We start from the raw sequence: 288358 nt of genomic DNA, 5'->3' as shown, positions 1-288358 counted from the left end.
TCCACAAAATCTGCCGCCTGTGCAGGTGCCCTAATAGTGTGAACAGGTGCCGCAGATTCTGTAATTATCACTAGATGGAGTCATCTACGTCTACAAATCAGTGCTAGAAGTCTATATCATATTCTGTGTTCATGTATAAGATGGGACGATGCAGCAGGAGATTGTCGGGAAGGAAGCTTTCCTGCATGAAGAAGAAGCACAAGGCTCCTCCACTGACGAGCAGGCGATTGTCAGGAAGGAACGCTTCTGTATGGGGACGAGCGATGGCATTAGTGATCACTGCTCCCCATACTGTGGAGGAGATCGCTGCATGTAAATGTGTCTCCACCACTGACGAGCAGGAGATTGTCAGGAAGGAACGCTTCTGTATGGGGACGAGCGATGGCATTAGTGATCACTGCTCCCCATACTGTGGAGGAGATCGCTGCATGTAAATGTGTCTCCACCACTGACGAGCAGGAGATTGTCAGGAAAGAACGCTTCTGTATGGGGACGACTGATGGCATTAGTGATCACTGCTCCCCATACCGTATAGGAGATCGCTGCATGTAAATGTGTCTCCTCCACTGACGAGCAGGCGATTGTCAGGAGGGATCGCTTCTGTATGGGGACGAGTGATGGCATTAGTGATCACTGCTCCCCATACTGTGGAGGAGATCACTGCATGTAAATGTGTCTACTCCACTGACGAGCAGGCGATTGTCAGGAAGGAACGCTTCTGTATGGGAACGACCAATAGCATTAGTGATCACTGCTCCCCATACCGCGGAGGAGATCGCTGCATGTAAATGTGTCTCCTCCACTGACGAGCAGGTGCCTCTCACGAACGCCGGATCTGATAGGAGGTTTACAGTTATATTATGTAGCAGTATCAGATGTTTCGAGGCTGGTGGGGCCTGTGTGGCCGTGTTACAATGTAGCAGCTCGCACATCATTTTAATATCTTGTTACAAAATTGGAGGAATTTATCAAGTGATTTGTAGCCGATAGAACAGTCACTGCCCCATTCAGTTCCCTCCATAAGCCGCTGTTCCCACAGGCCTGGTGTAGCAGCTCAGCAGCTCCTGATGACAGATCGCCCTTTTATCTCGGCTGCTTCTTTCAGTTTTCCACTTGTTTCCAAACTCCGTCTACAAAGAGATGTGGAAACGCACATTCCTGCGGCTCGGCAGAGCAGGTCCCTTCATTGCTGGTGCAATATGGGGGTAAAGACACAGATCCCTGATGTAATGACCTATTGTAGATGCCTCCTACAAAGAGACCTCTCTGCAGGGCAGCAGAAGCCCAGGTTACCTAAAAGAGCTGATCGAGCACGGCAAATAGTGCCGCCTAACTGTGCCCTGCAGGACGGGGCTCCATCTAGCTCCGCTGCATTCCGGTAAGGGTTAATCTATCTGCAATGAAACCTATTCCATATTTTGGCGCAGACACAAGTAATTCTGGGCCGCTGACCGTCTGCAAGTCATGCACCTTCTCCGCGTCAGGGACTGGATTTTCTTGAACCTGCCTTCTTACATCAGGGCGACAGCGTGTAAGAGCCGTGATCTCGTAATTGCCTCCCTGGCTCCAGCACAATCCACTAATTTCACTGAGCTCGGCGGATGGGGCTGCGGTTCCTCAATCTACACGTCCGTCAGCTTTATATGTCTATATGGACTCCTGCTTACTGACAGACTGCACCTCCATTGTTTTCTAGGTTCTGCATTGTGGAGCTCGGCGTGAATCCAGGTTCCACTTTTATAATAATATTAAAGGGATACTCTAGGATATTACAACCGTGGCTACACCTGGCCATAGATGTGTAACAACGGGAAGCTGTAATGAAGAAAAAGACCCTTTAAATGATAAGTGTTGTCTGACGGCGGAACCTCTGTGGTCGTGTACCTGTGGGGGGGGACACGTCACTGCTGAGGCCATTGAGTGGCTGCAGTGAATCGGCGAGCTCCTCTTTATTCTTTGTTAAACTTTCCTTGCTTTAACCAAAATTGGTTTTGTGGTCGGTTTCTCAAAACAGTTATCAGAGCTTTGTCTAATATTGAGCAAGAACCTGTGCCCGTCACATGACTGACAGCAAGCAGAAAGTATAATGGAGCAAGTGAAACTTTCATGATATAAAATGACCTTTGTTTGCTTAAACTATAAGGCTGGTTTCACACGGGCGTTGCGGGAAGAGATGCGGGTGTGTAATGACCGGCAACACGCACAGGGAGGAAAAAGGGAAAGTCCTGCCCAAGGGAGAGGGAAAGGTGGTGACCCCTAACTCTCCTTGCGGCTGGCACCTGACTGCCCTGACGTCCCTAGACGGGTTCCTCATCCGTGCGGCGATCATATGCCTAAACCCTGGCTTTCCCTGAAATGAACCCTAGATAATGAACGGGCCGGTGGGATCACTAGTCCGCACCACTGACACTAAGAGGGAAACACCAGGGAGAGGACAGACAAACACAAACACCCAGGTGGACGACAGCAACTGTCCACAAAGGTCCAACAGGGATCCGGAGGGTAGCGTTCTGGACCAACAATCAGAGAACGCAGCAAGAGGGGAATATAAGGAGGATTGGGAGTGCTGGACAAGGAACAGCTGAGAGAAGGAGCTACGGATCCCTGAGTGAGCCAAAAGGGTTTGTAAAGCAAACCCAGAAAGCTACAATAAGGAAACATCCCTATCTTACATAGAGCGTGCAGCCAACCGCTGCGACCTCCTGACCCCGGGTACAACAGAGTCAGGCGTGGCTCTTGACACCCTCGTGACAGTACCCCCCTCTCTACGAGGGGCCTCCGGACACTCAGGACCAGGTCTCTCAGGATGAGAGGCATGAAAAATCCGGACTAGCCTGTCGGCGTTTACCTCAGACGCAGGAACCCACATTCTTTCCTCGGGACCGTAACCTCTCCAGTGCACCAGATATTGGAGAGAGCGGCGGACCCGACGAGAATTAACAATTTTGGATATCTGAAACTCTAGATTACCATCCACGACAACAGGAGGGGGTGGCAGCGGTGACGGTTCTAGAGGTGGAACATATTTTTTGAGTAACGACTTATGAAAAACATTATGGATTTTAAAAGTCTGAGGTAGCTCCAGGCGAAAAGCCACAGGGTTAATGACGGCTACAATCTTGTAAGGACCAATAAACCTAGGACCCAGTTTCCAAGAGGGAACCTTCAATTTGATATTCCTAGTAGACAACCACACATAGTCATTCACTCCTAGGTCCGGACCTGGCGACCGTCTCTTATCAGCCATGCATTTGTATTTACCTCCCATATTTTTCAAGTTAGCTTGCACCTTCTGCCATACTGATGAAAGAGATGACGAAAACCGTTCCTCTTCGGGAACCCCAGAAGACCCCCCCTCTTTGAAAGTACAGAATTGGGGATGAAAACCATATGCACCAAGAAATGGTGACTTGCCAGTGTATTCCTGACGGCGATTATTTATGGCAAACTCAGCTAACGGTAAATATGACGACCACACCTCTTGGTTTTCAGACACAAAACATCTTAGATATGTCTCCAGGTTTTGGTTGGTACGCTCAGTCTGTCCATTCGACTGAGGATGGAAAGCTGAGGAAAAGGACAAGTGAACCCCCAAACGGGAACAAAAAGCTTTCCAAAATTTAGAAATAAACTGGGTACCCCGATCCGAAACAACATCGGAGGGGACCCCGTGAAGCTTCACGATCTCACTGACGAATACCTGAGCAAGAGTCTTAGCATTAGGTAGTGCGGGTAACGCAATAAAGTGTACCATTTTGCTAAACCTGTCCACTACTACCAAAATCACTGTTTTACCCGCAGACAAAGGTAAGTGCCGAATTATGATGTTCCTTTAATAATTCGAGACGCAGGTTCAACGGTACAAACAATTTCTCTGAGGGGCAAGAGGCCGGGGCGTCCCCCTGGGCCTCTAACACCTTTCCCTCTAGAACAGAGTGTACAGCAGAGACAACTACTCCTCTTTGTAGAATGGGCACCGGATCACTCACATTACCCCCTCCAGGGAAACAACGAGATAGTGCATCAGCCTTGGTGTTCTTTGCCCCAGGACGATAGGTGATTACAAAGTTAAACCTGGTAAAAAAATAGCGACCACCTAGCCTGTCTAGGGGTGAGACGCTTAGCTGATTCGAGGTACAGGAGATTTTTGTGGTCCGTAATCACAGTGACGGAGTGGGCTGCCCCCTCTAAGAAGTGACGCCACTCCTCAAACGCAAGTTTAATAGCTAACAGTTCCCTATTGCCAATATCAGTAGTTCTGTTCTGCTGCAGATAGTTTTTTGGAAAAGAAAGCGCAAGGACGCCATTTGCCAGGAGACGGACCCTGAGACAATACAGCCCCCACTCCCACCTCTGACGCATCTACTTCAACAATAAAAGGCTGGGAGACATCAGGTTGGACTAGTACAGGTGCTGAGGTAAACCTCTCTTTTAGAGAGGAAAAAGCAACTTTAGCGGCGTCAGACCATTTAGAAAAATCAGTCCCCTTCCTAGTCATGTCAGTAAGCGGTTTTACGATCACCGAATAATTTTTAATGAACTTTCTATAGAAATTCGCGAAGCCCAAGAACCGTTGTAGAGCTTTGAGGTTCTCAGGAAGATCCCAATCTAAAATTGCCTGGACCTTCCTAGGATCCATACGGAAACCTGACGCAGATAAATAATAACCTAGGAATTGTATCTCCTGAACGGCGAAGACACATTTTTCAATCTTAGCATATAATTCATTCGTCCGTAGGACCTGCAGTACTTGTCTGACATGTACTTCATGTGTTCTCAGATCAGACGAATAAATTAAGATATCATCTAGGTATATGACTACAAACCTGCCGATGAGATGACTAAAAATGTCATTAACGAAATGTTGGAAGACGGCAGGAGCATTGGTCAGGCCGAAAGGCATAACTAGATTTTCATAATGCCCCTCAGGGGTGTTAAAAGCTGTTTTCCACTCATCCCCCTCCTTAATACGAATCAGATTGTAGGCCCCCCTAAGATCGAGTTTGGAGAACCACCTAGCACCCGCAATCTGGTTAAACAGGTCAGGAATGAGAGGAAGAGGGTATGGGTCTCGGATGGTTATCCGATTTAATTCACGAAAATCTAGGCAAGGACGCAGGCCCCCATCTTTCTTTTTAACGAAGAAAAACCCTGCAGCCACGGGTGAAGAAGAGGGTCTGATGTGTCCCTTAGCCAAACTCTCGGAGATATAATCTTTCATGGCTTGTCTCTCTGGACCCGAAAGATTATATAACCTGGTCTTGGGTAATTTTGCGCCGGGAATAAGGTTAACCGGGCAATCATAAGGACGATGAGGTGGTAACTTCTGACAACCCTTTTCAGAAAAAACGTCCTCAAAGTCCGAAATAAATGTAGGTAGGGTAGCTATGGAGGCGACTAAGCAATTGCTATTTAAGCAATTTTCTCTGAAATGCTCACTCCACTCCGATATCTCCCTGGCCTGCCAATCCACCACAGGATTGTGCGCTACCAACCAGGGAAGGACCCAATACCACAGGAGAGGGAAGGCCCTCCAGAACGTAACATGAAAGACGCTCCTTATGGTGGTCCCCTACCCGAAGATGTAAGTTATGGACAATGTGGGTGAGGTTTCTCTGAGACAGAGGAGCAGAATCAATAGCGAAGATGGGAATAGGTCTCTGTAGCGTACAGAGAGACAAACCCATAGTGCGGGCAAAATGGGCATCTATCAAATTTACCCCTGCACCACTGTCTAGAAAGAAAGAAATAGTCTCCGTCTTAACACCAAAAACAATAACCGCTGGCAACACAAATACATATACCCCCCGGCTGACATCCTCCACACAGCCTGGGGTTAGTAGTTTTCCGACGGTCTTTTGTTTTTGAGGAAAGAAGGACAGACATTAATGAAATGACCCCTCTCCCCACAAAAAAAACAACCCCCACGCCTACGGCGAACCTCAGGAGGACGGACCTGACGAGTAGTTCCTCCTAGCTGCATAGGCTCATCTAAGTCCGTACAGACTAACTGCTGCTTGGGAGGAGTTACCAATTTCTCCGGTTCTTTCAACCTGTCCCTAAGGCGTCTCTCTATACGGATAGAAAGGGACATAACCGCGTCAAGGGAAAAGGGGGTCTCATATAATGCAAGCGCATCCTTAACCCTTTCGGATAACCCAGAGCAGAACTGACTCCTGAGAGCCGGGTCGTTCCATTGGGTATCCGTAGCCCACCTACGGAATTCAGAGCAATACTCCTCTACCGGCCGCTCTCTTTGTAGGAGTCTCCGTAATTTTGATTCAGCCAGTGCGACTCGGTCAGGGTCGTCATATATGAGACCCAAGGTCCCGAAAAACTCATCCACTGACGCCTGAGAATCAGTAGGTAAAGAGAACGCCCAGGACTGCGGGTCCCCCTGCAGCAGGGAAATAACAATCCCCACCCGCTGATCTTCATTACCAGAGGAGTAAGGGCGCAGCTTAAAGTATAATTTACAGGCCTCACGGAAAGTCAAAAACTTGTCCCTTCCCCCAGAAAATCTGTCAGGGAGAGGGACCTTGGGTTCCGCAACAACCTGGTTACCAGTAGCAACCGCTGGGCTTGCGGTCAGTTGTAATTGCTGCTGTTGCTGGAGGACCGACGCCTTCAATCCTGACACCTCCAAAGACAGGCCATGAAATTGTTTGGACAGAGCAGCAATTTGATCCATACTGGATTCTAAGTAGTTAAAAAAAACCTACACAAAAATAAGGGCCAGATATAATGTAATGACCGGCAACACGCACAGGGAGGAAAAAGGGAAAGCCCTGCCCAAGGGAGAGGGAAAGGTGGTGACCCCTGACTCACCTTGCGGCTGGCACCTGACTGCCCTGACGTCCCTAGACGGGTTCCTCACCCGTGCGGCGATCACGTGCCTAAACCCTGGCTTTCCCTGAAATGAACCCTAGATAATGAACGGGGCGGTGGGATCGCTAGTCCTCACCACTGCACTAAGAGGGAAACACCAGGGAGAGGACAGACAAACACAAACACCCAGGTGGACGACAACAACTGTCCACAAAGGTCCAACAGGGATCCGGAGGGAAACGTTCTGGATCAACTACCAGAGAACGCAGCAACACCGCTCCAGTGGGTCAGGATAGATGTCCAGGCAGGAAGCTCTATATCTGGCAACCAGAGAAGTGTGAGAGAGGAATATAAGGAGGTTTGGGAGTGCTGGACAAGGAACAGCTGAGGAGAAGGAGCTACGGATCCCTGAGTGAGCCAAAAGGGTTGCAAAGCAAACCCAGAAAGCTACCATAAGGAAATATCCCTATCTTACATAGAGCGCGCAGCCAACCGCTGCGACCTCCTGACCCCGGGTACAACGGAGTCAGGCGTGGCTCTTGACACCCTCGTGACAGGGTGCTTTGTGGGAACATGCGCGATTTTCCCCCGCGAGTGCAAAGCGTTTTAATGCGTTTTACATGCGCGTGAGAAAAATCACCATGTTTGGTACCCAGACCTGAACCCGGACTTCTTCACAGATGTTTGGGTTTAGGTTCAGTATTCTGTAAATTGTATTATTTTCCCTTATAACATGGTGATGGATCATGTGACGGACCATGTGATGAGCGCAGTGACGTCACCACAGGTCCTTTTCCTCCTGGTCATCAAAGAAGAAGACAGAAGAGAAGCCGGGCTGCGCGAACAAGTGGATTAAGGTGAGTTAAATTATTATTATTTTTTAACCCCTCCATCCCTATTGTACTATGCATTCTGTATTAAGACTGCTATTTTCCCCCTATAACTATGTAATAAGGGAAAATAATAATGATCGGGTCCCCATCCCGATCGTCTCCTAGCAACCGTGCGTGTAAATCGCCACGCTTCTGCACTTGTTTGATAGGTCATCAGTATTTGATAGGTGGGGTCTGACTCGCGGCACCCCCACCGATCAGCTATGTGACATCACACGGCCTTGGTGCAGCTCAAATTCAGACGCCCAGCAATCGCATACTGATGTTCAATCCTGAGGATAGGTCATCAGCATTAAACGCATGGAGACCCCCTTTAACCCTAACCCGCGTCTACGTAAGGCTCTCTGGGGGTGTCAGTAGTGCGTCTCGTTGGCCCTTCTAATACGAAACGCCAGGAGGAGTTGTACAGGGACAGAAGTTCCTCTCTCCGCCTGTGTAATTCTGGCTCATCCTCGTATCAATGACATCTCCAATAAAAGCCGTTTTATTTGATGGGATGCGGCATTGGACACGGGCGTTCCCTGTAATATAAAGACCGCGCTTTTGTCAGAATGTAGCCGTCTTTGCTCTCATCTTATAAAACGAGGTTTGTTAATTTGATATTTTGCATTAAAGTATTAAAGATGTTAGTGTGTCTCCAGAGTGAGTGCTGATGGGTTCACAGGGAGAGGCTGCTCCCAGTGATGGCTCTCCGTGTCCCTGTGATGTACCTGGCTGATGCGGGTCACCTGGCTCGGGGGCAGCCACATCCAGTGCCCCATCTCTGCACAACGCGAGGATTGGACTGGGGCTCTCAGTGCCATTACCTGACAGATGGAGGCGGCCAGGTGACGGAAGAAGCGCCTCATGGGAGCCGATATGGCGGGCGGTAGATGTGAGGCAGTATTGCTATGCAGGGCCTTTTACATGAAGTATCATAACAAGATGCATGCGATAAAAGTATTGTTCAGTTTTGGATGTACATCACACGTTTTTCTCCGGTAGCGCCCCCTGCTGTCGATCCTTCTCGTCCACCTCCTGCATTCAGTGGTGGACATGCTCAGTAGGTTCCCTGCTCCTGTGCTCCTCATAGTGAACCAGATACCTCAGATTCATTATCCTCCCTTCTAAATCCATGGCAGTATATAGCGCCATCACTCCAGTATATAGCGACATCACTCCAGTATATAGCGATATCACTCCAGACCGTGGAGAAGGAGATGACAATGCAAACCGTAGAGCTATTTCTTGGTGGTGCCATGTGTGAAGGGCAAGAAGGAGTTAACAAGAGCTGGCTGCAGTGCTTGATGAGCTGCTGCCCACCCCCAGTAAGGGAAGAGTCCTCCAGTATGGCTGACAGTAAATACTCTCCCCTCTGCTTCAGACCTTACCCCTCCTTTATGATCTTGCCTTCACCATTATATGTGGGTTACAGATTCTATGGACGCCATCCCCTTCCTTCCTGTGTGTGAGGTTTTCTGCTGTTGTCAGACAGTTGTCAGGATGATTACTTTGTTCTGTAAATCTGACAGGTTTTGATGAGGTTGAATTATTTAAGATGACATCATACCATGGAAACCTGCACACGGTGTGGAGGCTGCAGCGCTTTGAAGTGCCTGTCTGCAGCTGCGAGGTGTACAAAGGCCCATCTCAGCTTCGGGACAATTATCCTCCTGTAATAAGCACATTCCAGGGCAGGCGGATTCAAGGTTTGCTCTCCTCCCAGAGATAAAACACCCGGCCCCTGAAACATCAACTGACGGGAATGTTCCGTATGATGGGGAATATTATCGAGCAATTGTACAACTGTTACCAATAATTGGGGAATCTCCTTCATCTGTTGGACACGCGCAGGCACCACTCGCACCGTCGGGATTTACAGGGGTTCTGTGCAAATGGCATTTATCATGTAGAGAAAGTTAATACCAGACACTTCCTAATGTATTGTGATTCTCCATGTTGCCTCCTTTGCTGGCTGGATTCATTTTTCCATCACCTTATACACGGCTGGTTATGACCACCCTGCAATTCATCAGCAGTCGTGCTTGGACTGTATAGGATAGCATAACCAGCCGTGTATAATGTGCCAGCAAAGGAGGCAACATGGAGAATCACAATACATTAGGAAGTGCTGGGTATTAACTTTCTGTACATAATAAATGCCATTTGCTGAAGTGAGAGGACTCCTTTAAGGAAGTGGTTATTAAACACAATCCTCATTGTTTTTGTTTGTTTTTTTTTATTTGTAAATGTGGCATAAAATAAAATTTTACATGCAGTTTAATACAAATTATTTTCAAAAGCTTCAGAATGGTACAAAAAAATAAAAAATCATCGCTCAGCAATCCCCCCCCCCCCCCTCTTGACCCCCACCGCTGTGCTTCTGAAGGTTCTCAGTTCCCCCCATTGGTCTCCACTTCCTAGTGAATCTCAACCAACACGACCTGAGCATTTAGCCGATCACTGTCTGCAGTGGTGACCTGCCTCAGCAGCCGAACACTGGCTGCAGTGGTGACCTAACTCAGTAGCCGATCACTGGCTGCAGTGGTGACCTGCCTCAGTAGCCGAACACTGGCTGCAGTGGTGACCTAACTCAGCAGCCGAACACTGGCTGCAGTGGTGACTTGCCTCAGTAGCCGATCACTGGCTGCAGTGGTGACCTGCCTCAGTAGCCGATCACTGGCTGCAGTGGTGACTTGCCTCAGTAGCCGAACACTGGCTGCAAGTGGTGACCTGCCTCAGCAACCGAACACTGGCTGCAGTGGTGACCTGCCTCAGTAGCCGATCACTGGCTGCAGTGGTGACCTGCCTCAGCAGCCGAACACTGGCTGCAGTGGTGACCTGCCTCAATAGCCGATCACTGGCTGCAGTGGTGACCTGCCTCAGCAGCCGAACACTGGCTGCAGTGGTGACATGCCTCAGCAGCCGAACACTGGCTGCAGTGGTGACCTGCCTCAGTAGCCGATCACTGGCTGCAATGGTGACCTGCCTCAGTAGCCGATCACTGGCTGCAGTGGTGACCTGCCTCAGTAGCCGATTACTGGCTGCAGTGGTGACCTGCCTCAGTAGCCGATTACTGGCTGCAGTGGTGACCTGCCTCAGTAGCCGATCACTGGCTGCAGTGGTGACCTGCCTCAGTAGCTGATCACTGGCTGCAGTGGTGACCTGCGCCTCAGTAGCCGATCACTGGCTGCAAGTGGTGACCTGCCTCAGTAGCTGATCACTGGCTGCAGTGGTGACCTCCCTCAGTAGCTGATCACTGGCTGCAGTGGTGACCTCCCTCAGTAGCCGATCACTGGCTGCAGTGGTGACCTCCCTCAGTAGCCGATCACTGGCTGCAGTGGTGACCTGCCTCAGTAGCTGATCACTGGCTGCAGTGGTGACCTGCGCCTCAGTAGCTGATCACTGGCTGCAGTGGTGACCTGCGCCTCAGTAGCCGATCACTGGCTGCAGTGGTGACCTGCCTCAGTAGCTGATCACTGGCTGCAGTGGTGACCTGCGCCTCAGTAGCCGATCACTGGCTGCAAGTGGTGACCTGCCTCAGTAGCTGATCACTGGCTGCAGTGGTGACCTCCCTCAGTAGCTGATCACTGGCTGCAGTGGTGACCTGCGCCTCAGTAGCCGATCACTGGCTGCAGTGGTGACCTGCGCCTCAGTAGCTGATCACTGGCTGCAGTGGTGACCTGCGCCTCAGTAGCCGATCACTGGCTGCAAGTGGTGACCTGCCTCAGCAACCGAACACTGGCTGCAGTGGTGACCTGCCTCAGTAGCCGATCACTGGCTGCAGTGGTGACCTGCCTCAGCAGCCGAACACTGGCTGCAGTGGTGACCTGCCTCAATAGCCGATCACTGGCTGCAGTGGTGACCTGCCTCAGCAGCCGAACACTGGCTGCAGTGGTGACATGCCTCAGCAGCCGAACACTGGCTGCAGTGGTGACCTGCCTCAGTAGCCGATCACTGGCTGCAATGGTGACCTGCCTCAGTAGCCGATCACTGGCTGCAGTGGTGACCTGCCTCAGTAGCCGATTACTGGCTGCAGTGGTGACCTGCCTCAGTAGCCGATTACTGGCTGCAGTGGTGACCTGCCTCAGTAGCCGATCACTGGCTGCAGTGGTGACCTGCCTCAGTAGCTGATCACTGGCTGCAGTGGTGACCTGCGCCTCAGTAGCCGATCACTGGCTGCAAGTGGTGACCTGCCTCAGTAGCTGATCACTGGCTGCAGTGGTGACCTCCCTCAGTAGCTGATCACTGGCTGCAGTGGTGACCTCCCTCAGTAGCCGATCACTGGCTGCAGTGGTGACCTGCCTCAGTAGCTGATCACTGGCTGCAGTGGTGACCTCCCTCAGTAGCTGATCACTGGCTGCAGTGGTGACCTGCGCCTCAGTAGCCGATCACTGGCTGCAGTGGTGACCTCCCTCAGTAGCTGATCACTGGCTGCAGTGGTGACCTCCCTCAGTAGCCGATCACTGGCTGCAGTGGTGACCTCCCTCAGTAGCCGATCACTGGCTGCAGTGGTGACCTGCCTCAGCAGCCGAACACTGGCTGCAGTGGTGACCTGCCTTAGCCAAAGATTGCCTGGACAGGTATTATTATTATTATCTGTGTTTAGTGAGATGTTTCTTTATTTTTTTATTTGCCCTTTGTAGCATTTTCACACTTTTTGTATTGTCTTGAGAGTCCCTTAATACGGATGGGCTATCCTCAGGCTGGATTATCCGTATCAGATCAGTGAGGTGCCAGCCTCCCCAGTGATCCGCCGTTTCAGGTAGCGGCATCGGAAACCATACAGCAGATGAAGGCTCTGTCCGTTGTGGCCGTGCCGAGGCACTGCAGCTCCTTGCCCATTCAGGTGACTAGGAGCTGAGCCGCTGTATGGTTTCCAGCGCCGGCATACAACGTACGTAGCCTACTGTCTGATCCTCATCTGGTATTGACCCCCTATCCTCAGGAACCAAATGTAAGTACCGGAAAAGCCCTTTAAATTAAAGTAAAAATGCTCTCCAGTGCACGTCACTGGGTCCTGCCCAATTCTACATCACATAGAGATAGCGAGTCCGTGGAAAGCTGGGTGACCACCTCCCATGCATGTTGTAAAGGCTGCCATATTGGATTGCACCAGAAGCCTATGGGATTAGTAATTGATAGTGAATACGTAATTCCGTTGCGGTGCGTTACACGGTGGGGATGAGCGAGGCCGGAGCAATGTACAGATCCCGCCCGCTGGCAGAACGGCATCTAGACAAAAATGTGCCGCAAGAAGATTTCTAATGGAACGCGTATCAACAAGTGGCGAATACTGACGCACCATAGACCCTGCAGGAATGTGAACCATCTCAGTGGAGACTAGAATTCTATTCCCCCGATGGAGAGCCCGGCCTGACCGTCTCATTGCTTCCCTCATTGGGAACCGATTTCCAGAGATTTCTGCCACGTGTGAATTTACCTTTGTAAGCTTTCTGCGGCGGCCAGCCGCGGTGGGGTCAGCCAAGTAGCTGCCCTGACATATTATTCTGGTTACTCTGAAAATTCAATTACTATGAATGTTTTTTAACCCTTCTGATCCCATAGAAACCTCCAAAGCTCAAACTGAGTACCTGGACTCAAGCCACCACAGAGTCACGCTCCATCACATGCACCTTGTACGGGTACAATGCTAATGGCACCTTTCAGCCAGGCCAAATTCCCTGCCTAATATCTTGAACTTCTGCAAACAATGTGTGTTTGCTAAGATTTTAGCAAATCTCTTGAGATTGTATTGTCCAGTCCTGATTTATTAGTAAAACAAGACTGAACAAATACCAGGGGGACGTGTAGCCTCGATGTCTGGGACTGGCCAGAGACTGGCTCGTGCCGACTTCACTTGGTTTTGTCTTTTCATTCTGTTCCTGGTTGTAAAGTCCTGGCCACAGACAGATGTTGGCCCTGAAGCCACCGGTAGAATCCCGGCTGGCCTCAGCAGAGGAACCTAATGCCGCTTATCCCTAGGGAATGAATCCATTCAGCAGGTAAAAGTCTCCCCGGTCAAATCCTTGCTTCCCCTGCAGATGCTGGACGACACTCCGGAACCCCTAAGGCCCCTTTCACACCAGCGAGTTTTCCGCGCAGGTGCAATGCGTGACGTGAACACATAGCGCCCGCACCGAATCCGGACCCATTCATTTCAATGGGGCTGTGTACATGTACACATTTATTTATTTTTTTCACGCATCAGTTCTGCGTTGCGTGAAAAACGCAGCATGTTCTATATTCTGGATTCTTCACGCAGTCCGGGCCCCATAAAAGTGAACGGGGCGTCAGTGAAAAACGCACTGGATCGGCAAGCAAGTGCGGGTGCGATGTGTGTTTTACTGATGGTTGCTAACTCTCCATTCAGAATGCATTAGGATGAGGCCTCATGCACACGGTTGTTGTTTGGGTCCGCATCCAAGTCGCCGTTTTGGTGGCTCGGATGCCGTCCCATTCACTTCATCACTTCAATGGGGCCGCAAAAGATGCGGACAGCACTCTGTGTGCTGTCCGCATCCGTTGCTCCGTTCCACGGCCCCGTAAAAAAATATAACATGTCCTATTCTTGTCCGCACTTTGCGGACAAGAATAGGCATTTTATATTGACAGCCGCCCGTTCCGTTACGCAAATTGCGGAAGGCACACGGACCGGTTCTGTTTTTGCGGATTTGCGTATCGCAAAAAATGGAAAGGTCGTGTGCATGAGGCCTAAAGCTGATCAGTTTTTTTCCGGTATTGAGCTCCTGTGACGGAACTCAATACCGGAAAACAAAAACGCTAGTGTGAAAGTAGCCTAAGAGATGGTGTTTGTAAACCTTCCGTTTTTTATCAGGCGTGTGAAAAAAAATGTACGCAATCGCAGACAAAACTGACTGAACTTGCTTGCAAAATGGTGCGAGTGTCACTGAACGCATCCGGACCTAATCCGCCACGCTCGTGTGAAAGAGGCCTAAAGATACTGAATTGTTGCGTTTTTCTACCAAAATGGACAGAATCTCTGATAATAATATCAGATCCTAGATTAACAGCTTAAAAGGAATGATAGAAATAAGGAAAGCACGGTTCAGGCTCCCACGTGGCGGCGGCGGCCGGTATGAGCAACTGGAAATGGTCACATTAACTTGTCTAAATGAAAGGGGTGTCCGGGTCAGAGCCGCTCTCGCATGAATCTCCTGCAGAAGAAAGACTGTAACGTACCGCCCTGAGGTTACTTGGATCGGCCTCCCAGGAAGCGACGCTCCCATTGCCGTAGGTCCATGGCGTATGTACAGGCCCCAACTCCAGAACTATTTCCCTCTTTGGCCCAAAATCCTGAATCCTCATCATCTACACCAGCATCGGGGGGAGGAGGGCCACCTGCACAGGTACGGCTGGTTAATTGATTTCTCTGCATTTCTGTACCAAATCTGCACTAAAATCCGTGTGTTACTTGCAGATTTTGTTACGGGTTTTGATGCGGTTTTTCCCCAGTCTCGCCCTTGCATTGCAAAGGGTGAAATCTGCGCAAACAATTGACATGCTGTGGATTTCAAAATCTGTGAAGTCTGCGTGAGACTTGTCAGATCCTATTCACGTTGCTGGTACTGTCTTAGGCTACTTTCACACTTGCGTTTTGTGCGCATCCGTCATGGACGGATCCATTCAGATAATACAACCGTCTGCATCCATTCTGAACGGATCCGTTTGTATTAGGCTACTTTCACACTAGCGTTCGATCGGATCCGTCTGCATTATTTTGGCATATAAAAGCTAAGTGTGAAAATAGCCTCGGACGGATCCGTCCAGACTTTCAATGGATCCGTCCCCATTGACTTACATTGTAAGTCTGGACGGATCCGCACGCCTCTGCACGGCCAGGCGGACACCCGAACGCTGCAAGCAGCGTTCAGCTGTCCGCCTGTCCGTGCGGAGGCGAGCGGAGCGGAGGCTGAACGCCGCCAGACTGATGCAGTCTGAGCGGATCCGCATCCATTCAGACTGCATCAGGGCTGGACGGAAGCGTTCGGGTCCGCTCGTGAGCCCCTTCAAACGGAGGTCACGAGCGGACAGCCGAACGCTAGTGTGAAAGTAGCCTTATCTGTAACATAGCCAAGACGGATCCGACATGAACTCCACTGAAGGTCAACGGAGGACGGATCCGTTTTCTATTGTGCCAGATTGGGTCATAGAAAACGGATCCGTCTCCATTGACTTACATTGTGTCTCAGAACGGATCCGTTTGGCTCAGTTTCATCAGACGGACACCAAAACGCTGCAGGCGGCCTCCAGAGCGGAATGGAGACTGAACTGATGCATTCTGAGCGGATCCTTTACCATTCATAATGCATTAGGCTACTTTCACACTGGCGTTTCTGGGTCCGCCTGTGAGATCCGATCAGGGCTCTCACAAGCGGCCCAAAACGGATCAGTTCCGCCCCAATGCATTCTGAATGGATAAGAATCCATTCAGAATGCATCAATTTGGCTGCGTTTGGTCTCCGTTGCGTTTTTTAGACGGTCACTAAAACGCAGCTTGCAGCGTTTTGGTGACCGCCTGACGATGTACAATGTAAGTCAATGGGACGGAGCAGTTTTTCACTGACACAATATGGTGAATGAAGCCGTCCCCCATTGACTTTCAATACAAGTCAAGAAGGATCCGTTTTGACTTAGACTTTTTTTTTTTTAATGAATAATGCAAACGGATCCGTTATGAACGGATACAAGCGTTTGCATTATTGGTGTGGATCCGTCTGTGCAGATACAAGAAGGATCTGCACCAAACGTGAGTGTGAAAGTAGCCTTAGAATGCAAACTGATCCGTTATGGACCGCTGAGCCCTGAACGGATCTCACAAACAGAAAGCCAAAATGCCAGTGTGAAAGTAGCCTTACACTGGAGCGCCATGTGACCGATTCCTGCCATCACATGTACGGCGCTGTGAAGAGGCTGCGGCACCCACCTGAGGTCCGGTAAGCACTGCGGCTTCCTCAAACAGCTGATCAGCAGGAGGCCAGAAATCGGACCGCCGCCAATCTCATATTGATGACCTAACCTGAGGAGAGACCATCCGTATGTGAATGATAAATGACTATAAAGGTTCGCCCGTCCCTGATACGTGAATGGGACAGGATGGCGTTATTGGCAACGTAGAGACCTCCGATGCCAGGGGCACCGTCTGTATCTGACATCGGGCTTTCTGGATTTCTTTTCTTGTACAAAATGCTAAATCTGTGTAATGAAATGTAATACAAAAATCACTGCACAATGAAATATTCTGGAACTTCTAATATACTTTTCAATTCCATTTTCAAGATCTCTGCTTGCTGTCAGCGCTGGAACCTGCTGTGGTGCTTGCAGGAACATTCAAGGCTGAAAGTTTAATACAATTGTACCCAGTCTAGATAATAGCCTGCGAGCGACAAACCCGGACTCAGACTGACACATTGTAACAAAGTATCAGGACTGATGTACTTGACTCGCAGAGGTCTGTCTACATTGGATACAACTGTAACAAACCTTCAGTTGTGAGAGGTAATGAGTCTGCAATCATTTTAGCTTTTAGATGTAAACAAGAATATCCCCATTCATTGACAGCAAGCAGATACCTTGACAGTGGTGAGTAATTGAAATACAAAGTATATTTTCATTTAGCCACATGTAGCCGTTTGGTAATGCAGTGTTTTAGGATGGGCCCCGGAATGTTCTCATCGTGATAACGAACATATTCCGTCAAACACGGCTCCGACAAGGAGGGCCACCCAGCTTTCCCAGGCCCCTGATTCTGCAGGACTGTTACAGATGTGGCACATGTGGGCATGCTGGGTCATATCCCTGTGTAAAGGGTTCAGGGGGGCATTACCCAGCTCCCCGAGAACTACAACCTGGATGGGGGGGGGGGGAGACTCTAGGGCTCATTCACACAAGCAAGGTTAATAAGGGTTACATTTACTAATTTAATTTTTATGGATAAATCCCCAAAATACAAATAACTGCTCGTTCATATAAAAATCACCAATGCCCGGGTGGATAATGACCATAGCTGTTATGTCTCTGACATTGGGGGGTCAGCAGTAGAAGTCACACCCAGCACTACTGGGACCAAAGACCTTTTGCTTTGGGGACCAGAAGATGCCTGTGGAGCCACCCGAGTTGTATGCTACAATATAGTGCAGCACAGAGGGGGTTAAATGTGACAATGTGGGATCACTTCAGAAGAGAGGGGTCAGCACTGTGCTTTCCTGACCTTGCATTCAGGCAGCTAATCTATGGGATGAGCTTTGCACACTCAGCGCCCAGGAATTTTCATGTGTTGCATATGGCCAGATCTGCACTGTCCCAGTGACCCCTTTCATTACTAAGCCCTGCAGGAAAAATTCATCACGACCGCAGCAGGAACAAAGGGCTCACTGGCTGCCAGTGAGCAGGACCACCCAAACACTCCACCATTATCTCTCCATAGACCCCCTCACTGCACTCATACAGGCACAACACAAGGAGGCCTAAATGATTTAGTGCTAAAGTCTATGGCCATAACCTCACCGGGGTTAATACAATACCTGCAGCACAATCCATACATGAGGACCGTACATACACCAGATATGGCAGGCAATGACCGGTATCCCCATCATCCGGCCACTGACGACGAGTTCAGCAAATTGACACAGAACATTGCAAGGCTGTGGTGGGTGGAAAGCATCAGCTTTTGCCTGGGGTGTGCAGGTAAAGCAGCTTTATGTGCACACCTTTACTTCCATAAATAAAGTAGAGAAAAGTTTGTTACCGCAGCAGCCAGTCCTGTTCCATTCACTCCCCAACACAAGGCGGCCGTTGCCACACTGTAACTACAATCTAACACTCAGGGCAGGGGAATAAACATTGGCTCCAGCTCCTTGTCCTGCTGGAACAAACAGCATGTAACTTGGCGACTAGCAGGACACAACTAGAGGAACCCCGAGGATGCATTGTGTTCTTTAACCTTGGCTTCATGCTGAACAAACCTCAAAAATCAGGACAGACTCAGCATTCGGTGCAAAAAAAGAAAGAAAAAAAGATGCAAATGATGGGTACTCACCAATTTCAATATATGTGTCTAGAAGGGCCCCTGACCGATAATACCTGGGGCTCAGGTCCCTGCCAGCCCACCCCATGTTCCCCACCACTCCTCCATTAGAATTAATGGCAGATAACTAAAACTTTGCAAATATTTATTTAAAAAAATAATTTTACAGAGAATACTATGTTTTTTTTCTTCTTCAAGGCCTGTCGGGGCCAGTCCTGTATTTCATGAGGCTTGTGCAGCAAAGATAATGTCAGACCCTTTACAACGAACCTACTACAATCCCAGAGCAGAGAGGGCCAGGGCCTATAGGATGTGGGGGCCTCTGATGTGCAAATAGAAAAGTGATAAATATTGGAAGGTTCACTTAGTGATAACGATCTGTAGATACAGAGCAGGGACATCTGGTCTGCTATACCAAGGACTCGCAGACCGGTGTGGAGTCAGAGTCCTGACTGTGCATGGAGCTTAAGCCTGTGTCCGAATCCTCATCATTCCCTTCACAGTTGCTGCAGCCGCCCACATCCTTTTCAACCCAAACCCCTGAGCCCTCAGTACATGTCCTCTCTACAACCTGTGAGCAGCCAGGCCTGAGCTCCTCACAAGTGTCCTGCTCCTCGGACAGTTCTAAGGCACCAAGGTTGTCCAAGAGACTCTGCAATTCTTGCTCCTTTTCATTCCATACTTGTTGGGAGTAATCCATATCCGCCTTGATAGCCTCCAGGTCTGTGTTCAACCTCAGTCCTATATAGAGACTGGCACTGAGCTCAGTTTTAACCCTTTCTTGCTCAAGGAGCAATTCGTTTTCACATTCCCCCTCATCTACAATAGTTGAGGCAGGGTCTTGGTCCTTTGAGGACAGCTCCTCCTGACGCCTGTCCATCCACCTTTTATTAAGTTCCTCTTGGATCTGGCCAGTAATTTGCTCAATCAGAGCCTCCTGTTGGGTTATTTGGTCTTGCAGCAATAAGATCCCCTCACATTTCTGAGCATAGTCCTCAAAGTCTACTAAAAGTTCATCTTCAGAAGATTTGTCTTCTGCGTTAGTGTCACAACTCTTATCAGGAACCACTCCAACCAGATAGGTGTCTTGGACATAATTAACACCATGTCTTTTCATCCTGTCAAAGTGAATTTTTGCCTCATACCTCTCTATGTCCTTGTCCAGATCCTTAATCCTCTGCACCTGCTGTCTGATGGTGTGATCCTGGGACAGAACTAGATGGACCAGGGTTTCCATCTTCTCCACTGCAGTGGACTCTCTGGACAAATTCTCCTGCCTCTTCTTGTTCATCTTGGCCAGCTTTCTGAAAGCCTTCCTCACCACCCTGCGTTGTTTCTCTTTGGTGAGGACCATGGTGGCTTTGGTGGCCCCCTTGAAGGGGCATGGGCTTTCCCTGCTAAGAACCACTTTAGCTTCAGCACTTCTGGGTCCGATATTGGGCAGAGAAGCCTCATTCCTGACAAGCACAAACCTCACATTCTCCTGCTCCTCACCCCAAGCTGTCCAAAGTCTCAATATCTTGGTCTTGTTTGGAAGGATCCTCTCAAAGCCCCTCCACTTCTCCACGATGCAGTAAGCCTGGGGTGGTCCTAGCATCATGGAGCCCTCAGCAGGCTGCCTCTGATTATGGTCCTCCAGCAGGACCTTGACCACATCTGAGCAGGTTGTGCGCCTGGTGAGTCCAGAGACCAGCTTCTCCTCTTCACAGAGCCAGACGGTAAGCTTCCACTCCTCCTCAGTCTCCATCTCTGCCCCAGGTGGGATCACAGAAGCCCACTATAATCCATAGAGTGTAGCACAGTCCGGGGGAGACCTCTATGGACTCCCCGACCACAGCAGCGGATCGCGGGAGTCTGGGAAGCACCAATGTTCTCTGCGCCTTTCTGTGCACGGTGCCTCCAGGACCCGGCCAGACTCTTTGTGCGCCTTTCTGTGCACGGTGCCTCCAGGACCCGGTAAGACTTTCTGTGCACGGTGCCTCCAGCACCCGGTCAGACTCTCTGTGCGCCTTTCTGTGCACGGTACCTCCAGGACCCGGTCAGACTCTCTGTGCGCCTTTCTGTGCACGGTGCCTCCAGCACCCGGTCAGACTCTCTGTGCGCCTTTCTGTGCACGGTGCCTCCAGCACCCGGTCAGACTCTCTGTGCGCCTTTCTGTGCACGGTGCCTCCAAGACCCGGTCAGACTCTCTGTGCGCCTTTCTGTGCACGGTGCCTCCAGCACCCGGTCAGACTCTCTCTGCGCCAGCTCGGCTCAGGCTGCAGCTTTTCCTCCAGACACCAGCAGCTATCCCCGCCCCTGCTGTGGGATCAGCCAAGTCCACAGCACAGACAGCGAGTCCTGCCTCCCACTCAGCACTGGGGAAGTGTCAGAGAGCAGGAGCCCCAGGGGCCCATTGTGGTCCCATGGCTTCAGGGAGTTCAGCATTCCTCTCTGTGACCATAAGAAAATATTAATGAATTCAGTCCAATGTGCGAAGAGCTGCTCCTGACACTCATCATCTCTCCAGTCTGATTCCTATTAATTGATACATTATAGATGTTTATAGCTAGAGGAAAGCACTAGTCTGGGGCCGAAACGCGTAGATGTTTATGGCCAGAAGAAAGCACTAGTCCGGGGGCCGAAACGCGTAGATGTTTATGGCCAGAAGAAAGCACTAGTCCGGGGCCGAAACGCGAAGATGTTTTATGGCCAGAAGAAAGCACTAGTCCGGGGCCGAAACGCGTAGATGTTTATGGCCATAGGAAAGTACTAGTCCGGGGCTGAAACGCGTAGATGTTTTATGGCCAGAATAAAGCACTAGTCCGGGGCTGAAACGTGTAGATGTTTATGGCCATAGGAAAGTACTAGTCCGGGGCTGAAACGCGTAGATGTTTTATGGCCAGAATAAAGCACTAGTCCGGGGCCGAAACGCGTAGATGTTTATGGGCAGAAGAAAGCACTAGTCCGGGGCCGAAACGCGTAGATGTTTATGGGCAGAAGAAAGCACTAGTCCGGGGCCGAAACGCGTAGATGTTTATGGCCAGACGAAAGCACTAGTCCGGGGCCGAAACGCGTAGATATTTATGGCCAGACAAAAGCACTAGTCCGGGGCTGAAACGTGTAGATGTTTATGGCCATAGGAAAGTACTAGTCCGGGGCCGAAACGCGTAGCCAAAAGACTGTCCTGATGGTTTATCCTCACCCAGTCCCCCTTCCACCAGATGCCCCTGACACTCCGTTTTCTTGAGGTACTTCTTATATAATGTCTATGAATAATCGATACGGAAAGATGGAACAGTTAACGCCCAGACGCCATGGCCGCTGTGTTCTCTGCCGGAAATTATTCTGTTTCCCCAATAAATTATTAAAACCGTTTCCCCTTTATGATATTTAATCCATAGATGGGAAAACAGAGAATTGGGGACGGGGTCGATGATGTCCCCCTTTACCTTCTTGAAGCCATTCATAATTAAGCCACATATATACACAAAAAATGTAGACACTAAAGCCTCCCATAAGGAGCTGTAGTATCCCCCGAATAAAAATACCCCCCCACCCCGTATGCATTAGATGTCGGCCGATTTTGCTATTTTCAGCCCAATCGTCAATCTAATGTTCTCCACCTTTGCCTCACAGATAATGTTGGGGGTAGAGAAGTGTCAGGCGAATATTAGCGCTCCCTTCTTTTGTTTCCATGAGATTATTATTATTTATATTTTATTATTATTCACATATTATTTATATTTTATTATTATTAGTATTTATTATTTATATATTTGGCTCTGGCACATTCTAAAGAACTTTCCAGACGTCATCATCCCTATACTGCCATAAGAAGTGTCTGTCTGCGTCTCTTTCTTTCCTACTGCAGACGTATGCGCTGGGCCAGGAGAGAACGGATGCGGACCCGGATCTTTTCCAGAGCATAGAGCACTGGTAGGGTGGTAGACCAAGATGAGTGCGGAGATGTGGGGGGGCAGCACTGTGGAGAGCACTGGTAGATGGAGATGTAGGGGTGGAGAACTGTGGAGAGCATGGGTAGGATGCAAGACAGAGATGAGGAGGAGATGTAAGGTGTGCAGCACTGTGGAGAGCACAGGTAGGATGGTAGACAGAGATGAGGAGACTTAGGGGGTGCAGCACTGTGGAGAGCACGGGTAGGATGGTAGACAGAGATGAGGAGGAGACTTAGGGGGTGCAGCACTGTGGAGAGCACGGGTAGGATGGTAGACAGAGATGAGGAGGAGATGTAGGGGGTGCAGCACTGTGGAGAGCACGGGTAGGATGGTAGACAGAGATGAGGAAGAGATGTAGGGGGTGCAGCACTGTGGAGAGCACGGGTAGGATGGTAGACAGAGATGAGGAGGAGATGTAGCAGTGCAGCACTGTGGAGAGCACGGGTAGGATGGTAGACAGAGATGAGGAAGAGATGTAGGGGGTGCAGCACTGTGGAGAGCACGGGTAGGATGGTAGACAGAGATGAGGAGGAGATGTAGCAGTGCAGCACTGTGGAGAGAAACATAGAAACATAGAATGTGTCGGCAGATAAGAACCATTTGCCCATCTAGTCTGCCCAATATATCTGAATACTATGAATAGTCCCTGGCCCTATCTTATATGAAGGATGGCCTTATGCCTATCCCATGCATGCTTAAACTCCTTCACTGTATTTGCAGCTACCACTTCTGCAGGAAGGCTATTCCATGCATCCACTACCCTCTCAGTAAAGTAATACTTCCTTATATTACTTTTAAACCTTTGCCCCTCTAATTTAAAACTGTGTCCTCTTGTGGTAGTTTTTCTTCTTTTAAATATGCTCTCCTCCTTTACCGAGTTGATTCCCTTTATGTATTTAGCCGTCTCTCTCATCTCCCCTCGGTCTCTTCTTTCTTCCAAGCTATACATATTAAGGTCCTTTAACCTTTCCTGGTAAGTTTTATCCTGCAATCCATGTACTAGTTTAGTAGCTCTTCTCTGAACTCTCTCTAGAGTATCTATATCCTTCTGGAGATATGGCCTCCAGTACTGAGCACAATACTCCAGATGAGGTCTCACTAGTGATCTGTACAGCGGCATAAGCACCTCCCTCTTTCTACTGCTTATACCTCTCCCTATACACCCCAGCATTCTGCTGGCATTTCGTGCTGCTTTATTACATTGTCTTCCCACCTTTAAGTCTTCTGAAATAATTACTCCTAAATCCCTTTCCTCAGATACTGAGGTCAGGACTGTGTCGAATATTCTATATTCTGCTCTTGGGTTTTTACGCCCCAGGTGCATTATCTTGCACTTATCCACATTACATTTCAGTTGCCAGAGTTCTGACCATTCTTCTAGTTTTCCTAAGTCCTTTTCCATTTGGCGTTTCCCTCCAGGAACATCAACCCTGTTACACATCTTTGTGTCATCAGCACAAAGACCCACCTTACCATCGAGGCCTTTTGCAATGTCACTTATGAAGATATTAAACAAAATTGGTCCCAGTACAGATCCCTGTGGAATCCCACTGGTAACATGACCTTGTTTTGAATGTTCTCCATTGACTACAACCCTCTGTTGTCTGTCACTCAGCCACTGCCTAATCCACTCAACAATATGGGAGTCCATGCTCAATGACTGCAGTTTATTGATAAGTCTTCTATGTGGGACAGTGTCAAAAGCCTTACTAAAATCTAGATATGCGATGTCTACTGCACCTCCACCGTCTATTATTTTAGTCACCCAGTCAAAAAAATCTATAAGATTTGTTTGACATGATCTCCCTGAAGTAAACCCATGCTGTTTTTCATCTTGCAATCCATGGGATTTTAGATGTTCCACAATCCTATCCTTTAATAGGGTTTCCATTAATTTGCCTACTATTGATGTCAGACTCACTGGTCCATAGTTGCTCGATTCCTCCCTACTACCTTTCTTGTGAATGGGCACGACATTTGCCAATTTCCAATCTTCCGGGACGACTCCTGTTACTAATGATTGGTTAAATAAATCTGTTAACGGTTTTGCCAGCTCACCACTAAGCTCTTTTAATAATTTTGGGTGTATCTCATCAGGCCCCTGTGACTTATTTGTCTTCACTTTAGACAGCAAACTTAGAACATCTTCCTCTGTAAAGACACATGCATCAAACGATTTATTAGTCATCCTTTCTAGTGGAGGTCCTTCTCCTTCTTTTTCTTTTGTAAAAACTGAACAGAAGTATTCATTCAGGCAGTCGGCTAGCCCTTTATTCTCTTCTACATACCTTCCGTCCTTTATTTTTAATTTAGTTATTCCTTGTTTTAATTTCCTTTTTTCATTTATATATCTGAAGAATGCCTTATCCCCTTTTTTCATAGACTGAGCTAGTTTTTCTTCTGCCTGCGCTTTAGAAGTTCTTATAACTTGCTTGGCCTCTTTCTGCCTAATCTTGTAGATTTCCTTATCTTCATTGCTCTGGGTTTTTTTATAATTACAAAATGCTAGCTTTTTATTTTTAATGATTGTGGCCACTTCTGCCGAGTACCACAGTGGTCTCTTCCTTTTTTTGCTTTTACTGACAAGTCTAATGCAATTTTCTGTTGCCTTCAATAATGCACCTTTTAAGTAGTCCCATTTCTCCTGGACTCCATGTAATCCGTTCCAGTCTGATAAGGACTCATTTATGACTAATTTCATTTTTGAAAAGTCTGTTTTTCTAAAATCTAAAACTTTTGTTTTTGTGTGGTGGGACTCTTTCACAGTTCTTATATTAAACCACACTGACTGGTGATCACTAGATCCCAAGGTTTCGCCTACAATGACATCATATACCGAATCCCCATTTGTGAATATCAAATCCAAAATGGCCTCCCTCCGGGTTGGCTCCTCAACCATTTGTTGTAGGGATAACCCCAGTAGGGAATTTAGAATATCTGTACTCCTGGTAGAACTTGCTATTTTGGTTTTCCAGTTTATATCTGGAAGATTGAAATCTCCCATAATGATAACTTCTCCTTTCATTGTCATTTTAGCTATTTCTTCAACTAGTAGATCATCTAGTAGGGCGGTAGACAGGTAGGGCGGTAGACAGAGATGAGGAGGAGACGTAGGGGGTGCAGCACTGTGGAGAGCACGGGTAGGATTGTAGACAGAGATGAGGAGGAGATGTAGGGGGTGCAGCACTGTGGAGAGCACAGGTAGGATGGTAAACAGAGATGAGGAGGAGATGTAGCATTGCAGCACTGTGGAGAGCACAGGTAGGATGGTAGACAGGAGATGTAGGGGGTGCAGCACTGTGGAGAGCACAGGTAGGGCGGTAGACAGAGATGAGGAGGAGATGTAGCAGTGCAGCACTGTGGAGAGCACAGGTAGGATGGTAGACAGGAGATGTAGGGGGTGCAGCACTGTGAAGAGCACGGGTAGGATGGTAGACAGATGAGGAGGAGATGTACGGGGTGCAGCACTGTGGAGAGCACGGGTAGGATGGCAGACACAGATGAGGAGGAGATGTAGGGGGTGCAGCACTGTGGAGAGCATGGGTAGGATTGTAGAGAGAGATGGGGAGGAGATGTAGGGGATGCAGCACTGTGGAGAGAACGGGTAGGATGGTAGACAGAGATGAGGAGGAGATGTAGGGGGTGCAGTACTGTGGAGAGCACAGGTAGGGCGGTAGACAGAGATGAGGAGGAGATGTAAGTGGTGCAGCACTGTGAAGAGCACAGGTAGGATGGTAGACAGATGAGGAGATGTAGGGGGTGCAGCACTGTGAAGAGCACAGGTAGGATGGTAGACAGATGAGGAGGAGATGCAGGGGGTGCAGCACCGTGGAGAGCATGGGTAGGATGGTAGACAGATGAGGAGGAGATGTACGGGGTGCAGCACTGTGGAGAGCACAGGTAGGATGGTAGACAGATGAGGAGGAGATGTACGGGGTTCAGCACTGTGGAGAGCACAGGTAGGATTGTAGACAGGAGATGTAGGAGGTGCAGCACTGTAGAGAGTACAGGTAAGATGGTAGACAGAGATGAGGAGGAGATGTCGGGGGTGCAGCACTGTGGAGAGCACAGGTAGGATGGTAGACAGAGATGAGGAGGAGATGTCGGGGATGCAGCACTGTGGAGAGCACAGGTAGGATGGTAGACAGAGATGAGGAGGAGATGTAAGTGGTGCAGCACTGTGAAGAGCACAGGTAGGATGGTAGACAGATGAGGAGGAGATGTAGGGGGTGCAGCACTGTGAAGAGCATAGGTAGGATGGTAGACAGATGAGGAGGAGATGCAGGGGGTGCAGCACCGTGGAGAGCATGGGTAGGATGGTAGACAGATGAGGAGGAGATGTACGGGGTGCAGCACTGTGGAGAGCACAGGTAGGATGGTAGTCAGATGAGGAGGAGATGTACGGGGTGCAGCACTGTGGAGAGCACAGGTAGGATGGTAGACAGATGAGGAGGAGATGTACGGGGTTCAGCACTGTGGAGAGCACAGGTAAGATGGTAGACAGAGATGAGGAGGAGATGTCGGGGGTGCAGCACTGTGGAGAGCACAGGTAGGATGGTAGACAGAGATGAGGAGGAGATGTAGGGATGCAGCACTGTGGAGAGCACGTGTAGGATGGTAGACAGATGAGGAGGAGATGTACGGGGTGCAGCACTGTGGAGAGCACGGGTAGGATGGTAGACAGAGATGAGGAGGAGATGTAGGAGTGCAGCACTGTGAAGAGCATGGGTAGGATGGTAGACAGATGAGGAGGAGATGTCGGGGGTGCAGCACTGTGGAGAGTACAGGTAGGTTGGTAGATAGAGATGAGGAGGAGATGTAGGGGGTGCAGCACCGTGGAGAGCACAGGTAGGATGGTAGACAGAGATGGGGAGGAGATGTAGGGGGTGCAGCACTGTGGAGAGCACGGGTAGGATGGTAGACAGAGCTGAGGAGGAGATGTAAGGGTGCAGCACTGTGGAGAGCACGTGTAGGATGGTAGACAGAGATGAGGAGGAGATGTAGGGGGTGCAGCACTGTGGAGAGCACAGGTAGGATGGTAGACAGAGATGGGGAGGAGATGTCGGGGGTGCAGCACTGTGGAGAGTACAGGTAGGATGGTAGATAGAGATGAGGAGGAGATGTAGAGGGTGCAGCACTGCGGAGAGCACAGGTAGGATGGTAGACAGAGATGGGGAGGAGATGTCGGGGGTGCAGCACTGTGGAGAGTACAGGTAGGATGGTAGACAGAGAGGAGGAGGAGATGTAGGGGGTGCAGCACTGCGGAGAGCACGTGTAGGATGGTAGACAGAGATGGGGAGGAGATGTAGGGGGTGCAGCACTGTGGAGAGCACGGGTAGGATGGTAGACAGAGCTGAGGAGGAGATGTAGGAGGTGCAGCACTGTGGAGAGCACAGGTAGGATGGTAGATAGAGATGAGGAGGAGATGTAGGGGGTGCAGCACTGTGGAGAGCACGTGTAGGATGGTAGACAGAGATGAGGAGGAGATGTAGGAGGTGCAGCACTGTGGAGAGCACGGGTAGGATGGTAGATAGAGATGAGGAGGAGATGTAGGGGGTGCAGCACTGTGGAGAGCACAGGTAGGATGGTAGACAGAGATGGGGAGGAGATGTCGGGGGTGCAGCACTGTGGAGAGTACAGGTAGGATGGTAGACAGAGAGGAGGAGGAGATGTAGGGGGTGCAGCACTGTGGAGAGCACGGGTAGGATGGTAGACAGAGATGAGGAGGAGATGTAGGGGGTGCAGCACTGTGGAGAGCACGGGTAGGATGGTAGACAGAGCTGAGGAGGAGATGTAGGGGGTGCAGCACTGCGGAGAGCACGTGTAGGATGGTAGACAGAGATGGGGAGGAGATGTAGGGGGTGCAGCACTGTGGAGAGCACGGGTAGGATGGTAGATAGAGATGAGGAGGAGATGTAGGGGGTGCAGCACTGTGGAGAGCACGTGTAGGATGGTAGACAGAGATGAGGAGGAGATGTAGGGGTGCAGCACTATGGAGAGTACAGGTAGGATGGTAGACAGAGATGAGGAGGAGATGTAGGAGGTGCAGCACTGTGGAAAGTACAGTTAGGATGGTAGACAGAGATGAGGAGGAGATGTAGGGGGTGCAGCACTGTGGAGAGCACGGGTAGGATGGTAGATAGAGATGAGGAGGAGATGTAGGGGGTGCAGCACTGTGGAGAGCACGTGTAGGATGGTAGACAGAGATGAGGAGGAGATGTAGGGGTGCAGCACTATGGAGAGTACAGGTAGGATGGTAGACAGAGATGAGGAGGAGATGTAGGAGGTGCAGCACTGTGGAAAGTACAGTTAGGATGGTAGACAGAGATGAGGAGGAGATGTAGGGGGTGCAGCACTGTGGAGAGTACAGGTAGGATGGTAGACAGAGATGAGGAGGAGATGTAGGGGGTGCAGCACTGTGGAGAGTACAGGTAGGATGGTAGACAGAGATGAGGAGGAGATGTAGGGGGTGCAGCACTGTGGAGAGTACAGGTAGGATGGTAGACAGAGATGGGGAGGAGATGTCGGGGGTGCAGCACTGTGGAGAGCATGGGTAGGATGGTAGAAAGAGGTGAGGAGGAGATGTAGGGGGTGCAGCACTGTGGAGAGCACGGGTAGGATGGTAGAAAGAGGTGAGGAGGAGATGTACGGGGTGCAGCACTGTGGAGAGCACGGGTAGGATGGTAGACAGAGATGAGGAGGAGATGTAGGACTGCAGCACTGTGGAGAGCATGGGTAGGATGGTAGACAGAGATGAGGAGGAGATGTAGGAGTGCAGCACTGTGGAGGGCTTTGTGGGTCAGGCTTATGCTATCATACAATATTCGACCAGGTCAATGTTTGTATATGTTAATGGGGGTGATAACTGCTGGAGTGAATACCCTTTTGCTTGTGCATATCTAATCTATATGGTAGTGTTTTGTGTGCTGTGGATGCCGCAGATCCTGGCGCTCCTGCTCAGAGCCGGCACACCTTATCTGTATTTCCTCTATCAAGTGCTTATCTCAGATCTGCTCATTGTAAAAATGTCTACTGTCCTAGCATGTTTTTAGCAGACGGCAGGGGTCATTGGGCTGATAGCAGCAGCTCTCCATCTGTGGTTGGTGCAGCAGGCCATGCGGAAGTGAGAAGAGGTGTAAAGGAGTGAGCGCAAAGACCCCTCAATGATTACTGCAGAGGGAAAAATAACTGCCACCAAAGGATCTCCCATTGTCTGAAGGGCCTGTGCGTCCGATCACCAGCACCCACTGGTCTTAAAAATATGGTCTGCAGCAGTGGTCTAGTGCTGTGCCCCCTTCTCTGGTTTCCCCAGTGGTGTCCATTGATAAATGTTCCCCATAGTCTGTTTAGGCTACTATCACATTAGCGGTTTTCTTTTCCGGCATAGAGTTCCGTCACAGGGGCTCTATACCGGAAAAGAACTGATCAGGCATATCCCCATGCATTCTGAATGGAGAGTAATCCGTTCAGTTTGCATCAGGATGTCTTCAGTTCAGTCATTTTGACTGATCAGGCAAAAGAGAAAACCGTAGCATGCTACGGTTTTATCTCCGGCGAAAAAAACGGAAGACTTGCCTGAATGCCGGATCCGGCATTTTTTTTCATAGGAATGTATTAGTGTCGGATCCGGCATTCAAAATACCGGAATGCCGGATCCGTCCTTCCGGTCTGCGCATGCGCAGACCTTTAAAAATGAGGGGGGAAAAAACGGATCCGTTTTGCCTGATGACACCGGAAAAACGGATCCGGTATTGCAATGCAATTTTCAGACTGATCAGGCATTTTTTAGACTGATCAGGATCCTGATCAGTCTGAAAAATGCCTGATCAGTCAGAAAAAATTACATCTGTTTGCATACAGTTTGCCTGATCAGGCAGTCAGTTCAGGCAATGGAACTGCCTGCCGGAATCAAACAACGCAAGTGTGAAAGTACCCTTATTTATGCTTCAGTTATATGGTAGGTTCATCAGCATTGGTGTAGCTATAGGGGTCACAGCAGTCACGATTGTGACCAGGCCCCTAAGCCAGTGGGGCCCACAATGCCTCCCTTGCCATTGGTGTCCCGCCAATTACCATAGTTTTTGCTTTATAAGACGGAGTGCGTCTTATAAAGCGAATACTAGTGAGCGCTTCCAGATGGCGTGGGGAGCAGTCCCTGGTCCTGACTATGTACAGTGTCAAAACGTGGTGTGTTATAACCTGAGGACCAGAGTGCAGCACGGACCCGGAGAAGACCAGGGAGTGTGACTGCAGGAGAGTCCGCTGGGCCTGCAGAGTAGCGGCGGAGCAGGAGAGGTAAGTTAGTCTATTTATTTGGGGTCTGATCTGAGGGGTTAACATGGATGTCTAAAGTAGGTCTGATATGGTGGGTTTAACATGAAGATCTTAATGGGGTCATATCGGAGGTCTGATATGGGGGGGGGGGGTCTGATCTGAGGGTCTTATATGGCATCTGATTTGAGTTCTAATATTGGGGATTGATTTAAGGTTTGATATGGGGGTCTGATCTGAGATTTGATATGGGAATCAGATTTGATGTCTGATATGGGGTCTTATCTGAGGTGTGATGTGGGGGTCTGATCTGAAGAACTATTATGGGCGTCTGGTTCGAGGTCTAATCGGAAAGGTAAGTGGTTATTTAAGTATTTTGTGTTCTGGCACTCATTATAAGGGGGTATTTTTGTATTGGCACAAAGGAGAGTCATTACAGGGGGAACATGATCACTAGTATGGGAACAATGGGGGCATTATTACTATTGGGGGCCCTGTTGACACTATGGACTCCGGGAGATAATTATTTCTATTGGTGGGACTTTGGGGAGCACGATTACTGTGGGGGGCACCTGACACACTTAGCTTAGCACAATTACTTCTGGGGGACATTATGTTTACACTATTTGCCTGGCGCAGTTATTTTTGTTTAGGAGGACTGTTTCTGCAGTATAATATTGAGGGGGCACAGCAGCCACAGTATTGGGGGCGGCAGGATGGGGTGTTAAGAAGTTGGGAGGATGATGGAAAAGTAGGAAACTAAGATGTCTCTTTGTCAAACTCTGCAGAGAGAAGAGATGCTGAAAGAAATCATCATGGCGGTCTGGTCTGAAAGGAGAAGAAGAGGACAGAGAACGTCTACATCAGAGGAGACATCACTGGATGTACGAGGTATGTGCGCTGTATGACCCTGTATGTTCTGGAGCTCTGTATGTAATGTTTTCCAAGTATGTCTTTAACAGTGGCACTGCAGAGAAGGGGTTAGGTTGAGAATTTGTGCATTAGTACAATAAAATCAATGTTTGGGGGTGTACGTACTGTATGCACCTATCCTCTCATGTTACATCGTATCCACATAATGCACCAGGATCTGCTGTTGTCTCTCGTCTGTTCAGGGATTTCCATAAGACGTCTGCCCCGCAGTCCGGTGTAAGATCCTGTCTCCACTTCCAGTAACTTGTTATTAAGCTGTCAGGCGCTGGGCATTGCATCACCATCATCTGCATATGTGAAGGAGTGCAGGCAGCAGCAATCTGGGTCATACAGGTCCTACTAGAACTGTGGCACCTGGATACGTGATCCACCTATGTATGGAGATTGTCTCTCAGTACCAGTGATCTGGGAGTCGGCTGAAGGACTACAAGCCCCACGTCAATAACTGGTTGTTGACTGTTAATGGCCCCAGAGTTTTAGACAAACCGCGTGGCTTCTAGCAATCCACAGCCGGGTATCAATCCTTTCATGTGCAAACCACGTAGATACAAGGTTTTTGGTCACGCTGGCGGCTGTTCTGTGGGAAACGTACATAAACCAACTACATAATTGGTGGTACCAGGTCTCGAATATTAGGGAGCTCCATTGGGTCTCACTAAACCCCAGCAATGGAGTCAATCTGCCTATGTACAGCAGGTGTTTGTCAGGGGGCATCCTGACCTGCAATACATTCAGCTACTAGCAATGTGGCGGACTGCAGTTTAAAGCAATCAGTAGCGCTACAAAAAGCCTCGATGTAGCCCAGGCCGTACGCCTCCTTCACTTATTCCACCTGTCACAATAAAGCTCCAGCCAGAGGGGTAAAGCCACAGAAGCCAAAATACCCCAATAACCTGCAATTAGCGGCAGAAAAACTGACAATTAAAAGAAACTGCATTATTTTCATTCCTTGCATTTTTCTGATTCCGCTTTACTATTCAGCAGATGTTGTGATCTTTTCATAGGATTGGAGAACCTCTTTAACTGCTGGACTGGTTTGACTGGGAGATCACTGGGTCACCTGCTTGACTTAAAGGGCTTGTCCCATCATATGAAATGCCCACATACTGTGCCATCACCTACCTCTCTGTGCCATCACCTACCTCTTATGTGCGCCCCTCTCTCAAATCTGCCCCCCACGGGACAATTTCCTTCCCACTGAGGGCAGAACGAGTGATCCCGCATGGCACATCACGTGACTGCCCTCTTCCCTAGTGAGGACTACATCTCCCAGGAGAACCTGCTCCGTCCCTTGTATGCGATGGGCATTCAGAATGGAAAGTTGTATAATTTTCTGGTATACTCTTCATATCAACTCCTCATATTTTTCAAGATCTCTGCTTGCTCGCATTTAATAGGAGCCTTCATTGTTTGCCTCCAGGGGATAGACACAGGGTGCTCAGCCCATTACCAGACACAACTCCAGAGACCTCAGGGCCCGGCACCTGTGAGTATATCACACGGAAAGCACGGGTCTGGACCCCATCAGTGAAGCTGCGTCTGTCCACACGTTATAGTCAATCCACCGAATATGTAGTCCTGGATTCTGCTGGTTCGTGCAGGAGTAGCTGCCTAATGGCACCGGGTCTGCTGGATGCCTCTGGCAGCCATTTTATTTCCGGTAATTTACCCAGTGGCATACAGTCTATGTATTGCCGAGAGACCAGGTGACATTATGTCAATGTTAAGCTTATATAATGGCTTTCTCAGGTGCCATGTAGAGAGTGACGGTGCTCGGTGACAGTTTGGAGTACTCGCGCTGGTAATAGGAGCTCTGCTCCAGCAACGCCAAGACTCCTGCTGCCAGCAGACCAGGTTAACCAGTTGTGTAATTATACACAGGCCTCTGCCCAGTATCTGCAATGTCGAAAGTGCGGGTAGATCCGATGACACGTCTGTGCCCTGCACTTGCTTTAAAGAGGACCTTTCACCACTCCTGACATTCCTGTTTTAATAGCTCCATGCATTCCCCACGTACTAGCAATTCTTACGGCTCTACGTTGTGCCGTTCCTTTATTATTTGCACTAGAAGTTATGAATGAATTGCTAGCAGTCTGCAGTAAGGGTACAGAGGGGTGTCACCAGTTTGGGGGGGGGGGGTGTCCCTGCACAGTCTGACTCTATCCAGTCAGTGCTGCTATTGTCAGACTGTGCAGGGACACCCCCCAACTGGTGACACCCCTCTGTACCCTTACTGCAGACTGCTAGCAATTCATTCATAACTTCTAGTGCAAATAATAAAGGAACGGCACAACGTGGAGCCGTAAGAATAGAGGCTCCACAACTGTTAGTACGTGGGGAATGCATGGAGCTGCTAAATAGGAGGTCAGGAGCGGGGACAGGTCCTCTTTAACCATGAGGCTGAGCACTTGCGATTTCACTTGCAGACCAGTTGATGAATATTTGATGGCGGTGAATAATGTATGATCCTCCCTATCAAATATTGCGCCCCTGTAGCGATCAGCCGGCCTTGATGAGCTGTCTGCCATGTCTATGACTTGATGACTCCAGAGTCGTTAATCTTGTAGAAGTCTTGACTTTAGGTATGTTCGTTAGCATCTGCCTAATTGCTGGGATTATCCAGAGGATGTAAATGTTATGTGCGGGAGGGACGGGGTTACACATGATTTCTCAGAGCTCCGTAAATTCTCCTGCAGTTACACCGCGTCTTTATGGGGCTGTTACACAGAAACCGCCCAGAATTAGTATTCACCGGCAGAAGGCCATATTAAAGGATCTCCTCATACAGAAAGTCTAACCTACCTGCCCGGCATTGAGGATGTTGGGGGTTATTGCTGCTGTATTATGATGTTGGGTTCATCCTCAAGTACTTGGAGGTGGGATGCTAAATCTGCTCTGCGCTAGTCAGAAGCGTGCTGGCTAACAGCGGGAATAAACTGCAGCTTATTAGTTATACGCACTTTTATAGCGCTGACATATTCCACAGCGCTGTACAGACATTAGCAGCATGCTGTCCCCAGGAGCTCACAATCTAAGGTCCCTATCAGTCTGTCTTTGGAGTGTGGCAGGAAATCGGAGACCCCGGAGAAAACCCACGCAAACACGGGGAGAACATACAAACTCCATGCAATGTTGTCCTTGGTTGGATTTGAATCCAAGATGCCAGGGCTGCAAGGTACAGGTGCTGACCACTGAGCCAGTGCTGACCACTGAGCCAGTGCTAACCACTGAGCCACCGCTGACCACTGAGTCAGTGCTAACCACTGAGCCACCGCTGACCACTGTGCCAGTGCTGACCACTGAGCCAGCGCTAACCACTGAGCCAGCGCTGACCACTTAGCCACCGCTGACCACTTAGCCACCGCTGACCACTGAGCCAGTGCTAACCACTGAGCCACCACTGAGTCAGTGCTAACCACTGAGCCACCGCTGACCACTGAGCCACCGCTGACCACTGTGCCAGTGCTAACCACTAAGCCACCGTGCTGCAGACGCATCCCCCCTCCTCCTCATTATTGTCTTCTATATTCTGTACTATAGACATTATTTTGAGTGGGGGTTGAAGGTTTGAAGATTTTCAGGCTGGGAAAGGCTAGAGGCTGCTGAAAAAAGGGGAAACCTGGAGGCTTCCCCATCACAAATAATACACCGCGCGAACACTTAGAAGACGAGGCGTGTTTTTGAGGATTCATTTGATTATTGGGCAGCTCCAGGGCTGTCAGTCAGTCCAAAATGTTAATAAACCTCAAACCTGAATATTTGAGAAAGTAAAAATGAAGTTTTGTCTTTGATCGGAGAATCTGATGGAGACGATCGGCTTCCTGTGCAGCAGCGACCACCACCTCCAGACACTTCTCAGAGGTGGACGGTTTCCTTCACAGTAAACCTTCCATATAAGAAGGGCCCACAAGTTCTCACTAGGGTTTAGGTCATTAAGGCCTGTACTTGCTCGACATGCAATGGAGACCTCGATGCCGGCGGTGGAGCTCTGTCCTGCAGGAAAATCCTGGTTTTCTTGAAGAATGTAGACTCTTTTCTGTACCAGATCTTGAAGAAAGTGTCTTCTATAAGCTGGCAGTAGGTTTGGGAGTTAATTTTGAGTTGATTTTCAACATGACAAGGTCCAACTATCTCATCTTTAATAACTCACCGCACCTGCACCGTGCTGGCGTCTGAGTGGAGGTGGAGCTCTGTGCCCGTTACTGATCCAGCCACGGGGCCCTCCATCTGGTCCGTCAAGAGTCGTCTCGTCAGTCTTCAGATATTTCTTGGCCCAGTCTTGGCTACTTGTCCAGCGTGGGTCGGGTTTCAGGCTTCCTTGCCTTGGCCGTGTCTCTGAGCTCTGGACTCCTTGTACCTCTGGGCGCTCCAGGGAGGCTGCAGTTCTGGAGGAGAACGGCTTCCTCGTCACTTCACGTTTGATTCTTCTCAAATCTTTGGCAGTTACTTTCCGTCTTTATCTTCTCAACTTGTTTCTTCTTTGATGGTTCTGTGGTCACGGCTCCATATCTTAGCAATTTCAAGAGTGCTGCATGCCTCTGAAAGTCTTAGTCAGTTAAGGCTCTTTTCTGGCCCATTTTGCCTGATCTGCCTAATAATTCTGCACACTGTGATGAAGGGCCTTGATCTTCTCAGGCCGCACCTTCCCCCATCACACAAATACCCATTGGATCTGCTTCAGTCCAATAAGTATTCAGGTTTATACAGCAGTAAACATGATTGGTTAAAATACTCGCCTGCCTAATAATTCTGCACAGAGTGTATATTACAGGACTTCGTACATGTATGTGTGCTTCTGATTTATGGGGAAAATATTACAGCGATTAGATGCAGCACGTCTCATATTTCTGCAGCTGCTTCCTCTTATTATAATGAAAATTTGGCAAAATCTCAAACCTCAAAATGGTTTCCTGAAAAATCTGGGGATCCGTCTCCGCCTTCTCTGGTGCTGTGACCACTGAGCTGCCCGGGCATCTGTCGGGCAGCACAGGAGACTGGTCACTCTGAGGGTGAAAACTGTGTGCACCCTGTGCGGGGCCACGTTACAGGCCTGTGAGGGGCCACTTTACATACCTGTGCGGGGCCACGTTACAGACCTGTGCGGGGCCACGTTACAGACCTGTGCGGGGCCACGTTACAGACCTGTGCGGCGAACCTGCCGTGGAGGAAGCAGCCAACCGTTTAATGCAGAGGGGCACAACCTACGGTCCAGGGGCCACATACAGCCCTTGATACCATTCTGTGTGGCCCCCAACCATCTGGTAGCAGACATGTATGTCTATTAGATGGGAGACCTGGAACTGTAACCAGACATTAATGGTGTATACTGTATGTACAATACGCCAAAAATACAGTATTTTAGATGTCCGTCAGATATCTCGTGTGCGTCCGGCAGGTATCTCTTGTGCGGTCGGCAGGTATCTATCTTGTATGCGTCCGGCAGGTGTCTCGTGTGCGTCCGGCAGGTGTCTCGTGTGCGTCCGGCAGGTGTCTCGTGTGCGGTCGGCAGGTATCTATCTTGTGTGCGTCCGGCAGGTGTCTCGTGTGCGTCCGGCAGGTGTCTCGTGTGTGGTCGGCAGGTATCTATCTTGTGTGCGTCCGGCAGGTATCTCTTGTGCGGTCGGCAGGTATCTATCTTGTGTGCGTCCGGCAGGTGTCTCGTGTGCGTCCGGCAGGTGTCTCGTGTGCGTCCGGCAGGTGTCTCGTGTGCGTCCGGCAGGTTTCTCGTGTGCGGCCGGCAGGTGTCTAGTGTGTGGCCGGCAGGTGTCTAGTGTGCGGCCGGCAAGTATCTCGTGTGCGGCCGGCAAGTATCTCGTGTGCGTCCGGCAGGTATCTGGTGTGCGTCCGGCAGGTTTCTCGTGTGCGGCCGGCAGGTGTCTCGTGTGCGGCCGGCAGGTGTCTCGTGTGCGGCCGGCAGGCATCTCGTGTGCGTCCGGCAGGTGTCTAGTGTGCGGCCGGCAAGTATCTGGTGTGCGGCCGGCAGGTTTCTCGTGTGCGGCCGGCAGGTGTCTCGTGTGCGGCCGGCAGGTGTCTCGTGTGCGGCCAGCAGGTATCTCGTGTGCGGGCGGCAGGTGTCTCGTGTGCGGCCGGCAGGTATCTCGTGTGCGTCCGGCAGGTGTCTAGTGTGCGGCCGACAAGTATCTGGTGTGCGGCCGGCAGGTTTCTCGTGTGCGGCCGGCAGGTGTCTCGTGTGCGGCCAGCAGGTATCTCGTGTGCGGGCGGCAGGTGTCTCGTGTTGTCCGTTACCTCTTTTTAGCCCTCATTTTGCACCCTTGGCCCATGTAATTTGTCAGCGTTACCCGCGGGCCCCACACACCTGTTTGTTCCACAAGACATGAATGAGACACGGCCAGCCGGTAATAGGATCCATTCCAGGTCCTTTGTGGCGTTGGCCAATTCTCGAGCTATTTAGACAGCGAAGAAACTACTGGAAATGACAAGTCTCCTATTCATATATTGGGTCTTTATGGATGCGGTAATCACCTCCTGAAATCCACCCCTGATTGACGCAGCCTCGTCTCGATTGCTCAGACCGTCGGACATTTTAACACTGGTATCTAAATTGTGCTTCTTTTCTCGGTTTGATGGCGGAACAAAGGCGTCTTTTTCAGAGCGTCTTGTATAACATCCTCTCTCTAGTGGATACTGAGCAGAAAACAGAGCTTTGGCAATGGCTCCAAAGTGGGTAATTCAATCTCTTCCAAAAGTCAAAGGACCAGTTACCAGCCGAGGAAAAGTCCTATTAGAAATATGTTCCAGTGTAATTGCAGAATGATCGGTCTCAGTGCTGGGCATTAACTGCGGAGATCTGGTTCATCCGCGGGATGTTTGTCTTTTGTGTCAGGGCTTTGCTATGTGCACAATGCAGCCTGCTGTGGGGGGACCTGGGCTCGGTCTAATGAATGCTGCCTGCTGTGGGGGGACCTGGGCTCGGTCTAATGAATGCAGCCTGCTGTGGGGGGACCTGGGCTCAGTCTAATGAATGCTGCCTGCTGTGGGGGGACCTGGGCTCAGTCTAATGAATGCAGCCTGCTGTGGGGGGACCTGGGCTCAGTCTAATGAATGCTGCCTGCTGTGGGGGGACCTGGGCTCAGTCTAATGAATGCTGCCCGCTGTGGGGGGACCTGGGCTCGGTCTAGTGAATGCAGCCTGCTGTGGGGGGACCTGGGCTCAGTCTAATGAATGCTGCCCGCTGTGGGGGGACCTGGGCTCAGTCTAATGAGTGCTGCCCGCTGTGGGGGGACCTGGGCTCAGTCTAATGAATGCTGCCTGCTGTGGGGGACCTGGGCTCGGTCTAATGAATGCAGCCAGCTGTGGGGGGACCTGGGCTCGGTCTAATGAATGCAGCCTGCTGTGGGGGGACCTGGGCTCGGTCTAATGAATGCAGCCTGCTGTGGGGGGACCTGGGCTCGGTCTAATGAATGCTGCCTGCTGTGGGGGGACCTGGGCTCAGTCTAATGAGTGCTGCCCGCTGTGGGGGGACCTGGGCTCGGTCTAATGAATGCAGCCTGCTGTGGGGGGACCTGGGCTCGGTCTAATGAATGCAGCCTGCTGTGGGGGGACCTGGGCTCAGTCTAATGAATGCAGCCTGCTGTGGGGGGACCTGGGCTCAGTGTAATGAATGCAGCCTGCTGTGGGGGGACCTGGGCTCAGTGTAATGAATGCAGCCCGCTGTGGGGGGACCTGGGCTCAGTCTAATGAATGCTGCCTGCTGTGGGGGGACCTGGGCTCAGTCTAATGAATGCTGCCTGCTGTGGGGGGACCTGGGCTCGGTCTAATGAATGCAGCCTGCTGTGGGGGGACCTGGGCTCAGTCTAATGAATGCAGCCCGCTGTGGGGGGGGGGACCTGGGCTCAGGATAATGAATGCTGCCTGCTGTGGGGGGACCTGGGCTCGGTCTAATGAATGCTGCCTGCTGTGGGGGGACCTGGGCTCAGTCTAATGAATGCAGCCCGCTGTGGGGGGGACCTGGGCTCAGGATAATGAATGCTGCCTGCTGTGGGGGGACCTGGGCTCGGTCTAATGAATGCTGCCTGCTGTGGGGGGACCTGGGATTAGTCTAATGAATGCAGCCTGCTGTGGGGGGACCTGGGCTCGGTCTAATGAATGCAGCCTGCTGTGGGGGGACCTGGGCTCAGTCTAATGAATGCAGCCTGCTGTGGGGGGACCTGGGCTCAGTGTAATGAATGCAGCCTGCTGTGGGGGGACCTGGGCTCAGTGTAATGAATGCAGCCCGCTGTGGGGGGACCTGGGCTCAGTCTAATGAATGCTGCCTGCTGTGGGGGGACCTGGGCTCAGTCTAATGAATGCTGCCTGCTGTGGGGGGACCTGGGCTCGGTCTAATGAATGCAGCCTGCTGTGGGGGGACCTGGGCTCAGTCTAATGAATGCAGCCCGCTGTGGGGGGGGGGACCTGGGCTCAGGATAATGAATGCTGCCTGCTGTGGGGGGACCTGGGCTCGGTCTAATGAATGCTGCCTGCTGTGGGGGGACCTGGGCTCAGTCTAATGAATGCAGCCCGCTGTGGGGGGGACCTGGGCTCAGGATAATGAATGCTGCCTGCTGTGGGGGGACCTGGGCTCGGTCTAATGAATGCTGCCTGCTGTGGGGGGACCTGGGATTAGTCTAATGAATGCAGCCTGCTGTGGGGGGACCTGGGATTAGTCTAATGAATGCAGCCTGCTGTGGGGGGACCTGGGCTCGGTCTAATGAATGCTGCCTGCTGTGGAGGACCTGGGCTCGGTCTAATGAATGCTGCCTGCTGTGGGGGGACCTGGGATTAGTCTAATGAATGCAGCCTGCTGTGGGGGGACCTGGGCTCGGTCTAATGAATGCAGCCTGCTGTGGGGGGACCTGGGCTCAGTCTAATGAATGCAGCCCGCTGTGGGGGGGACCTGGGCTCAGGATAATGAATGCTGCCTGCTGTGGGGGGACCTGGGCTCGGTCTAATGAATGCTGCCTGCTGTGGGGGACCTGGGCTCGGTCTAATGAATGCTGCCTGCTGTGGGGGGACCTGGGATTAGTCTAATGAATGCAGCCTGCTGTGGGGGGACCTGGGCTCGGTCTAATGAATGCTGCCTGCTGTGGGGGACCTGGGCTCGGTCTAATGAATGCAGCCTGCTGTGGGGGGACCTGGGTTCGGTCTAATGAATGCTGCCTGCTGTGGGGGGACCTGGGCTCGGTCTAATGAGTGCAGCCTGCTGTGGGGGGACCTGGGCTCGGTCTAATGAATGCTGCCTGCTGTGGGGGACCTGGGCTCGGTCTAATGAATGCAGCCTGCTGTGGGGGGACCTGGGTTCGGTCTAATGAATGCTGCCTGCTGTGGGGGGACCTGGGCTCGGTCTAATGAATGCAGCCTGCTGTGGGGGGACCTGGGTTCGGTCTAATGAATGCTGCCTGCTGTGGGGGGACCTGGGCTCGGTCTAATGAATGCTGCCTGCTGTGGGGGACCTGGGCTCAGTCTAATGAATGCAGCCTGCTGTGGGGGGACCTGGGATTAGTCTAATGAATGCTGCCTGCTGTGGGGGGACCTGGGCTCGGTCTAATGAATGCTGCCTGCTGTGGGGGGACCTGGGCTCGGTCTAATGAATGCAGCCTGCTGTGGGGGGACCTGGGCTCAGTATAATGAATGCAGCCTGCTGTGGGGGGACCTGGGTTCGGTCTAATGAATGCAGCCTGCTGTGGGGGGACCTGGGCTCAGTATAATGAATGCAGCCTGCTGTGGGGGGACCTGGGCTAAGTCTAATGAATGCAGCCTGCTGTGGGGGGACCTGGGCTCGGTCTAATGAATGCAGCCTGCTGTGGGGGGACCTGGGCTCGGTCTAATGAATGCAGCCTGCTGTGGGGGGACCTGGGCTCGGTCTAATGAATGCAGCCTGCTGTGGGGGGACCTGGGCTCAGTCTAATGAATGCTGCCTGCTGTGGGGGAACCTGGGCTCAGTCTAATGAATGCAGCCTGCTGTGGGGGGACCTGGGCTCGGTCTAATGAGTGCAGCCTGCTGTGGGGGGACCTGGGCTCAGGATAATGAGTGCAGCCCGCTGTGGGGGGACCTGGGCTTGGTCTAATGAATGCAGCCTGCTGTGGGGGGGACCTGGGCTCAGTCTATTGAATGCAGCCTGCTGTGGGGGGACCTGGGCTCGGTCTAATGAATGCAGCCTGCTGTGGGGGGACCTGGGCTCAGTCTAATGAATGCTGCCTGCTGTGGGGGACCTGGGCTTGGTCTAATGAATGCTGCCTGCTGTGGTGGGACCTGGGCTTGGTCTAATGAATGCAGCCCGCTGTGGGGGGACCTGGGCTCGGTCTAGTGAATGCAGCCTGCTGTGGGGGGACCTGGGCTCGGTCTAATGAATGCTGCCTGCTGTGGGGGGACCTAGGTTCGGTCTAATGAATGCTGCCTGCTGTGGGGGGACCTGGGTTTGGTCTAATGAATGCTGCCTGTTGTGGGGGACCTGGGCTCAGTCTAATGAATGCTGCCTGCTGTGGGGGGGACCTGGGCTTGGTCTAATGAATGCAGCCCGCTGTGGGGGGACCTGGGCTCGGTCTAGTGAATGCAGCCTGCTGTGGGGGGACCTGGGCTCGGTCTAATGAATGCTGCCTGCTGTGGGGGGACCTGGGTTCGGTCTAATGAATGCTGCCTGCTGTGGGGGGACCTGGGTTCGGTCTAATGAATGCTGCCTGCTGTGGGGGACCTGGGCTCAGTCTAATGAATGCTGCCTGCTGTGGGGGGACCTGGGCTCAGTCTAATGAATGCTGCCTGCTGTGGGGGGACCTGGGTGCGGTCTAATGAATGCAGCCTGCTGTGGGGGGACCTAGGTTCGGTCTAATGAATGCTGCCCGCTGTGGAGGGACCTGGGCTTGGTCTAATGAATGCAGCCCGCTGTGGGGGGACCCGGGCTCGGTCTAATGAATGCAGCCTGCTGTGGGGGGACCTGGGCTCGGTCTAATGAATGCAGCCTGCTGTGGGGGGACCTGGGCTCAGTATAATATATGCAGCCTGCTGTGGGGGGACCTGGGCTCGGTCTAATGAGTGCAGCCTGCTGTGGGGGGACCTGGGCTCGGTCTAATGAATGCAGCCTGCTGTGGGGGGACCTGGGCTCAGTCTAATGAATGCAGCCAGCTGTGGGGGGACCTGGGCTCAGTCTAATGAATGCAGCCCGCTGTGGGGGGACCTGGGCTTGGTCTAATGAATGCTGCCTGCTGTAGTGGGACCTGGGTTCGGTCTAATGAATGCTGCCTGCTGTGGGGGGACCTGGGTTCGGTCTAATGAATGCAGCCCGCTGTGGGGGGACCTGAGCTCGGTCTAATGAATGCAGCCCGCTGTGGGGGGACCTGGGCTCGGTCTAATGAATGCTGCCTGCTGTGGTGGGACCTGGGTTCGGTCTAATGAATGCTGCCTGCTGTGGGGGGACCTGGGTTCGGTCTAATGAATGCAGCCTGCTGTGGGGGGACCTGGGCTCGGTCTAATGAGTGCAGCCTGCTGTGGGGACCTGGGCTCGGTCTAATGAATGCTGCCTGCTGTGGTGGGACCTGGGCTCGGTCTAATGAATGCAGTCCACTGTGGGGACCTGGGCTCAGTCTAATGAATGCAGTCCACTGTGGGGGGACCTGCGCTCAGTCTAATGAATGCAGTCCATTGTGGGGACCTGGGCTTTGTTTAATGAATGCAGCCCGCTGTGGGGACCTGGGCTCAGTCTAATGAATGCAGTCCATTGTGGGGACCTGGGCTCGGTCTAATGAATGCTGCCTGCGGTGGGGGGACCTGGGCTCGGTCTAATGAAAGCTGCCTGCGGTGGGGGGACCTGGGCTCGGTCTAATGAATGCAGCCCGCTGTGGGGACCTGGGCTCAGTCTAATGAATGCAGTCCACTGTGGGGGGACCTGCGCTCAGTCTAATGAATGCTGCCTGCTGTGGTGGGACCTGGGTTCGGTCTAATGAATGCTGCCTGCTGTGGGGGGACCTGGGCTAAGTCTAATGAATGCAGCCCGCTGTGGGGGGACCTGAGCTCGGTCTAATGAATGCAGCCCGCTGTGGGGGGACCTGGGCTCGGTCTAATGAATGCTGCCTGCTGTGGTGGGACCTGGGTTCGGTCTAATGAATGCTGCCTGCTGTGGGGGGACCTGGGTTCGGTCTAATGAATGCAGCCTGCTGTGGGGGGACCTGGGCTCGGTCTAATGAGTGCAGCCTGCTGTGGGGACCTGGGCTCGGTCTAATGAATGCTGCCTGCGGTGGGGGGACCTGGGCTTGGTCTAATGAAAGCAGTCCATTGTGGGGGGACCTGGGCTCGGTCTAATGAAAGCAGTCCATTGTGGGGACCTGGGCTTGGTCTAATGAATGCAGCCCGCTGTGGGGACCTGGGCTCAGTCTAATGAATGCAGCCCGCTGTGGGGGGACCTGGGCTCGGTCTAATGAATGCTGCCTGCTGTGGTGGGACCTGGGTTCGGTCTAATGAATGCTGCCTGCTGTGGGGGGACCTGGGTTCGGTCTAATGAATGCAGCCTGCTGTGGGGGGACCTGGGCTCGGTCTAATGAGTGCAGCCTGCTGTGGGGACCTGGGCTCGGTCTAATGAATGCTGCCTGCGGTGGGGGGACCTGGGCTCGGTCTAATGAAAGCAGTCCATTGTGGGGGGACCTGGGCTCGGTCTAATGAAAGCAGTCCATTGTGGGGACCTGGGCTTGGTCTAATGAATGCAGCCCGCTGTGGGGACCTGGGCTCAGTCTAATGAATGCAGTCCACTGTGGGGGGACCTACGCTCAGTCTAATGAATGCAGCCGCTGTGCGGACCTGGGCTCGGTCTAATGAATGCAGTCCACTGTGGGGACCTGGGCTCAGTCTAATGAATGCAGCCGCTGTGCGGACCTGGGCTCAGTCTAATGAATGCAGTTCATTGTGGGTACCTGGGCTCAGTCTAATGAATGCAGCCGCTGTGCGGACCTGGGCTCAGTCTAATGAATGCAGTCCATTGTGGGGACCTGGGCTTGGTCTAATGAATGCTGCCCGCTGTGGGGACCTGGTCTCAGTCTAATGAATGCAGCCGCTGTGCGGACCTGGGCTCAGTCTAATGAATGCAGTCCATTGTGGGGACCTGGGCTTGGTCTAATGAATGCAGCCCGCTGTGGGGACCTGGGCTCAGTCTAATGAATGCAGCCCACTGTGCAGACCTGGGCTCGGTCTAATGAATGCAGCCCGCTGTGGGGACCTGGGCTCAGTCTAATGAATGCAGTCCACTGTGGGGACCTGGGCTCGGTCTAATGAATGCAGTCCACTGTAGGGGGACCTGCGCTCAGTCTAATGAATGCAGCCCGCTGTGCGGACCTGGGCTCAGTCTAATGAATGCAGCCCGCTGTGCGGACCTGGGCTTGGTCTAATGAATGCAGCCCACTATGCGGACCTGGGCTCAGTCTAATGAATGCAGCCCACTATGCGGACCTGGGCTCAGTCTAATGAATGCAGCCCGCTGTGGGGACCTGGGCTCGGTCTAATGAATGCAGCCCACTATGCGGACCTGGGCTCAGTCTAATGAATGCAGTCCACTGTGCGGACCTGGGCTCAGTCTAATGAATGCAGCCGCTGTGCGGACCTGGGCTCAGTCTAATGAATGCAGTCCATTGTGGGGACCTGGGCTTGGTCTAATGAATGCAGCCCGCTGTGCGGACCTGGGCTTGGTCTAATGAATGCAGCCCACTATGCGGACCTGGGCTCAGTCTAATGAATGCAGCCCACTATGCAGACCTGGGCTCAGTCTAATAAATGCAGCCGCTGTGCGGACCTGGGCTCAGTCTAATGAATGCAGCCCGCTGTGCGGACCTGGGCTTGGTCTAATGCAGTGTTTCCCAACCAGTGTGCCTCCAGCTGTTGAAAAACTACAACTCCCAGCATTCCTGGACAGCCTTTGGCTGTGCGGGCATGCTGGGAGTTGTAGTTTTGCAACAGCTGGAGGCACACTGGTTGGGAAACACTGGTCTAATGAATGCAGCCCACTATGCGGACCTGGGCTCAGTCTAATGAATGCAGCCCACTATGCGGACCTGGGCTCAGTCTAATGAATGCAGCCCGCTGTGGGGACCTGGGCTCGGTCTAATGAATGCAGCCCACTATGCGGACCTGGGCTCAGTCTAATGAATGCAGTCCACTGTGCGGACCTGGGCTCAGTCTAATGAATGCAGCCGCTGTGCGGACCTGGGCTCAGTCTAATGAATGCAGTCCATTGTGGGGACCTGGGCTTGGTCTAATGAATGCAGCCCGCTGTGCGGACCTGGGCTTGGTCTAATGAATGCAGCCCACTATGCGGACCTGGGCTCAGTCTAATGAATGCAGCCCACTATGCAGACCTGGGCTCAGTCTAATAAATGCAGCCTGCTGTGTGGACCTGGGCCATCGCATTGCTGAGAAAAGTGATGTTTTACTATATGCAAATGAGCCTCTAGGAGCAACAGGGGCGTTACCATTACACCTAGAGGCTCTGCTCTCTCTGCACTCTGATTGACATGGCCGGGCAGTGAAAACATCATAACACCTGGTCCTGTCAATCAAAGTGCAGAGGGCGTCTGCATTGGGGGGGCTGTTTCATTTTTTCGCCTCAGGCAGCAGAAAGACTAGGCGCACCCCTGTCCCTGGCCACAAAGCAGGGAAGGGGGGCCCAAGCCGAACTCTTGCACCACAACCCATGAGCTTTTAGCTACACCCCTGGGTTTTAGAAAACCTGCTGGCTCCATGACTTTAAAATGTAATTTGGGATCCTCCCGCTGCACTTTCTGGCTCTTGCTATGGTAAGACATCTTGAAGGCATTATTCTGATGCCACTTCACTCCCATTGCAAGACAATAGAAGTCGCTTCGACTTTATACCTAGGAATACATGGCACGCAGGTTGCAGGGCAAAATGGAGTACTGCACGGTCTGCTCCCACAGTGAGAACACATGCATGCTTGGCCACGTCCAGCCATTGAAGGTGTTTGGGCCGCTGTAGGACAGGGTCACGTGACACTGGATCTGATGATTGTCGGCGTTACAGTGCGACACACGAAATGCTGCGACGTGACAGTCGCATAAATCCCAGACCAGTTGGATTTTGTGTCATGAGTCTTGTGCAAATTTTACTCCACTGACTTTATTGTAAGTCTCGTGTGACTGGCGACTTGTCTGCGACTAAACACAGTTCGAAATCATTCGACAACCAGTTGCAGTCGCACATATTTTCTGTCGACTTTGTGAATGAACATCGCTGTTTACACAGAGTGACCTTTCCAATCATTGGCCAATCCGAGCGTGCGTGTTTATAGGGATAGCAGCCATGCAATGTGTACGGCGGTATGGCTCCTCCATGCAGAACTCTTCTAGGGCGGACGGTCTCCACCATACAATGGAACATGGCCCCAATATTCTCCTGGACGAGAACCCTGTGACATATGGAGGTGCAGTAGGGTCCAGAGATTTCCGATATCCACACATCTGCTCATAGACTGCACAGACTCCCGAGGGATCCATCTACCTGGAGGAGGGAAGGCCTCGTCCCACAATGGATATCTTTCCATCGCTTTCAGACCCAGACAAGCTCTTTTCATGTGAATAATACACAAAGGCAGCTTTTCATATTCGGGAATTTGGCACCAATCCCGACATCAACCCCTCGCTGTGTCAGATTGTTGCCCTTATATGAGTAATAAAGTATCAGAGCTTTTTTTTCCCATTAAATGGAATAACATTCCCCGGGGCACAAAATGTAAATCTCTGCTCAATGCTTCAAGTGTTCATTGCTGAATGTATCCAGCATCAAATTCCGTGCAGCCGCATCCAGACTAGCCGAGGCATTTTACTGGAGTCTGCCGCCCTCCCTGGGCAAAACCGTACAGGTGCGGTCAAAAAGAGAACACGAAGCTGCTGTTCATATTGTATCTAAAGTCTGCAATGAGGTAGCTTTGCACATAGGGGGTCATTTATTAAGACTGGCGTTTTAGATGCCGCTCTTAATAACCCTCATAGTATCCGCTGCAGTTACGTACAGGCGCTGGCCTCTCCATAACTTCGGCACATCCAATGCCAGTCTAAATGAACCCCATCTTCTTTGCTGGGTAGATTTGAACCATTTTCTACGCCATTAAATGAAGAATGAGATGGTCCTGGCGGCCCGCCTACCCCACGCCCACTTTTTTAGATCTGCCGTGAGCGGGGAAAAGTTTTATATTGTGGCGCATCTAACCGCTGCACCGCAGTCTGTGCCAGAAATACTCCTAATGTAGGTGTATTTCTGGATAATAAATGACCCCCGCAGTATTTAGGGTGGTCTCATTCACATCCTCTCGTCACATGCTTGTAGCGTTTTTCTAGCATTTTTAATGCAAAAATTGCCATCTCCAGAGTTTTTCTTCACAGTGACATTTTTGGGTTCTAAGCCTTTTTGTTTTTGACTTGCAGCACGCTCTAATGTTCTTTGCCTCCTTTTCTGGTGTTTTTGTCCCATAGATATCCAACGGTTGTTTGTTTTGGCCCAGCTTGAAAAAACACAAGCAGAAATGTACGGTATTTAGCATTTTTACATTGTGTGTGGTGTTTTTTTATTGGCATTTTTCCCACTGAGCCACGGAGGAACGTAGTTGCCTGTAGAAAAACTCATGACTTGTGAAAGAAGGGCTTAAAAACTGCAGGGGCTCAAAAAACAAAAAGCCCGAAGGACTAATCTGTATATTGAGAAAGTGTCGTAATGGTTCAACTAAAGGCAGACGACAGGTTAATCTGGCGCAGCAGAGCGCTGTGTCGCTGCTGACGGCTGGACAGGGAGCTCGCTGCTGACAGCTTCCCTTTACATTTGGTGCCTCCTTAAACCTAACAATTTTGTCTAGAAAATGTCAGTCCTGGAGGGCGTTCACAACTTTTTATAACGTCTGCTAGATCTGCAGCCTCATCCAGACCCACTTTAACACCCAGTTATTAAAACTGGAGCAAGTTATGTAAAAAGGACCCAAAAAGCTGCAAAGCCCCTGTTTTGTGACTGTTCGAAGCCAGAATTCTGGAGTGCGGACATGATAGATTCCCCTATGTAGGTACACTGATCCGCTGAGGATTTAGGCAGACGCCCCTCCTGTATTGGGCAGCATGAAGAATGAGGGTGCACCTGTGTGGCCTTACCACACCCATCATCCTATGGCAGTAGGACTGTTTGTGCCATGGCGGGTTTAGTGGAAGAAGTCCTGTACCAATCTGTCAGCGCTGACGGTATTGGGATCTATGCACCGCGCGATGTGTCATGTGCTGACAGTGCAGTCCTCATCGTGAGCTGTATCCGCTGTGCCGCCTCTAGTGTGAATAACGGCGTAATGTCGGTGTAGCATTCACCTTCCAGTTGTCTTATAGGCGTATTCATTGTATTGTAAAAAGTTCTTGTATACTTTGTTGCAATTCCTCACCACTTTCAAGATCTTATGCTTACTGTCAGTGAATGGAAAACCTATGGTTCACCATCCTGACCAGGTCCTGTTCTTACATATGGCCACATTCAGTTGATAAGCCTTTAATATAAAGTCCCGGACAGCCCCTCTAAGCATGCTGTGCGCCCCTCCTTCTGGATACTCCCCCCAGTGCAGGGTATAGGGTGACCCACACTGCCGGCAGGTCCTGTTCTTACATATGGCCACATGCAGTTGATAAGCCTTTAATATACAATCCCGGACAGCCCCTCTAAGCATGCTGTGCGCCCCTCCTTCTGGATACTCCACCCAGTGTAGGGTACAGGATAACCCACACTGCCGGCAGGTCCTGTTCTTACATATGACCACATGCAGTTGATAGGCCTTTAATATAAAGTCCCGGACAGCCCCTCTAAGCACGCTGTGCGCCCCTCCTTCTGGATACTCCCCCCAGTGTAGGGTACAGGATAACCCACACTGCTGGCAGGTCCTGTTCTTACATATGGCCACATGCAGTTGATAGGCCTTTAATATACAATCCTGGACAGCCCCTCTAAGCACGCTGTGCGCCCCTCCTTCTGGATACTCTCCCCAGTGCAGGGTATAGGGTGACCCACACTGCTGGCAGGTCCTGTTCTTACATATGACCACATGCAGTTGATAGACCTTTAATATACAATCCTGGACAGCCCCTCTAAGCACGCTGTGCGCCCCTCCTTCTGGATACTCTCCCCAGTGCAGGGTACAGGATAACCCACACTGCCGGCAGGTCCTGTTCTTACATATGGCCACATGCAGTTGATAAGCCTTTAATATACAATCCCGGACAGCCCCTCTAAGCATGCTGTGCGCCCCTCCTTCTGGATACTCCACCCAGTGTAGGGTACAGGATAACCCACACTGCTGGCAGGTCCTGTTCTTACATATGACCACATGCAGTTGATAGGCCTTTAATATAAAGTCCCGGACAGCCCCTCTAAGCACGCTGTGCGCCCCTCCTTCTGGATACTCCACCCAGTGTAGGGTATAGGGTGACCCACACTGCTGGCAGGTCCTGTTCTTACATATGACCACATGCAGTTGATAGGCCTTTAATATAAAGTCCCGGACAGCCCCTCTAAGCACGCTGTGCGCCCCTCCTTCTGGATACTCCACCCAGTGTAGGGTATAGGGTGACCCACACTGCTGGCAGGTCCTGTTCTTACATATGACCACATGCAGTTGATAGGCCTTTAATATACAATCCTGGACAGCCCCTCTAAGCACGCTGTGCGCCCCTCCTTCTGGATACTCTCCCCAGTGCAGGGTATAGGGTGACCCACACTGCTGGCAGGTCCTGTTCTTACATATGACCACATGCAGTTGATAGACCTTTAATATACAATCCTGGACAGCCCCTCTAAGCATGCTGTGCGCCCCTCCTTCTGGATACTCCCCCCAGTGTAGGGTATAGGGTGACCCACACTGCTGGCAGGTCCTGCTAGGATCCAGGTGCAGAGTCAACGCCTAAATCCTGACGGAGGCCTCCGCTTGTGAACACTGCCACATACCAGTCCATATCAACACCACACCATCTAAGTACTTGGCACCTCTTATAGCGGCGGTGTCCTGGTTTGTGTGCACACAGGTTAATGATTTTAGAGCAGCCTGCAGGTTATTTAAGGTGAATTGGCTCCTCTTATCGGGGAATGGTGTTAATTGGGGAGGAATTTGTGTCCCAGAGACAATTCAATGTCCTTTGTTCAGTTCTCCTATGGATTTCCAGCATGCAAGTGAATCACACACTCGTATGTATTTTACAGTCTGCAAAACAGAGATTCGCCAAATATGGAGGACGTTTGTGCTGCATCCATTTTTTTTTTGCGGACCCGTTGACGGCAGTGGGTCTGTGGTCCACATTTGTGGCCAAGAATCAGACATGTTCTATCCTTTGCGGAGTGGACATACAGATGTGGAAAGTGCACGGATATCTTCCTTTCCACATTCCTATGTCCATTCAGCAAAAAAAAAAAAAAAAAAAAAAAAAGCCCCGACTTCCTGTTCTTGGCCGAAGAAAAAATGGCTGCAGTGTGGACGTCACATGGCGGTAAAATACATACGGTGGTGTGATCGCACCCTCAAAGGTTTTTCCATTGGGGGCACTGTTAAAGGGGCTATCTGAGACTAAGGCCTCATGCACACGACCGTTGTGTGCATCCGTGGCCGTTGTGCCGTTTTCCGTTTTTTTTCACGGACCCATTGACTTTCAATGGGTCCGTGGAAAAATCGGAAAATGCACCGTTTGGCAGCCGCATCCGTGAGCCGTGTTTCCTGGCCGTGAAAAAAATATGACCTGTCCTATTTTTTTCACGGCCAACGGTTCACGGGCCCATTCAAGTCAATGGGTCCGTGAAAGAACACGGATGCACACAAGATTGGCATCCGTGTCCGTGATCCGTGGCCGTAGGTTGCTTTCATACAGACGGATCCGAAGATCCGTCTGCATAAAAGCTTTTTCTGATCTAAGTTTTCACTTCGTGAAAACTCATTTCCGACAGTATATTCTAACACAGAAGCGTTCCCATGGTGATGGGGACGCTTCTAGTTAGAATACACTGCAAACTTTGTACAAGACTGCCCCCTGCTGCCTGGCAGCACCCGATCTCTTACAGGGGGATATGATAGTACAATTAACCCCATCATATCCCCCTGTAAGAGATCAGGGCTGCCAGGCAGCAGGGGGCAGACACCCCCCCCCCCCTCCCCAGTTTGAATATCATTGTGCGGCCCCCCCCCCCCCTGTTGTTAACTCGTTGGTGGCCAGTGTGCGCACCCCCCTCCCTCCCTCCCTCTATTGTTTTAATACATTGGGGCCAGTGTGCGCGCGCCCACCCAACCCCCCCTCCCTCCCTCTATTGTTTTAATACATTGGGGCCAGTGTGCGCACCCCCCCCAACCCCCCCCCCCCCCCTCCCTCCCTCTATTGTAATCATCATCGGTGGCAGCGGAGTAGAAGATTTTCATACTTACCTGGCTGCTGGCTGCTGCGATGTCTGCGTCCAGCCGGGAGCTCCTCCTACTGGTAAGTGACAGCAATGCGCCGCACAGACCTGTCACTTACCAGTAGGAGGAGCTCCCGGCCGGACACAGAGATCGCAGCAGCCAGCAGCCAGGTAAGTATGAAAATCTTCTACTCCGCTGCCACCGATGATGATTACAATAGAGGGAGGGGTTGGGGGGGTGCGCACACTGGCCCCAATGTATTAAAACAATAGAGGGAGGGAGGGGGGGTTGGGGGGGCCCGCGCACACTGGCCCCAATGTATTAAAACAATAGAGGGAGGGAGGGGGGGTTGGGGGGGCGCGCGCACACTGGCCCCAATGTATTAAAACAATAGAGGGAGGGAGGGAGGGGGGTGCGCACACTGGCCACCAACGAGTTAACAACAGGGGAGGGGGGGCCCACTGGCCACCAATGAGTTAAAAACAGGGGGGGGGGGGGGGGTCTGCCCCCTGCTGCCTGGCAGCACCTGCCAGGCAGCAGGGGACAGTCATGTACACAGTTTTTTTGTATATTCTAACCTGAAGCGTCTCCATCACCATGGGAACGCCTCTGTGTTAGAATATACTGTCGGAAATGAGTTTCACGATGTAGCTCATATCCGACAGTATATTCTAACATAGACGCGTTCCCATGGTGATGGGGACGCTACAAGTTAAAATATACCATCGGATTGGAGAAAACTCCAATCCGATGGTATAACAGAACTCCAGACTTTACATTGAAAGTCAATGGGGACGGATCCGTTTGAAATGGCACCATATTGTGTCAACATCAAACGGATCCGTCCCCATTGACTTGCATTGTAATTCAGGACGGATCCGTTTGGCTCCGCACGGCCAGGCGGACACCAAAATGACTTTTTTTTCATGTCCGTGGATCCTCCAAAAATCAAGGAAGACCCACGGACGGAAAAACGGTCACGGATCACGGACCAACGGAACCCCGTTTTGCGGACCGTGAAAAAAAACGTCCGTGTGCATGAGGCCTTAGGCCTCATGCACACGACCGTTGTGTGCATCCGTGGCCGTTGTGCCGTTTTCCGTTTTTTTTCACGGACCCATTGACTTTCAATGGGTCCGTGGAAAAATCGGAAAATGCACCGTTTGGCAGCCGCATCCGTGAGCCGTGTTTCCTGGCCGTGAAAAAAATATGACCTGTCCTATTTTTTTCACGGCCAACGGTTCACGGGCCCATTCAAGTCAATGGGTCCGTGAAAGAACACGGATGCACACAAGATTGGCATCCGTGTCCGTGATCCGTGGCCGTAGGTTTTAGTTTCATACAGACGGATCCGAAGATCCGTCTGCATAAAAGCTTTTTCTGATCTAAGTTTTCACTTCGTGAAAACTCATTTCCGACAGTATATTCTAACACAGAAGCGTTCCCATGGTGATGGGGACGCTTCTAGTTAGAATACACTGCAAACTTTGTACAAGACTGCCCCCTGCTGCCTGGCAGCACCCGATCTCTTACAGGGGGATATGATAGTACAATTAACCCCATCATATCCCCCTGTAAGAGATCAGGGCTGCCAGGCAGCAGGGGGCAGACCCCCCCCCCCCTCCCCAGTTTGAATATCATTGTGCGGCCCCCCCCCCTCCCCTGTTGTTAACTCGTTGGTGGCCAGTGTGCGCACCCCCCTCCCTCCCTCCCTCTATTGTTTTAATACATTGGGGCCAGTGTGCGCGCCCCCCCCCCCAACCCCCCCTCCCTCCCTCTATTGTTTTAATACATTGGGGCCAGTGTGCGCGCGCCCCCCCAACCCCCCCTCCCTCCCTCTATTGTTTTAATACATTGGGGCCAGTGTGCGCACCCCCCCAACCCCCACCCCCCCTCCCTCCCTCTATTGTAATCATCATCGGTGGCAGCGGAGTAGAAGATTTTCATACTTACCTGCTTCTTGCTGCTGCGATGTCTGCGTCCGGCCGGGAGCTCCTCCTACTGGTAAGTGACAGGTCTGTGCGGCGCATTGCTGTCACTTACCAGTAGGAGGAGCTCCCGGCCGGACGCAGACATCGCAGCAGCAAGAAGCAGGTAAGTATGAAAATCTTCTACTCCGCTGCCACCGATGATGATTACAATAGAGGGAGGGAGGGGGGGGGGGGGGGGGGGTTGGGGGGGTGCGCACACTGGCCCCAATGTATTAAAACAATAGAGAGAGGGAGGGAGGGGGGGTTGGGGGGGCGCGCGCACACTGGCCCCAATGTATTAAAACAATAGAGGGAGGGAGGGGGGGGGGGTTGGGGGGGCGCGCGCACACTGGCCCCAATGTATTAAAATAATAGAGGGGGGGTTGGGGGGCGCGCGCACACTGGCCCCAATGTATTAAAACAATAGAGGGAGGGAGGGGGGTGCGCACACTGGCCACCAACGAGTTAACAACAGGGGAGGGGGGGCCCACTGGCCACCAATGAGTTAAAAACAGGGGGGGGGGTCTGCCCCCTGCTGCCTGGCAGCACCTGCCAGGCAGCAGGGGGCAGTCATGTACACAGTTTTTTTGTATATTCTAACCTGAAGCGTCTCCATCACCATGGGAACGCCTCTGTGTTAGAATATACTGTCGGAAATGAGTTTCACGATGTAGCTCATATCCGACAGTATATTCTAACATAGAGGCGTTCCCATGGTGATGGGGACGCTACAAGTTAAAATATACCATCGGATTGGAGAAAACTCCAATCCGATGGTATAACAGAACTCCAGACTTTACATTGAAAGTCAATGGGGACGGATCCGTTTGAAATGGCACCATATTGTGTCAACATCAAACGGATCCGTCCCCATTGACTTGCATTGTAATTCAGGACGGATCCGTTTGGCTCCGCACGGCCAGGCGGACACCAAAATGACTTTTTTTTCATGTCCGTGGATCCTCCAAAAATCAAGGAAGACCCACGGACGGAAAAACGGTCACGGATCACGGACCCACGGACCCCGTTTTTGAGGGCCGTGAAAAAAAACTGTCGTGTGCATGAGGCCCTAATCGGACCTCCAGGCAGGTCAGTGACCGACTCCCTTTAAGCACCATTGTCTGTACCAGGGTGATGATTCATTGTAAGGCCTCATGCACACGGACGTTTTTTTTCACGGTCCGCAAAACGGGGTTCCGTTGGTCCGTGATCCGTGACCGTTTTTCCGTCCGTGGGTCTTCCTTGATTTTTGGAGGATCCACGGACATGAAAAAAAAGTCATTTTGGTGTCCGCCTGGCCGTGCGGAGCCAAACGGATCCGTCCTGAATTACAATGCAAGTCAATAGGGACGGATCCGTTTGATGTTGACACAATATGGTGCCATTTCAAACGGATCCGTCCCCATTGACTTTCAATGTAAAGTCTGGAGTTCTGTTATACCATCGGATTGGAGTTTTCTCCAATCCGATGGTATATTTTAACTTGTAGCGTCCCCATCACCATGGGAACGCCTCTATGTTAGAATATACTGTCGGATATGAGCTACATCGTGAAACTCATTTCCGACAGTATATTCTAACACAGAGGCGTTCCCATGGTGATGGAGACGCTTCAGGTTAGAATATACAAAAAAACTGTGTACATGACTGTCCCCTGCTGCCTGGCAGGTGCTGCCAGGCAGCAGGGGGCAGACCCCCCCCCCCCCCCCTGTTTTTAACTCATTGGTGGCCAGTGGGCCCCCCCTCCCCTGTTGTTAACTCGTTGGTGGCCAGTGTGCGCGCACACTGGCCCCAATGTATTAAAACAATAGAGGGAGGGAGGGAGGGGGGGTTGGGGGGGCGCGCGCACACTGGCCCCAATGTATTAAAACAATAGAGGGAGGGAGGGGGGGTTGGGGGGGCGCGCGCACACTGGCCCCAATGTATTAAAACAATAGAGGGAGGGAGGGAGGGGGGTGCGCACACTGGCCACCAACGAGTTAACAACAGGGGGGGGGGCCGCACAATGATATTCAAACTGGGGAGGGGGGGGGGGGGTCTGCCCCCTGCTGCCTGGCAGCCCTGATCTCTTACAGGGGGATATGATGGGGTTAATTGTACTATCATATCCCCCTGTAAGAGATCGGGTGCTGCCAGGCAGCAGGGGGCAGTCTTGTACACAGTTTGTAGTGTATTCTAACTAGAAGCGTCCCATCACCATGGGAACGCTTCTGTGTTAGAATATACTGTCGGAAATGAGTTTTCACGAAGTGAAAACTTAGATCAGAAAAAGCTTTTATGCAGACGGATCTTCAGATCCGTCTGTATGAAAGCAACCTACGGCCACGGATCACGGACACGGATGCCAATCTTGTGTGCATCCGTGTTCTTTCACGGACCCATTGACTTGAATGGGCCCGTGAACCGTTGGCCGTGAAAAAAATAGGACAGGTCATATTTTTTTCACGGCCAGGAAACACGGCTCACGGATGCGGCTGCCAAACGGTGCATTTTCCGATTTTTCCACGGACCCATTGAAAGTCAATGGGTCCGTGAAAAAAACCGGAAAACGGCACAACGGCCACGGATGCACACAACGGTCGTGTGCATGAGGCCTAAAGCAGCACGCAAGGAGTTAAACAGTAATGATAGCCTGGCTCCCATCCGTCACACATTAACATCTGCACAATAAAGAGCTGATCCGGACATGTTGCTCTCCATCCATCACCCGCTTCCTTCTCTCCGCAGGGGGGTGCTGAGGTGGTCTCTGAGTGGGTGGAGGCCCCCTGGACCCTGCTGTCAGACCAGGACACTCGCCTGAATGGCAGCCATTAATCTTTGTTCATACATGAATTCATGAATAGAATACCAGAACAGTCACTGCTACCGTGACACTGAGTGAAGAGTCGGGTGGAAGGGGAAAAAATAAGACCTGAAATATAGTCCAAGCTCTTCTATCGTTAGGTCTTTCCGGATCGCGGGCTCCTGAAGCCATTGACTTGTATACCGCCACCTAATATATGGGATACCCCAAAACCCCGTTGACCCAGATACACAGGAATTCTTTTTTTATTTTTTATTATTTAGCTTTTTTTTATATCAGCATTTTTTATTTTTCGAAACATCTTTGCGAATTTTTTTCTGCCATTTTTCCCCAATAGAGGAGATGTCAAAACTCCACAAAAAGCAGACCCAAAGAACCCCGCCTAATTAACAAAAAAAGTCAGTAGCAAAGAAAACAGCTTGTGTCCTGTGACTTTAAGCTAACATCTGGAGATGGCGTTTTTACCGCAGAAAAAAAAGGCGCAAAAAACACTGGTGCGAAAGACGCCACTAAAAACCTGTGAATCCATCAAGTCTTCAAGCAGTACAATGAGTACTCAGCGTAGAAGGGTCCAACCTACGTTCAGATATTAATTCAATATGCCAAATACTTCCCTGCGGTCCCATTCACACTGCAGACAGACGGTGCAGGAGATGGTCCGAGTTGGACTCTGCTGCCATCTGCTGGGAGTGTAAGGTCCTGTCACTGAACTCAAATACCGGGCTGGATAACACCAACTCCTAAGAGACTCTGAGGTTACTGCCGACGTAAAATATCTCCGGACTAGATTATAAGCAAGGGTTATAAGGATGTATTTCTAAGAAGTTAAAGACAACTGTTGTGACATGACGACACCCGAGGGCAGGGGTGTAACGAGGATCCAGGAGGCCCCATAGCAAAATTTGGAAAGCAAAGTTCAGAACATGAGAAACTTCTGATTATTTGGATTTCCAGTTTGCAGAGCGATAATGCACAAAGTGACGTCACAACAGTGGGTATAATGTGTACGGTGATGTCACTACAGGATGATAAAACACACTGCAATGTACAGAAATAAATTGGTGATGTCACCGCACAGAAATAATGCAAAAAGAGACGCGTTCTTCCATTGTCCTGTTTACATTACTGACGGCACAGTGTGGGGATGGCCCCTTAGTTATGGCTGACGGCTGCCCTGGAACTTAGGGCTCTTTCACACCTGCGTTCTTGTCTTCCGGCATAGAGTTCCGTCGTCGGGGCTCTATGCCGGAAGAATCCTGATCAGGATTATCCTAATGCATTCTGAATGGAGTGAAATCCGTTCAGGATGCATCAGGATGTCTTCAGTTCCGGACCGGAACGTTTTTTGTCCGGAGAAAATACTGTAGCATGCTGCGCTTTTTGCTACGGCCAAAAATCCTGAAGACTTGCCGCAAGGCCGGATCCGGAATGAATGCCCATTGAAAGGCATTGATCCGGATCCGGCCTTAAGCTAAACGTCGTTTCGGCACATTGCCGGATCCGACGTTTAGCTTTTTTAGAGTGGTTACCATGGCTGCCGGGACGCTAAAGTCCTGGCAGCCATGGTAAAGTGTAGCGGGGGAGCAGCATACTTACCGTCCGTGCGGCTCCCGGGCCGCTCCAGAGTGACGTCAGGGCGCCCCAAGCGCATGGATCACGTGATCGCATGGACATGTCATCCATGCGCATGGGGCGCTCTGACGTCATTCTGGAGCGCCCCGGGAGCCGCGCGGACTGTAAGTATACCGCTCCCCCGCTCCCCACTACTACTATGGCAACCAGGACTTTAATAGCGTCCTGGCTGCAATAGTAACTCTGAACGCATTTTGAAGACGGATCCGTCTTCAAATGCTTTCAGTACACTTGCGTTTTTCCGGATCCGGCGTGTAATTCCGGCAAGTGGAGTACACGCCGGATCCGGACAATGCAAGTGTGAAAGAGGCCTTACACCCATGACTGCAGGAATCATACATGCAGTTTCTGGTGCAGAAGTGGAACTAGAAGTCCTTCCTCTAGATTTCTAGACATTGCATCAAAACTGCAGAAAAAGACTACTCGTAGTGTGGGTTCAAACGTGGGTTTTTGTCAGGTACTTGCCTACTTTTTGAATTTTTTTCCGCTTTTCGGTGCATTTTTTTTTCCAACAAATCTGAATTCTGAAATGTAGTACACATTTAACAAACTTTATTTATTTAAATTTTTATCAGATTTTTCACAGCAAAAAATATTATGAAGGTAAACAATAAATGGAAAAGAAAACTGTTTATATAATGAACAAGGAAATGATCTATAAAACAAGGGTCTTGTGATGCTGTAAACCAGGCGTCCTCAAACTGCGGCCCTCCAGCTGTTGCAAAACTACAACTCCCAGCATGCCCGAACAGCCTAGAGATATCAGCCTACAGCAGGGCATTGTGGGAGTTGTAGTTTTACAACAGCTGGAGGGCCGCAGTTTGAGGATGCCTGGTGTAAACAGTAACTGATTCTTCCGGAAGTCATCGACTTGAGCGCGGTCAGAGTTATGAGGATGTAAAAGGCGTAGTTAAATGAAAATGGTAGACAGACATGCTCAAACTGCGGTCATCCAGCTGTTGCAAAGCTACAACTCCCAGCATGTCCGAGCAGCCTACAGCACAGCATTGTGGGAGTTGTAGTTTTACAACAGCTGGAGGGCCGCAGGTTGAGCATGCCTGGACTAAGGCTACTTTCACACTCACGTTTTGGGCAGATCCGTCATGGATCTGCAAAAACTGAGCCGTTACAATAAAGGTCCATTCACACGTCCGTAGCGTGTTTTGCAGATCCGTGGACAAGAATAGGACATGTTCTATTCCAGGCTGCAGCAACGGTTTATTTACACACAATTTTTATAGGTAAATTTGTATTTATTAAATTGCAACATTTTACAGCGATGGCTATAAACGCATTTCACACATGTGAAGGGAAAGAAGGTCAGATGACACAGTGTATCCTGGTGATGTCATCGATGCCTGTAAACAAGTGGAGATCAAGAAATTACAGAAATCACACACAAGCCAGAAAACCAAGAAAATAAAAAAAGGTAGAAGAAATACATTTATTACACAGATTTCAAAACACAGTTAAAGGCAATGTCATAGCGGTATTTTCAAAGTAAGGTATTTATTTATTTATTTTTTTCTTAAAGGGGGTTGTGTTATGACCGCTCCTGTGCATGTGCCGGTCATGGATGAATATCCCCTCTGAGTCGGAGTTGAGATCCTTCTCTCCTTCAGACTTGTCCCATCCATGGACAGCCATTGATCTGTATGACCGCGGGGACGTCACCCAGTGAGGACAGCTGATCTGTTGTTTCGTGTGCGTCCTAACAGCTCACTGCGTTTTACATCCGGAAGTAACGATGCGTAGGTATAACGGTGCAATATAACAAAAAATTAGGTTTAAAAAACAGTTTAAAAGTAAAAAAAAACTCAAAGGCTGATGGTTTATTATGTCGATACCTGGCACAGCAACATCAATGAAAAAAAGGTTCCTGGAATGTGGTAAAAACAGAATCATGCGCTGCCGCCTGATTAGCCGCAATAAATTAAAACAAAAAAAACTAAATAAATTATAGTTCACCACTGCGTTATGAAGATCTTCTATCGGCGTCGCAGACCTCCGTGTAAAGTGGGCTCGATTCACATCAAACAGTAGTTTACGCAAAAGAGGTGGTCGTGCAGCCGCTACAGCCTAGAAGTGGCAGCGCGACCACCTCTTGGGGGGTTTAAGGTGCTTTGCAGTTTTATGTACATAAAGCATAGTCACTCAGTTCTGCCAACGGCTTCGAATTCTTGACAAATGCTAGGAGGTGTTTCGGATGGTCACAGCATGGTCTGTATTCTGATGTCGGGCAGGGTAGCCATGAGGATCCCGGAAAGTCCTGGATAGAGCCGGAGTGGATTCATTCCATACAATGTGATCAATGGTGTTGAGCGAACTCGGGTTTTAAGTTCGGCGTCTAAAGTTCAGGTTCGGGTTATCGAAGTATCCCGTTATGGATTCTAAATTCCGTTATGGTCTGTGGTAGCGGAATCCCTAACGGGATACTCCAATAACCCGAACTTTAGACGCCGAACTTAAAAACACAAGTTCGCTCAACACTAGTGATCAACTATACAGGAGCTAGTTTTATCTTCAGACCCTGAAATACATAATACATAATAGTGTAACTAGAAATGACCGGGCCCCACAGCAAATGTTTGAAAGTTACATCCTGTATTATACTCCAGAGCTGCACTCACTATTCTGCTGGTGCAGTCACTGTGTACATACATTACTGATCCTGTACTGATCCTGAGTCACATCCTGTATTGTACTCCAGAGCTGCACTCACTATTCTGCTGGTGCAGTCACTGTGTACATACATTACTTATCCTGTACTGATCCTGAGTCACATCCTGTATTGTACTCTGGAGCTGCACTCACTATGCTGCTGGTACAGTCACTGTGTACATACATTACTTATCCTGTACTGATCCTGAGTTACATCCTGTATTATACTCCAGAGCTGCACTCACTATTCTGCTGGTGCAGTCACTGTGTACATACATTACTTATCCTGTACGGATCCTGAGTTACATCCTGTATTATACTCCAGAGCTGCACTCACTATTCTGCTGGTACAGTCACTGTGTACATACATTACTTATCCTGTACGGATCCTGAGTTACATCCTGTATTATACTCCAGAGCTGCACTCACTATTCTGCTGGTACAGTCACTGTGTACATACATTACTTATCCTGTACTGATCCTGAGTTACATCCTGTATTATACTCCAGAGCTGCACTCACTATTCTGCTGGTACAGTCACTGTGTACATACATTACTTATCCTGTACTGATCCCGAGTTACATCCTGTATTATACTCCAGAGCTGCACTCGCTATTCTGCTGGTGCAGTCACTGTGTACATACATTACTTACCCTGTACTGATCCTGAGTTACATCCTGTATTATACTCCAGAGCTGCACTCACTATTCTGCTGGTGCAGTCCCTGTGTACATACATTACTTATCCTGTACTGATCCTGAGTTACATCCTGTATTATACTCCAGAGCTGCACTCACTATTCTGCTGGTACAGTCACTGTGTACATACATTACTTATCCTGTACTGATCCCGAGTTACATCCTGTATTATACTCCAGAGCTGCACTCGCTATTCTGCTGGTGCAGTCACTGTGTACATACATTACTTACCCTGTACTGATCCTGAGTTACATCCTGTATTATACTCCAGAGCTGCACTCACTATTCTGCTGGTGCAGTCCCTGTGTACATACATTACTTATCCTGTACTGATCCTGAGTTACATCCTGTATTATACTCCAGAGCTGCACTCACTATTCTGCTGGTGCAGTCACTGTGTACATACATTACTTATCCTGTACTGATCCTGAGTTACATCCAGTATTATACTCCAGAGCTGCACTCACTATTCTGCTGGTGCAGTCACTGTGTACATACATTACTTATCCTGTACTGATCCTGAGTTACATCCTGTATTATACCCCAGAGCTGCACTCACTATTCTGCTGGTGCAGTCACTGTGTACATACATTACTTATCCTGTACTGATCCCGAGTTACATCCTGTATTATACTCCAGAGCTGCACTCGCTATTCTGCTGGTGCAGTCACTGTGTACATACATTACTTACCCTGTACTGATCCTGAGTTACATCCTGTATTATACTCCAGAGCTGCACTCACTATTCTGCTGGTGCAGTCACTGTGTACATACATTACTTACCCTGTACTGATCCTGAGTTACATCCTGTATTATACTCCAGAGCTGCACTCGCTATTCTGCTGGTGCAGTCACTGTGTACATACATTACTTACCCTGTACTGATCCTGAGTTACATCCTGTATTTCTGTTATTAAAATTTTAAAAACATAACAAATAAATGAATACAGAAATCACACCAAAACATAACAAAACCCAAACCAAAAATCCAGGCCATAACGCACCTCCGCAGGGTACAGACACCTGTCCAGCCGACACTCGCTCCCCCATAGAACACCCACTATATACAGGATTTACAATATTTACCATTTCTATTTTAATATCGATGAACTAACCTTCCTGATCCGGTTGCACCTACCTACACACAGCAAAATACTGAAAACGTATAAAAATCTCACACACCAACACCCCAATTAAACACACACATTTTTATTTTATTTTTGGCCCTGAGCTGGTCCCGGATCCCATGCCCCCAGTACATAACATGCCACGTGTAGTACCTGACCACTGAGCTGACTAGGAATAAAGTGCAGCGGTCTCTACCACCCAGGTGTCTGAATGCTCCATAGGAGAGAGTGACCAGCCTAGGCCAGCCGATGGAGGTCTCCACCCTGGTGTAAACATCTGTGTTAAAAGGGACAATGAAGCAGGAAATGGTCCATGCTCTCCAGCACACCACCGCACTCCTCCCCTATGTCCTCAGAGCTCCTAAACTTCAGATTGTCCCTCACACACAGTTTCCCATGGAAGCAGCACCACGTCAAGTCAAAAAACTTCAAAGGGATCCTATTGGAATTCAAAAGCCGTAACCTGACCCAAAAGATCCCAACTTGGGCAGTTCTTGAGGGCCAAAGGTTTCTGGAAATGGGTCAACAGAACCCTCTGGTCAAGGAGTTTCCTTGACTGAGTCCTGATTTCCCACATCCCCAGACCCCACTGACATAATACCTTCAGAACCAGGGCAGCATAAGCCAGGAGATGCCCATGTGGTGTGCGGAGATCCTTCACTTGCCCCCGTCTCCCATTCCTGGAAGAAAGGCCAAAACCATCAGTGACAGGAGACTTCCCATGGAGGAGCCCTTGAGAGATTGATAAAAGTGTTCACCAGGAACACCACAGAGTTGACCATACCCAACCCTCCTAGCCTCCTCGTACAACAAGTAACCTCCCTCCTGACAAGGTTCAGGCTATTTCCCCATAACATCTGGAAGAACAGACCGTTGACCCGAGTCCAGAAAGGTTCTGGCAAGACGCACACACTACCCAGATATAACAGAAAGGGATCAGGTAGGTTTTGATAATGTTCAACCTTTCCCTGAGGATCAAAGACCAACCCTTCCACTGGTCCACCCTCTGAGCGGCAATCTTAAGCCCGCGGTCCCAATTTTGATGGGGTAATCCCCCTGGCCAAATTCAATGCCGAGGACTTTTGTAGACTCCTGGGGCTCTAGAAGGGTGTCCGGGAGATCAAAACCAGGATCTCCACCTCCCAGCCAGAGACTCTCACACTTATCCCAGTTGATCTTGGACCCAGATGACTGAGTAGCGTTCTACCTCCGACATCACCCTCTCTGCCTCCCCTCTCGAAAACAAAAAGATAGTTACGTCATTAGCATACACCACCACCCTCAGTGTGGTCTCTGGAGCTGCCCGGTCCATCCCGACACCCGCCAACAGCCCACGAACAACCCTTCTAACGAAGGGATCAATCGCGGACACGTACAATAAAGGGCTCAAAGGATAACCCTGGTGAACGCCAGATCCCACCTTAAAATGGGAGCCAATCCAACCTTGCCTCGGTAAATACATAGCGTATGTGTACATAAGTACTTAATGTATAGCCATAGTGAGAGCGTCACTGCATCTGTGCCGTAAAGAACTGCTACAGTCACAGGAAAAACTTCTGTCTTGCCAGTTTCATATTCTTGTACATAAGAGGCAGTATTATAGTAGTTATATTCTTGTACATAGGAGCAGTATTATAGTAGTTCTATTCTTGTACATAGGAGGCAGTATTATAGTAGTTATATTCTTGTACATAGGAGGCAGTATTATAGTAGTTATATTCTTGTACATAGGAGCAGTATTATAGTAGTTCTATTCTTGTACATAGGAGCAGTATTATAGTTATATTTTGTACATAGGAGCAGTATTATAGTAGTTATATTCTTGTACATAGGAGGCAGTATTATAGTAGTTATATTCTTATACATAGGAGCAGTATTATAGTAGTTATATCCTGTACATAGGAGGCAGTATTATAGTAGTTATATTCTTGTACATAGGAGGCAGTATTATAGTGGTTATATTCTTGTACATAGGAGCAGTATTATAGTAGTTATATTCCTGTACATAGGAGGCAGTATTATAGTAGTTATATTCTTGTACATAGGAGGCAGTATTATAGCAGTTATATTCTTGTACATAGGAGCAGTATTATAGTAGTTATATTCCTGTACATAGGAGGCAGTATTATAGTAGTTATATTCTTGTACATAGGAGGCAGTATTATAGTGGTTATATTCTTGTACATAGGAGCAGTATTATAGTAGTTATATCCTTGTACATAGGAGCAGTATTATAGTAGTTATATTCTTATACATAGGAGCAGTATTATAGTAGTTATATTCTTGTACATAGGAGCAGTATTATAGTAGTTCTATTCTTGTACATAGGAGCAGTATTATAGTAGTTCTATTCTTGTACATAGGAGCAGTATTATAGTAGTTCTATTCTTGTACATAGGAGCAGTATTATAGTAGTTCTATTCTTGTACATAGCAGGCAGTATTATAGTAGATATATTCTTGTACATAGGAGCAGTATTATAGTAGTTCTATTCTTGTACATAGGAGCAGTATTATATGACCTGAGAATATCACTGGTTACTTATTTTTAATTATTCTTGATGAAAGGAAAACCCCAGTATTCATAGGATAAAAATCTATCGGGCTTTATTGCAAGACTCAATTAAGATCTAACACTGAAAAACCACTATGACCCAGAGTCCTTCATGCTGGAAAGGGGTTGCGTCACTTCAGCAAATGGCATTTATCACGTAGAGAAAGTTACTACCAGGCACTTACTAATGTATTGTCTCCATATTGCCTCCTTTGCTGGCTGGATTCATGTTTCTATCACATTATACACTGCTTGTTTCCATGGTTACGACCACCTTCAATCCAGCAGCGGTGGTCGTGCTTGCACACTATAGGAAAATGCGTCGACCTATGTGGCAGCCAGGATTGTGGGAGTGCGCATAGGCAAGAGTGTTTTCCTACAGTGTGCAAGCATGACCACCGCTGCTGGATTAAAGGGTGCTCGTAACCATGGAAACGAGACATGTATAATGGGATAGAAACATGAATCCAGCCAGCAAAGGAGGCGATATGGAGATTCACAATACATTAGTAAGTGCCTTTTATTAACTGCATCTACATGATAAACAACCCTTTAAGCAGTGGTTATTTAGTGCTGGATCTTGACCGAGTCTTCGGTGCCTTCACCTTCTTGGTAGGTTTATGATTTTGACAGTTACTGAACAGTGACAGACGCTTTTGTAAGGCAGAAATGTGCTTAGAGCAGTTGTCGCCCCCCCCCCCCCTCCGACCCCCCACTCCGCAGCTCATACAAGGCGTATTCCTCAACGTGATCCGGGAATGGTTTTCAGTGTCTTATGAATACCACAAAAAAGGGCATATTACTTTTCTTGGAGAAAATGATAAATTAATTTTCTTAGGAATACAGTGACTGCATGCTGTTTATTTAGGTCTCGATTCTGACCGTGGTGTGGAGCGTGCAATCATAAGACGGTACGGAAATAATAGGGGCGCTTTGCGAAAAGAATAACACACAAATATCAATCACAATCACAATCTTGAAATGAACCTACCTAGAGACCGAAACATCATGAGACGAGGTGCCATTCTGTATCTTCTCCTTCCTGACCCAAATACCTACTTTTTGTATCAATAGCCAGTCAGCCTGGGGAGCAGAAACCTGAATTTTAAGGCAGTCTATCAATGCTCCTGTAGCGTGGTCTATATTTTCAAGTACAAATGTTCCATTTCCAAACTGGCCAATGTTTGTAAAGGTTTTGCAGGTTTCTCCTTTCTGCTCCTTTTGTCGTCCTATCTGAACATTACCCAATTTCAGCGTATCCTTGGGATGTTCTGGAGTCCCGGTGATTATGGCAATTTTTTGAATGTCAATTGGTTTTTGAAAAACCATTGTGAAATATTTGCCAGAGTCGATTTCAATTCCCCAGAAGAAGCTGGGACCCGGAGAACAAATGTTATCTGGAGTGTTATCTTTGTAGACCTTAATATCCGTGAAGCAAGAGGCCAGAGGTTGGTCGCCGAATGGATTCACAACTTCTACAAAGTCTTTGTCTTTCAGTTTATTGTATGTTCCCTGAAACGAGGAAAATGTTCCTATATGTTGGAAGAGAGACGGTTTGTATCGGATAATGCCCCCTTGAGCTTTGGATCGGTAAAACAGGTCTAGAAGCCAATCGCATGGCATCTCGTCGTAGAAGAGGAGCAAGAAGCGGGTCAGTTTTGGAAGGTCCTCGTTGTGGTACAGCTTTCCGATGTATCCCAAGTTAGAAAAGGTTATAGTAGTCCATGGGGAGGTGTACTGCTCGATATATTTCCTAATTGAGGAAAGGAAGTTCCTAGAAGAAGTCACATCGTCCTCTAACATAAGATAATACTGAGACATGTTGGCACAAAAGTTGACTAGGAAGGCATAGTCCACATTCTGCTTGGAGCGAAACCTCACTCTTTCAGGATGGTCATTATAGTTTCTCTTTAAGCCGTCCAGAGGCGGGTAGGCATTGATGTAGCTGCTGATGACCATCAGATGACCCGCAGCAATCTCTGCAGCAAAATGCTTCTTTATTTCCTCTGCGGTGTCCTGGTTATCGGTGTACTTTGTGTTCGCCAGGTAGATGACCACCACCAATTCATCCCGCTCGCTCTGGCTGCTGTGGATGAAGATTGACTGGATTGTGTCCAGCAGGTAACTTTCTTTCTTTCTCTTCACAGAAGATATACCAATGGATAGGAATCCTTAGTGAAGGGAAAAAAAAAAAAAGATTTTAAAAAAGGTTATTAAGCAAAGCCTTTGAGGACCTTCAGACTAAATTCTCCCTGCCAAGCCCCTCAGCATTTCCGTACCGCAGAATACTCCACTACTGCAGGAATGCGTTGGGATCATTAGGCTACTTTCACACTAGCAGCAGTGTGATCCGGCAAGCAGTTCAGTCGTCGGAACTGCCCGCAGGATCCGCCGATCTGGATGTGACTGAAAGCATTTGTGAGACGCATCCGGATGCGGATCCATCTCACAAATGCATTGCGAGAACGGATCCGTCTCTCTGCTTGTCATACGGACAGACGGATCCGTCTTGTATCTTTTTTCACAGTATGCGCATGCGCAGACCAGAAGGACGGATCCGGCATTTTGAATGCCGGATCCGGCACTAATACATTTCTATGGGGAAAAATGCTGGATCCGGCATTCAGGCAAGTCTTCAGTTTTTTTCGCCAGAGATAAAACCGTAGCATGCTGCGGTTTTATCTTTTGACTGATCAGTCAAAATGACTGAACTGATGCTTCCTGAACCGATTGCTCTCCATTCAGAATGCATTAGGATAAAACTGATCAGTTATTTTCCGGTATAGAGCCCCTGTGACGGAACTCAGCGCCGGAAAAGAAAAACGCAAGTGTGAAAGTACCCTTAGATGTCCCGACCCTCTTCTTTTAGGGTGCCTGGATCTGTGGCCCCTCATCTAAGGGCCTTATATCTGATATTAACCAGATACTGACCTCTTCAGACTTCAAACATTCGTACATGCGAAAATGGGAAGATTGGCCACGTAGGGAGCTCTCGCCAGAGACTTTGGTGAACCATATGGAGGAGGGCACCCTCTAGCTCTTCTTGTATCACTTACAGGGAGAACCAATTAAAGATTTTGATACTCTGGTATCGTATCCCAAAAGTACTACATACCCTGAACCCTGAGGTGCTGCCGGATCTGTGCTGGAGATGTTCTCAGCCGAAAGCCTCCCTATTCCCCTATTCCATGTTTCCGGTCCTGCCCAGCGATAGAGCCATGGTTACAGTGCAGGACATTTTAGATATCCGTATCTCTAGAGCCCCTTTAGTGCTCCTCATGTGGTCCTGCTCCTCCATATATTTACCTACTACGAGATCTGACTTTTATACTTGGATACAAGATATCCGGTCCTTGGAATACTCGGTCGCACTTCAGCGTGGTACAACGCTGGCTAGCATGGGACACTCGCAAGTCTACAATATCATTCTAGATGTGGAGAGACTTTATCTCTTTCTTTTTTCATATTTTTATTATACTTTTACGTTCACGGACCGTTAGCCTTACTGTATAGTGTATGTGCTGGAAAAATATTAAACTCAATAAAAAGTTGGGGGGAAAAAATGTAATGGATGCGGACGGCTGTGCCTGATGCCGCAGTCTTATGCCTTTACTTGAATGGGGCTGAGCTGTATGTGTGGATACAACACGGGGCGATGGTGCTTTCGGCCTCGGTGCTCTTCTTGGTGGCGTTCGGACAGTCCTTAGGCGAGGTCAACAAAAATTCCTAGAAACCGCCATTAAAATAACATGGTCTTACTTCCCTCCGATACAAAATAACGGAGGGCACAAGAATCTGACTTGTATGGGACCCCGTGGCCATTCTCCAGAAATGATCCCCAAGACCCTGTCTGAGAGTTTTCATCCCTTACGTCCCGATTCTTATTTAGAACAGGAACACGTTTTCACATGAAATACATCGACCCCCTGAATTCCTAGACCAGGGATGGCCAACCTGTGGCCCTCCAGCTGTTGTAAAACTACAACTCCCACCATGCCCTTCTGTAGGCTGATAGCTGTAGGCAGTGTGGGCATGCTGGGAGTTGTAGTTTTACAACAGCTGGAGGACCACAGGTTGGTCATCCCCGTTCATAATGTGCCGACAAGAGGTGATCCAATAGTTTAAGCACCACATAAATCCTAGTTTATCGGCAGAACATCTCCCTGTGTAAACATAATAATCACAATGACGATCATTCATCCCCCATGCACTTTCCATCAGTCAGTGTAAAGGGCCATCATTCACCGCGTTTTATCATCAGTCGGTGCTTTCACGGATCAGAATCGCACCCTGTGAAGGCGCCCTCCGGCACATACTCACTTTTTGTTCCAGACTGAGAACCCAGCAGATATTTGTAGGGGATGTCAAGACTTTGCAGAGCGTCCCGGTTCACATCGAACAAGCGGTTGTCCTCTACTTCTCTTCTCTGTAAAGCCAGAAACAGTGAATGAATGGAAAACAGGGGCAGCAGCCGGAAATGTGATAGAACAAACGCCCTCTCAATTCGCCCCCTTTCTCCCCACTGCTACCCATTGGTGCTTGGCTTTCTGGTTGCAGTGGTGACATCCTTCATACTGCTGAGGCCGGTGACTTAGTGTATGGGACTATGGCGTCACAGCCAGGAAGAGGATGTCCGTGCTGCCGGACCAGAGTGGAGCAGGTCTATGTTATCACATTTACTGCTGCCGGCCGGTGACTTAGTGTATGGGACTATGGCGTCACAGCCAGGAAGAGGATGTCCGTGCTGCCGGAGCAGAGCGGAGCAGGTCTATGTTATCACATTTACTGCTGAGGCCGGTGACTTAGTGTATGGGACAATGGTGTCACAGCCAGGAAGAGGATGTCCGTGCTGCCGGAGCAGGTCTATGTTATCACATTTACTGCTGCTGAGGCCGGTGACTTAGTGTATGGGACTATGGCGTCACAGCCAGGAAGAGGATGTCCGTGCTGCAGGACCAGAGCGGAGCAGGTCTATGTTATCACATTTACTGCTGAGGCCGGTGACTTAGTGTATGGGACTATGGCGTCACAGCCAGGAAGAGGATGTCCGTGCTGCCGGACCAGAGCGGAGCAGGTCTATGTTATCACATTTACTGCTGAGGCCGGTGACTTAGTGTATGGGACTATGGCGTCACAGCCAGGAAGAGGATGTCCGTGCTGCCGGACCAGAGCGGAGCAGGTCTATGTTATCACATTTACTGCTGAGGCCGGTGACTTAGTGTATGGGACAATGGCGTCACAGCCAGGAAGAGGATGTCCATGCTGCCGGACCACAGCGGAGCAGGTCTATGTTATCACATTTATTGCCGAGGCCGGTGACTTAGTGTATGGGACAATGGCGTCACAGCCAGGGAGAGGATGTCCGTGCTGCCGGACCAGAGCGGAGCAGGTCTATGTTATCACATTTACTGCTGAGGCCGGTGACTTAGTGTATGGGACTATGGCATCACAGCCAGGAAGAGGATGTCCGTGCTGCCGGACCAGAGCGGAGCAGGTCTATATTATCACATTTAATGCCGAGGCCGGTGACTTAGTGTATGGGACTATGGCGTCACAGCCAGAAAGAGGATGTCTGTGCTGCCGGAGCAGGTCTATGTTATCACATTTACTGCTGAGGCCGGTGACTTAGTGTATGGGACTATGGCATCACAGCCAGGAAGAGGATGTCCGTGCTGCCGGAGCAGAGCGGAGCAGGTCTATGTTATCACATTTACTGCTGCCGGCTGGTGACTTAGTGTATGGGACTATGGCGTCACAGCCAGGAAGAGGAGGTCTGTGCTGCCGGAGCAGAGCGGAGCGGGTCTATGTTATCACATTTACTGCTGACGCCGGTGACTTAGTGTATGGGACTATGGCGTCACAGCCAGGAAGAGGATGTCCGTGCTGCTGGGCCAGAGCGGAGCAGGTCTATGTTATCACATTTACTGCTGAGGCCGGTGACTTAGTGTATGGGACTATGGCGTCACAGCCAGGAAGAGGATGTCCGTGCTGCCGGAGCAGGTCTATGTTATCACATTTACTGCTGCTGAGGCCGGTGACTGAGGCTGGGTTCACACTTGAGCGTTGCGCAAACGCGCGTTTTACGCGCGTTTTTGACGCACATTTTTATGCGCGTTTTTGTAATAGTAAACGCGCGTTTGACGCGCGTTTGTGTGATTCACTACAGTGTCCTATGGCCACAAACGCCCCAAAAGTCGCTCATGTACTTTTTGGAGCGTCGGGCGTTTTACAGCGCGATCGTACGCGCTGTAAAACGCCCAAGTGTGAACCATTCCCATAGGGAATCATTGGTTTCTCCTTGTTGAGCGTTTTACAGCGCGTAGGAACGCGCTGTAAAACGCTCAGGTGTGAACCCAGCCTGAGTGTATGGGACTATGGCGTCACAGCCAGGAAGAGGATGTCCGTGCTGCCGGAGCAGGTCTATGTTGTCACATTTACTGCTGAGGCCGGTGACTTAGTGTATGGGACTATGGCGTCACAGCCAGGAAGAGGATGTCCGTGCTGCCGGACCAGGTCTATGTTATCACATTTACTGCTGAGGCCGGTGACTTAGTGTATGGGACTATGGCGTCACAGCCAGGAAGAGGATGTCCGTGCTGCCGGACCAGGTCTATGTTGTCACATTTACTGCTGCTGAACCCCTTTATAATGCACAGAAGATTTCGGCAGTCTCCACGTTCAGCTCTACGCTCGAACACCGGCTCACGTCTACTAATGTTAGCGCACCTAGGTTTTGGAGTAAATTGCACCAAAATGTGGCACAATTTGGTGCATCCAGGTTTAGAGAAGGCACCTGCATGCAGCCCGAGAAGGGGCCGTGGCTTAGGGTGCGACATTTTGCACCCAAACTTCCACAGTTTAACCAATAGTTAATATAGGAATAGAGAACAGTGTCCGCCGAGCAGCAGGTCTGTGAGCGGCGGAGCCCGCGAGACCCGGTGCCGGTCCAGGCGGCGGAGTCTGTCATGGCTCTGATCTGTAAATGGGCGCCTTTTACCTGGAGGTAGGGGTTCGATGGGTCCGGACACTGGACGTCAGCGGGACCGCGGAGGACCGTGACCGCCAGGCACAGGCCAAAACACACTGCACATAGAACTTTCCAAACATGGGACCTTCTCATCTTCTGGAGCCACTAAAGTCGCTGTGTTCTAGTCAGAAATAGATACATGCAGTTAGATACACGCTGTTGGATACGTGCTGTTGATGGATATACGCTGTTGTAAACGTGCTGTTGATGGATACAGGCTGTCGGATACATGCTGTTCTACCCAGTGGCGTAGCGTGCGGGGGGACTATTTCCCCGGGCGCCAAATTGCAGGGGGCGCATGGCAGCAGGCACTTCCATTCTGCCTCATAGGCTTCAAGAGTCAAGACAGGCCTAGAATGTATTGGCTTCTTCGAGGGCATGACGTCATGAGATCATGTGACTGCTTCCTCCCGCCCCTTACAGACTGTGCCAGGAGAAGCAGAGCGGGGAGAGAGCAGGCACTTCCAGTACAGAGGGCTGTATTAGTGGAGTATATGAGGGGTCTCTGGGGGCTGTATTAGTGGAGTATATGAGGGGTCTCTGGGGGGCTGTATTAGTGGAGTATATGAGGGGTCTCTGGGGGGCTGTATTAGTGGAGTATATGAGGGGTCTCTGGGGGCTGTATTAGTGGAGTATATGAGGGGTCTCTGGGGGCTGTATTAGTGGAGTATATGAGGGGTCTCTGGGGGCTGTATTAGTGGAGTATATGAGGGTCTCTGGGGGGCTGTATTAGTGGAGTATATAGGGGTCTCTGGGGGCTGTATAGTGAGTATATGAGGGTCTCTGGGGGGCTGTATTAGTGGAGTATATGAGGGGCTCTCTGGGGGCTGTAGTATGAGTATATGAGGGGTACTTAGTGGAGTAGAGGGTGGGGGCTGTATTAGTGGAGTATATGAGGGGTCCTCTGGGAGCTGTATTAGTGGGAGTATATGAGGTCTCTGGGGGGCTGTATTAGTGGAGTATATGAGGGGTCCTCTGGGGGTCTGGAGTGTATAGTGGAGTATATGAGGGTCTCTGGGGGCTGTAATTAGTGGAGTATATGAGGGGTCTCTGGGGGCTGTATTAGTGGAGTATATGAAGGGGTCTCTGGGGCTGTATTAGTGGAGTATATGAGGGGTCTCTGGGGGGCTGTATTAGTGGAGTATATGAGGGGTCTCTTGGGGGGCTGTATTAGTGGAGTATATGAGGGGTCTCTGGGGGCTGTATTAGTGGAGTATATGAGGGGTCTCTGGGGGCTTATTAGTGGAGTATATGAGGGGTCTCTGGGGGGCTGTATTAGTGGAGTATATGAGGGGTCTCTGGGGGGCTGTATTAGTGGAGTATATGAGGGGTCTCTGGGGGGCTGTATTAGTGGAGTATATGAGGGGTCTCTGGGGGCTGTATTAGTGGAGTATATGAGGGTCTCTGGGGGCTGTATTAGTGGAGTATATGAGGGGTCTCTGGGGGCTGTATTAGTGGAGTATATGAGGGGTCTCTGGGGGGCTGTATTAGTGGAGTATATGAGGGGTCTCTGGGGGCTGTATTAGTGGAGTATATGAGGGGTCTCTGGGGGCTGTATTAGTGGAGTATATGAGGGGTCTCTGGGGGGCTGTATTAGTGGAGTATATGAGGGGTCTCTGGGGGCTGTATTAGTGGAGTATATGAGGGGTCTCTGGGGGCTGTATTAGTGAGTATATGAGGGGTCTCTGGGGGCTGTATTAGTGGAGTATATGAGGGGTCTCTGGGGGCTGTATTAGTGGAGTATATGAGGGGTCTCTGGGGGCTGTATTAGTGGAGTATATGAGGGGTCTCTGGGGGCTGTATTAGTGGAGTATATGAGGGGTCTCTGGGGGCTGTATTAGTGGAGTATATGAGGGGTCTCTGGGGGCTGTATTAGTGGAGTATATGAGGGGTCTCTGGGGGGCTGTATTAGTGGAGTATATGAGGGGTCTCTGGGGGCTGTATTAGTGGAGTATATGAGGGGTCTCTGGGGGCTGTATTAGTGGAGTATATGAGGGGTCTCTGGGGGCTGTATTAGTGGAGTATATGAGGGGTCTCTGGGGGCTGTATTAGTGGAGTATATGAGGGGTCTCTGGGGGCTGTATTAGTGGAGTATATGAGGGGTCTCTGGGGGCTGTATTAGTGGAGTATATGAGGGGTCTCTGGGGGCTGTATTAGTGGAGTATATGAGGGGTCTCTGGGGGGCTGTATTAGTGGAGTATATGAGGGGTCTTCTGGGGGGCTGTATTAGTGGAGTATATGAGGGGTCTCTGGGGGGCTGTATTAGTGGAGTATATGAGGGTCTCTGGGGCTGTATTAGTGGAGTATATGAGGGGTCTCTGGGGGCTGTATTAGTGGAGTATATGAGGGGTCTCTGGGGTTGGCTGTATTAGTGGAGTATATGAGGGGTCTCTGGTGGGCTGTATTAGTGGAGTATATGAGGGGTCTCTGGGGGGCTGTATTAGTGGAGTATATGAGGGGTCTCGGGGGGCTGTATTAGTGGAGTATATGAGGGGTCTCTGGGGGCTGTATTAGTGGAGTATATGAGGGGTCTCTGGGGGCTGTATTAGTGGAGTATATGAGGGGTCTCTGGGGGCTGTATTAGTGGAGTATATGAGGGGTCTCTGGGGGCTGTATTAGTGGAGTATATGAGGTGGTCTCTGGGGGGGCTGTATTAGTGGAGTATATGAGGGGTCTCTGGGGGGCTGTATTAGTGGAGTATATGAGGGGTCTCTGGGGCTGTATTAGTGGAGTATATGCAGGGGTCTCTGGGGCTGTATTAGTGGAGTATATGAGGGGTCTCTGGGGGCTGTATTAGTGGAGTATATGAGGGGTCTCTGGGGGCTGTATTAGTGGAGTATATGAGGGGTCTCTGGGGGCTGTATTAGTGGAGTATATGAGGGGTCTCTGGGGGCTGTATTAGTGGAGTATATGAGGGGTCTCTGGGGGCTGTATTAGTGGAGTATATGAGGGGTCTCTGGGGGCTGTATTAGTGGAGTATATGAGGGGTCTCTGGGGGGCTGTATTAGTGGAGTATATGAGGGGTCTCTGGGGGCTGTATTAGTGGATTATGTATTGGGCTGTATAGTGGAGTATATGAGGGGTCTCTGGGGGCTGTATTAGTGGAGTATATGAGGGTCTCTGGGGGCTGTATTAGTGGAGTATATGAGGGGTCTCTGGGGGCTGTATTAGTGGAGTATATGAGGGGTCTCTGGGGGCTGTATTAGTGGAGTATATGAGGGGTCTCTGGGGGGCTGTATTAGTGGAGTATATGAGGGGTCTCTGGGGGCTGTATTAGTGGAGTATATGAGGGGTCTCTGGGGGCTGTATTAGTGGAGTATATGAGGGGTCTCTGGGGGCTGTATTAGTGGAGTATATGAGGGGTCTCTGGGGGGCTGTATTAGTGGAGTATATGAGGGGTCTCTGGGGGGCTGTATTAGTGGAGTATATGAGGGGTCTCTGGGGGCGTATTAGTGGAGTATATGAGGGGTCTCTGGGGAGCTGTATTAGTGGAGTATATGAGGGGTCTCTGGGGGGCTGTATTAGTGGAGTATATGAGGGGCTCTCTGGGGGGCTGTATTAGTGGAGTATATGAGGGGTCTCTGGGGGGCTGTATTAGTGGAGTATATGAGGGTCTCTGGGGGCTGTATTAGTGGAGTATATGAGGGGTCTCTGGGGGGCTGTATTAGTGGAGTATATGAGGGGTCTCTGGGGGCTGTATTAGTGGAGTATATGAGGGGTCTCTGGGGGCTGTATTAGTGGAGTATATGAGGGGTCTCTGGGGGCTGTATTAGTGGAGTATATGAGGGGTCTCTGGGGGCTGTATTAGTGGAGTATATGAGGGGTCTCTGGGGGCTGTATTAGTGGAGTATATGAGGGTCTCTGGGGGCTGTATTAGTGGAGTATATGAGGGGTCTCTGGGGGGGCTGTATTAGTGGAGTATATGAGGGGTCTCTGGGGGCTGTATTAGTGAGTATATGAGGGGTCTCTGGGGGCGTATTAGTGGAGTATATGAGGGGTCTCGGGGGCTGTATTAGTGGAGTATATGAGGGGTCTCTGGGGGCTGTATTAGTGGAGTATATGACGGGGTCTCTGGGGGCTGTATTTAGTGGAGTATATGAGGGGTCTCTGAGGGGCTGTATTAGTGGAGTATATGAGGGGTCTCTGGGGGGCTGTATTAGTGGAGTATATGAGGGGTCTCTGGGGGGCTGTATTAGTGGAGTATATGAGGGGTCTCTGGGGGGCTGTATTAGTGGCGTTATAGAGGGGTCTCTGGGGGGCTGTATTAGTGGAGTATATGAGGGGTCTCTGGGGGGCTGTATTAGTGGAGTATATGAGGGGTCTCTGGGGGGCTGTATTAGTGGAGTATATGAGGGGTCTCTGGGGGGCTGTATTAGTGGAGTATATGAGGGGTCTCTGGGGGGCTGTATTAGTGGAGTATATGAGGGGTCTCTGGGGGGCTGTATTAGTGGAGTATATGAGGGGTCTCTGGGGGGCTGTATTAGTGGAGTATATGAGGGGTCTCTGGGGGCTGTATTAGTGGAGTATATGAGGGGTCTCTGGGGGGCTGTATTAGTGGAGTATATGAGGGGTCTCTGGGGGGCTGTATTAGTGGAGTATCTGAGGGGTCTCTGGGGAGCTATATTAGTGGAGTATATGAGGGGTCTCTGGGGGGCTGTATTAGTGGAGTATATGAGGGGTCCTCTGGGGGGCTGTATTAGTGGAGTATATGAGGGGTCTCTGGGGGGCTGTATTAGTGGAGTATATGAGGGGTCTCTGGGGGCTGTATTAGTGGAGTATCTGAGGGGTCTCTGGGGGCTGTATTAGTGGAGTATATGAGGGGTCTCTGGGGGGCTGTATTAGTGGACTATATGAGGGGTCTCTGGGGGCTGTAGTTTGTAGTGGAGTATATGAGGGGTCTCTGGGGGCTGTATAGTGGAGTATATGAGGGGTCTCTGGGGGGCTGTATTAGTGGAGTATCTGAGGGGTCTCTGGGGAGCTATATTAGTGGAGTATATGAGGGGTCTCTGGGGGCTGTATTTTCCTGTAGTTTGTAGTGGAGTATATGAGGGGTCTCTGGGGGCTGTAGTTTGTAGTGGAGTATATGAGGGGTCTCTGGGGGCTGTAGTTTGTAGTGGAGTATATGAGGGGTCTCTGGGGGCTGTAGTTTGTAGTGGAGTATATGAGGGGTCTCTGGGGGCTGTAGTTTGTAGTGGAGTATATGAGGGGTCTCTGGGGGCTGTAGTTTGTAGTGGAGTATATGAGGGGTCTCTGGGGGCTGTATTAGTGGAGTATATGAGGGGTCTCTGGGGGCTGTAGTTTGTAGTGGTGTATATGTGGGGTCTCTGGGGGCTGTAGTTTGTAGTGGAGTATATGAGGGGTCTCTGGGGGCTGTAGTTTGTAGTGGAGTATATGAGGGGTCTCTGGGGGCTGTAGTTTGTAGTGGAGTATATGAGGGGTCTCTGGGGGCTGTAGTTTGTAGTGGGGTATATGAGGGGTCTCTGGGGGCTGTAGTTTCCTGTAGTTTGTAGTGGAGTATATGAGGGGTCTCTGGGGGCTGTAGTTTGTAGTGGGGGTATATGAGGGGTCTCTGGGGGCTGTAGTTTCCTGTAGTTTGTAGTGGAGTATATGAGGGGTCTCTGGGGGCTGTAGTTTGTAGTGGAGTATATGAGGGGTCTCTGGGGGCTGTAGTTTCCTGTAGTTTGTAGTGGAGTATATGAGGGGTCTCTGGGGGCTGTAGTTTCCTGTAGTTTGTAGTGGAGTATATGAGGGGTCTCTGGGGGCTGTAGTTTGTAGTGGGGTATATGAGGGGTCTCTGGGGGCTGTAGTTTCCTGTAGTTTGTAGTGGAGTATATGAGGGGTCTCTGGGGGCTGTAGTTTGTAGTGGGGTATATGAGGGGTCTCTGGGGGCTGTAGTTTCCTGTAGTTTGTAGTGGAGTATATGAGGGGTCTCTGGGGGCTGTAGTTTGTAGTGGGGTATATGAGGGGTCTCTGGGGGCTGTAGTTTCCTGTAGTTTGTAGTGGGGTATATGAGGCTCTTATAAAGTCCCCACAGTTACATTGCTCACCATACAGTACATCCCCTCACATTAGGTATTTTAACTCCATAAGGTGGTCTTGTCTCGCCTGTGCCCCCTCTGCACTGCGGTAGAGATGAGCGAATTTCAGATTTTGAAATGTGTTTGGTGGTAAAAGCAGAATTGCGTTATGGATTCCGTTACCACCGACCATGACGCAATTCTATGATGGAATGCATAACGGATCCGTTATGCAGCCCATAGACTTCTAATATGACGGAATGAATAACGGAATGTCTCTAATGGCGCTCCGTTACACATTCCGTCATAGAATTGCGTTATGGTCGGTGGTAACAGAATCCACAACGCAATTCTGCTTTTACAACCAAATGAAGCACAAACAAATTTTATAACATGAAATTTGCTTATCTCTACACAGTGGTTTTGCCTCCTCTGTGCCTCCTCCACCCGGACTAGGATATATAATGACCCCTCTGTAATATTAGTATATATAATAGCCCCCTGTGTAGTATTATAATATATAATAGCCCCCTGTGTAGTATTATAATATATAATAGCCCCCTGTGTAGTATTATAATATATAACAGCCCCCTGTGTAGTATTATAATATATAATAGCCCCCTGTGTAGTATTATAATATATAGTGGCCCCTCTGTAATATTAGTATATATAGCCCCCTGTGTAGCATTATAATATATAATAGCCCCCTGTGTAGTATTATAATATATAGTGGCCCCTCTGTAATATTAGTATATATAGCCCCCTGTGTAGTATTATAATATATAATAGCCCCCTGTGTAGTATTATAATATATAATAGCCCCCTGTGTAGTATTAAAATATATAGTGGCCCCTCTGTAATATTAGTATATATAATGACCCCTATGTAATATTAGTATATAGTGGCCCCTATAGTGTAATAGTGTACATTAGTGTGCCTCAGTTCTGGGCCTCCCATCTGTCTGGCTCTACCACAGTATTGGGGGGCAGCAGGATGACAGTGTTGAGGTACAAGGAGGATGATAGTAAAATGAGGAATCTAAAAATGTTTCCTGTGAAACTCTGCAGAGATGAGACGCGGCTGAAGGAAGGTGTGATGGCGGTCTTATGGTCTCATCTCCGAGTGAAGACGCTGAGGAAAGTCTACATCACAGGAGACGTCACTGGATGGACGAGGTGTGTGCTGCTGTATTATACTGTATATCATGTAGTGATGTCTGTAATGTCCAAACACATATCTGTTTCACGGTAGGATTGGGAGGTGGATTGAGAACATGGCCGACCCTGCCGCAGCCTGGCCCCAGACTTCAGGTCACACTGTGCGTGTTCTGTATTCTGGGGCCTCACACCCATCTACTACATCATCTGTGGTGTTACATAGGACTGCAGGTGACATCTACTACATTATCTGTAAAAAGGGAAAGTCCACAGGTTGGGGGGGGCGTAATACATGGCTTTCCCCGGGTGCTGGGAACCCAAGCTTCACCACTGGTTCTACCTACTATTGTGTTTGTGCAAATTTGAATAACTTTACATGATGGGGGGTGTAGTACTGTGCTGTTATATTGCACGTTATAGCTTAGATGAACCCGTTTATCCAACAGTAGCCTGTATGATAGGTTCAGATAATCAAGCTCTTCATCAGACAGTATTGCACATGATCGGCTTAGATACACAAAACTAAATGTACTTTTTGTTTCACAAGAGTTTTTTAAATTATGATTTTATGCGGTTGTACTTCAGATTTACCCTGTGCTCTGGTGCAGGGGCTGGTGCACCGAATCTGGGGGGTTTATAGATGCTACAAAATTACACCAATGAAGACTCCAGAAAAACAGCTTCTCCTTGAGATAAATTCCCCTCCATTGGTTCTGCAGACCGTATCACACACCATAGGCTTAGATAACCCCCTCGGCAGACCGTATCACACACCATAGGCTTAGATAACCCCCTCGGCAGACCGTATCACACACCATAGGCTTAGATAACCCCCTCGGCAGACCGTATCACACACCATAGGCTTAGATATCCACCTCAGCAGACCGTATCACACACCATAGGCTTAGATAAACCCCCTCAGCAGACCATATCACACACCATAGGCTTAGATAAACCCCTCGGCAGACCGTAGCACACACCATAGGCTTAGATAACCACCTCAGCAGACCGTATCACACACCATAGGCTTAGATAAACCCCTCAGCAGACCGTATCACACACCATAGGCTTAGATAAACCCCTCAGCAGACCGTATCACACACCATAGGCTTAGATAAACCCCTCGGCAGACCGTATCACACACCATAGGCTTAGATAAACCCCTCGGCAGACCGTAGCACACATTATAGGCTTAGATAAACCCCTCGGCAGACTGTAGCACACACCATAGGCTTAGATAACCCCCTCGGCAGACCGTATCACACACCATAGGCTTAGATAAACCCCTCGGCAGACGGTATCACACACCATAGGCTTAGATAAACCCCTCGGCAGACCGTATCACACACCATAGGCTTAGATAAACCCCTCGGCAGACGGTATCACACACCATAGGCTTAGATAAACCCCTCGGCAGACGGTATCCACACATTATAGGCTTAGATAAACCCCTCGGCAGACCGTAGCACACATTATAGGCTTAGATAAACCCCTCGGCAGACCGTAGCACACATTATAGGCTTAGATAAACCCCTCGGCAGACCGTAGCACACACCATAGGCTTAGATAAACCCCTCGGCAGACGGTATCACACACCATAGGCTTAGATAAACCCCTCGGCAGACCGTATCACACACCATAGGCTTAGATAAACCCCTCGGCAGACGGTATCACACACCATAGGCTTAGATAAACCCCTCGGCAGACGGTATCACACACCATAGGCTTAGATAAACCCCTCGGCAGACGGTATCACACATTATAGGCTTAGATAAACCCCTCGGCAGACCGTAGCACACACCATAGGCTTAGATAACCCCCTCGGCAGACGGTATCACACACCATAGGCTTAGATAAACCCCTCGGCAGACGGTATCACACACCATAGGCTTAGATAAACCCCTCGGCAGACCGTATCACACACCATAGGCTTAGATAAACCCCTCGGCAGACGGTATCACACACCATAGGCTTAGATAACCCCCTCGGCAGACCGTATCACACACCATAGGCTTAGATAAACCCCTCGGCAGACGGTATCACACACCATAGGCTTAGATAAACCCCTCGGCAGACCGTATCACACACCATAGGCTTAGATAAACCCCTCGGCAGACGGTATCACACATTATAGGCTTAGATAAACCCCTCGGCAGACCGTAGCACACACCATAGGCTTAGATAACCCCCTCGGCAGACCGTATCACACACCATAGGCTTAGATAAACCCCTCGGCAGACGGTATCACACACCATAGGCTTAGATAAACCCCTCGGCAGACCGTATCACACACCATAGGCTTAGATAAACCCCTCGGCAGACCGTATCACACACCATAGGCTTAGATAAACCCCTCGGCAGACGGTATCACACACCATAGGCTTAGATAAACCCCTCGGCAGACGGTATCACACATTATAGGCTTAGATAAACCCCTCGGCAGACCGTAGCACACACCATAGGCTTAGATAACCCCCTCGGCAGACCGTATCACACACCATAGGCTTAGATAAACCCCTCGGCAGACGGTATCACACACCATAGGCTTAGATAAACCCCTCGGCAGACCGTATCACACACCATAGGCTTAGATAAACCCCTCGGCAGACCGTATCACACACCATAGGCTTAGATAAACCCCTCGGCAGACCGTATCACACACCATAGGCTTAGATAAACCCCTCGGCAGACCGTATCACACAGCATAGGCTTAGATAAACCCCTCGGCAGACAGATTTACTAATCCCGTAGACGGTGTAAATGTAACCCCCGTCACAAAGGCTTACAATTGGGGCAGTGATTGAGGGCTCATTTACACAACCGTATTTTCTTTCCATGTCAGTTTTTTTCTTTGTTTTTTTTTGCTGACCGAATGCGGATCCATTCATTTCAACAGGTCCACAAAAAAAACTGTAGTTATTCCATGTGCATTCCGTTTCTGTATGTCCATATTTCCGTTCCACAAAACATGTCCTATTATTATCTGCATTACGGACAAGGATAGGACTGTTCAATTAGGGGCCAGCTGTTCCGTTCCAAAAAATACTGAATGCACACTGATGTCATCCGTTTTTTTTTGCAGATCCGTCTTTTGGGACTGCAAAATACATACGGTCGTGTGTATGGACCCTGAGAAGGAGCATTTCCATGAATGCTTGTTCCCGATAATTGCCCTGTGTAAAGGTGCCGCTGATCACCCAATAATCAGGCAAATGCTCATTTATCAGCTACAGAGATCGCTGGTGCAGACACCTAAATCATCGTTTCTGGTCAGCAGATCTCTATGGGATAAGTGACTGCTGTAGTGATGATTTCTGCATGTAACCACAGCTCTCACCTCCTCTGATAGCAGGTAATTGCTGTGCTGGCCTGTAGGGATGACTCCGGATGATTCGCTCATCCCTACTGGATAGTGTGAGAGGGGCCTTTACAAAGGCTGTCTAGACCTGAACAAGATCTCAGGGGCTCGAAACCTGTTCAACTGTAACTATTGGTTGTTTAAATTATCGACAGAATTTTACACCTGAATTATGATGCAGTTATGGGTATGAAATTAGGACATGACATGAGTCCATAGTCTCACCGCTCTCACAGTAAAGAGTCCATAGTCTCACTGCTCTTACAGTATAGAGTCCACAGTCTCACCGCTCTTACAGTAAAGTCCATAGTCTCACCGCTCTTACAGTAAAGTCCATAGTCTCACTGCTCTTCCAGTAAAGAGTCCATAGTCTCACTGCTCTTCCAGTAAAGAGTCCATAGTCTCACTGCTCTTCCAGTAAAGAGTCCATAGTCTCACTGCTCTTCCAGTAAAGAGTCCATAGTCTCACTGCTCTTCCAGTAAGAGTCCATAGTCTCACTGCTCTTCCAGTAAGAGTCATAGTCCTCACTGCTCTTACAGTAAAGAGTCCATAGTCTCACTGCTCTTACAGTAAGAGTCCATAGTCTCACTGCTCTTACAGTAAGAGTCCATAGTCTCACTGCTCTTACAGTAAGAGTCCATAGTCTCACTGCTCTTACAGTAAGAGTCCATAGTCTCACTGCTCTTACAGTAAGAGTCCATAGTCTCACTGCTCTTACAGTAAGAGTCCATAGTCTCACTGCTCTTACAGTAAGAGTCCATAGTCTCACTGCTCTTACAGTATAGAGTCCATAGTCTCACTGCTCTTACAGGATAAAGTCCATAGTCTCACTGCTCTTACAGTATAGAGTCCATAGTCTCACTGCTCTTACAGTATAGAGTCCATAGTCTCACTGCTCTTACAGTATAGAGTCCATAGTCTCACTGCTCTTACAGTATAGAGTCCATAGTCTCACTGCTCTTACAGTATAGAGTCCATAGTCTCACTGCTCTTACAGTAAGAGTCCATAGTCTCACTGCTCTTACAGTAAGAGTCCATAGTCTCACTGCTCTTCCAGTATAGAGTCCATAGTCTCACTGCTCTTCCAGTATAGAGTCCATAGTCTCACTGCTCTTCCAGTATAGAGTCCATAGTCTCACTGCTCTTCAGTATAGAGTCCATAGTCTCACTGCTCTTCCAGTATAGAGTCCATAGTCTCACTGCTCTTACAGTATAGAGTCCATAGTCTCACTGCTCTTCCAGTATAGAGTCCATAGTCTCACTGCTCTTACCAGTATAGAGTCCATAGTCTCACTGCTCTTCCAGTATAGAGTCCATAGTCTCACTGCTCTTCCAGTATAGAGTCCATAGTCTCACTGCTCTTCCAGTATAGAGTCCATAGTCTCACTGCTCTTCCAGTATAGAGTCCATAGTCTCACTGCTCTTCCAGTATAGAGTCCATAGTCTCACTGCTCTTCCAGTATAGAGTCCATAGTCTCACTGCTCTTCCAGTATAGAGTCCATAGTCTCACTGCTCTTCCAGTATAAGAGTCCATAGTCTCACTGCTCTTCCAGTATAGAGTCCATAGTCTCACTGCTCTTACAGTATAGAGTCCATAGTCTCACTGCTCCTACAGTATAGAGTCCATAGTCTCACTGCTCTTACAGTATAGAGTCCATAGTCTCACTGCTCTTACAGTATAGAGTCCATAGTCTCACTGCTCTTACAGTAAAGGGTCTATAGTCTCACTGCTCTTACAGTATAGAGTCCATAGTCTCACTGCTCTTACAGTATAGAGTCCATAGTCTCACTGCTCTTACCAGTATAGAGGTCCATAGTCTCACTGCTCTACAGTATAGAGTCCATAGTCTCACTGCTCTTACAGTATAGAGTCCATAGTCTCACTGCTCTTACAGTATAGAGTCCATAGTCTCACTGCTCTTACAGTAAAGAGTCCATAGTCTCACTGCTTTACAGTAAAGAGGTCCATAGTCTCACTGCTCTTACAGTATAGAGTCCATAGTCTCACTGCTCTTCCAGTATAGAGTCCAAGTCTCACTGCTCTCTAGTATAGAGTCCATAGTCCTCACTGCTCTTCCAGTATAGAGTCCATAGTCTCACTGCTCTTCCAGTATAGAGTCCATAGTCTCACTGCTCTTCCAGTATAGAGTCCATAGTCTCACTGCTCTTCCAGTATAGAGTCCATAGTCTCACTGCTCTCCAGTATAGAGTCCATAGTCTCACTGCTCTTCCAGTATAGAGTCCATAGTCTCACTGCTCTTCCAGTATAGAGTCCATAGTCTCACTGCTCTTCCAGTATAGAGTCCATAGTCTCACTGCTCTTACAGTATAGAGTCCATAGTCTCACTGCTCTTCCAGTATAGAGTCCATAGTCTCACTGCTCTTCCAGTATAGAGTCCATAGTCTCACTGCTCTTACAGTATAGAGTCCATAGTCTCACTGCTCTTACAGTATAGAGTCCATAGTCTCACTGCTCCTACAGTATAGAGTCCATAGTCTCACTGCTCCTACAGTATAGAGTCCATAGTCTCACTGCTCTTACAGTATAGAGTCCATAGTCTCACTGCTCTTACAGTATAGAGTCCATAGTCTCACTGCTCTTACAGTATAGAGTCCATAGTCTCACTGCTCTTACAGTATAGAGTCCATAGTCTCACTGCTCTTACAGTATAGAGTCCATAGTCTCACTGCTCTTACAGTAAGAGTCCATAGTCTCACTGCTCTTACAGTATAGAGTCCATAGTCTCACTGCTCTTACAGTATAGAGTCCATAGTCTCACTGCTCTTACAGTATAGAGTCCATAGTCTCACTGCTCTTACAGTATAGAGTCCATAGTCTCACTGCTCTTACAGTACAGAGTCCATAGTCTCACTGCTCTTACAGTATAGAGTCCATAGCCTCACTGCTCTTACAGTATAGAGTCCATAGTCTCACTGCTCTTACAGTATAGAGTCCATAGTCTCACTGCTCTTACAGTAAAGAGTCCATAGTCTCACTGCTCTTACAGTATAGAGTCCATAGTCTCACTGCTCTTACAGTATAGAGTCCATAGTCTCACTGCTCTTACAGTATAGAGTCCATAGTCTCACTGCTCTTACAGTATAGAGTCCATAGTCTCACTGCTCTTACAGTATAGAGTCCAATAGTCTCACTGCTCTTACAGTATAGAGTCCATAGTCTCACTGCTCTTACAGTAATAGAGTCCATAGTCTCACTGCTCTTACAGTATAGAGTCCATAGTCTCCTGCTCTTACAGTATAGAGTCCATAGTCTCACTGCTCTTACCAGTATAGAGTCCATAGTCTCACTGCTCTTACAGTATAGAGTCCATAGTCTCACTGCTCCTACAGTATAGAGTCCATAGTCTCACTGCTCTACAGTATAAGTCCATAGTCTCACTGCTCTTACAGTATAGAGTCCATAGTCTCACTGCTCTACAGTATAGAGTCCATAGTCTCACTGCTCTTACAGTATAGAGTCCATAGTCTCACTGCTCTTACAGTATAGAGTCCATAGTCTCACTGCTCTTACAGTATAGAGTCCATAGTCTCACTGCTCTTACAGTACAGAGTCCCATAGTCTCACTGCTCCTTACAGTATAGAGTCCATAGTCTCACTGCTCTTACAGTATAGAGTCCATAGTCTCACTGCTCTTACAGTATAGAGTCCATAGTCTCACTGCTCTTACAGTATAGAGTCCATAGTCTCACTGCTCTTACAGTATAGAGTCCATAGTCTCACTGCTCTTACAGTATAGAGTCCATAGTCTCACTGCTCTTACAGTATAGAGTCCACAGTCTCACTGCTCTTACAGTATAGAGTCCATAGTCTCACTGCTCTTACAGTATAGAGTCCATAGTCTCACTGCTCTTACAGTATAGAGTCCATAGTCTCACTGCTCTTACAGTATAGAGTCCATAGTCTCACTGCTCTTACAGTATAGAGTCCATAGTCTCACTGCTCTTACAGTATAGAGTCCATAGTCTCACTGCTCTTACAGTATAGAGTCCATAGTCTCACTGCTCTTACAGTATAGAGTCCATAGTCTCACTGCTCTTACAGTATAGAGTCCATAGTCTCACTGCTCTTACAGTATAGAGTCCATAGTCTCACTGCTCTTACAGTATAGAGTCCATAGTCTCACTGCTCTTACAGTATAGAGTCCATAGTCTCACTGCTCTTACAGTATAGAGTCCATAGTCTCACTGCTCTTACAGTATAGAGTCCATAGTCTCACTGCTCTTACAGTATAGAGTCCATAGTCTCACTGCTCTTACAGTAAAGAGTCCATAGTCTCACTGCTCTTACAGTATAGAGTCCATAGTCTCACTGCTCTTACAGTATAGAGTCCATAGTCTCACTGCTCTTACAGTATAGAGTCCATAGTCTCACTGCTCTTACAGTAAAGAGTCCATAGTCTCACTGCTCTTACAGTAAAGAGTCCATAGTCTCACTGCTCTTACAGTAAAGAATCCTTTTCTATGTTGGAGAAACCATCTTTCCTCTAGACATGGAGGATGTCCTCTTGTCACGGTCCTGTGTATAAATGGATCATGGGAGAGATCCCTGTGACTGACTTTTGATGCACTAAACTGTGCCATTCAGCTATTTTTGTACAAACTTATGCCAAAATCTCTCACTCACCTTGGTCAGTGTGGGCCAGTATGACAAGTGGAAGGCTTAGATACATCAGCTTATCAGCACACAGTCACAGGAATTTGAGCAGATTACAGGTGAAACTCGAAAAATTAGAATACAGTGCAAAGTTCATTTATTTCAGTAATGCAACTTAACTCCTTAAGGACCGGGCTCATTTTCACCTTAAGGACCAGGCAATTTTTTACAAATCTGACCAGTGTCACTTTATGTGGTGATGACTTTAAAACGCTTTGACTTATCCAGGCCGTTCTGAGATTGTTTTTTCGTCACATATTGTACTTCATGACACTGGTAAAATGGAGTAAAATAAATAAATCATTTTTTATTTATAAAAAAAATACCAAATTTGCCAAAAATTTCCAAGTTTCAATTTCTCTACTTCTATAATACATAGTAATACCTACAAAAATAGTTATTACTTTACATTCCCCTTATGTCTACGTTATGTTTGGATAATTTGGGGAATTACATTTTATTTTTTGGGGGGCGTTACAAGCAGGGGTCAAGTCCTGGGAAAAAAAGTGTGGGAACTCACCCAAGATCCACTGCAACCCCCCCCTCCAAAAAATAAAAAAGCACAGAAAATCTAGCATGCTGTAATTTGTGCCGCTGCGGACTAAAAAAATAAATAAAAAAAATAACACTTTTAGAAAAGTTTGTCCTGGGATTCGATCTCATGACCTCTACACAGGAGAAGCCAGGCATATACCCTCACAGCTATGAAAGCTGTCTAGCTTGTTACTTTAAAAAAAAAAAAATATAAGACTTCTACTGTAGGTAACTTTGCCCACTGTGTATGGATGTAGCAGAGCTGGGTGTGTTGGGGCAGCTGTCATGTGTATGGTTGTACACTAGGTATCAGTACACTAGGTATCAGTAGAAGTATCAGAAAAAGAAAAAAAAAACACTTTTAGAAAAGTTTGTCCTGGGATTCGAACTCATGACCTCTACACATTACAGGCAAGGCATTTACCCTCACAGCCATAAAAGCTGTTGAGGTAGTTGCTTAAAAAAAAAAAAACTAAGACTTCTACTTATACCTAGTGTACTGATACCTAGTGTACAACCATACACATGACAGCTGCCCCAACACACCCAGCTCTGCTACATCCATACACAGTGGGCAGCTGTCATGTGTATGGTTGTACACTAGGTATCAGTAAACTAGGTATCAGTAGAAGTCTTATAAAAAAAAAAAAAAAACACTTTTAGAAAAGTTTGTCTTGGGATTCGAACTCATGACCTCTACACATCAGAGGCAAGGCATTTACCCTCACAGCCATAAAAGCTATCTAGGTAGCTGTTTAAAAAAAAAAAAATAAGACTTCTACTTATGCCTAGTGTACTGATACCTAGTGTACAACCATACACATGACAGCTGCCCCAACACACCCAGCTCTGCTACATCCATACACAGTGGGCAGCTGTCATGTGTATGGTTGTACACTAGGTATCAGTACACTAGGTATAAGTAGAAGTCTTATATTTTTTTTTTTAAGCAACTACCTAGACAGCTTTCATGGCTGTGAGGTTAAATGCCTTCCTCTGATGTGTAGAGGTCGTGAGTTCGAATCCTAGGACAAACTTTTCTAAATGAATGATCTCGTAGTGAAGGAGATGATGTCATTAGGGGGCGGGGTGCCATGAGAGGAGTCGCAGGCAGCGGCACAGACAGCTTCCTCTCAACTGAAGCCGCCCCTTCTCCCTTAGCCTGCCCTGCACAGTGCGCTCCGTCTCCCCCTGTGAATCTGATTCAGCCGTGTTCTCCTGACTTGAGGCTGAAAGGGAACGGCGTTCCTGCCATGAAAATAGTGCAGGAACGCCGTTCCCATGCGTTCCCCCTCCACTCGACCCCTGGTTACAAGGCTTAGAAGTTTAGAAGCAAATCTTGAAATCTTGAGGCTTACATAATAGAAACCACCTAAAAATGACCCTATTCTAGAAACTACACTCCTCAAGGTATTCAAAACTGATTTTACAAACTTTAACCCTTTAGGTGTTCAACAAGAATTAGAGAAAATAGAGATGCAGCGGTGATCGGAAATACACATGACGTACCGGTACGCCGTGTGTACTGAAGAGGTTAAAGGTGAAGCTAACATATGAGACTCATTACAGGCAAAGCGAGATATTTCAAGCCTTTATTTGTTATAATTTGGATGATTATGGCTTACAGCTTATGAAACCCCAAAGTCTCAATTTTGAGGTTCCCTTTGATCAGGGGGTGTGGATTAATGACGAGTCTGACACTTTGAGCCTAGAATATTAAACCTTTTTTTTTTGTTGCAAAATTCTAATTTTAAGCTGCATTAATGCAATTCCTTTTAATTTACATTACTGAAATAAATGGACTTTTGCACGATATTCTAATTTTTCGAGTTTCTCCTGTAGATAAGAAGTTTAAGGGTTGAGTCAGATGGAGAAAATCCAAATCTTATCAGGCGCACCCAGCGCAGCAAAACCCAGAAGAATTTATGGTCGGGATAATCGTGGACAGCAAGATCACAGGTAAACATATACTTTGTACCTAGATTTGTAGACCGTCTTAGGGCTGTTTTACCCTGGTAGATTCAGATGACGATTGTTGTTCCTTCCGACAATCTCCTGCTCGTCAGTGGAGGAGACACATTTACCTGCAGCGATCTCCTCCACAGTATAGGGAGCAGTGATCACTAATGCCATCGCTCGTCCTCATACTGAAGCATTCCTTCCTGACAATCTCCTGCTCGTCAGTGGAGGAGACACATTTACCTGCAGCGATCTCCTCCACAGTATAGGGAGCAGTGATCACTAATGCCATTGCTCGTCCCCATACTGAATCATTCTCTCTCGGCAGCAGAACGTGATTAGATGGCACAATCTGCTGCCGGCAAACAAAGAGATGCCTTTACCCGGTGAACCTGGTAATTATTGCAGCCCAGGCTTTGAAAAGAGTCCCGTCCACCTGAGAAGAGTCCTGGTTATTATAATCTCCTGCTCTCCCTCTGCTGATGATTGGCAGTTCTCTCCTAGAGAGAGAGGGAGAAAACTAGGCAGAAGCCGCTCAGTCATCAGCAGGAGATCAGGAGTAACCCGGACTCTTCTCAGGTGCCCAGGACTCTTCTCCAGGCCCAGTCTGCAATCATTGTGATGTTGGTTCTTGGCAACCACTTACTTTTAACCTATAAACGACCGCTGAAATCAGCTCACCTGTCTGTACTTTATTCTGCCGTTAGTCTGGGCAGCTTAACGTTGCTGACAGGTTCCCTTTAAAGGGAATGTGTCATCAGAAAATGACCTATTGCTTAAACTACGTTTTTATGTTTACCATATTTTTGATAATTTTCCAGGTCAACATCTATATATAAACAAAAACCATAAAATCCTGCAGTTTTCACACTGACCACGAAGTCTAATACTAGGCGCCACTTCTTGGTCTGTATTGATTATTTTACTGCAGTTATCTGCTTAGCTATCGTTCTAATCCTGTCTGTAATAATAAGGAGATATCACCTCTGTGTACAGATAAGACAGGATCCACCATTCACAATAGGTGATTGTTAGAGCTTATCTATTCCTTCCCTGCACAATGACCTCTGTAGAAGTCAATGAGGTCCCCTCCTGTCCATTGTGTCCATGGACCACGGGGCAGCCGTAAAGCAATTTTCTTACTGCTTTGTACATGCCCCTGTAATAATGTGAATGATGGCTGCCCCTGTAATAACGTGCAAGATGGCCTCCCCCATAATCATGTTCAAGATGGCCGCTCCCATGTTTAAATAGGACGCTGGTCAGGAGCCAGCTCACCCGGTAAAGGACATTTAACCCTTCAGATGCAGCACTGCAGTTTATGCAATAAACAATCCAACAATCACATGTTCAAGGTGGGCCCCTAGTCTCCGACCCCCCGCACAGTGGACTGACTGCAGAACTGTGCAGATTATTCATCAAACTAGCCATTCAGTTATTCGGAAGACTTCTAAGGCTCGGGCAGTTTTGGAAGCCGATGCCAGAGCAGATTCAGTAGAGTTTTGTCTTCAAACGCTGCATCACAGACCTCAGGGTGGAGCCTCCTGGCCGAGCTGTGGAGGTAACGGTTCGTGCCGAGTACATGATGGAATGTAAACCTTCCACTGCGGTGACAGGAGCTGTAATATGTACTGTCTGTGTACTCACGTGTGCACCCCCCGGAGACCTCCAGCCAAGGGTATAGCAGCTTGCACTAGAAGCTCTGGACAGGAAGTCGCATTTCACTTGTAACTTTGTTACAGTTGTGTAATAATCGGAAACAAAGTGTCCATGTGACATCCGCGGGTGTGAGGTCTGAAGCCCTGGTTGGAGATGACGCATTCCATTTAGCTCATGCTCGCTCGCTTCCATCAGGCCTCGTTCACACACCGATTGGCTCTGGCATATTAACCCCTCAGTGGCCGACCTGTTTTAGCTCTTGGTGACCAGGCAATGTTTTTTCATCGTTGCATTTCAAGAGCTAGAACTTTTTTAAATTTCTGTCGATGTAACCGTATGAGGGCTTGTTTTTCATGAGATAAGTTATCATTTTTAGTAACATTTAGGGCTGCACATAACTCACTTTTATTAACTCTTTCTAGAGGAATGGGGGAAAAAAAGGGCTTTCACCATGGACTTACATTTTGCAGCATAAATATATATTTTAAATTTTTGCTACTTTTGTACAATCAGTTAAAAAATAAGAATTTTCAGGGCTTGATTTTTAGGCTACTTTCACACTCGCATTTGCTGCGGATCCGTCATGGATCTGCATAGACGGATCCGTTCAGATAATACAACCGCCTGCATCTGTTCAGAACGGATCCGTTTGTATTATCTTTAACTTAGCCATGACAGATCCATCTTGAACACCACTGAAAGGCAATGGAGGACGGATCCGTTTTCTATTGTGCCTGATTGTGCCATAGAAAACGGATCTGTCCCCATTGACTTGCATTGTGTCTCAGAACGGATCTGTTTGGCTCAGTTTCGTCAGACGGACACCAAAACGCTGCAGGCGGCCTCCAGAGTGGAATGGAGACGGATCGGAGGTGAACTGACGCATTCTGAGCGGATCCTTTTCCATTCAGAACGCATTAGGGCAAAACTGATCCGTTTTGGACGCTGAGCCCTGAACCGATCTCACAAACGGAAAGCTAAAACGCCGGTGTGAAAGTAGCCTTACTGTCTGACTTGTAGTACCATTTTGGGGTAAATAAGATATTTTCATTAGTTTTTTGTTCAGTTATTAAGGTTTCTTTTATATGACGTTCACCATGCACATAAATTCTGTGATCGTTGTATAGTTCAGGTTGTTACAGATGCAGCGATACCAGACATGCGGAGGGGATTTTTTTTTTCCATTTTAAAACTTTTTCCGGGAAGAGGTGCATTTTTTTTACTTTTTTTCTGAAGCATGTTATGGGGGGGGGATCTGTGGATGACGCCCTGTTATGGGGGGGATCTGTGGATGACGCACTGTTATGGGGGGGGATCTGTGGATGATGCACTGTTATGGGGGGGATCTGTGGATGATGCACTGTTATGGGGGGGGATCTGTGGATGACAGACACTGTTATGGGGGGGATCTGTGGATGACGCACTGTTATGGGGGGGATCTGTGGATGATGCACTGTTATGGGGGGGATCTGTGGATGATGCACTGTTATGGGGGGGATCTGTGGATGATGCACTGTTATGGGGGGGGATCTGTGGATGATGCCCTGTTATGGGGGGATCTGTGGATGACGCCCTGTTATGGGGGGGGGATCTGTGGATGACGCCCTGTTATGGGGGGATCTGTGGATGACGCCCTGTTATGGGGGGATCTGTGGATGACGCCCTGTTATGGGGGGGGGGGATCTGTGGATGACACCCTGTTATGGGGGGATCTGTGGATGACGCACTGTTATGGGGGGATCTGTGGATGACGCACTGTTATGGGGGGGGGATCTGTGGATGACGCACTGTTATGGGGGGGGGATCTGTGGATGACGCACTGTTATGGGGGGGGATCTGTGGATGACTCACTGTTATGGGGGGGATCTGTGGATGACTCACTGTTATGGGGGGGATCTGTGGATGACTCACTGTTATGGGGGGGATCTGTGGATGACGCCCTGTTATGGGGGGGATCTGTGGATGACGCCCTGTTATGGGGGGGATCTGTGGATGACGCCCTGTTATGGGGGGGATCTGTGGATGACGCCCTGTTATGGGGGGGATCTGTGGATGACGCCCTGTTATGGGGGGGGTCTGTGGATGACAATTATGTCATCCACAGATCCCCATAAGTGTCATTTACAGAGCCCCCATCAGATGCATCAGTGTGGAGGGAGGAGGTGGAGACACTCATGGCGGGGCCCGGTGCAGTGATTCTACTCTAATACACCGGGCCCCGCAGCTGTAAAGTATATTCAACCCGATCCATATCTTAATGTATACCGCACTGTTCTGTACTTACTGTAGTACCGTATGTATAGCATTTGGACGACACAGACCCGCAGCTCCCTTCTCATGCGCCGCCTGCCTGTTCATTCATAAAGTGAGATAGGCGGCGCATGAGCAGGGAGCTGGGGCAGGCTGCGCATGACCGAGGGAGCTGCCTGTCTGCGCAGTACTAATGCTATACATACGCTACTACAGTAAGTACAGAACAGTGCGGTATACATTAAGATTTTAATTGGATTGAATGTACTTAACAGCTGCGGGGCCCGGTGTATTAGAGTAGAGTCACTGCACCGGGCCCCGCCATGAGTGTCCCCGCTCCTCCCTCCACACAGCGCGGCCAGCGAAGTATCCGCTTTATAAGATGCACGGCCATTTCCCCCCCCACTTTTGGGGGGGGGGGGAAGCGCGTCTTATAAAGCGAAAAATACGGTAAGTATTGTCAATTAGAAAAGTTGAGAGGCGTCGGTTTCTACCTGCAGAGGTGCGGCATCCAATGCGTTACCGGCTGATATTTAATTTGCTGTTTCAAGACTTGCTTTCTTGGATGTGCTGCAGCCTGAGAGCTCAGTGCGCATCCCCTGTCAAGCGTCTTTCTTCCCCATCATATACGCTATTCAACAGTGTGGGATCTGGCCACGGGACGTCCACATATTGTCAGGAAGGAACCAGCTGTCCCATAGAAGTGAATGGAGCGGCTGCTTGTAATTACACTGATCACTGCTGGGATGTCCATGGCGAGCAGGCAAACAACGAAGGGAAGGAGCGCGGCCTCCTATTCAACCCGCTGATCGGCGGGGGTGCCGGACTTATCCTGAGAATAGATCATCAATATTAAAATCCTGGAAAACCCCTTTAAGCCTCCAAGTCAGATGTGAACAGAGGCTCATATGGTCGTAGCCACAAACATTCAACCAGTGAGATGAACCTTCCAATATTACTTCATTGTGGCAACGTGCGAACAGATTTTGTTTTTATGCGCCAATTCAGATAAAATAAGAGAATTAAGCTTAATTAGCAATACTTTCTACTGCACCGGTGCAGACCTGTCTCTTCATGGTTAGAGACGTGTTAGGTCGGCAGTATATGCCCGTCGCTGCCCTGCTCTCCCCTGTGGGCATGATACCTGTGCCGCTCACCATGCTGCTGCCTTGTGCTCCAGCTTCTGTACTCTTAGGGTGCACACACTCACCTCCAGCCTCTTAAAGGGGTTCTACAGTTTGTTTTAACTGACTCTGATCAGATCATCAGCATCTGATCGGCGGGGGTCCGACACCCGGGACCCCTGCAGATCAGCTGTTTGAGAAGGCAGTGGCGCGCCAGCAGCACCGCAGTCTTCTCACTGTTTACTGCTGGCCCAGTGACGTCACGACTAGTATCACTGGCCTGGGCGGGGCTAAGCTCTGTTCTTTTGAATGGAGCTTAGCCCAGGCCAGCGGCAGGGGGTCCCTGGGTACTTAAGGGGCCTTCTCCAGTTGGAGGGTGCCTGAGCTTTTAGATTCCCTTGTGACCAGCAAAGGTGTTCTGATGCGAACTACACAAGGACTATCCCAGGAGGTGGCCGTCCATCTGCTTCCCTGCAGCGAAGTCCAGATCCCTGTACAAGGGTTAAAGGGTGAATACCAGGGGAGCACCAGAATAACGCCCTTAGGGTCCATTCACACGTCCGTTTTTTCTTTCCTGATCTGTTCCGTTTTTTCAGGAACAGATCAGGACCAGATCTGGACCCATTCATTTTCAATGGGTCCTGGAAAAAATCGGACAGCACAATGTGTGCTGTCCGTTTCCGTTGTTCCGTTCCGCATGTCCGTTTAAATATAAAACATGTCCTATTCTTGTCCTGAAAAATCGGATCCTGGTACAATACAAAGTCAATGGATCCGCAAAAAACGGATGACATTCGGATGTCATTCCGTATGTCATCCGTTTTTTGCGGATTCCGTTCCTGGAAACACATAACAAATTTTTATTTTATTTTTTTTTTCAATTTTTTTTCAAAGAAATCCAAACAACTTTGTTTGATTATTGAAATGTATACATGTTTCCGTTTTTTGCGGATCCGCAAAAAACGGATGACATACGGATGACATACGGAAACATTTTCAGGAACAACGGATCCGCAAAAAACGGACCGTTTTTCAGGATGAAAAAAAACAGGACGTGTGAATGGACCCTTAGGGTTTAACCCAAAGCCAAACCGGCTAGGTGGCCGATCACTAACACTATGCGGTCTGACCCGGCAGTCAGGGTTTACTCCGTCTCCCTACAGCAGAAGGAGGCAGATGGAAGGAAAGTACCGATTACTGCCGGATAAGACCTCACATGATGTGTTCAAAGTCTGTAACCACGGAGACCCAAACGCCTGCAAGGCGCTGAATACACAAAACCAGGGGCGTTGCTAGGGTCTGAAAGGATCCGTGGCCCAAGCCCCAATGAATATGGCCCAGTTCTCTTAAGTCCCCCCCCCCCCCCCACACTGCATTTTCCTGTACTCGCTATACAGCAGCACTTACCTCTCACATCCCGGGCCTCCAGGTGACGTCTCCTCCGATGTAGAACTTCTCTGTCATCATCTTCTCCATTCCGTCCTTACAACTTCTCTCAGCCGCTCCTCGTCTCTGCAGAGTGTGACACACGGACATCTCAGCTTCCTCACATTTCTATCATCATCCCCCAACCTGGAGCCCCCACAGTGTTATCCTGCTGCTCGCTGTGCCCCCCAATACTATCCTGAAGAAATAATAGTGCCCCTATAGTAATAGTGCCCCCATATTCCCTTCTAGAATGCCCTAATTAGTAATAATTCCCCCTACAGTGCCGCCAACAGTGATAACGCTCCCCAAGAGTGCCCCCCCATTAGTAATACTGCCCTACAGGGCCCCCAACCGTGATAACGCTCCCAAGAGTGCCTCCATTAGTAGAAGAGCCCTTCAGTATTAATACTCTCACAGAGCCCCAGTAGTAATAAGGCCCCCCATTGTTTCCCCAGTGGTAATAAAGCTCTCTACAGACCCCTCGGTAGTAATAAGGCCCCCATAGTGCGCTTAGTAGAAAAAAGGCAGATCTATAAGACCCTCCTATAGAGCCCCCAGTAGTAATAAGAACGCCTAATGTCACCAGTATTTATACTGCCCCCTACTGTTATAATGCTCACCCTGAAGTGCCCCAGTTTTTATAATGCCCCCTGCAGTTATATTCCCCCTTCCAAAATAAAGTTCCATGTAAATAACATCACCTCCTCCCCAGCCGCCTCCAACATGCAGCGCCATGTAAACATCACCCCCTCAACATTCAGTCCCATGTAAATAACATCCCTCCCTTCAGCCCTAACATACAGTCCCAGTTAAATAACTACAACTCCCAGCATTGCTCTGCCTCTCCCTTACCTCTCCTCATGTAGCCAACCTAACCACAGCTTCTTCCCCCAGAACTTCTCCTCTTCACTGCCATTCTCTATTGTACCAGTCACATGATGGTGACATCATCACAGGTCCTCGACCACTACCTGTTTTGATGGTCACATGATCTGTGCTGTCACCACAGGTCCTTCAGCTCTTCCAGTGCATTAGATTCAATTGTATTGTTGTCCTGAGAACTTACAGTTGTATCTAGCTGGCAGGCAGGACATTCGGGGCCTCGGACAAAACATCAGGGGCCCCGAATGTTTTAACCTAGCAATGACCCTACACAAAACGGTGTACTGTATACTGCTTGGCTGCTTTTTGGCTCAGCTCTAATAGTGCAGAGCTGTGATCGGTGACTACAGCCCAGCCACAGGGAATCTGAGGTAGTCAGAGTCACCCCCCCTGTATCATGGCCGCTCTGCCACCTCTGATTGGCTGTTATGTACAAACACAAGTCTGTCACATGCCGTCCAGGAGTCGGCGGAATGCAGGTTACTGTATATCCCTATAGCATCCCCCATCCGTACAGACCCTCTTATTCCCTGCGTGTTGGGGTGTATAGTCGTCATATCTGTAGAGGGCGGGTGGTGGATGGATTTCATTTCTTAAATTGGTACCTGGAATCTAAGGAGATTGTATTACATGGCATCCGTAGTGGTGTCTGTGACGCTGCGGCCTCCGTGCAACTGCTCACGACTGATCCATAGTGGTGGCTGTGACGCTGCGGCCTCCGTGCAACTGCTCACGACTGATCCGTAGTGGTGTCTGTGACGCTGCGGCCTCCGTGCAACTGCTCACGACTGATCCGTAGTGGTGTCTGTGACGCTGCGGCCTCCGTGCAACTGCTCACGACTGATCCGTAGTGGTGTCTGTGACGCTGCAGCCTCTGTGCAACTGCTCACGACTGATCCGTAGTGGTGTCTGTGACGCTGCAGCCTCTGTGCAACTGCTCACGACTGATCCGTAGTGGTATCTGTGACGCTGCGGCCTCCGTGCAACTGCTCACGACTGATCCGTAGTGGTGTCTGTGACGCTGCGGCCTCCGTGCAACTGCTCACGACTGATCCGTAGTGGTGTCTGTGACGCTGCGGCCTCTGTGCAACTGCTCACGACTGATCCGTAGTGGTGTCTGTGACGCTGCGGCCTCCGTGCAACTGCTCACGACTGATCCGTAGTGGTGTCTGTGACGCTGCGGCCTCCGTGCAACTGCTCACGACTGATCCGTAGTGGTGTCTGTGACGCTGCGGCCTCCGTGCAACTGCTCACGGCTGATCCGTAGTGGTGTCTGTGACGCTGCGGCCTCTGTGCAACTGCTCACGGCTGATCCGTAGTGGTGTCTGTGACGCTGCGGCCTCTGTGCAACTGCTCACGGCTGATCCGTAGTGGTGTCTGTGACGCTGCGGCCTCTGTGCAACTGCTCACGACTGATCCGTAGTGGTGTCTGTGACGCTGCGGCCTCCGTGCAACTGCTCACGACTGATCCGTAGTGGTGTCTGTGACGCTGCGGCCTCTGTGCAACTGCTCACGACTGATCCGTAGTGGTGTCTGTGACGCTGCGGCCTCCGTGCAACTGCTCACGACTGATCCGTAGTGGTGTCTGTGACGCTGCGGCCTCCGTGCAACTGCTCGCAACCGATTCACCTGATTATTTGTGCGCGCTCCAAAGATACGCGCTCCGTACTAGGTCACATGTATGTCGTAAAATGAGGCCTAAATAAATGACCTGCACTTAGTTACCTCGCCTCCTGCGAGTTATGTCTCCAGGTGGACACGGTGACAGGGCGATCATTTATCCATCACCCAACAGCTTCTCATTATAACGTATATAAAGAGGTCATGACACGACTCCGACCAAGAACAAAGGCCGTATACAGCCAGAGAACACCACATATAATGCAACAAGGGCTATATGTAAAAACAGAGTACAGAATATGGACAGAGACAGAGTCAAAAATGTCTAAAATCACAAAAGAGACCGTTTCCAAGAGACCATTCATCTAACAGGTCTCTCACAACGGCCTCTCCCCTGAGACGTAATAACATTATATCAGATTCCCTCAGAACACGATCACGTGATGGCCAAAAACAACATAAAACTGCAAATATATCAAATAAGACTCTCGCCCCAATAACCGATGCATAATAAAGTAAAGTGCTCGGCACTGGAGGGAAACCCCGCACGTATCGCCGCAAGCAGGGGCTAATATATAACCGCTATAGCCTGTTTATGTACCCAAACATTTAACCAGTGCGTATTTACAGCGGATGATGGGTCTGCATGGGGTATAAGAAAATGGTGACTGGATAGGTCAAACACCATAGTAAAAACCCAAATGTGCCCTGACCCAGGTGACATGTGTGAATTGAAAGGCGACCGGATATGACAACACATAAGGGTAAAGTGCGCATGCGCAGTAACGCTGGTTGTCTTATATACATGTAGATAAATAGTCGTATAAACATAGAAGTAAATATGCGCCACACTTGAAGGAGGCAATATGGAGAATCTCAACGCCTGGTATTAACCCTGTCTATGTGATAAACGCCACTTGATGAAGTCAGAGGACCCCTTTAACATTACAGGGTAAAGAAGTCAAAGGACATTTTTTCAGAGACGTCATTTTGGCAAACAGTAAATTGACAGGCGATCGCAGTGTGCCCTCAATATCCACCCAGTGTGATTTATAAGGGGGGAAGAGTTCCTTCCCGGCATCGCCTGCTCGCCAGCAGAGAAGAGCGCTGCTATTACCTGCAGTATAGGGAGCAGTGATCGTTATGTCATCGCTCGTCTCTATGCTGAATCATTGTTTGCCGGCAGCAGAGCACCGATTACGCAGCACCATCTGCCGCCTGAAAATGAGAATTTAGATACACGTCAAAAGATTTGGATTGCCTGGTGACTGAGCATTTGCTCGTTCATCAGGTAATCGGCGGCAGTACTCCACAGTATTTATTATTGATGAATTAGACTCGGCGTATTGCTATTAGTCTGCCCTCTGGTGGTTCTTTTTCAGTACGACAGGTTCATATTCACTTAGACTGGTCGAATTAGTTTGCGCATGATAAGTCGCTCGTCTCCAGGAAAGTGTGACTATAATCGCCCAAAAAGAAAAATTCACCAGCCCTGGAGTGGAGTCAAAATTAGAATGTTTTTGTGACAAATTCAGGCCCAAAAAAAAGGCGCACCTACATGAATAGATCGGGGAAAAACTTGCAAAAGTTAGAAAACTTCTGAATTAGTCTAAAAAATAAAAATAGGCGAACAAGACAAAAGCCTCTAAAACAGGCGCAATTACAGTAGTTCAGATGCAGCCGAGCTAAACGTGACGGTTAAAGGGGTTGGCCGGGCTTTTACTATTGATGACCTATCCTCGGGGTGGCAATAAAACCATAACTACATTTACAATGGATTTTGTCACGAGATAACCAAGGCGTCATGTGTCAGAGTCACGTTCACGTATGCGTGACTGTTCACTTCAATGGGGCTGCAAAAAAACAGAAATTACTCTGTGTCCTTATATCCTACTATTCTCTGCATTACGGACAAGGCTAGGACTGTTCTATTATGGGCTGTTCCGTTCCCCAAAATGTGGAATGCACGCGGCCAGAATCTCCGTTTTGCAGATCCACAATTTGTGGACCACAAAACATCCAGCGGTCGTGTGCATGAGCCCGAGGCTTCAGGTAGAACCTGGATGACGCTCACCTCGAGGGAGGATGTTCCACGCAGGGTAATGACTCCACCGTGACGCGTCCGCGTCAGCCTTGCCTTTCAGTTCTGGATCGTGCACGTTGTGCTTTCTCACAAGCGATTAGCAGAACAATTTGTTTCTACATCACGCAGTCTTTTAGAGCGTTAGGACCAGATTCAGTGATACATATTTAACCCCAACCCTAAATTTCTTACACCCTCCACTGTAAAATCACATGGCGCGGCAGACACAGTCACAGGAACCATCGGCAAAAAGCCAAAGATGGGACATTATGGGGAAATGCTATTCAGAACATAATAAAATAGTTCCAATTGCCCTCATCCACCCCTAAATCAGCGAAACCTGCAAAATGACTGTGAAAAGTTGGGTCTCCTCTCAGCCCCCTCTAGATATTACCTGAAACTTCAAGTATTTGCCTTCTGCACAGTCATTAGACAGATAGGATTGTCACAGGGATCAGATCCAGGGACACCATTACCATACAACCTGTACCCTGGAAGGTCTCAAACAATGCACTTACCACCCGGCAGATACAATGTGACGCTGCGATCCTCCGACTGGACGAGACACTGAATGAATGACGTGCGGAGGCGTAGCTGCTTATAACCTCTGGGCTCGCCCCTCCCCCATAGTAATTTATTTCACTACTAAATACTGCAGCTGAGATTAGCCTGTGCATGGAGGCAATTGTGCAAGAAGCTTCTCAAGGGGTAGGTTCCCAAACTGCAACATTTCTAATGTAATTTGTATTTAAAATATGTAAGATCTCTGCTTGCAGTGAATTGCTACACTCAGAAATTGAAACTTATTTTGATCTAATACTTCACAGCTGAGCATTTGCTACAACTGTATCCAGTCTTGAGTTTCATAAAACTAAACAGTTTGTACCGTAGATTAATAGATTTTATCTGCACTGATACATTGTAGGGAACTATATACCATTTAACAAAGATTTAGCAGTAGAGATATGATCAAAGTGGTATCCCTATCTCAGACATTGATGTCAGATAGGTACAGGTCCCACCTCTGCAGTACCCCAGAACAAGGTACTTGCAAATTGTTCTTGATTTTGTTATTTAATCTGTTCTTGCTTTGTATGTATTTCCAGAAGCTGTCTGTAGGTGGCATTGTTTAGTTAATTATGCCCTGACTCAGCAGAGGGAATTGGCTTTCCCCTCTGAGTTGAGCTCTGCCTGCTGTTCAGGGCAGATGCTAGTTCAGCTCCAGGAGAAACATCGTTTCTGAACAATGCCTGAGGAAAAACTGGAGAAGACCTTCATAAACTGTCCTGGATCAGAAAGCCGTACGTGCGAGCAAGGTATTTGCTGTTTATGACATTGACTTGTCTGATTTTGGAAGGATTAACAGTTAACAGCACCTTTCACACTTATTGTTTGGCCGACTGTTTGACGATTTGCATCCCAAATGGGATATTATGCGTAGCATTGGGGTGATATTGGAGGAGGCACTGCAAAATTTCATCATAGATGATGGTTTGTACCAATATCTTACGGTGCCCCACCCTATCACCCCAATGCTATACATACTCCCCAAGATCCATAAGAGATTGATTGATCCACCGGGCCGACCGATTGTTTCTGGCAGGGGCTCGGTTTTCAATCCATTGTCTGTCTTTCTGGACAAGTTATTGCAGGTCCGGGCGACCTCCGCCCCATCCTATATCAAGGATACTGGGCATTTTCTTTCTAAATTACAGGATTTACAACTGCCCGCCCAATTTTTGTTGGTCAGTTTCGATGTAGTATCTTTATACACATCGATTGACCATACATATGGGTTAGATGTCGTCGATGTGGCCCTGTCCGACATGGGACTCTCCCCGGGTGTGTGCCGATTTGTCCTCCGCCTTCTGGAGGTGGTCCTGAAGAGGAGTTATTTCCTCTTCGGGGACACCTTCTACCAGCAGCAGCGGGGTGTGGCTATGGGGTCCAATGTGGCCCCCACCTACGCTAACATCTTTATGGCTGCGGTGGAGGACAAACTTGTGTATCGCTCCCCTTTTTTTGGGAGAGTCCTGTGTTGGTGGCGCTACATCGACGACATCTTTATGATCTGGACAGGCACAAGAGATGAACTTGACGAGTTTCATCTTCATTTGAATGCGGGTGTCCCGGACCTGCAATTCACTATTACTGTTTCTTCTAGTGAGTTGCAGTTCCTAGATGTGCGGGTCTATGTTATGGAGGGTTTTTTAGCTACGGACCTCTATCGGAAGCCCACTGACCGCAACACCTTACTCATGCATGATAGCTATCACCCACACAGAATGCTTGACTCGCTCCCATGGAGTCAACTCCTACGAGTGAAGAGAATTGTTTCAGACCAAAACACGTGTGCGCAGAGGATTGACACGATGTGCACACGTTTCTTGGAACGGGGTTACCCGAAACCCCTACTCACCCAAACCAAACGCAGGGTGAGGCTGGTTGACAGGTGCACCGCACTACGGAAGTCAGAAAGGATGACCCCCGAGACTAGGGTTCCGTTTGTGTCCATCTACGGCCGGGATAGTGGCAACATTGCTAACATCCTTAGAAAGGAATGGCATATACTCCAACGGGGATTGCCAGATATAGAAGAGTTTAGATCCCCGCCGATGATGGCATACAGACGGAACCCTAGTCTCCGTGATAGACTTGTTAAATCCGATGTAGGTGGGCAGTCACCTTCACAAAAACTGCTTGCACCACGCAAAAACGGGACTTATCCATGTTTATCTTGCTGTAATTGTGGTAACGTTCTCAAAGGTGAATCTTTCTCCCACCCGTATAGTGGGAAGAAATATAAAATCAAGGGCTATTACACCTGCAGGTCACGGGATGTGATCTATGCTATCCAGTGCCCTTGCAGCCTTATCTATGTGGGGGAGACCACTATGGAGATTAGAGAACGCATTAACAAACACAAGAGTACCATACGCAAGATGAACATGGATAAGCCCGTTGCGAAACATTTCGTGGAAGCGGGGCATTCTGTTAACCAGCTTCGCTTTAGAGTTATTGATGGTGTGGGGCCATTACGGAGAGGGGGTGACAGGGATGCGATATTAAGGAAGAAGGAACTCAAATGGATCTACACACTGAAATCCCTACAGCCATTTGGTTTAAATTTAGAGTTTAATGTGGCTGGTATCAGTTAAAGATCGGACATTTTTTCAATACACTTGATTTCATATCCCTCTTCTGTTACAGTATTTTTGCTATTTTTTGCTATGTACTTTTAATTATGTGTTCTAACCACACCGCTCTATAGTACCATAATGATTGTTGTGGACTTTGTCATACACAGTTGTATGTGATATCACCCACTAGTTGGCACCTATGTTTAGTGAGTACGCTATTTGTTATTAACATCTGGTGTTTCTCACTTCTTCAGTATGTTTTCTGTACCCGTTTGGGGCACACACGCCTTTTTATATCCCCTTATTCTGCCCTGGCGTTAGTGATATGGGTGATGCGCTTTGATATGTCTTATTGCTGTGCTCCTGATAGGCGCCTCTTGCACGCTGTTTATGTACAACAGCGGTGCGATCGCCCTCTGCACACAGCCCCATTTGGACCCTCATGCATATTCCAATTTGGCGTGCCAGGTGGGAGTGGTTTGGTGATATTCGCCGGCCGCCGCCTGATGACGTATGCGGTCCAGCGTGGAATATGCGTCGGGGCTCATCTGGTTGCGTCATACGCACGCTGCCTTGTGGTGGCGCGTGCGATGACGCATACAGACATGCGCATTGCCAGCTATGGGACGCGGGACGGATGGCGGGGTCTTATGGGTGATGGCCTCAAATGGGTATGTTTTGTGCCAGCTGATTAGTGTGTCGGTGTATGCTGGTTTCACATACAGGTGTGTTGCATATAAATTTTTAATCCTATTGGTTACTTAGCGGTGTGGGTGGACTTATGAATAGCTATTTATAGGCTGTGATTTTTAGTGATTGCTATGCTTGACAAAGGCTAACATTAGCCGAAACGTTGCTGCGAAATGCTTTTTTATGACCTGTTATGAGGAGTGTTCCTGAATAAAGAAACCTTTGGTGAGACGCTGCTGTGGCTTTCCTATTTTTCTACATGCCATTGGACCGCTTTGGATCTGCGATCCCCTGCTCAGCTGCTGCGTAAACACCATTCCCTGCTCTTCAAAAGCCGTTTGTGTTGCTGCTCCTGAATATATTTATTTTATTGACGATTTGCATCCGTCAGTCCAGGAACTGCAGAGCTGATTGTGAGACTTTTTGCATGTGGATGGTTTGTAGTCTCTGGGATGCCGACCACATTTTCGAGAGTTTTTCATGTCAGTGATCATCTTGGAAAGGTTGCACAGTGTTTAGAAGAAGCTCAGGGACTACTACTAGTTATCGTCATTGCCGTTTGACTATATACTGCTATTGGGAAGAGACTGCCCTGGAATCGCCTTGGAACTTATATAATTAGGCGTAAAGAAGCTGTAAAGACACATACAAGAAAGCGCACCATAGGGGAGTACGTTCCAAATAAATATACTGGTGGATAGAACGAAAAATGGAGGCTCACCTTAGGTGGTTGTGGTAGGCACCACACTATTGTAGACTTATTAGGTACGATTGTCCTGTCGCCGGGTATGCAGCCAAAGCGTCCGATTCTTCAGGAGAAGAAGCCCAGTCTCTCCAAAGCCGGTGTAATAGCAATATGGTAGGACCGCACTTTTAGGCACAAAATCACCGGTCAGGACAGGTGTAGATATGATAAATATTTCTTCTTTAATTGGAATTGCTCATTAGATGAAGCAAGTAAAACAATGCGTTTCAGGGGTACTTGGGCCCCCTTCATCAGGTTAAGAAGCAGCATATGAATGTATTCACTGTTACATATATTTATACCCCGAAAAAGCCAGAAAAACGCACCTGTGGGCGGTTCTATGGGGAGGACACACCCTCAAGGAGTTCCAATATTTCCATAATTTGTGACAAACTCATATCATAAAATCCCATAAATACAAGAACATAATACCTACATCCATCTTTTATTGATAAAAACGCCTAAAAATGGGGTAAATGAGGGAAAATAAGTATTTTTTAATGCAGGTCACGTGATCGCAATCTCGACGATCGCGTGGCCTTTCTCGTTGGTATGGCCTATGGGAGGCAGGGAGAGATGAGCACATGATTAATTAGTCACGTGACCGCCTTGCCTCTAGTGGTCATGGGGAGGATATACAAATGTTGTGCCCAGACGCGCTCCTTGCCGGGCGAGTCACGTGATCGCTGTAGTTGCGATCACCTGACTTGTTGTCATGGCGTTAGACGCTGTAGCGTCAGGTAGGGAAACCAACCTGAGTCATATTAGGAATAAGAGATACCTGAACGTGACATATATAGAGGAACCCTTATAACAGTTGCAAGAAAAAGTATGTGAACCCTTTGGAATGATGTGGATTTCTGCACAAATTGGTCATAAAATGTGATCTGATCTTCAACTAAATCACAACAATAGACAATCACAGTCTGCTTAACCTAATAACACACAAAGAGTTAAATGTTACCATGTTTTTATTGAACACATCATGTAAACAGTCACAGTGCAGGTGGAGAAAGTATGTGAACCCTTGGATTTAATAACTGGTTGAACCTCCTTTGGCAGAAATAACAGGGATGTCAGCATATGCCAGAGACTTCTGTAAGTCTTTAGCTGACACTCTAGGATTCTTCTTCCCCCTCATTGAGCAGTCTGCGCTGTGCTCTTGCAGTCATCTTTACAGGACGGCCGCTCCTAGGGAGAGTAGCAGCAATGCTGAACGTCCTCCATTTATAGACAATTTGTCTTACCGTGGACTGATGAACAGCAAGGCTTTTGGAGATACTTTTATAACCCTTTCCAGCTTTATGCAAGTCAACAATTCTTAATCGTAGGTCTTCTGAGAGCTCTTTTGTGCGAGGCATCATTCACATCAGGCAATGCTTCTTGTGAAAAGCAAACCCAGAACTGGTGTGTGTTTTATAGGGCAGCTGTAACCAACACCTCCAATCTCATCTCATTGATTGGACTCCAGTTGGCTGACACCTCACTCCATTTAGCTCTTGGAGATGTCATTAGTCTAGGGGTTCACATACTTTTCCACCTGCACTGTGAATGTTTACATGGTGTGTTCAATAAAAACATGGTAACATTTAACTCTTTGTGTGTTATTAGGTTAAGCCGACTGCGATTGTCTATTGTTGTGACTTAGATGAACCAATTTGTGCAGAAATCCATATCATTCCAAAGGGTTCACATACTTTTTCTTGCAGCTGTATATGGTTTGGTATGGTTAGACATAATTACACTATGCTGGTAAGGTTCAATATTTTTTAGCTTGATAAAATGCATACTAAAAATCCAGGAAGCTGAAAGGTGACCTGATAGGTATAAACAGTAATATTTTTTTTTTTTTATAAAATGATTTGAATAATAATTTTTAAATCATTTTTTAAAAAGATTTTTGTTATAGCAATAAGGGGATATTCTGTTATAGCATGATGGTAAATCATAATAGCCTTATGTAATAACCTTACGTTATGAATTTATTGCATAGAAATGCATGTAATAAGGCATTAAACGTAAAAGGGCGGGGGCGTTTTCCATAATAAAATAAAAAGAAAAGCAATACGGGCTTAATTAGTAAGATATTATCCTTGAAGGGATTCAGAGATTGATCTCAAATGCTTCATTAAGACCGTAGGGGCTGAGACTATTCCGTTTATAGATCCAGTACATCTCGCAATGTCTTTTGTTTGTGAAAATAGTTGTTTGGCAGATACACTGAACAAAAGTATAAACACTTTCGGTTTTGCTCCCATTTTGCAGGAGCTGAACTTAAAGATCTGAAACATTTTCTACAGACACAAAAGACCCGTTACTCTCAAATATTGTTCACAAATCTGTATAAGTCTGTGTCGGTGAGCGCTTCTCCTTTGCCGAGATAATCCATCCCACCTCACAGGTGTGGCATAGCAAGGTACTGATTAGACAGCATGAATATTGCACAGGTGTGCCTTAGACTGCCCACAATAAAAGTCCACTCTGAAATGTGCAGTTTGATCACACAGCACAATGCCACAGAAGTTGCAACGTTTGAGGGAGCGTGCAGTTGGCATGCTGACTGCAGGAATGTCTACCAGAGCTGTTGCCGTGCAATGAATGGTAATTTCTCTACCATAAGCCGTCTCCAAAGGCATTTCAGAGAATTTGGCAGTGCATCCAGCCGGCCTCACAACCGCAGACCACGTGTAACCACACCAGCCCAGGATCTCCACATCCAGCATGTTCACCTCCATGATTGTCTGAGACCAGCCACCCGGACAGCTGCAGCGACAATCGGTTTGCATAACCAAAGAATTTCTGCATAAACTGTCAGAAATCGTCTCAGGGAAGCTCATCTGCTCGTCGTCCTCATCGGCGTCTGGACCTGACTGCAGTTCGTTGTCGTAACCGACTTGAGTGGGCAAATGCTCACATTCAATGGCGTCTGGCACGTTGGAGAGGCATTCTGTTCACGGATGAGTCCTGGTTTTCACTGCTCAGGGCAGATGGCAGACGGTGTGTGGCGTCGTGGGGGTGAGCAATTTTCTGACGTCAGCGTTGTAGATAGAGTGGCCCATGGTGGTGGTGGGGTTATGGTATGGGCAGGCGTATGTTATGGACAACGAACACAGGTGCATTTTATTGATGGCATTTTGAATGCACAGAGATCCCGTGCCGAGATCCTGAGGCCCATTGTTGTGCCGTTCATCCACGACCATCACCTCATGTTGCAGCAGGATAATGCACGGCCCCATATTGCAAGGATCTGTACACAATTCCTGGAAGCTTAAAACATCCCAGTTCTTGCCTGGCAGCACACTCACCGGACATGTCGCCCATTGAGCATGCTTGGGACGCTCAGGATTGGCGTATACGACAGCGCGTTCCAGTCCCTGCCAATATTCTGCAACTTCGCACAGGAGAGGAGCGGACCAACATTCCACAGGCCACAATCAGCAACCTGATCAACTCTATGCCACGGAGATGTGTTGCACTGCGTGAGGCAAATGGTGGCCACACTAGATACTGACTGGTTTTCTCTCCCCCCCCCCCCCCCCCCAATTATTCAAAACTGTGCACATTTCAGAGTGGCATTTATTGTGGGCAGTCTAAGGCACACCTGTGCAATATTCATGCTGTCTAATCAGCACCTTGATATGCCACACCTGTGAGAGGGGATGGATTATCTCGGCAAAGGAGAAGCGCTCACTGACACAGATCTAGACAGATTTGTGAACAGTATTTGAGAGTAACGGGTCTTCTGTGTCTGTAGAAAATGTTTCAGATCTTTGAGTTCAGCTCATGCAAAATGGGGGCAAAACCGAAAGTGTTGCGTTTATACTTTTGTTCAGTGTAGTTTCACAGCACAGGCATCTAGATTGTCCACATTTTTTACTGCCTTGTTTTTGTAGGGTATCTGTATACTTGTTCATTTTCACTAGGAGCTAAAATATTCTTAAGGGTACGGGCCCTTCTTTAGGTAAGGTGGGGTGCTCACGGGATGATTTGACTTAAGATAGGGTCTTTTTTTTAGTAAGTGCCAATGTTTATTTAAGATAGATTTCACCAAACTGTGGTTCTGATTGTAAGTTGTGATAAAATTCAATGATTGCATCGTCTCTCTGGAGGTTGTTCTAGATTTGGGCAGCAGGCGATGTCCTGATGCTGGTTTTTTCGCTTCGGTGATCTCATTGGGATACCCCTTTTCTCTGAACCTTGAGTAAAGGACTTTGCTTTGTTTTTCGAAATCCCTCTCCAGGGCTCAATTCTGTCTAATTCTCTTGAGTTGACTAAATGGAATGTTCTGTTTCCATTTTATAATGTGCACTTTTGTAGTCCAGATAGCTGTTGCGGTCTACTTTTTAAAAAAAAAGGTGCGAGTCAAGATTTCGCACCCTAGTATGAAAAGCTCTAAATCAAGGTATTCTGTCCCAATATTGTGGTGGGACCCCATAAATGAAATTCCCAACTCATTGTTATTCAAATGTGACATGAATTCTTCAACACTTTCATTTTCCCCTCCAAATAACGACAGGATCATCAATGTACCTTTTAAAAGAGATGATATTGTCCGTCCAGTATTTGGTCTGGTATATGTAACTCTCCTCAAATTTACCCATAAATAAATTAGCAAAACCGGGCGTGAATCTTGTGCCCATAGCGGTGTGTGTGTGTGTGTGTGTGTGTGTATATCTATATATATATATATATATATATATATATATATATACAGGTCCTTCTAAAAAAATTAGCATATTGTGATAAAGTTCATTATTTTCTGTAATGTACTGATAAACATTAGACTTTCATATATTTTAGATTCATTACCCACAACTGAAGTAGTTCAAGCCTTTTATTGTTTTAATATTGATGATTTTGGCCACAGCTCATGAAAACCCAAAATTCCTATCTAAAAAAATTTGCATATCATGAAAAGGTTCTCTAAACGAGCTATTAACCTAATCATCTGAATCAACTAATTAACTCTAAAGACCTGCAAAAGATTCCTGAGGCTTTTAAAAATTCCCAGCCTGGTTCATTACTCAAAACCGCAATCATGGGTAAGACTGCCGACCTGACTGCTGTCCAGAAGGGCATCATTGACACCCTCAAGCAAGAGGGTAAGACACAGAAAGACCTGTCTGAGGGAATAGGCTGTTCCCAGAGTGCTGTATCAAGGCCCCTCAGTGGGAAGTCTGTGGGAAGGAAAAAGTGTGGCAGAAAACGCTGCACAACGAGAAGAGGTGACCGGACCCTGAGGAAGATTGTGGAGAAGGACCGATTCCAGACCTTGGGGGACCTGCGGAAGCAGTGGACTGAGTCTGGAGTAGAAACATCCAGAGCCCCCGTGTACAGGCATGTGCAGGAAATGGGCTACAGGTGCCGCATTCCCCAGAAACAGCGGCAGAAGCGCCTGACCTGGGCTACAGAGAAGCAGCACTGGACTGTTGCAGGTCATTCGGAAATCAAGGTGCCAGAGTCTGGAGGAAGACTGGGGAGAGGGAAATGCCAAAATGCCTGAAGTCCAGTGTCCAGTCCCCACAGTCAGTGATGGTCTGGGTGCCATGTCAGCTGCTGGTGTTGGTCCACTGTGTTTTATCAAGGGCAGGGTCAATGCAGCCGCTATCAGGAGATTTTGGAGCACTTCATGCTTCCATCTGATGAAAAGCTTTATGGAGATGAAGATGTCATTTTTCAGCACGACCTGGCACCTGCTCACAGCGCCAACACCACTGGTAACTGGTTTACTGACCATGGTATTACTGTGCTCAATTGGCCTGCCAACTCTCCTGACCTGAACCCCATAGAGAATCTGTGGGATATTGGGAAGAGAAAGTTGAGAGACGCAAGACCCAACACTCTGGATGAGCTTAAGGCCGCTATCGAAGCATCCTGGGCCTCCATAACACCTCAGCAGTGCCACAGGCTGATTGCCTCCATGCCACGCCGCATTGAAGCATCCTGGGCCTCCATAACACCTCAGCAGTGCCACAGGCTGATTGCCTCCATGCCACGCCGCTATCGAAGCATCCTGGGCCTCCATAACACCTCCGCAGTGCCACAGGCTGATGGCCTCCATGCCACGCCGCATTGAAGCATCCTGGGCCTCCATAACACCTCAGCAGTGCCACAGGCTGATTGCCTCCATGCCACGCCGCATTGAAGCCTCCTGGGCCTCCATAACACCTCAGCAGTGCCACAGGCTGATTGCCTCCATGCCACGCCGCACTGAAGCCTCCTGGGCCTCCATAACACCTCAGCAGTGCCACAGGCTGATTGCCTCCATGCCACGCCGCACTGAAGCAGTCATTTCTGCAAAAGGATTCCCCACCAAGTATTGAGTGCATAACTGAACATAATTATTTGAAGGTTGACTTTTTTTGTATTAAAAATACTTTTCTTTTATTGGTAGGATGAAATATGCTAATTTTTTTAGATTTAGAATTTTGGGTTTTCATGAGCTGTGGCCAAAATCATCAATATTAAAACAATAAAAGGCTTGAACTACTTCAGTTGTGTGTAATGAATCTAAAATATATGAAAGTCTAATGTTTATCAGCACATTACAGAAAATAATGAACTTTATCACAATATGCTTATTTTTTGAGAAGGACCTGTGTATGTATATGTGTATATATATATATATATGTATATATATATATATATATATATATATATTGTAAGGGATCGCCTCTTATTTGGGGGTCATTCTCACAGATACGACTTTAGGACACCAGGTTTCAGGTCCAAACCGTGCATTTATTGTGCACACTCCAACCAATACAGGTCATCATGAAGTCGCAGCTTCACCTAACACATGTGACATCCACATAAAATAATAAACACTCGCCCATCCAGGCTCTAACTAACACAGAGTTTCCTGACTCCCCTAAGTCCTTGTTCACACCCTGTGAACATGTGCGGCTTTCTCAGCCAATGTCCCCCAGCCTCCTGGCAGAATCACATGGGGAATCGTGGTCTCTCAACCCTCCTGGCTTGGACCACACAGACAGAGCCTCCAGGCCTCTGTCCACAGGTACCACACTCCCCCCTTGCTGACAGTCTGGGAGGTGCTTTGTGCAGCCCGATTACTTCCAGCTGGTCTCACCTGTGGTGGAATAGGGGTGTGGACTGAACTATCCACCCCTTCCTGGCCTCCAACCTGCGTGAGACCTGTCACTGTCTCACATACCCCCTTTGTTCAAGCCCGTGAGGGTGAACACCTGCATAACCACGGGAGGCTGGTGAGAGGGCATCCACCTGGCCTGGACGTGGGGAACAGCCACCCCCCCTGCTCTTTGGCTGCTCTCAATAAGAACCGGCCCGGATTGGCTTTAAAGCCACACTAAGTAACCCAGTGTCAGCGAGCACTAGCTGCCGCTGACACAGAAAATTACCGGTTCTTAGTTCACCGAGGCCAGGAACCTCGGTGACACGTACCTTCCCTTTGTTCTGCCAGACCTACGCCAGCAGAGCTTCATTTATCACTGAAACCAACATCTTGCCTAACCAAAACTGCCTAAAGGCCTCATGTGCACAGCTCATTTCCAGATACTCTCTTCCTACTTTTTCCCGAGTGATAATGATGCGCTCTCGTATATTTTTATCTCTCTCTCTTTTTAGATCCTCTGGCTCCTGTACATGCGCCTCACGTCCTTTCTTGGACTGTTCCCAGTCATGGTCATATCCCGACACTTTCTCCTTTGCTTTGCAGGGCTCCTTCAGCAGAGCATGCTTGCCCCTACTCGCTTCTTTTACGTGCATCTGGGTCACTTCTTCCTTCTTTCCAGCAGTAGTTACCCCAGCTACTATGGCAGTTTTAGAGACCTCTGCTTCTTTAGCGGCTTTTTCCACTTCGGCCGCGGCTTTGGCTCAACTTTGGTCTCTGTAGCACCTGGGGACTTCACGTCAACCAACACATCGGCCCTTAACTTTTTCAGTCTTTGTCTTCTTGAAGTGTCCAGTCTCTTTGACCGCCTTCTCATCCTTCTCGGACATGGCAGCATACACTTGCCCTGTTAACCCCTCCCCCTCTTTCTCATCGAGGCAGGAGGTACCAGGGTCTTCAGCAGACTCCTCGTCTTCTGTCATTTTCTCCAGAGGCTCACCCAGGACCCTGTTCTTATTTTGTGGAGGAGTCAGGAGATACAGGCCATTGTAATAGCCCGGATCCAAAAACTGATCGTTCACCTCCTTGTACTTCTTCCCCAGCAATCTGCTGGCTATTTGGAAGGCCCTGTATGCAGAGGGGACGTCTTCCAGGCCTAGGTTACACGCTACCACGGGTCTGTGGTCTTCGGCATCCACATCAGCCCCATCAACTGGTTTAGCAGAAGCATCTTCCATCTTCTCTGCCACAGCCAGCTCCACAGTGCCACCCTCTCCAGTCCCATTTTTAACAGGCTCTGGCTTCTTGACGTCTTCCAGAGAACGCTCCTCTTCAGGTTTCTCCAACTCATCTTTTAAGCTCATGAGATTTTCCGCCTCTGCTCTGAGTTGCTTGTTCAGCCTCTCCAATTCAGCATGCTCCTCAAACGCTTCTTCCAGGGCTCTAGCCAATGAGAGGGCCTTGGTCTCCTTTTCCCAAGCATCAGTCTCTGTTTGGTCACGTTTTTCACCATATCGAGCCGAGATGCATTTCTCTTCAGCTAGGAGCCAGTCACACTTCTCCTGTTTCTTCGCTGGATTAGACATAACTTGCTTCTGGTGGTCCAGGTCCACCATCAGATCATCCAATCCTCGCTAAAGTTTGTTCTTGGTTTTCTCCACCTTTTTGTATGTCACACGCTGTTTCTCCAGGCGCTGAACCACCAACTCCATGTTTTTCAGCAGTTTCTTTTCAGCTTTTTGCACAAGCTTGTGGGAAGTGCCCCGCTTTTGGGCCTCCGGTTCCAGCTGCTCCTTGCTCGGCTCTGCTGCAGCAGATGTAGGAGTATCACCATTCTCCTTCTTTGCCCTTTCTGAAACCTTCTTCAGTTGCTCTGTGAAGACAGCTAGTCCCGTCTCTAACGTTTCTAGGGAGCGTGAGGAGAGAGAGAGATCATCCTCCTGTTTGCAGCTGTACTGTCGTGTCAGGTCACCTACAACTGTCTGGATATGGGCTTCAGACCCTAGGCTGATGTCACCCGACTTAATTCCCATCTCGTCAGATATAACTGTCTGGTCGTTACTAGTAACCACCTTAGTTTCGCAGGACCTTGATACGGTAGCTTCACTCTCTGAGTTGCTATCGGTCACAGCACATACGTCACCTATACCGCTCGTGTCGGTATTAATTCTGACCTCTAGGGGCACCGCTGAGCTAATCCCCACCTGGGACACTTCCTTAGTAACCAACCAACATTGTGGAGACTGCACTTCCACCTCTGGCACGTGCGGTACACCCTCTAACCCGATCATATTTTCCTGCACCTTCAAACACCGAGCTGGAGCTGGGCTTTGCTCCGCACTACTTATATGCACGTCTTCAAACCTTTTGATTAAGTCATATCGCGCTTGATGAAACATAGCAGATGCAGAAAATAAAGTTTCATCATCATTTACATTTTTACCACCAGGGGGCGCTTCTCCCCTGACCACAACCTGCAACGGAAAAGATATATCACCGTCACCACATATTTCATATGACATCACATTTTCCTTATGCATTTCCGCACTTTTGTCACCATCACTTTGCACTTGACCAGCACCATTGTTTCCAATGGTCAATATTCTTTCCCCATGCAGGTCAAAGTGCAGCTCCCTTAGATCCTCACTTAAAGGGACAGGTACAGGTTCTGCAGGAGTTTCGTCACTATCTGCAGAAGGGTCTACCTTACCCCACAGCAACAAACAGATATCCCGGCCCAGCACGCCCTCATGCAGGAGCGTATCTGTAACATCAAATTCATTGTTACAAAGTCCAGAATTTCAGGCAGGACCCGAGACACTTGCTGGCGGGAGTCTAGTATGACCCCCAGCGGGATTCCCCTGATCACTAAATCGCAGGATTTCTCCCACGGGCTATACCATTTTGCAGCCATTTCCACTGATCAGTCTCTTGTACTGGGCTTCTGGCCCTTTAAATCCTGCACTGTTTGCACCACAGAAAAAAAATAAAAAAAAATAAATAATGTTCAGATTAACACCAGCAGTCTCTGCTCCTGCAAACTAGCAGGCTTCCAGCACTTCTCAGCAGGAACACATGCCCGCATCCTCCACCAATTGTAAGGGATCGCCTCTTATTTGGGGGTCATTCTCAGAGATACGACTTTAGGACACCAGGTTTCAGGTCCAAACCGTGCATTTATTGCGCACACTCCAACCAATACAGGTCATCATGAAGTCGCAGCTTCACCTAACACATGTGACATCCACATAAAATAATAAACACTCGCCCGTCCAGGCTCTAACTAACACAGAGTTTCCTGACTCCCCTAAGTCCTTGTTCACACCCTGTGAACATGTGCGGCTTTCTCAGCCAATGTCCCCCAGCCTCCTGGCTGTACAGAGCCCAGTACGCCCACTGCCTCCAGTCCAGTGTCTCAGCACACATGGGGAATCGTGGTCTCTCAGCCCTCCTGGCTTGGACCACACAGAGCCTCCAGGCCTCTGTCCACAGGTACCAGACTCCCCCCTTGCTGACACCCTGGGAGGTGCTTTGTGCAGCCCGATTACTTCCAGCTGGTCTCGCCTGTGGTGGAACAGGGGTGTGGACCGAACTATCCACCCCTTCCTTGCCTCCAACCTGCGTGAGACCTGTCACTTGTTGCCGATATACTCGGTGCACCTGTGAGGCCTGGGCCATATCGGCCAGTCTTGAGTGGGACTCGCAGACTCCTCCCTCCTCCCATTGCAAGCATGGCCACATGCTGGAGGTAACTGGTGAGTTGTTTGTGAGTCGGCCTCATGGTCCTGTAATTTGCCCACTGGCTCCTGGTATCGCCCATACGGCTCAGGTAGGAGAGTGTTAGGTCCCGGGCTACTTGAGAAACCTTGGCGCAGTGTGAAAAAACAATGTGATAAATATCAATGCGTAATTGGTACAGAATCCATGTGTACATAAAGTGTTATAAAAATATTACTGTCATTAAATGGTTAAAAACAATTATTTCAATTTATTTATGTGTGGAAAAAAAACGGAACACATGATGGTGGGCGTAAGTGAAAACGCATGCCAAGGCAACCTACACAACCCCATTGTAGATGGACCGTTGTATACGGCGTCCCCGATCCTCCAGTGCGCAGGCTCCCGGCGGTGCATCTCACCAATGTCATATAGCAGCATCCTAACTACCTTCACAGTCAGGGGAAGGATTCCATTGTCCGCAGTTCAGCCTGTGGCTTCATTGCTTAGCGATCTACCTTACATGCAGCAGCTAGTAACCAGTATTACTGATGTGCAGTTGTTTAATATGGTCCACCTACCTGCCTCCTGGTGCTGCGCTCCCAAAGTGGCAACTGATGGAGGGTCTGGACCATCAGGGGCCTCCATTCAATTAGCCCATGCGCTAGTTCCTCTGTCTGTCGGCCAGGACCCTCCATCACCGGCCATGTTGGCAGTGTAGTTCTGGGAAGGCAGGTAAGTGGACCTTCAAGTAAACACAAATTCAGTCCATTGAACGGTCTGGGATCGGCGCTGATGGAGTAATGATACCCGTTACTAGTAGGTGCTATTCCCAGCGAGGTCAGTGTATACTATGGGCAGAGGGCGACATTGGCAATATTACATTAATAATCCTATTCACGTTGTCACTTTGCTGCCAAAAAGAACAATGACCTCCCCTCCCCCCTGCAAAAAAAGAAATGAAATCTGCTGGAACCGGTTGGGTCAGTGTTGTCCACTGTACGATAGAAAGGAAGTGACTGAGTTATGATGGAGAACTGGAACCGAACGTTCTGGCATCATATTTAGGGCTCGGATTGTGCCGCCCGCCCTGGTATCCCGGCTGCCACCATCCTCCTCCCTTCATGCAGAAAATATTAAGGTGCAGCCGAGTAAACAAGTCTGAAGGCAGATGAGGAGCGCCTGTAAAGCGTGAGCCGAGAAAGAAGCGTCATGGCCGCTCAGGTGGCGCGCAGGCTCATTCACACCAGCAAAGACCCACATCGGATACACTACATTTTACCACGTTTTTTTTATTTTGTTCTTTAAACAGATATTCCCACGTTCTTATCGGTGGGCTTCTAACTTCTGAGACCCCCACTGCTCCTGTGGATGAAGAGATCGCGCAGGGATTTAGCAATGGCTGCCCCCACCACTCCCTGGGCAAGGAAGACTGAACAGCTTCATTCTCAGGATCGCTGGGGCTCAGACATTCCACGGCCCCACAAAAGAAAATAGAACATGTCCTATTCTTGTCCGTTTTACAGACAAGAATAGGCATTTCTATTTATGGACGGCCCATTCCATTCCGTAATTTGGGGACTGCAGAACACGGCGCGGTCACGTGCCTCAGGGACACAATCTGCTGGTGTGGTCATTTTACACAGCGGCATTTTGGGGTCCATATTATGTTCGCTCTCTGATGGGTGATGTAAATTCAGTACAGTGGAATGGTGGGCTGCGGCTGTGTGTCCCTATTATGGCTGCGGCTGTGCGTCCCTATTATGGCTGCGCCTCCCTATTATGGCTGCGCCTCCCTATTATGGCTGCGGCTGCGCCTCCCTATTATGGCTGCGGCTGCGCCTCCCTATTATGGCTGCGGCTGAGCCTCCCTATTATGGCTGCGGCTGCGTCCCCCTATTATGGCTGCGGCTGCGTCCCTATTATGGCTGCGGCTGTGTCCCCCTATTATGGCTGCGGCTGTGTCCCCCTATTATGGCTGCGGCTGCGTCCCCCTATTATGGCTGCGGCTGCGTGTCCCTATTATGGCTGCGGCTGCGCGTCCCTATTATGGCTGCGGCTGCGCCTCCCTATTATGGCTGCGGCTGCGTCCCCCTATTATGGCTGCGGCTGCGCGTCGCTATTATGGCTGCGCGTCGCTATTATGGCTGCGGCTGCGCCTCCCTATTATGGCTGCGGCTGCGTCCCCCTATTATGGCTGCGGCTGCGTGTCCCTATTATGGCTGCGGCTGCGCGTCCCTATTATGGCTGCGGCTGCGCCTCCCTATTATGGCTGCGGCTGCGTCCCCCTATTATGGCTGCGGCTGCGCCTCCCTATTATGGCTGCGCGTCGCTATTATGGCTGCGGCTGCGCCTCCCTATTATGGCTGCGCCTCCCTATTATGGCTGCGGCTGCGCCTCCCTATTATGGCTGCGGCTGCGCCTCCCTATTATGGCTGCGCCTCCCTATTATGGCTGCGGCTGCGTCCCCCTATTATGGCTGCGGCTGCGTGTCCCTATTATGGCTGCGGCTGCGCGTCCCTATTATGGCTGCGGCTGCGCCTCCCTATTATGGCTGCGGCTGCGTCCCCCTATTATGGCTGCGGCTGCGCCTCCCTATTATGGCTGCGCGTCGCTATTATGGCTGCGGCTGCGCCTCCCTACTATGGCTGCGCCTCCCTATTATGGCTGCGGCTGCGCCTCCCTATTATGGCTGCGGCTGCGCCTCCCTATTATGGCTGCGGCTGCGCCTCCCTATTATGGCTGCGGCTGCGCCTCCCTATTATGGCTGCGGCTGCGCCTCCCTATTATGGCTGCGCCTCCCTATTATGGCTGCGGCTGCGCCTCCCTATTATGGCTGCGGCTGTGTCCCCCTATTATGGCTGCAGTATCCCCCCCCCCCACCAAATAAAGGAAATGTCACCAAAAATATTATCTGCCAGTTAAAAACCGATAGGGCCTCGTCTCCTTTTTATCTAATCTGTTTTTATTTTCTGATTGTAGATTTTTTTTATTCTATTTCCTTAACATGATTATTCCTTGTGGTCAGTGTGAAAACTGCAGGGTTTTATCGTTTTTGTTGAACTATAGATATTGACATGAAAAATAAAAAAATATCACCAAAAATTCTTTAAAATATGTAAAACATGATTTACACAATAGGCCATTTTCTGATGACACATTCCCCTTAAATGGAGCTGAAATGAATCCTGGAGTGATCGAAGTTTGCCTCTTGTGAACTGTGGCGTATCCGGCCGTGTACAGATGCTAAAACGTGGACGCGTCGAACTCGCCTGGTCTGAGATAACGGCCACATACTGTAGTGGGGGAGGGACGACTATTGATTACAGGCTTTGATTTCTGAATCCTCAGGACGACAGACGCTCTGCTAACGACAGTTACAGTCCAGCTCCTTGGGTAGAAAAAGTGAGCAATAATCAAATGCATTAGTGAAAAGTAACTGCGCAGCTTCTGAGGCCACTGCGCACGACGAGGTGCAACCCCTAAGGAGGAGACGTTGGCTGTGCTCATTTTAGGACGTACCCTGGTCAGAGACAAAATACTCTCCCTGACACCTCGATACCCAGACGGGTCTGTTCATTGTTTGCCCTGTACATATTACTGCCTGAATATCTAGCCAGTAAGCAATAGTCGCATGGCGGTATAGTGTGCGGCTCTGAGGTCCTGCAGCCGGTGACCGCGTCCTAACACAGACTCGCTCTCGGAGCTGAAGGCCTCGCTTCAAGGATGCCGTCTCTTCCTGTAAACATCTGTGGTACCAAGACTTCTACATTAGTGTGGAGACCAGACACACAGACCTCCTTCATGTTCTCACTAAACACACAGACCATTTTATTTTATTTTTTTATCTCAGGAGCGAGTGGCCGGTCAGAGGCGGAGGACGCGTCCTGCTTTCTGGAACCTCAGACCGATTATGATGGCAGATATTCTCGGAGCGGTGAGAACGCGATTCTTGTTTATTTTCAATTACCATTTATCCTGCAGAATGAGGCGCTGGGGGAATGAGGCGCTGCAGATTGATCCCCTGGAGAGAACTTTTTAGAGGTTGTCCCATTGCTGACATTCTGAAGGCCCCTTTACACAGGCCGCTGATGGGGCAATTATTGGGAAGGAGCGTGCCCAGTAACTGCCCGTGTAAAAGTGCCGCTGATTGACTGAGTGAAAGCATGTTTGACGCGGACACCAACATTCTCCTCTGATTGTATTTGGGAATGGGCTTCCAGAGACGGCCATCGGTAACTAACGATACCTCCTCCTGTGTGCGGTCCGGGAACGCTGGAGACCACACGGTGTAGGATTCACTTACACTCACCGACTGGGAAGAGATCATTCCTTCCCGATAACTCCCCGCTTGTCAGTGGAGGAAGGAGAAGGGTTTCCATGCAGCGACCACTAATGTCATCCACTGTTTCTGCGTCACTGTTCACAGCTCAATTTACTGCCCAGAAGCAATGATTTCACCCTATGAACCAGTGTTTGGGGTATTCTCTGGGTAATCTGCATTTACACAGGCCTGTTATAGGGTCCGAGTGTCCCTAGTAATGTTCGGCCTGACAATAGCGCAGTGTAAATCCACCCTAACTGTTCCTGCAACCAACAGTCTTCCAGCAACCTTGGCATTTTACTGTATGAAAGATGGCCAATCAGACAGGGGCTGAACGTCTTGGCAGCCTGTTTAGTCAACGTTAAAACATGAACACGGTTGCTGGAGCGGGCACTCGCTCAACCGCAGGCCACGGCCGTTTTGCGCAGTCTGCGCTTCGTCTGACCTCTCATGTGATGACGTCAGCACGCTCCTCTCTATAGACTGTGTGTCTGACGTCATCACTATAACAATGATATACACATACGGCTAGGTCATTCTTATCGTTTAGGCCTAAAGGTCCCATCGCATTTGTTTTAATTGTCCAAGAGGCTTCTCTGTGGAGTAATACACGATGTCCATCTCCTCCATTCACTGAAACTCCCACTATTTCTATTCCTGCACCTGTGAGGACATTACTGTCCATGCGCTTCTCTTATATGCTCCATCAATCTCGGCGAGCCAAGTCTCAATGGATTTCTTATGTTCTCTGAACCTTATGTATAAACATCTTATGGTTTTTCCTATATAGAACCTTCCACATGGACAGAATATAACAAACCAAAAACTGCGTTTTACATGATATAAACTGTTTCGCTGTGCGTTTCACTCCTCCTATATTCAGGTTTCTAGACTTAATTATAAATGGACATGCCGTACATTGGCCACGTTTATAATTTCCCTGTGGTGTTCCTTTCTCTAGCCAATTTTCCTGTCTGCTCTCAAACCTGCTTCTTACCATCTTGTTTCTAATGGTCTGGCTCCTTCTAACGCTCATCAATGGTGGATTCTTAGTTTTTTCATTTAGATCTTCATCATGGGCAAGGAAGCTCCAGTTATTCAGGATGGCCTTTTTTGGAATCGTGGCCACAGGTGTATATGTAAAGGTGAACACTGCTCCCTCTTCTCGATTGTTCTCCTTTACCGCTCTTTTTCCGGGTACACCCTCTCCAGTAATCTTCTTTTTAGATCTCTAGACCGGTCTATAAAATCTGCCTCTTCACCCGCTATCCTTCTCAATCTTGTAAATTGCCCATAGGGTACTGCTTTTTTTTTTTTTTTTACATATGGGGGGTGGAAGCTCCTGAAGTGTAAGAGGGAATTCGTGGCAGGAGGCTTTCTGTATACTTTAGTTTTTCATATTCCCCCTTGTACATTGACTCTTACATCCAAAAATTCCAATTCTCTTGGGCTTATGTTGCTGGTAAATTTCATATTCATATCATTCCCAGTGTTTAAATACTCCACAAATTCCTCAAATTGCACTTCAGTTCCTCTCCATGAGATGAAAATCTCATCAATAAATCTCAAAAAAGCTTTGTTACTCACAAATTTATTTTTAGTGGTGAACACACATTTATCCTCAAAGGTAGACAGATATAAGTTTGCAAAAGTGCAGGAGACTGGCGTCCCCACGGCTGGAAATGCCATTTATTATCACATATAAAGGCGTCATGTGTCATGACAAATCTCAAAGCTTCCCTTCCAAATTCCGCCTACTGCTCACTCACATTCTTGTGTACACGCTTTCTACAGCTATAGATGCTAAAAGATCTCCTTCTTGCCACTGTATATCCCTAATCAGTGCAGAAATGCGTTAGTATCTTTCAGATATGATGGTATCCCTTTCAAAAGAGGACGAAGTAGCCAATCTACATATTGTGACAGGGGTTCGGTAATTGACCCTATTCCTGACACCATCGGTCGTCCAGGTGGATTTTCCACCGATTTATGCACTTTAAGTACAAGGTTTTGTAGGGTATTTGGGATACAACCTCTCCCCATCTATTTCCACAGCAGTGACCTCAGCTGCTTCTGATATTGTAAGATTGGGTTATTCGCCAGTCGTGTATATACTTGTCCTCGCGCTGTCCCAAAGCTTTTTATGTAATATTCTTTCTGCATCAACACTATGTGACCTCCCTTGTCGGCTGGTGTCACCATTATATTAAGCCACTGCGGGGCCCGTGCTTCCCCCTTACTGATACTTTTCTTCATCTTTGGATATATCCGGCATCTCACTTCTTTGAGTACCTGTTTTTGAAAAATATCTAAGCTACTTCCAGCCGAAAAGGGAGGGTTAAATGTTGATTTGACGCCTTTCATAAACGGTTCCTGTGTTTGTACCGTCTCTTGCTGTAGGGCCAGCCATGTGTTCCCATCTTTATCTCCTGTATTTACTCCTACAGAATCCATCCTCACTGCTCGGGCTCGGGTTTTCTCCTTTTACCTCCACTTTATTCTGTTATTTTTATAAAACGTTTGCAGATTCAACTTCCTGAGAGCTTTGAACAAATCTACTTCAAAATCTACTGGATCAAATCCTTCCACTAAACTAAAGTTCAAACCCTTTGACCGCAACCATAGACAATCCTCCTCTAAGTTCACATCTGTTATGTACAACATTGCTTCCCCTTGTTTGCTCTCCGGTGTCCTCCACGCCCATTCTTATTGCTTCCAAGATACTCGTTTCCTTTTGTATCTTCCGTTCCAGTTTCTTCCCCTTTGATCGCCCCCTTCCGATTTTTCTCCTAAAAGGGCGCTGTCTCCCCAATTGACGTCTCTCCTCTCGCCTTCGTAGCCATTGTTGCATTATTTAGATCTTCTGAAGCGCTTGGATCAGATTCTGTGGTCCGTCCATCCATATTTCTCCTTCTCCCTGGTCTGCTTTCTACTCTCTTTACAATCATTATCATAGTCCAGTTTATCTCTCAAAAATTTGTCTTTCTTTCTCTTTAATTTCCACTTACATCGGTATTATTTTCTTTCCCAATTTTATAAAAAACAATTGCTGTTGGTTATCAGTTTGTCTCACTCTCAATTCAAGACTTCCTTTAGGAGAAAAATCAGAAGGGGGCAAAGGGGAAGAAACTGGACTGTAAGAGTCAATGTACAAATATGAAAAACTAAAGTATACAGAAAGCCTCCTGCCACGAATTCCCTCTAGCACTTCAGGAGCTTCCACCCCCGTATGTAAAAAGCAGTACCCTATGGGCAATTTACAAGATTGAGAAGGATAGCGGGTGAAGAGGCAGATTTTATAGACCAGTCTAGAGATCTAAAAAGATTATTACTGGAGAGGGTGTACCCGGAAAAAGAGCGGTAATGGAGAACAATGAAGAATAGGGAGCAGTGTTCACCTTTAGATATACACCTATGGCCACGATTATAATATAAAAAACAAACACACACCCTGAATACCTGGAGCACCCAGATGCTCTGCAGATTGTATCTGAATTTGCAGGCCAAAAAAAAAGAAAAATCTGCTGATTGTTAAAGTAGACGAGTTTTTAACAATTCTCAGCCACACACTGCGGAAGGAAAATCTGCACCGAAAACGACATGTATTGCGGATTTAAATCTGCATTGTGTATATAACTAGAAAGAGTCCCTGGCGCTGCCAGAGTATGAAGTGTTGGTCTGTTTGTGCGTTTATTGGATTTGTTCCAAGGGTGCCCAGGAGGGAAATCGCTAATAACCCTATATACCCCGACAGTTAGTTTTATTTTATTTTTAAATTGTCCCCTTAACCGTGACCTCCATAGTGCTCCACCCCCTTAACCGTGACCTCCATAGTGCTCCGCCCCCTTAACCGTGACCTCCACAGCGCCCCGCCCCCTTAACTGTGACCTCCATAGCGCTCCACCCCCTTAACCGTGACCTCCATAGTGCTCCGCCCCTTAACCGTGACCGCCACAGCACCCCACCCCCTTAACTGTGACCTCCAGCGCCCTGCCCCTTAACCGTGACCTCCACAGCACCCCGCCCCCTAACCGTGACCTCCACAGCACCCCGCCCCCTAACCGTGACCTCCACAGCACCCCACCCCCTAACCGTGACCTCCACAGCACCCCACCCCCTAACCGTGACCTCCACAGCACCCCACCCCCTTAACATTAACCTTATAACAGTGAAGAAAGATGGCCAAGATGTCATAGTAACCTTGTGTAAAACAGCATGTGCGTCAGTGAGGCGAAGACTGAAGAGCCGAGGAGCTTCTATTGGCTAATAAGAGTCATGTGACCATGTGTATGTTGGGATATGACTGAAGGACCTGTGAGAATCTATTGGCTAATACGGGTCATGTGGATGGTGCCATATTTGCATTTTTTTTATTAATATCGCAAGAAAGGTACATCATAAAGAGCTGAGACCTTCATGAAAACCTTCCCAGGCACCCCTTGTAACCAAATTTGGTGTCCAATTTTGAGGGTGTGAGCTAAAACGCATATGAATTTGCATTGTTGTGCGTGTAAAAAGTACATTGATGAGCAATCAATGGAGTGCAGTCATGAGAGTGGGGTAAGTCGGCTCTTCACCCACATGGTGCTGAATGGATTGACGACGGCCACAAAGGGATCTCTTTTGCGATGGATGCTTTTGGGGGGGGGGGGATATTTTACAGCAAGAATAACGCTGCAGATTGCGCTATTGTTACTATCAAAAGATTATCTGAAGCAGGAGGAGCAGATCGATACATAGATTCAGCAAAGCTTGTGATTTATACATTTAAAGGGCTGTGTATGTTTGGGGTGGGGGGACCTGCAAAGGGACACATACTACTTCTCTCCCTGGCCTTGGCTGCACTTCAAGGATGTAAACAGCTGTTTTGACCCCACTGCAGCCAATCGATGGCTGCTGCAGTAACCTGCTCCCCTTGCATCATGTGACCATTTGTCATGACACAAGGGGAGTGAGTCACAACTGCGGCCAGCGATTGCCTGCAGTGGTGTTAAAACAGAAGTTTACATAGTAGCTATAGCCTGTAATATTATTACACTCCAGAAATACATCCAGGCCCCTCCTGAATTCCTTTATTGTACTCACCATCACCACCTCCTCAGGCAGAGAGCCCACAGTCTCGCCGCTCTTACCGTAAAGAGCCCACAGTCTCGCCGCTCTTACCGTAAAGAGCCCACAGTCTCGCCGCTCTTACCGTAAAGAGCCCACAGTCTCGCCGCTCTTACCGTAAAGAGCCCACAGTCTCGCCGCTCTTACCGTAAAGAGCCCACAGTCTCGCCGCTCTTACCGTAAAGAGCCCACAGTCTCGCCGCTCTTACCGTAAAGAGCCCACAGTCTCGCCGCTCTTACCGTAAAGAGCCCACAGTCTCGCCGCTCTTACCGTAAAGAGCCCACAGTCTCGCCGCTCTTACCGTAAAGAATCCTCTTCTATGTTTGTGTACAAACCTTCTTTCCTCCAGACGCAGAGGATGTCCCCTCGTCACAGTCCTGGGGGATAAATAGATGATGGGAGTGATCTCTGTACTGACCCCTGATATATTTATACATAGTAATTAGATCTCCCCTCAGTCATCTTTTTTCTAAAGTCAATAACCCTAGTTTTGATAATCTTTCAGGGTACTGTAGTTGCACCATTCCAGTTATTACTGTAGTTGCCCTCCTCTGGACCCTCTCCAGCTCTGCTATGTCTGCCTTGTTTACAGGAGCCCAGAACTGTTCACATCAAGAGAAGACTGGGGAGAGCTGGAGTCGGGAAGTAGGTAGGTCTGCACAATACGGGTGCTGCTAAAAACCCCTCCAAATATGTACAGCCCCTTTAAATCTCTGCCGTTTCTGAGCTCATTCATACAGGAGAGCTGTCAGTCACCAATAAGAAGCCATCTGTGTATACACACTTACACAGAGAATGCAATTACTGATAACACGTCCCCGTGTACAACCATCAGTGACTGACAGCTATCTGTATACACACTTACACAGAGAATGCAATCACTGATAACACGTCCCCGTGTACAACCATCAGTGACTGACAGCTATCTCTGTATACACACTTACACAGAGAATGCTATCACTGATAACACGTCCCCGTGTACAACCATCAGTGACTGACAGCTCTCTCTGTATACACACTTACACAGAGAATGCTATCACTGATAACACGTCCCCGTGTACAACCATCAGTGACTGACAGTACTCTCTGTGTGTGTATACAGAGAGAGCTATCACTGATAACCAACTCTGACGTGCAAGAGCACAGATCAAAGTCCATTCAACACACACTCGAAGAACCTGACCACATCCAGCAAGGCCCGGAATAGGCACCCACTGTGCTGCCTTGTGGGTGCTTCACAGCTGCTGGACCAGGGGACCCCACCGAAGGCCTGATGAACAGTAAATAACATGTGCCGATCCTGAAGTTGTAAGCGGTTACCAACACTGCAGACGTGGTTTTCAAGTGGTTATGACTGGTTCCAGCAAGACCTGGCGCTCGGCTGGATTTCCTGAGAAATCAAGGAGTCTTTTTTTTTTTTTTTTTTTTTTTTTCGCACAACACAAGATTGCTTTATTGGAACGGCCTGGAAACTCGCCAGATAAGAAGCTGATCGCACACCTGTCGATGCCGTCATGAACAGGAAACATGGGTGGTGCAACGAAAACAATCAAAATGTGATTCACAGATCAAGAAATAAGAGATGTGCAGAAAACTGCTGGAACCTCTAAGGGTGCAGCAAAAGGAGGGCACGGCCTCAAATATGTGAAATAAAAAGGGCCTTTGTACAGATGAGGTGAATTTGAATGAATGTTCCTGTGAACACTTGTTCCCAACAATCTGCCTGTCTAAATGTGCCGCCAATCGCCCATTCGTGCAGTCACTCCTATCATTGTCTCTGGGCAGCAGAGCCTACTGTCTAAACAGCGATCCACTGCCCAAAACAATGATTCTGTACGGGGATGAGCGATCGCAATAAGGATCCCTCATACTGTGGAGGAGATCGCTGCAGCCGACTGTCGGGAAGGAACGGGCCGTCTAAACCCCCTTTACATTCTAGAGACATATTCTATACAACTGGGGCTGTAAGAAAAAAAGGGGAAGTGAGAGGACGCTGCCCATAAGAGCTGACACTTTTTAAATAGAAAGGGTGGAGCGGTCAACGGAAAAAGGCCAGTGCCGTCCATGTGGCCCCTGACATTGGCAGCCAGAATATAAATGAGTCCGTGTGAAGCGGTCCCCGATCCCACACGTATATCAGCTGCAGGGTAGTAGGGTATCACTATCCAGGTCTCAGACGGATCCGCTCTGAACGCAAGTGTGAAAGTAGCCTCAGAGTTGCGCATCTGTGCTTTTCACCGGCATACATTTATGGGTAAAACTGATTTGTCACGACGTGCATGGGCGCTGCGCTGCCGGGGCAGGTATTACTCTGGCAGTCCATACACCAGACTGAAATCTACTCCAGCTTGGATTGGTCATTTGTGTCGGCTTCTAGTGTAAATAATGAGACGTCTTTCCAGTGGCCGATGGCCCCGCCCACAATGCCCTCACCACGCCCCATCTTCAGAAACGGACATGGGTGGTGTAATGTAAAAGTGACTAAATCTAGTCGCAATGTCATTGAAAAGTTTGCAACACCAGGTTTTCCAACTTTTGAGCTCCAAATCCATGGCATAGATGATAAACCTGCCCCTTGTAAAGAAAAACATTGGCCGACATTCACTAACCCGGTCTAAATAGTGGACAGAAAAACGATGCTAAATCTGGTTCAGCTTCAGACAGTGCAGTGGTGGCGAACGGGTGCCAGAGGCAGAACTGAGCCCTCTGTAGGCCCCCGCACCCTGGAAAAAGTCTATGGTACCAACACGCCTTAGAGGTTTCCTGCCATTCATTGGCGCAGGGCACACCATGCACGGCACAGGGGGCGCAGGGCACACCATGCACGGCACACAGAAGACAACACTGCATCTGACTGATCTCACAGCTTCATAATGCCTCATCATGCCATCAGTTCTTGCTGTACTGAACTCAGGTAACGTACAGGGCACACCATGCACGGCACAGGCGACGTAGGGAACACCATGCACGGCACAGGGCACAGCACAGGGGGCGCACCATGAACGGCACAGGGCATCGCATTGAATGTAGGCAGGATATAATAGCTAAATGATAACGTACATGGGTAATAGTACAAGATGTACTATTGGACTGTAGCATTCAGGTTACATTGCAGTTTTGGAACTTTGTGATAAATATGTGGGTTTTGGGTTGCAGTTTGGGCACTCTGTCTGTAAAAGGTTCGCCACCACTGGTCTAGTGTATACCACCCATGCCGAAAATGTGTCTGCATGCCCGAACATCTGTCCACCAAAAACAGTGTCTAATCTGTGGCACTTTTATGCGCCAGAACTGTGGCTCTCCGGTTCCTCAGCGTATCTAGAAGCTGGATGCAAGCCGACCATGGACTCATTCTGGTCATAAGCCATTCTTTAGGAGCATCTGAATAATAAAGCCAGTTTGACACAGAAGACAACACTGCATCTGACTGATGCCGCAGCATCATCATGCCGTCAGTAACGTGTGACCACAGGACAGTAGACCCGCGGTCCGAGCCGTTCATTGAGGGACACGCCACATTCGCATGGAGCCGGTTTCCTGGTCTGCAGTAAGTTGTGCCCGAATTCTGGCTCAAACATTTGCATTTTCATAGTGAAGGTGGCCGCTGCATTCTGTAGACCAGATCAATGTGTCTGAATCTTCTACAGGTTATACAGTATTTACCCCAAAATAGGATTCATACAAAGTATAATCAGAAACAATTTTCACAAATGTGTAACTTTTTTAAGCAGTTTTTAAACTCTATATAAAACTTTGAAAACTTACCCACGTTTTGTGTATGGTGAACAGTCTTACCTCCGGCATGGAGCCGTTACAGAGTAACCAGACGTTACAATCTACCACAACAGACACCCAGCGTCTCGTTTCCAAAGGCTTCACTTAAAAAAGAGCATGTCCTCACAAATGGCATTCTTGTGACACACCGGTAGCACCGATGCCGGATAGGTTGGATATAGTCCTGGGTATGTTATAAGTGTCCTGGTACGGTGTAATTTTGGCAGATGCATTATAGTTTAGTCTGCTAATCTCATGAGGTACATTTACCGGCACAGATGAGCAGCAGATTGTCGGGAAGGAGGCGTTCAGTGGAGGAGACACATTTACATGCAGTGATCTCCTTCACAGTCCGAGGACGAGGGATCGCTATTGCTCGCTGCATTATTTCTGGGCAGCGGATCGCTCTTCAGACCGTATGATCTACTGCCCTGAAACGATGACGGGTGGCGTTTTGCTCATTCATCGGAGGTTCTGCTGCAACTTTAAACAGGCAGATTGCCGGGAACAATCGTTCATTCCCGATAATCTGCCCGACTGTCTAAATCCACCATTAGAATACTGGAATACCTACCCTACTAGTGTGTATCTGGAGTATAATGGGTATTATTAAAAGGTGAAAATTGAACATTTTTGGGAAAAGACTGTGGTGCTGCAATATTGAACCAACCCAGCCTAATACTTACTCCCACCTCAAAAATAGCCCTAACCAAACCCTAGAGGCCCCCATACACATTAGAGTACCATCAATGAAGTCCGCCTTCTGTCAGTCTAATATGTATGGGGGAGAGAAGGGTCGGCTAACGGAATTTGTCCCCAAAGTCTTTTGTCCTCCCAGGACACCGACCACTCCTCCATGCTTAGAGGGAGGGGGATGTGTATGGCCGGTTTCAGCCCCAAAGTAAATAACTGTAAAGTAAAGCTGTAAAATAACCCCCCTTTGTGTCTCCCTAAATAAATAACGGGACAAAGACATGAACAATTTAATGGTCTTTTATTTTCAATTGATACTGTATGAATACAAAGTTTCTAAAAAGCTACAAAAAGTCTACCACTGTCAAGAAGGCATCAAAATCTGTCACTTTGCAAAGACATTAAAACACCTGCAGTAACCGACACAAAAATAGCATTTTAGAGTGATGAAATAATTGCACTTAACTGTCATAGATATTAAATCACACATGTACCGCCAGAAAAGCTAGAATACAGTTTGTTTTTTTCAATTCCTTAAACAAAGCACCGTTTAAAAAAACAAAAACAAATCTCCGCACACAAACCCTATAATTTCATATTAACTATCTCTCTAAAAGATAAATTCACTTTAAAGCCAACACATCTTTTTTTTTTTTTTTTTCCTTTAACAAAAAGGTACCAGTACCTACACAAAGACGACAACAGACCGGAAAAAATATAATAAAATAAAATATTGAACTGCTAAAGGCTTTGACGTATTGGCGGAAATCTGAGAATGGTACAAAAACACTGAAAACAGCTCGGTGAATGATTAGGATAATGCAGGTCAACAAGGCAGCTTCTTCTTCAACAAAACCGGCAGCAGTACGACATTGACCACCGACCATATATGAAAAGGCAGAAATCACACAAACCAGGCGCTTTTTATGGTTTTTCCTTTTTTTTGTACAATACACAAACAGAAGGTGATTTTTTAAATCTTTCTTAGAACTCATCTACAAAGTGAACATATTCTTATGGCAAACAGTTTATTACACACAACATAGTAATATTAAGCAGTAAAGGCTATCAGGTTTGACTTTTTTTTATAATTTTTTTTTCTCTCTTTAGAGGCACATTTTAGAATTTTTTAGGATTATCTCCCCCCCTCTGTCTAGCAGTCAGAATGCTCTAGGAAGGGGGGAAATGCAGCTGTAAAACATAATATTCGACAGACCCCCCCATACCCACCCCTCTCCCCTATAGGATTTAGTGTTTATATTATTGACGAGTGGCACTGGGGGAGGGGAGGGAACCAAATGAAATACCAAAGTGTCTGTGGTCAGCCATGTCATTCCCCTGACTGAAGAGGAACATTTTCCCTGGGATTGGGGGTCAGTAACATGTTCCATTACCACAGGGCGTAGACTCCAATAATAAGCATCTACTAGGAGCCAATACCTGTATCTATGCAACATGTTATTACAACTGAAATTACTTCCATAGGAAGAATCTCATCCATTTTTTTTTTGTATTTTTTTTATTTATTTTTTTAACATCACAGTATATGTTTTCTCTAGTCATTTGCTTGTACTGACAATGTAAACCTTCATTTTTGAGTAGTGTGGGAGAAATGATTTATGAAATGTCTGAGCAGTCAAAAAAAAAAAAAAAAAAGGCCAAAAATAGGTATTTTCCCCGGCCGTCCCTTCAGTACTTTGTGGAGGTTAGTAATTAAAGAGTCTCCAGTCCATACGAGCTCGAGTCGTCCTCTCAGGTTGTTAGAAAATCTACTGTGCAGTTACTACATCTAGTTAAAGGAGTCCGAGAGCCAGACACTGCAGAAGGCTGCCCAATAACCAACGCAGTCACATCTCTGGTTTCCCATCTTATGAACACTATTTACAAGATGTCGAAAGAGGAGTAACTTTGGTAGAACATTATATTCTCTTGTACTGATCCTGAGTTACATTGTGTATTATCCTCCAGAGCTGCACTCACTATTCTGCTGGGGCAGTCACTGTGTACATACATTACTTATCCTGTACTGATCCTGAGTTACATCCTGTATTATACTCCAGAGCTGCACTCACTATTCTGCTGGTAAAGTCACTGTGTACATACATTACTTATCCTGTATTATACTCCAGAGCTGCACTCACTATTCTGCTGGGGCAGTCACTGTGTACATACATTACTTATCCTGTATTATACTCCAGAGCTGCACTCACTATTCTGCTGGTGCAGTCACTGTGTACATACATTACTTATCCTGTACTGATCCTGAGTTACATGCTGTATTATACTCCAGAGCTGCACTCACTATTCTGCTGGTAAAGTCACTGTGTACATACATTACTTATCCTGTATTATACTCCAGAGCTGCACTCAATAAGCTCAATTTGTTTTATTATTGCACAAAGCTGTTTCTGGTAGTTTGCATTCTGGGAAGCCCAGACTTTACATCAGGTACTTATACAGTAATCTGAGCAAAAAATAAACTTCCCTCTGCATAACCCCTCAGCTCTGGGTAGTGTCTCTCAACAGGCATACTGATGGTTTCCAAAAACAACCAGCAGAATTATGAATACAGCTCTGAAGTGTAATTCTGGCTGATATTATTCAGTATAAGATCCGTAAATTATTTACAAAGTGACGACTTCCTATGTTGCTTCTACTACTGTTCTATGTAAATCTGAAGCTACTGTTGAATGGTGGCCGAGACTGGTTATTATTACGTCCATGGGGTGGGGGGTGAATTGAGTTGCACGTTTTGACCTTCGCTCCTGGCATCGATCCCCCCCACTGTGCTCTATTCATCTCTGTGCCGACCTTTCCCACCTTGTGCTACACAACTGGAGCTGATGACAAATGATGTACAAGTCGATGGATTAACCCGAATCGGCTCAGTTCTGTGGCGCTATAGACCAGCAGAGCTGCGAGTCCAGGAAAGCTGAGTGACCGCTATTACAGCAATCCCGAGAAATGGCACAGTAGAATGTAACAACTTGGGAGAGGAAAACTCGAGGACGCATTTACTGGCATTTTTCTTTATTTTGGGGCTATGCTGATTAAAGGGGTTGTCCGGTTTCAGAAGGATGACCCTGGGGGAGGGGTGACATCAGCCTGCAATAAGTACTTACCTGGCAGATCCAGTCCCTCCAGGTTTCCCGGTGAGGCCGTTTACCTGGCTGCAGCGGTGACCTCACGTTGACAACCCATGACCGCTGCAACCAATCCTAGTCCTCTCCGGTGTACCAGCAGCGAGAACCAGAGCACTGGATCCGCCAGGCAAGTACTGATCCCCAGGGAAAGGAAAACCCTCTGGGCCATTGATGGCATATCACTAGGTAAGGCCTGTCAGATGTGTGCGGCTCCCACCTCTGGGACTCATTCCTATCTAGAGGACGGGGCCCCTAAAGTGAAGGAGAATGCGCTGCGTAGTCTCCATTTTTCGCTATGGGCGTTCCGAAAATAGCCAAGGGAGTGCTCTGAACTATTCTCGGGAGTCTCCTAGGGCTGAATGTAGAGCGCACCGAGCAAGTGCAGCCATCTCTCAATTCTCTGCTATGGGACTGTTGGAAATAGACGAGCCGGCTCTCATAGCGGTGACGGAGAATGGCCGCGTCCCAGAGGTGGTAATGGCGTGCTCTAGTGATAGGACATCAGTGTCACAGATGGGACTGCCCCTTTAAATAGAGTTACCAGGTTAACATTGGGATAACATTTTTAGGGAAAAAATGGTTGTCAACTTTGCTATACCTGTGCCGAGGTGACCAGGAGACGCCCATGGAAAGGCAACTCGTTTTTACATTGATTAAAAGGCATCAGATTAAAGATCTACAGACATAAATCCCAACACCCATGGGTGCCGTACAGTCACCGATTATGTAAGGCATTCCGTATAGCACGTTTTCTCAGCTGGTAAATGCAACCAATGTGAAATATATTTTTCCCCCCGATATGTCAACCACGGCTGTCCGGCCGCCATAAACCTACGACCATGGCGTCCGTCCTGACAGATTATCATTCACATAATTACCTTATGTCTATATCCATCCAACCAGAAGGCATTATGGTGATCTGCGAGTCATTTTTTGGTCTTCTACAAATTTGTATAATTTTTTTTTTGTCTTTTGCAGCACTTTTATAAGCTGGAACATCCAAAATCAAAGGCACAGTCAGTCTAGGTTGCAAAACCTTTTGGTCAGAAAGCAGCTACAGATATGAATCTCGGAACCCCGCCGCCTGTTTGTGTTTGCAGGGTTTGGGGGATGGTTTATTTTTGCGTTGTGAATATTGATCATTATCCAATGCATATGGCTGTATCAGAAAGACTGAAATTGTTAAAAAACATACAAATCTAAAAAAGATGCCCATTTCAAGTACAAACTAAGCCATGAAATAAGGGCGGAGGAGGAGGCGTGAAAAAGTAACTATCGCAAATGTGAAATAACGTCTCAATTCATAGAAATCAGGAGCCGATTAGTGGCGGCAGGAGACACAATGGAGCAGCATGCTGACGAGTGTGAAACCAGTTTACCGTCTGAACACCATTTCACAAGGGCCATATAAACAACAGGTCACTGATCGCGTTACAGCCCGTGTTACCCATAAACATAAGACGATCGCTGGAGCCTAGTCCATCAGTGCGCTCGTGATGGTAGCCATATTGTACTGGTGTGGTGAGCAACTCTGTTCATACTCCAGAGCTGCACTCACTGTTCTGCTGGTGCATTCACTGTGTACATTAAAGAGGACTCTCCCGCTCCCGACATGGTTTCATGCATTCCCCATGTAATAATTCTAGAGCCTCTATTCTTATGGCTCCATGTTCTGCCGTTCCTTGATTATTTCTACTAATAGTTATGAATGAATTGCTAGCAGTCTGCAGTAAGGGTACAGAGGGGTGTCACCAGTTGGGGGGGGTGTCCCTGCACAGTCTGACAATAGCAGCACTGACCGGATACAATCAGTCTGTGCAGGGACACCCCCCCCCCCCAACTGGTGACACCCCTCTGTACCCTTACTGCAGACTGCTAGCAATTCATTCATAACTATTAGTAGAAATAAGGAACGGCACAACATGGAGCCGTAAGAATACTCCAGAATGGTTATTACATGGGGAGAGGTCCTCTTTAATGTACACAGTGACTGCCCGGATCTAGAGTTACCACCATGTAACACTCCACAGGAGCTTCCTCTGGTGAATTATTAGGTTTACGCTGGGTTCACACCTGAGCGTTTTACAGCCCCTTCAAACGCGCTGTAAGACGCTCAACACATGACAACCAATGCTTCCCTATGGCCCTGGTTCACACTTGAGCGTTTTACAGCGCGTTTGAACGCGCTGAAAAACGCCCTACGCTCAAAAAAGTTCTTGAGCTTCTTTGGGGCGTTTTGTCGCGCGTTCCCGTACATAGACTTTCGGGAACGCGCGACAATGGGCGTTCGCTTGTCTCTGTATGCGCGATTGTAAACGCCGGTACAATCGCGCATACAGAGCGCTCCTTTCAGAACGCTCAGGTGTGAACCCAGGGTAATGGATGGTGCCATTTTCACCCCTGGCAGGATACCCTAACCTCCCCCTGCCTGGAAGGAGCTTAGTTTACCTTGTGAAGCAGGAATGTTACTTTTGCAATAGCAGCCAGTAGAACTGTAAGTGCGGCTGTAACCCCGGCTGTAGCGCAAAGATGAAGGGAATCAGTCCCAACGCTGCGCCATTATCTGCAGTAATACATGGTGCGGTGCAGGTCGCTACTTTTATTTTCCTGCTCCCCGTTTCCCCGCGTTCAGCTCGGCTGCGTCCCTGTATTAGCGCACACAGGACGTGTATTTCAGCGCAGATTGAAGCACTGACAGCAGGAAAACATTACATATGGGCAGCACCACTCATGTAGATAACAGTCCAGCACCGCGGGGGGATCCACTTTCATTATATAGAATGGTGTTCAAAAGGTGATAAACTGAAATTCAGCCCCTGTTCAAATGCTGCTCATGTGCGGATGAGGCTTCACCTCCTGCTTCTCCACGCCGTCCCACCTGTTGAAGGGAACGCACCTTAAAGGGGTTCTCTGGGATCTCCATATTGATGGCCTATCAATATCAGCTTGGCAGGGGTCTCGCTTCTGGTGGATGAAGAAGCCGCGGCACTCTGAGTACTTACGCCTCTCTCAAGGCCTGTAACGTTACGTTCATCCGTCACGTAGCGCAGTCCCATTCAAGTGATTAGAGCCGCGCTGCAATACAGAGCACAGCCACCATACAATGGATGGCGCTATGCTTGGTAAGCCGTGACCTCCCCGCCAATCTCATGTTCGGAGAGGCCATCAGTATAAAGATCCCGGAGAACCCCTTTAACTACAAAGCAGACATTAAGAAATGATTAAACTAATGTGTACAACACTTTTGATGGACGGTTTATAGAGGTGTTTCCTACGCTCTAAGGCACTGCATCTGGAAATGCTTTGGCAGCTCTGAATAACAATCTAGAATATAAAGTTACGGATGATCGACGAAGCCTTTCCAGCTTATAAAAGCGCTCAGTTACAGGACACTTTCAGGAACGTTAAGAGAATTTAAGGCTGTCCCAGAACTGTCTGCGGCTGCAGGCGACGTGCCGTTCAGAGACACTCTGCGCAGGACAGGTGCCCTTCACCAGGACATGCGCCGTTCAGAGACACTCTGCGCAGGACAGGTGCCCCTTCACCAGGACACGCTCTGCAGGCGACGTGCCGTTCAGAGACACTCTGCGCAGGACAGGTGCCCCTTCCCCAGGACACGCTCTGCGCAGGACAGGTGCCCTTCACCAGGACACGCTCTGCAGGCGATCTGCACAGAGTGTCTGTGAACGCCACAACAGGTGCCCCTTCACCAGGACACGCTCTGCAGGCGATCTGCACAGAGTGTCTGAACGCCACGACAGGTGCCCCTTCACCAGGACACACTCTGCAGGCGACGTGCCGTTCAGAGACACTCTGTGCAGGACAGGTGCCCTTCCCCAGGACACGCTCTGCGCAGGACAGGTGCCCTTCCCCAGGACACGCTCTGCGCAGGACAGGTGCCCTTCCCCAGGACACGCTCTGCGCAGGACAGGTGCCCTTCACCAGGACACGCTCTGCGCAGGACAGGTGCCCTTCACCAGGACACGCTCTGCGCAGGACAGGTGCCCCTTCCCCAGGACACGCTCTGCGCAGGACAGGTGCCCTTCACCAGGACACGCTCTGCGCAGGACAGGTGCCCTTCACCAGGACACGCTCTGCAGCGCAGATTGTTGCTTTTCTGGATGATTTTTTTTTTCTTTTGATGCTTCAACAATTATGGCTGAATATTCATAGTAAAAGGTCATCAATATATCACATAGAAAACAGTCAGCTTTCAAAAAGTAGTGTTTGTCAGAAAATACAAGTGCTTGAAAGAACCAGTAATAAATCCCAACACGTTTGTGTTAATAAGAAGGATTACACAGGCGGTTAGTGTCAGACCTCACGGACCAGCGGCGGATCAGGAGCTGAAGTGGAATTATTCTCCTCTGACGGGAGGTAGAGGGACCTTACATGAACCCTCAGGTCCTCACTAGCCTCCAGCATTACTGTACTACAGCAGTGGGCATGAACCCTACGGGCACGGCCGCACCATCAGCTTTCCTGATGTAGCCAAAACCAATAAAGAGGAGGCATCGTGTCTGTCCTTTATACTCCCTCTCCTTTTATCATCCACTCCTGATTTTGGCTTCCAGAACTGCATGCAGGAACCTGACTGTGTGGATGTACCCTAAGGCGGTGCAGCCGGCAGCATGCAGCCAGCCACATCCACCCGCAGCAACCAATGGCCGCATGATTTTACCGCAAATCATGCAGGTCAGACACTGGCTGCATGGGGCCATCTGCCCACTTGGGTCGTACCCCTGGACTCCCTAATAACATAATAAGGCCTTTTTCTTCTCCATTTCCCCTTGGTTGCTTCTAGGAGCAGCTCCAGGTATTGTGGATGTAATGGGGTCGGCCACTTTCATATGGTTTTCCGTTCCTCGCTGTGTATTGTTTCTGATGTATAGATTACCTTTGTTCTTGCTGTTTCTTTTGTTTGTATGTAATGCCTGTGCTGGTTTTTGGCACCAGGGCACGTGGTTATGATACAGTAAATGGCTAGCCTCACCCACCCGTCCTTTCGGCATGGTGCAGCCTCCTGCGCATGCTCAGTGTAATCTAGTCCAGTGTCATCACGTGCACAGACGCCGGAGGAGACTCTCTGCGCTCGCCCGGTTCACTCATCTCCCATATTTCGGGCAGGAGCAGACTTTGGGATATCCACCATGAACTGCACCTCCCAACCTCCTAGATCTGTCGCCTCTAGAAGCCGCCATTATTGTAGCGCTCCTTCCCTCCCGCCAGCAGATATAATTTCACTCCACTCCGATACAATAGGAGGCTGGTATTAAAAAAAATATATCTAACATTAAAAAGGACATTTTTGTAAGTTAACATAAAAACAATAAAAAAAAACTTATTGCAAAATAAGCCACCTCTCTCCTAAACTCTGTTAGTACAGCTCTCTACGCTCAGGTCTGGCTACAGACGGCAGTACCGATTCCTCGTTAAAATAGTGTCCTGGACTAAAAGATGAGCTAAAACCGGAAAATAAAAACAGATTCTAGAAAACCTCCCGCCTCGTTTCAGGCACATCTGAAGAAATAGATCATTTGGTTTGAAAAGAAAAACACAATTTTTCTTCTTTAAATAATTTAGGTTCTTACATTCGTCCTTCCGCGTCCCCTCGTTAGAAAGGTTAACGTCTTGAAGCGTCCGTTTACATTCATACATTTTTATGTAAATCCGTTATCGGCTCTATTTTTTCCAACGATTTATTTTCTTAAAATTCCTTTACATTTAACCATCGCCGCAAACTCAGAAGTCTACATAACGTAGCTGTGGCACCATTAACCATGTCACTGCTGGATAACTGTGCTGTGCGATCGCTCTGCAAGGCAACAGCAAGTCTTCCCCGCGCTGCCGGAGTTTGGACTTTTTCCCCTCAGTTATTTTTTTTTTAAATTTTTCCTCTTTTTTTTTTTAAGAAATCTTTACAAACCGTAATGTTTCACAGATACAATTAATTTATAAACATATTAGAAATGACGTCACGGAAATAAACAGAGCGGAGGAACGCTGGGTGGCCGTAGGCGCTGCCACTAGTGTTGAGGTTTAGTCAGTGTCCGTTGTGAAGTTTTTAGTGTGTGTCTAGTGTACGGAGTGAACGGCGGTCTGCGGTCATTCCTTTACCAGCCTGTAGATATGATGCTGTGCGCCATGCTCGCTGTTTGACACCTCGAATACACACGCCATGCACAGTAGAGTCTCCTGCGTATCCCTGTTTGTTACCACCTTGGAAAAGAAAATGGAAATATGATCAGTGCAAAGTTAAACCACCGGCGGCCTCCAGGACACCTCAGGCGTTTCAGGTAGGACACCTCAGCCATGAACCTTTGGGACGTGCTCCCCAAATGAATGTATAACTGGGCCATTGCGTTTCGGCCTCCGCTCCCCCAGTAGCTGCACAGACTGCGGAGGATGGTGCCCCCCAGTGGTCATGTCATACATTGCAGGCAGAGCACAGATCATACCTACCAACAGAATAGTGAAGTTTTCCAACACGCTGTTCATCATGTACTTCTCCGGGAGGTGCTTCAGTTTGTGGATGAAGTTAATCATATATTCACACATCGGAGAGCGGTTTATCCTGTACACAAATCGGCCATTTTCAAACCTTGCGTATTCTGTCTGCAGAGGAGAAACAGCAGGATGTAAACGGTTTTCTATGGTCTGTGGGGGAGAGCGCTGGATCTGGGGGGGGGGCATTGGGACCCCGACCAATAACTGAAGCAAAGGGGTTTTGGTTTCTGCACCTTTCCCCAACATGCAGCATCTATAGCCAGTCAGAGGATTGATGCACACATCCCCCATTAGGAGTTAAAGGGGCCAACCCGCCTTGAGGCTGACAACCTCTGGGGTGCTTCCCTGAACACAAGACCCCCTAACTCAGGGATTGGCTGCTGCAGTCAAGGGACTAAGCCGCAGCCCAGCAGGGGATGGAGCAGCAGAGGGACTGCAGACAGGCGGAGGAGGACCCCAGGGGTTGTTGGCTCCAAGGTCGGACAACCCCTTTAAGTAGTAATAAAAAAAATATTGGAAAAAAAAATAAAAATTATTGGTTTGAATAAATAAAATTGCCCTTTTTATTTGCAAACTGTTATTTATGTAAAAAATGTTATATAGATAGAGATATATATAAATAATAGGTATCAGCGCACAGTGGCATAGCGTAGGGGGCCCGGGGTGCCATTGCCCCGGAGGGCAAAATGCAGGGGGCGCCAAGCAGCAGGCATTTCACTGAGGGCCACCGGGTCCTATGGCTCCCGTCCCCTCCATGACCTCCTGCGCTGGGATGCCCAAACTCTGGCCACAAGAGGAGACGGAGAGAGAGGAGTATGTATTTAAATGTAAGTACCATAAGGCAGGCAGGTACTGGGGGCACTGCGGGGGTGGCAGCATTATCAATACCACAGACAAGAAAGGATACCAAGGAGGAAATTATATATAGAAAGACAGAGGGGGCCATTCTATATATATTATAATAAGACAGAGGGGGCCATTATATATGTTATAATAAGACAGAGGGGGCCATTATATATATTATAATAAGACAGAGGGGGCCATTCTATATGTTATAATAAGACAGAGGGGGCCATTCTATATATTATAATAAGACAGAGGGGGCCATTCTATATGTTATAATAAGACAGAGGGGGCCATTCTATATGTTATAATAAGACAGAGGGGGCCATTATATATATTATAATAAGACAGAGGGGCCATTCTATACTATAATAAGACAGAGGGGCCATTCTATACTATAATAAGACAGAGGGGGCCATTCTATACTATAATAAGACAGAGGGGGCCATTCTATACTATAATAAGACAGAGGGGGCCATTCTATACTATAATAAGACAGAGGGGGCCATTCTATACTATAATAAGACAGAGGGGGCCATTCTATACTATAATAAGACAGAGGGGGCCATTCTATACTATAATAAGACAGAGGGGGCCATTCTATACTATAATAAGACAGAGGGGGCCATTCTATACTATAATAAGACAGAGGGGGCCATTCTATACTATAATAAGACAGAGGGGGCCATTCTATACTATAAGACAGAGGGGGCCATTCTATACTATAATAAGACAGAGGGGCCATTCTATACTATAATAAGACAGAGGGGGGCCATTCTATACTATAATAAGACAGAGGGGGCCATTCTATACTATAAGACAGAGGGGGCCATTCTATACTATAATAAGACAGAGGGGGCCATTCTATACTATAATAAGACAGAGGGGCCATTCTATACTATAATAAGACAGAGGGGGCCATTCTATACTATAAGACAGAGGGGGCCATTCTATACTATAATAAGACAGAGGGGCCATTCTATACTATAATAAGACAGAGGGGGCCATTCTATACTATAAGACAGAGGGGGCCATTCTATATTATAATAAGACAGAGGGGGCCATTCTATACTATAATAAGACAGAGGGGCCATTCTATACTATAATAAGACAGAGGGGGCCATTCTATACTATAATAAGACAGAGGGGGCCATTCTATACTATAATAAGACAGAGGGGGCCATTCTATACTATAATAGACAGAGGGGGCCATTCTATACTATAATAAGACAGAGGGGGCCATTCTATACTATAATAAGACAGAGGGGGCCATTCTATACTATAATAAGACAGAGGGGCCATTCTATACTATAATAAGACAGAGGGGCCATTCTATACTATAATAAGACAGAGGGGCCATTCTATACTATAATAAGACAGAGGGGCCATTCTATACTATAATAAGACAGAGGGGGCCATTCTATACTATAATAAGACAGAGGGGCCATTCTATACTATAATAAGACAGAGGGGCCATTCTATACTATAATAAGACAGAGGGGGCCATTCTATACTATAATAAGACAGAGGGGGCCATTCTATACTATAATAAGACAGAGGGGGCCATTCTATACTATAAGACAGAGGGGGCCATTCTATACTATAATAAGACAGAGGGGGCCATTCTATACTATAATAAGACAGAGGGGGCCATCTGAGAATATCCCACAGAATGAATACCTGCTGGATGTCCTGATGGATGGACACGAATTATATCACCTCAATACTAAGGAAATCCCGAAAACATGACCGGCAGGTGGGAGGAACCCCGCTGTAGGGAACGCCATTACCATTGAGGACAGTTTGGGAGCATGGTATTATGGCGGACTGTCTGGCTCTACCACAGTATTGGGGGGCAGCAGGATGACAGTGTTGAGGTACAAGGAGGATGATGGGTGGGGGAGGTTTAAACAAAAAAATACCACAGTCTTAAAGGGGTTGTCTGGTTTCCCACATTGAGGAGTCTGCACATGAATTACCCGCAGATATGTGCGTTTCATATTGCATGCCACAGATTTAACCGCTGAGGAAGGGTCCACATATGGACCGAAACGTCTGCCATTGTATATTCAGTGGACATTTATTTTTCTCACAATAAAAACATGAATTGGTTCCATCCTTCACATTCTGAGTGCCGAGAGAGTCTATCAATATCAAATCAGTGGGGGTCCGATCCCGCCACCCCCGACGATGAGCAGTCTCTTTAACCCATTAAGGACAGGGGGATTTTTGTGTTTGTTGCTCCCTGCCGTCCCAGAGCCATAACCTTTTTTACTCTTTCTGCTCACACAGCCTACGAGGGCTGTTTTTTTTTTTTTTTGACTTTCTTATGGCAAAATTTTATACTGGATACCATGTAGTGGGAAGCTGGAAAATATAATCATAAATTGGGTAAAATTGGGAAAAAACAAACAATTTTTCCAGGATTATGGGTTTCATTTTTATGATCTGGGTCAGTGATTTCAGAAATACCACATTTGTATTGTTTATTTTTTTTTGTGTTTTTATAAAAAAAAATAAAAATTTAAATGTTGACATTAATTTGATTTTTTTTTGGGGGGGGGGTAGATGTGAAAAAGTGAATCTGCCCTTTTAATTTTGATTTATTTTTACTTTAATATAGAAAAATGGCCAAGTGAATATCTCCATAGCCTTTAACTGGTATAAATGTTTTTAAAAAAAAAGATTGAGCATGTGAATGAGGCCTTAGGGGACTCAAACAAGCAACTGTTAGATGGTATAGATCAGGGGTGCACAACGTTTCCTGGTTGGGGGCCACATTGCCAGAATGAACCAATGACGAGGGCCGAAATTAAAATTTAAAGGTGTATTAACAACTGAAATATTGTACTTCGGCAGATTGAACGCACATTATATAGCATTAATGTCTAGTTACACTTCCAGGACTCCCATCTAAACGCAGAACTACACTGTGAGCAGCCACAAGACATAGGCATACATGTCTGTTACCAGATGGTTGGGGGCCGCACAGAATGGTATCAAGGGCCGCATGTGGCCCCCGGGCCGCAGGTTGTGCACCCCTGGTATAGAAGAATCAGCCTTACGGCCTATGAGAGCTGTGCCATGTTCCTGCCCCGCCACCTGCCGTCCGCCATAGTAACTACTGCTGTAGAGGCCTCAGAGGATACCACAAGGTAGTAGGAGCCATTAGGGCCCCAGGAGTGCACCGCTGCCACGGTCACAACTGAGCACAGCATCTGAGGGGTTATATGTCTGATTGGCGTTATTGCCGATCACAGATATTAGCCCCAGGTGTCTACTGTTAAAAATTATCAGAAAACCCAGTGACTATGTAGGGCCGATGTCCTGAAGGGGTTAAACAGCTGATCGACAGGGATGCCAGGAGTCGGACCCTTGCCCATCAGATATTGATGACCTTTCCTGATAATAGGTCATCAATATAGGAAAGTGGACTACCCCTGAAGGCTACTTTCACACTAGCGTTCGGGGCTCCGCTTGCGAGTTCCGTTTGAAGGCTCTCACAAGCGGCCCCGAACGGATCTGTACTGCCCTAAGGCATTCTGAGTGGATGAGGATCCGCTCAGAATGCATCAGTCTGGCACCATTTGTCCTCCGCTCCGCTCAGCAGGCGGACACCTGAACACTGCTTGCAGCGTTCGGGTGTCCGCCTGGCCGTGCGGAGGCAAACTGATCCGTCCAGACTTACAATGGAAGTCAATGGGGACGGATCCGTTTGAAGTTGACACAGTATGGCTCAATTTTCAAACTGATCCGTCCCCATTGACTTTCAATGTAAAAAGTCAAAACGGATCCGTTTGCACCATCATTACCGTTTGTTCATGGTAACGCAAACGGATCCGTTCTGAACGGATCTAAGCGTTTGTATTATAGGTGCGGATCACCAGACGGATCCGCACCGAACGCAAGTGTGAAAGTAGCCTTAATGGGTTATGGTTAATCGAATCCTACCAAGGACACCATCTGCATGGAGTGTGTATGTTCTCCCCGTGTTTGCCTGGGTTTCCTCCGGTTTCCTCCCACCTTAGATTGTGAGCTCCTGGGGACAGGGAGTGACACTGTCTGTACAGCGCTGCGGGTTATGTCAGCGCTACATGAGCAAGTATAATAAAGGACCCGATAGTAATATGCCATACATGTAAGATGTAACAAGCCATACTGTAGCAGGAAAGAGGCGCTAACGATCCTGTGACGGAGCCTTAGGCCTCGTTCACACTCGGATACTGCGACTTACCTCCACTTTCTCCACCACTTGTTTACCAAAGGAGCAGACTTTAGTGGAACAGGTGATGGTCATGTTTTCTGAGCTTTCGTACTGACTTGTTACCCCGTAAAATGCCCCGGCGTCATCCTGAATATTGCAGTTTAGGTCGGCCTGTGGAGGAATGAAAAGTCCAGATTGTATCACAGACAATATGGTCAGACCTCGGCAGAATGTCGTTACCAGTACAGCAATATACACACCCGCGCCCTGAAACGCGTTAGCATACATCGTACGACGCAAGTCTTTCTATGCTGCTATTAGAAACCAGAACCCACAAGAGCAGTAACTAATGGCGGATCACAGGTTCCGGGTTATATTCGGACATGTCTATTGAAAAAAAACGTATGCAACTTTGTCCATGTTACTTGTGATGAAAACCTACCAGGACCATGTCCTGTACGTCGTCCGTCTGTCAATAAATCACTTTCTGCAGAGAAGAAAATAAACATGGCGGCAACATAATGTGTGTAAACCGTGGCCGAGCGCTGTGCATTGTACGTCCAGCAGGGGGCACTGCAGGGCTTTTCTAGAAAGCCGGCGTATACTGTGGTGAGCGCACTGTGCTGCGTGCAGCCCGTTATATACTACACAGGCTTCTTAAATGTATAATATAGCGATCGTTATCCGCCATCCGCTTTACCTTTTCTTGTACGGCCGCGCTGGGATTACCGCACAAGACGTTCCACTTACACGGATACGTTGTAAATCCAGCAGCAGCACAAATCTCCACTGTGACTGACCGGACACAACTGTAACAAACCCTCAGCTATGAGAAGTACTGGGTCTATACAAAGTGACAGTATTTGGAAGTAAGAACAGTGCCATAGGTTATAATGTTATGTTCAATTATTCTCTGTGTAGGGAAAAATAATAATAAATCGGTCAACAAGCTGGTTAGTTGCTGTTTACGGATCTTGCGGCTCCATTTAGTAAATCATACAGATGAGGGGAGACTTTTCTGAACAGACAGAAGGTCTTATGGGGCTCACACCGGCTCATCTCTCTCTTGCAGGGGCTACTAACCAGACACAGCCTGTCTTACGCTGGACGATATTTCGGACGATAATCGCTATTGAGCGTTCAGGGTAACGCTGCCGCCGATTGCAGATCGTGCCGTCTAATAGCGACCTGCCGCCAGCAAAACACTAGAAGGCATGTGAATGAGTGATTGCATGGCGATCGCTCCCCCTCATGCTGTAGAGGAGATCACTGCAATAGCAGCGGTCTCCTCCACTAATGAGCAAGCGATTGTCAGGGGGAAACGCTTCCCCAAATCTGTGCCCGTAATCCAAACGGCTTCTAGATATGGCAGGACTAAGGGTATACGGGACGCCACAGCTGACCAGTCAGAGAAAAGCTAATGACAGCGGCGGCTACTTCCCTTCAAGAGACATCTTTCATCCTTTACCAAACACAAAGGCTAAAACGCGTGGCGTCGCGAGTGAGTAGTTTGTGGGATTGTGCACGCTGTGCGGAGAAGCGGGGAGTGTATAAATGCGATGCACAGGGCGGCACGTCTCACCTATGGCCCAATTACTCCTCTCTGTGATTACCGGGTAATTGCAGGGAAGCACATCCCCGTTTCTTTTGATACCAGGACACTTTACGCAGGGACCGGCGATGGCCAATTTATACAGAGAGAAATGGAACACCATTTAAAAGGTGTCAGATTCTTCCATGCTTAAGACATATTGATTGATGGGGCTGCCCATGGTGCTAGGAAAACACACATCTGGCAACCTGTAGCGCGTCGCCGAGCGGGAAAGCATCGGGTGATAATGACTGTTCTAACAGAGAAGCCGGACATGGCAGCCGCAGAACATCTCCTCCGCAGTGCTACTCTCTGCTCTCCTCACATTTAAAGGGCCACAGCCATTCTATTCTTTTCTCAACTAACCAGAGGCTTTTAAGACAAATTCGTATGTGCTTCCTCAGGAGTAATGCAAAAACGATGTTCTTCATGTACAAGATCCAGGCATGCTCTTGGCAAAAAATAAAATATAAAATTATATATACTTACACACATATACTGATCAAATGCTGCAGTGTGAACAAGCCCTTATACGGTGCAATAGGAAACAAGTGGATACAGATCGCCGCCTAGTGGTGACAACGTGCAACTGAGATGAAATCATGTGGCGAGATTGTAACAAGCTGCACGTCTAATGTAAAATCACAGGGCCGAGTAATAAAGTGGAAATATCATTTTATTTATGGCACATTTAGGGTAACTGTGGTGCCAATTCAGAACATCGGCTGTAATAGGCTTTTATTTTTATTTTTTTCAGATAATAAACATGCAAATAATGGAACCAGTCACATGGAAATGGCGTCAATTCATACAAAAGTGAAGATATGAAATTATGGAATTATAAGTGTGTCCCATACAAGGAGCAGCGTGGCGTCAGGATCCACATGTGGGTGACTGCCAATTGCCAGCTGCACCCGGACTTAAACGATGGAAACGCAGCAATGGGGATCCTGCGCACCCGCCTGTCCTCCCCATCAGAAAAGAGTAAGGCTACTACTTTCTCACTGGCGTTCAGAGATCCAGCGCTGCCTGAATGCCCCCCGACCCCGTTAACTATAATGGGGATCGGCAGAGATCCAGTAGCAACCCAGCAAATATGCCAAGAACTGGCCGGACAAATACCGCTGCCCAACAGCCTGCGCGCTAGTGTGAAGCTGGCCTAATCACAATTCATGTATAGGAAAGGGCAGTTTGTAGGACTTTCTCTAGGCTCCCGCGGTAGTCTGCCATCTGCCTCAGGACCTCCCCTTACTCCGCACCAAGCTCATCTGGAGCTCCGAGTAGCGGCTATGGAGGGAGCGCCCGTGTGCTCATTAGTGCTGGTTCCTTGTCTGCGTTTGGGTCACCCATGAAGCTCCCGACACGTGAGACTCCGCTGCACCGGATGGACGCTGCAACATCGTTTCGTGAATAGTAAATTCGAGAGAGACTTCTAAATGGATTTGAAACCCTCATCAATCCTAGCGGTATATGGAGTGCGGGGAGAGTGGTTTACCAGGTCATGACTGGCTGGTTGAAGATGTCCTCTGCACCTACAGCCTTGTTTTCCCATGGACTGTGTCCTCCATTGGTCTTGCTTTGCCCCGCCACATCACTGTATGAAAAACCCACACGAAAACTCAAGTGCCATAGAGATTTGTAATACTAGATAACCCTTCAGCTCCCATGTATAACAATGAATAAACCAAGCCTATATTTTATCTGCATCTTAAAATTTTCATGTGGGCTTTTTTCAGGTTAGGCTACTTTCATACTAGCGGCACGGACCTCCGGCAGGCTGTTCCGTCGGGTGAACAGCCTGTCAGATCCGTCCTGCCACTAGCGATCGTGTGCCTCCGGACTGTCACGGCAGCGCCCCTATTGACTATAATGGGGGCGTTGTGGAGTTCCGGCGAGGCGCGGCAGCGCCCCTATTGACTATAATGGGGGCGGTGTTGAGTTCCGGCGAGAGGCTGCCAGAATAAATGTAGGACGTGGTAGTTTTATTCCGGCAGCCTCTCGCCATGTGCGGCCGTGCCTCCACTGGAACTCCACACCGCCCCCATTATAGTCAATGGGGACGGAGCAGCAGTCTGGGGGTACACGTTCACTAGCGGCAGGACGGATCAGACAGGCTGTTCACCCAACGGAACAGCCTGCCGGAAGTCCGTGCCGCTAGTGTGAAAGTAGCCTTACCCTTATGAATGCCAGAATATCCACTTTGATGCCCAAGTAGAAAAGTCAATCTAGAAATGGAGGACTGGTGCTCCTGGCGGCAGCGCGTCCGCAGGCCTGTTCCGTTAGGCTGGTAGAAGGATCATCACTTTGGATTAGGTCATTTAACTTGCACAACTCCGTAACAGAACTGCTGACAGACTCCTTTTAAGTTTTGCTGACTGAGCTAGTGGAAGAGATTACATCATTATTGGAGGGACATCCAGTATCTCAAAAACTAGAGCCAATTTGGCAAAACCACTCAATCATTTTTGGATTCACCATCCCAAAATACCTTGAAAATAAATGAATAAAAAATAACGTTTACATAATGGCATGTAAGGAGGGAATACCGAGGAGCACCGACACCGGACTGGCAGCAGAGGCCTCTCTCTTGGACAAACCCTTTATACTGAGGAGGCTTTGAAGTGATGAGCGCTTGCGATGCCCGCTCCCATCTAGTCTAATTATGCCTCTGTCCTCAGAACAATAATGCACCTGAGGGCTGCCTGGCACCAGACGCTTGTACAATAAGGTCATTTTTGGTTTTCCATATGTATACCCATCACAGGATGCTCCCAGCTTTGCCCTGTATCCCATTCCCTCCAAGCACGCCGCTGTTGAATGCAATCAATGGAAGCGGCTCCTTGTCTAAATTCTCTTTCATGAATAAGCCCCACTACATTAAAAGAATCTCGAAGGCTCGTTCTGATTACAAGAGGCCGCGCTCTCACAGGCTGCCCCCGTTTGCAATGCAAATTCCTGCAAAACAAAGACATGTAGCTCCATCTGATACCGAACCCTGCACCACAGTCTCCCATCAGGTGCTGACCCCAAAATCTATTACCAAGGGGGGCGCTGCATTGTCCTCTTATGTAGGGGTTAATTCTTCCCTGCGCTCAGCTCATGCCCAGCGTCCTCCGTTTCATACACTACCGCCTAATACATAAATCTCCTCGGTTATCCACAGGAGGACAGTGAACAACACAGCAGCCCCTGCATGTGAGTACTACCCAATTGCTGAGGGTTCTGCGCAATGTTTTACAGTTCCGTACAATATCCTATTTATGCAGCTGAAGTAGTTGAGAAGTGTTTGCTCGGCTGTCAGTAGCAGAGATTTTCCTGCAACCTGTCAATGAGCGGCCATGTTGTAAGCACAGCATGCAATCCACGGCTTAATGGCAATAGAGGCCTTCAGCCCTGTATATAGGGCACTGTGCACAAGAAGCTCACTGCACCTAGGAGTCCGTTTTCTAGGGAAGATGGCGGACCAGTCTAGGCTCTAACTGTGGCACAAATCACTGGAGGCTTGTGATGATGAGACGGGTTTGGCGTCCCGTTCGGGAGCGGAGCACATCATGTGAAAGGCCAATAGGAAACCATCAGATTTGGCTTTTTTTTAAACATGGGCAGATTTACTATATGGAAGGTTATTTTTTCTCAAATGGGTTTACAGGGTTCCAAGCTTTCTGACCTTTTTACGCCTCGTGCTGCAAGGCCGGCTTGTCTGAAAGGGAGAGCGACTTCTTGTAGAAAGGTTGTGGCCTAACTGCATATTCAAACATTTTTGGAATAAGACTAAGCCAACCCATAGGAGATTTTCAGCCACCGCGTTCCCCTTCTTCACTCCCTGCCTTGCCGGACGTCTAACCGTGTTCTCGCTTTAGTGTTGCATACGACGTAGAGGGAAGCGGGAAAAATCTCCAATTGGGGTGGAATTGAAAAAAGATACGTTTTTATGGGTTTTGTTTTTATGCCACATTTATATAGTTTTTCTAGTGTTTTAATACTGGAAAAAGAAGTAAACAAATAAATAACTTTGGAACAAATCTTTCTTTGCCTCGCGTTATTCTGACTCTCAGAACTTATAGTTAACCCTACGGAGCGGTGCGAGAGCTCACTTTTTGAGCTGCGATCTGTAGCTTTTATCGATACCTTTTTGGAGTATGTATGACTTTTTATTCATTTTTTGGGGAGGTGAATCAGTCCTTTTATGTCTTTTTTCGTTACAGCTTTCACTGTATGGGATACATACGTTTATATTTTAATAGTTTGGGCATTTTAGGACGCAACAGTGGAAATGTTCTTTTTTTTGTGTTAATTTCATTATGAGGGAAAAGGAAGGGAATCTGAATTTATACATATTTATTTTTAAAAGCTTTTTAAAAACATGCCCTAGTCTGATTGCTTCTCCCATAGACTGCGATGGATGACCATTGCAGCCTATGGGGGGTCCATAGGCACATGGCTGTGGCAGGGATCGGAGCTTCTAGCAGGCTCGCGGCTACTACAGCAGATATCCAGCTCCCCTGATCTCAGGGTGGAGGAGCCGTCGGGGCTCCAGAAGTCCCTCTCTCAGACAGGTTATCAGCGTTCTCTCTGATCACAGACATCAGCTCCGGAGCGATCGCCATCTTTAAAGGTCTGCCTTGCACCATATTTAGGCTGTCGAGTCTGTTTACACCGTCTTACTTTAAACAGTATTAGTTATCGCCACTCTGACCTCTTCGTCATCTCAGCGGCAAAAATACTATGGTTCTGAAACGTAGGATACATGTTGGGGCATGCACAGAATTCTGGTGTAAATCCAGAATTCGTCCATTTCCGTCAGCCCTATAGATATGAATAGGAGCAGTGGCCGCGCATGCGCTCCCATTCACTTCAATGGGAGAAGCGGGAAGCTGCGCCTGGTGGTGGACGGACTCTGGGAAACCCGGGGTCCTGCAGCCACAACGCTCCCCGGCTCCATTCAGACAATGGGGGCATATCCTAGCGATATGACCCATTGTCTAAGATGGGATAATCCCTTTAAGTATTGGTTGTATTTACCTAGGATTACCATCAATGTGGGATCAGCGAGTCCAACCACCGAGACCCCCCACCGATCGGCCTCGTGGCTCAGCTCCGTTCATTTGCTCCGCTAGACACGACACACAGACAAGGCTATTACAATTTTAAATGGAGTTGCAGAGTTCCACACCCCTTCGTTCTCGTGATGAGTGCGGTCTAACCTCTGAGGGGGTCTACGTTCGTTCACACTTAGTTTCCTGTTACTTTGGATGTGGATCTCACATATTACAGAGACGTATAGCATAGGCAGCATAGTGGGCCCTGGGCTCATGATCGGTGGGGTCCCAGCAGTTGGACCTCATCCAATATCCTAGGGAATGCCATCAATGTTATAGGTCAAGATCACAAAGGAGCAAAACTGCAAGTGCAATGGCGACTGTGCCGAATACGGAGCGATACACGAGCATCTCTGGAGAAAATACATGCTTTATACACACATCAGTCAACTCACCCAGAATTTCACTAAGAAAAATGCGTTTTGCGGCCCTTTTCCGAAGAGTTCCTTTAAGCCCCCTTTCTTCTCTGGAAATTTGTCATAAATTTGGCGGATGTCTACGGGTTCAAGCAGAGGGTCGCTGTACGAGTGATTGGCTTGTCCAATGTGCACAAAGAGGTGTTTGTTGTACTGCAAGAGATGAGAGGGTTTGTCAGAAGCCAGAACACTTCAGTGGTATTTAGTGGAGATGACACGGCGTTCCCTCCATCCAAACACAAGCTGCAAAGTAATATAAAAACACTTTACACTAAGAGCATGGCACAATGACACATTGGGGAGCACAGGGCATCACCCCGCTTTCCCAGGAACGGATAGGAACGCAGAGCGTCTCACAGGCTCGCCATAGCTGACAGCAGTGACCATTAGACCCCGAGTGACGTTAACGCCACACTAACTCCAGTACACGGAGATCCGTCCTGAAACGCTGCCCTGTGGACAATTCCCAGGAATCCAGTACAAATCCTTGTCGTTTATGGATTAGCTGCAGCGCGGAGCCGTGTTCGATGCATGACTGAAACCCTAAATGAGCCATTTGCACAGCTCCTCCTCCATCTGCTGCCCCCGTTATATAGTAAAAATCAATTGGACTCGCTTAATAAGCTCTTCAGCAAGGAAATCCACGGATCCTCTGTGTATGTGAAACCTGAAAACCACAGCAGCATAAGGCTCCAGTAATGCATGCTCCCTTCAGTCCAGATTACACCAGAATGGTCCAGGATTAGGTTCTCATTGATCTCAGATGTTTAGAGCGGTCTGGACTATTTTCTATACAGAGCCTTGAGGAAATACCTGGCGGTCTGCAGCCACCAATGGGGGGCTCACAGATTTAGGCTTCGTGGTTCAGTCTGCATCCTATCCACAATCAGAGACCCATTCATTTCAATGGGAACACAGAAGATGCAGACAGCTCACCGTATGTCTGTGCCGCAGCCCCTATTCTCGCGGCGCCAAGAACACGCATTTGTAAAATAGCGCAGGACCTGCAGAAGGGGAGACGCGGGATGCACGCGGCCGGAATCTGTGCTTTGCAGTTATATTGTTACAAGACTGAGCAGAGAAACCCAGGAGGGTATTTTACGCTGACATACTCCGGGCTCATTGTTTTATACAGTTTCTATTACAGTCAGATAATCCAGAAGAGTCCGTTTACCCGGCACCTATCGGCCACCAGTGATCACTGGCGGAGCCCAAGTCGCCTCAATGTACAGAGCGCCCCAAGACGGTGGCTCTGTACTGTGACAAGCACTAATACTCACTGGGGCTCCGTACTGTGACGAGCACTAATACTCACTGGGGCTCTGTACTGTGACGAGCACTAATACTCACTGGGGCTCCGTACTGTGACGAGCTCTAATACTCACTGGGGCTCTGTACTGTGACGAGCACTAATACTCACTGGGGCTCCGTACTGTGACGAGCACTAATACTCACTGGGGCTCTGTACTGTGACGAGCTCTAATACTCACTGGGGCTCCGTACTGTGACGAGCACTAATACTCACTGGGGCTCTGTACTGTGACGAGCACTAATACTCACTGGGGCTCTGTACTGTGACGAGCTCTAATACTCACTGGGGCTCTGTACTGTGACGAGCTCTAATACTCACTGGGGCTCTGTACTGTGACGAGCTCTAATACTCACTGGGGCTCTGTACTGAGACTAGCTCTAATACTCACTGGGGCTCCGTACTGTGACGAGCACTAATACTCACTGGGGCTCTGTACTGTGACGAGCTCTAATACTCACTGGGGCTCCGTACTGTGACGAGCACTAATACTCACTGGGGCTCTGTACTGTGACGAGCACTAATACTCACTGGGGCTCTGTACTGTGACGAGCTCTAATACTCACTGGGGCTCTGTACTGTGACGAGCTCTAATACTCACTGAGGCTCCTTACTGAGACTAGCTCTAATACTCACTGGGGCTCTGTACTGTGACGAGCACTAATACTCACTGGGGCTCTGTACTGTGACGAGCACTAATACTCACTGGGGCTCCGTACTGTGACGAGCACTAATACTCACTGGGGCTCCGTACTGTGACGAGCACTAATACTCACTGGGGCTCTGTACTGTGACGAGCACTAATACTCACTGGGGCTCTGTACTGTGACGAGCACTAATACTCACTGGGGCTCTGTACTGTGACGAGCTCTAATACTCACTGGGGCTCTGTACTGTGACGAGCTCTAATACTCACTGAGGCTCCTTACTGAGACTAGCTCTAATACTCACTGGGGCTCTGTACTGTGACGAGCACTAATACTCACTGGGGCTCTGTACTGTGACGAGCACTAATACTCACTGGGGCTCTGTACTGTGACGAGCACTAATACTCACTGGGGCTCCGTACTGTGATGAGCTCTAATACTCACTGAGGCTCCGTACTGTGACGAGCTCTAATACTCACTGAGGCTCCTTACTGAGACGAGCACTAATACTCACTGGGGCTCTGTACTGTGACGAGCACTAATACTCACTGGGGCTCTGTACTGTGACGAGCACTAATACTCACTGGGGCTCTGTACTGTGACGAGCACTAATACTCACTGGGGCTCTGTACTGTGACGAGCACTAATACTCACTGGGGCTCCGTACTGTGATGAGCTCTAATACTCACTGAGGCTCCGTACTGTGACGAGCTCTAATACTCACTGAGGCTCTGTACTGTGACTAGCTCCAATACTCACTGGGGCTCTGTACTGTGACGAGCTCTAATACTCACTGGGGCTCCTTACTGAGACTAGCTCTAATACTCACTGGGGCTCTGTACTGTGACGAGCACTAATACTCACTGAGGCTCCTTACTGTGATGAGCTCTAATACTCACTGAGGCTCCGTACTGTGACAAGCTCTAATACTCACTGGGGCTCCGTACTGTGACTAGCTCCAATACTCACTGGGGCTCTTTACTGTGACGAGCTCTAATACTCACTGAGGCTCCTTACTGTGATGAGCTCTAATACTCACTGAGGCTCCGTACTGTGACAAGCTCTAATACTCACTGGGGCTCCTTACTGAGACTAGCTCTAATACTCACTGGGGCTCTGTACTGTGACGAGCACTAATACTCACTGGGGCTCTGTACTGTGACGAGCACTAATACTCACTGGGGCTCTGTACTGTGATGAGTTCTAATACTCACTGAGGCTCCGTACTGTGACGAGCTCTAATACTCACTGAGGCTCCGTACTGTGACGAGCTCTAATACTCACTGAGGCTCCTTACTGAGACTAGCTCTAATACTCACTGGGGCTCTGTACTGTGACGAGCACTAATACTCACTGGGGCTCTGTACTGTGATGAGCTCTAATACTCACTGAGGCTCCGTACTGTGACGAGCTCTAATACTCACTGAGGCTCCGTACTGTGACAAGCTCTAATACTCACTGAGGCTCCGTACTGTGACGAGCTCTAATACTCACTGAGGCTCCTTACTGTGACGAGCTCTAATACTCACTGAGGCTCCGTACTGTGACAAGCTCTAATACTCACTGAGGCTCCGTACTGTGACAAGCTCTAATACTCACTGAGGCTCCTTACTGTGATGAGCTCTAATACTCACAGAGGCTGCCTACTGTGACGAGCTATAATACTCACTGAGGCTCCGTACTATGACGAGCTCTAATACTCACTGAGGCTCCTTACTGTGACGAGCTCTAATACTCACTGAGGCTCCTTACTGTGACGAGCTCTAATACTCACTGGGGCTCCGTACTGTGACGAGCTCTAATACTCACTGAGGCTCCGTACTGTGACGAGCTCTAATACTCACTGGGGCTCCGTACTGTGACGAGCTCTAATACTCACTGAGGCGCCGTACTGTGACGAGCTCTAATACTCACTGAGGCTCCGTACTGTGACGAGCTCTAATACTCACTGAGGCTCCTTACTGTGACGAGCTCTAATACTCACTGAGGCTCCTTACTGTGACGAGCTCTAATACTCACTGAGGCTCCTTACTGTGACGAGCTCTAATACTCACTGGGGCTCCTTACTGTGACAAGCTCTAATACTCACTGAGGCTCCTTACTGTGACGAGCTCTAATACTCACTGAGGCTCCGTACTGTGATGAGCTCTAATACTCACTGGGGCTCCGTACTGTGACGAGCTCTAATACTCACTGGGGCTCCGTACTGTGATGAGCTCTAATACTCACTGGGGCTCCGTACTGTGACGAGCTCTAATACTCACTGAGGCTCCGTACTGTGATGAGCTCTAATACTCACTGGGGCTCCGTACTGTGACGAGCTCTAATACTCACTGGGGCTCCGTACTGTGATGGGCTCTAATACTCACTGGGGCTCCGTACTGTGACGAGCTCTAATACTCACTGGGGCTCCGTACTGTGACGAGCTCTAATACTCACTGAGGCTCCTTAGACGCACATGTACTTTTGGGGTTTACCCGAGTACGAGGAGTATTGGGGGTGACTGTACAGCTGATGGCTGTAACTACCAGCGAGTCCAGCTGGATGACAGGGAAACGTGTGAACGTTTATGTTGACAGGCGGCTTAGCAGTGCTCAATGTCAGTCAGCAGCTGCGCAGGACAGTAAGACAATATGTTTACTACAGAATGAAAGACACTCACCCCTCACGACCAATACAGGTAGGTACGGGTCATGTAACGATACATGTATGCAAGGTTCCTTTCCTCCTATTACAACGTCTTGGCCAGGGCAGGGTGACCAGCTTGCTGACTGGTTCCAGTACTGGCTTTCACCCCAGCCTGGACATTGTAATGAATTTCCTTCTGTATAAAGTATATAAATCTGCATTATATGAAAGGGTTTTTCCAAGGGTAGAACATTGCCGAGCTATCCTGCGGAGAGGTCACCGGTGTCCGATTGGTGGAGGTCCACCTTCTGAGCCGTTTGAAGAGGCTGCGACCCTCCGGTGAGTGATGCGCCAGTCATTGTATAGTGGTTGTGCTTGGTACTGCAGCCCAGGCCCATTCACATAAATGGCAACGAGCTGCACCCAGGTCATGTGACTGACGACCATGAGGTCACTGTCCTACAATGTGACGTGCCCTCCCCAAACAGCTGATCGGCGGGGGTGCTTGGAGTCAGACCCCCACCGTCCAGCTATTGATGACCTATCCCGACGATAGGTCGTCAGTATTCTACCCCTTTAACTCTGACAAAGACTGAAGGAATCAGACGAGCGCTCTGTCCACTGCGGCCCCAAGGCATTCAATAAATATGAGACACAACAGATCTGTGACCCTGCCCGACAAGGCGAGTAAAGGAGTATCGGATGTCCCGGCCTTGCATGTGACTAATCCCACCTCGCTCAAAATAGCTGCGCATGAGTCCAGGCCATTTAAAATAGTTGTTATAAAAAGGCAGCCTTGTCCTACTATGGCCCTATGGGGGTCTGCGGCCCCCGTCTGAGGCAGTACCGACGGCTCACTTTACATGGTGGCAGAGGACCAAGATTACTGCGCAGAGGAACGCAGCAGAAGGTGGCACCTATAGGGTTAAACTTAAATACTGATTGTGGAAATAACACCGTTACCTGCGCTGGACGTGACATGGCAAACAGCGATTCATGCCATGTTAAGCGGGAACTAAGCCCAGCGTTATATAAAGCTCAACCTTCAAGGTCACCGAGAGCTACGAGACCCGGGGCAAGCACGCCAGTGTGCAGGAGGCCGCGAGCAGGGCGCCAGAAGGATTGGGCATGCTGCATTGCAACAGGCCTGCTCGATTGTTTCCGCAGGAGATTAGAGGCTGCCAAAGGGGGTCTGGCAGCAGCTCGCTCCTGTTCACGTTTGGCCGATCGCTAATTAATAAAAACCCTCGCAGCCTGTAACCAGCGCGGGGGCGACTTCAGATTAGGTTTAGTTTTTGCTGAATTAATAAAACTTGGGTAATTAATAAAATACTAACAAATGAAGAAGCAGAATCTGAAGGCGACTGCCCGTAAGGTTGCTTCAAGGTTTAAGGGGAGAGGCGGGGCACCACCAAGACCAGTGACTGACTGACTGGGCCGCCCCTGCATCAGGACAGGAAGTGGAGAGCGACAGGGACCGCAGCAGAGGCGATAACATCGCCATCCTCCGCTATCGGGAGGACTCTACAAGTGACAGCAGGATCAGCATTTCAGTCGCCTAGATCAGGGGACCGGCTGTATACTGCGCCTAAACTTCCGGGGGTAGTAACCTGTAATACTTGAACTATACAGAGTTTTTAAACTTTGTATTTTACCACCATTTTCAAGATCACTGCTTGTTGTCAGAGGCTGCAAATCTGTGAGGATGTCATACCTCACACAGGGTTTTCTACAATTCTATGTAGTCTACCCGTTTCCTTGTAGCGCTGGCGCATGGACAGAGCTGGTTACATCCACTTCAATGGAGGCAGTGTAGCCGTGACCAGCACCGTCTTCTACACAGTGGACAGAGCTGCAAGGAGAAGGACTCCCACCGATATGGATGACTTCTCCTGAGGATAGGCCATCAATATAAAATTCTCAGAGAACCCCCTCAAGCTTTATTTACATTTGACTGGAAAACCCCTTTAAGGGAGAATACAGGCTGATCTGGTGCATTGAGGGGTTGCCCCTTCTTCACCCCCAGCCCCCCTGAGTGGAGCATCAGAGCATTTCTGGCTTTTTCTTTATATCCGGTGACGTGCCGGGCTCTCTCACAGTATGTTAGGCGGAGGTTTCCGCCTAGCAGTGAGGCCGGTGACATCAGCAGCGCCAAAGACCTCCCATTAGTGCTAGTGATGTCACCGGGAACAGTGCTAGGTGGAAGCCTGCGCCTAGCAGTGTAAAAGGGGGAGCATCGGAGAATGAAATGCTCCACTCATAAGGGCTGGAGGGTGAAGAACGAGTCATGTCCAGGTTCAGCTCTAAAACCCAGACAACCCCTTTAAAACTTGTATAACGGAGATAAAGCGGTAATAAAACGAGGCCGACCAGGAAGAGTCACCCAATGTCTCGGCTGCTCCACGTCTTTATTTCAGCACGCCGACTGGAAGGAGTTTTTGAAAAGCACAAAAAGAAAATGCGATGACAAGAAGAGACGTGTCAGCAGATGATGGACAGGCCTCTGAGGAATGCTCCGGGAATGAGATATTCTATATGCCATCTACACGAGCATACCTAAAGACAGCTCTTCCATCATGCTGCAGCTGCCGGCCGGGCCTGCCAAAAAGACAGGTGCCTGCACACAGCTTTCCCCACGCAGGAATCCGGCGCCTCAGAAAAGAAGAATGAGTCAAAGAGGCGGCATGACCCCGTCTAACAGGACAGGGGCATGGCGGAGGCGCTGCTATGTGCAAACGGACTAACATTAGACAAACCCCTTACCAGAATGACCATCATAGAAAAGTCAACAAAATGACTCCGTTTTCTGTCACTTTATCCGTGTTTTCTGCTTTCCCCTGTCGGCGGGGGTCTGAGAACGAAGCGCTCCGGCAAGCGGACCAAGTGTAACTACAACGGCTCCTTTCTAGTCAAGTGAAGATGCTGTAGTTCTACTGCTCACCGCTGCAAGGTCGATGGCGGGCTCTAGCCGGAGCGCTACGTTCTCGTTATACAGTCGGATCCCCCCCCCGATCAGCTATTGGTGATCTATCCTGAGGAAAAGTAGAAAATCCCTTTAAATTCACAGAATTTAGACCCAAGAGCAGACTTGCGGAGCTCCGGCAGGACATGGCGTTTACTTACTGCATCCGGGTCCCGCTGCTGTTCTAGAAATGCTGAAAATTCCACCAGTCGAAGCTTTGTTGTGCCGATGGACCGCCCTTGCCACGCAGGGACTGATGAGGCCGGGGGCGCGGTGGGTTCAAACCCTGGAAGAGTGAATATATAAGCTGGTTATCAGCAAAAAAGAGCTGCCCGTGTCCAAAGAAAAACCTGGGACCCTCTACAAAGAGCACAACAACCACCAAACGAGGAGAGACATTTCTATCAGTCGCTGAACTTCCTGCAGAGGGGACAGGTGGAAGGGAATGTAAAAGCTGGGTCAGACTACACCGCGTGTTTGTAGTCTGTTACCATGGAGACATCGATCTGGTACACAAGAGAAATATTTTATTTTAATAAAGCAAATGGATGTCATGAACCCCACACTTAGGATCATCGCTCTCCACTTTCAGGCAGATGAAACCAAAAATATTTCAGTATGTTGAGAAGCGCTAAAAAGAGCATAAAATAGTTTTTAGTTTTTTTGGGAGAGTTACACTGGAAATATTGTACTGGTTGTTTGAAGCTTCTCTGGCCTGGTCACACTGCAGTATTACAGATCTGTATTGTATGGGTCCATTACACAGCAGTCATAGGGCTCCATACCGTGAAGGCTACAGGTCAGCTACCATCCAGACGCCTTCTAAGACGTCCTCCCCGAGCCCCCCCTCTAAGGTCTGCAGTAATCCACGGCCAGTGGTTGCGGGAGGAGAGCGTACCAGGCATCTCTCTCCCTTCGGCATAATGCTTTACCCTAGCGGCTTAATTACATTTTCTTGGATGAACACCTGCGCTCCTCGTCCCCGGAGGAAACCAGGAGGAATTTAAGCTTTTCTTGAAATGACTACACTCCGAGGAAAATATCTCATCAAGAATTCTCTTTGGTATCAGACATGTATACAGTCAGCAGGATCAAAAAGAATGTCGTGCATATGAATCAGCAGAGAAGCGGCCTCCGCTCCAGCTGACAGTGAGGCGCTGTGGGGTGTTACCTGTAAGAGGCGCTGTGACTGCCGGCTGGATGGGATAGGTTTGCTGGACAAATGGCTTAACGCTGAAACAGAAGCAGAAATTAGACAGACGTTCATATCAGCTCATACATTTCTTATCAGGACATTTATTAGAGCTCGGGGTCAGTTTTCTGGTGTAGAAAAGTTATAAATGTCACAAAACATTCAACTTTTATCAACTTCCACAATTTTACTCTGTACCTGTCAGCAATCTGAAAGAAGCAGGAAATGCTGAGCAGATTGTTATAGTTTTGTCAGAAAAGATTCAGTAAAACCAATAATTTATACATTTATCTCTTGGCTTTTTCCCCCCTCTATCTCCTGTGCCCAGCATTGGTACAGGAGGGAGTGGTGATCAGTGATTGATGGTATTGTGTGTAGAAGAGATAGCCGTCAGTCACCGGTAACTCCTCCCCCTGTACTGATACCTGTCACTGGTAACTCCTCCTCCTGTACTGATAGCTGTCAGTCACCGGTAACTCCTCCTCCTGTACTGATAGCTGTCAGTCACCGGTAACTCCTCCTCCTGTACTGATAGCTGTCAGTCACCGGTAACCCCTCCCTCCTGTACCGATAGCTGTCAGTCCCTGGTAACTCCTCCCCCTGTACTGATACCTGTCACTGGTAACTCCTCCTCCTGTACTGATAGCTGTCAGTCACCGGTAACTCCTCCTCCTGTACTGATAGCTGTCAGTCACCGGTAACTCCTCCTCCTGTACTGATAGCTGTCAGTCACCGGTAACTCCTCCTCCTGTACTGATAGCTGTCAGTCACCGGTAACTCCTCCTCCTGTACTGATAGCTGTCAGTCACCGGTAACTCCTCCTCCTGTACTGATAGCTGTCAGTCACCGGTAACCCCTCCCTCCTGTACCGATAGCTGTCAGTTCCCGATAGCCCCTCCCTCCTGTACCGATAGCTGTCAGTCCCTGGTAGCCCCTCCCTTCTGTACCGATAGCTGTCAGTCCCCGGTAACCCCTCCCTCCTGTACGGATAGCTGTCAGTCCCAGGTAGCCCCTCCCTCCTGTACCGATAGCTGTTCACAGGAAGTGGAAAAAGCAAAGATATAAATGTATAAATGACAGACGTACAGAATGTCAGCTTGTATTGCGTTTTGTGGTGACGGGTCCTCTAAGATTTCTGCTTGCCCTCAATCAACACCTTCATAGTTCACTACTGAGTGGCTAAAGATTAAAATACATTTTATAAAAGTGCAAGGCTTGACAGAGTTCCGGCTGCACCAGAGCGTGCACACGCGTGTCCATCACATGTCCACTGGTAGTAAACAAGGCAGGTTCCCTTTGAATAACTGCAAGCAGAGATCTTGAAACAAGAATGGATACAGAAATGATACTGGTAATTTGTATAACTTTTCATTCTAAACATTTATTTGCTGAACCCTTTAGCTGTGAATCCTGGGTGAAGCGCGAATCCTTCAGATACATGAAGAGACGGCGATGCTCGGAGCACTACATACATGGGGATGATAATGCTCTACATGCACGGATGTCACGGACTTACTCTTGTGAGGAGCCCGGCTGCCCTGTCTGAAGCATTCCTGGCCAGTACTGTCAATGGAAAGAAAAGGACGTCAATGGAAAGGTCAAGCCGTCTTTACACACGTGATGCAAGTTTCTCATGGTAAGACATAACGGCTTGCACATCGTTACTGCATCTAATATGAAGGGTTGCAAATAGAGATGCCAAATCTGCAGCCCCCGTGTGCATACAGCTCCTGTGCAAAGCTATGGGTCCAAGAGTGGTGAAGATCACAAGCAGACCCGGCATCCCCCATCAGAAGAGCGCGCAGGGGAAGGAATGACCAGTTACTGCGGGTGTGTGTAGGCTGTTACCATGGAGACGCATAGGTCTGCACGGGAGCTGCGGCATCAGTGATTTGCTCGTAGTCACCCGGACGGGGCTGGTTTCAGTAAAATGGAGGCCAAATATAAAAACTAGTGCATGTCAAACATTGGTCTTATCTGCAACGAACAAGAAAAGGAAGTGGAAGACACAATGAGAAACCAATTAGAAAAGGCTGAAGATGTGAGAAGTTAGTAGCACCGCCATTGTCCACTCACTCATTGGGCGGCAGAGTCCATTTGCTAATCCAGAACACCCGTTCATCTGCTCTATGCTTTTATTAACATGAATGGACGGCTGATAGACATTGGGGGCGCGTTTATTACAGTTCTGCGTCAGAGTGGCGCAAACATTGGCGCATGTGCAGATTTGTGACACCATTTGCTATTTTGTGGCTTTCTCCAACAGCCTCCCCACTTTTCCATAGAGTGTGTGGGGTGTGGGCGCACACGACACCAGAAACGTACTCTGTCCGCCGTAGATTTCAGATCTGACCGGTGTATGCAGACTGACGGGTGACATGCCGCTCTCTAATAAATGACCCCCATTACATGTTGGAATACCTATTGATCCAGTTCTCTAATATTTTACGTACAGTCTCCCCAATGTGAAGCTTCACACAACACAAGCTTAATGTTGTAGGACCACAACTCTCAGCATGCACCGAGTCACAGGCTGGGAGTTGTGGCAGACCACTGACCACAGAATGCACACTTACCCCGGGTGCAGCAGTAAAGGCTGGACGTGGAATCCCTGGTAGTCCCAGCTTGTTGTGAATGGCGGTGGCGGACACAATCTGGGCAGAGGACATGGCTGCCATGTGTTGCAATGCTTTGTCCTTGGCGGTTTGATCCTTTAATACAACAGTTAGCATGCGGTTATTGAACCCTGTGCGGACAGTCGGTGGTTGTGCAGCTACAAGCGTGAGTATTAAACATACGATGTTGTAATGGCGGCATGCAGCTATGCAGAACCTAACGGCGGCGCCACTACTCTCACCTGGGGGTCGTCACCTACAGAGTGAACCGGTAACTGCAGCCATTAAAGGGTTTCTGATGCATAAAACAGGGTTTTAAAGGGACCAACAGAGTAAAATAATACACTTTATAACAAACTTTCCCCATTTCTCCACTATGGAGCGGCTCCGTGTTTAGAAAGCAGGATCATGTCTGGTGGCTGCTACTCGCAGGCATGTGACGTGTCGCTTTCTAAACGAGGGCACGGAGAGCAGAGAACTGGACCGGTACCTTAGAGGGTTTGCCGTGTTTGGACCTCAGTTAAACCTTGTGTAATAGATCACAAAACGCCTTTAACGGACTGGAAGCGAGTGCCGTCGGCCTGGTCAGCAGCCTTATCCCTAGCTGTCAGGTGAACAGGCCACATGCACACAATGCGTGTTACGTGTGGCTTTTCAGTACCAGCTAAGTCAAGATCTCATCTGCACAGTGCTCAAATGAACCAGTGCTGCCGATTTTCAGTCCACATTTCATCTTTGCAAGGGTGAGATCATGTCAAAATCTATAAGTAACATATGCAGATTTTGGTCCAGATTTGGTGCGAAATGCAGGAAAATCCACGACATGTACTCCTGATGGCACCTCGTCTCTCACCAGTAGGAGATAAGACTCCCATAGATGTTCGTGTATTCGGACTGAACCTGCTGAGAAAGCTGGATTCGGTCAGCAGTCTAATGTATGGGGAGCTCCTGACTCTGCCCCGACAGATGATGCTAAGAGGTCGGAGGTACAGGGCATCAGAAGAAAATGCCGGCCCTTCGTTCTAGCGTCAGAGGGGGTCCCCCTCAGTCCCCAAATACAGAAAACAGGTCTCGTGTTCCCAGGATAGAAATGGGCTAGAGCAGGCATGTCCAAACTGCGGCCCTCCAGCTGTTCCAAAACTACAACTCCCAGCATGCCTGGATAGCTTACAGCTATTAGGGAATACTGGGAGTTGTAGTTTTGCAACAGCTGGAGGGCCACAGTTTGGGCATGCCTGGGCTAGAGATTGACTAGTCTGTTTGGTGGCGGCTGAGGGCCGATAATCCTACCAATCCCAAGAACAGTCCCCAGCGGAGAGTTAATGCTAAGGACTGGGCACCCCCATTGCTGGGACCATGCCATAAAAACCTCTTAATGAGATCTCTGCTCATCAGTCCAGTCCTCAAATCGCTGTATTCACGTCAGCTTCCTTTGTAGGTCAGCAATGCCGCTAGTTCCTAATTCCCGGGGAGACCCGGCTGGACCTGGACGCCTGGCTCTAGGTCAGATCCGTAAGATGCAGTCACGGTTCCTAATGAAGACTACTTTTCATGGAAGCCACAGATCTGCTACTCGGAGAGAGGGGATGGCCGGATTAACATTCCAGGATGGCTGCAGTCAACCCTATAATATGACCATTTGTCAGTCAGTACTACACCACCTATTATCCTCAGTACTGGCGTCTACGGCTGGGCCACTGGCACATGACGGCAGACACGTCAAAGCAGTCGTTATAGCAGTCTGTACACATGCAGGCACGGCCTTCATGCTTTAGCCTAACTCACTGGTCCAAATACTGGTGAGGGATTGGGCTCGTCACCCCGGGGGCCTTGATAACTGACCCAAAGCTACTGCTGGTGTGTGGTTGGGGGTAACACAGGACAAGCTGGGGGCACAAGTCAAAGCGAACAGCCAAACACTGCAAAAGCCAAAACGGGGGTCACGAGTCGGGTCAGTAACTTACCATGTTTGTCACCTGAATACAATACAAACAGTGTGTTAAAAGGTTGGCGTAAAGCAAAAATAACTCAACACCACACAAAACTATTTACAAAGGACATAGAAAGCAGCTGGACAAACGAGGCGATCCATTCTTTTAGGAAACGTTCACACGCAGCAGATTTGGGTACAGACATTTCTGCCAATCGGTTCCATACAGGTGAATGGAGTCATTGCAGAAATCACTGACACGCGTCTCCTGGGTGTGAACATACCCGGACAGCAGAACGGCACAGTATTCTGGTTTAGCAGATGTGTACTGGACGCTCGTTGTGGGTTCACTATGGAGAAAATCCTGAAGATCTCCACGAGCACTGGGCAGACGTACTGGTCACGCAGCCAGATTCGCCCAGTAGCAGTGATGCCATAGAAATGAATGGGATCATCACCCCCGTTACAAGAAATCGTGGCAGTGTTCGATTTCTCGCGAGGGGCACGTTGATCACCGCTACTCAGCAAATCTGTCGCCTGACCAGTGTTTTATGCCTGGCTCCGGGCACTCTGCCTCCTCCGACCCCAGTTTATTTGCCTTATAGGCTCCATAGAAGGCAGCCATGACTGGTGCAGAGCCCGACTCTGACCGTGACCCTCGTCAGGATACAGAATAGGTATTTCTGTATAAAGCTGCGCATTTCTAACAATCTCGCGCTGCACATGGAAAGCAATGAGGATAAAACCGTAATACATAACATGAGGCGAGTTTATAGGAACTGCTTTGTATACTCCTTGTAAACCGCGCGGGGCTCAGCAATACATAGGGAGGCCATACACACTAGAAGTCGGCTGACAACCTGGCGAACGCTGGAGTCCATGTTGGCCGTTGTTCAGACTGGCCAGACATGTTCACCGGGTTCTGGAGCAGGAGGAACAATTCTTCGGGGGACGCTCGTCTTCCATCCACAAATGATGATATTTCTTAGAATGAAGGATCTTCTATCCGACTATTGGACCTAACACAATAGACAGTAATGGTCCCTCATCGGTCGGCTAAATGATTGCCCATTTCAACTGATGCTGGTTTTGGTTGAATTCATCCATTTTGATCAACTTCAGACTAATGTGTATGGCCACTAATCAGACGAGACACATATGGGGGAGGGGGTCATAGACAATAAATACAAACTGAAAAACAGGGCACAGGTCGGAAGAGAGCGGGAACATTTTCTTAATACCATTGGTGTAAAACAAGATGGCGGTCCCCTCTGCAGACTATTCTATAAAGGGTCAATTAACGGGACTTAACCCTTCAGATTCCACAGTTAAGGCCTGTTCTAGGGGCTTCTATCGATCAGGTTCACCTTTGAGGGCGCACTAGCCGCAGCCACATTGCCTTGTAGCAGCCATCGGGTCTGCTTTCCACAAAGGCCGGCTCTCGGCATTAACGAGGCTGAATTAACTAACAAAAGGGACCATTTCAGCCCGGCAATGGCTCTGGCGTTGGGAAGAATGCACATTCAGAGGTGTCCCGACTCGCTGCCTAATGAGGAGTAATTAATCCATCTCTTTTTTTTTTTCATTCTGGGTTTCAAAAATGCTGAAGACTTCATTCACATCAAAAGGAATTTTTTTTTCAAAGCTTTCAACCATTGCTCATTGAAGAGGAAACTGAAAGGGACGGATATATTTAGCTTTCGGAGACCAGTCATCAACATTGCTTTTGCTTGGCCACAGATTCTGAATCTAGAACATTTCCCGGGGAGTCATCTGGTGCACGTCTACTGAACAAGCAGAGAGAGGAAAGGGCGGCACAGAACAAGCCATTCATTCCTGCTGCTGGTGAGAAAGGGGTTAAACGCGGCCATCGGTGGTCCCCTCAGCCCTTTATCTGTTAACATGCTCCGGCGTTCATGCAGCCGGTCTATCAGATGTGTAAAAACCGCTGCAACTCCAACGCATTCCTGCAAGTCCTGCGATTACGAGCAAAGCAAAAGGGTTGAGCCTGCCAACAGGACTGCAAGGGAACGGGCGCTCGTCCCCAAAATCCAACTGCTCAGCCAGTGCAGCTACAACTCCAAGCCAGCCACCAAGCCGCAACGCCCAGCATGCATGGCAGCACACGTGGGGTTAGTACAGAGGGTGGCACAATGCAGCGCTCTATAGGTCACTGACCGGATTAGCTTACTGAATCAGAGGCTACCCATCTCTGCTACATGTGATTACCAGCCAGCACATCCGCTGCCGGGAAGTCTTCTATCCTCTAAATGTCGTCTTAAGTCGTAATAGTGCGGACGTCCTGCGGGAATCTGAAGGGTGAAGTCTATTGAACAGGTTTTCTGGCTTTACATAGACCAAAGGACTCATCGCTGTACGATGGAAAGTTCTGCAACTCTCTCATTACACTCTGTGCATCATCAAGATCTCTGCTTGCTGTTAGGGCCCATTCCCTGTTGACGCCGGATTTTGAGGGTCTGCTACAATTCTACTCAGTTTAGAACAGATACATTTAACCAATGTGATACATTGTAGCAAACTGAATACAAGTGTAAGAAACCCTCAGCTGTGAGAACAAACCAGCCCTGGTAAACAAGAATGTTCTATTCACTGACAGCAAGCAAGAATTTTGAGGAGGAACTGAAACAAGACTTATTAGCAAGTTACAGAACTTTTCCTTCCACAATGATCATACTTGATCTACATATAACCGGAAACAACCTTTGAGCTAGACGGGCGACTGCGGATGGCGTCACCGATCGCTGCCTTCATTTTACCGAAGCCAAGCAGTTTCCCAGTTGCATTTAATAAGCTTAGGCCTTTATGCACAAAGGTGGGTCGGACCGAGCGGACGACTGCAGCTCTGAGGTGGTTATTCACCGCTAATTGATAATCGCTGGGCAGACGTGCAGCTAAGAGAGGATATTCAGTGACTGCTTGCAGAGGAATAGCAGAGAGGGTATTAAGAAATGTAAACAGCTCTCACATGCAGCAAGAAAACTAGGTTACAAGGAAGGCGGCACAAAGCATCGACCGGTCACCATGGGAAACAGGAAGTGAGATGCGTAGCAACCACAAGCCCAGAAGCAGAGAAGCGCATACCTTCAGCTTGGAATGAAAATCACGAGATTTCCTTCTGGCAAGAACCTGAATGTGACTAGACACCTGCAGGGTAGGGGGAGGGAGGAAAACAAAGGAAAAAGCCTGTAACCATGGAGATGAAAAGCCCCTACAACTGGGCAAGCCAGACGTACCTTAATGGCGGCTTGGATTTCACGAACTTTCTTCCTTGCTAAGACCTGTATGTGACTAGACACCTACGGGGTTCAGATTTAAAAAATATAAATAAAAAAAAGGAAATCTTTATTTTTTTTAAAAAAATTTATTTTATTTTTTAAATATGATTTTGGTGTCATTTTAGGGATAGCCCAGGCAGAATTGAGCTTGTGGCTCTAAAATTGGGAGCTGAAAAAAAAATAAATATAAAGTCTAAAAAAAATTAAAAATCTGCCTCTTACTGGAAAGAATTTTTTTTTAAAATGTATCGGAGTTTTAAATAAATCCACCATTGCAACTTGGGTAGAAGTTAAAAAAAAATTACAAAAATATATATATATTCTACTTTGGTTTGAGAAGTTTTCTGGCAGGACTTGAGCTCGTTTGTTCATAGATTTAAAAAAATCTGGAATTCTGTGGATTTCTGTCAAAAGTTATGATCAATATTTATTATTAGGCATCAGGTCAGCGACGGCCCGGGCAAACGGTTAATATTTGGCCACGGGCGCGGGGTCCTCACTGCTCCACTACAGGTGAACTAGGGCTCTGGTCTACACATCCTCCAAGAGAAGAAGAGACAATACAACGCATAGAAATGTGCACAAAATTAACACAAGAAACACATTTGACATTTTTGCAATTTTCTTCAGACAGGAACACAAGTTACTCTCCTCGGTCAGAGGACAGGAAGGGTTTGCAGAAAATCTACACAATTATTTATTACCTATAGCCGGTACCACCAGCACACATTTCAGGGGAGGTGAACCCCCCCACTAAATATTCATCAGTGCAATGAGCCACACTGCGACACTAAGGAGCTGCGCTCTGTGCCGACTCGTGGCTCCGGCCACATTCTATGCGTGCCAATGTACGGGACTATTGTTCCTGGCCGGCGTGCCCCGGCAAACATCAGACTGCTCAGGGGGCAGGTATAGCTGAATGTTAGGGGCTGACGGGGTCTCACAGGCTGAAGTCCATAAAAGGACCAGAGGGACACCATGTGCCGCCATGCTGCGGCAGGCCATTATTCAGAATCCAAAATCGCAGCTCTTTACTGGTGCCCAAAGACAAACCAGTTACACCTTCATCTTCTCCATCACTGGTGCCGAGCATGACATGAGCAGAAGTCACAGACTGAAGAAGGTTCACCTGCTGTAAGGAGCTACGGCACCGACCTGGTATAGGCGGCCATAAATGCAACCAAGCACTATCGGATGACTATATGGCATTATTATTATTTTCTTGGTTCGAGGACACTAATTCTAACCCTTATCCTTCCATCTTGAAGACAGTGTATATCCAGAGTTATACTAAATTGCAATAGGACAAAAAAAAAAGGGTTACAATCACCGCAGGCGACACTTGGCACAGACAAGACAGATAAAACAGTTTCGTAAATCCAGCAGCAGCTGGGGAAAGGCAAAAGCAAGAGAAACCAGAAAACTGGACTGGATTAAGCGAACAACACACACACACACACACACACACACACACACATATATATACACACACACACACACACACACACAGACAAGGAGAACACACACACAACAGACAAGGAGACACAACACACACATGAACAAGGAGACACAACACAAACAGAGACAAGGAGACACACATCACCACGAGACCATGAGACACCACACAGAACAAGGAGACACACACAGACAAGGAGACACACACACACACACCAGACAAGGGCGACTACACACACACAGACAAGGAGACACACACACACATCACCGAGGGACAAGGGACCACACATCAAACAGAGACAGGAGCACACACTACACACACAAAAGAGAGACAAGGAGACAACACACACACAGAGACAAGGAGACACACACACAGAGACAAGGAGACACACACACACACAGAGACAAGGAGACACACACACACACAGAGACAAGGAGACACACACACACACACAGACAAGGAGACACACACACACACAGACACAAGGAGACACACACACACACAAGGAGACACACACACACACAAGGAGACACACACACACACAGAGACAAGGAGACACACACACACAGACAAGGAGACACACAAACACAGAGACAAGGAGACACACACACACACGAGACAAGGAGACACACACACAGAGACAAGGAGACACACACACACACACAAGGAGACACACACACACACACACACACAAGGAGACACACACACAGAGACAAGGAGACAAACAGAGACAAGGAGACACACAACAGAGACAAGGAGACACACACACAGAGACAAGGAGACACACACACAGAGACAAGGAGACACACCACACACAAAGAGACAAGGAGACACACACAGAGACAAGAGACACACACACACACACAGAGACAAGGAGACACACACACACAGGAGAGACAAGGAGACACACACACACAGAGAGAGAGACAAGGAGCACACACACACATAGTAGATAGACAAAGGAGACACCACAGATACAAGGATACACACACACACATAGACACTGATACACACACACACACATATACAATTATACACACACACATCATATACAATTATACACACACACACACATATACAATTATACACACACACACACACACACATATATACAATTATACACACACACACATATATACACACACACACACATATATACACACACACATATATACACACACACACATATACACACACACACACACACACATATATATACAATTATACACACACACACCATAAATCAGATCTTGTATTCATCCCATTTGTGATGCCACTAACCTAATGATCCAAAATGTTTCTCTAATCACCTCCTCCACTGGGTGGTTTTACTTTGTAAATACATTTGACCTGTAGGGACTTAAAGGGATTGTCCAGGATTAGAAAAACATGGCTGCTTTCTTCAAAACAGCACCATCCCATCCCTATTGCAGCTCTGTACCACTGCAGTCAATGGGGCAGAACTGCAATACCGCACACTTGTGCTGTTTTTTTTTTTTAAAGCCGCCATGTTTTTCTAATTCTGGACAATCCCTTTAATATATCCTTGGTGTTGATTAATAAACCGTAATTTGGATTGGAAATGCCAATTTACAGTTGCAAGAAAAAGTATGTGAACCCTTTGGATTGATTGATTTCTGCACAAATTGGTCATAAAATGTGATCTGATCTTCATCTAAGTCACAACAATAGACAATCACAGTCTGCTGAAATTAATAACACACAAAGAGTTAAGTGTTACCATGTTTTTATTGAACACACCATGTAAACATTCACAGTGCAGGTGGAAAAAGTATGTGAACCACTAGACTAATGACATCTCCAAGAGCTAATTGGAGTGAGGTGTCGGCCAACTGGAGTCCAATCAATGAGATGAGATTGGAGGTGTTGGTTACGGCTGCCCTATAAGAAACACACCAGTTCTGGGTTTGCTTTTCACAAGAAGCATTGCCTGATGTGAATGATGCCTCTCACAAAAGAGCTCTCAGAAGACCTACGATTAAGAATTGTTGACTTGCATAAAGCTGGAAAGGGTTATAAAAGTATCTCCAGAAGCCTTGCTGTTCATCAGTCCACGGTAAGACAAATTGTCTATAAATGGAGAAAGTTCAGCACTGCTGCTACTCTCCCTAGGAGCGGCCGTCCTGTAAAGATGACTGCAAGAGCACAGCGCAGACTGCTCAATGAGGTGAAGAAGAATCCTAGAGTGTCAGCTAAAGACTTACAGAAGTCTCTGGCATATGCTGACATCCCTGTTAGCGAATCTACGATATGTAAAACACTAAACAAGAATGGATTTCATGGGAGGACACCACAGAGGAAGCCACTGCTGTCCAAAAAACATTGCTGCACGTTTACAGTTTGCACAAGAGCACCTGGATGTTCCACAGCAGTACTGGCAAAGTATTCTGTGGACAGATGAAACCAAAGTGGAGTTGTTTGGAAGAAACACACAACACTATGTGTGGAGAAAAAGAGGCACAGCACACCAACCTCAAAACCTCATCCCAACTGTGAGGTATGGTGGTGGGGGCATCATGGTTTGGGGCTGCTTTTCTGCGCCAGGGCCTGGACGGATTGCTATCATCGAAGGAAAAATGAATTCCCAAGTTTATCAAGACATTTTGCAGGAGAACTTGAGGCCATCTGTCCACCAGCTGAAGCTCCACAGAAGATGGATGTTGCAACAGGACAACGACCCAAAGCATAGAAGTAAATCAACAACAGAATGGCTTAAACAGAAGAGAATCCGCCTTCTGGAGTGGCCCAGTCAGAGTCCTGACCTCAACCCGATGGAGATGCTGTGGCAGGACCTCAAGAAAGCGATTCACACCAGACATCCCAGGAATATTGCTGAACTGAAACAGTTCTGTAAAGAGGAATGGCCAAGAATTACTCCTGACCGTTGTGCACGTCTGATCTGCAACTACAGGGAACGTTTGGTGGAAGTTATTGCTGCCAAAGGAGGTTCAACCAGTTATTAAATCCAAGGGTTCACATACTTTTTCCACCTGCACTGTGAATGTTTACATGGTGTGTTCAATAAAAACATGGTAACAGTTAACTCTTTGTGTGCTATTAGGTTAAGCCGACTGCGATTGTCTATTGTTGTGACTTAGATGAAGATCAGATCACATTTTATGATCAATTTGTGCAGAAATCCATATCATTCCAAAGGGTTCACATACTTTTTCTTGCAACTGTACGTGATTGGCAGTTCTGCTCTGAAGATGGCGAGTAGTGTAACCTGTGTATCGCACCGTATACGCTCTATAGTACAGACGACGTGTGGGCAGCTTATGGGCGAGGTCACATCAGGGCAAACAAGCCCATTACTATGACTAAAACCGATGTGCTGCGGCTATCCTTACACTCAATAATGAATATCATTAAGAGATATTTAACCATTTTAGGTCTTCCTACCAAAAATAGTTTGGCCCTTGGGTGCCGGCTTGTACCTGGCATTACCCCGGCATATTACCTGGCACCTTCCATGTGTATCCCCCCAAGGTTTTCAAGTGCCGTTTAAAATAGGCGCAAAACTTGCCAATAGGTGAACGCCTCTAAACAGGGGACATCCACCCGAATGTTTCCCCTGCTGTGACCTCGGCCATAAGCTGCCGCTCCCCACACGTCGTCCGTACTATAAAACGTATACTGTGCGATACACAATCTTCAGACCAGAATGGATGAAACACAAACAGCATTTCCGATCCCGAATGTAGACGTTCATCTGCGGCGGCTTTATATGTTATTAATCGACACCAATGTAATAATAACTCAAATGTATTGTAACGGTAGAACGCCCCAGTTGTGGAGGCGATCGGAGAAAATCGCTTCTCATTAGTCACATTCCACATGCTATGACTCAGGGCGAGCAAATTTCATGTTATGAAGTTCATTTGGTGGTAAAAGCAGAATTGCCTTACGGTTTCTGTTACCACGGACCATAACGCAATTCCACAACGGAATGTATAACGGAGCGTCTTTAGAGACATTCCGTTATTCATTCCGTCATAATAGAAGTCTATGGGCTGCATAACGGATCCGCCTCAATTCCGTTATGCAGGAGAGGACTCCCTATAGACTTCTATTATGACGGAATGAATAACGGAAAGCCTCTAAAGGCATTCCATTATACATTCCATCGTGGAATTGCGTCATGGTCCGTGGTAACAAACCGTAAGGCAATTCTGCTTTTACCACCAAACGAAGCGCAAATGAACTTCATAACATGAAATTCGCTCGTCCCGAGTCATAGCATGTGGAATGTGACTAACGAGAAGCGCTTTTCTCCGATCGCCTCCTCCGCTGGGGCGTTCTACCGTTACAATACATTTGAGTTATTATTACATTGGTGTCGATTAATAACATATAAAGCCGCCGCAGATAAACGTCTACATTCGGGATCGGAAATGCTGCGTTTCATCAATTCAAAATATGAGATTCGCTCATCCCTCGCTAGGAATAAAAGATCTGACTTGATATATTTTATTACAGTTCTGTTTATTTTGTTTTCGTTCTCTTTATCCAGGTTTAGTTTTTTTTGGTTTCTCCTGCTTTTGGCTTTTCCCAGCTGCTGCGGTATTCAGTCTTATCCATGTGTTTCACGCTCCGGCACTGGAAACCTTCAGGCTGCAGTCATTTAACCTTTTTTGTGTGTCCTACATGAAATAAAGATATGAATTCTATCGAGTGCTGAACGCCTTTTGTAGTTTCGGACCGTCCTCCCTGGGAGCTGGCCCTGTGTTCGTGCACCGATGCTGAAATCAGGTGAGCGGATTCAAACCTCACCTCTACTGTGTCCTGAGCCTGTATTATGTACTCCCAGAGCTGCACTTTACACAAAAGGTCAAAGCTTAAACATTTTGGGAAGAGTCATTACACACAGCACCATTCACCAATATGATTCAGGGGGGAAAAAAATAACTGGCCCTGGCATTATAGGAACTTGGCTAATCTGTTAGGGGTGTGCTTAATAACAAACTCAGTGACTGCTTCCAATAGCAAAAGGCAGAATTGTGAATGGTGCTCTGAAGGCTGCTCTCAGGATCAGTACTGTGTGAACCCTCTTCAGCTGTGCGCTCTCTCCCTCTAGAATACCACTTCTTTGGTTTTGTAACTGCGTGATGGTAACGAGCCAATTCGCGTTGTATCAGTTAAATGTATTTTTTGTTTTCAGGCAATACACTGCAGCGTTACGGTACTTTCACACTAGCGTTATTCTTTTAGAGTTCCATCCTAGGGGCTCAATACCGGAAAAGAACCGATCAGTTTTATCCTAATGCATTCTGAATGGAGAGAAATCCGTTCAGGACGTCTTCAGTTCAGTCTTTTCGAATTTTCAGGACGGAGATAATACCGCAGCATGCTACGGTTTTATCTCCGTCCAAAATTCCGTAACACTTGCCGGAATGCCAGATCCGGCATTTTTTCCTATTGACAAGCATTAACGCCGGATAAAGCCCGAGTGTTCCGGCAAAACGGATCCGGCATTGCGGTCTGCACATGCTCAGACCGCAAAAAATGCAAAAATAAAATAAAATAAAAATGCCGGATCCATTTTTCCAGATGACACCGGAGAGACGGATCGGCACTTCAATGCATTTGTCATACGGATCAGGATCCTGATTTGTCTGACAAATGCCATCAGTTTTCATGCGTTTTGACGGATCCAGCAGGCAGTTCCGGCGACGGGAGTGCCTGCCGGAATCCTTTGCCGCAAATGTGAAAGTTCCTTTAGAAATGCTAAAAGACATTTTAATCTGATCCTGATAATATCGTGCAACCACAAGCTTCGCTTCCATCAATTTTACCAAGAGCCACATTTAAGTTGTACTAGCCAACAAGTGTCACATGTGCAGTGCACGTCCCCAGATGTTTAGAGGGTTCGGCTGCTTCATCCCGGCTCTAGTGTCAGTCCCCGGCTGGGGTTCAGCCACCTCAGCTGTTTGTAGGATACATCCGCCCCGTTCCGCCTCTAGTGTCAGTCCCCGGCTGGGGTTCAGCCACCTCAGCTGTTTGTAGGATACGTCCGCCCCGTTCCGCCTCTAGTGTCAGTCCCCGGCTGTTTGTGGGGTTTGGCCACATGGTCATGCCTCTACTTTCAGACCCCGGCTGTTTGTAGGATATGGCCGCACCATCCCGGCTCTAGTGTCAACCCCCAGCAGTTTGTGCGATACGGCCGCCCCGTCCCGCCTCTAGGGTCAGACCTCGGGTGTTTGTAGGATACGGCCGCACCATCCCGCCTCTAGGGTCAGACCCCGGGTGTTTGTAGGATACGGCCGCACCATCCCGCCTCTAGGGTCAGACCCGGCTGTTTGTAGTATACGGCCGCACCATCCCGCCTCTAGGGTCAGCCCCCGGGTGTTTGTAGGATACGGCCGCACCATCCCGCCTCTAGGGTCAGCCCCCGGGTGTTTGTAGGATACGGCCGCACCATCCCGCCTCTAGGGTCAGCCCCCGGGTGTTTGTAGGATACGGCCGCACCATCCCGCCTCTAGGGTCAGACTCCGGCGGTTTGTAGGATACGGCCGCACCATCCTGCCTCTAGGGTCAGCCCCTGGCTGTTTGTAGGATACAGCCGCACCATCCCGCCTCTAGGGTCAGACCCCGGCTGTTTGTAGGATACGGCAGCACCATCCCGCCTCTAGGGTCAGACCCCAGCTGTTTGTAGGATACGGCCGCACCATCCCGCCTCTAGGGTCAGACCCCGGCTGTTTGTAGGATACGTCCGCCCCGTTCCGCCTCTAGTGTCAGTCCCCGGCTGTTTGTGGGGTTTGGCCACATGGTCATGCCTCTACTTTCAGACCCCGGCTGTTTGTAGGATATGGCCGCACCATCCCGGCTCTAGTGTCAACCCCCAGCAGTTTGTGCGATACGGCCGCCCCGTCCCGCCTCTAGGGTCAGACCCCGGCTGTTTGTAGGATACGGCCGCACCATCCCGCCTCTAGGGTCAGCCCCCGGGTGTTTGTAGGATACGGCCGCACCATCCCGCCTCTAGGGTCAGACCCCGGCTGTTTGTAGGATACGGCCGCACCATCCCGCCTCTAGGGTCATACCCCGGCTGTTTGTAGGATACGGCCGCACCATCCCGCCTCTAGGGTCAGACCCCGGCTGTTTGTAGGTTTTGGCCACATCGCCCCGCCTCTAGGATCTGACCCTGGCTGTTTGTAGGATATGGTCGCACCATCCCGCCTGTAGTTTCAGACCCTGGCTTTTTGTAGGATATGGCTGCACATCCCGTCTCTAGTTTGAGACCTCGGCTGTTTGTAGGATACCGCCGCACTATCCTGGCTGTAGTTTCAGACCCCGGCTGTTTGTAGTATATGGCTCAACCATCCCAGCTCTAGTGTCAGACCCCGGCCGTTTGTGGGGTTCAGCCACACGGTCCGGCTGTTTGTAGGATACGGCCGCCCCGTCCTGCTTCTAGGGTCAGACCCCGGCTGTTTGTAGGATACGGCCGCCCCGTCCTGCCTCTAGGGTCAGACCCCGGCTGTTTGTAGGATACGGCCACCCCGTCCTGCTTCTAGGGTCAGACCCCGGCTGTTTGTAGGATACGGCCGCCCCGTCCTGCCTCTAGGGTCAGACCCCGGCTGTTTGTAGGATACGGCCGCCCCGTCCTGCCTCTAGGGTCAGACCCCGGCTGTTTTTAGCATATGGCCACCCCATCCCGGCTCTAGTGTCAGACCCCGGCCATTTGTGGGGTTCGGCCACATGGTCCTGCCTCTAGTGTCAGAATGTACGTCTGGCTGATTTGAGGGTCAAAGGATGACACTGAAGAAGCCGAAGACTTCTACCAGTAGCCATCACAGCGTTGTGTTACTGTCGGTGATCCATTGCAGGAAAAAGCTACTTCCCATAACAGTCGTATACAGAAACGTGGATAACTAGTGTTAGTCAATAGGATGAGTGCAGAGATGTCCCAGCCCCCCATGATCACTACCTTATGACAAAGTGCAGAGACTTTTCCATCCATAGGAGTCACTAATATCACCGGCTGCACTATATGAGGAGCTGAGGATGGTGGAGACCGTGGCCCTTTATGCACAGTTATTGGGCGCTGATGCACATTTGTGAGTGAACCACTTGTGGCACAGGATCAGGATTAGCAATTTTCATGCAATTGACCGACAATTCACCAAGTCACATGAAGAGTAGAGAAAAGCAAATTATTCACCTGCTTCCTGGTCCGCGTCTTCCCTGTCCGTAACTTGATGTATCGCGCTATTAATTCATTCCTACCTGCAATAATAAATAGAAAAGTCAATGCACAGCAGATTACATACATAAGCACCGCATGAAGCAGGAACAGGAGATTTTCGGCTGGACTGTCCACACACCAGGTTCCCAGCGAATTACATGTGATGAACACTGTATGTACATGCACCACAATCTGACGTGGCCTCCTACAGCTCACAGGGTCCGTCAAGCTAGTATGTACCCTAGAAGCAGCGGCCTTTACCGGTGGCTCTCCAGCTGTGACCAAACAGGGCCACAGACTGGAGACCACAGCGTCAGTCTGCAGCTGCTACGTGGCCCGCGGAGAACGAGCCCAACGCATACTGGCTGTATACTGGTTTCCAGTGAGTGCCAAAAACATGGATCTGGGTTATACAAGGTGGTTTGGGGTACACCAGAATGGGAGTTCTAAAACCCTGTGTGTTCTATGTGGACCATGGGTCCCTCCATCTCTGCCCCGATCCCGGCTGTCATCGTATACGAGGCTGGTACATTACGTCATATTGACACAGTGCGGCCGTGCGCGGTTTTTGTATCCGTGCTGTATTATGTGGCAGACTTCAATGGCAAAGAAGCTCTATCAATGCAAAATGCCATGAAGGGAGAAATAAATGTCTTTTTATTTCCCTCCCTTACATATTCCGCAGCGCTGTACAGACATTATCACGCTGTCCACAAAGGGGCTCACAATCTAAGCCCCTATCGGTACGACTTTCACGCAGATGTCCTTAGTCGGACACCAGTGCTAACCATTTCTCACCCGTACGCGGCGTCCCTGTATGAACCTCAGCACACGCAGCAGCCGCTCACAGCAGAACGGTTTAATATTACACCACTTTTCCTACTTTGTCATTTAGAAAGAAGGGACGTATAATGGACGGGTTCCGGCTAGTACATGGCGTGCAGGATGGCAGGGTTTCTTGTCCTGCTGGGTCCCGCGCACACCTGTGACATCGGCTACATGCACAAGACCGTTGTGCGTTTTGGAGTCCGCAAATTGCGGATCCGCAAAACATGGATGGCGTCTGTGTGTGTGTGTTCCGCAATGTGCAGAGCGGCACGGACAGCCATTGATATAACTGCCTATTATCCGCAAAACGGACAAGAATAGGACAGGTTATATTTTTTTTGCGGACCATGGTACAGAGCAACGGATGCGGACAGCACACTGTTTGCATCTTTTACGGCCCCATTGAAGTGAATGGGTCCGCATCCAAGCCGTAAAAAACTGCGCCTCAGATGCGGACCAAAACAGTCGTGTGCATGAGGCCATCCTCAGTCTACCTGGAATGCTGAGAATCTCTACCTCAGTAAATATGGAGTTCACAGACATAACCAGCGCTGCCGTCCAGCCCCATATCTGGGGACTGCAGGATGACCTAAACCTCCCACGTCTCCAGCGCAAACACTCCAGTAACACTGCGCCCATCAACCAGCGCAGGCACAGCGCCTTCTACAGCAGTGTGCACAGCCGCCTGGAATATCCACAATCACAGCGATAACAAGGTCATCCGCGATGCAGTACTGGGGACCTGGGTGCAAATCTCTTCTTTTCTCTCTCTCCTGATTCGTCCATACAAATCCCTGCTCAGCCGAGAGTGCAAGTGTCGTGAATGGGAAAGCGGGAAAAATCTGCTCGGAGACTCCCCTCTGCTGGCGGCTCATGTCCCAGAGAACAAAAAAGGATCCTGCAGCCAAAATCCCATCTTCTGTAGTGGAAGAGTCCAGAGACCAACATACACATTAGTCGGCTGCTCGAAAGTTTGGCTCGATTGACATTCATGAAGTGTATATTTTTTTTTAAATAGTCACATTTCCCTTTAACTTAAAACTTCAGGCGGTTTCCAGGGATTACTACGGTGTTCTGTAGCTGCTTACATCATGCACATCTATCCCTGCTTTTTCCCCAGTTTGGGCTCTCCGGACCTACTCGCACCATGTGGCTGTTCCCATCCTGTATCTAGCACTTCCTGTTGCTGTATCCAACCAAACCCATGATGCAATTCTCCTTTCTCTGCCACAGCTCCACCCCCAACAACGCCCAGCTAGTTCAAAGCTCCTCCCACCCAGCTACAGACCCTCCCCCTGTATGGACATAACATCGCAGGAAATAAGAGCTGCATGGACATGGTCATGTGACCAGAGATCGGAGCAACAAAAAGGAAAAATTACAGCAACCTTCATAAAGGATTAATTTAAAGGATGCCAACCAGAAGATCCCGAGCTTCCTCGGATGACCCCCAGGAGTTTAACTCTGCTTTCATTCCACCATTTTGCATGGGGCTCCTTTCCTGAAAGCCTCGGACAACTTGAACTTGAATTTCCCGCCTCACTTCGTCACAAAGGCAAACAGGCACACTTCTGAAATCCAAGCTTCCCCTTCATCTCCCTATGAAATCCGCTTAGTCACAAAATCCTTTGAGCTCCCCCCAAAAAATGTTTTTTATAAAAAGGGAGGAAGGGTCTTAGATTTGCAAGTCAACAACGAGTTAAGTAGTGCCATGCAGTAAGTCGGGCGCACAATAGGTAAAGAATCCATTTTCAAACTGTGAAAATATTACGAGCAGGTGCTTAGGTAGAGACAGCGGTGAATGGGAGGGCGGCGGGCCGGGCCCCGTGTGCAGCGGAGGCTTTACTGCGGGGGGTCACGTGACGGGGCCAATAAACAGCATCTGGGGACTTTCAATTACAGCCCTCACCCAGCATGCCTGCACTGTAATCTCTACCAGATGAGGCTCAGGCCTCACTATTTTCAATAATTCACACACTGTGTACACATAACATGACAATAAGGGCATTCATGCGGCCGCCTGATTCGCAGATCAAAGCTCCCGAATGGGCGGCTGCAGGCATGCTTACTGCTGAATTATTCATTCTTTTCACAGGCTTAAAAAAAAAAAAAAAAAACTCAGCAGGACTTGGCCGCTCGAGGCTCTTTCCTGTGTCGTATTCTGAACTCCAATCTGAAAGGGAGGAAGCAGCCGCCTAAAAGTGGTGAAATAGCCATCCCACCAAAACAGAGACCAGCACCAGGAAGGAGGGCAACAAACGGCCTCCCCAAGGAGCGGGCCCCCCACTGAGCGCCGGACCTGAACGGACATACACAGCCCCACTACGGGTCCAACGGGCCAGTCATCAACTGCTTTTGGGAACATTTCATCACAGACTTGTACTCAAAAGCCTCAAATCTAAAACGAAAAAATAAAATGCAACAGAATAATATTCCATAAGAACAATATGCACTGCATAGATAACGTACAAACTAAACAGACATGTACACAAACCAGTGCCTATACACACAAAGCCGCTGTGCCATGTCATCTCCACATAGGTGTATACCTTCACATATACAATATATGGCGCTCACTTTCCTCTGTGCAGGTCATTTCACAGGGTGCACCAGAAGGCCTTGGTCATGGAAGAGCTGAGGCGTGTTCACACATTGCAGACAAAGTGTCTTTTGCAGGGATTTCGACCACCCTTACCGGCTGTGTACACCTTGGGGGCACTTTTTATTTTTGCATGCTACTAATTTCAGACTACAAATCTTTCCAAATTGGCCTTCATTAAAAATCTCAAGAGAGTTTGTCATTTCCGGCCCGGGTGGCTCCATCGGCAGCCCTTACCTCTAGTTTCCTGACAGCTCTTAAACAATTAACACCCAGGAGCCATAGATGAGGGCCACAGAGCAGCTCGCTGACGGCTGCACCGAGAAGCACAAGGAACAGCCTGAAGATGCAGTGAAAAGGAAAGCTGTAGAGAAAAACTGGAATCTTTTTAATCAGGACCAATTGAAAAAAGTAATTTAGCCCAAAATGAGCAAAATACAATATTTTTTTTTTTAAAGTTCGCTTCTGATTATTATTCTAGTAGAGTTTTTCCAGGAGACGCTGCAGTACGAGTATAGCATTATGTGGCACCCCGACCCAATTATACCAACTTTCTTCCTTCTGATGGGCAAAAAAACCTAGCAGGGCATATGGAAACAGGGCGCTTAGAATAAAGTAGGGTCCCCGACTTGTGCAGTAAGAAAGCACGGTGCTCAGTGGTTTGAATCCTGCCACAGACATCTGCATGGAGCTTGTATGTTCTCCCCGTGTTTGCGTGGGTTTCCTCCTACAATCGAACGACCGACTGATAGGGAACATAGATCTGCGGACAGGGAGTGATGAGAATGTCTGTACAGCGCTGTGGAATATGTCAGTGATATACAAGTGATGAGAATGTCTGTACAGCGCTGTGGAATGTCAGTGATATATAAAGTGATGAGAATGTCTGTACAGCGCTGTGGAATATGTCAGTGATATACAAGTGATGAGAATGTCTGTACAGCGCTGTGGACTATGTCAGTGATATACAAGTGATGAGAATGTCTGTACAGCGCTGTGGAATATGTCAGTGATATATAAGTGATGAGAATGTCTGTACAGCGCTGTGGAATATGTCAGTGATATATAAGGGATGAGAATGTCTGTACAGCGCTGTGGAATGTCAGTGATATATAAAGTGATGAGAATGTCTGTACAGCGCTGTGGAATATGTCTGTGATATACAAGTGATGAGAATGTCTATACAGCGCTGTGGAATATGTCAGTGATATATAAGGGATGAGACTGTCTGTACAGCGCTGTGGAATATGTCAGTGATATATAAGTGATGAGACTGTCTGTACAGCGCTGTGGAATAGGTCAGTGATATATAAGTGATGGGAATGTCTGTACAGCGCTGTGGAATATGTCAGTGATATATAAGGGATGAGAATGTCTGTACAGCGCTGTGGAATATGTCAGTGATATACAAGTGATGAGAATGTCTGTACAGCGCTGTGGAATATGTCAGTGATATATAAAGGGATGAGAATGTCTGTACAGCGCTGTGGACTATGTCAGTGATATATAAGTGATGAGAATGTCTGTACAGCGCTGTGGAATATGTCAGTGATATATAAGGGATGAGAATGTCTGTACAGCGCTGTGGAATATGTCAGTGATATATAAGTGATGAGAATGTCTGTACAGCGCTGTGGAATATGTCAGTGATATATAAGGGATGAGAATGTCTGTACAGCGCTGTGGAATGTGTCAGTGATATATAAGGGATGAGAATGTCTGTACAGCGCTGTGGAATATGTCAGTGATATATAAGTGATGGGAATGTCTGTACAGCGCTGTGGAATGTCAGCTATATAGAAGTAAGATAAATAAATGCACTGTATATAAACGTTCACACAAGGATGACACACCTGCCGCAGTGTATCTGCTGTTGGCTTCCACCTGTTACACCCCAGGATAGAGCGATGCATTGATGAACCACAATTACCCGCCTCTATGCGTGGCCATTTTTTATTTTATTTAAAGATGGAAATTGAAATGAGCTTTTGTGCGTCTGAAATGCTTTGTTTCATTATATTAGTGTTTCATGGCCGTCAATAAGCAGCTAAACAGCAGGATGAACTAGGTGTGACCTCCCCTTGTAGTGGGGCCTGCTGCTCGCCAGCTGTGCACAGCGCACGCTCTGCTCCGCTTCCCTCCAGATCACAATGATCTCTGCAACTTCTAAAACCCATCAATTGTCATTGAAACTCTGCCCACAAAGGGCGCGCGCAGCGGCCATTGTGGACTCGTCCTGCGGCAGCTGACACTTTATTCACTGACAAATCCAATTTAGCAGCTACAAGGCTCTTGAGGGACAGCCTTGCTGTAAAGATGGCCGTGCACAGCGGCTCTCGGCTGAAAATTAGGGTCAGTAGGAATCTGACACCTGCAGAGACCAAGCGTGGCCTGCTCTCATGAATATCCACACAATGTCAACCACAGACATCCTAGGTAATCAGACACGCACATGTACACCCGGCCTCACTCAGCATAAGTCCCCACAACTGAAGGCTCCTGTGGTAAAAGGGCTCAGATCTACACTGGGAAGATTTACAGAGGCAACTACAGATTTCAAACAAGACCCTGACAGGTGGGCACCTGACTCTGCAAAGAGGCTACATCTGCAGGTTTGTGCGCAGATACCAGTGAGGATATTGGATATGCAGCTCTTCTGATCCCTTGGCATCCCCCTCAGATTAGGGCCAGAGAGACCGCAGAACAGGGGGGCGCCTGCAATACGTCTCTGCAGACAATTCACCAAAACAGAGGAAGAATCTGTCAGTAAAATTTTATCTTTTTTTTTTCCCTCCTTCCTGACAAATTGTGCTGGATTTCCTCCTCCTGTGTTTTCTGGTTGTGTGACCACAGAGGCGCAATTACTGCAATGTCAAAACACAGCTGCAAGTCGGCACAGGCCCCCATAGCCTATAGGTAAGAGGCGAGCATCCCAGCAATGCGCCCCATTCTGCTTCCTTTCCATTTTTAGTTATACACAGGAATCCTCAGAACGCGCCAGCATGCCCCCGATCCTCTTCTCTGCAGAAAGTCAGACTCGGAGAGGCTTCCGGCAGGTGACGGCGAGCTGAAAACTCACATGTAATATTTTATCACGTGACGGCGACTGTAGGGCTGAACCGTGGCAGCTCTGTCACTCAGGACTTTGAATTTTAACATTAAATGAAAAGTCAATGGCTTCATGATAGACATGGGGACAAATCTATTCCTCTGGTCACAGGACAAGGAGAACAAAGAAAATGAAGTTGAACTTCTTCACAATAAATGCAAAGTGTGAACAGTAGCGCTCCCAGCGACGCCACTAATCCAGAGGTCCACACTCGCGGCCTTTCCCTGCTGTGCACCGGCAAACCAGTGCCAGGACTGCTGAGCCCACAGACATAATGGAGAGGACTTCAGGAGGAGTCCTCTCAATGCAGGAGAAGTATGGGCATGTAATGTGGGATCAGCCCTTCATGTAGTAGGGCTCGGGAGAGGAGACGGACTCATTTTTAGCTTGTCCCCCCCCCCCCCCCCTCGCCTATCTAGCAGTGTCAGTTCCCTTTAAAAGACGACCCACAGTGCACATCGTGAAAGACCGTGCAGGGAAGAATCCAGAGAGCGCTTGGAAGTGACAGCGCTGAAGAACAGCGAGTGCAGCTCTGGAGTATAATACACACAGATGATGGGGTGGGCATTCACTCTCATACCCCCAATATATTCGACAAGGCGATGTGCACGGGTCACCTGTGATCAGCAGAGGTGCTCCTGGGGCCACTGAGAACCTGGTTGGGGAGGGACTTGTTTTTTTACTTGTGCTTAATTAAAATGAAGAGACCTTAATTCAAGAAGCGACTTATTTTGCACACACTTTTGTAACCTTGACAGAAAAATGTATGTTTGAGGGGATTCGCAGGTCTCTTCCCTGGTTCACTCTGGTGAGTAACATTATTATATATTTTTTTTTCCATCTCTTTTATTTGAAAGCAAGGCCACACGCGATGGAGAAGCGAAATTTAAAACCGGGTATTTCTGTTTCTCTCTAAACGCTGTATTGAAATTTCTTCTTTAAAAAAAAATTAAATGAAAAAAATAAAAACACATGAACAATAAGAATCAAGGACACAAGTGTTTGTCCCCGGCGAATACGGGGAAACGCACTTTGTTATTTAGTAACCATTTTCTCTTACGTGCATTATGAAGTTTTCATTTAACACAACAACTGTACAAATAAAGCCACAATAAAAGCTTCTCCTCCCACATCTCCCTCCTGCACACAACCATATTTTCCTTCCGTGTGCCATCAGCATTTTTTGTGGATAGCACATGGACCCATTCATTCCAATGGGATGCAAAAAAATAAATAATAATCATCCATGTGCTGTCCGCCTCCGTATGTACATTCTTCAAATTATAGAACAGGTCCTATTACTCTCCATATTGTGGATGAGAATACCTATTTCTAGTGTTGAGAGAGAAAACCGCAGGCTCTATGGTTTGCAGACCTCGATACGGACCCGGTTTATTTTACCACCACCCACACATCACAGCATCAGCGCAACACGTAGACTCCGTAAGACATCAGATCTGCAGCCTCCAATCCCATTTTCAGGTCTTATACATTTTTGGGCGGGTATTAGAAAGGCTAAGACTAATACTAGATAAACATTTTATAATCCAACAGCAGAGAAAGTGTAAATCACCGAGCTGCCCCCAAAAAATCATTCTGCACTCAGATCTCATTCCTGTACAGTAGGGTCCAAAAAACAGCAGCCCAACATGATGGAAGGGGTTGGCCCACCTCACACGTTGGTGATCGGCTCAATGTCTGAGAGGAGCGGGCCGCACATGCAGAGGTGGGACTCACACCTATCCTAGCGATAGGCCACCAACGTGTGAGATGGGCCAACCCCATACACCTAAAAAAATCAGTTTTTGGTAGAAGTGAAATTATGTTGTAAATGATTTACTTTCAAGTGTAGTAGAGTAATGAAATCAACAGTCAGGACGTGCATGTCCCCTGTTCTGAGTAATTGAATCCTCAACTGAAAGAGGCTCAAAATAATAACAGCGAGAGGTTAAACTGCCAAAGTCGTTCACTCTGCCGAATTACAGGAGTAAATACTGACCCTTATTTGAGGCAGCAGATGCTGCACATGTTGGTTATAGTGTATTTCCTTCTGAAATACTGGGGAAAATGGGCCATTCCAGACATTGTTCTGATGAAGAACGTACTTTGATTGAAATGTTGATTGGAGGTAAAAACATTGAGAAATGCATCAAATGACAGTCTGCTTGGCTGAAATGATCCTTGAAGTGGCAACCAAAAACCTAAAAGACGCACAAGGAACCGGAGAACTATTGTTCGAATGGATGGAAGAATAGACTAAATGGTTAAGGCTCAGCCAATCATCACCTCCAGAAGATGAGAGAGATCTGGCGTTACCGGTGATCACTGCGACAATCAGAAGACGATGAAGTGAAGACAATTCACCTGCAAGAACTCCCTGCAAAGTCCCCGTGTTGGATAAAGGACCTGTCCTGAATAGGTTAAAATTTGCCAAGGAACAAACTGACCAAAGGGAAATGGCGCAACACGTCATGGACTGATGAAAGCAAAGGTTTTTTTGGATCTAAAAAAGACCCAATTCCCCACTTCAATTACACAGAGAACCTGTGACATCAAAAATGCAGTTTATAAGGAAAAACCCAAAAATGCAGGAGATATGCGGAGAGTAGTCCCATCATCCTGAAGACCTGTTCAGAGGGAGCAGAAGTCGGTGCACTCGACAGCACAGATGTCAGGCGGATCTCAGTGGTTATGCTGCTAAATATTAGTTCAGACATTCAAGGGAAAACTCAAACATTTTTCAGTTTATACATTAAGGAGTTGGAGTTTTTGGAGAAGGCGGCCCACACTGCTATTTACAGCCAAGTATTTTTATTTACTTTCTGTAAAGGATTAAAAACAAACTGGAGAAACGTCACTTCTGATTTGGAACTGATTGTGTCGAATTTCTAGTGCATTTATGGAAATAAGTTATGATTTGGTGATTTATCCGCCCTTTTAGGGTACTTTCACACTTGCGTTGCTGGATTCCGGCAGGCAGTTCCGTCGCCGAAACTGCCTGCAGGATCCGGAAATCTGTATGCAAACGAAAACCATTTGTAGATGGATCCGTCTCACAAATGCATTGCAATACCGGATCCGTCTCTCCGGTGTCCGGATTTTTTTTTATTATTTTTAAAGGTCTGCGCATTTGCAGAACAAAAAAAACGGATCCGTCAATGCGGCAATTTTAATGCACTAATATATTCCAATGGGAAAAAAAATGCTGGCATTCCGGCAAGTGTTCAGGATTTTTAAAATGCCGGATGCTGCGGTATTTTCTCTGTCCAAATACCGTAAAAAGACTGAACTGAAGACATCCTGAAAGGACTGCTCTCCATTCAGAATGCATGGGGATAAATCTGATCAGTTTTTCTCCGGTATTGAGCCCCTAGGACGGAACTCAATACCGGAAAACTTTGACGCAAGTGTGAAAGTACCCTTAAACACTCTGCTACTTTTTTGAACACTACTGTGCACGCGTTCCATCATAACAGGTCATGCACCAGCCTCATCTCTAATGGACAGGAAGATAATACACTAAAAAGCTGCATTTCCTGCGCACCAAATGCAATGCATTGTTACGGGCGGTTAAAGGAGGCAGGAGAGGTGAAGGCAATGTGTTGCTTCCGTTTTCACCCTCTTCTGGCAGGGTAAGGCGGACTTTACTATTCTTCTATAGGACGAGCGATAAGAAGACGTGTAGAAACCTCCCTGCTCCCATGATCACTACGTTCTGTATTCAGCAAGCTCCCCCTAGTGGTGGCTGCGGGCTGACCATCATCATTATGGTTTCAGGATTTTATAGCAGACAAGCAGAAAAATTGTATAAAATAAGAAAACAAGCATAATTTGCCTGTAACCCCCCACTGATCCAGTCCTGGTGTCACATATCGTTCACTGACATGCTAGTATGTGCAGTACATAACCACTGAGGCCAGTGATGGCACACACCACTCCTGTGACTATTGGGCCGGGCCAAGTGCAGGAGCAGTGGGATTAAAGGAAAGTAATTATTCTTAATAATCCCAGACAACCCCTGTAGGGGATTTGGAGCCTCAACCTCTAATATTTGGGGGCCTGCTCTGGAGAGAGGACCTGACATTGATGGATATCCCATCGCTATGCCACCAGTGTGGCGGGCACTGGGTATGTCTTCTACTCTGCTCCTTCTCTTACACTACTCGATGTGTGTCCTGCCAAAACACCAAAAGCAATTTAAAAGTAATTAGAATTCCATTGAGCTCTGCCTTAATGAGGTTTACCTCCAGCTCCGGGCTGTATTTCTGGAATATGAAGACAATGGAGAGCTGCACCGGCTATTGCCCAACCCAGGAAGCGATTAGGTTTTGGTTTCTCGTTCTCTGGTTCTTGAGCTTGTATAGCCAGCGGTGCCTCATACCGAGCGAGACGAGGCACAGTATACAGAGCGAGGCACAGTAACATCATTGTAAAGGAGAAGGTAGTGGAGCATGGTAAGGAAATCAGTGTGGTCCTACCCATAAACAATGACTCCGATTGCTAGGTATAATGGTCAGGACTGGGACTACACAATTCTCCATGATGCCAAGGCGCCACCAGGTTTTCCTGCGCCGTCCAGGACATTGCGCCGGGTGCTTCTAGTCCCACATACTTCTCTATACATCTAGATATAACTGATATATAGACAGAAGTCACAAGGAGGAGATCGTTTAGACTTTCATAATGCAAATAAAAAGCCTCTGCGGTATTTTCATGGTTGCCGGAGATAATGGTGGAGGGGCGTACGTCGTCGTCTCTACTGTGGCTTCTGCAGTTGTTTATTTTCGGGCACATTTTTTGGTCGCCATCTTCAGCATGCGGCTTGTAACGTAACGATTTTAATTCTTCCCACCTACCGCCTGCTCTAATGGCGGAGAGCGGAGTGGCAGTCACATCTCGGGGCCGGGATATTGATGCTCCAGTCGTTGGTAAAGATCTGCGGCTTCGCTCATCGGGAAGAGCCAGGTTCTGATCGCAGCAGAATTACTCGCAGCCCGGAGCATAGTGTTACGTGCCGATTCCTTTTTTAACAAATAATAATAAGTTTGACTTTTCATTTACACGTCTGACAATTGCTAACAAGTTTCCATCTTGCTCAAACACCAGATTGATTGTAAGAAATTGAAAATATTGATTTAACCCTCTGCCTGATCCGCACGGCGGAGCCCTGCCAGCGCAGGCTTAGCACATTGCAATTGGCTGGCTGTAATTCCTCAGGGCCTCAATAATAACTACCTCACTTTGTCTTCTTATCTACTGAAATTATGCTGCCGGTTGTCAGAGTCAATTCGGAATCATTGGAAACTGCTCTCCAGCAAGATCCGTGGCTAATAGCCGATGACACAGCAAGGCGGGAGTTAATAGCCCGGCCGATCTGTAGTATAATGAATGGTGCTAATTGTGCCTCGGTGTCAGGACAATAATTGACTGGACACGATTGAGCACATTAGTTTCTCATTGACAAGGAGTGAGGGGGGGTCACAATATACAAGTATCTACCGGAGAAAGGCCACTATTGTAGCGCCGGGACACCAGGCCTAATATCATCTACGCCATTAATCTGGTAGAGATGCATCCGGGCAATGCTGCCTAACGACATTCTAATTACAGAGGGAATTACTAGGCTTAATCACAGTTACGGTAATGGCTTATCGCAGCTAAATGTAAGGCATTCACACGGATAACGTATGGTCGCCCCTCTGCACGGACCACCACAATCACAGCCATTGACCGGGGTCACCCTTCATTATATAGAAATGGTCATTATACACAAAGCGGGGACAAATAAATGAGCGCGTGGACGGCGGAGGAAAGCATGTCCCCGAGCGCCACGCTTCAGTACAGACAATATGAGGAGCATCTTAAAGGGACACTAACCCATCTCTATAAGAGGAGTGGCGGATATCAGCCATATTCAGTATGTAGATGCTTCTGGAGGGTCTCTGCACCCGAGACGGAAATTATGTCAGGTTCTCTCTCCGTTTTTGTGCGTCGTAATATGTTCCTTGCACAACAAGATTTTTCGGTGTTACAGAAAGGAAGCAATCCACTGTAGAGCGCCAGACGTCAGCATCCGGGGCCCTGCGCGACAGCAACTGCACCAGCAGAATAGTGAGTGCAGCTCTGGAGTATAATACGGGATGTAACTCAGGATCAGTACAGGATAAGTAATGTATGTACACAGTGACTGCACCAGCAGAATAGTGAGTGCAGCTCTGGAGTATAATACAGGCTGTAACTCAGGATCAGTACAGGATAAGTAATGTATGTACACAGTGACTGCACCAGCAGAATAGCTGAGTGCAGCTCTGGAGTATAATACAGGATGTAACTCAGGATCAGTACAGGATAAGTAATGTATGTACACAGTGACTGCACCAGCAGAATAGTGAGTGCAGCTCTGGAGTATAATACAGGATGTAACTCAGGATCAGTACAGGATAAGTAATGTATGTACACAGTGACTGCACCAGCAGAATAGTGAGTGCAGCTCTGGAGTATAATACGGGATGTAACTCAGGATCAGTACAGGATAAGTAATGTATGTACACAGTGACTGCACCAGCAGAATAGTGAGTGCAGCTCTGGAGTATAATACAGGCATGTAACTCAGGATCAGTACAGGATAAGTAATGTATGTACACAGTGACTGCACCAGCAGAATAGCGAGTGCAGCTCTGGAGTATAATACAGGATGGAACTCAGGATCAGTACAGGATAAGTAATGTATGTACACAGTGACTGCACCAGCAGAATAGTGAGTGCAGCTCTGGAGTATAATACAGGATGTAACTCAGGATCAGTACAGGATAAGTAATGTATGTACACAGTGACTGCACCAGCAGAATAGCGAGTGCAGCTCTGGGGTATAATACAGGATGGAACTCAGGATCAGTACAGGATAAGTAATGTATGTACACAGTGACTGCACCAGCAGAATAGTGAGTGCAGCTCTGGGGTATAATACAGGATGTAACTCAGGATCAGTACAGGATAAGTAATGTATGTACACAGTGACTGCACCAGCAGAATAGTGAGTGCAGCTCTGGAGTGTAATACAGGATGTAACTCAGGATCAGTACAGGATAAGTAATGTATGTACACAGTGACTGCACCAGCAGAATAGTGAGTGCAGCTCTGGAGTATAATACGGGATGTAACTCAGGATCAGTACAGGATAAGTAATGTATGTACACAGTGACTGCACCAGCAGAATAGTGAGTGCAGCTCTGGAGTATAATACAGGATGTAACTCAGGATCAGTACAGGATAAGTAATGTATGTACACAGTGACTGCACCAGCAGAATAGTGAGTGCAGCTCTGGAGTATAATACAGGATGTAACTCAGGATCAGTACAGGATAAGTAATGTATGTACACAGTGACTGCACCAGCAGAATAGTGAGTGCAGCTCTGGAGTATAATACAGGCTGTAACTCAGGATCAGTACAGGATAAGTAATGTATGTACACAGTGACTGCACCAGCAGAATAGTGAGTGCAGCTCTGGAGTATAATACAAGACAAGTAATGTATGTACAGCAGCAATTTTACTCAAGGAACGTTGTACAATGCTGGATCTACTCAGGAGCATGGCGATTCCACACTCAACCTGTGTTAATAAGTATAGGCCTGACTGTTGGCCCGATTTATGTTAAACTTTATTAGATGGGTAGTTAAGTCGATTTGCATAATACTTCGTTTGAATACTGTGCGGAGTGAGCACTTCGTACAGTATTAGAATGTATTGGCTCCTATGAGCCGAAGTTATTACCTTGCGAAGTCCCGCGAGACTTTGCATAATATTTTCATAAATCAATTTCCACTGTAAAAAAAAATATATATTTCACAAACTCTTGTTTGGTTCCAAGTGGTACCTTGGAACCGAACCAGAGTTCGGGCAAAGTTTTTTTTACAGTATAAATCATTTTTTGAAGTTATTACGCGAAGTCTCGCGGTTCGGATCATAGGAGCCCATACATTCTAATACTGTACGGAGCACTTTCTCCGTACACTATTCAAACTGAAGTATTATGCGAATCGACTGTGGATGTTTCATCCAAAGTCGATTTGCTCATCCCTAGCCGTAACCCTCAGAAGTTTCATCTGTTGTCGAGCCGCAGTCCATTCTCATGTCAATGCAACCATTTTAAGCACAGAAGCGGTTAATATCATGCCTTTAGTACCTCCAGTAAGGATTATTATAATTATTAGGCATACTGAAAACTATTTGCTTAACACAACATTGGCAGAACCTTGGGGTGCAAAACAAGGCATTACCGTTTAGCCTTTAAGTACCCACTAATATACTGCTATTTTAGTTATAGTCGAAATCTCTTAATGCAACATATTTGTTCTGAGAAATTCAATACGCTCTCACAACGTGACGCAGGGCTCAGACCGTTAATGCAGAGCGTCCTGCTACGTGCCTGCAAAATCAGCTTTATATGAAAGCACAAAGAGCAGCACTCCACCGAACAGGAAAAACATAACCAACGCTTATATTCTCTTTGGTTGGAGGGGTAATGAAATAAGAAAAAATACTTAAATTACAATGTCAAAAAGCAATTGAAGTGAATGCATTGTCGGTAAATACAAACAAGTAGGTAAAAGTTTTAATCTTTAAATATGTTTTTTTGCTGCCGTTTCTCACTTGGCAAATAACAGCTAGATGGCAAACAGACCAAAAACGTATACGGCAGCAGCGAGATCAGACTATGGAAGGACTAAAACATTCCTAATATACTGACATTACCAGTACTGCACTCTGTGTCCGTGTATTATAACATATAGGGCCGTCCCAGGAACCCCAATCCCAGAAAATGTAACAGGAAAGTACAGAATGTAGTTTCCACAGCTGCACTCACTATTCTGCCGTTGGGTACCCGCCTGCGGAAGCCACCTTGACGCCTGGTAGATGGGCCCGACACAAGTTTGATTAAATATGTGCGCTAAGAGCTTCCATTTCTCAATTTATAGTAGGTATAATAACACTTTAATTTAGAATGATCCCCATTTCTCAGCTCTATTGTTTGTGTGTGTAAAGTTGTGCAGCCATTTTTTTTATCAACCAGGTTTGCTTTTATGGATATGCACCTGTGACTACGAATATGAATGTGCCAGTCTAAATTTCTTTTAGTATTCTGCTGGTGCAGTCACTGTGTACATACATTACTTATCCTGTATTATACTCCAGAGCAGCACTCACTATTCTGCAGGTGCAGTCACTGTGTACATACATTACTTATCCTGTATTATACTCCAGAGCAGCACTCACTATTCTGCAGGTGCAGTCACTGTGTACATACATTACTTATCCTGTACTGATCCTGAGTTACATCCTGTATTATACTCCAGAGCTGCACTCACTATTCTGCTGGTGCAGTCACTGTGTACATACATTACTTATCCTGTACCGATCCTGAGTTACAGCCTGTATTATACCCCAGAGCTGCACTCACTATTCTGCAGGTGCAGTCACTGTGTACATACATTACTTATCCTGTACTGATCCCGAGTTACATCCTGTATTATACTCCAGAGCTGCACTCACTATTCTGCTGGTGCAGTCACTGTGTACATACATTACTTATCCTGTACTGATCCTGAGTTACATCCTGTATTATACTCCAGAGCTGCACTCACTATTCTGCTGGTGCAGTCACTGTGTACATACATTACTTATCCTGTACCGATCCTGAGTTACAGCCTGTATTATACCCCAGAGCTGCACTCACTATTCTGCTGGTGGGGTCACTGTGCACATACATTACTTATCCTGTACTGATCCTGAGTTACAGACTGTATTATACTCCAGAGCTGCACTCACTATTCTGCTGGTGCAGTCACTGTACATACATTACTTATCCTGTACTGACCCTGAGTTACATCCTGTATTATACTCCAGAGCTGCACTCACTATTCTGCTGGTGCAGTCACTGTGTACATACATTACTTATCCTGTACTGATCCTGAGTTACATCCTGTATTATACTCCAGAGCTGCACTCACTATTCTGCTGGTGCAGTCACTGTGTACATACATTACTTATCCTGTACTTATCCTGTACTTATCCTGAGTTACAGCCTGTATTATACTCCAGAGCTGCACTCACTATTCTGCTGGTGCAGTCACTGTGTACATACATTACTTATCCTGTACCGATCCTGAGTTACAGCCTGTATTATACCCCAGAGCTGCACTCACTATTCTGCTGGTGGGGTCACTGTGCACATACATTACTTATCCTGTACTGACCCTGAGTTACATCCTGTATTATACTCCAGAGCTGCACTCACTATTCTGCTGGTGGTGTACTCCAAAGCGGCTTCAGAAAACCTGACGGTGTGGCTGCGCCATGACAGCTTGTCTTTGCTCCCACGATGCAGGGAAGCAGATCATTTTTCCTACATCTGAGGATCATACAGTGCTTGGTGTCTGCAGACCTGTGTAAAATATACTTGAATTCAAAGCGGAGTTTGACAAAGTTTGTCCGAACCACTTTAAGTTACAGCCATTTGACTAGAAGGAAAATGAATAAAGCCTGATTTTAATACATTTCCATCGGCTGTTTGATTCCCAGCACCAAGAAGCCGCTCATCATATCCATCTTGTATGAAGTCTCTCTGGGGCACAGATCAGGACCGTGCAGCGAGATTCGGGGAAGCGATGTCAGCGATTCTTCATTTGCACAGATACTTAGGAGACGATGCGTTCAGGAAGGCGACGCGTGTGAGCGAGAAGCATGTAACGAGGAATGCTCCTTCCTTTGTCACGCTCTTCATGGCAGTGAAGTTCATTTCGAAATGTCTGGTATAAAAAGTGTTTCCCGTGAAGAAGAAAATTTTCTTGTTGAGCTTTTTGTAACATTCGCAGATTTATTATAACAAAGGTATTATTGGCTTGTTTTTTTACTTTGAGATTTTGTATGTGAGGCAACAGTCTTCTCTTTATATCTTTATTTTTTTATATAGCAATATTTTTTTTTCGTGACACATACGTAGGGCTGTTTCTTAATACTTTTTTATTATTTTAAGAGAAATTAACATAATTTTTTTATTATTCATCCACAGGAGCCATGAGAGGAAGACCACCTGTGTTGTCCCACTGGGCACGAGGTCCGCTGCCACATCCTCTGTTCACCACGTAGACTTCAGATAGGACAATTGGTTCTAACCCCCTTCTACCTCCCTCCCGGGTCCCCGGCTGTTCCTGCTGGACTACAGGAGCTTTAGAGCAGTAACGAGGTGTCACTGTTCAAACCCTATGCTGGCTGTACTTTGAGGTTTAACCATCAGACACTGGAGCCACTGACCGGACTGGTGGGTGCTCTATGCACAACGCAGTGAGGTGCAGGTACAGACATACAGTTCCATTCACTTCCATTCTGGGAACATGGTGGCATCACCTATGAAGGATGTGGATGAGTTTGGCTTAGGGCTAATCGTAGCAGTCTCCTGGTTTTCACCTTTTAACCCTTATACAGGGATCTAGACTTCGTTGCAGCGGAGCCACCAGGTCTTGTGGACAGCTGACCCAGAGGGAAAAGCACAGAGGGATCAGGCAATACTCAGTCAGTAACGGGCCAGGGTTGGGACAGGCAGAGTTTGTGCAAACCCAAGAAACAGTGCAAAGGTCAGGTCAGGGCAGGCAGCAGGGGCCATCAGTACAGTGATCAGGCACAGGTCAGGTCAGGTGGCAGAGAATCTGAATCCGGTATTTGGGCACATTATAGCACCTTTGTAGGGTCTAGAAAGCTAGTAAACTTTTTTTTCCCCGAGTGAGAAACAGCAGAATAGCATAGCATAATAGCAGAGCAGATTAACACTTGGAAGCAGCTGCACACAGGACCAAAGGAGGATTAACCCTTGCAATTCTGCAGAATAGCATGAGGTTCAATGAAGTATACCTTCAATAGAGACGCAGGAGTCCGGACCTGCTGCCAGAGTGCAGGAACTGACACAGTGTGAGTGGAGTGCCACCTGTACCCATTTGGAGTGGCAGGGCAGCAGCAGGCATATACCACTGATGTAGGAATGTTGACTGTAAGGTACCATCCAACATGTAGCCCCAAGAGCAACAGAATGTGTCTGCATCACAGGGACTGGTCAGGAATATGTGGTCCTTATGCCAGAACTGCAGCTGCTCTATGAACTGATGCACTGGGACACCAAACATAGGGCAGATGAAGAGACGACTAGGACCCCTTGGGTACTACACAGATTACTAGGGGGGCTGTACGTGCACCGATCTTTCCTTCTCATCTAATGCAGCGCAGAAAACACTCCCACCACTAACCTCGAAAAAACACTAAGCAGTTGAAGGCCTTTAGCAACAGGTTCTGCAGGTTGCTATCAATGCAGAGATTTTCCACAACCCTCTTTTTCTGGGTGTTCCAGCTCATTAACCCTGTAGTTGCCTGTGGAAGACCTCTCGCCCCCGACAGGCGTTCACAGCCTGCACCCTTGGCGCAGTACAGTAGAAAACTTTACACTCGTGACCTCAGAAATTTCCAAGGAACAATTATCTAAAAGACCAAATAAAAGAGAAAGCCATAAATGACGTGTAGGGTGAAGGTGCGGAGACTGAATGGGTGGCACAAAACAGGCTCCCTTACACAGACGGGCTCTGGTGCAATGCTATACATGGCCGCACGCTGAAGAGCCACATCTCCAATGGTGCTCTGCTCCGTCATCTGCTTCTGGTCGCATTATCACAGCACTGTGCTGGAAACCAGGGTCAGGCTACATCAGCCGCTCTGGATTACTGGGGCTTTTTATTTATTTTTTTAGATTTCACTATATAGAGAAGGATTTCTATATTTTCGAATTTCTAGTGGTTCAGCCTCCACGGCATTGTACAAGGATCCTAGTGAATATTCTGCAGTGTGGTTCCCCTTTAAGAACACTCGGCTGAGCAGGCGCCGCTCACATTTACCAAATCATCTTTGACAGCTGTAATATTAATGGTGTATGTCAATAAGGGGTGGCCCCCTGGGGCCATTCACATTCCTGAGAAAACATAATGAACCTTGACAGTTACTCGGAGGAGTTGGTGCAGTCCTTGAAAATGAACTATATTATCACCTAGAAGCCTGCATGGAGCCGCTCATTGTACATGGGCTATGCCACAACGCTGCTGGTATCCACTGGGCCAGGCCTGGACAGCACAACCACCTCTCCACTGGGCGCTGCAGAAACACCGCTGCATGAGGATCTGAGCAAATATCCTAGGCCAGGCTCACACAAGGACTTCAGAACGTGGCAGGAAATGACCCAACAATCACATCCCAACTGAATCGCGAGTCCTCGCCGTCGCGGGCGGGAACTCGGGAGTCCTCGCCGTCGCGGGCGGGAGCTCGGGAGTCCTCTCGATGCATTTTACTTTTAATTTGTCGGAATGCAAGCGAGTAGGAAGATAAAAAGTACCTACATTACCAGCCTCTGTGCCGCTTACATAGTACACAACCCTAATTAAAGGGGCAGGGCGCTGTGGAGGTCACTGTTAAAGAGGTGTTCACTGTGGATGTTACTGTTAAGTGGGCAACTGCAGTGGAGGTCACTGTTAAAGGGAACCTGTCTCCGGGATTGTGGGTATAGAGCTGAGGACATGGGTTGCTAGGTGGCCGCTAGCACATCCGCAATACCAAGACCCCATAGCTCTGTGTGCTTTTACTGTGTAAAACTGATTTGATACATATGACAATTAACCTCAGATGAGTCCTGTACGTGAGAGGAGTCAGGGACAGGACTCATCTCAGGTTAATTTGCATATGTATCAAATATTGTGTTAAAAAAATAAAATAAAAAATATTTGATACATATGCAAATTAACCTGAGATGAGTCCTGTCCCTGACTCCTCTCACGTACAGGACTCATCTCATGTTAATTTGCATATGTATCAAATAGTTTTTTTTTTTGTTTTACACAGTAAAAGCACACAGAGCTATGGGGACTGGGTATTGCGGATGTGCTAGCGGCCATCTAGCAGCCCATGTCCTCAGCTCTATACACAAAAGCCCGGTGACAGGTTCCCTTTAAGGCAGCGGGGTACTGTGGAGGTCACTGTTAAGGGGGCGGGCCCCTGAGGTGGTGACTTAAGGGAGTGGGTTGCTGTGAAACTCCCTGTTAAAGGGGCGGGCTGCTGTGAAGGTCCCATTTTAAAGTGGCGGGGCACTGTGCTGTAGAGGTCACTGTCAATATCTTTTAAAGACACACACAAACATTAAAATGAAATGGATGAAATATACCAGTGTGAAGCTACGAGACATAATAGATATATATCAAACAATATCCCCGTGAATGCGTCTGATAGTTTTTATGATATTTTATAAGCTATATACCCATTTACCGGTTCATATACGGATTTAGTAAAGTGTATGCAAGTTGGCCGAGACGGACATAGTTTCTTTCTTGCTTTGCACATTTTAAACCTCAATAGGTTCTCGGTGGGCTGTGCTCCAGTCCACGGATTAGTGAGCAGCTCGGACATTTCATATAAATTTATAAGGTTGGCTTAAATTACAGTGCAAATCTCTGCCATAGATTGCAAGCTCTTGGGAGCATGGCGGCCACTCCTATTGTTTTATTTGATGATACGTTCAGTTTGATTGTACAGCGATGCGTTATATAAGACCAGACAAATGTCACCTGCTGCATTTTACTCCGGGGCATATTGGGGGTGATTGTCCGATTACGCAGGCCGCTCGTCCCCAATACCGGTCCTGGGTAACCGAGCCACTGATCACCCAAACCTGCGCTGATCATTTCCTTTGGACAGCACCCAAAATGACTGCCTTGTGTAAAGTAGGATCTGCAGCCCACAATGTGTGTTTCCGGATTACAATAGGGATCATTCTTCCCCATATAGAGGGGATCGTTGCTCCTCAACGGCGATGATCAGGAATGAATATTACATTTTTCCAGTAACTGCCTGAGAATCTATCATGTAAAAGGCGTATGAAAGCCCAGTCTTAGTAAATACCCCCATATGCAACCAGTCACCAATTCGATTTCATTCTGTCAGCACATCCACTAGACGACCCCCAACATGATCAAACTGGGGGTGAAGATGAAGCACGCTGTGTAGGGTGACAGGATCCCTGGCATATAACACTATGTGATACCCCTCCGCTGGCACTCGGGCTGGCGACTGTGGGTACCCACTAGTATACCTCATGTTACACCGCAGGCCTTGTACTAAAACATCCGTCCCAAATAACTAATATTCCCAGCATTTCCTGACAACTGTAGGAGTTGTAGTTCTGCAACAAGCTGAGGAACACACAAACTGAATTATACTGATGGTGACTGGCACCTGAAAAAGTCAATAAAAAGAGAAAAGAAAAAGGTCCTATAATCACTGCAGCAAAATACGCCTGTAAGTAAGTGACGGCGTCAGAGCAATGGGCTCGGATCTCTCATTCCAGCAGGACCCGCCAGAGTCCGATCAGTCGGCCCCCAAACCCCAGCAAGTAGTGCAGGATTTTTATGACTCTTTTGCTTAAGATTGGATATTTCTTTTTCCTGCATATTGTGTTTGTTCATTGAAATAAAAGGCTAATCCTGGGTCTCGGGCCCCGGAGCTTTTACTTCTGCCCAGAGTCAATCTCTTCTAACAATGGTGAGTGGCGGAGAAGAAAGCGGCTGCAGTAAACACCCTGTACACGAGCGCCCGGCACACGGGAGAGAAAGGAACGCGCAGTAAGTTTATTGCCACTCGCACAGCGAGGGAACATCTTGTGAGGCCCTCGTCGCATACAGGGTGCAGTTTATTGACATTTAAGAATATAAATCACGTAACGATGAACAAATGAAAGCTTTGTTTGCGGCTAATAATTACACTGCGTGGGTAAAAAACAAGCGCGGAGCAAACCTCGCCGAACAAGGGCTTATTGTGGCCATTAAAAGTATTACAATCAGGAAGGAGCCCCAGTTTTGTCAGGCAATGCACTCACTCGGCCGCCGGCACAATGGGCCACTGACATTCTCTACACTGTGACTTTTTGTGAGTTCCCCCCTCTCCCTGAAAATACATCAGATTATGGCAAAGCTCCACTGGAAGACACATTAGTCTCAGTGATTTTCCTATTTCTTCTAATACAGACTTCCAGATTATGAAATGGCCACCAATCTCCGGGCGGCCAGAGGGCAGCGCCAGGAATACACACTGAGAACTATTGCAGGGCCCTTTAAGTTTAAAGGGGTTTATTATCTGATCATCCAGCACTGCCATCGATCAGATGCGACCGCCGGCAAGCGATGCAGCCTCCTCGTACCAAGCATAGCGCCGTTCACCGCATAGTGGTCGAGCTTGGTATTGCAGCTCAGCCCCTTTCACTTGGGGCTGCGTCTGGACCAACAACATCTAACTACCGGTCTAGGAAGAAGCCACAGCTGAATGGTGAGGATGCTGGGAGTCAGGCCCCACCAATCAGATAATGACGGCCTATCCCGAGGACAAGTCATCAACATTAAGCTCCTGGAAAACCCCTTTAAAAATGTCATTTATATTGTAGGCACAGCATTCAGAGAGACCAGCCTCACAATATACTTGGAGGACCTGCCACCACTGGAAACACAATCAAACCGCTGCTAAAAACCAGCGCCCCTTCCCAGGAGCCGAGCCCCGACAGTTCTACTGCCAAGTATCTGAACACGTCACAGCCAAGGGGGCGACGTCCAGGAGCTTTATTTCCCTCTAATGCTGCTCAATAACTGTAAAGAGCCTCAGAGCCGAGCTAGCCGGACACCGTCCTCACTGACCGGAGGTGGAGTTTACCCCTCCTGATTTGCCCTAAAAAGCCCTGCATGGTTGTACCTATTACCAGTTCACCCCGATATGTTTCCCCCGAAGGGGGGGGGGGGGGACAAAAAACTAAATACTACATGTAGTTCACCGTAAACAGAAGGCAGGAGATACTACATGGAGATTTCTCTGGTTAATCTTGACACCCATCTTTTCTATATCACTATATACTCCCCATGTTTTGTTAAATATAGTCCATAGCACATAGGAGAAGTATTATAGCAGTTATATTCTTGTACATAGGAGGCAGTATTATAGTAGTTATATTCTTGTACATAGGAGAAGTATTATAGCAGTTATATTCTTGTATATAGGAGCAGTATTATAGTAGTTATATTCCTGTACATAGGAGCAGTATTATAGTAGTTATATTCTTGTACATAGGAGCAGTATTATAGCAGTTATAGTCTTGTACATAGGAGCAGTATTATAGTAGTTATAGTCTTGTACATAGGAGCAGTATTATAGCAGTTATATTCTTGTACATAGGAGGCAGTATTATAGTAGTTATATTCTTGTACATAGGAGCAGTATTATAGCAGTTATATTCTTGTACATAGGAGCAGTATTATAGCAGTTATATTCTTGTACATAGGAGGCAGTATTATAGCAGTTATATTCTTGTACATAGGAGGCAGTATTATAGCAGTTATATTCTTGTACATAGGAGCAGTATTATAGTAGTTATATTCCTGTACATAGGAGCAGTATTATAGTAGTAATATTCTTGTACATAGGAGCAGTATTATAGTAGTAATATTCTTGTACATAGGAGCAGTATTATAGTAGTTATATTCTTGTACATAGGAGCAGTATTATAGTAGTTATATTCTTGTACATAGGAGCAGTATTATAGTAGTTATATTCCTGTACATAGGAGCAGTATTATAGTAGTAATATTCTTGTACATAGGAGCAGTATTATAGTAGTAATATTCTTGTACATAGGAGCAGTATTATAGTAGTTATATTCCTGTACATAGGAGCAGTATTATAGTAGTTATATTCTTGTACATAGGAGCAGTATTATAGTAGTTATATTCTTGTACATAGGAGCAGTATTAGTTATATTCTTGTACATAGGAGCAGTATTATAGTAGTAATATTCTTGTACATAGGAGCAGTATTATAGTAGTTATATTCTTGTACATAGGAGGCAGTATTATAGCAGTTATATTCTTGTACATAGGAGCAGTATTATAGTAGTTATAGTCTTGTACATAGGAGCAGTATTATAGCAGTTATATTCTTGTACATAGGAGCAGTATTATAGCAGTTATATTCTTGTACATAGGAGCAGTATTATAGCAGGTATATTCTTGTACACAGGAGCAGTATTATAGTAGTTATATTCCTGTACATAGGAGCAGTATTATAGTAGTTATATTCTTGTACATAGGAGCAGTATTATAGTAGTAATATTCTTGTACATAGGAGCAGTATTATAGTAGTTATATTCCTGTACATAGGAGCAGTATTATAGTAGTTATATTCCTGTACATAGGAGCAGTATTATAGTAGTTATATTCTTGTACATAGGAGCAGTATTATAGTAGTTATATTCTTGTACATAGGAGCAGTATTATAGTAGTTATATTCTTGTACATAGGAGCAGTATTATAGTAGTTATATTCCTGTACATAGGAGCAGTATTATAGTAGTTATATTCTTGTACATAGGAGCAGTATTATAGTAGTTATATTCTTGTACATAGGAGCAGTATTATAGTAGTTATATTCCTGTACATAGGAGCAGTATTATAGTAGTAATATTCTTGTACATAGGAGCAGTATTATAGTAGTAATATTCTTGTACATAGGAGCAGTATTATAGTAGTTATATTCTTGTACATAGGAGCAGTATTATAGTAGTTATATTCTTGTACATAGGAGCAGTATTATAGTAGTTATATTCCTGTACATAGGAGCAGTATTATAGTAGTAATATTCTTGTACATAGGAGCAGTATTATAGTAGTAATATTCTTGTACATAGGAGCAGTATTATAGTAGTTATATTCCTGTACATAGGAGCAGTATTATAGTAGTTATATTCTTGTACATAGGAGCAGTATTATAGTAGTTATATTCTTGTACATAGGAGCAGTATTAGTTATATTCTTGTACATAGGAGCAGTATTATAGTAGTAATATTCTTGTACATAGGAGCAGTATTATAGTAGTTATATTCTTGTACATAGGAGCAGTATTATAGTAGTTATATTCTTGTACATAGGAGCAGTATTATAGTAGTTATATTCCTGTACATAGGAGCAGTATTATAGTAGTAATATTCTTGTACATAGGAGCAGTATTATAGTAGTTATATTCTTGTACATAGGAGCAGTATTATAGTAGTTATATTCTTGTACATAGGAGCAGTATTATAGTAGTTATATTCTTGTACATAGGAGCAGTATTATAGTAGTTATATTCCTGTACATAGGAGCAGTATTATAGTAGTTATATTCTTGTACATAGGAGCAGTATTATAGTAGTTATATCCTTGTACATAGGAGGCAGTATTATAGCAGTAATATTCTTGTACATAGGAGCAGTATTATAGTAGTTATATTCCTGTACATAGGAGCAGTATTATAGTAGTAATATTCTTGTACATAGGAGCAGTATTATAGTAGTTATATTCTTGTACATAGGAGCAGTATTATAGCAGTTATATTCTTGTACATAGGAGGCAGTATTATAGTAGTTATATTCTTGTGTTTGGACATGGGGGTATTAATCTAGTAGTTCCACTATTGTTCACGAGTACATTATTATAACAGTTACAGGTTGCAAATAGCTTAGTTCATTATAAAAGTAAATTATTGGAACTTATAAGTGAACTATGTTTTTCCAGAAACGTGCGCCAGGCAGTTGTCCCTTTCCTCCATCCACTCCTACATCCTACATTACTTTGCAAAGGAGAAAGCCTCTTCTAGTGAAGAGAGACATGATGGGAGTGATCAATCTAGTATTTGGCAAAACCTATGAGACCTTGTCTTTTCCATGTAGTTGAGAGAATATTGTATAATAATTGCTCTTCATCCAATTACCCAGCAGGACTGCGGCATACTCCTGGTCATTCTCCTGCAGTTGTCAGATATATACGGCTCCTGACTGTGGACTCGCCGAGCGTTGGCCTAGCAGTGACACTCTGCATTGTAAATTATAAGTCCATAATAACAGTGGGAAGAGCGGCGAGTGCTGAAACAAATCACATGTCAGATACATATCCCCCAAGCAGCGTATTCTGACCGGAGATTTTCGGCCTGGACAGATGGTTATGATGCAGACGTCCCTCACAATCATCGTGTTGTACTTCGTTTTAATGGCATTTCATTTAATAATCTAAACTAAATACAAAAAATAAAAGCAGAAACTTGTGAACTTCAAAGCCGCTCACATCATATTTACCAAACATTATCTTCATGTAATGCCTTCAAATTTAATAGTTTAATTTAATTTCACTCAGGATAATTTTTCTCCTAAGCCGATAATGCGGTTAGCATCTGACAGAGCCTGTGGTTGAGAAGTAACCGCCATCTCCCCGTCACAGAACATACAGAGCAGGAGAGCAACAGAAAGCCATGAATACAACACGACAGGGAAATAATGCCGCCTGCAAGGGATGCTACAGAGGGGGCTCCAGCTGTATCACTGTACAGGCAAGGAACATGCAACTCTCTAATTCACTTCATCATTTTCAAGATCTCTGATTGCTGGCAGTAAATGGAGAAAACTGAAAATCCTTATGTCTCTCTTGTTAAGACAGCTCTGATACACTGAAACAAGTCCTTCAGCGGGACGAGCAGCACAAGATGGACATCTCTTCAATCACGATGAATATTAGAAAGTTGCAGAGGACTGCCACTTATCACTCGAACCTTAGAAACACGCCATCGCACTGGACAGAAGCGCGTTTACGGCAGGCGTCTCGTACCTATGGACAGCTTAAAGCATGGATGTCAAACTCATGGCCCTCCAGATGTTGCAAAACTACAACTCCCATCATTCCCTGATAGCTGTAGTATGCCCAGGCATGATGGGAGCTGTAGTTTTGCAACAGCTGGAGGGCCACGAGTTTGACATCCCTGGCTTAAAGGGAACCTGTCTCCAGCGACCTCCCTGTTCAGCCGTCTGCAGACACATATCAGCGTTTTAATCAGGTGAAGCTGTTCTTTTGCTGATCTGAGGCTGCTCCCGAGTTATACTTTCCTAATATGAAAATAAGACCTTTGGTGCAATGAGGACCTCAGCATTGCGGTCGTTGCACCCAAGCTCCACTCCTTCCTGTGGCCAGCCCCCCTCTCTCTGTTCTGCCACTGTCTGGACCTGTCAATCAAAGCAGTCAGAGAGGGTCTGGCCACAGGAAGGAGTGGAGCTCGGGTGCAACAACAGCAATGGTGATGCCCTCATTGCACTAAAGGTCTTATTTTCATAGTAGGAAAGTATAGCTCCAAAATGGAGTCTCCGATGAACAAAAGAAAGACTGCGTTTTATAATCAGGTGAAGCACAACTATGTGTCTATGCAAACAGCTGGATAGGAAGGTGGCATGATTTTCCAGCACTCAACAGTAGGTGGGCACCCCTGCCGATCAGCTGTCTGAAGGGGCCGCACAATGTATAATGGCTGTGCTTGGTATTGGAGCTCAATCCCAATCACTTCAATAGGACTGTATGTGAGCGATGGCTCTGAGATCACAGCAGAGGAGGCGGCCACGGAACCCACCACAGCACTGGGGCCCCTTAATACAGCAGATGTTGGGGGTGCTGGACCCAGAACAATCCAATATTCATGATCCATTCTGAGGAGAGCTCAGTACTCAAAGGGGTTCTCCATCTCTAGCACGGCGCTCCCAAAGTGAACAGGAGCGCACCACACATGCGCAGATGCCCGCCATTCATTTCTATGGCAGTGCCAAAAATTGCTGGGCACTGGCTCTGCTATTTGTCAGTTCCACAGACGTGAACGGGGCGATGGCCGCGCTTGCATGGTACACACCACAATAATTTCTAGGTGACTTTCGAAAATACCCGAGTCTGCTGCTTGGCTATTTTAGTCACTGCCATAGAAATGAATTAGGAGTGGCCCCGCAGGAACAGTGTGCGCTCCTGTGCACTTCTGGAGGTTCGTTCTAGAGATAGACGCGGGTCCTGGAGATGGCACCTGCACCTATCAGACATTCGTGGCATATCCTAGTGGTATGCCACCAATGTTGGAGGTGGGACGACCCCGGCGAAGCGGTTCTCTCATTTCAGCAAATGGTGTTTATCATGTAGGCAAAGTGAGTAAAATGCACTTCCTAATGTATTGAGATTCTCCATTTTGCCTCCTTTGCTGGCTGGATTCATTTTTCCATAGCATTATACACCGCTCGTTTTCATGGTTACGACCACCATGCAATCAATCAACGGTGGCCATACCGGCAAACTATAGGAAAAATCCACCGGTGCTGCATTACAGGGAGGTGCATAATGTGATGTTATAATGAACCGGGCTTCAAAGGAGGAAATCGTATGGACAACGGTATGATTGTAAGTCGGTGAGGAGGAGCCTCCTGCCCGTCGGGTACCGCCTCATTAACACGGCCGTGTTCGGTCAGCGATTTCCATTTCCAGAACAGTTTTAGATCTTTTTTAGGGTTTTGGCTCACAATCACTGGTGGAAATCACTGACCAAACACTGACATGTGAATGAGGCGTAAGGCTGATCTATATGATCTCTGCATGTTTTCGTATAGGAGGACAACTAATTTCTAGGAAGTTTTGATTTTAGACGGACATTCTCTATTATGCAAAAAAAAAAAAAAAAAAGAAGCAACAATTTAAAAACAAAAACAAAAAGGAAAAACAAAAACGAAGCCAGCGGACATGCCTCCACCTTACACTTAAAGGTTATCCTAGCAAATTTACATGGGAGTCAAGTTGTCTGAAATGCGGGCCGGACCAGTAAGAGCCCTTCAGGTAACACGCGGTGATAAAGCGAAGCACGTACATGAAACAGACCGTGTTTTTTAGAGGATGAGGCCGTTGCTATAGAGACGGAAGCTAATTAACTGTATTGGGCTCTGAGAAGAAGATGCCGCCGGGCAGACAACGCTGTATCTCAGATCACGAAACGCAGAACATTTCATGCAATCTCCACACATCCCTCATATCTGGAATACCTGAGTATTCGCTCAGCTCGCAGAACCCCTCAGGAAAGACAACAATGTCTTTTATTAATTTGGATCCAGCAACATTCTTTAATAGCATCAGCGAGACGTCAGCTCATTGTCTGAGCCCGGGAAGAGAAGGAAATGCACACGAGGCTTCCAGCGCAACAAGATTACACGGAGTCTGATCCGAATGGACTTCTCATCCCTTACAAGTCTGATAGATTCCAGCCTTTCCAGAAGCCAAATCAGACAACGACACAAAAACCAATGGTAGACGCCACCACCGAGCGCGGACCAGCTACTGATGCCGGCATTAAACACTGAATCTTTAAGGGATTTTCCTATTTTATAAAGAAACCGCTTAAAGAGCATCTGTCAGCAGTTTTGTCCTTATGACCCTGGCTGACCTTTTACATGTGCTCCTGACAGCTGAAGGCATCCATGTTGGTCCTACATTTATATGTGCCCGCACTGCTGAGAAAAAAATAATTTACTATGTGCAAATGAGCCTCTAGGAGCAACTGGGGCGTTGCCGTTACACCTAGAGGCTCCGCTCTCGGGGCAGGACAACCACAGCCTGAAAACGGGCATAAATAGGGGCTCCTGGCCGGTGGCAGTTTCGGGTGCGCACCTCAAACTGTTCAGTCTTTAGTAAATGACCCCCTTTGTGTTTCAATTCCACGGCATTTTAAAATCTCTGCTTGCCATCAATGAATCGGATTGTTGCTACCAGATTTACTACTTCTCACAGCCAAAATATGCAAAGCGGCATCTCCCAAGAAAGAGAACCCTCTCACCAGCGCCACCTATTGGAAGCGGCATCTCCCAAGAAAGAGAACCCTCTCACCAGCGCCACCTATTGGAAGCGGCATCTCCCAAGAAAGAGAACCCTCTCACCAGCGCCACCTATTGGAAGTGGCATCTCCCAAGAGAACCCTCTCACCAGCGCCACCTATTGGAAGCGGCTCCAACACACCTGGCCTGGCTATATTCCCTTGTCGTGCTCCAAGGCTTGTTGGAAAGTCAGATTTTGACTCATACGGAGCAGCTTCCAATAGGTGGCGCTGGTGAGAGGATTCCCTTTCCCTGGGAAATACCTCTTTGCATATTTGTGTCCCATGGAGCATTGCCAACAAGTCTCCATTCAGGACTGGCCTTGTAAAGACCATCCAGCACCCGCCAAAGCCGCTTCCAAGGCTTTACACTGATCCAGCCAGAATCCTACTCCGTACCGACGAGGGGCAAGCACCCCCAAACAGCCGTCTACAGATGGATATCTGGTCTGGCTATATTCCCTTGTCACATCCCAGGGTTTGCTGGAAAGTGATGCCACCTTCAATAGGTGGCGCTGGTGAGATGGATCTCTTTCTTGGGAGATGCCCCTTTGCATAGCCTTACATGCAGACATACTTTATACAGTACGGCCACGAGGGGGTCCAACTGCACAAAGCCCTGCATAGCTCCCATCCAGATAACCATGAGTGGAAGGTTTCATGCAGGACCCCCAGAGGTTCTCCTCTGGGTATAATAAATTGCTAGGTGTAAGGCCAGGTACACCTGCCAGTAATGTCTGATTAGTTCTGGAGATGACGCTGCGGCCCAGCTGGGGTTTCGGCTGAGGCTCCTCTTGTGAGTGCGTGTTTTCTGTCACTCAGTCTTGGGGAAGCTTCTGGTGCCAGGTAGATAAATAATAAAGACGAGCGCACACACCTTCAGTAACCTGATCCGAAGTTGCCAAATACTAAAAGCCTCTTTAATCTCAGCATGGCCGGAGGGCTACGCAAGGTGCTCCTGTCCCTCCGGCAAACCTGTTCAAAACTGATTTCTCAGATCATCAGATTAGAAAAATCCACACCTTGTGACAAGGAAGGAACAGTTCACCCGTCTGTAACACTGGTTGCAAAATACCTTCCCCTGTCACTTACACAAGGTACATGACACATACAGTCGTGGCCAAAAGTTTTGAGAATTACATAAATATTGGAAAAGTTGCTGCTTAAGTTTTTATAATAGCAATTTGCATATCCTCCAGAATGTTATGAAGAGGGATCAGATGAATTGCATCGTCCTTCTTTGCCATGAAAATTAACTTAATCCCAAAAAAACCTTCCACTGCATTTCATTGCTGTCATTAAAGGACCTGCTGAGATCATTTCAGTAATCGTCTTGGTAAGTCAGGTGAGAATGTTGACGAGCACAAGGCTGGAGATCACTATGTCAGGCTGATTGGGTTAAAATGGCAGACTTGACCTGTTAAAAGGAGGGTGATGCTAGAAATCATTGTTCTTCCATTGTTAACCATGGTGACCTGCAAGGAAACGCGTGCAGCCATCATTGCGTTGCATAAAAATGGCTTCACAGGCAAGGATATTGTGGCCACTAAGATTGCACCTCAATCAACAATTTATAAGATCATCAAGAACTTCAAGGAAAGAGGTTCAATTCTTGTTAAGAAGGCTTCAGGGCGTCCAAGAAAGTCCAGCAAGCACCAGGATCGTCTCCTAAAGAGGATTCAGCTGCGGGATCGGAGTGCCACCAGTGCAGCGCTTGCTCAGGAATGGCAGCAGGCAGGTGTGAGCGCATCTGCACGCACAGTGAGGCCAAGACTTTTGGAAGATGGCCTGGTGTCAAGAAGGGCAGCAAAGAAGCCACTTCTCTCCAAAAAAACATCAGGACCAGATTGATCTTCTGCAGAAAGTATGGTGAATATACTGCTGAGGACTGGGGCAAAGTCATGTTCTCCGATGAAGCCTCTTTCCGATTGTTTGGGGCATCAGGAAAAAGGCTTGTGCGGAGAAGAAAAGGTAAGCGCTACCATCAGTCCTGTGTCATGCCAACAGTAAAGCGTCCTGAGACCATTCATGTGTGGGGTTGCTTCTCATCCAAGGGAGTGGGCTCACTCACAATTCTGCCCCAAAACACAGCCATGAATAAAGAGTGGCACCAAAACACCCTCCAACAGCAACTTCTTCCAACAATAAAGAACAATGCATTTTCCGGCACGATGGAGCACCGTGCCATAAGGCAAAAGTGACAACTAAGTGGCTCGGGGACCAAAACGGTGACATTTTGGGTCCATGGCCTGGAAACTCCCCAGATCTTAATCCCATTGAGAAACTAATGCTGACAAACTCCAAGAAGTGATTATGAAAGAATGGGTTGTCAGACAGGGATTGGCCCAGAAGGTGATTGAGAGCATGCGCAGTCGGATTGCAGAGGTCCTGAAAAAGAAGGGCCGACACTGCAAATACTGACTCTGCATAAATGTCATGTAATTGTTGATAAAAGCCTCTGAAACGTATGAAGTGCGAGTAATTATATTTCACTGCATCACAGAAACAACTGAGACAAAGATCTAAAAGCAGTTTAGCAGCAAACTTTGTGAAAACTAATATTTGTGTCATTCTCAAAACTTTTGGTCACGACTGTAGATATCAATAGGTTGTCCTAATACGTCCCTACAGAGCAAACTAATGACATGCATTTATATGTGCAGCCTCCTGATGGTCACAGCACTGGGAGCACTGGTAAAGGTGTGGGGGGCCTTGTGATCAAATCAGAAGGGGCAGACACATTACACATGCCTAATCTGCTTAAAACCAGTAACTTTGTATTACAGCCATATCAAATCGGTCAGGTGATGGTGGGGGTTGTAGTGTTCTGTGCATATACAGTATAATAGAATTAGGAGTTATTCATGTCCAGTGGTGGGGTGATGGGGGTTGTAGTATTCTAGGTATACATAATAGAATTGTACTATGGTCATGTCCAGTGGTCAGGTGACGGTGGGGGTTGTGGTGTTCTGTGCATATAGAGTATAATAGAATTAGGAGCTATTCATGTCCAGTGGTGGGGTGATGATGGGGGTTGTAGTATTCTAGGTATACATAATAGAATTGCACTCTGGTCATGTCCAGATAGATACGGAGGTTTTCCTTTACTGTAGCCGCGTTGCTGCGCGGCCCTATTTCATACATGGAGGTCTCATCACCGACATAAATAAGGTAATAATTCACATGCGACGCGATGATACGAGAGCGCGGATCCTGCAAACACTGAAGAGTCTTGCGGAGGTGACAAGGTAGAGAAGTAACCGGACAGCGTGGAGGACCATTACTAGGTATAATACGTGGCTCCGGGGGCAGACGTGGCAGTGGCAGTGACGTGGTGGTCTCTGACTTGTCATTTGTAAACTAGGAATGTATTTCACAAGACAACGAGCCCATGTCTCCTGTACGAAATACAAACTGCAATCCTCTTCTATTCCCTGCAGCGCCCACTTTATACCTCGAACATGACGTTACCGGCTGGAAGATCAGTCTCAGAAACACAATACGTCTCCGTACCAGTCTGTGGCACCATGACCTTCCTAATATAATAATGCCTCAGCCGCCCGCACTACATACAGAGGGGGCGCTAGTCAGGTAACAGGGGAACAATACACCGGCTATGGAGGGTATGAAACCTGCGAACGGTCTGATAGCGATCCTTCTTGGTGGCTTCAGCAGTCACATCCAGAACACGTAATATAGCCACGCAGCGGGATTATCCAACCACAAATCATTAGCCTCAAGCTGCGCCTTATTCTGGATATATCTGTATTTTGTGGATCCACAACACAGACACGGCCGTACAGAACTACTGGAATCTTCTTCGGTGCCCGATACCGCGCAGGAAGTAACATTACAATTACCATCCTCCAAAGGCAAATCATACAATCACATTTACAATAATCCAGCAATTATTTTAAGCAATGAGTCAAATAAGGCTTTGAATAAATATTCACTCCTTTAAATGGACTTAACATTGCCAAGAAGCCAACCTGCAATATAAGGCGGCAGTTTACCCAATGAGAGAAAGCAACTAAAATTAAGCCGTTAAGTGGAATGTGACCAGACAGGAAGCTTTGGTTGGGGCTTTACACCCATCCAGGGTGACGGTAAAACCTGTCCGCTCTCTGCTCAGCACCGGGAGGTAAATCATAACATCTACATGACTAACAATTTCCATACAAGTCTAAAATTAGCCCTAAAGGGTGCATTCAAACAACCGTGGGATGGCCGTGCCCGTGATGCAGACCGCAGATCCGCAAAACAAGGGTACCACCCATGTGCACCCCACACCACGGTGCAGACCCACATACTTAAGCCTCATGCACACGACCGTTCCGTTTTTTTGCGGTCCGCAAAAAAAAAAAAAAGCAAGCCGCCTGTGTGCCTTCCACAATTTGCAGAACGGAAGGCCCATTGTAGAAATGCCTATTCTTGTCCGCAAAGTGGACTAGAATAGGACATGCTATATAATCTTTTTTCGCGGGGCCACGAAATGGAGCAACGGATGTGGATCCATGTGATCCCTGCATCTTTTGCAGCCCCATTGAAGTGAATGGGTCTGCACCCAAGCCGCAAAAACTGCAGCTCGGATGCGGACCCGAAAAACGGTCGTGTGCATGAGGCCTAAATTTGGTCTGTGATCCACAAGATGCGGCAATCTTTTGCAGTGCAGAGGCACAAAAGCTCACAAAAACACAAGCCTCCAAGGCCATGCCTTCACGATGCAAAAGACAGAACATGTCCTACATTTCAGCGCATCTTGCGGATACATTGAAGTCAGCGGGTCCGCACCACAACGCGGGGTGCAGCGTTTGCAGTCCACAACACGGGCGTCCCGTGGTCATATGAATGAAGGGAATCTGTTTATCATCTCTCGACCTGGTGTTTTAGACGCCATGGCAACTAAATATTGTCAAATGTGCGGTTTTTACACCATACTCGTCAATTTTCTGACAGGGGGGCGTGATGGGGATGAGGGCGCAGCCAGCAATCGCAACAGATTTAACTTCATTTTCACCAGTTTTCTGGCGCGAATGAAGACCGGAATCTACGGAAGCTCAAAGCTGCCAAAGATTTCTGTTTAGGCTCATGGAGGATGCATCTAATATATGAGCCGGCACAGCAGGCGCCTCCTCCAGCTGCAGAGGGGATACCAATGTCTTGTAGGTCTAAGCTCAGCAGAAAGTAATGACACCTTTCACTTAACGCTGTGTTGCTTCAATCTGGAGGGGGAAAAAAAAGTACTTTTGAACCATATGCAAATGAGCAGGTAAGTGCACCAAGGGGGGCCCCAAAACCCTTTGCTCCTCCTGCTTCCTCTGTCAGCCCCTGCTCCTTTATCAGCTCAGGCGAGATGACTATGCAGGAACGTGGCCATGTCAAGGGGCTGGCAGACTGAGCAAGGGTGCACGGAGTGGCTAGGCCCTGCCCTCAGTGCACTTAAATGCTCATTGGCATAAGGAGTAAAAGTACTTTTTCTCCAGAATGAAGCAACAGATTGCATTACAGTCAGCTGGGCTAGCCTTACACGGCAGGGTTCCTGGTGTAGTTCCCTCTGCACCTCCCACCAATACAAGAAAGATGAGGATGTAATAAGTTAGGTTTACTTTGCTGGCAGCTCCTACCATAGACGAGTAGCATCCGAGCTGTCTGGCTGCAGTTGCTCTACCCTCCTCTATGGAAAGAACCTGCAAGTTGCTACCTAAGGGAAAACTGAAATATAGGACCAATTATCCCAACCTAAGTAGAATGTCCTGCTGCTGCCTCTACTGCCCGGCACTTTCCAGCAGGACGTCTACAGACTGCTTACACAGAGCAGCCCCACGGTGAATGACTGCGCCTTACCTGTAAAGGTGTCCTAGATAAGGTTGTAGGCTGGCAAGGCACCTGCCTACGGCACAATGTAAAATGGGGACCTGAATGAACAGCAATACAGAGACAACAACGTTCAGCTGCCACCCATGTTACAGAATATATACTTTACTGTATAGATTTACTGGGGCGATTGTCCAGGGTAGATGCAGACGCTTTATTCTCCTTGCAGAGTCACTTCAAAGTCACCATTGTAGTTGGTGGGCGCGTTCTGCAGTGGACAGCCTGTGCTCCTCTCCGGTTACATCTAATCCTTTTCACCTTTATATTTAGTATTATTAAGTTCTCTGCCGTCCCCTCCCGTCTATTTCATGGCTGTGACAAACACGGCGCTGGGTTTCTCTCTTACCTTGCAATTACTGCACCCTATACAGTTTCGGCCTGCACGGATCAGGTGTCCGTGACAACTTCTCGAGGTGGCCGAGGGACTCTGAAGACAATGGAAAATCTGTGCATAGTGATCACAATAACAGATGAAGGCGCACAATGCCATACCTCACATCTGCTCACTGAAAGCCACATTTTAATGCTCAGTATCCCGGAATATTTCATAAATGTCTTTCATGCAGTTCAGAAGGAGCAAAACAATCTGGAAAATGCAGCTTCAACAGAAAGCAAATGAGACAGCAAAAAATGCAACGCGTCACACTGTAGGATTACTGCACCCATCATCCAAAACGGCAAATTACACACAGAACCATGACATGGACAATGGCATAATGCACCTGCCACCAAGCAGCTTTCCCCCTTTCCTGCTACTAGCTTTTAGCAGAGTCCTGGTTGTTCGGGTATCCTCTACCTAGCAACCACCGTCGAATGCCCAGCAACCAGGCCTTTCCCCCATTTACTCCTGCATTTTACGAGAAGAAGCCCTTATACTACCGAAACTATGAAAAACATATTTTCCCTTTAATGAACGGCCGAACGACCCAAGACGAGGATGGACCGACACATGTCAAACATCTGCCTGGCAGCAAAACTCACACAGAGCTTTCATTGTCACGAAGATTACTGTAGGAATGTGCGTGGCCAGAAACGCCATGCGTCTATAGAGCGAAGAACCTGCCGCCGTGTGAACCCAGTGCGTCTATAGGGCGAAGAACCTGCCGCCGTGTGAACCCAGTGCGTCTATAGGGCGAAGAACCTGCCGCCGTGTGAACCCAGTGCGTCTATAGGGCGAAGAACCTGCCGCCGTGTGAACCCAGTGCGTCTATAGGGCGAAGAACCTGCCGCCGTGTGAACCCAGTGCGTCTATAGGGTGAAGAACCCATGGTTTGGGGGCAGCCGTCATCTGTACGTCTCACCCAAAGATCAAAAATGTAGGAAGGAAGATTTACTAGGAGGGAGCAGAGGGCCGCTGGTTTATCAATGAATCTTATCTTACCGAAACAGGCGGGGGCCATACTGCCCAAGGAATCTGTTCCCTTATGCTTAATTCCCTTTAAAAGTCTTATACCAGTTATAATAGGCATTAAGGCAGAGGTAAGCGCAGGGCAGGTCTGCCACCCGGCCAGTCTCTGCTGGTAATTTTTTATGGCGGTATTTTCCTATATGGACTGTTACTTATGAGAGCTTCCACTGTGAGGCGCTCATTAGTACAGCCTTTAAGAAAATTAAAAAAATAAAACTCACCTCCTCCATTTGATGGCGCCGCTGTGAACACTCACTGCTCACTGGAAGCTCAGGACAGGACCCGCGCTCCAGTGCGATGACGTTTCACAGCATTGACTGGAAGCAGCAGGACCTGAGAAACGTCATAACGTTGGAGCGCAGGTCCTGTCCTGAGCTTCCATGAGCAGCGAGTGTTCACAGCGGCGCCATCAAATGGAGAAGTCTTTATTTTTTGCACAAGCATAGAAATTATAAAATGTTGGCATTATTAATATTTGGGGGGCACTAATAGGGGGCATTATTAATACTGGGAGCCACATTATGACACTGCGACTTAAAGGGGTTCTGCATTATGTTTAAACTGATTATCCTCTGGATAGATCAGCATCTGATCGGCGGGGGTCCGACGTTCAGGACCCCTGAGAAGGCAGTGGCGCTGGCAGTAATGCCGTGGCCTTCTTGCAGTTTACTGCAGGCCCAGTGACGTCACGACTAGTATTAATGGCCTGGGCGGGGCTAAGCTCTGTTTACTTGAATGGAGCTTAGCCCCGGCCAGGCACTAGTCGTGACATCACTGGGCCTGCGGTAAAAAGAGAGAAGCTTGCGGCGCTGCTGGAGAGCCGCTGCCTTTTCAAACAGCTGATCGGCGGGGGTCCCGGGTATCGGACACCCGCCAATCAAATGCGGATGATCCAGAGGATAGATCATCAGTTTAAACAAACTGCAGAACCCCTTTAACACCCCATGTTAAGAGCCCCCCCCCCCACAACCACACCCCTTTGGGGTGTGGCTTAACTTGGCCGGTATTTCTTGTTTGGAAGGTGGCAACCCTAGTCCAGGGGTGTACACGGAGCAGAGTGAATATGCTGCAAAGAAAAGGAAAAAAATAAAAAATATAAAAAAAAAAAATCTACATACTGCCCCCTGCTGGAAAGAATAGTGTGACACTTACTAAGGCCTCATAGCTGCAAATTACGGATCTGTAAAACACGGATACTGGCCACGTACAAGCCACCGTTTTTCTTACTCCTGTAGAAATGCCCTCTCTTTTTTTTTCTAGGCAGGTCCTTTAAACTTCCCGAGAACTCGTAATCATCAGGTTTGCTTGGTTAGCAGTACGTGCATTGGTGCAGTTCTGCTTGATTTTAATCACAAATCAAAATGTGCAAGAGCAGAGATCGGTTAATCTCCAGACCCTGCAATCCAGCAGGAAACCAGGGCCCACAAACTTTCTGCCAGGAGCAGCTGAGAAGCATCAGCAAAAGGCCATTTTTTTTTTCCAGACATTATGTTCCATTTGGCTGCTGAAGTCACATGACAGCTGCAAACTAAAAGCCTGGAGGATTGCTGCTGCTTCCAGTCTACACCGACAGCCTGGAAGAGACTGCACACCAGAGGGGGGGGGGGGGGGGGGGGGGGGGTGTCCATCTTTCCATTACATCATCCAGCCAGCACTGGGGGGAGGGAGCACAGCTGGTGGCAGCCGCAGTACCATCTGCTTTCCCCCTTGCACTCTGTGCTCGTTTTCTCTTCAATCTCCTACTGTTACTTATTGAGGAGCGAACGCTACATGCAGGATGAAATGAGTCCTCTGCAAGAGCGGCAAAATTAATTAGCACGAGACAGGAGGGTTTATGAAGAGTGTAATGTGCTGGATGCTAAACTGTGCTGCGACCCCGTCACCCACTGCAGCTACCTGCAATGCTGGCGGCCAGTACCCATCCTCTAACCACAAGCGGGAGGTTTACAACGTGAGCCACATGATGGAGCCTGGCACTGCCAGAGCCCAGTGCAGGAAGAGGATCACACCAACAGCATCCCATAGCTCAGCTTCCTGGGACCCCGAGGGAAACTACATTTTCAGGCTTAGCATTCACCTTCTTATAGGTAACTGGATTCAGTATTTACTACTAACCTCGTCTTTAGATGGCAGTTATATTTTTACGGACTAGGAATATAAAGTAACCGCCCTATAAATACCCGCACACAACGTCATCAGTTTAGGATGCAAATGTACAACGGCACGAAGATGGCTTTGAGTTGGAGGAGGCTCCGGCAGGTCTTCATTACAGACAAGCACTGACATGTCGCCATTGATGAGAGATGACCGCCTCCACCAAAACGTCTGCGGCGTGAGCAATGAACGCACGTGCAGAGGCGATAAGGGTGAGGGTAAATACTTCTCCGCCTGGGTCGCCAATAGTGTGCAATGACCTGTTATTCTACAGCACTCCAGCTGCTGTGAAACTACAACTCCCAGCATGCAAACATGCTTGGTTGTTCTTTTATCTCCCATGGAAGTGAATGAAGCATTCTGGGAGTTGTAGGTTCTGAACAGCTGGAGTGCCGGGGGTTGCTGGTCCCCGTTCTAGAGCTTTATAGAACCACTTCCAGCATAACTTTTTTATTTTTTTATACTGAAAATAAAAAGACCACAATTTGCGATATGTTAAAAAAAAAAAAAAAAGCCATTTTCTGATGGGACACTTTGCAGACTGCACTGTATCACACAAGGTCTAGATACGGTCACTTATCTGCATCCTCTACACTGGTTTGGCCAGGCCAACAGTGGAGTCTTTGGTGGTCCCAAGTTCTGACGAGGCCCATGAGACGAAACAGCAGATGACCCCACAAGAACCGAAAAATGGAGAGGATCCGACCTGTGTGTGCGCGCTACAATGGCAGCATCAGAGTGGGCTACACCGGTCCAGTATAACGGAGGACTGGGGGATCCTCGTCTAATGGCTTCTCTCAATGGCCACTGAGTCACGTCATTACACGACTGGTACCGCATGACCCCTTTTCACTGAAAAGCCCCATAAGGAGTCGGTATACATTTTTGGATTACTCAGCGGGTTCTGTTGAATACATTTCAGGGCTGCACGATCTGGCGGTGATGCGAGCAGCAGCTGGCGACTTACCATACATTTTGCCTTCATCTGACAGTATAATTTTCCTTCTCCCACATGGTGGGTAGATAGCGAGCGCTTCCTGAAAGCTCTGCTCAATATCCGGGCTCCAGACACCCTCTGCATCATTGTCTATGGGTTTATCAGCAGAATCGCTCATTCTTTCAATATCTTCGGCAGGACTTTCGCTGCCGCTCCAACTACTGGGCTCAATGGTGGCGGTTGGGTACTCCAAGCCGAAGCCTGGACGCTGGACAAAGAGAAACCTGGAAGGAAGAGGACAGGATATTAAAATACATTGTGGGCATATCACCCTCATGTTAATCTGCAAGCAGAGCAAGCCAGTAAGCTGGACAAAAGAATACGCTTTTTGACTACCACATTTCCATTCAGTTGGCCGATTCGCTCGCTCCTGCCAATTTTCAGGATTTCAGGGTTTTTTATTTTTTAATACAGTCAATTTTTGGGTAAAGTTAACATTTAAATGAGTCGGTGCCTTTGGACTTTTTGCAAAGGCTTCACAATTCATTAGTGGAAATCACTGTGCAGGAAAAAACGTAATTATTAACCATTATTTACAGGCGCTGGATTAAAGGACGGTTACGGTGCGTTTCTGGATTACAGGATGGGATGTAAGCAGCTCTGATGATGCCAGGAGGATGAGCACTGCCGGGCACCACAAGTCAGATTAATGTCAATTCTAATGATGGAATTGATGAAATCACCGCAGGATCAGGACACGGAAATGACCGATAACACGGGCCATTGAGGGGAGCGGCGGCCGACACGTCCCACGGTGGATTCTGCACGCGTCAGATCCTATGCATTGCAGCAATTCCACACCAGGAGGAGCGTGGTGGGGTGTGGACAACTCCCCCCATTGTAAACTGCCGTGGGTGCAGAACCTGCATCACGAGCCGTGGCGATCCCCCACATCTGAGCGTGGCCATAGGCAACGTCCACACAGCGCTCATTTCACTGCAGAAAAATCACTGTGAAATCTGCGTTCTGACAGCTTTCACGCCTTGCAAAGGGATAACAACCGACAGGCGACGGGTCGGCAGCGCTTGTTCATTTCCACAGATTCGGGAAGACATTGGTTAAGGCTACTTTCACCCTTGCGGAAGGGGATTCCGGCCGGCAATTCTATCGCCGGAACCGCCTGCCGGATCCGTCAAAACGTATGCAAACTGATGGCATTTGTCAGACGGATAAGTATCCTGATCCGTCAGAAAAATGCGTTGAAATGCCGGATCCGTCTCTCTGGTGCCATCTGGAAAAACGGATCGGGCAATTATTTTTTTCACATTCTTTGCAGTCTAAGCATGCGCAGACTGCAAAAACTGATACGTTTTGCCAGGTCACTCGGGGCCGGATCCGGCATTAATGCATTTCAATGGGAAAAAATGCTGGATCCAGCATTTCGGCAAGTGTTCCGGAATTCTGGACGGAGATAAAACCGCAGTAAAAAGACTGAACTGAAGACGTCCTGATGCATCCTGAACGGATCGCTCTCTATTCAGAACGTATGAGGATGAAACTGATCAGTTATTTTCCGGTACTGAGCCCCTAGGACGGAACTCAATAACTGAAAAGAATAACGCTAGTGTGAAAGTGCCCTGAATCTAATTTGCCGCTACTGGAAACCTCTGCAGTTTATCTGCCAGCAACCCCACAATGCGCAGTGTGAACGCCCCTGTAGACGTACCCCAAATCTCCTGCCATCATGTTGTTTCTATAAAAGTGAAACTGGAAACATTAAGGGGGTCTTCATTTTCACCAATATAACTAACACTGCCCCATAGAAGATTGCAGACGCGTTCCAAGCCTCCCTGTGCGCGCGGTGCGTCTATTCCATGTGCAGGAAAAGCACTTCTGCTGAAAAACAGCTCCCAAGTGCCCGGCTGAAAGGGAGAGCAAAAACAGCGATTTCTAGCGGCTATATCCTCCGACATAGTGGATACAACGCTGTGGTTCTGGTATAGACTGAAAGGTTGGAAGCTTCAGGCCCATATTTCTAGCTGGTACCAATCCCACAATATGAGCAGCTGAAGCCGCCCTCCCCTCTTCAGTCTGGAGCGGGCACACAGGGATGCTCGGACTGTGTCTGCAATCTTCTGGGGTACAGTGCTCTCCGATATATTGGTGACAAAGAGGTGACAGACTTCCTGGAAATGGGTTGCCCCATGGCAAATATTTGACAGTTTTCAAATCTGCGCCCGGGTCTGAATACTTTTGTAATTGCATGTAATAAAAATATATGCGAGTTATTCACTAACATGTATCTGCACAGCGCCACCTGCTGGTTTGTTTCCCTTATTTCTTTGTCCTGCTCCCTGAGGAGGTCGCACATGCTCCGTTTCATCCTTCAACTGCCTCCTGAGCTGTGATAGGAAGATCACGGACACGCCCCCTGAGCGCCAGCAGGACGGACACTCCCCTTGTGCCGCCAGCTTGATATAAATCTAGCAGAACAACGGTTCTATTTTTTTTTTTTTTTTAAAGAGATTGCAATGTATTATACGATGTCTGATCTCCTTTTTTACATTAATCATGGGATAACCCCTTTAATACTTGATTGTAATCAGGTTCTGTTGGGCACAAACCTATCTGGTACATGAGCAGCTGACAGTATAGACTGACACACAACAGGCGATAAGGCAGATTTATGTAGGGCCGCTATGGCAAGTGTAATAATTACAGTGAGGCTGCTCATGAAATACATGCAGGTGAGGGGACATGATAAAGCGGAGGGCTTCAGCGGGGGCCGACTCCATGGCACCAGCATGCAGCTGTGAGTGACAGTCACGGAGGAGCCAACAATCCAGCCGCGCCGGTGACATATGTTCAGATGTGGAGCAGCAGCATGAACAGAGGGCGTCTGCTGCGACATGAGGACAAGGGGCTGCCCCCTGAGCTCTGCTCCGAGATAAGCCTGGAATACGACATCCTCCAACTGAGGGCAACCACAGATCCTTCCTAGACGGAGGCGGACAATATGGCCTGCGTGTTTAACCCTCTTTAACCCTTTCGCTTCTTATAACATAGCTGAAAACCCAGCGCTCATCTAAGACACTAACCCCTATATCTTCACCGGTGAACACTTGTGATTGTCGTTTTCCAAGGATAGCTGCAAAATGAACTACAAGTTTGTTTAGGGCATATTCACACAGCTGCAGTTCTGGTTGCGCATTCGTCCTGCAATTTTGTGGAACGGGCGTGGACCCATTCATTTCAATGGGGCTCCAAAAGATGCGGACAGCACACCGTGTGCAGTCCGCATCTGAAGTTCTATTCTGCTGACCCACAAAAAAGATAAAGCATGTCCTATTCTTGTCTGCAAATGCGGACAAGAATACACATTTCTATCATAGGGCCGACCATGTGCGTTTCGCAAAATGCAGAACATTGGGGGGGGGGGGGGGGGGAGGTCTGATCAACATTTGGGGGGATGATCTGAGGTCTGATCAACATTTGGGGGGGTCTGATCTGAGGTCTGATCAACATTGGGGGGGGGGTCTGATCTGAGGTCTGATCAACATTGGGGGGGGGGTCTGATCTGAGGTCTGATCAACATTGGGGGGGGGGGGTCTGATCTGAGGTCTGATCAACATTGGGGGGGGGGTCTGATCTGAGGTCTGATCAACATTGGGGGGGGGGTCTGATCTGAGGTCTGATCAACATTGGGGGGGTCTGATCTGAGGTCTGATCAACATTGGGGGGGTCTGATCTGAGGTCTGATCAACATTGGGGGGGTCTGATCTGAGGTCTGATCAACATTGGGGGGGTCTGATCTGAGGTCTGATCAACATTGGGGGGGTCTGATCTGAGGTCTGATCAACATTGGGGGGGTCTGATCTGAGGTCTGATCAACATTGGGGGGGGTCTGATCTGAGGTCTGATCAACATTTGGGGGGGGTCTGATCTGAGGTCTGATCAACATTGGGGGGGGGGGTCTGATCTGAGGTCTGATCAACATTGGGGGGGGGGTCTGATCTGAGGTCTGATCAACATTGGGGGGGGGGGGTCTGATCTGAGGTCTGATCAACATTGGGGGGGGGGGGGTCTGATCTGAGGTCTGATCAACATTGGGGGGGGGGGGTCTGATCTGAGGTCTGATCAACATTGGGGGGGGGTCTGATCTGAGGTCTGATCAACATTGGGGGGGTCTGATCTGAGGTCTGATCAACATTGGGGGGGGGGTCTGATCTGAGGTCTGATCAACATTGGGGGGGTCTGATCTGAGGTCTGATCAACATTGGGGGGGTCTGATCTGAGGTCTGATCAACATTGGGGGGGTCTGATCTGAGGTCTGATCAACATTGGGGGGGTCTGATCTGAGGTCTGATCAACATTGGGGGGGGTCTGATCTGAGGTCTGATCAACATTGGGGGGGGTCTGATCTGAGGTCTGATCAACATTTGGGGGGGGTCTGATCTGAGGTCTGATCAACATTTGGGGGGGGGGTCTGATCTGAGGTCTGATCAACATTTGGGGGGGGGGTCTGATCTGAGGTCTGATCAACATTTGGGGGGGGTCTGATCTGAGGTCTGATCAACATTATGGGGGGCTGATCTGAGGTCTGATCAACATTGGGGGGTCTGATCTGAGGTCTGATCAACATTGGGGGGGTCTGATCTGAGGTCTGATCAACATTGGGGGGGTCTGATCTGAGGTCTGATCAACATTGGGGGGGTCTGATCTGAGGTCTGATCAACATTGGGGGGGTCTGATCTGAGGTCTGATCAACATTTGGGGGGGGTCTGATCTGAGGTCTGATCAACATTTGGGGGGGGGGTCTGATCTGAGGTCTGATCAACATTTGGGGGGGGGGGGGTCTGATCTGAGGTCTGATCAACATTTGGGGGGGGTCTGATCTGAGGTCTGATCAACATTATGGGGGGCTGATCTGAGGTCTGATCAACATTATGGGGGGCTGATCTGAGGTCTGATCAACATTATGGGGGGCTGATCTGAGGTCTGATCAACATGGGGGGGCTGATCTGAGGTCTGATCAACATGGGGGGGTCTGATCTGAGGTCTGATCAACATTTGGGGGGGGGGGTCTGATCTGAGGTCTGATCAACATTTGGGGGGGGGCTGATCTGAGGTCTGATCAACATTTGGGGAGGGGGTCTGATCAACATGGGGGGGGCTGATCTGAGGTCTGATCAACATTACGGGGGGGCTGATCTGAGGTCTGATCAACATTACGGGGGGGCTGATCGAGGTCTGATCAACATTACGGGGGGGCTGATCGAGGTCTGATCAACATTACGGGGGGGCTGATCGAGGTCTGATCAACATTACGGGGGGGGGGGGGGGCTGATCGAGGTCTGATCAACATTACGGGGGGGGGCTGATCGAGGTCTGATCAACATTACGGGGGGGCTGATCGAGGTCTGATCAACATTACGGGGGGGGGGGGGGGCTGATCGAGGTCTGATCAACATTACGGGGGGGGGCTGATCGAGGTCTGATCAACATTACGGGGGGGGGGGGCTGATCGAGGTCTGATCAACATTACGGGGGGGCTGATCGAGGTCTGATCAACATTACGGGGGGGGGGGCTGATCGAGGTCTGATCAACATTACGGGGGGGGCTGATCGAGGTCTGATCAACATTACGGGGGGGCTGATCGAGGTCTGATCAACATTACGGGGGGGCTGATCGAGGTCTGATCAACATTACGGGGGGGCTGATCGAGGTCTGATCAACATTACGGGGGGGCTGATCGAGGTCTGATCAACATTACGGGGGGGGCTGATCGAGGTCTGATCAACATTACGGGGGGGGCTGATCTGAGGTCTGATCAACATTACGGGGGGCTGATCGAGGTCTGATCAACATTACGGGGGGGGGCTGATCGAGGTCTGATCAACATTACGGGGGGGGGGGGCTGATCGAGGTCTGATCAACATTACGGGGGGGGGCTGATCGAGGTCTGATCAACATTACGGGGGGGGGGGGGGCTGATCGAGGTCTGATCAACATTACGGGGGGGCTGATCGAGGTCTGATCAACATTACAGGGGGGGGGCTGATCGAGGTCTGATCAACATTACGGGGGGGGGGCTGATCGAGGTCTGATCAACATTACGGGGGGGGGGGGCTGATCGAGGTCTGATCAACATTACGGGGGGGCTGATCGAGGTCTGATCAACATTACGGGGGGGCTGATCGAGGTCTGATCAACATTACGGGGGGGCTGATCGAGGTCTGATCAACATTACGGGGGGGCTGATCGAGGTCTGATCAACATTACGGGGAGGCTGATCGAGGTCTGATCAACATTACGCGGGGGCTGATCGAGGTCTGATCAACATTACGCGGGGGCTGATCGAGGTCTGATCAACATTACAGGGGGGCTGATCTGAGGTCTGATCAACATTACAGGGGGGCTGATCTGAGGTCTGATCAACATTACAGGGGGTCTGATCTGAGGTCTGATGACACATTGGGGAGGGGGGTCTGATCTGAGGTCTGATGACAGTTTTCTTTTCATATTTTCCTCCTCTAAAACCTAGTTGGGTTTTATAGGGCGAAAAATGCAGTACATGTTATTTTATGCTGAGAGGGGGATTTGCTCAAGTTTTTCAAACTTCTGACAAATCCCATCATAACTTCTGCCATCTACAACCGCGACCCAACAAATGCACATGTCGTCCCAGCCTAAGGTATGCGCTATATTAGTACAGAAATGAGACTGACCGGCTGATCTCGAACCCCAGAATGATGTGACCTGATGTATAAATGAAGGTGGTCTGTGGAGACTCAATGGCCAACACAACTGTTATTTGTATGTTCTCCCACATTCTTGTAGCCCTTCAGTGTCCCCAAGTTTCCTCAAAAATCCATATTCTGAAAGGTTAACAGAGATGGCGGTATTGTTTTCCCAAGTAAAGAGGCTGAGACTGTGGGCTTACTGGGAACAGACTGACGTGAGGGACACAGAAAACAGGAAATGAATGGATAAATCATCAGGTCCCCGGGACGCCGTTCTTATCATGATGCAAAATCAATGGTAAAGATCATTTGTTCATTGTACAGAGCAATCATTACTATATACAATCAACACAAACGACTGATCTCCAGGAAAAGCCGCCAAATGAAGGAAAAACTAAATGTGAAAATAAAATGCTTCCAGCGCGCACCAACAGCATTCTGGTGAGGAGCAAAATGTGGAAGGCTCCATGTGGGTTTGTACCAGAACCACCTCTACAGCCACATGTCCAGCTTCCAGTCCTGGTGGGGGGGTCACCCTGCAGAGTACATTATGTCTGTGGTGAAAGCACACTAAAGTTAGGGCTCATGCACGTATCCGTCTTGCAGTCCACAAATCGCAGATCTGCAAGAGTGTAGGCCTCCATATTTTTTCAAACTACTGTGAAAAATTCATTTTTCTTGTTCGCAAAACAGACAATAGGACATGCTCCATATTTTCTGCGGGGTGGCGGAACAGACCGCACACATGTCGGCATCTTTTGCAGCCTAATTGAAATTAATGGGTCCGCAACTGACCAGAAAAAAATGCGGATCAGATGTGGACCGAACATAGTCATGTACCCTTAAAGGGAATGTGCCGTCAGAAAATGATCTATTGCTTAAACCACGTTTTTATGTAGAAAATATTGGAAATATTTTTTTTGTTATTTTACATTTTCCATGTCTATATCTACAATTAAACAAAAAATTATAAAATCCTGTAGTTTTCTCACTGACCACTAAGACTAATGATAAAGGCCTCTTCTTGGTCTGTACAGATCACTTTACTGCAGTTATCTGCTTATCTGTCGTTCTAATCCTGCCTGTAATTATATCACCTCTGTGTACAGATAAGGCAGGATCCACCATTCACAATAGGCGATTGTCAGAACTTATCTATTCCCTCCCTGCACAATGACCTCTGCACAGGTCACCCCTTTAACCGGAATATTTTTCCTGCTTGTAGGGTCCCCAGTATGAGTCTACTAGTAATATGTAGCCTTGGAGCCAAGTACACAGGAAATTAACCGCCCTACTGATCACGTGATTGGCTAAAGCTTCACATGACCAGGAGATTGCACCCCGAGACTTGCATTCTCAGCAGAATTTTTTTGGCAATGCAAATAATTTTTTAAAAAAAACTGATTTTTGATGTATTAGTGTATAGTTAGGAGGCATACGCCATGGCAGCAACCCCCACAATATACAGATGTCAAAGCTTACTATGATCATATGCGGTCTTGGAAGGGCTGCTCCGGACTGTCCATGTGAACGGCTCTACCACAGATGATGGAGCTGCACGTAACGCGTTCATCATGGATGCAACAAGGTGACGAGATCCTCAACTCACCGCTTCTAAATCTGCTACATTGCATCTGTCCTCCCTTCCACAATATTTCAGCCGCAGGATTAATTCATTTGTTCTGTCCGACATGAAATCAATGAGAGGCCACTCGCCTTACAATGCAGCATCACTACACCGCAACTTTGATTGGGGAAGGGGGGAGGGGGGGGGGAATAAAAGCCTCCGGGAGATAAGGTTTCCTAGCCAACGCTCGAAACGTAGAAAACGATTTTAGCAAATTAGCAGAAACACTGTAGCCTGGAAAGAATGATCGGCAGGTAAATAGGACATAGGTATTTTAATTAACACATCTGATTTCCTGGCTTAACAACACGACTGAAGAGGCCTCATTAACACCTTGAGTACTGAAGATTACTTTAATGACCACAGAAATACAGACCCGAGATCTATAAATATCACAGGGGATTAGAGTCTAAATGAAGAGAAGTTTTGTTCCTGTCTAACTAAAGATAAATGCGTTTGTACATAGGACGACCGGAGGCCTCTATGGCGCCCTGCGCACACTGCAGAGAACGGGATTTTCCACACAGATTTTCGTTGCAAAAATAAAACCGCAATGTAATACAGTGAAAAAGATTTGACAAATTTTAGGGTTTTTGTTCCCTGGTTCAGAAATGTACCCGTCACGTGGATTTAGAAATCTGCAGCGTGTCAATTGTTTATGCAGGCTTCACCCCTTGCAATGCAACCGCATCAAATTCTGCAAGGAACGAGTGCACGTTGGTGTGGATTTAGTGCAGAGACGCAGAGAGATCCGCAGGAATATGCATGCGCCATTTCTGTTTTGATACTGGTACCCATGTGCAGGTAGCCTTAGGGTGGAAAAGATGGGAAGAATTTAAAAAAGGTATATATCCGGCAAAACGGATTCAGCATTGTGGTCTGCGCATGCTCAAATAATATTATTATTATTATTATTATTAATAATAATTCCGGATCCGTTTTTTCCGGATGACACCGGAGAGACGGATCCGGCATGTCAATGCATTAGTCAGATGGTCTGACAAATGCCATCAGTTTACATACGGTTTGACAGATCCGGCGAGGGAACTGCCTGCCGGAATCCTCTGCCGCAAGTGACAGGATTCCAATTAAATGTTCCGCAGCTTTCTAATATACTTGGAGTTTCAGTTCCTCACATTTTTAACTATCTGTATTTGCGGTCAGTGAACGGAAGCTCTCTCGTTTGCATCAAGAGACTGAAAAGCCTCTGGATCAAGTCCAGCTGACAAATGAGAGAACACTGACACACTGTGACGAGGCCGGCATCTGCGTCAGTGGGGCAGCACAGGTCTGTACTCTGACTGCAAACAAAGGTTTCTATTCACAGACAGTAACAAGGGTTAGGGACAAGGGCAAAGAGTTAATACACAAAGAGGAACTTATTAATGGTCTACGCCTAAAACAGGCAAATTTTGTCTTGTTTTGCGGATTTAACCCTGTGCTGACCACGCCTACGCAGCATGACTAATAACACTTGCACTAGAATATGGGTGTAAATTACAGAAAGAAAATCCATGCCAGCTCCTTGAATTCATTTTCTAGTGCACGGACCTCCTGAGATGCGCCAGAATCAAGATGGATGCACCACAAAATAAATTTGGCGCATCTTATGGCAGCATCATGTTTATTAGAGCTAGAATCGCCAGTGTGAAAGGGGTTTTCTGAGATTCTGATAGTGATTAGATGGGCGGGGGTCTGACTCCTGGCACCCTGTGCCAATCATCTGAAGAGACTGGAAGGCTGCAGCCTCCTCACAGCGCCACACACTGTATAGTGGCCGTGCTTGGTACTGCGGCTCAGCCTCATTCACTTGTATGGGACTGAGCTGCGCCTAGGACACGCGACATCCCTGGCCTAGGAAGAGGTGGCAGCGCTAACTGGAGCACCTCGGCCTCTTCAAACAGCTGATCAGCAGGGGTGCCGCAAGCTGGACCCCAACCGATCAGATATTGATCATCAATATCAGAATCTAGGGAAAAACCCCATTAAAAAATTTTTTCCCCGATATCACTTATTATCCAGTGAGTAAGCTTCATACATCGCTTTACCCTCCTACATGGAAAATGCCCACTGAATAAAATCCTTTTGTATAAAAAAAATACAGCAAGTGCAACTAATCTGAGGGCAAATATGAATACACTAGAAGTGCGTACTCCTATGGCCTGACCTGCAATGAGCCCAACCATTCTCAGCCCAAGTGACAACCCTATGGGGACGCGTGCGCAGTACCTAATGGCAGCACTGTCATCTTATGTAGGGATCCAGTCTGTAGAAAACTTTAGGGCCATAATAATGGGTCGCTGGGTCTTACGAGGTAAGAATAACCCCCCCATCCCCCCACTACTACTACTACTACTTTCTCTTGTCATAAACACCTAAAGACAAATACAAAAGACTAAACACCAGTTTTTGGCAGGACTGGACACCGTCCGAATGTCAAATATTAGATGATGTTTTTTCTGCAGATGTCGGGTAAGAAAGGAGGAGAGAAAAAAAAAAAAAGGGGGGGGGGGGGGGGACTGTCACATAGATGTGGTTGGGGTGACTGGCAGCATCTCCCCTCTACCCCCTTAGTAGGTGCATGGGTGGGGGGTCCGGAGGAATAGCTGTCGGACAAAAAAAGGTGTGCACCCATCAGAACACCTGGAGGCCGCTGCACAACTGTTTTAGATGGTCGAATCTTGCACATCCAAAGGCAATATTTATCTATCACAGCAAAATACTGAGCGAAGCCGAATGCATGGGGAAGGTGCGGCAATGATGCCCTCTACCTCAATGCCCCATGTACACCATTAGATGGCACCTGCACCAGGTCCTTGCATTATTTTTTTTATGTCTGAGAAATGTGCCCCATAATTAATAGAGGTTGTCCAATAAACCATATCAAGGGAACAAACTAAAAATGTTTTAATTTTACCTAATAAGAGAAGGCAATAAAGGCCCTGGAATACCTGGTTTGCGGAGCACCATCTGATGGCGCTCATTATACGAGCCTTATTCCAATTTCCTCGCCTCCCCGGTTTTAATGGCAGGCTATGGATTAAGCACGGTTCTGGAATTTATCCACCAAATGTATTAACCCGGCAGGAAGGCAAAATAACTACCGTTCTAGGTAACTCCAACAATGACACAACGATTACTTAGACTTCAATTATTACCAGTAGGCGCTTTCAGACACAATATTAAAAAGGGAAGAAAATAAAAAAAGTTTAGAAGTCGTCACATTCAATCTAAGCCGAGATAATAAGCTGGTGCCAGGGGAGAAACTGGAGACCAGTCAAAGAACAATCAATGGCCGACAATTAATTTCCAAAATGCATTTTGTAAAACTGTTGAGGAAACACCTTTAATTAAAAAAAGAAGTGGTGATGAACGGCTCTGCAGACGTATGGAACCCGACTAGTGTTATTTTCTCTTTGTTCTGAGTTTCAATAATGATGAATGTTGGATTTCTGACAATATCATTATGTGTCACTTTTTATATAACGTTCATTTTCCTCAATTTAACACTTTGTTTTCTTTTGACAAATTAAAGCCCATAACTGTGGCCTGAATGCCGCCTCAGCGGCTGGATAGGCTGCTCAGAGTTCATCCTCCATGTTTTACACTGCAGCTCTGCTTGTTCAGACACCGAGCTCAGAGGCAAACAGCACATGAAATGATGATTTATTTATTTTTATTACAGAATGATTAAAACCTACAAGCAATTAAACTACTAGATCCTCAATAATAATTAATAATAAGGGAGTGTGGGCTTTGACAGAATATTAAAACTGCGCCTTTATTATTGTAATCTGTTGCTGCTTTCAACTGTGTTCAAATATGCAAATTAGCTTGCGGTGCACCAAGAGCAGGCACTAGACTCCGCGGTGCACCAAGAGCAGGCACTAGACTCCGCGGTGCACCAAGAGCAGGCACTAGACTCCGCGGTGCACCAAGAGCAGGCACTAGACTCCGCGGTGCACCAAGAGCAGGCACTAGACTCCGCGGTGCACCAAGAGCAGGCACTAGACTCCGCGGTGCACCAAGAGCAGGCACTAGACTCCGCGGTGCACCAAGAGCAGGCACTAGACTCCGCGGTGCACCAAGAGCAGGCACTAGACTCCGCGGTGCACCAAGAGCAGGCACTAGACTCCGCGGTGCACCAAGAGCAGGCACTAGACTCCGCGGTGCACCAAGAGCAGGCACTAGACTCCGCGGTGCACCAAGAGCAGGCACTAGACTCCGCGGTGCACCAAGAGCAGGCACTAGACTCCGCGGTGCACCAAGAGCAGGCACTAGACTCCGCGGTGCACCAAGAGCAGGCACTAGACTCCGCGGTGCACCAAGAGCAGGCACTAGACTCCGCGGTGCACCAAGAGCAGGCACTAGACTCCGCGGTGCACCAAGAGCAGGCACTAGACTCCGCGGTGCACCAAGAGCAGGCACTAGACTCCTCGTGCACACACTAAGCCCCTCCTTCCCATCTTTGATTGGCAAGGTCAGGCATCTAAATTCTGCTCTCCTGTACTCTTGCGCCTGCGGCATGCACTACAGGTTTGGCACATGTGCAGTACAGTTCTTTTCACCTAGCCGGGGAGCAGCTGCTGTACTGCGCATGCGCCAAACTTGTAGTGCATTGTACGGGTACGGGATTACAGGGCCAAGTGAAAGCTGACAATCAAACAAGCACAGGGGAGGCTGTGTGTACAGTGGCCTGTATAAAGTTATAACTGACCGCTTTTGCAGAATTTCATGCAGTTGTGGTCATTATGGGTGATGTTCACATGCAGGACTGTAACACAGCAGCAGCTTCCCCCAGGTAGCGGCGATCGTGTAATGGGGGCTACAGGCGGCCCAAGGTCATTACCCCATACACTAAAGGCACAACAAAAACACGTCTAATCAAAGACTGAAACGGACAGAACATTTTTCCTTCTAGTGACAGAGCAGATGTCTGGGTCAGGTCAAGGATGAAATGCAGCAATCTAATAAAATAACTGAATGAGATCCAAACAGGAGGGAGGGACATCATTACGTGACCCCTGGCAGAGGTTTCTGCAGCATTCTCCATTATTGTCGTATCAGGGAACGCTGTACATTATAGTATTTACTGTGTCCGCGGCTTCGGGGGCATCAGGGGTTAAAGGGAACCGTTCAGGTCATTTTCCCATTGTAAACCACCACGCTCTAACAGACCAACTGACAGTGCGCTATGAAGAGTCAAGTGGGCGTTCAGACTGTACGACATGGTCCTGCTGCCCGGTGTCCACCCGCTGGGTCACCTCGTACAGAACAGTCATTGTGTCTGGTGTCCACCCGCTGGGTCACCTCATACAGAACAGTCATTGTGTCTGGTGTCCACCCGCTGGGTCACCTCATACAGAACAGTCATTGTGTCTGGTGTCCACCCGCTGGGTCACCTCATACAGAACAGTCATTGTGTCTGGTGTCCACCCGCTGGGTCACCTCATACAGAACAGTCATTGTGTCTGGTGTCCACCCGCTGGGTCACCTCATACAGAACAGTCATTGTGTCTGGTGTCCACCCGCTGGGTCACCTCATACAGAACAGTCATTGTGTCTGGTGTCCACCCGCTGGGTCACCTCGTACAGAACAGTCATTGTGTCTGGTGTCCACCCGCTGGGTCACCTCATACAGAACAGTCATTGTGTCCACCCGCTGGGTCACCTCATACAGAACAGTCATTGTGTCCACCCGCTGGGTCACCTCATACAGAACAGTCATGGTGTCCACCCGCTGGGTCACCTCATACAGAACAGTCATGGTGTCCACCCGCTGGGTCACCTCATACAGAACAGTCATGGTGTCCACCCGCTGGGTCACCTCATACAGAACAGTCATGGTGTCCACCCGCTGGGTCACCTCATACAGAACAGTCATGGTGTCCACCCGCTGGGTCACCTCATACAGAACAGTCATGGTGTCCACCCGCTGGGTCACCTCATACAGAACAGTCATGGTGTCCACCCGCTGGGTCACCTCATACAGAACAGTCATGGTGTCCACCCGCTGGGTCACCTCATACAGAACAGTCATGGTGTCCACCCGCTGGGTCACCTCATACAGAACAGTCATGGTGTCCACCCGCTGGGTCACCTCATACAGAACAGTCATGGTGTCCACCCGCTGGGTCACCTCGTACAGAACAGTCATGGTGTCCACCAGCTGGGTCACCTCGTACAGAACAGTCATGGTGTCCACCCGCTGGGTCACCTCATACAGAACAGTCATGGTGTCCACCCGCTGGGTCACCTCGTACAGAACAGTCATGGTGTCCACCAGCTGGGTCACCTCGTACAGAACAGTCACTCTTCCAGTCTTGATTGGCACCCCCATAGTTGCTGCGGTCAATAACAGTCTCCTCCAAATGCCACACATGCGCCATGTGCCTTGTGCTCTGCCAGGTGTACTGTGATGAAGCCAGACTGTGTAACCTCACCGCTCTGCACATTCCCAGGGCGTATAAGACAATGGCGCACACCTGAGATTTGGAGGAACCTACAATAGCTAGGGGGATACCAATCAAAAATGGAGGGATGGGCTTTGACACCAGAAAGCCTGATGACTCTTCCTATAGTGTGAACAACACCTTGATTCTTCTACAGGTCATTAGCATGCGGAGCACAGTATTTTAAAAACTGATTTAAAGGGGTCCTCTCACTTCAGGAAATGGCATTTATCATGTAGAGAAAGTAAACCAAGGCATAAACTAATGTCTTGTCATTCTCCATATTGCCTCCTTTACTGGCTTCATTCATTTTCCATCCCATTATACACAGCTCGTTTCCAGGGGTTATAACCAAGCGGTGGCCATGCTTGCAGACCATAAAAAAATAAAAATAAAAATAAAAATAAGGTCGTGGGAGTGCACATCGGCCGAGGCTTTTTCCTATAGTATGCAAGCATGACCACCACTGGTGGACTACAGGGTGGTCGGAACCCCTGGAAACGAGCCGAGTATAATGGGATAGAAAAATAATCAGGGCAGCACAGGAGGCAATATGGAGAATAAGAACACATTAATAAGTGTCTGTTATTAACTTTTTGTATACGATGAATGCCATTTGCTGAAGTAAGAGAACCCCTTTAATATCGTTTGCGGCTTAAAAAAAAAAAAAAAAGAAAGGGACAAGTTTGGTAAAATGACCACTTCAGTTCCTTTTAAAGGTCACAGGTCAACAGGCACCACAAGGTGCAAATTGCGGCGTACAAGTTAACTGTGCGGTGAGACGGCGTGCTCCGGGCGAATATACCTGCTGTATTGGAGCCGCTCTGTAGATGGAGACCATCATCATCTATCTAATGTGCTAGTCTGGGTAAATGGCAGAGCAGGGAGCTACGGTGACCGACCAGAAAATGGGGCCATAAAATCTTTCATGGGGCGCTGCGGTCAGCTGTCTATTACATGTGATGCCAGGGCTTACAACGGGCATTACATCAGGGAGGGGCAGAGCAGCGCCAGAGTCTCCACCAGGGCCACAATGGCAGGCACGTTATTTTTTTTTAATAAATCTTGCCAATTTTTTATTCTAGATTTAAAAAAAAAAAAAAAAAAAAAAAACACCACATAGAACAGAACAGACAACTCCGGAAAATGTTTGTTGCTGGTTTATCAAAGACAACAAGTTATCAGACAGAGGGAACAAGCCGGATGAAAGGGATACGAGCAGAAGATTAAAGAATCCCCAACGCAAACAATTTAGAAAATGAAGTTCCATTACGGTTTTACACAAAATTGGGATACGGAACGTTCTATATCTGCATGTAAATCGCATGCAGATTCCCCATCACCTAGCGGAACACAACCATTTCCTGCACATGAAGGATATTACAAACTGTTCCATGTGCAGCCTCAGTCCTCGTGTCTTACGGGACACAGACGTAAAACTACACAATAAGTGCAAAACGGGTATTTTAATTTGTGTGAAAAATTGTGGAGTCGTCTGATTCTGCGAGGGATGATTCACCAGTAAGTCCTGACACGCTGCCAGGGCACTGCCCCGTGTGCACGACACAAGAACAGGCTTCTGGTGAATTAACAGGATTCCGCCTACACAGACCGCCCGGACCCCTGAACTGCGTATGGCCCCAGATAGAAAGTGGCAGAGGCAACACCATCACGTAACATCCTAAACGCAAGGGAGTGACGGGAATGCACTGTGGCTCCTCCTGTTTCTAGCGCCATCATTGTAGATTGGCGGATAATATGAGGAAGGGGATTCCAGACAAAGGGAGAGACAGGAGTACGAGGGGGAGATTAGACAATTTGGGTAAGCAGAACTGCAGTGTAAAGTATAAGGGGCTGAGCCTACGATGAGGCAGGAGGTGGATTTCAGACAAGGCAGATACAATCCAGTCACGGATCACAGCAGTGGTCTCTTGCAGCATGGCGAGTGGAAAGAGCAGGCGCCTGCGCCCCTGAGACAGGAGATGTTTCATGGTAGATGACCCCTTCCAATTCAGCTGGAATCTCAGGTCATAGCTGTGCCCGGTCTGAACTAACACTTAGGCCTCTTTCACACGGGCGTCATGTTTTTTGCCTGTATAAGATGCGGGTGTGTTGCGGGAAAATGCGTGATTTTTCCACACTATTGCAAAAAATTGTAAAAAATCGGCATGTTTGGTACCCAAACCCGTTTGGGTTAGGTGTTCTGGAGATTGTAATATTTTCCCTTATAACAGGGGTGCACAACCTTTTCTGGTTGGGGGCCACCTCGTCAGCCTGAACCATTTCCAAGGGCCGAAAATAAAACTTAAAGTGGTATTACCACCGGAAATACTATGTTTACAGCATATTGAGCATACAGCATATATCAGAAATGTCTAGTTACACTTCCAGGATTCCCATCTGATGGAAGAATACATGAAAGATACATGTGAGCAACCACAAGACCTAGACATACATTTCTGTTACCAGAGGGTTGGGGGCCGCACACCATGGTATCGAGGGCCGCATGTTGTGCCCCCCTGCATTATAACATGGTTATAAGGGAAAATAATAACATTCTGAATACAGAATGCATAGTACAATAGCGCTGAAGGGGTTAAAATAAATAAATAAATATAACTCACCTTAATCCACTTGATCGCACAGCCCGGCTTGTCTACCGTCTTCTTTGCTGTGCACAGGAATAGGACCTTTGACGTCACTGTGCTCATCACATGGTCTAATCACATGGTTCATCAGCATGTTGAGGGACCATGTGATTGGATTATGTGATGTGACGTCACCACAGGTCCTTAGCCGGAAGCTCAACATTACAGAAGACAGAGATCCGCAACTACGCGATCAAGTGGACTCGGTGAGTTAATTTTTTGTTTATTTTTAACCCCTCCATCACTATTTTACTTTGCATTCTGTATTCAGAATGCTATTATTTTCCCTTATAACCATGTTATAAGGGAAAATAATACAGATCAGGTCCACAGCCCGATCGTCAGCTAGCAACAATGCGTGAAAATAGCACCGCATCTGCACTTGCTTGCGATTTTCACGCGGCCCCATTCACTTCTATAGGGCCTGCGTTGCGTGAAAAACGCTGACTATAGAGCATGCTGCCATTTTCACACAACGCACAAGTGAAAATCACCGCTCGTGTGCACAGCCCCATAGAAATGAATGGGTCAGGATTCAGTGCGGGTGCAATGCGTTCAACTCACGCATCGCACCCGCGCGGAATACTCTGTGTGAAAGGGGCCTTAATATAATGCATCCCCATGGGAAGTGGTGACCCTACACCCGGAAGCATTTACGCTGCTCACTCACACACAACTTCCAGAAGGACATTTCTACGAGGCGTTGCTTAGATCATTTCACATTTTCTTGTGTGCACCTGGATGACCACGAAGATAAATTAATCCAAACGCACGATGATGGCGACCACGCTGCTGTGAAAGAAGTGACGCAGCAGCAGCAGCAGCCGGGGGCAGCATTTCTGGCGCGCTCATTCTCCCAGCTGAAGTTCACGTGTGTGTCAGGGTTATGTGAATAGGCGGGAAAGAAAATGCACGCGTTCTCCGACCTAGAGGCCAAATTGGCTGCCCAGAGCCAGTGCGCCTTCTGGAATGCTTGTCATCTTTGCTATGAGAGAGTTTTTCAAGACCAACTTGAAAATCAAGTTTAATCCTCCAGGTAGTTCGCCAGAAGCAACAAGCACACCCTCATCACACTTCATCGCCATCCTGTGTTTGCTCAGGCTTGAGAACGAGAAGAAGGTCCTGTGAACCCTACTAATATCATCTGCGCCTTAACCCTTTCCTGACAGGGGACATCATGTTTAGCAATTAAAAGGATAACGGTCATGTTTTCATCCAAAAATCCATTTTACCATAGGTTACTGCTGCAGCAGCATTATGCATAAAGCAATATTTAGTTTCTTCACTTATCACTGTTTTCCTTGAGTTTCCCCCTTAGTTAAGGCTGTTTTGAATCCTACATTATGAGGACCTTCTCAAGATGGCTCCTCTGCCAGTTCTCTGAGGCCAGCACTGCTTTCCCTCACTTCCCATACACACTTGCTGTAGCCAGCAGCTTCCTGCCAGCCAATCAGATTGGATTACTGAGACACGCCTCCTCACTCTGAAGCCTAATGCAGAGTGAAGGACCGCCCCTCCGTCTTCTGTTTACAATTAGCTGGAGACAGAGGAGCCCTGGCAACGGTCTTTTAAGGGAGCAGTGGACATTAATGAAAGCTGTTATTAGAAGGTAATTACAGATCTTTCGGCAATCATTGACAGACTCACTCAGGTGTACATGCCGAGCTCTAATAAACTAGCAAATAAAATAAAAAAATATGACAGTTACCTTTAAGGAAGAAAAAAAAATATATTACCGTAATTTCTGTCAGAAGCAAAATCTATAAAAAGGGCGCGACCACACGAGGAGTAAATGCTGCAGATTCTGGAGAATGGAATTGCCTGCAGAAAACCCACAGTATTTACACAAAGTGGGTGAAATGTTTAGAATCTCATCCACTCGCTGCAGGAAAACAAGACGCAGCATAAACTGACCTGTACCGCTATCCGTTTTCAATATGCTGAAGGTTTTACAATGCAATGGTGGAAAGTAGAAGACCTACTGCAAGAATCAGAAGTTTCTTTTTGCCGTCCACAGAAGACGGATACCGGCCGTGTGCGTCCTGCCCTCTAAGAGTCCTAGCCTTGTCTGTAAAACGGAGAATACTAAAACCTGTTCTGTCTTTACGGCTGCCACGGAACGGACATACAGATGTGGACACACAGTGCTGTGGCATCTATTGTGGCTGGGGGTCTGTATGCGACCCAATTAAAATGCAGATCGGATGAGGACAAGCTTCTGATGAGCTTCTGTGAATAAGCCTTAATTCGGCAGCGGAGTCATCCCTTGAGGACGTGCCCCAATAGAAGCTCAGGCCAAGAGGTCTTAGCAGTAATAAGGGAGGTTCATGCATGCGTTAAGCATCTCCTCCTCATTACAGTGGTCACCCAAAGCGGTGGTACTGCTGGGGTGCGCAGAGTCTGCAGCAATGTCTGGTCAGAGGAAACAGAGGTTGGATGTTTACCTCTAGGATCCGTGGTTTGCCCACAAGGTGAATAGCCTCCAAGAAGCAGGATAATGGGGGAACGTGGATGGGTCAGAGGCCTACAGGATTAGTTCTATTTCTCTAAGGTTTATTAGTGCGCTGGGGACAGAAAGGACTCCAAGGGTTTCACTGAACTGATGCTCTGAAATGAAATGATGATCCTGGACCCTGGACCCACGTAGCAGAGTTCTGCTGTGAGCCGCATTACCTCCACATCAGGCTATTATAAGCCTCAGCAGGGAGGTGTGCAGCGCTCCACAGGGAAACCTGCCGCAGACACCTCCAGGAACATCATGTTGCACAATATTCCTTTATGGCAAAACAAGCCAGCACCTATAGGGAGTGCGGAGGGATCTCCACCTGGCTGGTGCCTGCAGGGGCTCCTATACATTGCCGGCACATAAGCCAGTAGCTATAGGGAGTGCGGAGGGATCTCCACCTGGCTGGTGCCTGCAGGGGCTCCTATACATTGCCGGCACATAAGCCAGTAGCTATAGGGAGTGCGGAGGGATCTCCACCTGGCTGGTGCCTGCAGGGGCTCCTATACATTGCCGGCACATAAGCCAGTAGCTATAGGGAGTGCGGAGGGATCTCCACCTGGCTGGTGCCTGCAGGGGCTCCTATACATTGCCGGCACATAAGCCAGTAGCTATAGGGAGTGCGGAGGGATCTCCACCTGGCTGGTGCCTGCAGGGGCTCCTATACATCGCCGGCACATAAGCCAGTAGCTATAGGGAGTGCGGAGGGATCTCCACCTGGCTGGTGCCTGCAGGGGCTCCTATACATCGCCGGCACATAAGCCAGTAGCTATAGGGAGTGCATAGGGGTCTCCACCTGGCTGGTGCCTGCAGGGGCTCCTATACATCACCAGCACATAAGCCAGTACCTATAGGGAGTGCGGAGGGATCTCCACCTGGCTGGTGCCTGCAGGGGCTCCTATACATCGCCGGCACATAAGCCAGTACCTATAGGGAGTGCGGAGGGATCTCCACCTGGCTGGTGCCTGCAGGGGCTCCTATACATCGCCGGCACATAAGCCAGTAGCTATAGGGAGTGCGGAGGGATCTCCACCTGGCTGGTGCCTGCAGGGGCTCCTATACATCACCAGCACATAAGCCAGTAGCTATAGGGAGTGCGGAGGGATCTCCACCTGGCTGGTGCCTGCAGGGGCTCCTATACATTGCCGGCACATAAGCCAGTAGCTATAGGGAGTGCATAGGGATCTCCACCTGGCTGGTGCCTGCAGGGGCTCCTATACATCGCCGGCACATAAGCCAGTAGCTATAGGGAGTGCATAGGGATCTCCACCTGGCTGGTGCCTGCAGGGGCTCCTATACATTGCACATCTACTAGCACATAAGCCAGTAGCTATAGGGAGTGCATAGGGATCTCCACCTGGCTGGTGCCTGCAGGGGCTCCTATACATTGCTGGCACATAAGCCAGTACCTATAGGGAGTGCAGAGGGATCTCCACCTGGATGGTGGCTGCAGGGGCTCCTATACATCGCCGGCACATAAGCCAGTTGCTATAGGGATCTCCACCTGGCTGGTGCCTGCAGGGGCTCCTATACATCGCCGGCACATAAGCCAGTAGCTATAGGGAGTGCATAGGGATCTCCACCTGGCTGGTGCCTGCAGGGGCTCCTATACAACGCCGGCACATAAGCCAGTAGCTATAGGGAGTGCATAGGGATCTCCACCTGGCTGGTGCCTGCAGGGGCTCCTATACATCGCCGGCACATAAGCCAGTAGCTATAGGGAGTGCATAGGGATCTCCACCTGGCTGGTGCCTGCAGGGGCTCCTATACATCGCCGGCACATAAGCCAGTAGCTATAGGGAGTGCGGAGGGATCTCCACCTGGCTGGTGCCTGCAGGGGCTCCTATACATCGCCGGCACATAAGCCAGTAGCTATAGGGAGTGCGGAGGGATCTCCACCTGGCTGGTGCCTGCAGGGGCTCCTATACATCACCAGCACATAAGCCAGTAGCTATAGGGAGTGCGGAGGGATCTCCACCTGGCTGGTGCCTGCAGGGGCTCCTATACATTGCCGGCACATAAGCCAGTAGCTATAGGGAGTGCATAGGGATCTCCACCTGGCTGGTGCCTGCAGGGGCTCCTATACATCGCCGGCACATAAGCCAGTAGCTATAGGGAGTGCATAGGGATCTCCACCTGGCTGGTGCCTGCAGGGGCTCCTATACATTGCACATCTACTAGCACATAAGCCAGTAGCTATAGGGAGTGCATAGGGATCTCCACCTGGCTGGTGCCTGCAGGGGCTCCTATACATTGCTGGCACATAAGCCAGTACCTATAGGGAGTGCAGAGGGATCTCCACCTGGATGGTGGCTGCAGGGGCTCCTATACATCGCCGGCACATAAGCCAGTTGCTATAGGGATCTCCACCTGGCTGGTGCCTGCAGGGGCTCCTATACATCGCCGGCACATAAGCCAGTAGCTATAGGGAGTGCATAGGGATCTCCACCTGGCTGGTGCCTGCAGGGGCTCCTATACATCGCCGGCACATAAGCCAGTAGCTATAGGGAGTGCATAGGGATCTCCACCTGGCTGGTGCCTGCAGGGGCTCCTATACATCGCCGGCACATAAGCCAGTAGCTATAGGGAGTGCATAGGGATCTCCACCTGGCTGGTGCCTGCAGGGGCTCCTATACATCGCCGGCACATAAGCCAGTAGCTATAGGGAGTGCGGAGGGATCTCCACCTGGCTGGTGCCTGCAGGGGCTCCTATACATTGCACATCTACTAGCACATAAGCCAGTAGCTATAGGGAGTGCATAGGGATCTCCACCTGGCTGGTGCCTGCAGGGGCTCCTATACATTGCTGGCACATAAGCCAGTACCTATAGGGAGTGCAGAGGGATCTCCACCTGGATGGTGGCTGCAGGGGCTCCTATACATCGCCGGCACATAAGCCAGTTGCTATAGGGATCTCCACCTGGCTGGTGCCTGCAGGGGCTCCTATACATCGCCGGCACATAAGCCAGTAGCTATAGGGAGTGCATAGGGATCTCCACCTGGCTGGTGCCTGCAGGGGCTCCTATACATTGCCGGCACATAAGCCAGTAGCTATAGGGAGTGCATAGGGATCTCCACCTGGCTGGTGCCTGCAGGGGCTCCTATACATCGCCGGCACATAAGCCAGTAGCTATAGGGAGTGCATAGGGGTCTCCACCTAGCTGGTGCCTGCAGGGGCTCCTATACATCGCCGGCACATAAGCCAGTAGCTATAGGGAGTGCATAGGGGTCTCCACCTGGCTGCTGCCTGCAGGGGCTCCTATACATCGCCAGCACATAGGACAGTAGTACTACACAGTAATGACAGACTTAGCTATCCTACTAGACAAATCCTTCACTTTTACAGTGCTATAGATCATACACACAGGGGTTCAAATGATGGCATATAGGGGAGGGGATTCCTGTTACAGATAACTGCAATAGGGTCCCAGGATTTCAAGCCACAACCATTAGAATAAGGCCCCACAGAACGTCAGTCACAGATGTTGTCACATGCAGACTTTGCAATGGCTTCCCCCCATGTACAGCAAAAAAAGTGACATCTCCAGCTTGGACCTTCTGTGGACTAAGTTCGGACTGCAGGTCAGAGTCGTCAGACGGCAGCTTTTTTTGTAGCAGCAGTGGGTGAGAATTCTTAAAGGCTCATCCACTTTGCCGGCGCTATAAAATGCTGCAGGATTTGCACAGAAAATCCACAGTATATCCGCCACACGTGGACGTACCCTACAGAAGAACTTTTGATGGGGTAGTGGCTACCCTATTCCTCATAACAATGTCAGGTTACTGACGGATAATAGGTAGTTTTAGTCAAGCCCCGAGTAACACCTGATGGGCAAAGGCTGCACGACGGCCTGTTTGTCACGGCTCAAGTTCTCGGTCCGGTTTATTTTTGAATGTGTCCAATAATCCCCAGCACCTCGCACCTCCCTGTGACTCGCATCTTATACATAACCGCTCCATACGGATGCCTCAATATCCAACTCCGAGGCGAAGATTGAAGCTCCAGGGCCAAGACGCAGATTCCGTACGGATCTACACCACTCATCTCCTCCTATGGACTATTGGGCAGGACCTGGTGTCATCACAACCCCCTTCTAAACCCAAGACCCCCTCCATTCCTAACACACAATGCACTCTCCATCTTTTAATATTAAATCACAGCCAGGCTTCGCACAGTAAAGCCCTGCCTTCAGTTTAACCTTTCCTAACCGTGCGCTGAATTATTAACACCCCTCCATCTATTCCGCCGACTCCCACTTTACCTCTCAGAAGCTATTTTTCCCCATCTTGTGTTGTCCATGTATAAATTGGGCAGCTTTGAAGTTGGGTCTGAATAAAAGGTAACGCAAACTTCAAAGTGCACCAAGAGATGCATTATACATGAGCTCCCAGCTGCACATCTGCGGATGTCTGAAGAGGCGCCCATGTATACCCATGAGGGGGCCGTTCTCCGCTCTTGTTGGGGGCTCTCCTGCCCGTGTGGTTGTTGGGACACATGTCGGGCGCTGTTAACAAGAGAACGTGGGCTACACCTAGAAGAAACTGAGGAGATGGCCGTGTCCTAGTCAACTGCGAGAGCAAATAAAAGCACAGAATGTAAAAGGGAATTCTATGGCAAGGGCAGTAGGGTGGCACGGGGCCACGCGTACCTACTGGAAGTGGGGCACAACCAGCTGGTAATTTGGTTGATGGCTCTGACAGTTCAGCAACCGCATTATGATCAGATCAGAGAAATGGAAAAAAGAAAAGCAGGCAATGTCACGGAAGAAATTACTGCCCAGCCTTGTCCTGGGAGCTGCAGCACCTCTTTGTCCACCACAGAACCGGGGATCAACCTGTCCCACCGTACTGGTAAGTTTGGCAAACAAGCCACCATAGACTTCAAAGCTCTCAAGAAGTCCTGGGGTGCATTCAGACAACCGCAAGTGTTTTGTGGTCCGCTAATTGCGGATCCGCAAAACACGGATACCAGCCGTGTGCGTTCCACATTTTGCGGACTGCACATGGCTGGTGCTATATAGAAAATGTCTATTCTTGTCTGCAAGAATAGGACATGCTCTATACGAGGGGCCGTGGAACAGAACGACGGATGCGGACAGCACACAGTGTGCAGGCTGCGTCTTTTGTGGCCCCACTGACATGAATTACGCTTGTGGGAATGCGCCCTTAGAGGCAGAGTAAAGACCCCAAGGCAATTAATAGTGGTCTCCAGTCACACAGCTCTATCCATGTGGTAGGTGCCATTGTCAAAGCCTGAAAAGCGTTTCTGCTTTCTCCTGTACGTTTCTGGATGATACAGCTCTGATACGACCAGCACAACCACGTTACACATTTATTTTTACAAAAAATAAATAAAAAATCCAGGAGACCCTAAAGCTGTCAGCACGCCTTCCCTCAATCACAGCAGCTCCTACCAGCACGGATATGGGCGCCGTCTTCCGATAACATGCGGATGAGGTCATCCTGGTGCCATGCCAAGCTCCACAGACGTCTTTTACGTTATCCCCTCTTGCTTCATGAACTTTAAATATAAACTCTGTAGAAATAGGATCCTGTGAAGCTTTTCGCTGCTGGGTTTCCTCGCTTTTTACCGCCACGCACTTCTCTTCCACATCTGCCACTTTGCAGGAATTAGCACGCAGATGCATAAACACTCAGAGCCACACAACCAAATCACGGCAGCCCTCGCTGACCTCGGAGGGGAGGACGGCGAGGGGAACAATAGAACGTGGGAGCTATGGATGAGAACATTGTGCAAGTTACGAGATGAGACGAGTTAGTAACATCAGATCGGGGCGCGCTGTTCTAATCCATCCTGAACACTGCGCAACGTCTGACCGAACACAGCCCTTTAATACCGACGACCGTCATCTCTTCTATACGTCAGTGTACAGTGCCACACACACACCACATCATTATCCCAGTATAAAGCCGGCCAATAGCCATCACCGGTCACTCAACGCCACGTGATCGCAGCCAACAGCAAGTTACTAACAGGCGGCAGGAGATTTGGGGATTTTAGTACCATAGTAAGGGGATCTGTAGACTTGAAGCTAAAAAATAAAAACTATAAAAGGGGATTTAATGCTGGATGCCCTTCAAAGTGCGATGCTTCAAGAGATAAACCGGGCGATGAATACGGAATATTCTTCAACGTAGGTAAAGCAGAGGCCGTACCATTAAAACTGTGCCTGGCCATGCAACTTGCTCATGCACCACGACAGCTCAATCAGCGCATGCGCAGTTCAGGTCTCGACATGGAGGAAAGCCAAGTGAGATGTGCTGTGGTACTGTGCATGAGCAAATTGAACATTCACTGGTGCAGGATTAGGCTACTTTCACACTTGCGGTAGAGGATTCTGGCAGGCAGATCCTGCAATCCAGACGCATTTGTAAGACGGATCCGGATGCAGATCAGTCTGACAAATGCATTGAAATACCAGATCTCTCTCTCCGGTACCATCCGGAAAAACTGATCCAGTATTAGATTTTTTTTTTCATTTTTAAAGGCCTGCGCATGCGCAGACCGGAAGTCCGGATCTGTTTTCCCGGAACACTTAATGCCGGCACTAATACACTTCAATGTAAATTAATGTCGGATCCGGCAAGTGATCAGTATTTTTGGCTGGAGAGAAAACGTATCGCTCTCCATTCAGAATGCATTAGGATAAAACTGTTCCGTTTTTTTCCGGTATTAAGCCCCTAGTACAGAACTCAATACCGGAAAACTTTAACTCAAATGGGAAAGTACCCTTACAGGGTCCGACAGGAAGAGGGCGAGGAGGGAAGGTGAAGGGGGGCTCCAAGGGCCAGGCCTGCTGCACTGAAGACCTCATTAGCAAAAGCAATAAAACCGATTTCCCAAAAACAAGGCCACAGATTTAAAGAGGAGAGGGGTTGTTTCACTCCCTAGGATCAACCCTACCAGGGGCTCTAACTGGTTAAATGGGGTTGATCCTGCTGACAGATCTGTAATGTGCATGGTGAATGGGATGTATAAAATGTGTTAAGTACATCATCCAAGAATTGGGCAAAGTCAGCGAGAGTTGTCAGGAGGTGTAATGCAGACATCTTGCCTGTAAATTAATAAATCAGCCCCAACGACTACTATGCACGAGGACCAGACGACATCAGGCAGCAGTGACCCTGGCGGAGATCACCGACACCGTCTCAGCACGTGGGATAAGCCATCAAGGCCGACCCCGCCACGGCACAGCCTCGTGAACCTTCATAACCTGTGTGTGAACTGTAGCTGAAGGTAATGATGATTGAATATCTTCACACCGACCGCAATCCTCGCTCCGCAGGACGAGATGGCGAACATCTGTATCTGCGCCTCTGGCTTCACAGCTCCAGAAATCACTGCGGTAATTTACAGTCACCTTGTGGCCGCTTCCTAATGTATTCAGAGAAAGGCTTGTATTACTTTGTAGACTGAATGGATTCACTGTAAGGTTTATTGCGTCATTCATCTTCCTTTACACTACACAGCCGCCTGGATGGTTAGACGTCCATGCAGTCCGTGCGGGCGCGAGACTGGATCACAGATGTGGACCTATTCAGATGGAAGAAAGGAGCCTGCACCCCGGGCCGAAGCGCAAGAAGCCATGGGGTTCAGCTAGACAAACCATTCACACACAGCAGGTTTCTCGCACAAAATCGGCTTAATTCAGCTGAATCAGGGAGTTTCAGTGGCAAGTCAGATTCAGATGAATGGGTCAGCCGGTTCTGCAGAGGTTCTAGCGCTCGGTGTACGCAGCTTCGATGCAAATCCTATGTGCACTGGGTCAATGCAGCGTCTGTGCCACGTACAGTACTACTAATAAACCTGCATATAGGCCCATTACTAGCTCATTGCTAACCTCTACCTGAGCACGGGGCCAGAGACTGAGAAGCAGGAGAAGACTTCTCACTGTCAGAGTGAGAGGGACAGTGACATAAGCGAGAGCTTCGAGTGAAACACGGGGAACGTCCACCGAGCTCCCAACCTGCAGCTCCACAAACTACTGACAGAACGCAGGACTCCTCACAGAAACATCTTAAATTCTGTCAATGAGTCAAAACCGTATCTGACAGTGTAGTCGCTAATAAGCAGTGTCCACCGCAGCTGCAGAAATCAGGACACTGACGGGCTGGACAGGTCCTAGGAATGGGTCGGGGAGATGGTTAGGTGGTTACCAGTTCAGCTTCACCATAAACATTTTATTACTTTATTACAATTGGTGGCAAATGCCTGACAATACAGCCACGCGTTCAGGAAGCCAAAACCAAGAGTGAATAAAAAAAAAAAAAAAAAAAAAAAAAAAGAAGTCGTATCTGTCCTTTATACTCTCTCCCATTTTATGACCCACTCCTGAATTCGGGTCCGAAAACTGTGTCAGGAAACCTAACGGCGTCGCCGTACCCTGAATCATGCAGAAACATTTCACGTTCTTCACCACCACGTCTCACTGCTGATCGTTGCCACATCAGTCGTCCCTTTGTATCACAGGTGTCACGCGGATTATCAACAAAAAGCCCAAAAATGTCCACATTCAATTAAAGGAGATCAGGGGTCGAGCAGATGAAAGGCGCTCACTGCAATCTTTTTATACTAATTCATACATCACATCGTAAACCAATTACTTCCAAACTAGCCTGCTGCCACGTGAATTCAACTCTTCTATGGATTCAAGACCACTGATTATTCAGAGCCAAGACACAAAAGTATACGTCTGTAAAGAATAAATCAAGGCAACTGGACGTCCTGTAGATTTCTTGAAAACGTTTCACTCGTTCTTCCAACGAGCTTTCTCAATTCTGAGTGACCGTACAGGAATTCTGCGGTCACTCAGAATTGAGAAAGCTCGTTGGAAGAAATCTACAGGACGTCCAGTTGCCTTGATTTATTCTTTACAGATATACCATGACCTGGATACATGAGAACCTTCACAGACGAGACACAAAAGGCTGCGCATTCCATATTTACACAGACTGGCTTACAAGTTACTACTTCATTGTGCTTGATGGGTGCACTAAAGTGTAGAACAAAGGCACGCACCTACTGCAGTGCTCAGCACCATCCTCCAGCCTAAGGTCAAAGCGTACCTACCAACGGAACACAAATACTGCACACACAGCAATCAGCGAAGCTAGGGACACACGTAAATAATTCACAGGCAGAGTCATAATTTAGAAACTTTTTTTGCATTTCATTAATTTTAGCTTTCCTCGAAGAGAAGCAAGGGAATTGAGAGGCACTTGTAAGAATATGACAAGGAATATGCACCGAGAATCCCTCTGGACCCCAGGGGGCAGAAAACATGGTGCAATATGCTGCAATACATGAACAGATTGAGTATTAAAAAAAATGTATGTATGTATGTATATATATATTTTGTGTTTGTAAGAATTTACCAAATAGTAACAAATGGAGAATCGGAGGCCTGAGAAAGGTCGGTGACTGGTACAAGAACTGTGTGAACCCCATTCATACTTGGCAGATTATTGAGCTGCAGAATACGGTTTTACCTTTTGGATTGCAAGTCTCATCTGAAATCACCAATCTATACAAAAAACGTACATAGTGCTTTAACGTTACATTATGGAAATGGTTTTATTACCACCTTTTCCTTTAAAGGGGTTGTCCAGGATATTTGATGAAAATATCAATATCTGAATGATGGGGTCCAAGTTAAATAAAAAAATACGACTGGTTTTGAATAAAGTATTATTTCAGGCCAGACTTCTTATACTCAGGAAATGGATAAAGGCAGACTCACCGACGGTGGGACAGTGGAGAAAAGTAATAGATAACCTAATTAAAGAAGAACGTGTGATGAAGAATCACACAAAAAAAAAAAAAATAATCACTAAATCTCGACCAAGTATGGAAAAATTGGTTACTTTAGGGCTGGAGGATGTTGTGTCTCTTTTTCTTCTCACGTCCCCCCCCCCCCCCCTCCCCTCCCTTTTGGGGTGGGAGGGTATTGCGGAGGGAGGGTGGAAGGGGAGAAAGAAAGAAGAAATGAATTGTAATTATTAATTGTTAATATTCGATTTTTGCTTATTGTTGGAGTAATGTGTTTTTTATGGATGTATTCTTTCTATGAAAAGAAAATGTTAAAATAAAAAACAAACAAAAAAAAATTTATGGGGTCCAACACCTACTGATCAGCAGTTGTGAAGTTGCTCTAGAACGACACCGTTCCATCCACTGCAGAATGGTCGTATCGGGTATTGCCAGCCTATCCCGAGTATCGGCCATGTAAAGTCCTCTTCAAGGCTGGGACTCCACAGTGACGCAGGGTCACCAGAGTAAAATAATGGTATTACCATGACTTACGTACAACCCACTCACCTGTAACCTATTTCTTCAGGGGCCACTTGTGATTGACAGTTGTGCGGCGATTTCACGGCAAACCACTGATGCTCCTGTACCACCCCAGCCATGCTAGCAGAAGTTAGCTCTTTAGCCGCTGACTTCTAGGGAACATTCACACGCGGCAGATTTTGTTGCAGAACATTTTCAGTGACTGAAAATCTGTTGCATTGACTTTAAAGGGGATGTTTTGGCAGCAGGCACATGGATTTATGCAGGCTCCATTTAGTTACGTGGAACAGATTTTCAGCTGCAGAAATGGCTCTGCAACAAAACTGGCGGCGTGCGACAGCGTACTTGCATGGTACATGCCAGGGGTCAACCTGCGGCACTCCAGCTGTTATGAAACTACAGTTCCCAGCATGCTCGGTTCACTCTATGGGAGTTCTGAGTAGAGAAGAGCAAGTATGCATGCTGGGAGTTGTAGCTTCACAACAGCTGCAGTGCCAGAGGTTGCCTAGCCCTGGTATATGCCGCTCAGGGCCTGTTTTGGATTGATTTGTTGCAAAAGTCCAATAAAGCGGCTGTCCTGATGAGAGTTTTCAAATATCCCACTAGGTCCATTAGAGTGCCGATATAAAAAGCATGGCTCCAGAGAACCCGAATCCCATTTCATATGTTTTTACACTTGACGTAAAAAAATAAAATGAATGACACATATTGTAATATAAGCAGCTGTGTGCACTTCTATACAATCCCGAGCATTGCTTCTGTCCAGTCGGCTCCTCGGGCGGATTTATATGCCTTTGTTTCCTAAGCGTTCAGGTCCGAATCGCTTTGAACAGCAGCCTATACACTAACCGCTAACACTTCCATGAGCAGTTCTCTGAGAGGAAGTCATTGAATCCTGGATTTCCTGCTCGAGGGCTCAGCCAAGAACTTCAAGACGTGCAGCGGTTTCAGGAACTGACTCACAGTGATTCATGCCGCTCGCCGTCATCTATTCCGGATCAGAGAAAGTTACCGTGATCCTGCCGCTAACAAGCAAGACCGTTCTGAAAATGGACATTAAACCTTCCCCTCCAGGACACCAGCGCCACTTCCCAACCATTTTCCAGGTTCATATGGACGGATAATCTCCCCCTGCTCCTGGAAGTCGGATAATTACTTGAAATTACTGAAACTAACCATTTACTTAAATAAAAGTTAATGGATCACTAAGACACAAATCAATGAGAGCAGGAAGAACTCACAAGCCACGCTGTCCGAGCCGGAGGCTTGTTTTATAAAAGTGGGAATATATTCCTATCAACGTAGGAGGGCGACTTCCAAGGAGAAAGAAGGCATCTGCAGCCTCCAGTCGTCCACATTTCAATGTCATGTTTGCTTCTTGGCCCCTCCATCAGTATTGTAGGTAACAGTGACGGGCATGTACGGCACCGCCGGGAAGTACAAGGATCCAACCAATCTGTCAGCGGGACACTCACCGCTACACCAGCCACCATGCCTTAGCTCTGCTGAATGTAATCATACTTTTCACTTAGAGCTCAGTCTCATTCAATCTATATACAAATGAGCAGTTAAGTGCACTGAGGGCGGACCCAAGACACAATGTGCACCTCTGTTCCTCCTACTTTCTTTGCTAGTGCCTCCCTTTCCATGTGCAGTCACCTCTTCAGAGCCAATCAAGAAAGAGAGGGAGGGGCTGGTAGAGGAAGTAGGAGGTGCACAGGTGGTCTTGGTCACTCCCTCAGTGCACTTAACTGCTCATTTGCATATAGATTGAAGTTACCTTTCACTTAGCAACATGTTGGGGAAAAAGTATCAACCCATTCAGCTGAGCACAAGGAATGGAGACGGCTTTTCCAGGACTTTGAAAGGCGAGAGATCATTGGCTGCGACATGGGATCTAACGCAGTCACGTAACATACCGTTCTTCAGGAGGCGAGGTGGGCAAAACGTGCAATTCTGTCAGTGTTTATTTACATTTTTTATGGGGTATATATGATGATAACTTTTTCATGTTTTACTACTTTTGCAACATAAAATCACTTATTAAAAATAAGTTCGATCTTACATCACCATATACTAGCAGCCATAAGACTATTTTTCAGCAAACATGGCTGTCTGAGGGCTTGTTTTTTGTGGAACGGGCTGTAGTTTTTATTGGTACCACTATGGGATACATGACTTTTTGAACGCTTTTTATAAAAAAAAAAAAAAAAATTGGGGGGGGGGGGGGGGAGAGAGTAAGAGGACAAAAACAGCAATTGCGTCATGATCCTTTTATAGATCAGGTCGTTATGGACGCAGCAAAACCAATTACATGTAATTTATTTTAACTTTTTTTTTTTTTTTATCAAGTCCCACTTGGATCTTGAAGATCCAGTGGAGCGGATGGCTGTACTATACTCTGCAATACTTATACGGCAGAGTATAGCACAAGCCTGAATGCTTTTGTAAGGCGTCCGATTGCCATGGTAACCATCATGAGGCTGCCATCACAGTGCAGTGTCCCAACGGGGGTGGGAAGGACTCCCTCCCTCTGTTAACCCAATGGACACCGCAGTCGCTACACACTGTGGCATATACGGGGTTAAATGGCAGGGATCTATGCCAGCTGTGCAGCAGTGTCAGCTGTATATTCAGGTTCTTAATGTGTGAAGGGCACAGGGTGGCATAGTAGGGGCACAGTGGGAAGGCGGAGCCTTACCTTATTGCAGGCTCTGTGGAGATCAGAGCCTACACCCAGCACATATACTAACCAATCACACCGATCGCTGACAAGCTGGACAGGGAGATTCCCTGTAACAAGGGTTTATTCCCAGAACTCGTTGCGTTCCAGCCGCTGTGCACAGTCATCAGGTACATGAGAGGCTAAAACTGGTTAAAACGACCTCAACATTTAGGGGACGATCAGAATTTTATTTTAATCAGAAGTAAAGTGACTCAGAAATAAGGAGGCTGCAGTTACGTCCTGGCGCGTTGCCTTCCCGGTCCATGAGGACTGTCCATTACCCGCAACACTAGGACATGATCCATTTACCTAAGCCTTCACTATTTACTGTTACACTAGAGGCCAATTTAGCCAATTTAAGGTGTTTTATGGGCTCATTGTAGAAGATGGCACTGGGAGGAAAAGTGCAGGTCACAGATCGGACTAAAGATTTTGTAGGTCATTTCAATTTCAAGACACTTCACAATGTGAGTAATGCAAAAACGCAAAAGACCACAAAGAAAAGCCTTGACTAATACGAGCGGGAAGCATGAACTTCTCCTCTGCCAGACCTGGAACTGCTACACGGCGTGGCAGGTGGGAGTGCGTTTCCACACCGTAATGACAGCTTTCCGCAGACAAGAAACGCCGGCAGTGTTTTAATCAACCGCCGAGTGTGGAGCTGCGGCTGCTGATCTCCATTATTTAGAAATTAATGTATAATTTGGAGCCAGCTGTGAAAAATAAGGGAATGTGTACATTACAGGAAATCTACACAGCGACAGCGCTGACAGACGGTCTGACAAATGATAGCAACACGCGCCGCTTCTCAATATTCCTGCTAATTATGCAGATTGGAATAAACTGGAGAGCAGCGATATTAACGGGGAGACCACCACATGGATAGGCTTCTCCTTCCGCCAGCCGGATATACAGCGAGGTACAGAACTATAGACATGTTCTACACATTGGAGGGGAAACCTGCGAATCTGCTGTAACCCAATCATCTTCTGCCGTACAAACCATCGTCATGCATGTAACATTGGAGGTGGCGAAATGCTGGGTGATAACTGGGTCCCCATCGCCTACCCATGCACTTTATATTCTTCAGGTACTCTATGTAATGCACTGTGGGGCAAAACATGAAAAACACGCGATGCACAGTACACAACAAGAACACGGAGGCCTCTGCAGCTGGGACTAGATTTATCCAAGTGCTGGTCAGTATCCGGCATTTCAATGCATTTTTCTGACTGATCAGTCTTACAAATGCCATCAATTGGCATACGTTTTGCCGGATCCAGCAGGCAGTTCGGGTGACGGAACCGCTTATCAGATCTCTCTGCCGCAAGTGTGAAAGTAGCCTAAAGGACCAATGCTTCACTATAGTCCTGGGTAAGGTCCATCACCAATATTACAAAACATAAGCGAGACTAACTGTAAATTATATGGACATTCCATGATTAAAGCTAAATTTCTAGCCTAAATCCAGCCCTGTATGCGACACGGGTCCAGAGATCTCCACAATTGATTCTCCACTTGCTCTGCTAGATTTCTTTCAGGCTGGCAGCTCAGGGTGTGTGTCCTTTCTGCTGCAGCTCCACCACAGCTCAGGGTGTGCGTCCTTTCTGCTGCAGCTCCACCACAGCTCAGGGTGTGCGTCCTTTCTGCTGCAGCTCCACCACAGCTCAGGGTGTGCGTCCTTTCTGCTGCAGCTCCACCACAGCTCAGGGTGTGCGTCCTTTCTGCTGCAGCTCCACCACAGCTCAGGGTGTGCGTCCTTTCTGCTGCAGCTCCACCACAGCTCAGGGTGTGCGTCCTTTCTGCTGCAGCTCCACCACAGCTCAGGGTGTGCGTCCTTTCTGCTGCAGCTCCACCACAGCTCAGGGTGTGCGTCCTTTCTGCTGCAGCTCCACCACAGCTCAGGGTGTGCGTCCTTTCTGCTGCAGCTCCACCACAGCTCAGGGTGTGCGTCCTTTCTGCTGCAGCTCCACCACAGCTCAGGGTGTGTGTCCTCTCCCTGAAGGCATGTCCTTTCTGCTGCAGTGCTTTCTATCTAAGCTCAAGGGGGGTTCCTTTCTGCCGCAGCTCTCTTCCTGTAAAGGTCTATTCACACGCCCATAGAATGGGTCCGCATCTGTTCCGCAAGGACCCATTTATTCTCCATGGGGCAGGAATGGATGTGGACAGCACAGTGTGCTGTCCGCATTTCCGGAGCGCGCCCCCGGAAAAAAAATAGAGCATGTCCTATTCTTGTCCGCAATTGCAGACAAGAATAGGGAGTTCTATGGGGGTGCCGGCCGGGTGTATTGCGGATCCGCAATACACTAGGGACGTGTGAATGGACCCAAACTGTCACAGGTTCTAACAGAAAATATGGCTGGTGGCAGTGGAAGGACGGAACTGAGCATGTGCGTCCATCTCCGGCAGACAAATCTATAAAAATAAGTACAAGGTGTAGGTGGCGCTATACAGATTTTATTGTCAATGGCTATACTAAATTTTGCATTATAAGCAATTACCACAATATTCTGATCCAGCTTTATTACTGCATAAGGAAGACTTCTGTGACGCTTTATACCTGAAGCTTCGGTTTCGGACCATTATTAAGATGACTGCGCTAGCTACTTAGGAAATGGACGCCTGTCCCGACCAGAGATCTGCACTGTGGTTAGCTCACCGCGAAGTGTCTAGACGGGATACTACTGCAGTCACTCAGATGTGGGGAAAATGCAGGTCTGTCAAGGTTCATCCTCTGGGAAAGTTTCCATTCAACAACATCAAGCAGAGATGTTGTTAACAGAAACTGAAAGTATAACAGAACGCTGCAGAACTTGGCACAGGGGTAAACACTATTTATAAGATTTCCTGTTAAAAGATACAAAGTAACACAATGCAATAGTAAACTGTATCCACCACGTGACGAAAGAAGGCGTTAAAATACAGAAAAGACGCGGGTCAAAGTGCGCCTGGCAGACGGCTTCCCGGGCTCCACGCGGTGACGTCAGCGGCTTCAGTCCTTTCCCACTAACCTTCTACTACTCCGCATACAGGCCACGGGCAGCCGGCCGGCCGAGCACACGACAAGGCCTCCGCCATCATGTGCATCTGGAAATCAATACTACCAAGTGCTGGGCCGGCAGTCACCGAGATTAACCCTTTCAGGCATGGAGGTTTTTGTTTTGTTTTTGCGTTTTCATTTTGCGCTCCCTGCCTTTACAGAGCCATAACTTTTTGTTATTTGTCTGTTCACATAGCCATACGAGGGATTGTTAAAAATGGGGTGAAATTGCTAAAAGATTAAAAATAAATAAAAGTTGCATTTTTTTTGTTTTTGTGGCGTTCGATGTACTATCAAACTGACCGGTTACTGTTATTCTACAGGTCAGTATGAATCCGGCGATACCTCTGTACAGTTTTTGACAGTGATAAAAAATAAATAAACTAAAAATCTTATTTTTTGTCACCATACTTTGACCCCCTATAACTTTACTGTAATTATGTGTTCGGAGCTGTGTGGGGGCTCATTTCTTCCAGGGCAATCTGAACCTTTCATCCATACCATTCTGGGGTGCGTCAGACTTTTTGATCACATTTTATTCAATTTCTTTTTGCAGAAAATGAAGCGACCAAAAACATCGATTTGGATGCTTTTTTTCCTGCTGTTTTGCGAATATATTTTTATACTTTGGGCGTTTTCGCACATCACGACACCCATGATGTGCACGTTTTCAATTTTTTTTGTTCTTTTATTATTATTTTGGGAAAGGGGAGGGCGATTGGAATATGTTTTCACACTTTAGAGTGCCCATAGGGCACTCTAACATGCAATCACTAGATCGCCACCATCAGACTCCAGTGCACTTGCATTGGAATCTATGATGATTTCACTACTTTCCTATGGAGCCCTATTACAGGGAATACTATGCAGCAGGGGCTGCTGCAAACACTCCGGCTCCTCCGATCACCGGTGTTTCACGTGCTCAGATGCCGTTGTCAGGATTGACCACGGCATCTGAGGGGTTAAGTGTCCGCGATCGGAATAACTGCCAGTTGCGGACATGAGCCGCGGGTGTAGAAGAAGCAGGCGGCCACCCGCGGCTATGGCGCCCACTCTGCTCAGGCGCCATCTTTAAAAACCCGCCCAGCGACGTACATGTAAGGGGTTTAAGGGGACGTGCACTAAATACAGCGTGGGCTGCTAGATGGCCATCTACAACTTATGGCAGATGTCAGGATACGCAGTCGACAGTCACACAAATCGCATTCAGACAATTTGTTTTGCCCATAAATCTCATTGATGCCCAGAGGAAAATAGACCAGACATAACGCGACACCACGAAACGTACTGACTGCTGTATACACACCGAGGCTGCGTTCACATAGCCGCCTGCAGTCTGTGTGGCGTTCACATTTCCCGGACTGACTGCGGCTCACATCATGGTGATCGAGGATGTAAGTACGGGATAATAGCCCACGGATGGGCTGGAAGTCACAGCACCATAGATCACTATCATTCAGTGAACTGGGCTCACGCGAGCCGTGGTCAGTCCGGGTAATGTGTGCGTCACACAGACCACATTAAAGAGACCAGCCATGGCCGTGTGAATGCAGCCTTAGACCTCAGGCACAACACCATATGCATTGTACGGTCTGCAAACCAAGGACCTACAAAACATGGACACATGACATGTGCATCTCACACTACTGTAACCACGTTTATTCTTGGCCACAAATCAGATAATAGGACATTGTGATTATTGTGGGACGGGCGGTCACGCGGACAAACTGATACGGTGGACATTCAAGTGTTGTCCGCATTTATTGTAGCCCTCCACGTTCAATCCGCGAAAAACAAAGAATAGGCACAAACTGAATACACGGCCATATGCATGAGGTCTTACACAGACAATGCTATAAATCACTGATAAGACCGTCCCCGTGTACAACTGAGCTCAGAAAAAGCAGACATATTAATGTATAAATGACACGTGTTACTGAATGTTTTCCCACAAAACTATATATCTATCTGCTCAGCTCCTCCAGCTCTGTAACGTGAATTTGAAAGATTTGTAAATGAATGCTCTTATGCAGGCTAAGTGAATAAATATATTTACATGGTCAATAACACGCTGCCTGCAGATTACACGGTGACAGGTTCTCTGTATATATAATCTGCTCAGCTCCTCCTGCTCTATAACACGCTGCCTGCAGATTACACGGTGACAGGTTCTCTGTATATATAATCTGCTCAGCTCCTCCTGCTCTATAACACGCTGCCTGCAGATTACACGGTGACAGGTTCTCTGTATATATAATCTGCTCAGCTCCTCCTGCTCTATAACACGCTGCCTGCAGATTACACGGTGACAGGTTCTCTGTATATATAATCTGCTCAGCTCCTCCTGCTCTATAACACGCTGCCTGCAGATTACACGGTGACAGGTTCTCTGTATATATAATCTGCTCAGCTCCTCCTGCTCTATAACACGCTGCCTGCAGATTACACGGTGACAGGTTCTCTGTATATATAATCTGCTCAGCTCCTCCTGCTCTATAACACGCTGCCTGCAGATTACACGGTGACAGGTTCTCTGTATATATAATCTGCTCAGCTCCTCCTGCTCTATAACACGCTGCCTGCAGATTACACAGTGACAGGTTCTCTGTATATATAATCTGCTCAGCTCCTCCTGCTCTATAACACGCTGCCTGCAGATTACATGGTGACAGGTTCTCTCTATATATAATCTGCTCAGCTCCTCCTGCTCTATAACACGCTGCCTGCAGATTACACGGTGACAGGTTCTCTGTATATATAATCTGCTCAGCTCCTCCTGCTCTATAACACGCTGCCTGCAGATTACATGGTGACAGGTTCTCTTTATATATAATCTGCTCAGCTCCTCCTGCTCTATAACACGCTGCCCTGCAGATTACACGGTGACAGGTTCTCTGTATATATAATCTGCTCAGCTCCTCCTGCTCTATAACACGCTGCCTGCAGATTACACGGTGACAGGTTCTCTGTATATATAATCTGCTCAGCTCCTCCTGCTCTATAACACGCTGCCTGCAGATTACACGGTGACAGGTTCTCTGTATATATAATCTGCTCAGCTCCTCCTGCTCTATAACACAGCTGCCTGCAGATTACATGGTGACAGGTTCTCTGTATATATAATCTGCTCAGCTCCTCCTGCTCTATAACACGCTGCCTGCAGATTACACGGTGACAGGTTCTCTGTATATATAATCTGCTCAGCTCCTCCTGCTCTATAACACGCTGCCTGCAGATTACAGGGTGACAGGTTCTCTTTATATATAATCTGCTCAGCTCCTCCTGCTCTATAACACGCTGCCTGCAGATTACACGGTGACAGGTTCTCTTTATATATAATCTGCTCAGCTCCTCCTGCTCTATAACACGCTGCCTGCAGATTACACGGTGACAGGTTCTCTATATATATAATCTGCTCAGCTCCTCCTGCTCTATAACACGCTGCCTGCAGATTACACGGTGACAGGTTCTCTGTATATATAATCTGCTCAGCTCCTCCTGCTCTATAACACGCTGCCTGCAGATTACATGGTGACAGGTTCTCTGTATATATAATCTGCTCAGCTCCTCCTGCTCTATAACACGCTGCCTGCAGATTACACGGTGACAGGTTCTCTGTATATATAATCTGCTCAGCTCCTCCTGCTCTATAACATTCTGCCTGCAGATTACATGGTGACAGGTTCTCTGTATATATAATCTGCTCAGCTCCTCCTGCTCTATAACACGCTGCCTGCAGATTACATGGTGACAGGTTCTCTGTATATATAATCTGCTCAGCTCCTCCTGCTCTATAACACGCTGCCTGCAGATTACACGGTGACAGGTTCTCTGTATATATAATCTGCTCAGCTCCTCCTGCTCTATAACACGCTGCCTGCAGATTACACGGTGACAGGTTCTCTGTATATATAATCTGCTCAGCTCCTCCTGCTCTATAACACGCTGCCTGCAGATTACATGGTGACAGGTTCTCTTTATATATAATCTGCTCAGCTCCTCCTGCTCTAACACACTGTCTGCAGATTACACGGTGACAGGTTCTCTTTATATATAATCTGCTCAGCTCCTCCTGCTCTATAACACGCTGCCTGCAGATTACATGGTGACAGGTTCTCTGTATATATAATCTGCTCAGCTCCTCCTGCTCTATAACACGCTGCCTGCAGATTACATGGTGACAGGTTCTCTGTATATATAATCTGCTCAGCTCCTCCTGCTCTATAACACGCTGCCTGCAGATTACATGGTGACAGGTTCTCTGTATATATAATCTGCTCAGCTCCTCCTGCCCTATAACACGCTGCCTGCAGATTACACGGTGACAGGTTCTCTGTATATATAATCTGCTCAGCTCCTCCTGCTCTATAACACGCTGCCTGCAGATTACACGGTGACAGGTTCTCTGTATATATAATCTGCTCAGCTCCTCCTGCTCTATAACACGCTGTCTGCAGATTACACGGTGACAGGTTCTCTGTATATATAATCTGCTCAGCTCCTCCTGCAGATTAGAGCGTGGTCACCCTGTAGTACAGTAGTAGATGACCTCGTACCCTGCTCGGCTGGTATGTATCAGTCATTCATGAGGCACGGCTAGGCGGCACAGTCTGAAACACATCAGCTTTGTTCCCTGGGCGAGATAACTGCACGGTTTATCTTAGATTAGCAGAATAAAGTGCTGGCAGGTGACACAATAAACAGACACATACAGCGTGCGGCTACACCAACAAGCCGTACTCACAAATGCAATCTGCAACCTCGGCCAGTCTGTAAACACTGCAAGAGTGACGACTAACCAGATGGTGCAAAAACACAGCCTTAACGGGGTTGTCCCACTTCAGCAAATGGCATTAATCATGTAGACAGTGTTAATACAAGGCATTTAAGGCAGGTTCACAGGGGACGATGGAACAGCAGATTGTCGGGAAGGAAGCTTTCTTTCCCGGCAGTCGATTGCTGGTTGAGTGGAGGAGACCATGTCCTCCACAGTACGGGGAGCAGTGATCACTAATGCCATTGCTCATCCCCACAGAAGCATTCCTTCCAGACAGTCGACTGCTGGGGGGGGGGGTGTACACATTTACATGCAGCAATCTTCTCTACAGTATGATTGACGTGCCTGAATGAACACAGGATCCCCCGATGAACAAGTGTTTTGCTCGCTCATCGGGTGATGGGCGGCACACGTAGATGGCCAGATTATCGGGGAACGAGCGTTTGCAGGAAAAGTCGTTCCCGATTATTGGTGCGTGTGAATCAACTTTTACTAATGTATTGTGATTCTCCATATTGGCCCCTTTGCTGGCTGGATTCATTTCCAGGGGCCAGTGCTGCAGGACGGCTGGTGGCCGTGCTTCCACACCAGCGGATTACAGGGTGGTCGTAACTCCTGGATACGAGCCGTATATAATGCGATAGAGACATGAATCCAGCCAAACAATATGGAGAATCACAACACATTAAGGACTTCCTTGTATTAACTTTACATGATGCCATCTGCTGAAGTGAGAGGACCCCTTTAAAAGGTTCTCTCTATGTAGACTGCGACATGCATATATCAGACATGGGCTGACTGAGGGGCCAAGTCAACCTGACCTGACGTCAAGCTCCGTGTTTCTCTTGGCGTACACGGCGTGGTTTTGGTGTGCCCATATATTTCTGGGTAAGGTTCTCAGGCCAAGAGTTATTTTCTGAACAAGCGACCCATCGATGCCACACACCAAGAAACGTGACGTGACGGTGCAGTCATATTCTAGTCCAATGCTCCTCCGGCTCCGACCTCCTCAACCATCTATCAGCCTTAAAGAGGAACTAAACTTTTGCATCAAATTTTAATAAGAGGTCCCTAACTCCCTAAAAAACTTTTTGCAATATACTTTATTAATTTTGATATTTTTTTTGTCTTTTTCCTTCCTAAAGAGCACCATTCCCTGTGCGCTAAAAACTCAGTTCTCTGTACACCGCTGAACAGGCTGTGAAGTGAAATTTATGAAAGGAGCACGGGCAAGGAGCACATATAGCCGCTCCTACCCGTGGAGGATTACTAACTCCTGGCATAGCACATGGGTGCCCCGTACCCATGTACCATGCCAGGATTAGATGAGCGGAGCGGCTCCTGCCTGCTCCGCTAAGAGCCGACATGCAGTTCTCTTACTTACTTGACTGTAGCAGTGACACCACATCAACAGCACAAGACCGCTGCAGCCAATCACTGGTCTCTTCAGTGTACTACTGAGGCCAGTGATTGGATGCAGAGGTCATGTGTTGTTGGGTGTGACATCACCATTGCAGTAAACCGGAGCAGCTGCGTGAGATCTATCAGGTAAGTAATGATCGCATGTACTGCAGGCAGATTCCCCCGTGTTCCCAGTATCCCCATGAAATTGGACAAACCCTTTAAGGGCTTTTGGGATTTATCTAGCTCTGTAGTTTGCATTGTTTTAACAATTCCCAGTACTTCCGAGCGCTGTGCATCTGCCTCAGTCCCCAAGCATCTTGGAGAGATGAAAAAAGCCACGCTACTGAGGGGCGAACCCCATGTCAGTGTCCCCCCGCAGTGGATGAGCCACCATGCAGACGGATGACCGCTCCTATAAATCAGCTGCATTCTCTGTCCTGTGAGAAGCTGAATGAAGGCCGTAAAACCTCCAGCAGCCCGAACAGGAAAAATGCCCCCAGGAGATGGAGGAGAGACCTGAATGAGACACGGAATTCTTGTAAAACAGATGTCACAGTTATGGAAACTGCAGGAGCCGATGCCCAGAAATGGTAAAGCGTGTAACGTGCGCACAAGAAAAGTAGGTTTATCACTGCTAAGAAGGGGGACGGTAAGGAAATAACCCTCCATGAGAGGAGACATCATTTTAAGCCTCTTTCTTAGGCCTCATGCACACGATCATTGTCTTGGTCCGCATCAGAACCGCAGTATTTGCGGCTCGGATGCGGACCCATTCACTTCAATGGGGCCGCAAAAGATGCAGACAGGACTCCGTGTGCTGTCCGCATCCGTTGCTCCGTTCCATGGTCCGCAATTAAAAAAAAAATATATATATATAATCACATGTCCTATTCTTGTCCGTTTTGTGGATAAGAATATGCAGTTATATTAATGGCTGTCCGCGCTGTTCTGCAAATTGCGGAACGCACACGGACACAATTTGTGTTTTGCGGATCCACAAAACAACGGTCTTGTGCATGAGCCGTTAGGCAGATGGTGCTCTCTTGTATACACGTCTGTCCGAAAACTCGCCTGCCTAGATCTATTACAATCCGACCACTCAAGGGCCTCTATGCGTCTTCCGAAGCTACCGTACCGACAATTATGCCCAAACGACCCGGGATGCTCGGCCACATACGGCTGGCACTCTGCATGCCTGGAGAGTAACGCCATGTTACTTTTGGGGGGGGGGATGCGTTCATTCCAACAAACCAGAGTACGTTTTATCTCATGGATAGACATGCCTGCCTGCCCTGAACATGAGCTAACCATAGACAAGACATAGCTGCTGAACGATTCCCCCATACTGCCTGGTGGACAACACAAATTTGCACCATGTTTGATTAATTCAATTGCTATGAGTCATTAACATAAAAACATGGGTCATTAAAATAATAATAATCAACCTTCAGACGAGTGTGTGGCAGCGCTCTATCCAGTTACAGACACTGCGCCTTTCACAGAGGAGCACAGCATTATAATGCTGTGTGTCTCTGGCCGACCTTGCATCTACTGAATTATAATGACAGCATTATGCCTGTAAAATTCAATAGGTGCAAGGTCGGCCAGAGACACACAGCATATAAATCATAAGGGCATGCGGTCCTGTGAAAGGAGCAGCGTCCATAACAGGAAACCACGCTCCCACAAGGAGCGTATTTTCTGCACTTGGCGCGCTCGTCTGAAGTTGCCGTATGTCTCGGTGCATTAGGTTATTTATCAAATTGCATGCAAAAATTCTATTCTGTGCCACCTCAGTCATCTGCAGCACAGCAATAGTACTGCACTAGTACCTCGCTCCATTCACTGCACCAAACGGAAACCTTTACATAAAAACCCTGAAGACTGTTTGCAAACAATTCCCTGAAAGCAACGAGAAAAGTCTGCTGGAAGTAAAAGTCTTGTGCAACCGACGAGCAGAGACAGAATCTGTTTCTTTCATGTTTGTCTGAGTGTTGCAGGAACCCGGCTCTAAATGTACGACGAGGGCCGACACTCCACTGTTGGGAAACTAAAACTCCCAGCATGCAGACGTGCTTAATACCTGGTAGCAGACTGCCCCGACTGCGCCAGACATGCCTCTCAAAGTGTCCACGTGCAAATCTCCTAAAATGTGAATTCACAGGTATCAAAGTACACTGCTTACTGACGCCGATTACAACCGCTTACTGACGCCGATTACAACCGCTTACTGACGCCGATTACAACCTACACAAAAATCTCCATTCACCATTCAATGCACTGCTGCACTTTTTCTGGAAAGGGTTGTTTATCCTGAGCCTCCTGGTGCAGGGCTGAAAGCCAGAGCTACAGTAAAAATACAGGGGGCAGTAGTCACAGAGCTGGGCATAGTTTACACGTATTGGGGTCTCTGGAAAGCTGGGTAGCAATCTGTAGGCTTCTGTCAGACGAACATGTCCAGTGTGGAAGCACGTTCCGTGTGGGAGCACAATTTCCCCATTACGGACACGGCTCATTTCACAGGATCACACAGCATTAGGATTTATAATGCTGGTGTCTCCGCATGACGCTGCTTCTACAGAATTATACTGACATTACGTCGGCCAGAGACACACAGCATTATAAAATTATTAACGCTAATGCAGTACAATCCTTTCCGCATTGGGCGCGCTCGTCTGAGGGGCCTCAGGGCACTTTCACACTAGCGTTATTCTTTTCCGGCACCAAGTTCCGTCCTAGGGGCTCAATACCGGAAAAGAACGGATCAGTTTCATCCCCATGCATTCTGAATGGAGAGCAATATTTTCCGGATGCATCAGGACGTCTTCAGTTCAGTCTTTTTGACTTTTCAGGACAGAGATAATACTGCGGCATGGTGCGGTTTTCTCTCAGTCCAAAATTCCATTACACTTGCCGGAATGCCGGATACGGCCCTGAGTGTTTCGGCAAAGTGGATCCAGCACTGCGGTCTGCGCATGCTCAGACTGCAAAAAATGTGGAAAAAAAATAAATGCCGGATCAGTTTTTCCGGATGACACCGGAGAGACGGATCTGGCATTTTAATGCGTTTGTCATTCGGATCAGATCCTGATCTGTCTGACAAATGCCATCAGTTTGCATGCGCTTTGCCGGATCTGGCAGGCAGTTCCGGCGACGGAATCCTCTGCCGCAAGTGTGAAAGTAGCCTTAGACTGGATTTCACATGTTACCCGGAGTCGCACAATATCCGCTCCCCCCCCGGTGGGACCCGTAGTCGCACAATATCCGCTCCCCCCCCGGGTGGGACCCGTAGTCGCACAATATCCGCTCCCCCCCCCGGGTGGGACCCGTAGTCCCACAATGTCCGCTCCCCCGGGCGGGACCCGTAGTCCCACAATGTCCGCTCCCCCGGGCGGGACCCGTAGTCCCACAATATCCGCTCCCCCCCCGGGTGGGACCCGTAGTCCCACAATATCCGCTCCCCCCCGGGTGGGACCCGTAGTCCCACAATATCCGCTCCCCCCCCCGGGTGGGACCCGTAGTCCCACAATATCCGCTCCCCCCCCGGGTGGGACCCGTAGTCCCACAATATCCGCTCCCCCCCCGGGTGGGACCCGTAGTCCCACAATATCCGCTCCCCCCCCGGGTGGGACCCGTAGTCCCACAATATCCGCTCCCCCCCCGGGTGGGACCCGTAGTCCCACAATATCCGCTCCCCCCCCCGGGTGGGACCCGTAGTCCCACAATATCCGCTCCCCCCCCGGGTGGGACCCGTAGTCCCACAATATCCGCTCCCCCCCCGGGTGGGACCCGTAGTCCCACAATATCCGCTCCCCCCCCGGGTGGGACCCGTAGTCCCACAATATCCGCTCCCCCCCCGGGTGGGACCCGTAGTCCCACAATATCCGCTCCCCCCCGGGTGGGACCCGTAGTCCCACAATATCCGCTCCCCCCCCGGGTGGGACCCGTAGTCCCACAATATCCGCTCCCCCCCCCGGGTGGGACCCGTAGTCCCACAATATCCGCTCCCCCCCCGGGTGGGACCCGTAGTCCCACAATGTCCGCTCCCCCCCCGGGTGGGACCCGTAGTCCCACAATATCCGCTCCCCCCCCGGGTGGGACCCGTAGTCCCACAATATCCGCTCCCCCCCCGGGTGGGACCCGTAGTCCCAAATATCCGCTCCCCCCCCGGGTGGGACCCGTAGTTCCCACAATATCCGCTCCCCCCCCGGGTGGGACCCGTAGTCCCACAATATCCGCTCCCCCCCCGGGTGGGACCCGTAGTCCCACAATATCCGCTCCCCCCGGGCGGGACCCGTAGTCCCACAATGTCCGCTCCCCCGGGGCGGGACCCGTAGTCCCACAATATCCGCTCCCCCCGGGGCGGGACCCGTAGTCCCACAATGTCCGCTCCCCCCCCGGGTGGGACCCGTAGTCCGCACAATATCCGCTCCCCCCCGGGTGGGACCCGTAGTCGCACAATATCCGCTCCCCCCGGGTGGGACCCATAGTCGCACAATATCCGCTCCCCCCAGGTGGGACCCATAGTCGCACAATATCCGCTCCCCCCAGGTGGGACCCATAGTCGCACAATATCCGCTACCTACATACGAGAACAGATAAAAGTGCGAGCAGACAAGCCAACATCTAGGTAATTTATATAACATTTCTCGGAATAAACCGGCCCCAAACTTTTATTTCCTGATGAAGGAAAGAAAGGATAAGATCCTAGGAATCCCCGAGGCGACAACCTGTGATCCTGATTTTGACAATGAAATAGTAAAGGAATAGCTGGAATTCCAATGTAAACTGGACGCAAGCCGTGGACTTTCTGAGCATACTTGGAGAGGCGACGTCCACGGAACTCTAGGGCTGGTGACAATACGCCCTATCAGTAAGCTCATAATTATCCGATAAGTTATCAGCGGCGTATAGCGAGCATATGGCGACACCGCCTCAGATGCCTGTTGCTAACCTAACAATAGAGAAGTGGAGCCCCTGATAGACAAACTGTCAGCAGCATTTCTGCAGAGCACTGGGGCGACGGAGAGCCTCTTGTATTTGCATTTTCTTTTCTTTTACAGGTGAAGAAAGAGCAACCAGATGTCCGCTTCAGAATGGAGTTGTCGGCAGATTTAACTCCTTGTGGGGCAGAGGTAACGGCAGCACTATGGCCTTACAGTGTGGGCAGCGAGCAAACCCTTCTCATAGGAAGAAGACATGTCCTTCCCTCCTTAGGTGGCGATTGTGAGCTGCTTGTTCACCACAAGTGTGTTACACCAGGCCTGCAAAGCCCTACGAGGAACATCCGCCCGGAGGCAGCAGCAAATTCAAAAGACCGCTGCACAACTGCAGCAACGTCTGAGCCGCAAGGGTAACAAGAGGCGGTAGGAACTCCTGCTATCTGCCCCATGGAGAGGCATCAGCCCTTTAGGCCTCACCGACCGTACCCCTACTCCGGCCTGAAACAATATGGATACTTTCCACGCGCAATCCGCATTTTACTCACTCCTATTACTAGAAATGACTATTCTTTCCCACAATACAGACAAGAATAGGATACGTTCTATAATCTGCGGAACGGACACACGTGGACGGACACAGTGCGCTAAGAGGGAATAGCTTACGTGGAAGCCAACAAGAAAATCTGGATTAGCTCTGGCTAAGGCGACTTTCACACTAGCGTCTTAGTTTTCCGGTATTGAGATCCGTCATTGAAAATGAATGGGGACAAAACGGAACTGAACAGAACGCTCCAAAATACATTCCGTTTAGTTGCGTTCTCATACTGGCGAGCACCGTGCTGCGGTTTGCTTTCCGTCCTGCTATACAATGTACGGCGCTGAGCTCGTGAGAAGGCCCTGGTGCTCCCAGGAGAACCGCTGCCTTCTCAAACAGCTGAACTAGCAGGGGTCCCGGGTGTCGGACCCCCACCAATCAGATACCTGATGGCCCAGCCAGAGGATAGGTAATTGGTGTAAAAGAATAGGACGGCATATTACAGGTAGAGCTAGGATTAGCTGCTCCATACTTCCATAGGTCGCGGTTTGTGACAGTCGGCCGAACGTCGTTTTTTGGAGCGCTCCTGTATGTAGAGGAGAAATCCCTGCGCGTTACATCACAGAATTGTTATGCACGACATATTATATAAGCGGCTTTGCTTTACCAGTATCTCCACAACGATGCAATAGGCCCCAATACTATCAGACAACATCCAGCCCGTGTCACAGAGGCTCCTATACATTCTGACACGCTGAGAGACTCAGTAACTGTGCCAGGAAAGTATCCTTCTGACATGTGTCCGGACACCATTCATCCTGCACACCGCAATGACTATATCTGCATATTGGCGGGTCCACAACGTACAGGTCATGCTCACGCACCAACGTCCACAAGCACATTTTCTGCTAATTGTAGTGAGATTCCATAAGCCATTCCATACATTGTGGTTCTTTGCTTAGAATTTTTGCTGCAGAATTTCTTATCCTTAAAGTCACCCGCAAAACAATTTCCCACAAATCCATCGTGTCAGAACACTGTATTAAAGAACAAGACCCGTGTATAACAGGGTATGTGTGTATTTTTTTTCCATCACAGTCAATGGCAGACATGCCACTGTGTGCGCAATATATGCACATATAATACAACTATATAGTATTTGCACTGTATACTCAATAGACTGAAAATAGAGGGAAATACCCCGTTATCATGAACAAGCAGCCAGTCAATTGTGGGTAACGCGCAGTGCCCGCAGCCGGTTAATGCTGCTCTCTACATTGCGGGTAACGCGCAGTGCCCGCAGCCAGTTAAGGCTACATTGCGGGTAACGCGCAGTGCCCGCAGCCAGTTAAGGCTACATTGCGGGTAATGCGCAGTGCCCGCAGCCAGTTAAGGCTACATTGCGGGTAACGCGCAGTGCCCGCAGCCAGTTAAGGCTACATTGCGGGTAACGCGCAGTGCCCGCAGCCAGTTAATGCTGCTCTCTACATTGCGGGTAACGCGCAGTGCCCGCAGCCAGTTAATGCTGCTCTCTACATTGCGGGTAACGCGCAGTGCCCGCAGCCAGTTAATGCTGCTCTCTACATTGCGGGTAACATGCAAGTGCCCACAGCCAGCTAATACTGCTCTCTACATTGCGGGTAAATGCACAGTGCCCACAGCCAGTTAATGCTGCTCTCTACATTGTGGGTAACGCACAGTGCCCACAGCCAGCTAATGCTGCTCTCTACATTGCGGGTAACGCGCAGTGCCCACAGCCAGCTAATGCTGCTCTCTGCATTGCGGGTAACGCGCAGTGCAAGCAGCCAGCTAATACTGCTCTCTACATTGCGGGTAAATGCACAGTGCCCACAGCCAGCTAATGCTGCTCTCTACATTGCGGGTAACGCGCAGTGCCCACAGCCAGCTAATGCTGCTCTCTGCACTGCGCGTTACCCGCAATGCAAGCAGCCAGCTAATACTGCTCTCTACATTGCGGGTAAATGCACAGTGCCCACAGCCAGCTAATGCTGCTCTCTACATTGCGGGTAACGCGCAGTGCCCACAGCCAGCTAATACTGCTCTCTACATTGCTGGGAACGCACAGTGCCCACAGCCAGCTAATACTGCTCTCTACATTGCGGGTAACGCGCAGTGCCCACAGCCAGCTAATACTGCTCTCTACATTGCGGGTAAATGCACAGTGCCCACAGCCAGTTAATGCTGCTCTCTACATTGCGGGTAACGCGCAGTGCCCACAGCCAGTTAATGCTGCTCTCTACATTGTGGGTAACGCACAGTGCCCACAGCCAGTTAATGCTGCTCTCTACATTGCGGGTAACGCGCAGTGCCCACAGCCAGCTAATACTGCTCTCTACATTGCGGGTAACGCGCAGTGCCCACAGCCAGCTAATACTGCTCTCTACATTGCTGGGAACGCACAGTGCCCACAGCCAGCTAATACTGCTCTCTACATTGCGGGTAACGCGCAGTGCCCACAGCCAGCTAATACTGCTCTCTACATTGCGGGTAAATGCACAGTGCCCGCAGCCGGTTAATGCTGCTCTCTACATTGTGGGTAACGCGCAGTGCCCACAGCCAGCTAATGCTGCTCTCTACATTGCGGGTAACGCACAGTGCCCGCAGCCGGTTAATGCTGCTCTCTACATTGCGTGTAATGCGCAGTGCCCGCAGCCAGTTAATGCTGCTCTCTACATTGCGTGTAACGCGCAGTGCCCACAGCCAGCTAATACTGCTCTCTACATTGCTGGGAACGCACAGTGCCCACAGCCAGCTAATACTGCTCTCTACATTGCGGGTAACGCGCAGTGCCCACAGCCAGCTAATACTGCTCTCTACATTGCGGGTAACGCGCAGTGCCCACAGCCAGCTAATACTGCTCTCTACATTGCGGGTAACGCACAGTGCCCGCAGCCGGTTAATGCTGCTCTCTACATTGCGTGTAATGCGCAGTGCCCGCAGCCAGTTAATGCTGCTCTCTACATTGCGTGTAACGCGCAGTGCCCGCAGCCAGTTAATGCTGCTCTCTACATTGTGGGTAACGCGCAGTGCCCGCAGCCGGTTAATGCTGCTCTCTGCACTGTGCCTGGTCATGAAAGGGTTCATAGATTTAAGCTGTCCAGCCAGAGTTTAGTTCTGCACAATGAGTGCGCCTGCCTGGGGGGGGGGGGGGGGGGGAAGAGGCTTCAAAACACCTGGCCTTTTTTTTTTATATTCCTGCAGCCAAGTGCCAGCACAAATCAAATCAATTTATGCTACCTTGCCTTTAAAATAAAATAAAGTAAAAAAAACTAACAAAAAAACACTGTCTGTGTACAGTGACTGTCTACAAAACAAGTTACAGAAAAATACTGAATGTAAAAAAATAAAATAAAAAACGGTTGCACATGAGACATCTCCACATTAATTACAATGCCTTGTGCCACAGAGTCTTGGAACTGACAACACGGAAATGACAGCATTATTTCAGCAATTAGACTCTGAATCATTAATAAACAAGAGCTTTCCCAATTTAGTAGAAAAGGCCTGAAAGACGGCCAAGGCACGAACACAGGCACCCGGGCCATCCACTGGACTTTTAGCAGTCTGGAGGAAAACATGCAAGATTATTCCTAAACCGACATCAACGTCCATAAACTGCTGAACGAAAACAAGGGCGGACGGAAGATCTGGGATAAAGAAGCTTTAGATCACTCACCATCAGATATGCAAAGCGCAAACCGATTCAACCAGACCTGGGCCAGGATGAGACGGTAGTGCAACAGATATGACTGTTACCAAGAGTAGAGATATTACACGTAGAAAACCCAAAGATAATAGGCACCCCAATGCTTACTGCAAATAAACATCGTTTTGGAAAACATTTGACGTTAAAGGGGTATTTAGCCGGGTTAATAAAAGTCCTACCACTGGGACCCCCACAAATCACGAGCACCCCATACTCCATGGGGCACCCCAAAATTAGCGGAACGGCATGTTGATCATGTGAACTGCCGCTCCAGAAATAGCGGTACTTGGCAGCCTCCGTGACTACCGGAGAGATAATTGGACGGACACGCCTGAGCGGTATGTATGATCACTGAGGGGTGCCAGCGGTAGGACCCCCACCAATCTAATTATTATTATCCCCTATTCTGTGGAAAGGCGCTAACTTTATAATTAATATACCCCTTTAAGCCAGCCCCTGACATGAGCACCGGCAGAGATTCCTCAGTGGAAAGATCACACAATAGAAAGTTTTCGTGGCTACTTGGGCCTCTTTCTCAGGCTTCTTTTTAGGGTCCATTCACACGTCCGTATGTGTTTTGCAGATCCGCAAAAACATGGACACTGGCAATGTGCGTTCACCATTTTGCGGACTGCACATCGCCAGGCACTCTCATAGAAAATGCCTTTTCTTGTCCGCAATTGCGGACAAGAATAGGACATGTTCTATTATTTTTTTTTGCAGAATGGAAGCGCAGAGGCAGACAGCACATTCCAGCCATGAATGGGTCCGCACCTGTTCCGCAAAATTACAGAACGGATGCGGACATGTGAATGGACATTAAGACCGCATCTGAAAAGTTACATATTTATGCACCAAAGTGTATAGGAATAACGAAGGTTTGGACAAAGATGCAAACACTGGCCTTATTCCAGCAGCCCTGCCGTACAACCTCTATTTTCAGCAGACAAGGGTCGTAAAACCCAACCTGACAGATCGCATGTTTAGCTGACAGTCCGCCATCGTTCACACGTAATTTGTAAAAATGATCGTTATTTATGTGTTGGGGCAGCTTAAGGGTAAAGCTACGTGGCGCGGCCTGAACTGCACGGCCATGCACACCATTGAAGTCATTACACACTTAGAGCTCATGCACATGGCCGTTGTTTCGGTGTGCATCCAATCCACGTTTTTTGTGGATCGAATGCGGAGCCATTTATCTCAATGGGGCTGCAAAAAGATGCAGACAGCACGCCTGTGTGCTGTCCACATCCATAAGTCTGTTTCGCGGCCCTGCAAAAAAATAATGTCCTAATCTTGTCGGTTTTGCGTAAAGGATAAGACATTTTTGCAGGGAAAAAAGAAACATGGCTGCAAGCGCTCGGCCGGGATCCGCGTTTTGCAAAAATGGCTACGGTCGTGTGCACAAGCCCTAGGTTTTTTGTTATTCATTGTTAAAAAGGGGTATGCCGGTTATATTAAGTTATAGCCTATTCAAAGGAGAAGGGATACGTATTAGATCAGTGGGGGTCTCACCACCAATTATGAGAAAGGTGGGGGGCCCTGTACCAGGTGAAGCGACTGGTCGGGCATGTGCATGGAAATATACAGCATGTCAGCCGTTTATGAATTTTTTTCAGTGCACGATGGTGAGATCAAGGACATATCAGTGTCAAAAAATGAGTCTGGTGCAGATTTGTTGTCAAAATGCAGCAAAACTGCCCAGCGTGCCTGTACACACATCTGACCGGACTCCGCTGTGTAAACAAGACGGACTATTTTTTCTCTCACAATGTGTGGGTGAGGATTCTTACAATCTCACCCACTTTGCTGGTACTGTACAACACTATGGAAAAGCCATGCCCTAAAATGTCAGCAGCAGCTACTAATCGCTGAGCAGCCCCCTCTGTTTTGCTCATCTTGAGAGGTACACGGCTTAGCCGCTGCTTTCAGAAACTCCATTTAGAACCCGACTAGCTGGTCAATAGATGCAGCCAGCAAAAAAAATTTAAAAAAATTTTTTTTTTTTTTTTAAACCAAATAAATAAAATATAAAAAACACACAATTTTTTTTATTTCTACATAATATATATATTTTTTATTTGGCTTGTGAATTATTGGTTAATATCCACAATCTTAAGTCCACGCTGCCACATTCCAGTCACCAGGATCATACCTATGTGTCAGCATAAACCACAATCAAATGAAATACCTGATGAATATAAAGGCGGAAAGGTGAGACCAGAGGTAAAACAATGTCATTCTTTCAGCCATTGCTACTATTTTTGAAGATATTTATAAATTTAATAAAATAAAAATTATCATTAAGTGCAACAGTAAGATATTGCTGTAAGGTAATGGCGAAAATTGCAAAAAAAAGATATAGTAACCCATTCAAAATAAATGCAAAAAAAAAAAAAAAATTATAATTAGCTATACACAGAAATCATCTACTGTAAGCTACAGTGGATGTCGACAGAGACAAGACTGTCCAAACACACATCAAGAAGCAAACAAGGTGGAGAAAAACAAACAAAACAAGATATCTTGAAGGAGAGACTCCCGGTAAAGGCTTCTGTACGAAGGTTTAACCACCCCTCAGGCGCTGCGCTTATGGGATTTACAGTGCATTATTTCATCATTAAAATAGCTTCCAGTCTCTCGCGGGAAACAGGCAGCAGACACATGGAAATAGAAGCTCTCCGTCCCCAAATACATTCCACGCAGCCATAATTATTGGTATCTAGGAGATTGAACACATCCACGGCCGCTTCTACAGGAGTAAAACCCTCAGCAGACCCGACTCCACAAATAGTAAATATATATAAAATAATAAAAATCCCCCCAAAAAATGAAGCGCTTGTGGAAATGTCTTACAAGAGCAGTGGGCAGTGCTGGGGCTTAGACGTCACATTTATAAAAAACCTCAGTGCTCAGAGGAGCGAGCCAAGTTTCGGAGTCGCCGCCCCTTCCTTTTCAATTTTAAAATGACATGGGCCCCGCATGGAACAAGCAGGGACATGTGTTTCAGCACTCAGCGGCGCCCCCCGAGAATGTCGGCAGCACCCACCTGCAACAGCCATTCTGAACTCCCCCCCTCACATCACGGGAGGCGCAAAACCTGCAAGAAAGCCACTTAACCCTTTCCCAACAGCGCGGCAGAACGTGGGAACGTTAAGTAACAACTACACCAGTAGTCTAGAACATTACAGCTCCATTACTTAAAACAGGTAAAAAATAAAAGCTATACAAAAAAATTCCTTTAATCCACATCCCGTGCAGCACGAGACTGTCCCATAATCCAGAACTGGGGTCCTTACTAACCCCAACCCCACAATAAGCGCTGCGGCATTTGTGGCGTTTTTCTGCACACGATTTCCCCCTATATAGAGAAGTTGTTACCTAGAAGAACGCCTAACGCTCTATAACGCCTGGCGCTTGTGTGTCCTGCGCTAGATCGGTCACACAGACCCTTAACTCACTCGTCTGGTGCTGGTCTTTTTCTTTTCTATGATGTCGCACTGCCACATGCTGCGACTGCAACACAACAGTAGCAAAAAACCTGTCGCGTCGCAGCATGTCGCAGTGCGACACCATAGACTATGACTGTAAAAGTGGTTGCAGTGTAGCTGTGCCCCATGTGTCGCACGACTTACCGTCGTGTCGCCCTAGCCTAATACAGCACCAGCTAAGTAGATGAGATTTCCCAAAATCTCACGCACTCGCTGGGGAAATTCTCTGGGCATTGATTGACCCGCGGTGTGGATTTACAAGCCAATGGTTTGTGTGGATTCTCGGTGCAGATTGGACCCGCTGGAGGGCAAAGAAGATCCGCTAGGAACGCACGCAGATATGGTGCGAACGTGCAAAGAAAACCACACGAAAATCCATGCAGAAAATCTTCACAAACTACACTGCCGTGTGCCGGTACCCGAAGCTGCTGACACACTGGTCTAGCAGGAAGGCTGCAGGAACTTTTGTGCATTTCAGGTGATACTTTGGGATTTGATGTGAATTTTTGGCAGATCTCACTATTGCATTAAAAAGGGTGAAAACCACCCAAAGAGATTGACATGTTGCAGATTTCCAAATCCACACGCAATGAAAAATCTAAGTGTACATGACATTTGTCTAATCTCATACACCCGGCTGGCGCTGGATTCCGCTGCGGTTTTCCGGCAGGTACCAAGACTGGAAGAGACGCACGGAAGAATCCCCCTAAACATTTCTATGTGATACAGATTTGTGACGATTCCTACCATAAAGAAGCAATTTTATAATACAAGAAGTTTGATCATGTAGCTCCTGATGATACAGGGCACTGACGGAGTATATACAGTGTACACACACACACAGTATATACGGTGTACATATACACACACACACAGTATATACGGTGTACATACACACACACACACAGTATATACGGTGTACATACACACACACACACAGTATATACGGTGTACATACACACACACACACAGTATATACGGTGTACACAACACACCACACACACACACACACACACACAGTATATACGGTGTACACACACACACACACACAGTATATACGGTGTACACACACACACACACACAGTATATACGGTGTACACACACACACACACACAGTATATACGGTGTACACACACACACACACACAGTATATACGGTGTACACACACACACACACACAGTATATACGGTGTACACACACACACACACAGTATATACGGTGTACACACACACACACAGTATATACGGTGTACACACACACACACACAGTATATACGGTGTACACACACACACACAGTATATACGGTGTACACACACACACACAGTATATACGGTGTACACACACACACACAGTATATACGGTGTACACACACACACACAGTATATACGGTGTACACACACACACACAGTATATACGGTGTACACACACACACACAGTATATACGGTGTACACACACACACACAGTATATACGGTGTACACACACACACACAGTATATACGGTGTACACACACACACAGTATACACACACAGTATATACGGTGTACATACACACACAGTATATACGGTGTACATACACACACAGTATATACGGTGTACATACACACACAGTATATACGGTGTACATACACACACACACACAGTATATACGGTGTACATACACACACACACAGTATATACGGTGTACATACACACACACACACAGTATATACGGTGTACATACACACACACACACAGTATATACGGTGTACATATACACACACACACAGTATATACGGTGTACATACACACACACACACAGTATATACGGTGTACATACACACACACACAGTATATACGGTGTACACACACACACACACAGTATATACGGTGTACACACACACACACACAGTATATACGGTGTACACACACACACACACAGTATATACGGTGTACACACACACACACACAGTATATACGGTGTACACACACACACACACAGTATATACGGTGTACACACACACACACACAGTATATACGGTGTACACACACACACACACAGTATATACGGTGTACACACACACACACACAGTATATACGGTGTACCACACACACACACAGTATATACGGTGTACACACACACACACACAGTATATACGGTGTACACACACACAACACACAGTATATACGGTGTACACACACACACACACAGTATATACGGTGTACACAACACACACACACAGTATATACGGTGTACACACACACACACACAGTATATACGGTGTACACACACACACACACAGTATATACGGTGTACACACACACACAGTATATACGGTGTACACACACACACACACAGTATATACGGTGTACACACACACACACACAGTATATACGGTGTACACACACACACACACAGTATATACGGTGTACACATACACACACACAGTATATACGGTGTACACATACACACACACAGTATATACGGTGTACACATACACACACACAGTATATACGGTGTACACATACACACACACAGTATATACGGTGTACACATACACACACACAGTATATACGGTGTACACATACACACACACAGTATATACGGTGTACACATACACACACACAGTATATACGGTGTACACATACACACACACAGTATATACGGTGTACACATACACACACACAGTATATACGGTGTACACATACACACACACAGTATATACGGTGTACACATACACACACACAGTATATACGGTGTACACATACACACACACAGTATATACGGTGTACACATACACACACACAGTATATACGGTGTACACATACACACACACAGTATATACGGTGTACACATACACACACACAGTATATACGGTGTACACATACACACACACAGTATATACGGTGTACACATACACACACACAGTATATACGGTGTACACATACACACACACAGTATATACGGTGTACACATACACACACACAGTATATACGGTGTACACATACACACACACAGTATATACGGTGTACACATACACACACACAGTATATACGGTGTACACATACACACACACACAGTATATACGGTGTACACATACACACACACAGTATATACGGTGTACACATACACACACACAGTATATACGGTGTACACATACACACACACAGTATATACGGTGTACACATACACACACACACAGTATATACGGTGTACATATACACACACACAGTATATACGGTGTACATATACACACACACAGTATATACGGTGTACATATACACACACACAGTATATACGGTGTACATATACACACACACAGTATATACGGTGTACATATACACACACACAGTATATACGGTGTACATATACACACACACAGTATATACGGTGTACATATACACACACACAGTATATACGGTGTACATATACACACACACAGTATATACGGTGTACATATACACACACACAGTATATACGGTGTACATATACACACACAGTATATACGGTGTACATATACACACACACAGTATATACGGTGTACATATACACACACACAGTATATACGGTGTACATATACACACACACAGTATATACGGTATACATATACACACACACAGTATATACGGTATACATATACACACACACAGTATATACGGTGTACATATACACACACACACAGTATATACGGTGTACATATACACACACGCTGATTCCAGTAGTGTGGAATACCGCCACTGGGTGAAGATGAAATCCACACAAAAGGACATAGAATTTTAAAAATATTTAATGATTTATTTTGTCTTTATTTATTGTTTACCTGGGGGGGGGGGGGCTACAGTAACCACCTGCTCTGAAGAGCTTGCACTCTAAGGCTTGGAGCGCGGTGTCACATTCGGCTTATTTTCCCCTTAGGAATGACATTTCTCCTGTTGTTCCCCCCTCCCCCCCGGAAGGAGGGCGCTTAAGTGGGTACATGACTGCAGAATATGTTTGCACTTCACAAATAAAAGGACAGATGATCACACACATCACCAAGGCAGCGGCAGCCTGCGCTCAGACCTGCACCTCTACAGCGCAGGCGGCAGCAGCGAGCAAAAGATTACAGGGGAGAGGGGGGGGGGGGGTGCGTTTTCCTACCAGAAGGGAAGTTTGCAGGGAGGAATCCTGTGGGATTCGCTGGGAGCTTTCTCCGCTCTTCTCCGGGATTCCGCTGATTCCTGACACTTTGTCACTTGAACTTGGAGGGAGAGGAGCAGCCCTGGAAGAAGGAGGGGAAAGCATCTGACTTTCATGTCTCCTGAGCGCGGACCTTTCCAGGAGCGGGGGGCTGTCTGCTGCGGGATGGGGGGGCCGTTCCCAGGAAGCTCAAGCGTCTTGCTAAAAAGTTCTTCAAAAAAAATATGTGAAAAATGTCTCCCCCCTTGTGTCAGATCGGAGCCTACTTCCAAAGGTCATGCACCCCACTGAGAGTGACCCCCGACATCAGCGCCCTCTAACGCCCCCCCCAACCGCCGTGCCACTTTAAGAGCACCCCCAAAACATCACGTGCTTTCTGCCCCCCCCAAGAAGGGCCACAGAAGTGACTGCACCCCAACATCACAGGCCTCATGACCATGCACCCCCAAACTAGAAGTGGACCCCAAAACCTCAAAAGCCGGGAAACAGACACCCTCCAGATCTGAGATGCTCACAAAAGCCGTTTAACTCTTTACACCCCAAAACACCTCAGGCCCCCCAACTTCCCCGGGGTCCAAACACCTCAGAAAGCCAGTTGTGTGAACTCTTTGGCCTACACCCCAAAAGCTGCCGTAAGTGACCGGCGCCCCCCGAGTGGCCCCTGGCCGGGCCTGAGGTCCTGGGCCTCCCACCCCGTGAACCCCCTCCCCCTCCTCTGACAGCCCCCCTCACACACAGAACTTACCCCGGCGGGAGGGCGGGCGGCTGAGGACACCCCACAAAGCTGAGCAGCAGCAACTTCTCCCACTCTGCCTATTGTCCGCGGAGCTGCTGGCGGGGGGGCACCCCGGGGAGGGCCGGACACGGTGCGGGAGCGGGGACTCGGCGCGAGCGATGCGAGGAATGCTCGGAATGAGGACAGGAATGAAATGAACGTCAGGACCGAACCAGCGGAGGAGGCGTGCCTCGGGTGACGTCATGCGCCTCCCTCCCACCGCCCCGGGGGCCGTACCCTGACGTCACGGGGAAGTCCGGAGGAGGGCGGGGGCTAGAGGAAAGTCTGTCAGCTGGGCCCGCCTCTCTCTAGCCGCCCCTACTTCCCGCCCTCACAGCGGGTCACGTGGTACGGGATTGAGCGGGAGTTGCCTGAGGGGATGGAGCGCCTGTTTGTGAGGAGATGACATGGCCGTGCCTCAGGTACCTGAGGAAGTCTGACTGGGAAACCAGTAGCTCCCCGCACCCTGACATTAAAGGTTCACTCAGTGTCTAAACTGGGCTTCTTATGGGAAGTATCCGGGAAGAGCCGTTACCAATGGACGTTCCCTTCAGTTGGCGCCATTAGAGGCCTCCTTTACACGCAAACCGCAAAGACACCGAGCAGCACTGATCCTGTGAAGGAAGCGGAGATGGCTGCTCCATGTGCTCCTGGCAGCTGAAGACATCCGTGTGGGTCCCGTGTTCATATGTGCCCGCATTGCTGAGAAACATGAGGCTTTACTATATGCAAATGAGCCTCTAGGAGCAACGGGGGCGTTACCATTACACCTAGGGGCTCTGCTCTCTCTGCACTATGATTGACAGGTCCGGGTGTGATGATCTTTACACTGCCTGGTCCTGTCAAGCCAAGTGCAGGGTCCCAGCAGTTGCAGAGCCTCTAGGTGTAATGGTAACGCCCCCGTTGCTCCTAGAGGCTCATTTGCATATAGTAAAGCCTCATGTTTCTCAGCAATGCGGGCACATATGAACACGGGACCAACACGGATGTCTTCCGCTGCCAAGAGCACATGTGACATGTCAGAAGGACAGAACTGCTGACAGATGCTCTTTAAAGTGGGGACTGAACAAGGGGCGGACCGCTCATGAATATTCGGGGGTTTCATTTAATATGGCCGTTTTACATGCTGGTCTTAGGCTACTTTCACACTAGCGTTCAGGGCTCCGCTCGTGAGTTCCGTTTGAAGGCTCTCACAAGCGGCCCCAAACACATCCGTCCAGCCCTAATGCATTCCTAGTGGATACGGATCCGCTCAGAATGCCTCAGTCTGGCTCCGTTTGACCTCCGTTCCGCTCAGCAGGCGGACACCCGCATGCTGCTTGCAGCGCTCGGATTTCTGCCTGGCCGTGCGGAGGCAAACGGATCCGTCCAGACTTACAATGTAAGTCAATGGGGACGGATCCGTTTGAAGTTAACACAATATGGTGCAATTTCAAACGGATCCGTCCCCCATTGACTTTCAATGTAAAGTCTGGACGGATCCGTCTGAGCAACTTCCACACTTAGAATTTTTTCTAAAATATAATGCAGACGGATCCGTTCTGAACGCAAGTGTGAAAGTAGCCTTAATCTGCCCCCCGCTGGCGTCAGATGCCTCACGTGTATTTTGAGGAGCATGCCTCCTAATAATTGTGGCGCCTCTGTGCAGATTCCTGCACCAGAACTGAAATCTACACCAGGAAAGGTGCTGGCCCCAATCTGCGCACTTTTTGTAAAAGCGTGCAAAAAGTTGCACAATTCTGCTCAAGTGGGGCATGTGCGGTAAATGTCCCGCTCTGTGGGGAATATATCTCTGCAATTCCTCAATGATTGCGCCAAAGACACAAAATTGTGCAGTCCGGTGACGGGCGCTCTTTACCTCCATCTGAAAGAACAAAAATTACGGAACTGGGAGATGGGAATAATCACTAAGTGTAAAGTATCAAAAAGCACAGCGAGCATATTCCGTTCATACAATTTTGCCGCTAAGCAAAACTCTAGAGGAAAAAATGTGGGAAGATACTCTGGAAACCGTCGCTGGCCGTGGCGCGGACACTGGTTTTATCCCGCTATAATGAATCATTTCATTTTGTGGGTTTAAAAAAAAAGATGGAGCTTGTGACGGCATAATCTGCCGCCACGCTGTTATACTGATTATAGCGTCCTAATGCTGCAGCCGCTCTCCGGTCCATTTCTTTCGGCCATTATGGTGCTGGAGAAGTAAGACCCCAGATTCAGGGGGAGAGGGGGGTCTATGGTGCTTGACCCACCAAAGCGGAGATATTTGTATTTCAAATGCAAACCAATTGTATCCAGGTCACAAATTCTTGCGGCTTTTGCAGCAATCCTGCAATTTTACAGCAGCTGTGAAGCTCGAGTCTTCTGCATATTGTACCGTATGGCGGCAGCAGATATGGCGCCATTGTGGATATGGGGCAGTTACACAAAGACAGGGTAAAAAAGATGCTGATGTATTGTGTTTTTACAAATGACAGTTTGGAAGACAGGCCGTTCTGAGGAGATCCGCAATACTAGGAGCCTGTGACTTGTGAAAATAGATGAAATAACTTCCCCTGTCAGGAGATAAGGAGGGAGGTCAAGTGGTTGAGCAAAAGTAATTTCCTTGGACACTTCGCTTATAAGAACTTAAGATGTGAACCTCCATCTCCGACCATGTGTCGCTTTCAGCATCCAGGAGGACCAGCCAACTAATGTAGAAGGGATTCCAAAGGTCAATATTGATACAAATCACATATATCTGTTTATCATTTTGCAAATTTGAGGCAAAAGTGCATATTGAACCAATTTTATATAGATTTATCACACAGAATTCGCCAACGTCAATCACCACTTACGAATTTGGTGTCCAATATTCTGGCGTTGTATCCATAGGGGAATGATGACAATGTAATGTGAATCGTATGGATACATTGTAACTTTATGTAGCTTTGACTTCCCTTATAACCCCCCTTGAATGAAGTGAATCTTCAGGTTATAAAATTATATTTTTGTTCTGTATTTGATTCAGCCGCACATCTTATCGCAGCAGTGCACGGCTCCTCTTGATCTCCGTTCCAGCACCGTCTTCTCAGCTTAGTCAAGCATCCTCCAGACGTTGGATAGGTTCTTCATCTTCTATAAGGCATGGGTAAGAAAGGTCTTTTTCAACAGCTTTCGTCTTCCTTGGCATTTACAGTTTCGCCGCTGTTCACATCTTCAGGAAATTCTCATTGAAATAAGTAAATGGAAACTAACCATAGACCGCTTCTAAGGGGCCCCTCTTTTGTTCCTCTACCTCTACTACATAGCGTCTGTAGACTCTCTCCACAGGGCAGTGATGTTAGCACAAACATGCGGGAAGACGCCCCAACCGGTCAGGTGTTCCACATAATGAAGGGGAAGAAACTCCTGGAAGTTTGGTAAGTTTCCTTCTGAGAGTCGGCCTGATGGGAGCCATCACTCTCTTGTTTGGATGTATTACAGGGGCTTAGCTATAGAGGAAGCAGCTGCTTTGGGGCCCAAACTTAGAAGGGCTTCTACCCAGGTGGAAGACTAAAAGATTGTATTGTAAGGGCTCCCTCAACAGTTTTATAATATGACATTATATACAAAGACACTGTAGGAAATGGATGGAGTGGCTGCCGGGCCTTGTATGAGAGAGCGATCTTGACTAGCCACAGGAGTGGGGATTCTGAAGAAGTTTCTGGGAAGGGGGGACATTCTTAAGTTTGCTGTGGGGCAAACTTATTTCATTTTTAGTTACACCACTGATGCATTGTATAAAAGAAAAAAAGGCAATTGGAGTGCAATGAACAATAAAAGGATGCATTGCATTTCTTGATGCTGATCTTTGCCGATTTGAGCGTGTAGACAGCCAGAGCTTCATTCATAATTCTGCCAGCTTCTGCAGTTGTTTTTCCAGGAACGGAATGTACACAGAGTAACAAAAGTATTTTTGCGGAATGGTTCCGCATACGGTCCGCAAAAAAAAAGTAACGGACACAGAGAAAAAACGTTTGTGTGCATAAGCCCTAAGGGTCCATTCACATGTCTGTAGGTGTTTTGCGGTCCGCAAAGCACGGACACCCGCAATGTGCATTCCGATATTTTTGTGGACCACACATCGCCGGCACTATAATAGAAAATACCTTTTCTTGTCCGCAATTGCGGAGGAACGAAAGTACGGATTCGGACAGCACATAGCATCCGTTCCGGCCCCATTGAAAATGAATGGGTCCACAAAATCCGGAATGGATCCGGAAAAAAATTGCGGACGTGTGAATGGACCCTTAATCTTAACCATGAGGAAGTGGGACATAAAAGCCGGTCAATAGGACAGTGGAGTGGGGGAGATGCATTGCTGGGTAACAGTGGTCCGTGGACAGTTTGTCGAGAGCCTCTGTGGGCACTTTAATGGCCAGCACTAGTATTTTTTTACTTTGAATACAAAATTAAGAGCTGTAAATGATAATTTACATTGGAGCATGTCATTGTACCTGTACAACAAGGCCAACTCCTGAGCAGACCCCCAGTATTATGTATATCCCCGCCACCTTCTAATCCCTTCCATCACTAAGCTGATTGAAAGCCCTCCACATCCAAACTCAGAGGTGATATTCTAGAATCCTCTTATAAATTCAGTGTAATTATCAGTGACAGGCCTGGCTGCCATTACATCAGAAAGGCTCAAGTCCATGGAGCTGGGACGACGCCGACCGAAGTTGCTCAACAGCTTCTTTGTATCTCTTGCGCAAAGTGCTCACCACTGGCCATCGACTTTTCTTCAATTTATTTGTCGTACAAAAGCAGCATGAAAATCACAGGGCTCATGCAGATGAACATAAGGGCCCCGTGCCCGTATTGCAGACTAAATGGCAGGCCTACAATATACAAGCAGAAAAACGAAAACAGCTAGCACAGATGTGAACACAGCCTAAAGCCACTGTCTGTTAGATACCGGACTGGCATTGCAGGAGCGCAGGGCGTCATTGGTTGGTATGACGCTGTGTGCTTCTGCAATGCCAGTCCGGTATCTAACAGACCGTGTTCCACGGACGTCTGCATGAGGCTTAATATTGATCTACTTCAATGAATTTCTCTGAACTGCAGTTGTGGTGGAAGTGTTGCTAATTGATAAAGTCTGTGCATAAAATGTATTTTCTTGTGAAAACTATTTTACATTTTTTTTATATAATGGATATAAACTCTTAAGTTATTGTATACATATTTTCTAACTCTTGTAATGATTCTGAGGTACTTCCTATATTATACTCCAGAGCTGCACTCACTATTCTGCTGGTGCAGTCACTGTGTACATACATTACTGATCCTGAGTTACATCCTGTATTATACTCCAGAGCTGCACTCACTATTCTGCTGGTGCAGTCACTGTGTACATACATTACTGATCCTGTACTGATCCTGAGTTATATCCTGTATTATACTCCAGAGCTGCACTCACTATTCTGCTGGTGCAGTCACTGTGTACATACATTACTGATCCTGAGTTACATCCTGTAATTTATGAACACAGTGACTCCACCGGCAGAATAGTGAGTGAAGCTCTTGTGTGCAATGTAGATTACAATTGATTCCAGTTTTGTGTTTGTAATGTTCCTGGGATTAGTGGAGAATTGTCTTTGGCAGAATTTTGAGGAAATATAGCAGGATATTAGAACCCTGCCTACTTGTGCTTGACCCTCACATTCTTGTAGTAAATTACAAAGCAGTGATGGCAGAAATCATTTCTAACATACAGCGTACTCTCATCTACACCACCAGCTGTACCGGAGCCGCGCAGCTGAATCATATAATGCTAATTATTTTAAATGAAATGTAAAAAACTCTCCGCAGATCAGGACATTTGTGCAAGGTTAATACGTTCTTTATTGAGAACAAGAGTCATCCTCCTTACATGGAAAGTGATCACTGAGCTATCAATTTTGTCGGCAGGAACCACTCCGGCGCTGTCAGAATCCCTTTGATTGCAGAAACTATACATTTTACAAGTTTTATGTAATAAGATCTGCAATGAACCAATGTCTGTGAACTGCAGCAGTGCAAACTGGTTAAAATTGGAGACACCACAAAGAAATAACCCAGGAATATCATCTTCTGAACCATCCATTTGTATGAAGTTTTTTAAAGGAGTACTCGCAGGGTGGGTTACATTATTTCATAACGTTTCTCCATGTAAACTAGTTGCTGTCCAGTGCCTTTAAATTCCTCTCTGTGTGCACTGATAGCACAGCAAGAAAGGATCAAGTCTCTCTGTCAGACCATGAGTCCGACCAGAGATCCTTAGGGGTTGTGACTCAATTAGAGCACTGTGTTGATCGAGCATTGAGCACAATAGAAGTCAATGGTAGAACCCGAGCATTAAACCAGGCAACCCCTGCTTTGAAGAGGGGAGGGTGTCTGGTTCAAAGGAAAAGATCAAAAATGTATAGAAACAGCATGGGGAGGATGTCTGGATGCATCTTGGACTCCCAGGTCGCTGCTGGGAGCGATGTCCGAGTAGTACGCCATTCTTACAGACTGACAATAATACGCACAGAACCGAATATGAAAAATTGGTAGAAAACATTCTTTCCTGTATATTTACTTATATAAGGTACAAGTGCTGCCAAAAATTACAAGGAAGAGGCACTCCGATACAACCTGTATATCACATAATGGAGGGCCTCATTCACATTATGGTACAATTGTTCAGGTAGTGGGACTCCCACACTCATAAAGCCTATGCACTAAGTGAAAGGGCTTACAAGGAACCAGCACTCCAATACACCCTTTATTACACATAAAGGAGGGCATCATACACCCTTGAGAGATTATGATTGATGGCCTGCTAGTGACCCTCAAAAACATTTAGGTGCAAGGGCCTGCTGGTGACCATCTAAAACATTACAGCCAAGGGCTTGCTGCTGAGCTGACCATCTAAAACATTAGGGGTGAGGGTCTGCTGCAGAGCTGACTCTCTAAAACAGGGGCATGTGCCTGCTGCTGAGCTGACCTGACCATTGATATAATTATGGGCGAGTGCCTGCTCCTTAACTAACCATTGAAAAAATTATGGGTGAGGACCTGCTGGTGAGCTGACTGTAAAACATTATGGGCGAGGGCCTGCTGATGAGCTGACCCTCAAAAACATATACGAGGGCCTGCTGGTGAGCTGACCTTCTAAAAGATTGTAGGTGAGGGCCTGCAGGTGAGCTGACCCTCTAAAAGATTGTAGGTGAGGGCCTGCTGGTGAGCTGACCCTCTAGAACATTATATGCGAGGGCCTGCAGGTGAGCTGACCCTCTGAAAGATTGTAGGTGAGGGCCTGCTGGTGAGCTGACCCTCTAGAACATTATATGCGAGGGCCTGCAGGTGAGCTGACCCTCTGAAAGATTGTAGGTGAGGCCCTGCTGGTGAGCTGACCCTCTAAAACATTAGGAGCGAGGGAAGACTAATAAGCATGTTGATATGATGGAAGTGGAGGATGAGAAATGGAAGGTTGAACCATATAGCCTTTTTTGTAGTGGAAGGGGTGCATGAGAATACAGTGTATTCGGTACTTTATAAAAAAAAACAAAAAAAAAAACACATTTAAAGTGCCTTAAAGGGGTTGTCAGTTATTTTTTTTGTTCGTTCTATGTTCCTGATTAGGCAACTTTACAATTAACTCCCTTTATCTGCAGTGCCTGGTTTATCAGATTTGACTGAGGGTCACATGACCTGTGATGTTAGCTTCTCTCTCTGCTTTGATAAAGTTTACCAGCCTGTAAACGAGACGTCACTGTGCTGGCCACGCCCCCCTTCACTGCCGGGCTGTCTGCTCTCTCCTAGGATTCTTAACCCCTTCAGCTGCACAGACTGGGTAGTTACAGGCAGTGACCATTCTGGGCACAGGAGCTGACAGACTAGAGAGAGCATTGCACAAGAAGGTAGGGGGAAGGTCCTGTGTGTATTAGCAGTGTCATACAGGTGGGACTTGTAGTTCTACACTTACAAGTTGCTGTTGATTCTCCCAGCACTCAGGGCAGCTCTTGTATCCACTCCCTTAGCAGTGTCATTGTACAGCTGGGACTTGTAGTCCTACATATACAACATGCTGCTGATTCTCCCAGCAGGCAGACATATCACTCAGGGCAGCACCTGTATTCACTCCCTTAGCAGAGCAGGGGAGGGGCAGAGGTTGTTTTTATTGCAGGTAAACAAAGGGCCAGAAAAGAACCAGGGAAATGAGGAAATATATATATATATATTTTATTTTTATTTTTTTGCATAAAACTTGCTTAGCTTAGTTATATATTGCTGCCCATCAGATTTTCAGTGCTATATATATATTTTTTCATAACTCGGACAACCCCTTTAATGTTGATCAGCTCTCTGGTGGAGTCGAGAAGTCAGGGGCTATCCAGGCCTTGTTCGTTTTTATAAGAGTCAACCTGTCAGCATTTTCAGTTGATAGGCGGATGCGCTTATCAGTTATTATGCCCCCAGCAGCGCTAAATACCCGCTCTGACAAAACGCTGGCGATATAGAAGGCCACCACTTCCAAGGAGTAGCGCGCCAGTTCGTGCCACGTGTCCAGCTTGGACACCCAGTAGTTGTAAGGCACAGAGGGATCATTGAGGACGCTGACACGGTCTGCTACGTACTCCTTCACCATCTTCCAAAATTTTTCCCTCCTTGTGACACTAGGCCGCGCATCAGGGTGATGGTGCAGGCGGGGTGTTATGAAACTGTCCCAGGAACTGCTGTGTGTTCCCCTCCACGGTTGCCCAAGGAACTACGTACTCTGCCGCCAGCTTTGTCAGCTGGAAATTTTTGGAGCAATTTTTCCACAAGGACCTTCTGGTATTGCACCATTTTGCTCGTCCCCTCCACCACAGGAATGAAAGATGAGAAGTTCTCTTTGTAGCGGGGGTCAAGAAGGGTGTACAACCAGTAAACGGTGTTGTCCAAAATGTGTAAAACACGTGGGTCACGGGAAAGGCAGCCTAACATAAAGT

At 48.0% G+C, this 288358-nt stretch overlaps 3 protein-coding genes and 1 long non-coding RNA gene across 11 annotated transcripts; 1 reads left to right on the top strand and 3 right to left on the bottom strand.

Moving 5' to 3' along the window:
• Positions 1–18674: 18674 nt before the first annotated feature.
• On the bottom strand, positions 18675–21005 carry RASSF10 (Ras association domain family member 10). Its single transcript, XM_044270685.1, has one exon. It carries the CDS (start codon positions 20492–20494, stop codon positions 19157–19159), a length of 1338 nt encoding a protein of 445 aa, XP_044126620.1. The 5' UTR covers positions 20495–21005; the 3' UTR covers positions 18675–19156.
• Positions 21006–59751: 38746 nt separating this feature from the next.
• Positions 59752–102050, bottom strand: LOC122920881 (alpha-1,3-mannosyl-glycoprotein 4-beta-N-acetylglucosaminyltransferase C-like). Of its 3 annotated transcripts, none has more exons than XM_044270683.1 (5): positions 102008–102050; positions 72712–72862; positions 70035–70140; positions 66706–67885; positions 59752–60033 (listed from the first exon to the last, which is right to left on the bottom strand). In XM_044270683.1, the coding sequence occupies exons 2-5, from the start codon at positions 72832–72834 to the stop codon at positions 60024–60026; spliced, it is 1419 nt and encodes a 472-aa protein (XP_044126618.1). In that variant the 5' UTR covers positions 72835–72862; positions 102008–102050; the 3' UTR covers positions 59752–60023. The 3 variants fall into 3 exon arrangements, with proteins under 3 accessions (XP_044126618.1, XP_044126617.1, XP_044126619.1); XM_044270682.1 differs by lacking the exon at positions 102008–102050 and adding an exon at positions 92091–92262; XM_044270684.1 differs by lacking the exons at positions 59752–60033; positions 102008–102050 and adding exons at positions 60467–61205; positions 92091–92260.
• Positions 79824–148766, top strand: LOC122920885. Its single transcript, XR_006386945.1, has 4 exons — positions 79824–79933; positions 90327–90443; positions 120725–120808; positions 147818–148766. It is a non-coding gene; the product is annotated as an uncharacterized LOC122920885 (long non-coding RNA).
• TEAD1 (TEA domain transcription factor 1) lies at positions 137510–279714 on the bottom strand. Of its 6 annotated transcripts, XM_044270675.1 has the most exons (15): positions 279351–279714; positions 278567–278687; positions 219551–219804; positions 178790–178854; positions 169113–169175; positions 168961–169023; positions 165893–165904; positions 163890–164024; positions 162830–162876; positions 161293–161354; positions 160283–160407; positions 152555–152728; positions 145500–145640; positions 140378–140530; positions 137510–140134 (listed from the first exon to the last, which is right to left on the bottom strand). In XM_044270675.1, the coding sequence occupies exons 1-15, from the start codon at positions 279583–279585 to the stop codon at positions 140021–140023; spliced, it is 1764 nt and encodes a 587-aa protein (XP_044126610.1). In that variant the 5' UTR covers positions 279586–279714; the 3' UTR covers positions 137510–140020. The 6 variants fall into 6 exon arrangements, with proteins under 6 accessions (XP_044126610.1, XP_044126611.1, XP_044126614.1 ...); XM_044270676.1 differs by lacking the exon at positions 165893–165904; XM_044270678.1 differs by lacking the exon at positions 168961–169023 and having other exon boundaries at positions 137996–140134.
• Positions 279715–288358: the final 8644 nt, after the last annotated feature.

Source organism: Bufo gargarizans, chromosome 10, assembly GCF_014858855.1.
Source record: "Bufo gargarizans isolate SCDJY-AF-19 chromosome 10, ASM1485885v1, whole genome shotgun sequence".
Lineage (NCBI taxonomy): Eukaryota > Metazoa > Chordata > Amphibia > Anura > Bufonidae > Bufo > Bufo gargarizans.
The sequence above is the reverse complement of the archived record's forward strand: the minus strand, read 5'-3'. Positions and strand labels throughout refer to the sequence as shown.

Bases quoted from the DNA above. Each gene is read 5' to 3' on its own strand.
- LOC122920881 (XM_044270683.1), bottom strand. From the start codon at position 72,834: ATGAGAAGGTCCCATGTTTGGAAAGTTCTATGTGCAGTGTGTTTTGGC. The intron at 70,141-72,711 runs GTAAAAGGCGCC...CTGGCTTTACAG, and splicing joins CATCGAACCCCTACCTCCAG to AGAAGAGAAGTAGAGGACAA. The intron at 67,886-70,034 runs GTGAGTATGTGC...CCCTTCACTAAG, and splicing joins TTCTCAGTCTGGAACAAAAA to GATTCCTATCCATTGGTATA.
- RASSF10 (XM_044270685.1), bottom strand. From the start codon at position 20,494: ATGGAGACTGAGGAGGAGTGGAAGCTTACCGTCTGGCTCTGTGAAGAG.
- TEAD1 (XM_044270675.1), bottom strand. From the start codon at position 279,585: ATGACGTCACCCGAGGCACGCCTCCTCCGCTGGTTCGGTCCTGACGTT. The intron at 219,805-278,566 runs GTAGGAAAACGC...TCTTCCTTCCAG, and splicing joins CCCTGCAAACTTCCCTTCTG to GTTTCTCTTTGTCCAGCGTC. The intron at 169,024-169,112 runs GTACGTCTGGCT...CCTACCCTGCAG, and splicing joins AAATCCAAGCCGCCATTAAG to GTGTCTAGTCACATTCAGGT.